Raw genomic sequence first — 261,996 nt, 5'->3', positions numbered from 1 at the left:
ATATACTGCAAGTAATGTACTTGACCCTGAATATATTTTTGTGTAAGTTTAAAATCAGCAGTAATATGGCTTGTGATTTCTTTAGGTATGTGAACCTATGATTAGAAATTTTATATTACTTTAAAGCCTAAATCGTGTCACTAATGAAGTCTTTCAAATCAGCCTCTGGTGACTGTGTGGAGTTTGCACATTCTCCCCGTGTTTGCGTGGGTTTCCTCCGGGTGCTCCGGTTTCCTCCCACAGTCCAAAGATGTGCAGGTTAGGTTGATTGGCTATGATAAAATTGACCCTTAGTGTTAGGGGGATTAAATACGGGGGGTTACGGGGATAGGGTGGGATATGTGTTGGTGTAGGGGTTACGGGGATCGGGTGGGATATGTGTCGGTGCAGGCTCGATGGGCCGAAATGGCCTCTATCTGCACTGTGAGGTTTCTGTGATTCTGTGATTCTGTGATGTGCTTGCATTCTGATTTAAAACTCTGTGAAGTACTGTTACGGATGCACTGATTGTTATATAATGGGACATGTAAGGGTAGAGTTTCCGCTTTGGGCACAATTGGGAAATTGCGCCCAAAATGCGCTTGAAATGGCGCTGGTTAGGTTAGAGTTCAAGTTTCTGCTAAAATTTATTTGCATAATCACAAACGTAAAATCTTCCATGAACCAGCGCAATCGGACATTGTAATAGAACATAGAAACATAGAAGATAGGAGCAGGAGTAGGCCATTTGGCCCCTCGAGCCTGTTCCGCCATTTACAATAATGAGATCGTGGCTGATCATCCAAATTCAGTACCCTGTCCCTGCTTTCTCCCCATATCCCTTGATCCCTTTAGCCTTAAGAAATATATCTAACTCCTTCTTGAATATATTTAATGAATTGGCCTCAACTGCCTTCTGTGGTAGAGAATTCCACAGGTTCACCACTCTCTGGGTGAAGAAATTCCTCCTCATCTCAGTCCTAAATGGCCTACCCCTTATCCTTAGACTGTGACCCCTGATTCTGGACTCCCCCACCATCGGGAACATCCTTCCTGCATCTAGTCTGTCCAGTCCTGTTAGAATTTTATAAGTTTCAATGAGCTCCCCTCTCATTCTTCTAAACTCTAGTGAATACAAGCCCAATCGACCCAATCTCTCTTCATACGTCATTGGGGTTTTTTTCTCTTACCATTAAAAAATATTCCTTGATGTGTTTAAGAGTGGTAACCTGGTGCAGTTTTATTAATACAGCTGAAAATGGGTTTATCACAAAACATAAGCATTTTTAATAAGGGTGTCCAGTCCACCACCTGTGAGTGACCTGATTTAAAATCACTGGCAATGACTTAAAAAAAAAACTATACTGAACCATTTAATAGTTTCACTGGTGTACACGAGTCATTTTCTGATATGAAAAATCTTCTGAAACGTGGAAACTGGTGCCTGTGCGGCTAAGAAAATAAGCGCAATTTGAAGAGCCTTCCCGAACCAGCGTTATCAGCGGAATCTCGCAGTGGGCATGGCCGGTTTTGTGGGCAGGACCTGATCCGACCGAATTGAATTTTAAACCAGTGTAAAAGCTCGCGGAAAACATGGCCGTAAGCGGTTTGGGGCGTAACTCACTTAGGTTTAAAATTCCCTGATCTTTTGCGCTGGTTCGGCCGATTGCGCTGGAATCTGGGCGCAAAACTAGCAGAAGCACTACCCCGTGTTGTTCAATAACCAAGTTTTCTGGAAAAGGTACAAATCACAGGTGGGGTGCTTCTTCAGGGAAGGGAAAGCAAGTCAAGGAAACAATTTATAGTAGCTGAGAAAAATAATTGATAATATATAATTACATATCAGTACCTGTATCATCCTTATAGTCCAATGGCAATGGAATAACTTACAGGTAACATTACCACTATGCTACCGTACCTCTGATATATCTATATATATATATATATTATAGAGTATAGTATCAGTAATGGTGACCATGAAACTACCGGATTGTCGTAAAAACCCATCTGGTTCACTGATGTCCTTTAGGGAAGGAAATCCGCTGTCCTTACCCGGTCTGGCCGATATGTGACTCCAGACCCACAGCAATGTGGTTGACTCTTAACTGCCTCTCTGAAATGGCCTAGCAAGCCATTCAAGAAGGCGGCTCACCACCACCTTCTCGAGGGCAATTAGGGATGGGCAATAAATGCTGGCCCATGCCCATATCCCGTGAATGAATTTTTTTTTTGAATGGCATTATGTTTGGGTAATAATTCTAAAAAGATCCTGAAGTTTATCAACCTCTCCTTTAAATGCCCATTTTCCCAGGATAACTTACAGGTAGCAGAACTGTATTTGCACATGCTGACTATAAAGTAAAACCATCTCCTCTCTCCCTCTCAATATGGGTATTTAAACCATGTAGTAGATAAATCAGGGCCACTGCTTTACATTGACTAAACAAGTCAAATTCCATTCTATTAAAAAATATTCTGGGATTTTTGTTGATGCTTTGGGGATTGAATTTCACTACTCTATCCATAAATGAGTGCCGTTTATAATTTATATATTCTCCTTTACCTATGTCTTTAATTTATATCTCTTACCATTTCTAAAGTTGAAAATACAGAGCAAGATGGTATGCAAGATGCACCAATTGGAGGTAACTATCTGGTATTTAGCAGTGTTGAGGAGGGGCAATGGGGGTTTGCTCTACTAGTGAGAGAGACTGACGCCTTCAAGTAAAATCATTTAGAATGGGAATTGCATATGTAAACTTGTCACACTGCAATTACACCCTAACACCAGTGATGGCGCTGTAGCATCTCTGTTTTGTGCCTCCCAGCTGCTCATGCTGTACTGCAGATAAATGTCTGTGCTCTGACAAATTTGAAGTTTTAAAAGTAGAGCGAAGAGAAAGCCAGTCATTTAATTCTGTTTTCTTCTGACACGGAGCAGGAAATTTACAAGCACCTGTTGCAATCTGCAAACTTCCCTTGCTAATAGAGATGATTAGCAAAAGTGAAATGAAAGGCACTTGATAAGGTTCTGCACAAGTGATTATTAACACAAGTGAGAGTGCATGGAATTGGAGTTAACCTTATGACATGGTTAGGAAGGGAGGAGACCGAGAGTAGGGGTAAAGGGAGTGATTGGTGGGATGTGACCAGAAATTTTCAAGATTGAGGTAGATGAATTTTTATTAACTAAAGGTATCAAGGGATATGGCACAACGACACATAAATGGAATAGCAAAGTACTGCAGATGCTGGAAATCTGAAATAACAACAGAAAATGCTGGAAACACTCAGCAGGTCAGGCAGCATCTGTCAGAACTGACGAAGGGTCACAGACCTGAAACGTTAACTATGTTTCTCTCTCCACGGATGCTGCCTGACCTGCTGAGTGTTTCCAGCATTTTCTGTTGACAGATAAATGGAGTTGAGTACAGATCAGTCATAATATAATTGAATGGCAGGACAGGCTCAAGAGACTGAATAACCTTCTCCTGTTCCTATGTTACAACAATTAAGCTTTCAATGACCTTATATGAAGAAATTAAACGGTGTGGCCTAAAAAGGACAGCCCAGGTTGCACCTTAGCTAAGTCTCAGAAACTTACGGACATATGAACAATAACGGACAGGTAAAGACCCTCTGGTCCATCTAGCCTGTCTCACACAATTGCAATACCTTGTGTATCACAATATATAGACTCCCCACCCCACCCCACCCCACCCCAAACCATATGATCTCCTGGGAGAGGCAAAAAGAATAGATTTTTAAAAAGGCCAATTTGGGGGGAAACAAATCTGGGAAATTCCTCTCCGACCCATCTAGGCGATCGAAACTAGTCCAGGAGATCCTGAATTTCCTGCAGTATCTACCTTCTGTAAGAGCTGATCTCCACCCCAGCCAGAAACAGGGCCAGCTCTCGCGTGAAGGAATTCAGCGAATCAAAATCCATCGCACAAGACCGCAACCTGTTCCAGAGATCCGCTAAACTTAAATTTGTGACCCGAGTCCTCCCTAACCTATTGGAACAAGCTGTCAACAGGAACACAATCTTATAAATGTCAGTAGGGACACACCTTTTTAAACTTATGCTGTTTCCTCCCTGCCCCAATCTTCAATCTTCAATCTTCACTTACAATCTTCATTATCTTATAAACCTAGCACGAGCACAAGACAATGTGCATTAGATATTGTAATGCTCCTCTCAGTCCAAAAGAGCCTATCACCCAACTTACTGTGAACCAAAGCCACAGGAATCTGCTAGCATTTAATTAATAAGCTTGATATTTTGGACTTTTAAATACATTTTAAAATACGTTGTGCACTGATACGCTGCATTGTAATTTCATGCATCCAAGCGTGTACCTCGATTTCAAATCACAGTTCAATTTGACATTTGCACCTCGACTTTCCCTCGGGTCATAGCTGTCATCATGCAAGAGTTAGTGGGAAGGAAAGGTGACCAGGGAAGTGTTGTTCCCCATACTGATGCCATCTATGAAGATGTTTGTGGAGTTGATTGCCTATCCTCCTAACCAAAGAGGAGTGCATGAATTCTGATGGCTAGCTTGTGGGGCAGGAAGGAAAGAGCATAAGTTTAAAAAGATGTGTCCCTACTGACATCTCCTAGATCGATACCATGCTCACCATATCAGGCAAATCAAATGAATTCCTTAATTGGCAACAGATATGAACTACCACAAATGTATTTTTTAGAAATGAAATATCACTAGCCTCAGGCTAAAGAGTTAGCCAAATATTGTTTATTTAAAACAACCTAAAATTAGAATAATGTATTCAAAATAAGTGTCGATCAGGCACGGTGCCCATTGATAAATTCCTCTGCTATTACTAGACCATGGATATTATTCTCTGAGCCACTAATCACAATCTCGTTGCCTTCACTTTTGATTATTGGACTATTCTTAAAGTGCGATGTTGTGATATATAATGGGGCAACACAATGGGTTAGAGAGCTGTCCTTTTACTTCAAGGATCGAGATCAAACCTAGCATGATGTAAGTCTAATTTCTCTGATGATAAATAAAAGGGCAAAATAATTGTATACGGGCTCATCCAGGTCCTGGTGGGTGGAGGTCTACAGTACTAATGCATTGGAATCCGCACTAGCATGAGATCTGGTTTATGTCAGTGGCAATTAGGAATTCAAGATTTGACAGGTTATATTGCCAAACAAGTCAAATTTCAAAACAAATCTGGCCTTTATTTGTTGTTATAAACAGTGATGCCAGGGGAGCTTTGCTACAAATTAAAACAGTGTTAGGTTGATTTTTTATGGAACTCCAGCAGACTGCACTACGGAGCGGATGGATGCAGGGTCACACTTGGTGAGTTTTCAGCTTCGCTGTTGTAGATGGCAAGTAAAGGAAATTAGGAGATTCTCCATGACAGAGAAGGGAAATCAAAGTTGCCGGTAATCCCAGCCACTGTCTTGCAGTTCCCAGTCAAACAGCACTGGCAGAGGCCGAGGAACAGGTGTCCAATCCAAACTCACAACAAAACTCTCCTTAGAGCAGTGAAGGTTATGGGGAGATTTCAAACTCATGAAGGGTTGTGATAGAGTAAATAGGGAGGATAACAACAGAAAATGCTGGAAAAACTCAGCAGGCCAGGCAACATCCGTGGAGAGAGAAATAGAGTCAACGTTTCGGGTCGAAACCCTTCTACAGAACTGAGAGAAAAGGCAGGAAATGAAACAAAAGGCAGTTTGGGGGCTGGGAAATGGGGGAGGGGATGAAAGAAGAGACATTAAGAGATATTCAAGGTGAGACGAGATGGTAATAGGACAGGTAAAGAAACAGACAATGGCTCTAAATGAAGTGTGAAATGCGCTGGCAGAGTGAAAGACAGCTGTCATGTGGGAGAGAGAGAAAAAAGGAAAAGTCACAAACCAAAAGAGTGGATTAAAAATATAATAGGGGCCGAGGTTATGATCTGAAGTTGTTGAACTCGATATTGAGTCCGGAAGGCTGTAAAGTGCCTAATCGGAAGATGAGGTGCTGTTCCTTGAGTTTACGCTGAGCCTCCGTGGAACAATGCAAGAGGCCGAGGACAGAGAGGTCTGAGTGGAAATGGAACGGTGAATTGAAATGACAGGCGACAGGTGATAAATAAGGAGCAACTGTTTCCAGTGGCAGGAGGGTCGGTAACCAGAGGACACCGATTTAAGGTAATTGGCAAAAGAACCAGCGGCGAGATGAGGAGAAATCTTTTACCCAGCGAGTTGCTGTGATCTGGAATGCGCTGCCTGAATGGGCGGTGGAAGCAGATTCAATAGTAACTTTCAAAAGGGAATTGGATTAATAATTGAAATGGAAAAATGTGCAGGGCTATGGGGAAAGAGCAGGGGGAGTGGGACTAATTGGAGAGCTCTTTCAGAGTGCAGGTACGATGGGACGAATGACCTCCTTCTGTGCTGTGTCATTCTATGATTCTAAAAGGACATCGACCTGAAAAGTTAACTCTGTTTCTCTCTACAGATGCTGCCTGCCCAACTGAATGTTTCACAACCAAACAATAGATTTTTTTGACCAGTTTCAAAGGAAAGCCAAAAGTTGCCCAGTAATACAATTTTTATTTTATCTCCATTATGCACTTTGGTATTAATATTTAGTTCAAGATAACAACAATAATTTGCATTTATATAGCACCACTCATAAAGCGAACAGTATCTCAGAATGTTTCCAGAAAGGTGGACACCAAACAGGTGATATGATCCAGAAATCTATCTTGCAATTTCCTAACTTCGAAACTTTTTATTCCCACTTTCCTCCTTGCCTTTGAATGCACTGACTATTGTTGGGGTATGTTCCCAAACCACTGGTGTCAGTGGCTGCCTGACTATCCCGTGTATGAAGCTGGACAGAAAGGCCTCGACTTCCCCCTTTCGGTGTTATTGCTGCCAGAATGAAACATCGATGTGTTTAGACAGACAGAAATTGAAAGTGGGCTGTTTTACGTTCAATTTTTCTGGGTCAGCACATTAGCATAGCTTCTGGTGTAAATTTGGATGGCTCTCAAGGGCAGGCAAGTAGTGGAGCGGATAATCATGTGAACGACAAATTTAAAGGGATGAGGATAATTAAAGGGGAGTTTCATAGCAAGGGGACAAAAATTCTGAAAGTCTTTGGACAGCATCAGAAGATATGGTAACTCGGAAGCGAATGTGCTGCCCACTGAGCCACGGCTGACAGCTGGCAGCATCCTTGTTAATCTGCATTGTATCCTTTCAAAATCCACCATATCCTTCTATTAGTGCGAAGCCCAATACGGCACACAGTATTCTAAATTAGGTCTCATGTACCTCTTGGTTATTATATTCCACACCTCTTGAGGGGAAAACCTAAACATCTATTACCTTTTTTTTTTAAAGCCTTACCACCTGAGGTGCTGACTTTAATGTTCCGTGAGCCTGCACCCCCAAGACCCTCTGCTCTTCCACAGCACCAAGCCTACTTCAATTCAGAGTATAATCACTGCTTTTTTCTCAAAGTGCATCACCTGACACTTATTGATATTGAATTTTATCTGTCACTTTTTATCCCATTCCCCCATCTTATCCATATTGTTTTGCAGCTCCCTTTAGTCTTCTAAAGAATTAGCTGTACCTCCTATTTTCGTATCAGCTGCAAATTTTGCTCGGCCCATGTCCTAGCTATGCCTGCCTTTTCGTGGGATATGTGGAACACTCTTTGTTCCAGTCCTACTCAGGTCCCCTCCCTCACCTCTTTTTCCGATACATTGATGACTGTATCGGTGCCGTTTCCTGCTCTCGCCCTGAACTAGACAATTTCATTCACTTTGCCTCCAATTTCCACCCTTCCCTCACCTTCACATGGTCCATCTCTGACTCTTCCCTTCCCTTCCTCGACTTCTCCGTCTCCATCTCTGGGGATAGGTTATTGTGTAGGAGTCGCTGGAAATAAACAGACTGCGAGACTTTCATAGCAGCAAAGAAAAACGCGTGTTAGCTTTATTAACTCTCCGCATGGACTGAGGGACTCGGCCTCGTCGCAGGGCTATGACGTCATCACACAATCGACGACTCTTAAAGGGACCCTGCCCCAATAACCCAACCAAGTTCCGTACATAACGTGGAGCGATAACAACATTGGCTATACATAGTGAATTGTGTTACTGTCCCTATGTGGTCTCCGCCACATACGTCCCCCCAGAATTCACCAGAACTGGCAATGTCAGTCGTTGAGGGGCCCAGATCACACGGCCGAAACGGCTCCTTAAGTCCGGGGCGGGGACCGGGGGGGTCGCAGGAGGGTCCCCGGGCGCTCGGTGGTGGACTGAGGGTGCAGAAGCCGGAGGTCGGCCTCGCCGCGGGGGCTGAGCCAACCCAACGGGTCGGTCCAGATCCAGCTGGGTCAGCTTAAGACGGTCCACGGAAATGTAGTCCGGCTTACCGCCGACATCCACCACGAAGGCTTTGTCCCTGGCTTCCAGGACGCGGAATGGTCCGTCGTAGGGTGGGTGAAGAGGTCCCCGGTGGGCGTCGTAGCGGACAAAAACATACTCCGCCGCACGAAGGTCGGGCGGAACGTGGGATTGAGAGAGACCGTGCTGCGACGTGCACACTGGCGTGAAAACCTTGGCGTTGTCCAGGAGGACGGACCGCTGATGGGCTGCGGACCAAGGGTCCGTGGCGTTGGGGACGAAATCCCCGGGAACCTGCAGCGGCTGCCCGTAGACGAGCTCGGTGGACGAGGACTGGAGGTCCTCCTTGGGGGCGGTCCTGAGTCCCAGCATGACCCACGGGAGTCTGTTGATCCAACTGTCGTCCCGGAGGCTGGCCCGGAGCGCGGCCTTCATGGAGTGATGAAACCGTTCGCACAGCCCGTTAGCCTGAGGGTGATATGCGATGGTGCGGTGGAGTCTCAACCCGAGGCCTTGGGTGACAGTGTTCCAGAGCTCCGACGTGAACTGGGGCCCCCGGTCGGAGGAGACGTCAGATGGGGCGCCGAACCGGGCGACCCAAGTGTTGATGAACGCCCGAGCCACATCGGCAGACGTTGTTGACAACAGCATGACGGCTTCTGGCCATCGGGTGGTTCTGTCGACCATCGTGAGGAGGTGGGTGAGCCCGCGGGAGGGCGGCAGGGGCCCCACCAGGTCCACGTTAACATGGTCGAACCGCCTCTCGGGCACCGCGAAAGGCGCCAACTTGTGAGCGCTGGCATACCACGCAGGTATTGGCCCAGTTGCGAACGTCCTTCTTGAGCCCGTGCCAGACGAACTTAGCCGCCACCAGCTTCTGTGACGGCTTCCTGCCCGGGTGGGAAAGGCTATGGATGGCGTCGAAAACCTGCCGTCTCCACCCGTCGGGCACGACGGGGCGTGGCTGCCTAGTGGAGACATCGCACAGGAGCGTGGTGCCGGCATCGTCAAACGCGACGTCCACTAACTGTAGGCCCGTGACAGCCGTCCTGCAGGCCTGGACGTCCGGGTCGGAGGCCTGGTCGGCCGCCATGCGGGTGTAGTCGATGCCGAGGTGTACGGTGCTGGCGGCGGCCCGGGAGAGACAGTCGGCGACAGGGTTGTTTTTCCCAGCCACACGCTGGATGTCCGTCGTGAACTCGGAGACGAAGGAAAGCTGGCGCTGCCGACGGGCCGACCACAGCTTGGAAACTTTGGCCATGGCGAAGGTCAACGGCTTGTGGTCCACGAACGCCGTGAACGGGCAGGCCTCCAGCAGGAAGCGGAAGTGTCGGACGGCGAGGTAGAGGCCGAGAAGCTCGCGATCAAAGGTGCTGTACTTCCGCTCGTTGGGGCGGAGCTGCCGGCTGAAGAAGGCGAGCGGCTGCCAGGTGCCGTTGACCCACTGTTTGTGGACGGTGCCGACAGCATAGTCCGAAGCGTCAGTGGTGAGAGCGATCGGCGCATCAGGCAATGGATGCGCCAGCATGGTCGCGTTAGCTATGGCCCTTTTCGTGTCCGTGAAAGAATTGGCCATCTCCTCGGACCAGTTGACGGCGAGCTTGGCGGGCTTGCCTTTGAGGGCCTCGTAAAGGGGTCGCATAAGCTGGGCTGCCCGGGGAACGAAGCGATGATAAAAGTTTACCATGCCCAAAAACTCCTGCAGGGCCCTCACGGTGAGGGGTCGTGGGAAATCCTTCACGGCCTCCACTTTCGACGGCAGTGGCACCGCCCCGTCCTTCGTGATGTGGTGCCCGAGAAAGTCGATCGAGGACAGCCCGAACTGGCACTTGGCCGGATTGACGATTAGGCCGTGCTGGCTGAGGCGTTCAAAGAGAGTCCGGAGGTGGGACACATGCTCCGTCCTGGAGGCGCTGGCGATGAGAATGTCATCCAGGAATGGCAGGTCCCATAACACGGTGTCCATTAGGCGTTGAAAAGCCTGAGCGGCGTTTTTGAGACCGAATGGCATGCGGAGGAATTCGAACAGCCTGAATGGGGTGATCACCGCAGTTTTCGGGACGTCCTGCGGCCGAACGGGGACCTGGTGGTAACCCTGAACGAGGTCCACTTTAGAGAAAACAACTTTCCCGGCCAGGCGGGCGGAAAAGTCCTGGATGTGTGGAATTGGGTAGCGGTCGGGGGTCGTAGCGTCGTTGAGGCGCCAGTAATCGCCGCACGGGTGCCAACCGCCGCCTGGTTTCGGTGCGATTTGGAGGGGCGAGGCCCACGGACTGTTTGACCGGCGAATGATGCCGAGGTGCTCCATCGTGTCAAACTCGGTTTTAGCGATGGCGAGTTTCCCCGGGTCGAGGCGCCGAGCGCGGGCATAGACAGATGGACTGGTGGTCGGGATGTGGTGTTCTACCCCGTGCTTGGTGACGGCGGACGAGAAAGTGGGCTTCGGGAGGTCCGGGAACCAGGCGAGGGGGCGGGAAAACTCGTCGGAGGCCGAGAGTGCGCTGGACAACTTCGTCATGCCGGAACCACTGAGCGAACACGTGAGCGAACTGCAAGTCTCAGCGTTGACGAAACGTCGGTTCTTGACGTCCACCAAAAAGCCATTGACGCAGAGGAAGTCAGCGCCGAGAAGGGGGGTGGACACTTTCACTGTAACAAAGTCCCAAGCGAAACGCTGCCCGCCAAAACACAGCGCCACGCTCCGTTTCCCGAAAGTACGGATGGAACTGCCGTTGGCGGCTTCGAGGGCGGGGCCGTGGTTCCCTCCCTATATGTCTACGGTTGACGCGGGCAGGACGCTCACCTGGGCACCCGTGTCGCAGAGGAAACGACGTCCAGAGTCAGTGTCCGTAATGAATAACAGACTACCTGAACGGTCGACAGCCATGGCAGCTAATGAGTGGGCCTTTGCGTTTCCCGATACGGTAAAGCTGCACGGGGACCGGCACTTCTTAGCGTTGGGGCCGAACTGCGCGTGGTAGAAGCACATGCTTGGGGGCTGCCGCTGTTGGGCTGTGGCGGTGGGGGCAGGGCCCTGCATGGCCGCGCAGTACTGTTGCCCGGCGGAGAAAAATTTGTTGGCCTCCTTGGCCAGGGCGCGGAAATCACTAATATGAGAGTTGACTAAAGCCGACCGTACCTGCCCTGGCAGCTGTTGTAGGAACAGTTCTCTGAAGAGGAAGCACGGCGTGTGCTTGCCCAGGAGGGTTAACATGTGGTCCATCAGTTCTGAGGGCTTGGAGTCACCAAACCAGGGTAGAGAGAGAAGCTGGCGTGCGCGCTCGGGTTCACTTAGTCCAAAAGTCTCTAGGAGGTGTGTTCTCAGCGTCACAAATTTGTGGTGCTCCGGGGGGTCCTCGAGCAGGCTCACGACTCTGGCCGCGGTGGAGCTGCCGAGAGCAGAGACGACGTAATAATACTTCGCGTCGTCCGCAGTGATGTCCCGGAGTGCAAACTGAGCCTTGGCCTGGGCGAACCAAGCGGCAGCCTGCCGTTCCCAAAACTCCGGTAATTTGAGAGAAACGGCGTTCGCCGCCATCTCGGATAAAGTCTTTGGAAACGTCCAAAAGAGAAACGGGGTCACCAATGTAGGAGTCGCTGGAAATCAACAGACTGCTAGACTTTCATAGCAGCAAAGAAAAACGCGTGTTAGCTTTATTAACTCTCCGCATGGACTGAGGGACTCGGCCTCGTCGCAGGGCTATGATGTCATCACACAATCGACGACTCTTAAAGAGATCCTGCCCCGATAACCCAACCAAGTTCCGTACATAACATGGAGCGATAACAACATTGGCTATACATAGTGAATTGTGTTACTGTCCCTATGTGGTCTCCGCCACAATTGACCAATATTCACTACAAGCCCACTGACTCCCACAGCTACCTGGACTACACTTCCTCCCACCCTGCCTCCTGTAAGGACTCTATTCCATTCTCCCAGTTTCTCCGTCTCTGCCGCATCTGCTCCGACGATGCCACCTTCCACACCAGTGCTTCTGACATGTCTTCCTTTTTCCTCAACCGAGGATTCCCCTCTACTGTGGTTGACACGGCCCTTGACCGTGTCCGTTCTATCTCCCGCACTTCTGCCCTCACCCCTGCCCCTCCCTCCCGGAACCACGATAAGATTCCCCTTGTCCTCACCTTTCACCCCACCAGCCTCCACATTCAATGGATCATCCTCCGGCATTTCCGCTACCTCCAAAGTGATCCCACCACCAAATGCATCTTCCCCTCCCCTCCCCTTTCAGCATTCCGTAGGGACCACTCCCTCCGAGACACCCTAGTCCACTCCTCTGTCACCCCCAGCACCCCTTCCCCTTCGCCTGGCACCTTCCCGTGCAAGCGCAGGAGATGTAACACCTGCCCTTATACCTCCCCCCTTCCCACTGTCCAGGGCCCCAAACACCCCTCCCAGGTGAAACAGCGATTTACTTGTACTTCTTGCAATTTAGTATACTTTATTCGCTGCTCACGATGCGGTCTCCTCTACATTGGGGAGACCAAACGCAGATTGGGTGACCGCTTTGCGGAACACCTCCGTTCAGTCTGTAAGGGTGACCCCGAGCTTCCGGTCGCCTGTCATTTTAATTCACCGCTCCATTCCCACTCGGACCTCACCGTCCTTGGCCTCTTGCATTGTTCCACGGAAGCTTAACGTAAACTCGAGGAACAGCACCTCATCTTCCGATTAGGCACTTTACAGCCTTCCGGACTCAATATCGAGTTCAACAATTTCAGATCATAACCTCGGCCCCTATTACATTTTTACTTATATTTTTTATCCACCCCTTTGCTTTGGTTTTTCCCTTCGCCCCCCCCTTTCCTTTTTTTTTCTCTCCCACATGGCAGCTGTCTCTCATTCTGCCAGAACATTTCACACCTAATCTAGAGCCGTCTTTTGTCTCCACTAGTCCTATCACCATCTCGTCTCGTTTTGAATACCTCTTAATGTCTCTTCACTTCTTTTGTTCTCTCCCAGCCCTGCCTTTCGATCTATTTCATTTCCTTTCCAGTTTGAAAAAGGGTTAGACCCGAAACGTCGACTCTAATTTCTCTCCACGGATGCTGCCTGGCCTGCTGAGTTTTTCCAGCATTTTCTGTTGTTATTCCGAAGTCATTAATATGTACAGTGAAGAGAAGTGGCCAGAGAACTAAATCCTGTGGGACACCATTACCCACTTGCAACCACTCTGAAAAGCTTCCCTTAACTTCTACTCTCTGCTTTCTCGCCTCGAACCAATTTTGGATCCAGTTTGCTAACCTCCCCCAATTCCACACCCTTTAACCTTTAATAGGCATAGAATACAGAAGCAAGGAAGTTATGCCGAACCTTTATAAATCACTGGTTCGGACTCAGCTGGAGGATTGTGCCCAATTCTGGGCATCATACTTTAGGAAGGATATCATGGCCTCGGAGAGAGTCCAGAGCAGATTTACCAGAATGGTCCCAGGGATGAGGGACTTCAGTTATGTGACGAGACTGGAGAAGCTGAGATTGTTCTCCTTAGAGCAGAGACGGGTAAGGGGCAATTTCATTGACATGTTCAAAATTATGAAGGGTTTTGTTAAAGTAAATAAGGAAAAACTATTTCCACTGACAGGAGGGGACACAGATTTAAGGTAATTGGCAAAAGAACCAGAGGGGATGATTCTTCAGATTTTTATTTAACACAGCAAATTCTAGAATGCACTGCCTGAAAGGGTGGTGGAAGCAGATTAAATAGGAAAATTTGAAAGGGAATTGGATATATACTTGAAAAGGAAAAATTTGCAGGGCTATGGAGAAAGAGCAGGGGAGTGGGACTAATTGGAGAGCTCTTTCAAAGAGCCGGCACAGACATCGAAACATAGAAGATAGGAGCAGGAGTAGGCCATTCGGCCCCTCGAGCCTGTTCCACCATTTAATGAGATCATGGCGGATCATCCAAATTCAGTACCCTGTCCCTGCCTTCTCCCCATATCCCTTGATCCCTTTAGCCTTAAGAAATATACCTAACTCCTTCTTGAATATATTTAATGAATTGGCCTCCACTGCCCTCTGTGGCAGAGAATTCCACAGGTACACCACTCTCTGGGTGAAGAAATTCCTCCTCATCTCTGTCCTAAATGGCTTACCCCTTATCCTTAGACTGTGACCCCTGGTTCCGGACACCCCCGCCATCGGGAACATCCTTCCTGCATCTAGTCTGTCTAGTCCTGTTAGAATTTTATAAGTTTCAATGAGATCCCCTCTCATTCTTCTAAACTCTAGCGAATACAAGCCTAATCGACCCAATCTCTCATCATACGTCATTCCTGCCATCCCAGTCTGGTGAATCTTCGCTGCACTCCCTCCATGGCAAGAACATCCTTCCTCAGATAAGGCGACGAAAACTGCACACAATACTCAAGATGTGGTCTCACCAAGGCCCTGTACAACTGCAGCAAGACATCCTTGCTCTTATACTCGAATCCTCTCGCTATGAAGCCCAACATACCATTTGCCTTCATAACCGCCTGCTGCACCTGCATGCTTACCTTCAGCGACTGGTGCACAAGGACACGCAGGTCTCATTGCACTTCCCCTTTTCCCAATCTATTGCCGTTCAGATAATAATCTGCCTTCCTGTTTTTGCCACCAAAGTGGATAACCTCGCATTTATCCACATTATACTGCATCTGCCATGCATCTGCCCAATCACCCAACCTGTCCAAATCATACTGGAGTTTCTCGGCATCCTCCTCACAGCACACACGCCCACCCAGCTTTGTGTCGACTGCAAACTTGGAGATATTACAGCTAGTCCCCTCGTCTAGATCATTAATATATAATGGGCTGAATGGCTTCCTTCTGTGTTGTAAAATTCTATGATTCTATATTACTAGATTGTTGGGTGCAAAAATGTATGTTCAGGTTATCTGGAAGTAGAAATACCTTTGTGGCAATATAGACATTTTGGTAGGGAGAATATGGGTGTCACTTCTTGGAAAATAAGTGTCTAAATGGGGTTGAGGAACAGAGGAATCTGCGAGTACAGATTTGGAGATACTACATCCAATTCCCTCGTCCAGATCATTAATATATATTGTGAACAGCTGGTGTCCTAGGACCGATCCTTGCGGTACCCCACTAGTCACTGCCTGCCACTCGGAAAACAACCCGTTTATTCCAACTCTTTGCTTTCTATCTGCCAACCAGTTCTCTATCCAAGTCAATACCTTGCACCCAATCCCATGTGCCTTAATTTTACAAGCTAATCTCTTGTGCGGGACCTTATCAAAAGCTTTCTGAAAGCCCAAATACACCACATCCACTGGTTCTCCCTTAACTATTTTACCAGTTACATCCTCAAAAAATTCCAGTACATTAGTCAAGCACGATTTACCTTGTGTAAATCCATGTTGACTTTATCCGATCCTGTCACTGCTTTCCAAGTGCTCTGCTATTACATCTTTTATAATGGACTCTAGCATTTTCCCCACTACCGATGTCAGGCTTACTGGTCTATAGTTCCCCGCTTTTTCTCTACCAACTTTTTTGAATAGTGGGGTAACATTAGCTACCCTCCAATCCATGGGTACTGTTCCAGAGTCTATCGAGTTCTGGAAGATGACCAGCAATGCATCTACTATCTCCAGGGCCACTTCCTTAAGTACCCTGGGATGTAGATTATCAGGCACTGGGGATTTATCGGCCTTCAATCCCGTCAACTTCCCCAACACCATTTCCCTACAAATACTGATTTCTTTCAGTTCATCCCCCTCATTAGTCCCTATGTTCCCCGACATCTCTGGGGGGTTATTTGTGTCCTCCTTTGTGAAGACAGAACCAAAATATGTATTTAATTGGTCTGCCATTTCTTTGTTCCCCATTATAAATTCCCTTGATTCTGACTGCAAGGGACCTACGCTTGACTTCACCAATCTTTTTCTCTTCACATATCTATAAAAGCTTTTACAGTCAGTTTTTATGTTCCGTGCAAGCTTACTTTCATAATCTATTTTCCCCCTCTTAATTAATCCCTTTGTCCTCCTTTGCTGAATCCTAAACTGCTCCCAATCCTCAGGTTTGCTGCTTTTTTTGGCGGAGCAGGCTCGAGGGACCAAATGGCCTACTCCTGCTCCTATTTCTTATGTTCTTACATTCTAATGCTGAACCGCAAGAATATTAAGAAGCTTTTGCAAGATCAGTCTTTCTGATCAAAAACGAAGTGCTGATTTGACACGGTGGAATGGTATCAACTATTGTTCATGTCCTACAAATATGCACACCTGTGAAATAAGCTGCAATTTAGTTAGTTTCCATCTTGGAAAGACTAGACCTTGCGATGCAACAAATCTCAGTCGTAACATCTGGATGTCATAGGTTTGCACCTTGCACCCCTTTGTGAACTTGAGCTCATCTAAAACTTTGCTGCCCGTGTCCTAAATCGCACCAAGTCCAGTTCATCCTTCACCCCTGTGCTCGCTGACCTACATTGGCTCCCAGTCCGGCAACACCTCGATTTTTAAAATTCTAATCCTTGTCTTCAAACCCCTTCATGGCCTCACACCTCCCTATCTCTAATCTCCAGACCTACAACCCTCCAAGATCTCTGCATTCCTCCAATCCTGGTCTTTTGCACATTCCCAATTTTCATAGCTAAATCTCTGCACCTCTCTACCTCTCTTCCTTTGAGACATTCCTTAAAAGCTAACTCTTTGACCAAGCATTAGATCACCTGTTCTGATCTCTCCTTATCTGGCTCAGTGTCAAATTTTGTTTGATAATCGCTCCTGTGAAGCACCTTGGGACGTTTTACTATGTTAAAGGCACTATATAAATGCAGGTTCTTGTTATTGTCTCAAAGTAGCTGAGCCTTTGCATATTTGAAAGTGACATTAAAGCTCATTCCAAGTGAAACATGGTAACTTTACTGACATATAGAAAACATTTTTAGAGTTATATTCAAATGTTTTCAGAAGAGACACAGAAAGGAAACAGAGATTTAACTTCTTTTGCATCAACCCATTGTGTAATCAGAAAGATACTTTATTCAGAAAATTATCATTTACAGGTAAATAAGGCAATGAAAATATATTATAATCACTTAGACTTTTTTGACATTTTAAAGCAATGCAAACAATTATGTGAGTATGGAAAAGCAGGCACGGAATCTCAAACACAAAGGGATCGAGACAGATGATATTAAGGAGATGTTGCAGAAAATTCTTTGCTGACCAATACACCTCCACTTGGCAGGTGCTAAATTTTCAGTATAGTTTTAATGCTATAAAGATGGCTTTCCTGGAAGTATACTGAAATTCCAGGAAATATTTACTGGATACTGTCACTATCGGGGCAGAACTTGGCTGTTTGTATGTTTTTTACTACATTTTGAATCTCGTATATATTTTTCCCCTTGCAACCACGAAGGTTGTATTTACATAGCCGACTGAGAGTTAATGGCTTTTTTTTCCTAAAGAAAGCTTTATTCATTGATCAAATATAAAAAACTCTGTCAAAAAAAAGCATTCTGTGCTGTGTAAAATTATATCATAATTCATAAGGTGTTTTTGAAGTAGACAAACTCGGGTTACGCTTGCATTAATACATTTGGTTTCTATATAAACATTTTAACTGGACATTTACCTTTTAGGTTCCAACTACAGAAATTAATCTATAGACAATGACAGGAGGGCCTCATTTTGGGTCCATTCCCCATTTTGCATCTGCAACAAGGTTCAATGCATCCTTCAGTCAGCACCTAGTCCTGGAGATTGGAACCTACAAGTCTGCAACACTCAGTCTCGATATGTCTTTGCTCTGGAATACCAGGATATTTCAGGCAGATCAACAGGTGTCTTCATGAGATAACGGCTCTCCAGCAGCAACGTCCAGCTTGAATCTTTTTATTTATTTGTTCATTCATGGGATGTGGGCGCCGCCGGCAACATTTATTGCCCATCCCTAATTGCCCTTGAGAAGAACCACTTTTTTTTTGTAGCGGTTTGGTACAACTGAGTGGCTTGCTAGGCCATTTCAGAGGGCAGTTAAGCGTCAACCACTGGGTCTGGAGTCACAAATAGCCAGCCAGACCAGGTAAGGACAGCAGATTTCCTTCCCTAAAGGGCATTAGTCAACCAGATGGGTTTTTATGACAATCCGGTAGTTTCACGGTTACCATTACTGATAATTCCAGATTTATTTAATCTGCCGTGGTGGGATTTGAGCTCACGGCCACGATTTTGCATTCGGTGTCGAGATGGGTGCAGGTAAGCTGGTTTCTGGGTTCTGATACTAGCTTTTTTTTAATTACAGATTTATTGAATTAACTGAATTTAAATTCCCCAGTTGCTGTGGTGGGATTTAAACTCATGTCTCCGGATCATTAGTCCGGGCCTCTGGATTACTAGTCTAGTAACATAACCACTATGCTACACTGTGAGGACAAAGAACCCACATACACAGAGCCATTAGGCCTAGGTTGCTAACGCCACAAACTTAGAGAGATGCTAAGAGTGACTCAGGAAAGTGCCACTTTTATTTGGTGTTGTTCAGTTTTCTTGTTCTTGAAATCCAAGAGATTATATGGAGTTACCGGTCAGCTAGCATGTGTGGTTTCCGTTTTGTAATTAAAATTCAGTCATTATAAGTATTAGACAGGTGTCTGCTTAGGGTGATTGTCACCTAAAAGGTGATCTCTTGCAGTACATGTATCACTCAGACCAGCCAACTATCAGAGGAGTTTATTTGGTGAAAATTAGAGGCATACAAGTTGGTGTGTGTAATACCTAAAATAAAGAGTGAAAGGGAGAGGGAGAAGAAAATCTAAAGAGATGATTTCAGACAATTTAAGATGATCAGAAAGTGTCCGAGAAAGACAGGTTATAGAGAATCTGGAATAGAGTGGAAGAGAAGCTCAGATATCCAGTCAGATCTAGGCAAAATGTTACGTGTCATTTGATGTTAAAAAAAAATCCCGGTGTATAAGGGAAGAGAGATTTGAATGAGCTTTAGTCCCAATATATCTACCGACGTGCAAGGTGAATCTAACCAGGGGAGACAGGCAATCCGAGAGGAAATGGATACCATTTCTACAGACAAAGATTCAGCGCTCTGACATCCCAAAAGACCAATCCGAGTGTCCCAGAGGGAGACGAGATAAATAACTACTGCACCAATTCAGAAGGATGGGATTATGTAAGATTCAAGAATCATTGTGAAAGCTACAAGCTTGTCAGCAATATGCTGAGCTAGACAGCAACACAACTGCTAGCCTTACAATTCAGAGCTGTTGTCAATTACACGAGGAGTCTAAGAGTAAACGAGTCGCGTCAACTTAGTGCCAATTTTGGACATTAAGTGTCATGTTAATTTGGACTCAATAGTGTCCAGCTGATGCTCAATTACCTTTGTAACCTTAACCTTAAGTTTATTCATTCCCTCAGTGAATTGCAACTGCTTAAGTCGCTCAGAAATGTTTAGTGTTCAGTATAAAAATGCTGCTCCATGTATTACATTATGTGTCATTAAAGAAATGTTATTCATTATTTAATTGTCTGAATTCTTCTTTCATCATTTGGCAAGAAGAAGTTGTCTCATTCACTCACTCACCCATTGGCCATCTGGAGGGTGCTCGGCTGCATAAAGGTTAATTTAATTTTCACCAGTTCATTTAAAGCATTTCACATGAGCCAAAATTAGGCTTTTAATAATCCCCTAGATGTGAGTGGTTAATCCCCGATGATTCTTTGATGAGGAGATAAAGTGAAGAAGTTGTGGATCCATTTGATCCTTTTTTTTTAGCAAGTATACTCTATAAGATTTATGGGTTTCCACAATGTTTTTCACTTCTTACATCCTCCAATAATGAAGCAGTCCATGCCAGTCTACAGCAAGACCTGGATATCCAGGGTACAGCTGACAAGTGGCAGATATCATCCATGCCACATAAGTGCCAGGTAAAGACCATGTCGATAAAAAGAAGCACAATAACTTCGCTCTGACGTTAAACAGGACAACTCCTCAGTCTTCCACCATCAACATCCTGGGGGGTCACTATTTACCACAAATGTAACTGGACCAGTCATTTTAACATTGTGGCTACAAGCACAAGGCAAGGGCTGGGTATTCTGTGATGAATGACTCAATTCTGACCCTTTCCACCATTCACAAGGCTCAAAAGGAGTGTGATAGGAATACTCACCACTCACCTGCATGGATACAACTGCAACACCATTCAAGAAACTTGATGTCATCCAGGAATGAAATTCACTTGATTGGTGCCCCTTCCATTGGACTCTATATCCACCCCATCCACAGCCGGTACACTGTGGCTGCAGTGTGTTTGATCTGCAGGATGAACTACAGCAATCCATCAAGTTTACTTTGACTGCATCGCCCAACCCCACGATCTCTATCAGTGCGAAGGATGAGCAGAAACATCATCACCTCCAAGTTCCCCTCCAAGTTAGACATATATCACCATTTCTTCATTGTCACTAGGTCAAAACCCTAGAATTCCCTACCCAGCGCCATCATGGAATCTCCATCATCACAAGGAGTGTAAAAGTTCAAAAATGAGCCCCACCACCACCTTCTCAGGGCAGCTAAGGATGGGCAATAAATGCAACAACCACTGACATGAATCTTGTCATTCATGTGGAAATGACTTATGAAATAATACTGGGCGGCCTGCTGGTGGCGCTGTCCAGGGAGAGTATAAATACTCAGGCATGGGCCCAGCTTGCTCAGGACATTCTTTAACAGGAACTAGTGAAGGACACAACTAGATCTCCATGTTGTAAAACAGTTGATTAAAGCCTTGTTTAACGCTTAGACCAAGTGCCTAGTAGTTTTCTTACGTCAACCACCTTCTGAGAGCAAACATAGAATCATAGAATAGTACAGCACAGAAGGAGGCCATTCGGCCCATCGAGTCTGCAACGACTCTTTCGAAAAGCAATCCAGTTAGTCCCATTCCCTCATCCTTTCCCCATATCCCTGCATTTTTTTCTCCTTCAAGTATTTATCCAATTCCCTCTTGATCAACAACAGCAACTAGCATTTATATAGCATCTTTAACATTGTAAAACGTCCCAAGGCGCTTCACAGAAGTATTGTAAGATAAAAATTTGACACCAAGCCACTTAAGGAGAAATTAGGGCAGGTGACCAAAAGCTTAGTCAAAGAGGAAGGTTTTAAGGAGCGCCTTAAAAGAGGAAAGAGAGACGGAGAGGTTTAGGCAGGCAATTCCAGAGCTTAGGGCCTAGGCAACAGAAGGCACAGCCACCAATGGTTGAACAATTATAATCAGGGTTGCTCAAGAGGGCTGAATTAGAGGAGCACAGATATCTCGGGGGTTGTGGGGCTGAAGGAGATTACAGAGATAGGGAGGGGCGAGTCCATGGAGGGATTTGAAAACAAGGATGAGAATTTTGAAATCGAGGCGTTGCTTAACCGGGAGCCAATGTAGGTCAGCGAGCACAGGGGTGATGGGTGCACGGGACTTAGTGCGAGTTAGGACATGGGCAGCCGAGTTTTGGATTACCTCAAGTTTACGTAGGGTAGAATGTGGGAGGCCAGCCAGGAGTGCGTTGTACTAGTCAAGTCTAGAGGTAACAAAGGCATGGCTGAGGGTTTCAGCAGCGAATGAGCTGAGGCAGGGGTGGAGACGGGCGATGTTACAGAGGTGGAAATAGCCGATCTTAGTTACACTGCGGATAAGCTCATTTCAGAGTCAAATATGACACCAAAGTTGTGAACAGTGTGGTTCAGCCTCAGACAGATGTTAGGGAGAGGGATGGAGTCAGTGGCTAAGGAACGAAGTTTGTGGCGGTGACCGAAAACAATGGCTTCTGTCTTCCCAATATTTAATTGGAGAAAATTTCTGCTCATCCAGAACTGGATGTCGGACAAGTAGTCAGACAATTTAGAGACCGTGGAGGGGTCGAGAGAAGTGGTAGTGAGGTAGAGCTGGGTGTCGTCAGCGTACACGTGGAAACTGATGCTGTGTTTTTGGATGATGTCGCCAAATGGCAACATGTAGATGAGAAATAGGAGGGGGCCAAGGATAGATCCGTGAAGGCTACTATTGACTCTGTATCCAGCACCCTATCAGGCAGTGCATTCCAAATCCTAACTACTCGTAGCATTAAAATGTTTTTCCTCATGTCGCCTCTGGTTCTTTTGCCAATCACCTTAAATCTGTGCCCTCTCGTTATCGACCCTTCAGCCATTGGAAACAGTTTCTCTTTATTTACTCTATCTAAATGTTTTAAACACCTCTATCAAATCTTCTCTTCACCTTCGCTGCTCCAAGGAGAACAACCCCACCTTCTCCAGTCTATCTACGTAACTGTAATCCCTCATCCCCGGAACCATTCTGGTAAATCTCTTCTGCACCCTCTCCAAAGCCTTCGTGTCCTTCCTAAAATGTGGTGCCCAGAATTGGACACAATACTCCAGCTGGGGCTGAACTAGTGTAAAATATAATATATAACATATAAAATATTGACTTTTGTTTCTGTGTACATCCCCAGGAACAGTTCATAGAAGAGTGTCTGAGGTGTGAAGCAGTTGGGAAGAGACCTTGACAAAAAACATTGCATTTCTCTCCAGATTTTTTTTAACAACATAAAAATTAGGAGCAGGAGTCGGCCATACAGCCCCTCAAACCTGCTCCGCCATTCAATAAGATCATGGCTGATCATCGACCTCAACTCCACTTTCCCTCCCGATCTCCATATCCCTTGATTCCCCTAGAGTCCAAAAATGTATATCTATCTCGTGCTTTCTGTTGCCTAGGCCCTAAGCTCTGGAATTCCCTGCCTAAAACTCTCCACCTCGCTACCTCTCTTTCCTCCTTTAAGACGTTCCTTAAAACCTACCTCTTCGACCAAGCTTTTGGTCACCTGCCCTAATTTATCCTTATGTGGATCGGTGTCAAATTTTTTGCCCTAAAATAGTCCTGTGCAGCGCCTTGGGATGTTTTACTACGTTAAAGGCGCTATACAAATACAAGTTGTTGTTGTTGAATATATGCCACAGCCCTCTGGGGCAGAGAATTCGAAAGATTTACAACCCTCTGAGTGAAGAAATTTCTCCTCATCTCGGTCTTAAATGGCCAACCCCTTATCCTGAGACTATGCCCCCCAGTTCTAGACACTCCAGTCAAGGGGAAACAACCTCTCAGCATCTACCCTGTCAATCCCCCTCAGAATCTTGTATGTTTCAATGAGATCACCTCTCATTCTTCTAAACTCCAGAGAGTATCGGCCCAATCTACTCAATCTCTCATTTTCTTTGTTAATGCACAATCCAGGAGGAGGTGGGCTGCACCCTCTTTTGCAGAGATTGGCTTTCACATGAAGGACCCAAAAAGAAGGGCCCTTCTTACCACCAGACATGCAACATTTCTGTGCTTGTTTGACAGACTTGGGATGACATGTTCTGCCAAATGACTGTGGCCATCTTCTCAAGAATTTTTCTGACACAATCAGCCTCATCCTTCATTCGAAGGGACTCAAGGGTGCTGCATGTTCTTTTGCAATCATTTGTCCATGACGAATAGACCCATTTGGTACACGCTAACTGAATGGAGCAGTGTAGACAAACCTAACCTTTCAACCCCAGGAACAAATAGAACCTCAGCGCATTGTGACACCAGGTCTTCACAGGCTGAGGGGCGAGAAACAGCTTGATGTAGCTGCAAACTAAATTTATCAGGATCAGGGCAACCTGTGGGGCACTTTTCCCCCCTAACATCAAAATCCAAACATGCTGTCTCGATGGGCATTGTCCATTTCTGATGCCCAGTTAAGTGGAAGACTGTCCAGGTGATTGCGGTAATACAGGCAATTCCATGATAGTTCTGACGAAAGGTCATCGACCTGAAACGTTAACTCTGTTTCTCTCTCCACAGATGCTGCCTGACCGGCTGAGTGTTTCCAGCATTTTATGATTATATTCCATGATGGTGCTAGGTAGGGAATTCCAGGGTTTTGATCCAGTGCCAATGAAGGAATGGTGATATATGTCTAAATTGAGATGGTGAGTGACTTGGAGGGGAACTTTAGAGGTAATTGTGTCTCCATGATATTGTTGCTCTTGGCTTGTTGTGGGTTTGGAGAAGAAATTTACACCGATTTCTCGAAACCTGTTCTCATTTCCTTATTTTCACCCCATTTTCAACCCACCTGATGTTCAGACATCACGACGTTGCAAAGCTGTCCATATTAGGCAGAAGAGATAATGACCCCCCAAGCTACTGAATGTCATATTTATACTGAGCTAAGAGAGTTAGTGGATATGTTTATTCTTGTATTCAAATCCCTCCATGGCCTCCTGCTCCTTCTCTCTGTAATTTCTTCCAACCCTATAATCCCTCTAGACCTCTGCGATCCACCTATTCTGGCCTCTTGAGCATCCCCGATTTCCTTCACTACACCACTGGCAGCCGTGCCTTCAGCTGCCAAGGCCCTAAGCTCTGGAATTCCCTCCCTAAACCTCTCTGCCTCTCCACTTCTCTTTCCTCCATTATGGAGGAAAGAGACGGTGGCATAGTGGTTAGCACTGTTGCCTCACAGCGCCAGGGACCCGGGTTCGAATCCGGCCTCGGGTGACTGCCTGTGTGGAGTTTGCACATTCTCCCCGTGTTTGCGTGGGTTTTCTCCGGGTGCTCCGGTTTCCTCCCACAGTCCAAAGATGTGCGGGTTAGGTTGATTGGCTATGATAAATTGACCCTTAGTGTTAGGGGGATTAAAATATGTGGGGTTACGGGGATAGGGTGGGATATGTGTTGGTGTAGGGGTTACGGGGATCCGGTGGGATATGTGTCGGTGCAGGCTCGATGGGCTGAAATGGCCTCTATCTGCACTGTGGGGTTTCTGTGATTCTGTGAAGATGCTCCTTAAGACCTACCTCTTTGACCAAGCTTTTGGTCATCTGCCCTAACATCTCCTTAAATGGCCCCGTGTCAATTTTTTTTACAGCACGCCTGCGAAGTGCCTTGGGACGTTGTATCACATTAAAGGCTCTATATAAATATAAGTTGTTGTTGTTACTTTTCAGTTCCAAGTTGGTTGAGGAGTCGATTCGCAGTGAAACATCACCGCCAATGTGTTAAATGCACCCAATGTAAATTTATTGTTGGGAGCCAGATGTTGGCGAGGTGGGGAGGAGTGGGATTGGTCTACGTTGAGCTAATCATCCCATTGGTTTACAGCGGTTGTCATTTTCAAAATCTAGGTGCGGATTCAAATGCCAATTCTGGATAGTTTTGCACCAGAAGCGCAACCCCCGCCAGTTTGCCGGAATTCCCTCGCCCAGTCTGGAGTTGCCTCAATGCTGAACATTGCGATAGGAACTCAGCCAGCATCAAGAAAGAAAGACTTGCATTTCTATAGCACCTTTCACGACCACCGGACATCCCAAAGTGCTTTACAGCCAACTAAGTACTTTTGAAGTGGAGTCACTGTTGTAACGTGGGAAATGCAACAGCCAATTTGCGCACAGCAAGCTCCCAAAACAGCAATGTGATAACGACCAGATAATCTGTTTTAGTGATGTTGGTTGAGGGATAAATATTGGCCCAGGACACCGGGGAGAACTCCCCTGCTCTTCTTCGAAATGGTGCCATGGAATCTTTTACGTCCACCTGAGAGGGCAGACGGGGCCTCAGTTTAACCTCATCCGAAAGCCAGCACCTCCGACAGTGCAGCGCTCCCTCAGCACTGCACTGGAGTGTCAGCCTGGCTTTATGTGCTCAAGTTCCTGGAGTGGGACCCATAACCTGCTGACTCAGAGGCCAGTGTGCTACCCACTGAGCCACAGCTGACACAGAAGTCAGGGAATGTGAGCGGAGCTGGGAAACACCTTCCGAATTGCAGACTGAGTGTGATTGTGGAGTGCCAGTGTCAATCGGCTCTCCACGCACACAGTAAACCCGAGAGCTAATCGCTTGGAGTTAGTTGCCTCTGTGCACCATTGCTTAGTAAAATAGCAATTCTGGGATCAATTTCTATTGAGCTGGTGAAGGCGAGAGACAGTGGGAAGTTTTATTCATTGTTTTCTTCAATACTCCATTCTTTCTACTCTGCTTTTGGTATTTTGCACCTGGTGATATCCGGTTTGGGATTTTGTAGGCTTGTGCTCTGGAATCGTCTTCGTTGTAGTTTTACCCATCGATCAGGCTTTAAGTTGCCAGTTATCCGACACATTTGCCAGCAAAACTTAACACATGTTGCTTGTCAAAATCTCCATTTAGGACAATGATAGAAGCCCACACAGATATTCCTCAGAGTGAACATCTAGCAGAGTAACTAAACAATATCGGCCGCGGTAGCTGATTGGTATATGGGCGCAAATGATAAGTGCATTAATGCCAGGACCCAGCCCAATAATACTTGCCTTACTGATGTAATGATAGTCGGTGAGACCCGTCATTTTTTTTTCTGCAGCAGCTGTTTGATCGACACGGCGTTTAATCTCTGAGGGGTATTTATTTGACCTCGACTGATCTTTAATCTCACAAGTATCTTAAATGTGCATTGTTCATTGTTGTACAAAGAATCTCCCTAAGGCCCGTTCTCAATAATACACCTTGGAGGTAACTTGGAAATTCTCGCTCTTCACTGTTAGTGCTAATGCTTATCAGATGAAAACTATAGATCCCTTCGGCTGTCAGATACTCCTTAGAGTCGTCCGAATATGCCCTTGATGTACCTGGTGAAAAGGTAGTGTTCGGCAATGATATTTGGAGCATATTAAGCTACCTACCATGTTTACTTAGAACATGTGCGAATTTTGTTCAGAAATATTTTGCGACAAAAAATGAAACATGTAGGAGTAGGGTGGAGCGAAAGGTATTTCAGTCCCGAGTTGGTGCACGACACACTGAAAGAGACAAGAAAGAGGGTCCCTGTCGTTTCTCTTAGTTTTGCGGTTTAAGGTTTGTGAGACAAGCCCCACGGCGATGAGAGTGGCGGGTCTAAGCCATAGACTGTTTCTCAACCCCCATCTCATAATAATTAGATACCAGAATCATACAGCACAGAAGGAGGCCATTCGGCCCGTCGTGCCTGTGCTGGATCTCTGAAAGAGCTCTCCAATTAGTCCCACTCCCCCCTGCTCTTTCCCCACAGCGCTGGAAATGTTCCCTTTATAAGTAGAGATCCAATTCCATTTTGAAAATGACAACTGAATCTGTTTCCACCTTTCAGGCAATGCATTCCAGATCATAACTCGCTGCATAAAAATGTCTCCTCATCTCCTGTTTTTTTGCCAATTATTTTAAAGGAGCTTAGAAGAATGAAACGTATAAAATTCTTAAGAGGACTGGGCAGGATAGATGCTGAGAGGCTGCTTCCCCTGCATGGAGAGTCTAGAACTAGGGGGCACAGCCTCAGGATAGGGACTGAGATGAGGAGAAATTTCTTCACTCAGAGGGTGGTGAATCTTTGGAATTCTCTACCCCGGAGGGCTGTGGAGGCTCAGTCTTTGAGTATATTCAAGACAGAGATCGATAGATTTTTGGCCACGAAGGGAATCAATGGATATGGGGGATAGTGCAGGAAAGTGGAGATGAGGTCGATGATCAGCCTTGATCTTACTGAAAATAGTTTCTCCCTATGTACTCTATCAAAACCCCCCATAATTTTGAACACCTCTATTACAAAAAAATCAAATCAAATCAACTTTTATTGTCATTGTTAGTGCACAAGTGCAGTACAACGAAATGTAGGCTTGCGGCTCCCGAGAGTGTACATTTAGATTAAGACATTTAAACATTCAACATACATTTGGCTTGTAGTATATTAACATAAACATAACCATAATAAAGTGCATTGGCAGATGTGCAGGCTTTAGAGTTTATTTGTGGAGTTCAGTAGGATGACAGCCCTGGGAAAGAAGCTGTTCCTAAATCTGGTCGTACGGGTGCGAATGCATCTGTAGCGTCTCCCAGATGGCAGGGGGGCGAACAGACTGTGGCTGGGGTGGGTAGGGTCTTTGATGATGGACCGTGACCTCCGTAGACAGCGTTTCTGGTATATGTGCTCTATGGTCGGTAGCTGGGTGCCGGTAATGCGTTGGGCAGTTTTGACTACCCGCTGCAGGGCTTTCCGGTCATAGGAGCTACAGCTGCCATACCATACTGTGATACAGTTCGTCAGGATGCTCTCTATTGTGCAGCGGTAAAAGTTAGAGAGGATCAGGGGTGACAGGTTACATCCCTTCAGCCTCCTTAGGAAATATAGGCGCTGCTGGGCCTTCTTCACCAGAGAGGAGGTATTGAGGGACCAGGAGAGGTCTTCCGTGATGTGGACTCCGAGGAACTTAAAGCTGTCCACCCTTTCTGTCCTTAAGCTGTCCAACTTAAATCTCCCCTTAACCTTCCCTTCTCTAAGGAGAACAATCTAAGCTTCTCTTGTCTCTCCACTGAAACTCCCTGGTACCATTCTAGTAAAAAGTGTAGAAACTTTAATATATATATTTTATATATATATATTACAGTTCAGAAATGTAGTTTGTGGAGTCAATGCTACTGGACAAATGCCAATTGAGAAAGGTGATTAAAAGTTATGAAACATGAATAGATCTGTTTGATTTACATGGGTTCAGGGAGTCACTCGAGACCTCGGGCAGGGAGTAGGTATTCCACTATTGAGGTAATTATGCATAGGGCTGGCAAAGGAGCAGTCTTGGTAGACCATGGTCCTTTTCCGGTCCTCGGCGTTATGTTTTTAATCCTGTATTATACAAAATACACAGTCTGTTGATTATATAAATGAAAAATTGTTGACCAAAAAATGAATTCCACGACTTTGGGACGCTTTTCAACCCTGGCCGCTTTAAGTGGAAGACAGATCATTTTATTTTTTGACAGAATACGTTAACAAAAAGAGCAGCTGCAGCTCTGGTGACTATTGTTATCACCCGGGCCTTATCAAAATAGCTTTAGGGCTGTTTTAGTGAACGCAAACCCCAAATTTCCCAAAAAATAATGAAATAAGAACTAAAGATCATTTGGCTTCACGTTTCTGTTCAATATTCTGTCAAAAGCAGCTGAAATTGCCTCATGTTAATTTCTGGGGTTGTAAATAGTTGGGTGGGCTTCCAATAGCATTGCATTTTTAAAATAGTCCCTGATAAATCCAATAGGGAATTCAGGAGAAACTTCTTTACCCAGAGAGTGGTGAGAATAGAAACATAGAAACATAGAAGATAGGAGCAGGAGTAGGCCATTCGGCCCCTCGAGCTTGCTCCGCCATTCAATGAGATCATGGCTGATCATCCAAACTCAGTACCCGGTCCCTGCTTTCTCCCCATAGCCCTGGATCCCTTTAGCCTTAAGAAATATATCCAACTCCTTCTTGAATATATTTACTGAATTGGCTTCTAATGTGGAACTCACTACCACAGGGAGTGGTTGAGGCGAATATTATAGATGCATTTGTGTAATCCTATCTAATGTATTTTACAGGTTTCCCCCTCAAATGGCCGACGACTTAAATGACTTGGGTCCTTTAATACTTGGAAGATGCCCCTTTTATTTTCCTCTGAAAGATGACGCGTGCTGAAATATAACTCATAACGTGGATGCCGGCCGCCGAGGAAGTGGCCACCTGGGGTGATTTTAGTTCCAAACAGTGGGGCAAGACAGTGCCGGAACTCCCATAATCACAGTCTGCAGGTAATATATTTAGACCATGAGTTCCCGATGGTCGGGGAGTCCAGAACCAGGGGTCACAGTCTAAGGATAAGGAGTAAGCCATTTAGGACTGAGATGAGGAGGAATTTCTTCACCCAGAGAGTGGTGAACCTGTGAAATTCTCTACCACAGAAGGCAGTCGAGGCCAATTCATTAAATATATTCAAGAAGGAGTTAGATATATTTCTTAAGGCTAAAGGGATCAAGGGGTATGGGGAGAAAGCAGGGACAGGGTACTGAATTTGGATGATCAGCCATGATCTCATTGAATGGCGGAGCAGGCTCGAGGGGCCGAATGGCCCACTCCTGCTCCTATCTTCTATGTTTCTATGTTTCAATGTGCTGTTTCGGCAGGAATGGTGTATTGTAGAACTACATCAATCCTCGGTTAAGCAGCAAATGATGGCCCGCAGGTACCAGTTAACCCTCATCTGCAACATAGCGTGGGTGCATCGCAACTGCGGACCTCCACTGGAATCAAACAAGCTCCCAGAATCACCGCCCAGTCCCTCCACCGTTCCCTCCCCGGTACAAGAGCCGCCTTTCAATTCAGACATTGCGAAGACATTAACTTCATTGTGGTTCTTGTGGCATTAAATTCTCAGGTCGCAGTATCTGTGGCCAGTGAGGTATGTTTTACGATAACAACTTTCAAACGCCCTGGGATAAAAACAAATTTGAAAAGGAAAGAGTTGTCTTTGAAACAAGACTTCTTTGCTCGGCGTGTGAATAATAGTCAAGTGGACCGCCTCGAGCTTCGCCTTGTTCCATCCTTCGCACCTTTTACAGCCGGTTAAACTGTCACACACGTCGATTTGTATAAAGCAGACTTTTCTGATGAACTTTGATGGTATTCTCGCCTCCAGTGGGTAGATTTAATGTGACCATTTACTAGAATTACCCCAGCTTTAAAGCAGATTGTGTTCCCAACATGGCTAAATGTCGTTCAATTTGTCGCAGCAGTGATTCCAGGAGAAATGAAATTCAGTTGTAATTTGGCCCCCGATTCTAATAAGCACCAGGCGCGTTTGATCCGGGTGGCAGATTGAGTTGAAATCCAAAGCACTTCCGTCCAATAGTTACAGCACCAGACAGTAGAAATCCCTGGGCCGGTCAGAAATAGAATCAGCAAAGGATGACCTAGGATTACATAGGGGCACAGAAACAGGCCATTTGGCCCAACCAGTCCATGCTATAGAAACATAGAAGATAGGAGCAGGAGTAGGCCATTCGGCCCCTCGAGCCTGCTCCGCCATTCAATGAGATCATGGCTGATCATCCAAATTCAGTACCCTGTCCCTGCCTTCTCTCCATATCCCTTGATCCCTTTAGCCTTAAGAAATATATCCAACTCCTTCTTGAATATATTTAATGAATTGGCCTCAACTGCCTTGTGTGGTAGAGAATTACACAGGTTCACCACTCTCTGGGTGAAGAAATTCCTCCTCATCTCTGTCCTAAATGGCTTACCCCTTATCCTTAGACTGTGACCCCTGGTTCTGGACTCCCCCGCCATCGGGAACATCCTTCCTGTATCTAGTCTGTCCAGTCCTATTAGAATTTTATAAGTTTCAATGAGATCCCCTCTCGTTCTTCTAAACTCTAGTGAATACAAGCCCAATCGACCCAATCTCTCTTCATATGTCATTCCTGCCATACCAGGTATCAGTCTGGTGAATCTTCGCTGCATTCTCTCCATGGCAAGAACATCCTTCCTCAGATAAGGTGACCAAAACTGCACACAATACTTATGGTGTGGACTCACCAAGGCCCTGTACAACTGCAGCAAGACATCCTTGTTCCTGTACTTGAATCCTCTCACTCTGAAGGTCAACATACCATTTGCCTTCTTAGCCGCCTGCTGCACCTGCATGCTTACCTTCAGCGACTGGTGCACAAGGACACCCAGGTCTCATTGCACTTCCCCTTTTCCCAATCTATTGCCGTTCAGATAATAATCTGTCTTCCTGTTTTTGCAAACTGAAGTGGATAACCTGGCATTTATCCACATTATACTGCATCTGCCATGTATCTGCCCAATCACCCAACCTGTCCAAATCATACTGGAGTTTCTCTGCATCCTCCTCACAGCACACACGCCCACGCAGCTTTGTGTCATCTGCAAACTTGGAGATATTATATCTAGTTCCCTCATCTAGATCATTTATATATATTGTGAATAGCTGGGGCCCTAGCACCGATTCCTGCGGTACCCCACTAGTCACTGCCTGCCACTCGGAAAAAGATCCGTATATTCCAACTCTTTGCTTCCTGTCTGCCAACCAGTTCCCTATCCAAGACAGTACCTTACCCCCAATCCCATATGCTTTAACTTTGCATGTTAATCTCTTATGCGGTACCATATCAAAAGCCTTCTGAATGTCCAAATACACCACATCCACTGGTTCTCCCTTATCTATTCTACCAGTTACATCCTCAAAAAATTCCAGTAGATTAGTCAAGCATGATTTACCTTTAGTAAATCCATGTTGACTTTGTCCGATCCTGTCACTGTTTTCCAATTGCTCTGCTATTACATCTTTTATAATCGACTCTAGCATTTTCCCACTACTGATGTCAGACTTACTGGTCTATAATTCCCCGTTTTCTCTCTACCACCTTTTTTAAATAGTGGGGTTACATTAGCTATCCTCCAATCCATGGGAACTGTTCCAGAGTCTATAGAATTTTGGAAGATGTCCAGCAATGCATCTATTTCTAGGGCCATTTCCTTAAGTACCCTAGGATGTAGATTATCAGGCCCTGGGGATTTATCGGCCTTCAATCCTGTCAATTTCCCTAACACCATTTCCCTACAAACACTGATTTCATTCAATTCCTCCCTCTCATTAGACCCTATGTTCCCCGACATCTCTGGGAGATTATTTATGTCCTCCTTTGTGAAGACAGAACCAAAGTATGTATTTAATTGGTCAGCCATTTCTTTGTTCCCATTTATAAATTCCCCATATTCTGACTGCAAGGGACCTACGCTTGACTTCACCAATCTTTTTCTCTTCACATATCTATAGAAGCGTTTACAGTCAGTTTTTATGTTCCCTGCAAGCTTATTCTCATAATTGATTTTCCCCCTCTTAATTAATCCCTTTGTCCTCCTTTGCTGAATCATAAACTGCTCCCAATCCTCAGGTTTGCTGCTTTTTCTGGCCAATTTATATGTCCTCTCCTTGGACCTTATGCTATCACTAATTTCCCTTGTTAGCCATGGGTGAGTCACCTTTTTTGTTTTATTTTTATGCCAAACAGGGATGAACAAATTCTGTAGTTTATCCATGTGATCTTTAAATGTTTGCCATTGCCTATCCACCGTCAACCCTTTAAGTAGCATTCCCCAATTCATCCTAGCCAACTCATGCCTCATACCATCATAGTTTCCTTTATTTAAATTCAGGACCCTAGTCTCTGAGTCAACTACTTCACTCTCCATTTTAATGAAGAATTCTATCATATTTTGATCGCTCCTCCCCAAGGGGCCTCACACAACAAGATTGTTAATTAATCCTTTCTCATTACATAATACCCAGTCTAAGATGGCCTGATCTCTAGTTGGTACCTCGACATATTGGTCCAGGAAACCATCCCGTATACACTCTAGGAATTCCTCCTCCACAGTATTGTTACTAATTTGGTTAGCCCAATCTATATGTAGATTAAAATCACCCATGATAACTGCTGTGCCCTTATTGCACGTGTCTCTAATTTCCCATTTAATGCCATCCCCAACCTTAGCATTACTGTTTGGGGGTCTGTATACAACTCCCACTAATGTTTTCTGCCCCTTGGTATTTCTCAACTCTGCCCATACAGATTCCACATCATCAGAGCTAATATCCTTCCTTAATATTGTGTTAATCTCTTTAACCAGCAATGCTACCCCACCTCACAGAATCACAGAAACCCCACAGTGCAGATAGAGGCCATTTCGGCCCATCGAGCCTGCACCGACACATATCCCACCCAATCCCCGTAACCCCTACACCAACACATATCCCACCCTATCCCCGTAACCCCACGTATTTAATCCCCCTAACACTAAGGGTCAATTTATCATAGCCAATCAACCTAACCTGCACATCTTTGGACTGTGGGAGGAAACCGGAGCACCCGGAGTAAACCCACGCAAACACGGGGAGAATGTGCAAACTCCACACAGACAGTCGCCCGAGGCCGGATTCGAACCCGGGTCCCTGGCGCTGTGAGGCAACAGTGCTAACCACTATGCCACCTCCTTTTCCTTTTTTCCTGTCCTTCCTGAATATTGAATACCACTGGATGTTGAATTCCCAGACTTGCTCATCCTGGAGCCATGTTTCCGTAATCCCAATGATATCATATCCATTTACATCTATTTGTGCAGCTAATTCATCCACCTTATTACGAATGCTCCTCGCATTAAGACACAAAGCCTTCAGGCATGATTTTTTAACACTCTTAGTCCTTTTAGAATTATTATTCACTGTGGCCCTGTTTGACTTACGCCCTTGATTTCTCTGCCTTCCACTTTTCCTTTTCTCCTTCCTGTCTTTTGTTTCTATCCTTGCCTCCCTTTCCCCTGTCTCCCTGCACAGGTTCTGAACCCCCTGCCATTTTAGTTTAAACCCTCCCCAACAGCACTAGCAAACACCGAGCTCCCTCCCATCTTTCCTCGTCTAAATCTATCAGCACAACCCTCTATTCCTTTGTCCCTATGTTAAATCTCTAAGACATTAACCTTGGTATAGCTGAATGGGGTGGGGAGGTTTGTTCTATCAGAGAGTCAGGCTCCCACTGGTACAAGTGGCCACGCAAGTGCGTGACTTGTGAAAATTTGATAGCTTATACTTTTCACATTGTAAGAAAGAAGAAAGAAAGACTTGCATTTATATAGTGCCTTTCACGACCCCAGGATGCCCCAAATCCTTGACAGGCTTGACAAAGGTACTTTTGAAGTGCAGTCACTGTTGTAATGTAGGAAACACAGCAGCCAATTTGCACACAGCAAGCTCCCACAAACAGCAATGTGATAATGACCAGATAATCTGTTTTTAGTGATGTTGGTTGAGGGATTAATATTGGCCAAGGCACGGGAGATCTCCCCTGCTTTTCTATCGAAATAGTGCCATGGTATCTTTTATGTTCTTCTGAGAGGTCAGACGGGCCTCAGTTTAACCATCTCATCGGAAAAACGGCACCTCTGACAGTGCAGCGCTCCCTCAGCACTGCACTGGAGTGTCAGCCTAGATTTTTGTGTTGAAGACCCTGGAGAGGGTCTTGAACCACACAACCTTCTAGAACTCAGAGGCAAAGGCACTACCCACTGAGCCACGGCTCACACCTAAAAAAGAAGCTCTGACACGTGCAAGAAGTTTAATATTGGTTTCATATCTCGACGGCGAAACCCTCGTGCAACAAGTAATAAATGCGGCCTCAGACTCAGACTTATCCTGACTGTATGCAACCGGTGAACGTGATTTTTGATATAAAAAAATTATGATTTTTTTTGAAGTTAGATAGGCTTTGTGACTGTGAAGTTGTTGAATCAAAGTGGGCAATGTTTGTTATTAAGAGGACTGTGCTTAGATGGGTTTTGTGTGATTTTTTTCGGTATTTAGCAGGCCTTTGGGGAAATTGTGTAGATCTCCCGCATGAATCTGAAATGTGTTGTAAACCTGAAAGGTTGGTTTCGATGGAGAGAGCGCTCATCGGGTCCTAATGCCCCGAATGTTGCGGTTAGCAATCAACTTGTCTCGCTGGATATGAGCGCGTTTCACGACGGAACTCTAATTCTACCCGAATCGGCGTTGCCCCTTTCAGATTGAAAAGGGGGGAAATCATAAAACGTGGGTCAAACCTTAAGTTACGCTCGTGCTTATGCACATCTCCAAAGTACTTGAAGTGCTGCGGACCAAGAGCTGGAAAGTGGGATTCGGCCGGCACAGACATGATGGGCCGAATGGCCTCCTCCTGTGCCGTAAATTTCTATGATTCTGTGATAATTGGCTTTCAAATCTTATTTCAAATGAGACCAACAAAGGACAGAATACGAATCAGCGCTTGATGGTGACAGTCAGGAGAATGCCATTGCCCCAGAATGTTTCAGCTGATCTCTGAAATGGAGGAGGGATGCGAGAGGTTGGTGTCCCTGATCAAGGAGCGAATTTACCCCCCGCCCCGTGACCTGGGGGATATTTGTCGCCGCTCTGGTTTTTTTTTTAGTTTAAGACCTTCAGAACCGCCGGCCACTATGTTCAAAAACAATCGAAGTTTTGAAAGTTGCTTTCAGTAACTCAGAGCGAGTGAAGTGTCTTGAAAATGTGGGTCTACAACCTAGTTCTGGTCGGTTGGCCCGGTCCGTTTATTTCTAAGAGAGAAATAAGCAAGTGTTAGTTTCCCAGAGTTAATTTCTAGAGAGAGAGGAAACCCTGAAGGTCAAGCTGGCCCTTTCGCTGACGGTGGTGGCTATCTGACAGCTAAATGATGGTGATGGGGCCAGTCTGGTGGACAACTCAACATCCTTGAGGGTAGGACATTGAGCGACATCTCAACATGATTTCACTCACAACTGTGCAGCCGGATAAGATTCACCTCAGCCTGAGAAGTGGCCAGTACTCCGGCTCTGCACAGTCTCCCACAATCCTGTTTCAGGCACCATCTCCAGCCAGTGCCCAACCTGTTCTCCAATTTCTGCATCCCCCGGCCAAGTCGGAGAACACAACAGCCTTGTGACGCCCTCTTGAAAGCACCAAGATGACATACTGGGAAAGGGATAGCAAAATACTGCGGATGCTGGAAATCCGAAATAACAACAGAAAACTCAGCTGGAGAAACTCAGCAGGCCAGGGCAGCATCCGTGGAGAGAGAAACAGAGTCAACGTTTCAGGTCGAAACCCTTCGTCAGGACTGAGAAAAATACTGGGAAAGGGAGGCGTCTCTCGCTTTGACTCAAGGCTGCAATTTGCATTACAGCAAGTTTTACTCACACCCTCTTCCGAAGGTGCATTGGTTAACAGGGTGTGAGGCTGAATTATTTTGGCACTTGGCTGCTCTTGATCAGGGTCCAGTGCTCAGTTTGCACATATCCCGCTTCAGTCAAATGCAAAAAAAAGGGGGTTTGAAACGATATTAAACGGCAGAGCCCTCCGCCTGCACGTTTGTCGAGGAGATACAGCAATCTGCCTTTTCGGACACAAATAATAAGGAGTCTCATCGGCTGTGACTCAAAAAATAGCAAGCGGCTTAGCAGCACACAATTAACAGCCCGCACACCGCTATATTGAATAAAATTGGAACAGGGCATTGTCACTGTTAAGATTAATGCGACCACTGATTAATTTCAGAATAAATAAACTGAAATCCTGCCTAGCCACAAACAGTGCACGTTTGTTCAGAAGTACCGTCCAGGGAGAGGCATTTTATTAACAATTTCTGGCTGATGATGTTATGATTAAAAGCGAGCAGTCAGCTCCGATAGTTCATCTCTTCTCGGTTCCTCTTTGATCTAGGCTTCCTTATATATTAGCTTCACTTCTCTAATCCAATAGTTTAGCTGTTGCAAATTCATCTCAAAACATTGAGGGAAAATTGGAAGCTAGAACTGCGGCCAATTGAATACTTTTCGCAAACTCTGTGGCTACAGATAACAAAACTGGAAAGGTTTCGTGAAATGCTTGCAGCCAGGACAGGAAATGGGCTCAAATCGGAATCTACATCTCAATTTTTTTTACTGTAATACTGTATATATTTTTTCAACTAGTTCAAAATGATAATCAACCCCCAAGACAGCACTAACTAATTAGACATAATCTAATGCTATGTTTTTTCCTTAATCAATAACTAATAGCAGTAATATAGTTCGATTAAATAAACCCAAGACTTGTATTCCAAGATAGACTTATATTTAGGTTAGGATTTCAGAGTTGAAATGATATTTTGGAGTGTGGTCATTTGCTTTGACCTGATCTTTGATTGAAGTTTTTCCCCCCCCTTTACTTCGACTGAGCAAATAGCAATCAGAACCAGAATAATGAGATAGAGACGGTGGCAATAATTATTGGAAGAAAACATCGAAGGAAAATATTATCTATTAGGAGCTTACATTTTTTATTTCTTTTTAACTTTTTTTTAAAGTTGCCGCTCAGAGGGGCACTGACAGAGGGAACAATCTATCAAAACAATGATAAAACCTGACGAATCGTATTTGGAAACTCCGTTAAAAAGTCCATCACGGTTTATGGGTTATGCATGATTTATTTCGTCAATTCATCGCTATTTGTAGTCTTCAATTAACTCGCCTGAATTTCCTAAACGCTTATATTTCGCTTTAATAGCATAAGTGCAACAACTCCTCTGATCGCTTGGTGAACTTCCGGAACTTTTCCTCTATTCCTGGGGAAATCGTTAATTCCTGCCGGAAGATTGGGGCAGAAATCCCCAACAGTAAAAATTACCAAGATATTCAGAACTGTTACTGCACAACCAGAGGAATTGTTACCCCGCGATGTTTACATTTTAATCTAGTTTCCTAATGTAGGGATTATATTTACAATCCAAACATAGTAATTTCCCATTAATAATACAATCGCAAAGCATTGACCTTGGCTACCCAATGAAGCCCAGGGTTAGCATCCATGTGTGTCACGGGAGAGTCACTTGTGCTCTACTTGTAACTAAACAGCAATCCCATTTATAAAGAATACGTTTATGATTTTAGTATACACAGGGCACTGAGGAATTCTTACTCCTGAAGCCTCCGGGAGAGGAGGATGATTTAAAATCACACATGAATTATAATGACATACCTTGCTGCGATAGAGGTTGAAAAGGTCTGCTGTTTATGATATAGCTCACTTTCACTTGTTCAGACCATTCTGTGCTTCCTTGCCCAAGACAATGTCCTTTTAAAGTGTTTCTTGACATATTGGTGGTTGAATTTATGGCACCACCATATATTTCCTTGGGGGCCTTTTTAAAGGGAAAATTAAATAATGTAGAAAATGCATAATCTCCAATTAATGCCGTTAAGAATGCGGCAGAAGAAAGCAGCGATCATGAAAGAAAATATTCTCTGTGCACTTTATGTAAGGAATTGTGAAGGATTTTCTTTAAGACTTAGTTTCGTTACAGATAGCGTACAGGCAAAAATCTCTACCCAAAGGAGGACACGGAAAGAGGGGTAATCAAACCCGTGACCGATCACACTAAAATAAAGGGATTCCAGGAGGAACACGCATCTTATTTACACATCACAACAATTTGACATCACTTGCTAATTCACCATGATTTTCCTGAGCGTTTTCAGTTTTAAAGAACAACATTAATACTAAAGATGTTTTCATCCGGAAAGGTCCTGTTGTTGTTTTAAATTGAGCATGACAATTTAGCGGTGTGATAATCTCCATTGCTGAGATTAACATTGGGACCGACCAGATGGATCACAGTGGTATATTTTCCGGTTCCCTTGATTCCTGTGTAAAACCACAATTCACCGTTTACTTTGTATATGTTGAGATATTCTAGTCAGCCTCGCTTGTGAAGTGAGTTTTATCACATTGCACTTTCATTAAATGGACTTCAAATTATAAACGGCACGAATGTCTTTGTCAAATGTAGAAGAGATGCAGCATGCATCTATTGAAGGTGTGTTGCGACTTTAAGACAAGTGCGAGTCAGGAGAACTCGAAGGTTGTGTGGGTGAATCGTCAGAGAAAAGTTTGAAAGGTCCTCCGCTTTTTGCGACATCATTGAAGCCGTCCAGCCGTTTCTGGTGCGGCATCTCAAGTGTAAAGTTCTGTCCCTTCACTTCAGCGCCGACCTCAGCGCCTTTATGACAACCTTCTGATCTCGTTGTCTCAGCCCCAATTAAATGAAACTGGTCGCAATTGGTAATAAGGGACATAATTACTGCCTGGTGACTCGACCGCCTGAACCTCTCCAATGTGAGTCAATGCCATCAATATTTCAGAAATATAAACCTGCTCTTCCCCCCCGGAATTCACTCAGGCTGTTTTAGGAATCTGCTCATTAAAGCAAGAATTTAATAATGCAACATTGGGAAGTTATATGTGTCTTTACACTGAGTTGGGCTTCCTTGCTTAGGGTTGATTGAGTGACAATTGAGATACTCAGTTCAACCCAAACTGTTGGGATTGTTCAGAAGGTAGTAGGTGAATTTCCAATCATTTGCTCTTAATACAAACTATGTTGTTCATTGGGACACCCTTTATTCAATCGAGCACCGTATATCCCATTTTCTGAAGGTTCGTCAAATATATTCCAAATTATTATTTATGATTGGAATTTATATTCTAGCTGAATGTACTTATTAAGCTACAACGATACATTACAATGCAAACTGCATAGAGTGGTAAGCGAAAAAGGAGGATCTGCGCATTTGGAATGTAATAAAATATAATTTATTCAGACAATTCATTAAAACGGTTACATTTTCACATAATTTATTCCCTTTCCTTTTGACCCCGTGGCCGGAGAAAGATTTAGGATACATATGATGCAAGAAAAGGAGCGGAAGTCTAGAGAAGTGGATTTTGTTCCTGAAAGTCTTCTCAAGCAATGTGTTTGTAGTAATGCTGGTGTTTTTTTTTATCTTGTCCCTCGATGTATAGAAATTCAAGGCCTTTTTACTGTCATGATTCTGTGGCACATAACTGACCAATCAGCCCTAAGCAGATACATGTATGCCATGCATCATTTCACACACGTATAATGTCCTATATTTCATTCTTAAACCTTAGCAAACTAAAACAACAGCTGGACGCGGTTCAGAACATGGGCACTGTGATTCACACACTGATTTCCCCTTGCCGCTTAAATTGGATTTTTTTTTGCTAAACTCTTTGTATCGCTAGCTTATTTTTTTTCTTTATATACATGTCTGTGCATTTGCGTGTGTGTGTGTGTTCGTATACACGCGCATGTGTTACTATACGTATTTATGTCTGTGTGTGTACATGTGTAATCCTTGACTTGTATAGGCCTGCGCGTTCCTGTGAAGCTTGTCCTTCCTTTTTTTGTAATATTGGGATATACCCAAAGTACAGCAAATGTATCCTGCAAGTCTTGCCTGTGGTAGATCCCAGCGTTGCTTTCCCTCCACCCTATCCACTGCAGTTCCAGCACGATGACGATAGAGGTTTGGAAAGATTCAAGGAGGCCAGGTTGTAGTCAAAAAAAATTACTACCATCCAAATATGTCAAGAAATGATTCACTAATCCAAAAAAATGGGCGTTAAACAAATAAATTACGGAATGTAAATGACGGTGTTAAAAGCCTCGCCGTAATGCGGTTAGTGGCGTGGTGCTCCCAAAGACATTCATGCCTTTTATTGTGGAGTCTTTTTCATATTGTAAATGTTTAAACCCGCCCTTTCTAACAGACCAAATATTTCAATCGTGCAAATGTAAATACATACTTGGGTTCTACCGACCATAGCGCGAATATAACAACATTCATATACAAAAAAAAAGAGCAGAGATAATCAAAAGACAAAGATTACAGGCGCTGTCTTCAGCGAATATGGCGAATAACCGTGATTTAATCAGGGGACTCAGATTGAGAACTCACGGGATACGAATGGAGTCAATTATACTTGTCTGTGGCTGCAATAACGCCGGGGCAGGTCATTGTCAAAAACGGCATCATTCAACTGTCGGTGTAAAACAATTTTAATTCAATCGACTGAATTTTGTAACAGCCTAAAAGGCTGCTACATTGACAGTAATAAACTCTTCCTATTCAGCCTAACTATTGTCTAATTTTTCAGGGTGGAAATGGGAAGAGCATTTGGGCAACGCAGAAAACATGGAAAAATATAGACCTTTCTATTCTTTCTGAAGATATAAAGGACAGTACGGGCCAGACCAGGGTGCTGGTAAATATAAAGGAAATGCAGAAAGCGGCTTTTCCAATCAAACAGGCCGGCCAAGGGCGAGTTCACCCTAACTCTCTTATCAACAGTGCATCTTGTTATCATTGCAAACCCCGCCTTAACACCCGCCCCTCCTCCCCACCTCCCCCAACCCAGACAACAGGTGTTTTCTTAGCTTACCGTTAGACTAAATAGGGTTAAAAGAATGAAAAGCTGATGACGGTTGTAAGATGCACTTACATCTATTCTCTATGTAACTCCCTGATAGTTTGAATATAATGTGTTTTAATTGGAGAACAACAGTCGTCAAATGGTTAATGAAATCTCAGCATTTTTAGAATGCGGTCCTGCCTGTAATTTAAACCGTTGTGTTGGCTCTACGATGTGAAATGATTTATAGACAACTCGAACGCTCCAAAGTATAAAGAACCTCTTTGCTATACTCAATCTTTTAGTCTTCAAACCAATTATGGTATCAAATCACCAAAGACGAATATATTTATATTAGAGTCGCTGCAAGAGGTTGTCTCCTGGGGAAAGTTATTTTTCCATTCAATCCTTTCATGTGCAGCCATCTTACTGTAATCACTCGCAACAGTTGCAGTCCTTATATGAACTGTAGAAAAAAAAGTATGTTGGATGTCACCAAGAAGATCAAATATAGAGAAGCAGACATGGGGGCGAAGGGGAGAGAGGGAATCGGGGGCAAGGTGGGAGAGGGCATGACAGTGGAGTCAGCATGGATCAGTTGGGCCGAACGGCCTGTAAATTCTATGTAAAAAATATATATATAATAGTTAAAGCAAAAATGTTAGGCATTGAGTTTGTGTGTATAACAGAGCAAGCGATTTCTTGCTCACAGTAAACGTAGTATTAAACCTGGAACGCCATTCCCTTTCTATGTTGAGTTGGAAAGCGTTGTACTGGTGACTGAAATGCGTTTAAATGTCTGATTTGTTAAAAAAAAATATGACGGTAAAAATGGGAGTCAAGTTCGTGCTCCGCATGAAGATTAATCATAAAGTAGGGGAGCCATCAATGGCTCACATTAAATGTGAATGTGGCGGGGGGAGGGCGGGGGGAGGATATCGTGGGTATTTTTCCTTGGGGCGGGCACAATGAAGTTCGGAGCTGTTTGTCCAGGTGCTCGGGTATGTGGTTTCCCAGTGATCTACAATAGTAAAACCAACGGGGAAAAAAAGCTCCTTTCATTAACCTGAGCCTCCAGTACAGAGGTTGGACTGTTGGAGCAAATTACACTCTCCCACTTTATTAGCAAGCCCCTGAAACTTTTGAGAGGGACAGAACGGGAAAGCTAATATAAATGTGTATTCCCGCAGTAATAATGTTCCTGGCACGTTCAGTACCTCGCAGAATGGCCGAGTGGGGATTTAAACCCAATGGCGTGGGCGGCTACGAGAAAAAAAAACTCCTGTTCTTTTCAGCCGGTGATAACTGGGGTCAGGATTTGTAGTCTAGCACTGTTAGACTTTCCTTTTAAAGGGTGTTGTAACTGATTCAGAATTCGACATCTTTATATCAATATAATTAAGAAGAATGTATCAGCCTACCCAGCATAATTCACTCACATTGTAAGATAAGAGATGGAATACTCGTGCGAAACTCAAACAAATCTGAATAAGCTGCTCAGTCTCCTTACAAATGCCTTGGTTGGGAACATTGACACAAATATTGTCATTTTATTTGCTTTTTGGTTTTTTTGTATTTATGTTTCCGGGTAGGCGCAGTTTAAAAATATATATATATTGACAGTGTCTAATAGAAACAAAAAGTACTAAAGATGAAATGATAAAAGGCATTTATTTTGTTATTATTCACATGCTTCCGATTTCTCTCATTTGCTGATTCCAAATATAACAAGTAAAAAAAACATTTTATGTACACAAAGCTCTGACATGAACAGGAGTATGTATAAAACAATTGAATTACATGAATGTGGCTATTTTGTCTGTACATTTTTTTTTGGTTGGTTATTTATTTATTTTTGTACAACTATTCACAGCAAATTCAAGTAAAGGCGGGGTGACTTGGTTGTGTCGCTTCGCTCAATATTCCGCCCGGGGAGTGTGAGTTAGGCTGTGCCGCCGTAGGTCGCAGTTACGCCGGAACACTTTGCCGCATTGCTCGCAATTGTAGGGCTTGATGTCTGTATGGGTAAGAAGGTGAGTTTTCAGGTTACTTCTTTGATTAAAGGTTCTTCCGCACGTGGGACATTTGTGAGGAGATTCCTGTTCAGATTTGAAGCAAGCAAAGGATTAATTCCTTTTTTGGGGGTTAAAAAAATAAAGAAAACTACTGTGATCTCCTTTTATTTTACAGAGGTTTGCCCAGAGCCCATGGAATAATCGTGTACTGTACATATAATTTTTATTGTCTTATTTAAAAAAAAATCAATCATTAACTACCGACTGTTAATTAGAATCGCGATTGAAGAGAGCAAGCAAAAAAAATGCCTTGGTTCCCAAGACATTAATAACAGACTTGATGTATTTTCCAAACATGGATCAACTTTTCGTTATAAATAACCTGTGGTCTGCACAATACTGCTAAAATAATCCCCAACACTCCCCACGGGACTTGTCAAAGTTGGGATTCTCGCCACTCAATGGAGCTTAAATTAGACGGAAACGTGCTTACCTGCATGTGCAACGTTTTGTGAACGGCCAAGGTTCTTGACTGACAGAATCCTTTCCCACACTCCTGACACTTGAAAGGTTTCTCTTTGGAATGGATATATCTGCAAGTCAACGCAGTGGTAATTCTCAGTAACGCGTCCGTAAACGTACAGCGTGGCCTGTTAATTTCTATGTCGATCACATTCTCGGTGTGGTTTTTTTTTTTAATTTGCTGGTGGCGATTTAGTAAAGTATTGACTGGGGCTTCCTGCAGTTCTGCCTCTGGCCACCCTCAGGATCTGGTGAGGGTTTTGTCTTACAGGCGCCGAGACAGCGCCCTCTTCAGCCCGTGACACCATCTTCACCCAGACAACCAGCCAGGAGACAGCCTGGTTGCTGCACACAAGGTCGCCAGGGCCACAGAAGAGGGTTCGTAACTTTGTTAGATTAACCCTGACTGGCCTTTCAAACCCTCCCTCAACCCCCCACCCCACCCCATCCACATCACAGCTCCACGGCCAGAGGTTGAAATTATTCAGGGGGTGGGGGGGCCTAATAATAACACGCACAACAAGATGCCTGGACATGGTATTGTCAAATTCACCAACATTTCTCTCATCTCTCGTTATTCGGTAGTCGTGACTAGGCCGTGGAGTTCCAAGTCATTGGGAGAGGGGGTAGGGGGTAGGTATACGACTAGGTATTATGGTCTGGAGGTATCAAAGGGGGGTAGACCTAGAGAAGATGTTTCTACTCGTGGGAGGAGCCCAAAACTAGGGGCCATAAAAATAAAATAAAAAACAGAAAATGCTGGAAACAGTCCACATTTGACATTGATTTTTTTAAATAACGGGCCAGGGTAGTTATGGGATAAATAAATTATAAAAATGTTCCTCTTTTTAAAAAAAACAAAATTCCCATTTATGTAAAAGAATTCCCTCCTCACCCGTCTTCTGCATTTCAGCCCCCACAAAATCCCCATACACAAATCCTGATATAAATGGCCATTATTACTGTCACACCCTAAATAATGCAACACCCCCTTGTTCCTCAGGCAGCGAGCATGTAGTTACTGAGAACTCGCCCAGCTCGCACTGATTCTATTACTGATCTGTCCCAGTTGTGGATGGGGTGAGTTCTGCCGGCTTGGGTACGAACCTGTGATCCCGCAGGTGATCCTGCCTCCTGAACGCCTTGTGGCAGATGTCGCAGGTGTAAGGTCTCTCGTCCGTGTGGGTCCGCTCGTGTATGAGGAGGTTGTAGGATTTGGTAAAATGCCGGCCGCAAAACTTGCAAATGAATTCCTTTTTGGTTTTGGACGGCAGGCGTCCCCTGACAGGCTTCCTGTCCAGGTTGAGTTTAGCCAGCTCGCCGGGGGAGCCTCCTGCGGCGGCGGAGCTGAGCTTGGGGAAGTCCCCAGGCTTGGGCGGGTCCTCCTGGGTGGCCGCCAGGGCCAGGTTGGCGAAGTCAAAGCGGGGCCGGTCCTTCTGCAGGGCGGGGAGGAGGTGGGCGACCGTCCCTTGCTTGGGGTGGAAGACGTGAGCGCTGCCGAAGGGCAGGGCCGGGAACGCGAACCTGCCGTCCACGAAGCCCTGGGCGGCGGCCATCTCGGTGAAGGTCGACCGGGCGATGCCGTGCAGGTGAGGGTAACCCAACGTCCACTGGTTCATGTGCATGGTCTGCACCGTGCTGAGCCCGTACAAACCCTGCAACTGGTCCACGGCCGATGGGAAAGTATTCACCGCCTGCAGGAAGGAATAGTTGGTCAACTGCAGAGGCGGGTGCAGGGGGATCGGAGCCGGTAAAGTCTTGCTGCCCATTGCGATCCAATGGTCAACACTCCTGAGGCCGTGGCAGGTGCTGGACAACCGCTCCGCCCGAGGACTGGAAAGAAAAAATAGAAGAGGGAGAATTGAAACATGTGAGGCTTTAGGACCATTCTTGACAAGGGGACATTCAACCTTGAAGAGTTTAAATGGATTGTTTTTTTTTTAATGTGTTAATTCCAGCGCCAACAGTTCCTAATTCCTTTATTATCGATTGTTTTTCAATCGGAATGTCTCGATCCTCGCCCCAGAAATAAATCACGGCAGAACTGGCAATGTCCCGCTCGGTTCTGCGCCTCTCTAATGTCGAGGAATGGGGAATAGTCTGAGCCAGGCCTGAAACATGAACTAAATCCCTCCGAAATTATATTGAAAAGGCGCCACAAGCTCAGGTTGGCCACAGAAAAATCCTGAAATATGCTTTCTGGAGCGACAGCAACAGAAAGCTTCAAGCAAGCAAAGGACTTCACTTGAAATGTGTTACATGCAGAGGTTGACGCTAAACAAAAAGATAATCAATTAATAATGTATTTTCAGCAGGCAACTGGTTATTTTGCAAGCGAGCAATTCCCGTGCGACCCCCCCCCCCCCCCCCCCCACACACACACAAACAGCTTTTAATGCTTCACCACTTTAACTTTACGAGGTACTGGAGACGGTCAATAAACACGCTTCCAGCCCAAATAAAATCGAACATTTCGAAAATGCAGCGAGGCAAGTTAAAGTTCCTTGTCGATCACCATCTTGGGTGGGTGTGGGGGCGACTTAACTACAAAAACACGTCGGATCTCGCCTTATCCAACCCCTGAGATCAGTCCTTTGAAAACACGAGTTGTACTCCGAAGTTACTCACTCACACACACACACACACACACAGATCTATTTCCAGGAAGCTTTGATGTTCCGCGAGCGGCGGAGATGCCACCTTTTTAAAAAACTAAATGCACTCATTTTTTGGGGGTGGTGGTGGTGGTGGGGGGGGGGGGGGGGGAGGGTTTGTGAGTAACTGGGGAAAGTTGCAGCCAGTGTCATTGCGGAGACGCGGGACGCCGGGCGGTGGGGAGGGAGGTGCAGGAATCGGGCGCTGCCGGGTCTCGAACTCGCCTGTTTATTTTTCTTCCTTCAAGAACAACTCATTCATCAAGATAATTGAAGGGAGAGGAGGGGGGTGGGGGGGGGGGGGGAGAAAAAAAAGCAACACATCACCGGTGCCTCATGCTCTAAACAAACCCAGCTCTCGGCCAAGATTCTCTACAGCGTGAAACGTGTTTGTTTTACTCGAGATTATTTTTAGCTCAACATTTTTAATTTGAAAAACAGTTTACGCGTGTGCGGTGTACAGATTAAAAGACACTAGGGGTTCTTATATTTCAGCATCGAAAGTGTTTAATTGCATATTGGTTTGTAATCCTCGTGGGGAGAATTTCAAATAATAAATATTTCAGACCTGAAGCTTTTTAAATTCATAACACAGTGGACTGGGAACACATCTCTGCAAACGGGTGCTTGTCTTGATGATTTTAACAAACGAAACGGAGCGGTTCTAAATCTGCCCCACTTGACAATTCGGGTGAAGATTGAATAAATTATTTGAAAGATTATTTTAAATGGATTTCAGTGGACGCGGCGTTTTGCTGTGACGTGGGTCTCAGGATTAAAGAGCTCATGTTAAATATTAAAATCGTGAATCCTCACAAACACAGTTCTATTCAATTTTTTTTAATGTTTAAGGATTCTAGCCGTACAGATTATAACTGCTCGATGCAGGTTAAAAAAAACACACCAAGGGTCTGCGCTCAATAGGGCGTCAGGACAACACCCTTGATATAAGGATAATAATGTTACAAAGTTTTGACAAACATTATCAGACGAGTGTGATGCGCCGCCGGGGGAATCGATGGCCCTTAAGATGTGTTTTTTTTAAAAACTTTTTTCAAATCGCATTCTGTCTAATGGTGATTGAAATCTGCCCCCTTTCTAAACACAGGCTCTTCAATTCGAGTTTAGACTGAATTCCTCCGCACTGACCTGGAAGAAGCGAGCGAGGTGATTAGATCGCCCTGTCAACTCACAGAACTCTTACAGGCTGCGAATCTTATCTGTCCCAGCTCGTCTCCTCGCCGTGATTATGCTTATCAATTTGCAAACCTCTAGCACTTTATCGGCCAATTTACAAACGCCTATTGCCAATTGATTTTTTTTTGAAAGAGTGACAAAATCAGTTCCTTGGAATGCTGATCCCATTGTATTTACAAAGGCCTCTTTAAATCCCACCTTAATCGGGACAACTCAGTCACTTCATCGATACATAAATGGTAATTTAAGTGGAATTCATTCCAAATTGTGTATTCGGAACAATTAGTCATTAGATTATCTCTTTAGGTTGTCACCCTATATATTATAAGAAAGACTTGCATTTATATAGCGCCTTTCATGACCTCAGGACATCCCAAAGCGCTTTACAGCCAATGAAGTACTATTGAGGTGCAGTCACTGTTGTAATGTGGGGAAGAAACAAACGTACTTTTTAAATGAGGAAAAGTGCGTTTGCTTTGTTTGATTCAACGTTCAGTTCTAATATGGGCCCCAGAATATTGGGCATGTATTACCTGTTTGCTTTTTAAATAAAAATAAAAATGAAATCGCCATTGCACCTTCTCGTTCATCAAAACTTGCATTTAAAATACGCTGTTCTCGTATGGGTATTTTTTTCCTCCTAAATACGTTGCACACAGCGAGTGCGCACATTTAGGCTGGTGTCAGTTCCATGAATGAACCGCAATGCCCTCTCGTAGTAAGGACTGAGGGGCTTTCCTCCGCAGTTTATGTCGGGCTGTTTTTTGCAGCATTGAATGGCCGCTCAGTCCAGTGGAACGAGCCCATGGGTGTCCCCCCCCCACCCCCCTGCTCTCAACGAAGCCTGAGAAACCTCATGCTACTCTGTGAGTTAATGAAGGTGTGTGTGTGTGTGTGTGTGACTGGCAGCGGGTTCAGTCCCAAGCACTGCAGCGAAACTACTGTTAAAAAAAAAACCTGTTTAACAATATTCCCAGCGAATGAATCTCTCACACCCCAGCGCCTTCACACGCCCCCACCCCAGCTAACAGCACTCGGTGTATTCCCGTGACACAGAACTAGCAATCAATGAATACATCCTCAAACACTCACTCCTTTAGCCTACCCAACGACCCCAGCCTCCTTGGCCTTATTGCCTCCAGCAACTCTCAGCTTGTGTCAAATTTCACTATTAGCCAATTTTAACTCACCCTCAAAAAACATGACAATTAAGGTCACTTACAATTCTACAGGCAATCCGGCAAGGAGAGGGAGTGAGAGCTTGGTATAACCAAAGATTTATTTTATTCCTAGGCCTCAACAAATGTGACACAAAAGTGTTCTAACATGAAACAACCCGTGGCCGAATTAAGAGTAAAATATGTTTTAAAGAAATGCCAAAGTTGACAAAAAGGGTGGTATTTTGTTCAGTATGTTGTGACCTGTGAGTTTCTTATTTTCCTTGAAATTGCTGTGTGTAATGTGAAAAAAAAAGCTGGTGCCAGCCCAGTGTCGCTGGATCTCCATTGGTCCAGTCACTGGCGAGAAACCACAGTCAATGAATGCTTTTTTTTTACTTTCTGTTACACACCAGGTTGGTGTATTTAATGTAACGCCATTTCTAAATGTTAATGGCATAGTTAGGTGTGCCCTATGCAAACTGCATCGCGTTTTTCTGTCTACATTTTTGACACAGGCCCAATTCTGACCGAATTCACTAATAACAGGGGAAATAACACCGAGCCGTTCTGATCAGTGACCAGAATAAATGCTTTCAATTTTAAAATAAATTCCAGCCGGAGATTACATTGCAAGACACGCTCTCCAGAGTGCTTTCCTTCAGTCAGCGTTTTCTGTGGGAAATATTGTGCGTAATACAATCCCTAAAACAGCTGTAAATCAGCGAAGCAGCTTCGCTGAAGAGTTACATTGAGATCTCGACAGTGTCCCTCGACCCCGCTGAGGTTACCCCGGGTTAACGTTCCCTAATCTTGCATTTCCCATTCCTTCTCCTGGTGTATAGGATTTGCGTGGGTCCCCTTTTATACCTGGGAGAATTCCCAAATGCCTCACAGCTTTCTCCCTGGTTTAAGTCGGCGCTGCTCCTACACGTTCACAACTGGGATATGCCCAGTGCACCTTTGAAAACACTCGATCAAATCTGCTAAAAGTAAAATCTCAGCAAAGCACTTAAAACCTAGCTTCGCTCGACTTAAGTCCTGTTCTTCAGCTTTCTCCCCATCCCTCCCCTTCTCCCCTCCCCATCAAGGTATTTCACAGCCACGCTGGGTGACCGGCCTTGTTATCGACATTGTATCCCCATTCGAGGAATGTTCTTTTATAAATATATACGGTATTATGGAGCTAAGCTGCACTGTGCAACAGAAAGTCAGATAAAAATAGCTTTTCAAAGGCCAAAAATATTGTTATTAATTTTTCCAGTCATCTTACTAAAAGGACTAATGTTAACTGTTAAATACTGTCTTAAATATTTTACAATAATCTGAGAAATGGGACATTAGTGTGTGTGTGGCGCGCGTCTGTGCGAATCTTTTTTTCATAATCGAATATGCGACTGTCTGTGCATGGAAAAAGGAAAGTCTGAGGGAATATCTGAATAAACTGAAAGATGCAAAAGGTTTATTGAACTAGGGTTGGCTTGAGTGATTTAGGAAAACACTGTTCTGACGGACTAACGCCGTAATGGGAGCAGTCCGCTTGCCCTTTCCAAAATAGCAACTATCACCTCCCAACGCGGCTCTCCCCAACTTTAGGCATTTGATGGAATGCGTGATTACCAGTTGGAAAATGAACACAACGTGTCACTTTATCGCTCTTTCTAATTGACCATTCCCCGACTAATCGTCAGATTAACTCGGTGGATTCAGCCAAGAGGACAGCGAGAGAGAGAGAGAGACTGAGAGACTGAGAGGTGGCGGGGCGACAGGAGATGGTTAATTTCGCCGTTCCCTTTAGCTTCCCGTTACAACGGTGTAACTTCAACCAATGTAACCCTCCCTTATCTGTGTAAAATCCCACCGGCCGAACTGAGAGCGTCGACACATGAGAGGGAGAGAGAGAGAGAGGAATGCACACTTTTAGAGAAGGACGCTGCTATTTTAACCTGACAATTGAAATTCAAATAGGAAAATTGTTATTGCAATATTCCATAAAATATAAATGATAGAAACACTCTAAGAGGAGGGGGTTGCCATTTCTGATCACTGTACCCCCAAAACGGGGCAAATCAGTATTCTGAGGCGAGCAAAGCAAAGAAATAAGCAAGCGAGAAACGAACACAATCTGTTGCACTTTAAGATGTGTGAAGATTGTACTGGCTTGAGTTTGTGCTGCTGATCTCATTCACACACACACAGGCACACATATATACACAAACATAAACTTTTCTAATTGGGAGCCTCAATTCAGTGTCAATGACTAATTATTGCTACGAAAGCGCCTTCCCCATTTCCTATTGTTCTTGGCTAACAGTTTTCTTTCGACAGAGCCACCGACTGGCACACACACACACACACACACACACACCCGCGAAAAGCGCCAGCTACCACTGTTCCCATCGCACCGCTTTCCCCAGCTCTCAGCGGGGTTAGAATGAGCACCTCAGTTGTGCAGTGTTTATTGGTGCCAGGTTGTATTGTGAGGTGACTGCACTGACCAGAGTCCTTTGGCCTCAATGGGGTTGGCGGGGGTGGGGGGGGGGGGGAGACCGAAAGCTTCGACACAAATCTTTGCTTTACACACACACGGTTGCGCACAACTTGACTGCTGTCGGAATTGTGCAAACGAATAATTTCGGGCCAGATACAGATCTCGCTTTAAACGCCATTGCAAAGCAGGAGAGAATCTAATTTATTGCAAAGGGCTTTGCCTTGGAATTCCTGATCCATACGAGTTGCTTCCACCTAAGGACTAATTTCCTTCCACTTTGATGCTGTGTTTCCAAGACTTCACACACACACACACACACACACAAAAATCCTTACCCGGTGGCACAGAAAATCCCCAACGTTTCCAACAGTTTCTGCGAAGCACAACAACGAGACTTTTTTTTTAAAACTGCCGACTATTTAATCCACAGCGTCAAGGGCGCAACATCCAGCCAGTTTAGCAAAAGTTCTCCAACTCGTCCCTGCTCGACCACCGCATGCTCTGCCAAGGAAAGGCTTGTTGTACAGGAGCTGTGACAGTGCGTGGAGAGGGTTTTTTTTTTGGGGGGGGGGGTGTGTGGGTAGGTGGGTGGATGGGGAGGGGGGGGGGTGTGGGGGGTGGGGAAGGGGGGTGGGTGGTTAACAAACAGGCTGCGATCGGGGAGGGGGGCTAATGGTGTGTCTTTTCTCTCCTGCACTCGGATTTCCCTCTGAACTCGCCCTGTCGCTCCATCACATTTCACTGCAGCCCAGGGCAGGCAGCGCGCCTGCGCACAGCCAGGGGGCTGATTAAGTCCAGCAGTGATTGTGGACATGGGTTCAATGTCTCAGCGATATGTTTACTCCTGTTTGGATAGCAACACGTCCTTAAAGGGGCGACACCGTCTTTTTTAAAACACCATTTGTCTAAGGATGTCAGGACTAAGTGGGGGGGGGGGGGGGGGGAGAGAAATCTGTGCCAAAAAAACAATTCCACCGGATTAATAAGTGTGGTTAGAGAAGAAGTCAAATGGAGACAAATCCCCTGGAGGAAATTCTGGATGAATCGGATTTGCAAATCACCATTTAAATGTTTCTTTTTTCTCTCCTGCTAATCTTACAGAATTGTCAGCCGGATCACACGCCAATTATTTTGCTGAATTATTCAGGATCAATTGAGAAAGTAGTAAACGGGCTGCCCCGGGATCCCCGCTCGCCTCCCGACACACGTGAATGTTCATTCTACCAGCAAGGAAATTAGTTAAGAAAAAGGGGGGGGGGGGGGAGAGAGAGAGGCTACCTGCCAAAATAATCTGTGTAAAATTTCACATTCTCCCCCCCCCCCAACTCCCCACACACACATAACTTCCCATCGTAAATGAACGCTCCGATTTGGACAATTCACTTTTATAGCTGTTCATTTCTATGTATTATACCTTCCATAATTCATTTTATGCATCCTGGCGTTTAATGCGGGGCGGTTTTTTTGGGGGGAGAGGGGATTATTCAAGTCTGTAGTTTAATAATTTTTTTTAAAAAGTTACGAAATTCCCTTTAAAGTTCCGGTGCTTTGCAGATTCAAAGTTTGAAGGTAGGAAGAAACTCTAACTCTCTAACTCTGTGCCTAATTTACAATTAGTGCTGACAAATTATTGCTTTTTTAAAACATCAGATTAGTTTCAAGCACTCCGAACATTTGATTGGACGAAGCTCCGTTGTATTGCAAAATATTGCAGGGATTCGACATATAAATATATATATATTTCTCGGAACAGCTCTCGCAGGAGCAGTCAGAATGCGTGTGTAAGAGCGGGGCTCCTCTCCACACCGCCTCTCTCTCTATTGTCACGATTACATAATGGGAGCAGAACCTCTCACTTACCTGAAGACACCGCATTGCTCACACAGACCAACGAAACACGCGCATCATCATTGCAAGGGAGGCATACTTCATTGTTTGAGGGGGAGGGGAGAGGGAGAACGACAAATAGGATTGCTTTATCTAAAGGAATTGCGGGCAAATATTGCGAAGCGTTTGGAACTGGTAGAATCACAAGTTTTTTTTAAAGTAAAAAAAAAAAATTCTGATGATTTTAAAATAATCCCCTGTATATTCAGCTGCACGGATACTTCTGAAATAGTTATTGCTTCAACTGACACGAGTGACTCAGGCAGAAATCTCAAAAAATCTCAAACGACGTCCCATTTCCCCCACCCCATCCCGCTCACTCAGCCTTTATTTCCCAAAGGCCCGGTTAGTTCGATTAAAACTGCGCTTTAATCACTGGAATCATATTTTATAATGATCCTAACCTTTCTCTAATGTCGCACTCCGGCTGTACTTTCACATTTGATCGCCGCTCTTTCTCTATTCGAGTGGGTTTTGGGTTGTGTCAGAGCGCCCGAGTCAAAGGCATCTTTACTTTTTTTAAACACATCGCACGACTCGCTGAATATATATATTTTTATTATTGCGGGAATTTCACACCAGGTGAAGGCAAAGGTGAAACGAAGTTATGTTTTAGTTGCGGGACTTGAGAAGACGAGTGGATTTGAAAGGATCCGGGGCATGTGCTTGTTCAATTAAACCTTACCAAACTAGGCAGCTGGTAATGCGGGTGAAGATATCACGGACTGTGACATTCGTCTATCACATATCGTGCCTGTTTTTTTTTGGTCTTAGCGGTAGTTGAGCGATTGTAGGTATCCTATTGGGGAGATTGGTAAGGTTTGACATCAAGGAGCAGAGACTGTAAATCTCTGCAAAAAAATTGCTGCGATGTGTGTTTGTAAGCGGACTAGTATTACCTCCGTCCTTGACATGTCCTTGTAACCTTAGAGAGAGAGAATCGACATATCCTCCAGCACCTTAAGTCGACGCACCACCTTCAATTACAGCGAAGTAACTCCCCTTTGTCCAAATAGCTGTAATTTTCCCGACCAATTTCCTTGTTGAGGTATCAGGGAATCCCCAGTGAACTAAGTGCAACTCCTACCGGTTTAGCAGCGAGAGGGAAACGATTTTTTTGTTGCTGCACTTATTTATTGCAGTTAGAATAAAATCGACGGGGACAATGGCTGCAAACCAGTTATGCAAGTCGACAACGCATAATTCGCTTTTTTTTCCGTAGCGTTTCGCTCTGCAATTTAAAATGTGCCCGATCAAACCAACATACATATTTTCAGAAATGTAGATACTCCGCCAATAATTACTGCGCTTTCTTGGACTGGTTTTCGCCAGTCACTCGTACGGTATCTCCAGATGATGTGCAATTGTCCCCAAAACTACCAACAAGACGATGAACTCCAGCCAATGCCACACCTTATTGGGGTCCATTTTAATTTAATATTAACCACAAGAAAATATCAGCGAACATCTACAATCTCAACAGCATTTTAAGTTAGCACCAGTTAACGGGGTTTAGTAAATATAAGTTGCCAATTAATATGCCAACTGAGGTCTCTCCAAATAGGCAGTGTTGCTTTATTTGTCATGGTGCTTCTTAACTTAATATTGAGGGGGTGATATTATATATATATAATTTGAAGAAAAACGACCCCTTTAAAACAATATGATTCAAAACACATTCAATTTGATTTTCGTAATTTTTTTTTACCCAAATAAAAAAACATTAAACCTACAACAAGATATCAGAAATTGGCGGCTGGTATAAAGTGTAAAGCTATTTATAATTCGTTTTCAGTTGTTAGCTGCTGTTTTGCACATTTTTAGAATTAAATCAAATGGATCCCAAAGCGTTCAGTGCACGTTCAGAAGGCGCGTGTACAATTGCGTTTGTATGAAGGCAACTCAGTCAGCAAGCTTTGTTAATCAGAAGAATCGATCGCCTTTCAAGGAGCAGTGGCAGTGATTGCATATTAACCTTGTGTCCATCACAACGCAAGTCTAACCCAGACTGGAGAGCGTCAGCGTTTTCGCTTTAAAAACCGAAACGACTTAATTCTATTATCACAATAAACAATTTGCCCGATTGCTAACCAACCAGGTTTCCTTCCACCTACTCGAGCTATCAGATCCAATCTGGAAAATTACGGGTGAGATTCAATGTGAAACAAACTCCTTTCACTCACTTGGAACTTGTTCGTTAAAGTTCACGGGGACTGCGAACAAATGGAAGGGGCGGTTTATTGTCCCCAAAACACATTTTGAACTAATTCAGAAATTGTTGAGCATTTTGCTATTTAAACGCACAAAGATGTAACAATCTGTCGGCTGAATTCCCCGCAAATTAAACCCTGAATACACCAGGCAAGTCAAGCCTATTTATTTAGGTGTTTGTTAAATGTACAAAACGTCAGCGTGTTTCTAACCTGACACAATGCAATCATTCATTCCGCACCAATAGTTGAATATCTCAACTGACAATGGTACGTTTCTCAAACACACTGCTTTGTTCCTGGGATCACTTCAATTTATAAGACCCACATATATGCCCGCCCAGGCTTTGTTTAATTAATTATTTTTGCTCCATAGTTTGCGTTCAGTTTCCATTATTCCTTGTACTTTCTCATTCTCGGTACAGTCTTTGAGGGGTGCATGCTTTTTCCTCTTCTGTCTATTTTTTTAAAAGCGAAAAAAGCAGATTTGAGTAAAATACAGCTCCTTAACCGGGTGACTAGAGCCCACAAGGGAATATTTTTTGTATCATTCGCGGGTACAAGCGGAACGATCAGTCGAGCACATTGGATCCTGAGATACAGAACAGGTCGTGAAATGGTTGAGGAATGATAGGAGGCGAGGAACCAGGGAGGGTATTTTCAAAGAATACTTTAAGCTGCAACGCTGCTGCAGAAACGTGGTAGTGTTATCAGAATTGGTGTGAAAGGTGGGTGCTAGGAGTCCTTTTTGGAAATGCATGAGTCGACCCCCCCTCCCCCCCCCCCCCCCTTGAAAGTGCTGGAAGTAGATGCCGTGGACAGGTTGAGGCAAGCGACCAACCTGTGAACCGGCCCCCGGACTGGAGCGCCGCCCAGCGGCCAGCACCCGCCACTGACGGGCAGAAGCGAAAGGGAACGATACACTCGACCCCCTCCGCCCCAAATAAAAAACCCGACTTCACTTTAATATTTTCCACCAACTAATGCATGCCAGATTAAGAAAATCGATGATCTAAAAAGAAAAATATGCGCAGCAAATCTGAACCAGAGGCGAAACGCAACACGTGATTTTTCCCAATGAAGACTAGCCCCTCAAATCTTACCTCGGATTTTTTGGGGTGTTTAGATTAACATTGGTCCTCACATCTTGCGGCGCGCAGAGAGAGAGAAAGGTTACTTTAGAAGTTTCCAATGTTAAATAAAATACAATTTGCAGGACAGAAAACGAATGCAGCATCAATAGGCTGAACAACAAAAAACCTCACGGTATTTTGTGTTAGGAACAGTCAAAAATGTAATTGCTTAATTTCCCCCCGTTCTGAATATAGAATATCTCTCACCCCCTTTAATAATAACTGATTGTTTTAAAAAAAATGCAGAACACAAGATCACATTTCAGATGAAGTAACCGCATAGTTTTCGTTTCACAGACTCCACTATTAAGCAACATTTTTTTGTATGAAACGGAGTTTAACACAGATGTGAAGAATTTAATTTGCCCCATAAACTCGTGTGTTAACGAAGTGTCGAAACATGAATTGATCCAACCCCGGGGAACGGAGTTGCTGCTGTCTGATAGAATGAACGCTTGTTATTCATTATTAGTAAAAAAAAGAGGGTTTGTATTTAAAATCGTTGCTTCACAAAATATTTCGTTTTGGAATATTTTTTCCCCAACTTTCGTCGGTCACAAGTCAGTGTCTCACACCAAGGTCTTTAAACGCCTTTGGGCAAACAGATATCCTAAAAAATCAACGAAATATCAGCAACCTAAACGGAGCTGTGTTTTGTCTCGAGGTGCTTTTCATTTGAAACTAAAAAGTCCCTTCGAGCCATAGATGCGTTACTAACTTTGAGTTAAATAGCAGGGATAGAGACAGATGCTGAGAAAGTGTTGCTAATCTTTGCAGTCGTTTTAAAGGCGCTGTATAAATGCAAGTTGTTGTTGTTTTACTTTACAAAAGGGATTTTTTTTTTTACACCTGTGTGTTCTTTCTGAAACCGCGGCTGCCCTGCTTGAGACTGAAGTAATTTTCGTTCCAGTGAGATCCGGGTGAGGACCTCCCCTCCCTGAACCAAGTCAAACAGAGACATCATTAAAACTCGTGTATTGTGGGGTCGAATGGCAGAAAAACCTTAAAACCCATCGCCAAACAAGCCACATTTATTTTGTGAAGAGTATTCAGTATCGTTCAGCAGTTCACACAGGAGCTGCCCAGCACTCGGCATATTTTCAGCACCGCCCCATCTTAAAACAAGACTTTACTAATTCCAAACCTGCACTGCCTAGATGAATATCTTTTTTTTCCCCCACCGGCGTTAATTGTACATTTTTGTAAAACAATCAGAGACTGTTGTCCGGATTTAAACTCAACGATTGCTTTATATTGCAACATTACATTATTTAAAAATAATAATAATGATTGGTTTATAAGCGGGGTTTATCACTGCAGCCCAGCCTGTATTTTAAAGAGAGGATTTCAGAAAGTGCTTGATATTTTCCCACAGTTTAAAAGGTGAATCGGCACCTGTGGAGAGAACAGAGAAATTCAGGTCTAACTCTTTCTCACAAATCAGTCCTACCTCTTTTGATCATCTTTTCTGGGAAGCGCCTTGGGGCGTTTTACTGCATTCTCGGCGCTCTAGAAACTCAAGTTATTGTTGAAACTTTAACTTGTATTTTCTCTCTACAGATGCCGACTGACCTGCCGAGTGTTTCTTTATTATTTCACCACCCCCCTCAGATTTCAAGCATTTGAAATTTTTTGTTTTATTTCGTTCGTTTTAAGAACGAGTTGTTAGACAGACCTGTGTACGTTATAGCGTCTAGCTGCCTAAGAGAAGAGCGAGGGCAGTATCACAGCAATAGTGAGTATAGAAGCATTTAAACCTTCATCAATGTCAAACGAAACGACCAAACTCGCTTTCGGATTCTGCCTTTCACAGTATTGGGAATTATAGAATATTGGGCGAAATTTGGATCGATGTCGTTCCACGCCTTGCAGTATATGGCGTTTAATCCCCTGTTCACCCATCTTCTTTAATGAAACTTACTAGTTTAAATAAATCAAATATTACAACCTTTGAATTGCGAACGAAATGCTTGCAACACAAAAATTCCAACTATTTATTCCCCGGTGTGCAATTCTCAATCCGACGTTTGCCTTGGCAAGGTAGCGTGTCAAATAGTTGTGCATTCCCCCCTCTGTACCGACACTCTGCAAAACAATTCTGTTTCGTAAGACATCATTCCATCCTGCTCTTATCGCCAGAGGCAACCGTTGTAATAACTTTAACAGGGGACAGATGGCCTTCCCTGATGCGCGGAAACCATAAGTTTTAAGACCCATTTGTGTATTACAAATAATGGTTTAAAATGTCACCATTAAAACCAAAAAGGGAGAGCGGGGGGGGGGGGGGGTTCACACTCCACCGTGACTCGACTACTTCGGAAATATTTTGTGCGCTCGGAATAACGACAGACTTTGTTATTTTTTTAAAATGTTATGAATCCTCTTTTCTGAGCAATTTGTAATCTGTTTGACTGTGCTCCATTCACTTTCAATTAGAAACAGTTATCTTCAGTGTCACTATTCTGTAGAAACCAAAATGATCAAATAGTTTTTTGGTATCCCAGCTTTTCATCGATTACTTTACTTTTTTGAGATTAAGTAGTCCAGTGACTCAGACTTCAGGATGTTTTCAGTCGTTGCAGATACATTTTACAATTTATTGCAAAGAGAGGGAGAGAGAGGGCTCCATTTCTTGCCTTTTTTAAAAAAAAACGAAAGCTGTTGAGTTGCAGACGAGGATCCCCCTCGGCGATGTCATTGTACAACATCAGAGTGTTTCAGGTCAACCGTCCACAGCTCGACATCCTGAAAGCTTTGTACAATCAACATACATTGCAGCTAATTGGAGAGAATGAGGAGTTGATACATTTTGTTGTTTTTTTCCACAATTAAACTCAAGTTTGTATCCCGCCTCGGTGGAAACTGTGCCACACCGGTGCCATGACAACACACAAACAACCAATCAAAACACAATGCACCCCCCCCCCGCAACCCACCGGGAGATAACACAACAACAACTTGCATTTATATAGCACCTAAGGCGCTTCAAGCGTAAACAGACACAATATTTGCAGAGGCAAAGAAGGAGATATTAGTTTAGAAAAACTAAACCCACCACATGCATAACGGAGGCAAATGTCACCTGGATTTAGAACATAGTTGACAACATGGAAGATTATGTTACAACCATAATTTGCCTGAAGACACAAATAACATCGAGACTAAAGCAACTAAATCGATAGAAAGAAAGCATTACAGGAACATGACAACCCATGTAAATATAAGCTGTAACAGGCAAAACAAATACCGTTCCGAATGACAAGACATCAAGACAAATATCCGAGCTGCAAAGAGATAAGGGGGAACAAGAAGAACACAACTACAACAACTTGTATTTATATAGCGCCTTTAAAATAGTAAAACGTCCCAAGGCGCTTCACAGGAGCGTTATCAAACAAAATTTGACACCGAGAAATGAGGACAGAAGAGGTAGGTTTTAAGGAGCGCCTTAAAGGAGGAAAGAGAGGCGGAGAGATTTAGGGAGGGAATTCCAGAGCTTAATGCTAAGGCAACAGAAGGCACCACCACCAATGGCTGAGCGATTAAAATCAGGGATGCTCAAGAGGCCAGAATCAGAGGAGCGCAGATATCTCGGAGGGTTGTGGGGCTGAAGGAGATTACAGAGATAGGGAGGGGCGAGGCCATGGAGGGATTTATAAACAAGGATGAGAATTTTAAAATCGAGGCGTTGCTTAACCAGGAGCCAATGTAGGTCAGCGAGCACAGGGGTGATGGGTGAATGGGTCTTGGTGCGAGTTGGGACACAGGCAGCAGAGTTTTGGATGACCTCAAGTTTATGTAGGGTAGAACATGGGGTGCTGGTCAGGAGTGCGTTGGAATAGTCAAGTCTAGAGGCAACTAGACTGAAACTAACATTACAGCAGTGCAAGACTTTTAAAAAATTTGTTTATGGGATGTGGGCGTCGCCGGCAATTACCCATCCCTAATTGCCCTCAAGAAGGTGGTGGTGAGCTGCCTTCTTGAACCGCTGCAGTCCGTGTGGTGAAGGTACTCCCACAGTGCTGTTAGGGAAGGAGTTCCAGGATTTTGACCCAGCGACGATGAAGGATCGGCGATATACTTCCAAGTCAGGATGGTGTGTGACTTGGAGGGGAACTTGGAGGTGGTGGTGTTCCCATGCGGCTGCTGCCCTTGTCCTTCTAGGTGGAAGAGGTTGCGGGTTTGGGAGGTGCTGCCGAAGAAGCCTCGACGAGTTGCTGCAGTGCATCTTGTAGATGGTACACACTGCAGCCACGAAGAGTGATAGACCAATGCACAATATCCCCTATAGAAAGCTGGACAACATACCATCCAACCTACAAAGGAATAGCTTGGAATATGAGCATATACCAATCAAAAGCATATTTACCAACAGTGGCAGAACATTACAATCAGTGCATTTATGGTACAGCACAAGGCAATGGAAGCGAGAGAAGAAAGAAAGACTTGCATTTATATAGCGTCTTTCACGACCATCGGACGTCCCAAAGCGCTTTACAGCCAATGAATTACTTTTGAAGTGTAGTCACTGTTGTAATATTGGAAATGCGGCAGCCAATTTGCACACAGCAAGCTCCCACAAACAGCAATGTGATAATGACCAGATAATCTGATGTTGATTGAGGGATAAATTTTGGCCAGGACACCGGGGAGAACACCCCTGCTCTTCTTTGAAATCATGCCATGGGATCTTTCACGTCCACCTGAGAGAGCCAACAATGTCTCATCTAAAAGACGGCACCTCCGACAATGCAGCACTCCCTCAGTACTGCACTGGGGTGTCAGCCTAGACTTTTGTGCTTAAGTCTTCTGGAAGTGGGCTTTTGAACCCACAATCCTTCTAACTCAAAAGGCAAGAGTGCTGCCAACTGAGCCACAACTGACACTGCCCAGGTGGAATTAACTAAAGAACAAACAGGATCAACTTAGAGCTCCAAGTTGATCCTGTTTGTTCTTTAATTAATTCCACCTGGGCAGTGTCAGTTGAGGCTCAGTTGGCAGCACTCTTGCCTTTTGAGTTAGAAGGATTGTGGGGTCAACACAGTGGCATAGTGGTTAGCACTGTTGCCTCACAGTGCCAGGGACCCGGGTTCAAATCCGGCCTCGGGTGACTGTCTGTGTGGAGTTTACACATTCTCCCTGTGTTTGCGTGGGTTTCCTCCGGGTGCTCCGGTTTCCTCCCACAGTCCAAAGATGTGCGGGTTAGGTTGATTGGCTATGATAAATTGACCCTTAGTGTTAGGGGGATTAAATACGTGGGGTTACGGGGATAGGGTGGGATATGTGTCGGTGCAGGCTCGATGGGCTGAAATGGCCTCTATCTGCACTGTGGGGTTTCTGTGATTCTGTGATAACAAAATAAAGGAGCAGAATCAAGCTGCTGAACTGTCATATAATATTACGGACAAACTATGTGACATTCAAGAGCTGCGCCCATACACTCCTTAATACATAATCAACTCCCTACGGCCCCTAGTTACATTGAACTTTGGAATGAAGAGAGTAGTTGAGCAGTACAACATGAAGTGAGTGATGGGATATTAAAGACAGATACCCAGGGATGTCAGTACACTACCTATATTGCTCAGTAGAGAGATGGAAATACACGTAAACGGTCTAATAACAGAGACAGCTGGAGAGTTGAACTAACGTTATCCAGAGCAGATAATGCAGTGTGACAGTGGAAGTCGACGAATTCTGCTGGAGAAGCAGACTCCTCCTTCCCTCCAAAGAAAATGGGAAAAAAAAGACAGATTTACCCACAAACAGGCATAGAAATGACAAAAGTTGACGAATACGGCCATCGGGATTTAAAAAAAAATAAGCACATTTTATAAATAGCACACTGTACAATGCTCCAACATAAAACTTTAAATCACTCAGATACGTGCATGTATTTAATATATGAACGCAACAACAACAGCATTCCTCCAAGTACAATTGCACAAATTTATGGATATTGGAATTTTCTCCATGCTTAACAAAGTACAATCACAGTATAGCAATGATCCCAACTCTTCTTGTAGTCTATTGATCTAGTCCTGTCAATGTTGAAAGAAAAATATACCAAAATGTCAAATTAAAAAATATAATCTGTGATCGTAACTTCACCACCGCATTGAATCCATTTACAGCTATGTTTGCAGTTACGGGAAACACTAAACATCACTGTATACAGAACATATCCCATCAGTTCATAGGTGAATTTAAAAAAATGGTGTTCCTCACGTTGGAGAACTGCAAAATAGAACTTATTTGGTTTTTTAAAATTGAATTAAAATAGTTCAATTAAATAACTTTCTAAATAAGGTGGTTTGTAGACTCTTGTAAATCCGGGAAAAAAATCCAATAGGCTAGCTTCCGAAAGAGGCTCCATTGATTAAGATTGCAGCTTAGAGCAGAGTTTAACCTGGACATCCATCATCAGACTGTTTCTATACAGCCAGAACAATCTTGATGTCAGGATTTATCCACCTAATACATCTCTCAGAATTGAAAAGATTATCAGATTATTCTACTTATAGTCTCTAAACGCACATGAGAAACACAGTTGGATGCCACTTTGCATCAATTGATTCGTCCTGTATCATATCCAACAGGATCATATAAAGAAAAAAAGACTTGCATTTATATAGCGCCTTTCACAACCATCGGACATCCCAAAGCACTTTACTCCCACTGAAGCGTAGTCGCTGTTGTAATGTAGGAACTGCGGCAGCCAATTTGTGCACAGCAAGCTCCCACAAAATAATGACCAGATAATCTGTATTAGTGATGTTGATTGAGGGATAAATATTGGCCAGGACACAAGGATAACTCCCCTGCTCTTCTTCAAAATAGTGGCATGGGATCTTTTATGTCCAGCTGAGAGGTCAGATGGGGCCTCAGTTAAATGTCTCATCTGAAAGACAGCACCTCTGACAGTGCAGCACTCCCTCTGTACTGTACTGGAGGTGTCAGCCTAGATTTTCGTGTTCAAGTCTCTTGGAGTGGGAACTTGAACTCACAACCTTCTGATTCAGAAGCGAGAGTGCTACCAAGTGAGCCACAGCTGACATATATCAATTTTATAGAGAATATAGCATATATATTCTCCATATAATCAATATAAGACATTGAATAAGTTAGTATCACACTGCAAAAGTTCATAATATGAATCAGATATAATAATACAATATGCTGTATGAGTCAGACAATTTCAACAAGGATATCATAATGCAATGACAGTCAACTTATTTCCATGCTAACATGCTGAGACTACTGCCAACTGTCTCAACGCCCTCAACTAGCTTCCCTGCCAATAACATTAAAGACAAATTTTCCTGTATATGTAAATAAACTTTCTTGTATACATTATTTAAAACTTAAAAGTAAATAAAAGATTAGTTGTTCGCATGCATGGGACAGTGACGCCTAGTTCTTATTATAAGTATAAGTTTGACTAAAAACATTTCCATTTATTGGACAGGCAAGGGTTGGTTGGACAAAGATAGCAAACAAGTTTCGTGAACTTTCAGAAATCACTGAGCTTTTATCAGGACACAGTGGCATTTATGAGATGGTTATTGAAGGTGAAATTATCTATGTTGTAAAAACACACGCTCTGCTATAAAAGAAACGTCACCGCAATTATTATGGGAACATGCATGCGGTAATTACAGAGATAACCAATACAAAGATGATGTGGAACCATAAAAGTTCTTCCCTTTTGCAGTGGCATTCATATTTTATGAGTCCTTTCATACTGTATTTCACTTAATAAATGTGAAGAAGAAAACGTGATGACAGAATGTCTCAAAAACATGCAGTTTAAAATAGATGTGTGCAATGCAGAAATTCACGGGGTATCTGAAAATGCTGAACCTGAACTTAATTAAATAATATGGAAGCCTCCCAACACTAGTCTAAGTATCATTTCAGAAGAATATTAGAAAGCATGGATCAAGAATGGTCTGTTCCTTCTACTGGCTTTGCACAATCTGCTGTATAATTGGCTCTATCCAACCCATCTACTGTACTTTCTGGAGCAGGCCCCTGCAAAGTTTCTCCTTGGCCCTCTGAAAGTGAACCAAACAAAACTCCAGAATATTTACATAACCTTAAAAATATACGCTAGGTTATTTTTTTCATTAGATTAACACAGGCTACGGGGTGATATAAAAGGTATGTAAAATTATGAAAGGATGGGACAGGGAAGATAGAAGTAGATTGTTTTCAGTAGTTGAGGGATCAAGAACGAGGGGCAATCGATGCAAGATTGAGTGCAACAGATTTAGAACAGAGGTTGTGTAGATTTAGAACTACTTCACACAGAGAGTTGCGAGGCTGTGGAATTCATTTCCAGTGTTAGTGGTTGAGACAGAAACTGTGTCAATATTCAAGATTAGATTAGCGAGGTGGATGAAGGGACAAGGGAACAGTATTTGCTTGTGTGGAGGGTAAACTCCGCCACGGACTGGATGGGATGAATGGCCTGATTCCATGCTGTAACTGCTATGTATTTCTAAATATTTTCATGACTAATTGTCTTTCTTAGCATGATATATCCACGTTTTTAACAGCTCAGGAACTATCACATTTCATTATCTCTATCTGCACTTTACACTTATAATCCTCAATCCCATTCCTAATTGGATATTCATCCCATTCTTTTCAAAGGTGTTAACTGTTTTATCTGGGACTTTAAATCACACATCCATGACCCCATGAAGGGGGGAAATAAAACATTGGGGGCTAATTTTAAGCTCGGGCTTGGGGGAAAACTGGTGTTTGCATATTAGCTGCCCGTTGAACATCCTGCCCCAGTGTGTATAACGGGCAGTCAATCCGCAACTGTCAGTTGTCAGCCCGTGCCCAAACTGAAAATTACCCCTGTTCTTTCTGATCTCAAGTAGTTGTTGTTAATTGTGTCCTGGCTAATACTTATCCAACAACAACAACAACAACTAATTACATTTATATAGCGCCTTTAATGTAAAAAAGTGTCCCAAGGCGCTTCACAGGAGCGTTCTGAAACAAAATGTGCCACCCAGCCACATAAGGTGACATTGGTCAAAGAGGTAGGTTTTAAGGAGTATCTTAAAGGAGGAAAGAGAGGTAGAGAGGTGGAGAGGTTTTGGGAGGGAATTCCAGAGCTTAGGGCCTTGGTAGCATCCCGCAATGGTGGAGCGATTAAAATCGGGGATGCACAAGAGGGCAGAATTGGAGGAGCACAGATATCTCAGAGGGTTGTAGGGCTGGAGGAGATTACAGAGATAGGGAGGGGCGAGGCCATGGAAAGATTTGAAAACAAGGACGAGAATTTTAAAATCGAGGTGTTGCTTAACCGGGAGCCAATGTAGGTCAGCGAGCACAGGGGGTGATGGACGAACGGGACTTGGTGCGAGTTAGGACACGGGCAGCCGAGTTTTGGATGAGCTTAAGTTTATGGAGGGTGGAATGTGGGAGGCCGGCCAGGAGTGCGTTAGAATAGTCAAGTCTAGAGGTAACAAAGAGGTAACCAACATTACTAAAAACAGATGATCTGGTTATTATCACATTTCTGTTTGTGGAATTTGCTGTGCACAAATTGGTTGCCCCATTTCCTATGTTACACAGTGTCTACACTTCAAAAAAGTACTTAATTGGCCATAAAGCGCTTTTGGGCGTCCTGTGGCCGCGGAAGGTGCTATACAAATGCTAGTTAGTTAGTTAGTTATTTCTTTTTTCTTTCTTTCTTGCTTCCTTTCTTCCTTCCTTCCTTTCTTTTTTTCTTTCTTCACTAATGTACTCCAGCTCTGTGCTCACAGTTTAAGTTAAATCATTTGCTTGCGCCTATATTCTTCATTCCTTTCAGCATTTAAAAAATTGAGATCATGTCTCCTTTTACTAGGAGTAATAAAAACAAGTTTGGTCTATGAGTCATTTTTCATTAGAAATTGTTATCTTAGTGATTATTCATGGTTGTGTAGAAATACCTGTCTATGCTCCATAAGATTAAGATTCCATACGATTCCCAAACCCGCGACCTCTACCACCTCAAAGGACAAGGGCAGCAAGCACATGGGAACACCACCACCTCCAAGTTCCCCTCCAAGTCACACACCATCCGGACTTGACAAAATATTGCAATTTCTTCATCGTCGCTGGGTCAAAATCCTGGAACGCCCTACCTACCAGCACTGTGGGAGTACCTTTACTACATGGATGGCAACGGTTCAAGAAGGTGGCTCACCACCACCTTCTCAAGGGCAATTAGTGATGGGCAATAAATGCTGGCCTTGCCAGCAACGCCCACATCCAGTGAATGAAAAAAAGGTGACTAATACAAGTTTGTTAAGGAAGCAATATAGACCAAAATGAAGTCTTCAGGTCATATTGCATCTAAAGACATTACCATATAGCCCTGATGAAGCAATGTATTCATGGTAGGATGAGGCTACTCCTTTACAAGACCAGAAAAAGTCAATTCCTCATAGAACCAGGCCTTCATGTAGGGGGTGAAGTTTTTCTAATTCATCATAGGGAAAGAGGTACAGACCAATAGACAGCAAGGGAAGAGGTAAAGTTACCCTGAGTTGCTTTCAGGCACCGTGGTTGTCTGTCAGCTATTACACCATGAAGACCATCACTGCCCAGCCTGATTCTGTCATCACTAAAGCATCTTCATGCATACATGTCCAGTAGGGATTATCTAAAAGCAATTTAAAGTAAAAATATCAGTTGACATTTCAGCCTTTATAGCTTGGGCTCACTGAGACCCATTATAATGTCCCTACTCTGCTTCAACTGAGATCATTAACTGACCACAGACCAGGGATCAAACCTGGTATATATGTTGTATATGAATCGGTACCTTGCCATTCAGCGTATTTACCCACTCAGCAATTGGGAGAGCTCTTTTGTTTAAAATAGTCCATTGATATTGGCCCAGTAATTCCGGGCACAACGCGTGAGTAAGGATGGGGTACTCACGCGTGTGCCCGGAGGAATTGCCGGTTTTCAGCATGCACAGCGCATGCGCTGAAAACCGGCATTTCCTGTCCTCTGACCCAAGGGGTTAAGAGGCTGAACACGTGCGCGGTATCGGGCAGTGCGTGCGACTTGGATTTCCTCTATTTTTAGAGAGTTGCGCGTGTGTAAAGGCCTCCGGTATTTACGCATTGAAAAGCCACACGTAAGTACTTAGTTTTACAGGTAAGTGGTCTATTATACAATTGAGAATTTTTTTTCCCACAGGTTTGTTATTTTTAAAGAATTTACAGTAAGGTAAGTTTAGTTTTAGCCCCGATTTTTTTATATAATTTTTTTTTTCAAATTTTCAAATTATTGTTTAAAATAGTTTTTCAGAATTCTTTATGGTTCATTTAAGTAGTGCAATGTTTTTTTAAATTTTCTTTCAGGTTTAAGTAGTGTTTTGGGGCCAGGAGTTTTCATGAGTTTGACAGCTCTTACTGTCAAACTCATGAATGAGCTTTTGCAACCTCCCATTGGTTGCCCTGTGCTCACGTGATCCCAGCCGGCTCATCGCACAAAGTACGCCGCTGGGTCACGCACGCACAGCGCGGCAGGACCTCAAGCAGGCCAGTGAGAGGAAATGCAATGCGGGCCAGAATTAAAATGTCAGTGCGCCGGGTAAGTGAACATCGGGGGCTTGCACGCGCGGCAAGCTCCCGATCCTAATTTCAGGGCCAATGTGTTACTAGCTTTTGATAGGAATCTATTCCCCATCTCTGCTATTCTGTGATGAGTTTTTTCATCTGATCTTAAGATGTGGTTGAGGATTGTTAATTTTGTACTCATGGGCTGGATTTTCATTGAGGAGTCGGGTAGGAGGCGGGACTACAACTTTCGGGGTTGTAGTCCCGCCTCCATTGAGTTGTAGCCAACCCACGCGATTTTAACTTGATTGACCTTGTTGAGCCCGCCCAGCGGGCTCAGCAGGCCAATTAAGGGCCACCAGGCAACAGGTGATGTCACAGATTGACATTTCATCTGTCAAGACCTTTTGACAGATGAAATATCAGCGTTTAACAGCTCTTTGAAGCTGTCAAACACTGACAATCTGTACTCTAAGTTAATTCCTTCCTCTCAGGATGATTTAGAGATCTCGCTGGAACAGAAAGCTGAATGCTGCAACTTTTGACAGATCGTGGCCATTCTGCTTTCTGTGCCAGTGAGATGAGGGACTCCCGAGACCTGAAGGAAGGAAGGCTGTAAAGGTAAGTAAAACTTCTTTAAACACTTTAAATACACCAAACATACTTACCTCTGAACTCATGCACCCATCACTCATCTGAACACTAGACATCTCGACCCCTCCAAGCCCTTCAGCCCGACGGCCTGCCTCGCTAACTTGGCATGGTTTGGAGCCGTCGGGAATCCCACACTTCACCAATGAAAATAGGGATTAGGCTAAAAACTGCCTGTTAACTACCTGTTAACAGGCAGTTAATTGGCACTAATCCCCTTCCCGCCTCGGGGAGGCGGGTCCCAGCGCGGGTCGGGTACCCGCCTCCTTTGAAACTGGCATGGAGGCGGGTTGGGGGCGGGATGGGTTCGTGCCCCCCGATTTCAGGGTTTTAACCCCCACACGCCTCCAATCCCGCCTCCATGGCCCAATGAAAATCCTGCCCATGTTCTTGAGTTCAGTTTCACTTTAAGAGCTGGCTTTTATCTACATTGGCCCAGAAATTCGGGTCTCCACGGGTGAGTATGCACGGGGTACTCACGTGTGGGCCCGATGGAAGTGCCGGTTTCTTGCATGCACTGCGCATGCGCGGGAAACCGGCACTTCCGTTCCTCTGAACGAAGGGGTTCAGAGGTCGAACGCGAGCACGGGGGAGAATGCGCGTGCGCTTTGAACTTACATTTTTTTACAGGTTTTTCCGTGATTTAGATTTTAGAAATGTAAAAACCAGGCGTAAGGCCTGCATTTTAAAAGGTAAGTGGTCAATCAATTAAAATTAAAACATTTTTTCCACAGGTTTATTATTTTTAAATACTTTAAAGCAAGGTAAGTTTATTTTTAGCCCCGTTAGAATATAAAATTATTTTTTTCAAAAATTTAAATTATTGTTTAAAATAGTTATTTAATGTAACTTATAGTTTATTTAAAAAGTGTGATGATTTTTAAAAATTTATTTGAAGGTTTACTACTATTTTGGGGCCGTAGAATTTATAAGTTTTGACAGGTCTTCCTGTCACTACTTATGAATGGGCTTTTCCCTGTGCCGATTGGCTGCCCATGGCTCACGTGAGCCCAGGGGGCGCATCGAACTAACTACGCCCCTGGGACACGCAAGCACAGCACGCCGGCAGCTGGGCCAGGCCCCGGAGCGGAATTCCATGGGGCCCTACAGCTCAACGGTCAGCGCGCAAGGTAAGTGCAGGTTGGGGGCTTGTACCCGCGGGAAGCCCCCGACCCGAATTTCTGGGCCATAATCTTTGTCTTTCAACTTTAAAGAATAACTGGGTGGGTCATGTCATCTCTCAATCTTCTCATCTCCAATGAGAATGAGTTGAATAAGTCTTGGAACTGTCCCGACCATTATCCTCGGAACTCTACTATTCTAAAACAAAAGCAAAATACTGCGGATGCTGGAAATCTGAAGTAAAAACAGAAAATGCTGCAAATACTCAGCAGGTCAGGCAGCATCTGTGGAGAGAGAAACAGACTGGGCCGAGAGTTTCCACTAGTTTGCGCTGTCGGCCTGAAATTGGCCAAACCAAGATTGCGGAATTTTAAGTGTAAATCGAGTTTCCGCGATCTTTAACACTGGTTTAAAAATCAGCCGGCCCTGCTGACAAAACTGGCCACGCCCCCAGATCAAAATTACGAGCATGGCGAGTTTCCGCCGATCGCGCCTGTTTGCGGCTGATCGCGGAGGCTCTTCCAGTTAAGCTAGGTTTTTTAGGCACAAAGGCACTTGTAGGCACGTTTTAAAAGTTTTTACATATTAAAAATGATTTAAGTTACTAAGAAACTGACCAGTGTACAGTCATGAAACTGGTAAATGGCTCAGTATAGTTTTTTTAAAGTCATTTTCAGTGATCTTAAATCAGGTCACTCACAGGTGGTGGACTGGACACTCTTATTAAGAATGTGTGGCGGAACCACCAGAGGATTACGGACAATTGTATGTAATTCCTTTTACAGCAATGTAGTACAGCTGGGGGCTGCACCTTTAATGTATCTGTTAACTGTACTAGGGCTTCTTTCCTGTACTCCGCGTGATGACGTCATGCCGTCCGTCACGTGATCTCTCAACGGCGGGAAGAACGTGATGACGTCATGACGTCAGAGCTCGGAACCTTCTAGCAGTAGAGCTCGGAACCTGCTAGCAGTTGAGCTCGGAACCTGCTAGCAGTTGAGCTCGGAACCTTCTAGCAGTTTCCTGAGAGGCTTTCAAGCAGACCAGACCTATTTGCATTGTATCCTACAGTTTCCTGTACAGCTTCGTTTGTTCATTAAATTTTATTGTTTTTGATTTTCTGAGTCGATCTCAATTCTTCGGCTAGGAACCCCAATTCCTACAAATGCTTATTTTTTCTGATAAACTATTAATAAAACTGCACCAGGTTACCGCTCTTAAACACACCATTGAATATTTTTTAATGCAAGGGGAAAAAGAAGAAACAATTACATTCTGTTACGCTGCCCGATTGCGCTGGTTCATGGGAGATTTTACAGTCGACGATATGCAAACGAGTTTGGTTGGAAACTTGAAGCACAATTTCACATTGGAAAACCAGCGCAATTTCAAGCGTAATTTGCGCCCAGATTGTCAATTGCATCCAAAGCGGAAACTCCAACCCAGTATTGTAATATGGCTTTATTTTTGAGCTGAATTATATAAGGCTGAAACATTCTGTTTTGATTGATAATCAAATGCCTTTGTGATGAAACCAAACACCCGATTTGCCTTATTTCATCGGATACTTTCAGTGAATCGTTAACTGCTGCACCAGGTCCTTTTCTGTTTCCACCTCTGCTGATGGAGGTTTGTTTATTATGTATGTATTTCAGTTCCAAAGTGCATTATTTTACATTGGTCCATATTAATTCTTTCCTACATTACAACAATGACGACACTTCAAAAATACTTCATTGGCTATAAGGCACTTTGGGACATCCTGAAAGGCACTATATAAATGCAAGTCTTTCTTTTTCTTCTTTTCTTTCTTTCTATCATTTTTAGCCCATTTGGCTATTTTTTTTCAGCACTATCCATCTCCCCGCCTCCCCCCCTCCGCCTCCCTTTGGTCACCTAGCCTTGCAATTTGGCATTATCAACACATTGTACTTCAGAAATTCAATTCTGTCTTTATGTGGCTGTGCTTTGATGTCACTGCAGAAATCCAATGTGTGATTCTTCTGGCAGAATAAACATGGCTTCTGAAAGGCATTAGCAGGCATCACTGTGCTGCTCTTTTTGGGAGATGAGTTCTGAGACTTTTCTTCCCCAGCTTGAGTGACGATAGTTGCAAAGCTGCTTCCCTTAGAACCACCTTTCCTGAGAGTCTTGATTGGAGTATTTTGCTGTAAAGCTTCGATTTCTTCTGGATATCTTTGTCTCTGACTGAAGCAAACTATCTCCATGTAAGAGTTAGGGTTGCAAAGGGGTGGAAAGTTTCCGGTAAATTTCTGGAAATTTTCCACGGGAAGTTTAGCTTGGGAATTTTGGGAATTTTGCCCAAAAAAGCACATGCTAGCATAATATTGTTTTTTTTGTATTTCTTTCTTTTTTTTCCACAGGTCCTCTCTTAAAATTACTAACAGAGATGGAATCTTAATTATTAAGGAATTTCTTAATCAATATATGTTTATCTTCTTACTTGGCTTGTTTTAATAATTACAAGTTTTGTGTGTGACTGTGAACAAATGTGTCCTGATTGGTTGGATGAGTGGATGAGCGATTAGCTCCCTCTATTTGTAATATTTGCATATCGAATTGTGATTGGCCTGCAGGCATCTGTAACACTGCTATAGTTTTTTTAAGATCCAGGTTAGGGGTCCTGAGGGAAGTCATTTTGTTTTCTGCTGATGTTGTGATGATGCAGTAAGTAAATCAGACTTTATACCAAATAAACCAGTTACTTGTTGAACTCTGTTGTCCTTCAATTTAAAATATACAAAATAATACACTATTGGTGCTGTAGCGTCGTGTGTGTACAGGTCATGCTTCCATCACATGGAGCATCAGCAAAAATGTACTCACCCTGTTGCAATCGTGCTGATCGACTGCAGTTCGACACAGAGATGAATGCCCTTTATTTCTCTGCATAGAACAATGCCACGTTTACCGTCGGATGTGTGGAAGCATTTTACCCCAGGCATTAAAGATGGAAAGACTGTGTACATGTGCAAACACTGTAGAAAGCCATATGTAAAGAATGCCACAAAGATGCAGCAGCATTTATCCAAATGCAACAACTTCACTCAAAGCTCACAGCAGTCAGCCCAGAGTTCCTCTGCTTCCATTCAAGAAGATGAGCTGAAAGTGGTCATCAACGATCTTGGATCACAAAAGGTCTTTGCAGTAGTTACTGACAATGCTGCGAATATGAAGGCTGCTTGGGCTCAAGTGGAGGAGGCCTACCCTCATATTACGTCTATTGGGTGCGCAGCTCATGGGCTTAACCTGCTCCTCAAGGACATCATGGGTTTGAGAACCATGGAAGCACTGTACAAGAGAGCCAAGCAAGTTGTTAAGTATGTCAGGGGAAAACAGGTAGTTGCAGCAACCTACAACTCCAAGCAAATGACAAAGAACAAGAACACCACACTGAAGCTGCCCAACAACACTAGATGGGGTGGTGTTATCATAATGTACAACAGCCTTCTGGAGGGTAAGGAGTCGCTGCAAGAAATGGCAATATCCCAGTCTGGGGATATGGAAACCACCATCAAGAAAATACTGCTGGATGATGTGTTTTGGGAGAGAGTGGTTAGCAGCCTTAAACTACTCTCACCACTAGCATCTGCAATTGCTCAGATTGAAGGAGATGACGCTGTCTTGTCAGATGTTCTCAGGCTTTTTACTGATTTAAAAGAACAAATCAGCATTGCCCTACCCACATCCCTGCTGCTCAAAGCAGAGGAGAAGGCAATTGTTCAATTCATACAGACGCGTCAAGAATTTTGTGTCAAGCCGATTCATGCTGCAGCATACATGCTGGACCCAAAGCATGTTGGGAGACCAATACTTTCTGGAGAACAGATCAACAGCGCTTACAGTGTGATTTCTACCCTCTCACACCATCTCAATCTGGATGTGGGCAAAGTTCTGGGAAGTCTGGCAAAGTTCTCTACCAAGCAAGGTCTTTGGAATGGGGATGGGATATGGGAATCATGCAAGCATATCAGTGCACATACCTGGTGGAAGGGACTTTGTGCATCTGAGGCCCTGTCACCTATTGCATCGGTGATACTCCAAATCCCACCTTCATCAGTGGCCTCTGAACGAAACTGGTCACTTTTTGGGAATACGCATACAAAGGTGCGCAACAGACTGACTAACAAGAGAGTGGAGAAACTGGTGGCCATCCGGGCGAACCTACAACTTATTGAGCCAGATACAGAAGTGTCCACCACACAGCTAGACACTGACACAGAGGAGGAAATGGACACGTCAGAGCCAGAGTCAGAGAATCAGGAGGAGCAATGAGGAGTAGGAGACTCAAAAGACTCATGAGTAGAAGACTCAAAGGGACAAAATAAGGACAAATTACAGGCTAAATAAGCTGACGCTCTTTTTATTTTATTTTAGATGGGTCTTTTTTGTGGGGGTTCAATAAAGTTCAAAATTATAACCTAAATAAAGTTTTGAAAGCCTGTTTTTATTTGTATGGAACAGTATGTCTATTTTGACGACAAAGATAATATAAGGGTCAGAGACAAAAACCATCAGTGTGCAAAAAAACTCAAAATTCCCATAAATTCCCATAAATTCCCAAAATCCCCATAAATTCCTGAAAATTCCCATGGAAAGTTTCCTCTTTTAAAAATTCCCAGAATTTTGCAACCCTAGTAAGAGTCATGAAAGTTTAAGAAAGTGTAAAGAAGAAAGAAAATACCTTAAAATATTGGTTAAATATTATGGTACAGTATGTATGTACATTTGTTTATTATTGATGCATATTCTAGTATAATATAGTTAATTTACCTGACTGACTTATTGTATTGAGAAACCCCCTCTTTTCTTGTTCCAATAGAATAGTCTGAGAGACCCCCTTTATTCTTGCTCCAATGGTATAGCCCTTAAGCTTGTCACATGATATCCAGACATTTTACAGTTTAAGCTCCACGAGGCTAGAAAAAGGTAGAAGCTTTGATGGCTGTGTGGCAATACAGTTTTTGATCGTGTTAAACGTGTTTTACTTTGAAATCCTGTTTGAAATGTATTACAGCAAACAGTTAAAAGACAAAGTTACGTTTTGGAACGTTTTATTTCGACACGCGTCTACTCGTTGCTAAAGGCCAGTCAAAGCTCAGTGGCTGCATAGTGAAAATTACGGAGCGCCACTACAAGGCACTTTGTGACATCCTGAAAGGCACTATATAAATGCAAGTCTTTCTTTTTCTTCTTTTCTTTCTTTCTATCATTTTTAGCCCATTTGGCTATTTTCTTTCAGCACTATCCATCTCCCCACCTCCCTCCCCACCCCCCCGCCTCCCTTTGGTCACCTAGCCTTGCAATTTGGCATTATCAACACATTTTGAGGGTAACACTATAAGTAGCCTCCTTGACATCAACAATAAATAAGCGTTCCTGCTTTTTGTTCTCTCCTAAATTTGTGTCAAACAATTGGGTCAAATCAGTTGCAGGCCAATACTTTTTTTTGGCTTAAACATAAAATAGAATTTTTTATAATCAGAAAATTCCAGGTTTAATCAGCAAGACAAATTTCGAAGGAACATCTAAAGTACTTGATGTAAGAAAACTACTAGGCACTTGGTCTAAGCGTTAAACAAAGCTTAAATCAACTGTTTTACAACATGGAGGTCTAGTTGTGTCCTTCACTAGTTCCTGTTAAGAATGTCCCTGCGCAAGCTGGGCCCGTGCCCGAGTATTTATACTCTCCCTGGACAGCGCCACCCGCAGGCCGCTCAGCATCACTTCACAAGTCTTTCTTTCATGAATGACCGATTCATGTCAGTACTTACAATAATTAATGTTTACAACAGTATAATGCCAAAAGGAGTTGCCCTATATCATTAGTTGCCTTCTCCCATGGAACCTGGTTCAAACAACTGTAAATAAAGCAGCTGACCGAAGGTATATTCTATGCCAATGAGATGTTGATCTGTAATTTGTGGTCAGCGGCGAAGCAAAGGCGCTCACCACTGGCCCCGAAGAAAGTTCCCCACAAAGATCTCGCCATCTCAGTGGTGAGAAGTTCGGCTTTTCCGACGTTCAGTTGAGATCAGTGTAAGTTAATGGGGAATCCCTGACGCGAGCTGCTGTGACGTCAACAAGCTGTCTAAGCAGCCAATCACAATGCAGAATTCTCACAGACCGGGAACCAGGAGTGAGTAAGCTCCTTTGATTCCAACTTTTTAAAAATGTTGCAGAGAACAAAACAAAGATTGAGGCTCTCACAAGGGGAAAAGGTAAACCTGAAATAAAGATGAATAAGTTTTTTTTAAATTTTCTTAAAATTTGTAACTTGACACTATACAAAATTAAAATTAGTTTTGTTAAAAGTATTTCCTGTATCAAACCGCAGTAAGCCAATATTTATTTTTACAGGCTTTGTTGTGTTTAACCCACAATTAGGAATTAATTGTTCAAAACTATTATTGCGTTTAACTCTAAAATATGAAGGACTTTTAATTAAGAGTGTGAATAACAGGGTCAAAACATACTTCTTTGAAACTCCAGTATTCATTGGTCCCTAGTTAGAGTCATGCCATGTCACCTTCTGTTGCTAAGCTAGTTTCAATCAAGCTACACAATCTGAAATAATCATGTTTAAAAGCCTAGGGTTCGAAATTCGGTTACACCTCGTTTGGGGTGGTAACCGAATCAGCAGCGGACATTTAGGGCTGGATTTTCATTGGGCCGTGGAGGCGTGATTGGAGGCATGTGGGGGGTTAAAATCTCGAAATCGGGGGGCACAAACCCATCCCGCCCCCAACCCGTCTCCATGCCAGTTTCAAAGGAGGCGGATACCCGACCTTTGCTGGGACCCGTCTCCCCGAGGCGGGAAGGGGATTAGTGCCAATTAACTGCCTGTTAACAGGTAGTTAACAGGCAGTTTTTAGCCTAATCCCTATTTTTATTGCTGAAGTGTGGGATTCCCGACGGCTCCAAACCACGCCAAGTTAGCGAGGCGGACCTTCGGGCTGAAGGGCTTGGAGGGTTCGAGATGTCCGGTGTTTAGGTGAGTGATGGGTGCATGAGTGCAGAGGTAAGTGTGTTTGGTGTGTGTAAAGTGTTTAAAGAAGTTTTACTTACCTTTACAGCCTTCCTTCCTTCAGGTCTCGGGAGTCCCTCATCTCACCGGCACAGAAAACAGAATGGCCGCGATCTGTCAAAAGTTGCAGCATTCAGCTTTCTATTCTGGAGAGATCTCTAAATCAGCCTGAGAGGAAGGAATTAACTTGGAGGACAGATTGTCAGTGTTTGACAGCTTCAAAGAGCTGTCAAACGCTGATATTTCATCTGTCAAAAGCTTTTGACAGATGAAATGTCAATCTGTGACGTCACCTATTGCCGGGTGGCCCTTAATTGGCCTGCTGAGCCCACTGGGCAGGCTCAACAAGGTCAATCAAGTGAAAATCGCATGGGTTGGCCACAACTCCATGGAGGCGGGACTACAACCCCGAAAGTTGTAGTCCCGCCTCCGACACGCTTCCTCAATCAAAATCCAGCTCTTAGTGTCCGGCGCGGAAGTTCAGCCCCGGTCGGTAAATTCAGCTTACCGCCCCGGAGAGGAAGTGGAGTGCTATCTCGGGTGCTCCACTTCCTCCCGGGACGGCGTCGGGGGTGCAAAGCGCTTGAATGCCAGAGCGCTACGCAGCCGCTCCGCGTAGCACTAACACATGTCACCGCCCCTCCCCTTCCATTAAAGGGGAGGGAGGTTGCGCACTCTGCAGGGCCTCCGATGGCCCACACTCGGCCACCAGGCCGGAGTGGTGCCGTGGCCACAGCCTAGCACCGAGACGCGGTGCCCGGCTGCGTGATGGCGGTCAGGACCACACCAAGGGCCGCCACAGAGGGTCAACCATAAATCAGGGGTTAAATTGATAGACAGGATGTAGTAGAAAGGCTGGGTATGCTTAGAGTGGATAAGTCGCGTGGTCCAGATGGCTTGCATCCCAGGTTGCTAAGGGAATTGGGGGAGGAGATAGTGGAAGGGTTTGCCATAATTTTCCAATCTTCCCTGAGGATTGGAAAGTGGCAAATGTGACACCATTGTTCAAGAAAGGGTGTAAGGACAATACTAGTAAGTACAGATCAGTCAGTTTAACATCAGTGGTGGGTAAAGTTTCAGAAATAATAATCAAGGAAAAAATTAAGGGGCACTTGGAGAGGTTTAAGCTTATTAAGGAGAGCCAACATGGATTTGTAAAAGGCAGATCAGGTTTGACTAATATAATTGAATTTTTGATGAAGTAACAGGGAGGGAATGCAATGGATGTTGTCTACCTGGATTTTAGGAAGGCGTTTGGCAAAGTACCACATCAAAGGCTGGCTAACAAAATTGAGGCTCATGGAATAGGTGGGTCAGTGGCAGCTTGGATAAGGAATTGGCTTAAGGACAGAAAACAGCGAGTTGTAGTAAATGGCTGTTTTTCAGACTGGAGGATGGTAGGCAGTGGTGTTCCCCAAGGGTCAGTTCTGGGGCCACTGCTTTTTTTGATATATATTGACCTGGATATTGGAATACAGAGTAGAATTTCTAAATTTGCCAATGACACCAAACTTGGGGATATGGCAAAAAGTGAGGATGATACCAATTGATTGCAATGGGACATAGAAAGTCTAGCAGAATGGGCAGACAAGTGGCAGATGGAATTTAATACAGTGAAGTGTGAGGTGATGCATTTTGGCAGAAGGAACAGGGAGAGGCAATATACACTTAATGGCACAGTTTTAAAGAGTGTGCAGGGACAGAGGGACCTGGGAGTTAATGTGCATAGGTCACTGAAAGTGACAGGACATATTGAGAGAGTGGCTAACAAAGCATATTGACATGAATCAGTCATTCATAAAAGAAAGACTTATGAAATGATACTGAGCGGCCTGCGGGTGGCGCTGTCCAGGGAGAGTATAAATACTCGGGCACGGGCCCAGCTTGCGCAGGGACATTCTTAACAGGAACTAGTGAAGGACACAACTAGACCTCCATGTTGTAAAACAGTTGATTAAAGCTTTGTTTAACGCTTAGACCAAGTGCCTAGTAGTTTTCTTACGTCAATTTAATCAACTGAAACTTGTTCCACGCTCTGAGTGACTTTGGGAACAGAAGACTATGACTCAAACGGTAGAAGGGAACCAGACGTAGTAATCAATCCATCATGGAGAAACTACTCAGACCTGCCCGTCTTGACCTGGACCCGAATTCACCTACAATTGCTAAGGTATGGAAACACTGGTATCGTACCTTCAGCAACTTCCTCGGGGCTTGTGGTAAGAATGTTCCTGATGAGTTATAAATGCTTGCCAATTATGTATCTCCTCATGTGTTTGACTATATCAAAGACTGTGTAGACTATGACTCCACTATCCAAATATTGCAGCAACTATATGTTAAGGCCCCAAATGAAATTTTTGCTCGGCACTTACTGGCCACAACTCGACAACAACCTGAGGTATCACTTGACGAATTCCTTCAAAAGCTTCGCAGGCTCAGCAAAGACTAATCTCAAAGCTGTCTCAGCTGAGCAGTACCAGGAGGAATTAATTCGTGATTCTTTTATTAATGGAATTGCGTCTCCCTTCATACGCCAGCGTCTGTTGGAGAATAAAACCCTGGAGTTACAAGCTGCCTATGACCAGGCATATTCTCTGGACTTAGCAAAAAAAATGCAGATGCCTATCTTTTACCACATGCATGGACTGCTGCTATCACTTTTAGTGACTCCTCCGATAAGCCTCAGGCAGAAGCCCTCACTGGTGACGACTTTATCCTAACTGATGACAACCCTACCCTAGCGGCATCTTGGCAATCTAAAAAGAAGTGTTTCTTCTGTGCAGGTACATTTCACTGTAGGAAATTTTGTCCTGCTCGTAATGCAGTTACTAAAGTTTGTCAGTCAAGAGCCTCTCCTAGGGTTACAGCTGCTATCTATAAAGCTGCTCCTTCCCCAAGAACCACTACTAAGGTTACAGCTGTCATCTATAAAACTGCTCCTCCCCCAAGAGCCACTACTAAGGTTACAGCTGTCAAGTATAAAACTGCCCCTCCTCCCATCACAGCTGTTTTTCCCCAAAGCCTGTCCCATGCAGCCACAAAGGTTTCAGTAAATGGACACATTTTGAGTGCACTAATCGACTCATGTAGCTCTGACAGCTTCATCAGTGAGCAGGCTGTCAGTAAGTTAAAACAGCGTATTTACCCCTCGGACAGGGAAATTGCAATGGCTCTGACGACACTGACCACCAACTCTTCCGGCTTTTCTCTTGTCAACCTTATTCTCAATGGCCACACTTATTTTTCCACCCGGCTTGGGGTGCTCAAAGACCTATGCAGTGATGTGCTCCTGGGACAGGATTTCCAGAAGCAACACAAAAGACTCACTTTCGAGTTTGGAGGGTCAAAGCTGGAGCTTACTATTTCCAAAGGACCATTTTGTGTGCTTTTGGCGGCTTCGCTCGACAAGCCCTCCTTGTTTGCCAATCTTTCCCCCCCGATGTAAGCCCATAGCCACTAAATCACGACGTTTCAGTCAAGATGATCTATCCTTTATCGAGGCAGAAATCTCTCGCCTTCTAGCGAACGGCATCATTGAGCCATGTTCATCTCCCTGGCGGGCTCAAGTCGTCGTTGTTAAAAATCCTCTGAAGCAACACAAGAAACGTTTTTGCATCGATTACTCGCAAACTATTAACCAGTATACTGACCTGGATGTCTACCCACTACCACGCATCGATGACATGGTCAATAACCTTGCCAATTACAAGGTATTTTCAACTTTTGACTTAAAGAGCGCATACTGATGTAAGAAAAAGGAGGCTTACCATCAAGTAACTTTAAAGTAAGCTTTAAGTAACTTATAAACACACTATATACAAGAGAGGTCTTTACCATGCCTCTGGTAGAAGCCTCTTACAATACTGAACAGACCAGTATTTATACCAGTCCAACAGGAAGTGACACATGACAGGAAGTGAGGTATGTACACAGTTCATAGTTCATAGTTCACAGTTCACAGGAAGTGATGACATAACTTCCCGGAAGTTATTATTTTTATCACATTCTTCCCTCCTGCAGGTTTAGGAGGCTGTGGTCTACCTTTTGGTCCGCAGCCGCCGAACAAGGAAGAGTCGCACCCGTTTGGATTCCCGTCGTAGAGGGTCGCTGGTCCGCTTACATGCGGTTGGCCATTGGCCAGAGTCCGTGTGGCCTGGATTGCCCTGTGAAGGGTCGGGGAGATCATGGCTTCGAGTACGAGCCCCAATAGGTTCAAAGTCAGACTGCCTCTGTTCAGAGGGAGGTGCAGAGCTGGTCTGTGGCAGACCAGTACTTTCATGCGTGGTACTGGGAGGGTCGCAACCTTGAGCACGGGGTTCTACCGGCACCAAGCTAGTTGGTGTCCGATCAGGATCCTGGAGAGGGGTACCCGATAGGTCCCAAGAGTTTCCTGGTGAAATGCCATCACCCGATGTCCCACTAGGTCCTGGTGGGCAGGGAGCCAGATCCCGTAATGATACGGTAGATTCTCGGCCGTCGGAATATCGTATGTTTGCATAGGTGGGGTTGGCATCGGTTAGTTCGACCTCGTCTACAAGAGGGTCATTTTTAGACGTCCGAACGTATCTTCGGAGTAATACAGGTCCAGGAGTAGTTAGCCATGACGGGAGTGATGTCCCATGAGATGAGCGACGCTGGAATCCAAAGAACCGCTCATGAGGTGTAGTATTTGTGGCTGTAGAAAGCAGGGACCGTATAGAGTGCAATGCATCCGGAAGCACTGTTTCCCATTGCTGGTCTGGTAGGCCCCGAGATCTTAAAGCGAGACGTACGGAATTCCAGATGATACCGTTATACCTCTCTACCTGCCCATTTCCGATGGGATGGTATGGTGTTGTTTTGCTTGTAGCAATTCCCCGTTCTGAGAGGTAGTCCTTGAGTTCCCTCGACATAAAGGATGGACCCCGATCTGAGTGAATATAAGCCGGCATGCCACAGAGAGAAAATACCTGCTCAAGGCAGCAGATTACTGTGGACGCCAGCATATTGGAGCAGGGGAAGGCAAATGGAAAACGTGAATATTCGTCGATCATGGCGAGCAAATATGTGTTCCGAGTTGAAGAGGGCACTGGGCCCTTAAAATCGATGCTAAGTCGTTGCATCGGTTGGGTTGCATGTATGAGTATACCATCTGAGGGGCGGAAGAACTGAGGTTTTAATTCCGCACAAAGCCGGCATTCTGAGCATATTTTCTTTACATCTCCAGTGGAAAAAGGGAGATTCCGTGATCGTACGAAATGTAGCATGCGCGTAACGCCAGGATGGCACAAACCATTGTGGACATCCATGAGGGTGGAGGATGACATAGTGGAGCAGAATGCCCGTGTGAGGGTGTCCGGGGCCACATTCTCCTTGCCAGGCCGATAGAAAATGGTATAACCAAAAGAGGCCAGTTCCATCCTCCAAAGTTGTATTTTATTATTCTTAATTTTGGTTCGTTTTCGATTATCGAGCATGAAGGCGACTGATCGTTGGTCCGTGATCAATGTAAAGTGCTGGCGAGCTAGAAAATGGTTCCACTTCCGTACTGCCTCTATGATGGCTGTGGCTTCTTTCTCAACCGGAGGATAATGTAGCTCGGCACCTTGTAAGGTCCTGGACATAAATGCTACAGGACGACCTTCCTGATTCAGAGTAGCCGAGATCGCCACCTCCGAGGCATCACATTCAACCACGAAAGGGAGATTCTCATCAATGGAGTGAAGAGCCGCTTTCTCCAACTGTTTTTTGAGAAGGTTAAAGGCTGCAACAGCCGCTGTTCCCAGTGGAAATGATCTAGCATGCAGCAAGGGTTGGATTTTGTCCGAAAAATGAGGAATCCATTTAGCGTAGTATGCAAACAGACCGAGAGCCCGACGTAAAGAAGCCGGATTCTTAGGTGACGGGAGCTCTTGGAGCGGGCGAAGTCTTTCTGGGTCTGGCTTAATGATACCATTGCCTACGCAGTAGCCAAGGATGTTGATGGTCGGTTGCGACTCAACAGATTTGGATTCATTCAGGGTCAAATTACGGCGATGGAGGGCATCCCGAAATTTTTGGAGGTTGGAGTCATAGAGTCATAGAGTCATAGAGTCATAGAGTAATACAGCACGGATAGAGGCCCTTCGGCCCATCGTGTCCATGCCGGCCATCAAGCCCTGTCTAATCTAATCCCATATTCCAGCATTTGGCCCGTAGCCTTGTATGCTATGGCATTTCAAATGCTCATCCAAATGCTTCTTAAATGTTGTGAGGGTTTCTGCCTCCACAACCCTTTCAGGCAGTGAGTTCCAGACTCCAACCACCCTCTGGGTGAAAAAGTTCTTTCTCAAATCCCCTCTAAACCTCCCGCCCTTTACCTTGAATCTATGCCCCCTAGTTATTGACCCCTCTACTAAGGGGAAAAGCTCCTCAGCATCCATCCTATCTATGCCCCTCACAATTTTGTACACCTCAATCATGTCCCCCCTCAGCCTCCTCTGCTCCAAGGAAAACAAACCCAATCTGCCCAGTCTCTCTTCATAGCTGAAGCGCTCCAGCCCTGGTAACATCCTGGTGAACCTCCTCTGCACCCTCTCTAACGCGATCACATCTTTCCTGTAGTGTGGCGACCAGAACTGCACACAGTATTCCAGCTGTGGCCTAACCAGTGTTTTATACAGCTCCATCATAACCTCCTTGCTCTTATATTCAATGCCTCGGCTAATGAAGGCAAGTATCCCATATGCCTTTTTTACCACCTTATCCACCTGTTCCGCCGCCTTCAGGGATCTGTGTACCTGCACACCCAGATCCCTCTGACCCTCCGTCTTGCCTAGGGTCTTTCCCTTCATTGTGTATTCCCTTGCCTTGTTAGACCCCCCAAAGTGCATCACCTCGCACTTTTCCGGGTTAAATTCCATTTGCCACTGTTCCGCCCATCTGACCAACCCATCTATATCGTTCTGCAGACTGAGGCTACCCTCCTCGCTATTTACCACCCTACCAATTTTAGTATCATCCGCGAATTTACTGATCATACCCTTTACATTCATATCCAAGTCATTAATGTAGACCACAAACAGCAAGGGACCCAGCACCGATCCCTGTGGTACCCCACTGGCCACAGGTTTCCAGTCACAAAAACAACCTTCGACCATCACCCTCTGCCTTCTGCCACTAAGCCAGTTTTGTATCCAATGTGCCAAGGCACCCTGGATTCCATGGGCTCTTACCTTCTTGACCAGTCTCCTGTGCGGGACTTTATCGAAGGCCTTACTGAAATCCATGTATACCACATCCACTGCGTTACCCTCATCCACACACCTAGTCACCCCCTCAAAAAATTCAATCAAATTAGTCAGACATGATCTTCCCTTGACAAAGCCATGTTGACTATCCCTGATTAATCCTTGCCTCTCCAAGTGGAGACAAATTTTGTCCCTCAGGATTTTTTCCAGTAATTTTCCTACCACTGATGTTAGGCTCACTGGCCTGTAGTTCCCCGGTTTTTCCCTACTACCCTTCTTGAATAATGGTACTACATTAGCGGTTCTCCAGTCCTCTGGCACATCCCCTGTGGCCAGAGAGGTCCTGAATATATGTGTTAGAGCCCCCGCAATCTCCTCCTTTGCCTCACACAGCAGCCTGGGGTACATTTCATCCGGGCCTGGGGATTTATCCATTTTTAGGCCAGCTAAAACCGCCAATACCTCCTCCCTCTCGATGTTAATATGTTCGAGCATATCACAGTCCCCCCGCCCTATTTCTATGTCTACATCGTCCTTCTCCATAGTGAAAACAGATGCAAAAAATTCATTTAGAACCCCTCCTACATCTTCCGGCTCCACACACAGATTGCCACTTTTGTCCCTAATGGGCCCTATTTTTTCCCTAGTTATCCTTTTACCCTTAATATACTTATAAAACATCTTCGGATTTTCCTTTATTTTGCTCGCCAGTGTTATTTCATGGCCCCTCCTTGATCTCCTAATTTCTTTTTTAAGTATCCCCCTGCACTTTTTGTACTCCTCTAGGGCTTCCTCCGTCTTTAGCCTTTTGTATCTACCAAAAGCCCTCCTTTTTTTCCTAATCCATTCCCGTATATCCCCTGACATCCACGGTTCCCTGTGGTTTTTGGAACCACTCTTGACATTTATGGGAACATGTTGCCCTTGTATGATCTCAATCTCCCTTCTGAAAGCCTCCCATTGCTCCGATGCGGATTTTCCTACAAGTAGCTGATCCCAGTCCATTTTGGCCAGATCCTGCCTTATCCTATTAAAATCGGCCTTCCCCCAATTTAGAACCTTTATTTCCGGCCCATCCCTGTCCTTTTCCATGACCACCTTAAATCTTACCATATTATGGTCACTATCACCAAAGTGCTCACCTACTAGCACTTTTTCCACTTGGCCGGCCACATTCCCTAGAATTAGGTCCAGTACCGCCCCCTCTCTTGTAGGACTTTCTACATGCTGGCTCAAAAAGCTCTCCTGGATGCACTTTAAGAATTCTACACCCTCTGAGCCTTTCACACTTTGACTATCCCAGTTAATATTGGGGAAGTTGAAATCCCCCATTATTATTACCCTATTATTTGCACATTTCTCTGAGATTTGCCTACATATCTGTTCCTCTATTTCCCCCTGACTGTTTGGAGGCCTATAGTACACTCCCAGCAAAGAGTCGTGTTCCTGTTGATCGTGACCTGCAATGGTAATGTTATCAAGATAGGGAAAAGTGTCCCTTAGGTTTTCCTGCTTAACCAGGCCATCCATTGCCCGTTGAAAGACAGCCACTCCATTAGTAACCCCGAATGGGAGGCGACGAAATTGGTACAGCCGTCCATTAGCCTCAAAGGCTGTGTACTGCTTATCTGAGACCTTCAAGGGTAACTGATGATAGGCACTTTTTAAATCGTAAGTTGAGAACACTTTGTATTCGGCCAGTTTATTAACCATATCATCAATGCGTGGCAATGGGTAGGCGTCCAAGTCGGTATATTGATTGATGGTTTGCGAATAATCGATGCATAGTCGCTGTTTGTGAGGTTTTAGAGGGTTCTTGACAATGACGACTTGAGCCCGCCAGGGCGACGAACATGGTTCAATGATATCCTCTGCTAGAAGTCGAGAGATTTCAGCCGCAATAAAAGATTGGTCTTCCTGATTAAAGCGCCGCGATTTCGTTATTATCGGTTGGCATTGAGGCGGAATACTGGCAAATAATGAGGGTTCATCAAGTGAAGCTGCTGATAATGCACAAAATGGTAATTTAGACGGTATATTAGAAATAGTAAGTCCGGGTTTGGATCCACCAAACTCAATGGTGAGTTTCTTATGCTGTTTTTGGAAGTCCAGTCCTAAGAGGAGATCACTACATAAGTCCTTGAGCACCGAAAGTCGGGTGGAGGGATACATACGACCATGAAGTGTCATATCAACAACACAAAAGCCGGAGATTCTGGTATTAAGTGATGACTGGGCCATCGCAATTGCCTGGTCCGATGGGAAGACATGTAGTTTCAATTTCGCAACAATCTGTTCCTTAATGAAACTATCAGTACTTCCTGAGTCAATTAAGGCATCTAAGGTATGCCCTTTAATTGAAATTTTTGTGGCAGCATGAGACAGGTTCTGTGGGCAAGCAGCTGCAATTGGTGTCGTTGCACAGAGAGTGGCTAAAACTCTTGGTGTGCTTCTTCGGGAGAGAGCTCGAGAGGAAGCTTGATAGGTCCTAGCTGGAGCATCTTGATAGGCCCTAATTGGGGCAGTTCGGTAGGCCTTAGCTGGATTGGCCCTCGTAGAGGCCCTTGATAGGCAAACTTTAGCAAAGTGTCCTTTTTTCCCGCAATAACTGCAGATTGCATTGCGAGCAGGGCAGGTTTTCCTAGGGTGAAAAGCATCTCCACAAAAGAAGCATTCCTTCCTAGATTGCCAAGAGGCTGCTAAAGTGGGGTCGTCCTCCTCTTCTTCATCAGAATTATCAGAATTAGATTCCCCCATGATAGGGTTCACCTGAGACCGCTTGAATTGTCTGGTTGCAGCTACAGCAGCAGATCGAGATCTGGGCAGCTGATAGAGGTCTGCATTTCTCTTTGCCAAATCCAGTGAACAAGCTAGGTCAAAAGCTTTTTGTAGCTCAAGTGTTTTACTTTCTAGTAGACGCTGGCGTATAAATGGAGAGGCAATCCCGCAGATGAAAGCATCACGAATCATTTCTTGGCGGTACAGCTCAGCTGAGGCTGCCTGAAAGTTACAATCTACGCTGAGCCTCCGAAGTTCTTGCAGGAATTCGTCAATTGATTCCCCTGGCCCTTGTCGGGCTGTGGCCAGTAGATGTCTAGCATAGACCTCATTTGGGGTCTTGGCATACAGTTTCTTAAGTGCCCGAATCACCTCATCGTAATTATCCCATTCATCAACATATTCGAACACTTTTGGGGTCACATAATTGATAAGTATCTTCAATCTAGCAGGAGCATCCGCTTCACATTCATCCAGAAAATTCTCAAAAGTACGGTACCAATGCTTCCATACCCTGCCAGCTGCTGGTGCATTCGGGTCCAAGTCCAGACGAATAGGTCTAAGGATTTTCTCCATGATGGGTGGTTCCCTGGATCCTTAATTCCGAGTTTGTCCGAAGGTCTAGTATTCGTGAGTGTAAATACTAAGTTACTTAAATTGATGTAAGAAAAAGGAGGCTTACCATCAAGTAACTTTAAAGTAAGCTTTAAGTAACTTATAAACACACTATATACAAGAGAGGTCTTTACCATGCCTCTGGTAGAAGCCTCTTACAATACTGAACAGACCAGTATTTATACCAGTCCAACAGGAAGTGACACATGACAGGAAGTGAGGTATGTACACAGTTCATAGTTCATAGTTCACAGTTCACAGGAAGTGATGACATAACTTCCCGGAAGTTATTATTTTTATCACACATACCATCAAGTACCATTAAAGGATGTTGACAAAAAGTATACGGCCTTTGAGGCCAATGGTCAGCTTTACCAGTTTTGTCGCCTTCCATTTGGGGTGGCCGTCTTTCAACGGGCAATGGACAGCCTAGTCAAACAGCAGAACTTAACGGACACTTTTCCATATCTGGATAATATCACCATTGCTGGTCATGACCAGAAGGAGCATGATGCCAACCTCCAGAAATTTCTTGACATTCTCCGTCGTCGCAACTTAACCTTAAATGAGTTCAAATCTGTGAAATCAGTACCATCAGTCAACATTCTTGGCTACTGGGTGGGCAATGGTGTCATCAAACCGGATCTGGAGCGACTTCATCCGCTTCAGGAGCTCCCTCCTCCTACGAATCTCGGCTCTCTACGTCGGGCCCTCGACATGTTTGCCTATTATGTGAAGTGGATACCCCACTTTTCCGACAAGATCCAGCCCCTGCTTCACGCGAAGTCATTTCCGTTGGACGCGATATCTATTTCAGCTTTCGACCTCCTCAAGCAACAACTGGAAAAAGCCACGCTTCATTCCTTCAATGAAAACCTCCCTTTCGTGGTCGAGTGCGATGCATCGGATGTGGCGATCTCGGCTACCTTGAATTAAGGTGGTCGACCCGTTGCATTTCTGTCCAGAACTTTGCAGGGTAGCGAGCTCCATTATCCTCCTGTCGAGAAGGAGGCTACGGCTATCATCGAAGCAGTATGTAAATGGAGTCATTTTCTCACTCGTCGCCATTTCACACTTATAACCGATCAGCGCTCCGTGGCCTTTTGCTGGATAACCGGAAACGCATTAAGGTCAAGAATAACAAGATACAGCTCTGGAGAATGGAATTGTCCGCCTTTGGCTACACCATACATTATCGACCCGGCAAAGATAATGTGGCCCCAGATACCCTCATGCGTGCATTCTGCTCTTCCATGTCAACTTCGACTCTTGCGGATCTTCATACTGACTTTTGCCATCCTGGTGTTACCCGTATGTTGCACTTTGTGCGATCTAAACATCTCCCATTTTCTACGGAAGATGTGAAAAAACATGCTCCACTTGTAGAATTTGCGTGGAGTTAAAATCGCAATTCTTCCGTCCGCCGGATGGCTCACTCATACACGCTTTACAGCCTATGCAGCGACTCAGCATTGACTTTAAAGGGCCATTGCCTTCCTCAACACGAAACACCTACTTGCTTACTATGGTGGACGAATATTCACGCTTTCCCTTTGCTTTCCCCTGTCCCAATATGCTTACTTCCACAGTGATCAAATGCCTCGATCAGGTCTTTTCTCTTTGCGGTACGGCCAATTTCATCCACTCTGATCGGGGTCCCTCCTTCATGTCAAGCGAACTCAAAAGTTATCTTTCCCAACGGGGAATCACCACAAGTAAAACAACACTGTATAATCCTATTGGAAACGGACAGGTTGAGAGATACAACGCTATCATTTGGAACGCTGTTCGTCTTGCACTGAGGTCACACAACCTATCAGACCAGCAGTGGAAAACTATACTCCCTGATGCGTTGCATTCCATCAGGTCTCTACTTTCTACATCCACCAATGTTACTCCTCACGAACGATTCTTCGGGTTCCAGCGTCGCTCCACTCATGGGACGTCCCTACCATCATGATTGGCAGCTCCTGGCCCCGTGCTGCTCCGAAGAGTTGTCCGATCCTCCAAGAGTGATCCCCTCGTCGACGAAGTGGAACTGACAGATGTCAATCCCACGTATGCGTACATGTGGTATCCTGATGGCCGGGAGTCCACAGTTTCACTTCAGGATCTGGCTCCCTGCCCAATTGGCCCCACGGACCCAATCGATAGAGGGATCCGTATTAACGACGCCGATACTCTACACTCCTCTGAGGATGATGCCCTACCCAGGACATCAAGGGATCTGCCAGCTACTCCGTCGGATCAACCCGGGGAACAGAGCGCTCCCCGCGGGATGACCACCCAAAGCCAGGACGCCTGTCAATCACCGACTACTAGGCAGGATGAAGCCAGCTCCGCGCCTGTGGGGACCCGCAGCCGGAGTCACGATCTCCCCAGTCCCCCTCAGGTCAATCAAGGCGACACGGGCTCTGCCAGCCCGCCAGTACGAACCAAGTGACCCAGGGACCAAGACACAGTCCGAGGAGACGTGTCTTCCAGCCACAAACGGAGATCCAAACGACTGCGGCTATTCATAGTCCGATTAATCCAATAGAAGGAAGTCGCTGGACTACCAATCCTTTAGGCGGAAAGAATGACATGAATCAGTCATTCATAAAAGAAAGACTTATGAAATGATACTGAGGGGCCTGCGGGTGGCGCTGTCCAGAGAGAGTATAAATACTCGGGCACGGGCCCAGCTTGCGCAGGGACATTCTTAACAGGAACTAGTGAAGGACACAACTAGACCTCCATGTTGTAAAACAGTTGATTAAAGCTTTGTTTAACGCTTAGACCAAGTGCCTAGTAGTTTTCTTACATCACATATGGAATCTTGGGCTTCATAAATAGAGGTATTGAGTTCAAAAGTAGAGAAGTTATGCTGAACCTTTATAAAGCGCTGGTTAGGCCACAACTGGAGTATTGCGTCCAGTTCTGGTCAACGCACTTTAGGAAGGATGTGAAGGCCCTTGAGAGGGTGCAGAGGAGATTTACCAGAATGGTTCCGGGGATGGGGGATCTTAGCTACAAGGACAGGTTGGAGAAGCTGGATTTGTTTCATTAGAGCAAAAGAGGTTGAGGGGTGAGTTGATAGAGGTGTATAAGATTATAACGGGTTTGGATAGGCTAGATGGGGAAAGGCTGTTCCCACTAGTTGATGGTACAAGGACTAGGGGACACAGATTTAAGGTTTTGGGCAAGAGATACAGGGTGGGATGTGAGGAAAATCTTTTTTACGCAGCGAGTGGTGAGGACCTGGAACTCGCTGCCGATGGAAGTGGTGGAAGCGGAGACACTCAATGTTTTCAAGGGGAGACTGGATAGGCACTTGAGGGAAATAAACTTGCAGGGCTACGGGGACAGAGCGGGGGGGGGGATGGGACTGACTGGATTGCTCTACCGAGAGCCGGCACGGACTTGATGGGCCGAATGGCCTCCTTCTGTGCCGTTATGACTCTTTGACCTGGAGGTCAGCCAAAAGAAGAAAATGGCGGCATGGGTCACTGCCGCACCTGCCCTTTGGGAATAGGGGTGTTAGCACTCGGGTCGTCATTATTTCGGCGTGGCTGAGCTGGTCGGATTTCTTCCGGAGTCTTTCACTGTTATTTTGCTTCCACACCCTCAAGAAGAACAGGGCTGGAGGTGGGGGTCACCGCGAGCACTCTGGTACAGTTAGAGAATGGGAAGCGACAGGAGCAGCTGCAGCAGTAGGGGGCGGGGTGGGGGGGGGGTGCGCGGTGAGACCGGAAAAGGAGCTTCGGTTGGACCTCGCAAGAGGCCACACATGAGGGGGGTTGCTCGCAGAGGTCCTTACCTGGCCCGTAGGGCTTCTAGGCCCGGAGTGAGTTTTCTGTGGAGCCGGAAAGCAGGAGGCTGCGCTTCTCCAGAGAGGCTGTCACAGGACTGTGCAGCTCCGTACAACAAGTTCCCCAATCCACTCTCCCAGCTGGCCACACACAGCCTGCGGCAGTCAAAGTCACGATAGCCCTCAATGTTTTTGCCTCGGGCTCACACCTGCTTCAATTGCTGTATTATGGCTGCACCACCCTGCAGCACTGGGCGGGTCCATCGCACTGCGCTACTTCCACCGTGTCAATTTAAAACAGCGTTGGGGTTCTGTTGATATCATCGGACCCTGACATACATACTTGAATAAGGGTTTAGGCTGGCGACTCGGCTGCCATTGTCAAGGCCCTGGACAAATTTGCGGCGGGCGGGATCACAAGAGGAAGAGGAACAAGGCGATAAGTGCAACACTGCGACTTTAGGGCCATTCCCACCTAGATAAAATTGGCCCTTAGATGTCTGCAGGGCACATGGTTTGGATGGGAGAAACTCGAGAGTATTCAAAGAAATAAGTAAAGAAACTATTGCTAGCAGCTCCATTAATGTCAGCATTAGCTAAAGTCCATGCCTCATAAATCATGGAATCATAGAATGATACAGCACAGAATGAGGTCATTCGGCCCATCGTGCCTATCCTGGCTCCATCCAATTAGTCCCACTCCCCGACTCTTTCCCCATAGCCCTGCAAATTTTTTCCCTTCAAGTATTTATCCAATTCCCTTTTGAAAGTTATTATTAAATCTGCTTCCACCGCCCTTTCAGGCAGTGCATTTCAGATCATAGCTTGCTGTGTAAAAAAAATTCTCCTCACCTCGCCTCTAGTGCTTTTGCCAGTTACCTTAAATCTGTGTCCTCTGGTTACCGACCCTTCTGCCACTGGAAACAGTTTCTCCTTATTTACTCAATCAAAACCCTTCATGATTTTGAACACCTGTATTAAATCTCCAGTTAACCTTCTCTACTCTAAGGAGAACAACCCCAGCTTCACTAGTCCCTCCACATAACTGAAGTACCCTGGTACCATTCTAGTGAATCTCCTCTGCGCCCTTCTGAGGCATTAACATCCTTCCTAAAGAGTGGTGCCCAGTCACACAGGTCAGTCTTCTGTCCATGCCTCTTTGTCAAGGGAGGTGGACAAGGTCCAGCACGGCGTGGAAAGGATAGGCAGTCTTCTTCTTAGGCAGTCCCTCAGAACCGAGGATGACTTGCTTCCACATTAAAAATGAGTTTGCAGGTGACTGGTGAGTCCAATGCAGGACCTACAGTCTCTGTCACAGGTGGGGCAGACGGTCGTTTAAGGGGTGGGTGGGTGGGGTGCTTGGGTTGACGTGCGCTCCTTGCGCTGCCTGCGCTTGGCTTCCGCTTGCTCTCGGCGAAGAGACTCGAGGTGTTCGGCGCCTTCCCGGATGCTTCTCCTCCACTTTGTGCAGTCTTGGGCCAGGGATTCCCAGGTGTCGGTGGGGATGTTGCACTTTTTCAAGGAGGCTTTGAGGGTGTCCTTGAAGTGTTTCCTTTGCCCACCTGGGGCTCTCTTGCCGTGCCGGAGCTCCGAGTAGAGCGCTTGTTTTGGGAGTCTCGTATCGGGCATGCGGACAATGTGACCCGTCCATCGGAGCTGATTGAGCGTGGTCAAAGCTTCGATGCTGGGGATGTTGGCCTGAGCGAGAACACTGACGTTGGTGCGCCTATCCTGCCAATGGATTTGCAGATCTTGCGGAGGCAGCGTTGGTGGTACGTTTCCAGTGCTTTGAGGTGCCTGCTGTACATGGTTCATGTCTCATAAAGGCTAGGCAGTAGCAGATAATTGTCAACGCTATGCAGCACCGTGTTGCCATGCAGCTGATTGAGTAATTGCTTGAGGAATGAGAAGGCATACAAGCAATAGGCGTGCACAATGCTGAGCTTGGCCTCCAGCCTTGCTGTTGTCGATGCTCCTTGCTTACCTGTCCCGATGATATCTATCACTTCCTCCTCCATCTGGGTGAATGCCTGGCCCTCCCCCAGTTCTGGTCCTCACCTTATTGTAAGCACAAAATCTAGGCTGACACCAATATTTATAATAAATTCTAACAAAACTGCTTCTTCCCAGTACCAAGAATCAGAATGAATTTGCCAAGTAAACAAACCAATACCTTTTTCTCCTCTCAATAGTTATTAAAGTGCACATGCAATAGAACCAGAGTCAGCCATGGCCCAGTGGGTAGCACCCTCGCCTCTGAGTCAGAAAATTGTGGGTTGAAATCTCACTCCAAGAGACTTGAGCACAAAAATCTAGGCTGACACTCCGGTGCAGTGCTGAGGGAGTGCTGCACTGTCGGAGGAGCCATCTTTTGGATGAGACATTAAACCGAGGCTCCTTCTGCTCTCTCAGGTGGATGTATAAGATCCTGTGGCACTATTTCAAAGAAGAGCAGGGGAGTTATCCCCAGTGTCCTGGTCAATATTTATCCCTCAATCAACATCACTAATTATATTGCTGTTTGTGGGAGCTTGCTGTGCGCAAATAGGCTGCCGCATTTCCTACATTACAACAGTGACTGCACTCCAAAAGGTACTTCATTGGCTGTAAAACGCTTTGGGACGTCCAGTGGTCGTAAAAGGTGCTATATAAATGCAAGTTTTTCTTTCAACTTCTCCGGCAGATGCAGAGGAAGAGAGTTAGCGAGTGGCTGTTGAAAAGGGTTCTGCAGACGCAGCTTCGTATCGTGCTCATGCAGAGGGGGAGAGGCAGCAAATTGTGAGCAGGTGATCCTGTGCAACAAATTGGCTCTAGTGTGAAATGAGAAAGTCGTCAGCAAAGGAGCGAAATGCTTTGTTGTTACTACCAGGTAAAAGCAGAATGCTCTTCGTGCCCTTTTGCGAGGGCAGCAGCAACAGATAAGTCTGTAGTTGGAATGAGAAGGAGAGATGGTGCAATGTCCCCTTTGTGATCAATGGAGAAGCATGTGCGGTGGGGGAAATAAGTGTTTAGAGTGCATGGAGAGGGCAGGGGGTGGCGGGGTGGTGGAGGTGGGTGAACGTACGGTTAGTGCTGTGGCCAGGTCTAATGCAGAGAAATAGGGTTAGGAAGGCCTCATGCTCACCCTTGTTGCCTCAGTCAGATTGTTGAAGTGATTTATAAAGCATTGGTTTGGCCTCAACTGGAGTATTGTGTCCAATTCTGGGTACTGCACTTTAGGAAGGATGTGAAGGCCTTAGAGAAGGTGCAGAAAAGATTTATGAGAATTAATTTCAGGGATGAGGGACTTCAGTTACATGGATGGACTGGAGAAGCTGGGATTGTTCTTCTTAGAGCAGTGAAGGTTGAGAGGAGATTTGATAGAGGTATGCAAAATCATTTGGAATCTAGACAAAGTAGATAGAGAGAAACTGTTCCCATTGGCGGTAGGGTCGAGAACCAGAGGCCACAGATTTAAGGGGATTGGCAAAAGAACCAGAGGCGACATGAGGAAAAACTTTTTTACGCAGCGAGTGGTTAGTATCTGGAATGCACTGCCTGAAAGGGTAATGGAGGCAGACTCAATCGTGGCTTTCAAAAGGGAATTGGATAAGTACCTGAAGGAAAAAAATTTGCAGGGCTACGGGGAAAGGGTGGGGGAGTGGGACTAGCTGAAGTGCTCTTGCAGAGAGCCGGCACGGGCTTGATGGGCTGAATGGTCTTCTACTGTGCTGTAACCATTCTATGATTCTATGATTCCGGCATTGGGGGTGATGGCGCGGGCATTGACGTTGTTTGCTACCTCCCTCTAGGCCTGCTGCAGTGTCTGTGTGGGCACCATCCTGCCATCCGAGGGAAACAGGATCTGCCTGCATGCCCACAATTGCTCCTTAAGCACCTGTATTGCAGAAGTGAGGTGCTCTGGCCTGAGACATTTGTAACTGCACAATCATCCCAGGGGCTGCACTAAAATCAACTGAGTAGCAAGGCACCTTGCTTTAAGAGGTGCGTTCCCTCTTTAAATGGGTGGCAGGACCCCGGAAATTCCACCATCCAGTTAGGTGGGCTGCCCATCGCCGCTGAAAATGCACGGGCCACCTGGCAATAAAACTTAAATGGTGTGGGCTCAGACTGATGGCATTGGGCGGCGACCCAATCACACCAACTACTAGCGCTGTCAATACTCCAGGGATGAAAGACTAATCTCTAGGACACTGCTGCGAGCAACCCAGGAGAAAAATCATAGGGGCAATAAAAAAATTGCGCATTTAAGAAATTTTCTTTGAACACTTTTGTTCGCTAGTTATAAAATTATTGGACATGGAGAGGAGATAAAAGGTTGTTTGACCGCCAGTCAAGGATCATCCAATCGGAAAATGAAGAGTCTATTCACTTTACGATTGGTGTAGGAAGGCAGGGCTTCATGAGGATTGACATGTCGGGCGACCAATGGCGAGAGTGTGGGGGCAGGGCAGTAGGAGATCACGTGATGAAACCTCCAAGAATTATATCCAATCAGAATTGACAACCCTACCACCCACCGACCATCCAAGTTGACCCTCTAATTCCTTGAGAATTTTTTTGGAGTAACACAAACTCTCTGATATCTACACGTGTTTTAACTTCCTGAGCTGATTTTTCTGAACCTAGAATTTATTCAGTATTCATTTGTGAAGGCTGATGTAAAGAATTAAATCAACAAAGCTGCCATTTATTAATTCCCATGTTTCCACTCAGTGTACCCCTTAATGGGTGTTTAACACTCTGTCTATTTCATAAGTAGCTAAAATAATTGATCTTTTTTGCAGCTATTTTCAATCTGCCTTTCTGATGTCTTCTGCCCCTTTGAGGGTTGTTTTAGTTATTGTCAGTGTTGTTTGCATCTTGCTACTTTTGGGTGACTCATACAGTCTGTATTAATTCAAAGTTATTTTTGCATTAAATGTTTGAATTATCCCCCAAAATTCAATTAAGCAACATAAATAACACAATAGCACAACTTAGTGATTAAAAATTGAATTCTTACAGGACTTAAATTAAGTAACTTTGAATTAAAGATTGACTGTATCTTGAGGTGGTTCTTTTCCCAGAGGATAGTGGACCTCTGGCACAGGTTGCGGTCTTGTGCGATGGATGTTGATTCGCTGAATTCCTTCAAGCGAGAGCTGGGCCTGTTTCTGGCTGAGGTGGACATCACCTCTTACAGAAGGTAGGTACTGCAGTGAATTCAGGGCCAGAATGATCTCCTGGACTAGTTTCGATTGCCTAGATGGGTCAGAGGGGAATTTCCCAGATTTTTTTCCACAAATTGGCCTGTTTTTTTCCCTGTTTTTTTGCCTATTCCAGGAGATCGCATGGTTTCGGGTGGGGTGGAGAGTATATGTTGTGATACACAAGGTATCGCAATTGTATTGGACAGGCTGGATGGGCCAGAGGGTCTTTACCTGTCCGTCATTGTTAGTATGTTCGTATAATCTCAGAGTCACAGGTTCCTCTGATCAGTGTGATACCAGGTGAACTGGCTTTTTCACTTCACGGGCCCTTTTAGTCACAGTAATGCCAGGTTGATGGGTCTTTTCAGTGAGAGCAAGTCTCAGTTTATAGCCCTTCAGTTAGAGCAGCATTCAGTTCACGGGCTTCAGTGGACAATGTCTTTGATGTACGGTTGGTCTTTCTTCAGTAGCGATGTGATACTTGTCATTTCAAATCCAAGTCGTACTGAAATCCGATGGCCTGGATTTTGCAGTTGTAAAGACGGTGAAACTGTTATAATTTGCTGTCATTACTCTACGAAACTGACAGCAACTTCTGGTGCCCGTACATGCGTAGTTAAACATGGAAATCCAGAAGTTGCTGTCAGTGATTCCCTGCTGCTCCACAGGGCACACTGTTGAAGTCCCACAGATGGCAATCTTTAGAAATTACTGAACTGACGAGAACTCCCACTTTTACACTGTAATATCGCTGTTAAGAAATCCTGAAAAAGTTAAGCCTTTTGAATGAAGTGTAACAGTTTTTTTAACGGCTTACTAAGTCATAACCACTGTTGAACAACCTCTCTGGCCCTAAAAAACAAATTTTATATTTGAGGAATGTCAAATTTTTCCATTATGATAAATACCACAGATTTTTAATATAATAAAGATTTTTTTAAAGTTTGTTTATGATATTTCAGCTTCTACCTTAATCCCATGTGAACGTCCCAATCTTTGTTTCACTCTCTGTAAAATTTATAAAAAGTGAAGGATAATCAGTGCATTTTACTTCCTGGTTTGCTGTCTGTGAGAATTCTTCATTGTGATTGGCTGCTTAGCCTGCTTGATGACATCACTGTTGCTGGACGCTGGAGATCCCCTAGAGTTGATGCCAGAATCAAACTAACGTTGGGAAATGTGAAATCCAGGCCACAGAGATCGCTAGATCTTTGTGGGCATCTTTGTTTGAGGTCAGTGGCGAGCGCCGTCACTTCGCTGCTGACCGCAAAATCCAGGTCATTATATTAAACGTTTTCTTTGAAAATATTTTATTAAAAAATGTACTGTGGGGGTACACAGATATATCAGCAAGATTCTTGAATTTACTATTGAAGAATATTAGAAAAAGTCACGACCTTACGAGACAAGATGACTTTAACTGCAAGCCATTGATTTTAAATCAAACGTAAATTCACAATTGGTATATTTGTATGAGTGAGAGGAAACATTGGCCCAGAAATTCGGGTCTCCGTGGGTGAGTACGCACGGGGTACTCACGCGTGGACCCGATGGAAGTGCCGGTTTCTTGCATGCACTGCGCATGCGAGGGAAACCGGCACTTCCGTTCCTCTGAACGAAGAGGTTCAGAGGTCGAACGCGTGCGCGCGGGAGGATGCGCGTGCGCTTTGAACTTACTTTTTTTACAGGTTTTTCCGTGAGGGTAAGTCTTTAGATTTTAGAAATGTAAAAACCAGGCATAAGGCCTGCATTTTAAAAGGTAAGTGGTCAATTAATTAAAATTAACTTTTTTCCACAGGTTTATTATTTTTAAATACTTTAAAGCAAGGTAAGTTTATTTTTAGCCCCGTTAAAATATAAAATTATTTTTTTCAAAAATTTAAATTATTGTTTAAAATAGTTATTTAATGTAATTTATAGTTTATTTAAAAAGTGTGATGATTTTTTAAAATTTATTTGAAGGTTTACTGCTATTTTGGGGCCGTAGTATTTATAAGTTTTGACAGGTCTTCCTGTCACTACTTATGAATGGGCTTTTCCCTGCGCCGATTGGCTGCCCGTGGCTCATGTACCGTCCTCCCTACGTGTATGTGTCTGTACGCAGTTAGACAGCCAGCCAAACTCCTTTCAATAATGACATGGGAGTCAGGATGTGGCATCATTAAACACCGGAGTGTTTAATGATGCCACACTTGCATGAGGTCAATGAAACAATACAAATCAGTGGTATTGGGTTGGAGTAAAACTGAGAAAGAAAAAAGAAATGCACTTTGTTACATACATGAGATATAACTAACATCTAAACATGAATATGTAATGAAACCATTCAACTCACTGTGGTAAACCACAGTTTGTTATTGTTGTTGTTGTTGTTGTTCTTGCACACTGTTGTGCCTATGCATGCCTCAGCTGACTCCGCCCCTGGCTCCACCCACATGCCCGGGTATAAAGGTGACTGCTCTGCAGCCCCCTGCCCTTTTGGATACCAGGCAACCACGAGAGGCATGCTCTGTTCTTTGCTAATAAAAGCCTATTAATTAACTCTCTGTCTTTTATGAGGAATTGATAGCGCCTCAATTTTATTAGCAAAACAAAATGTCGGATCCAAATGCTGAACAGCAGGAGCTGCATCAACCGACGGCGCCAAACGCTGAGCAGCAGGCGCTGCTGCGAGCCCTCAGACCAACATGCCTGGACCTAGACCCCCAAGAAGCGGGTTCGGCTACCAAATTCGCACAATGGCTGCGTTGCTTCGAGGCTTACCTGGAAGCCTCAACTGTGACCCTAGACGAAAACAAGCTGAAAATCCTGGCCTCAAAGGTGAGCCACCAAGTTTATACACTAATCCAGGACGCGACGACCTACGCGGCGGCTATCGATCTGCTTAAAGGGCAATACGCACGCCCGGTAAATACGGTCTATGCCAGGCACCTCTTAAGATCCCGCAGACAGCAGCCCGGGGAATCGGTGGAGGCTTTCCTACGGGCACTACGGATACTCGGCCGAGGCTGCGATTGCAAAGAAGTATCAGCCGCAGCACACACGGAGGGACTGATCCGAGATGCTTTCGTTGCGGGTCTAAGGTCCGACTACTCCCGGCAGAGACTGTTGGAGAAGGGAGAAATAGACCTGAAAAAGGCAGTGTCCCTCGCGCTCTCGCTCGACGCGGCCCACAGGAATATGGACGCTTTCTCCCCTAACCGCTCCGCACCGTGGACGCCGCAACCTTGGGTCATGGGACCACCACCTCCAACTGCTGCAGTGATGTCCAAGGCACAGAAATTTTATTTTTGTGGCCAGGCAAAACACCCCAGAGCACGCTGCCCGGCGAAAAACGCTGCCTGCTCCGGCTGCGGGAAGAAAGGACACTATGTCAGCGCCTGCAAAGGTAAAACCGCTAACGCCAGCAGCGCCGCGTGCGAACCGTGGGGGCAGCCATCTTGTCTGCCATCTTGGGCTCCCCCAGCCGCGTGGGGATCGGGATCATGGGCGCCGCCATTTTGTCCGCCATCTTGGACGCGTCCAACTTCAATCACGGGGGACCCGGACTCAACCACCGCCTCATCTGACGACCACATCGACTCGCTTGACCATACGCTGGCCTCCGTGACGCTGGACCAATCTCTCCCTCATCAACTGTCCAGGTCCATGATGGACATTACGGTAAACGGCCGCGCCACTACCTGCCTTTTTGACAGCGGGAGCACGGAGAGCTTTATCCACCCCGACACGGTGCGCAGTTACTCTCTCCTGGTCCTGCCGACGCGCCATTGGATCTCTATGGCTTCCAAAGCCCAGTCAGCGGATGTCGGTGGCTACTGTGTAGTGACCCTTTCAGTACGGGGCACAGAATACAAAAATTTTAAACTTCTGGTCCTGCCCCATCTCTGCGCTGCCGTTCTACTGGGGTTGGATTTTCAGTGCCACCTTAAAAGTGTCACATTAGCGTACGACGGACCCCTCCCCCCACTCACAGTCTGCAGCCAGCAGCTTTTAAATCGCCCGCCGCGCACCATTTGCAGCCTCTCCACCCTTAAAGTCTCCCCCCCCTCCTTGTTCGCTAACCTCACCCGCGACTGTAAGCCCATCGCTACCAAAAGCAGGCGTTACAGTGCCGGGGATAGGAGCTTCATTAAATCCGAGGTAGCGAGACTCCTGAAGGAAGGGATTATTGAGAGTAGCACCAGCCCATGGCGAGCACAAGTGGTGGCGGTGAAGACTGGCGGAAAACAGCGCCTAGTTATTGACTACAGCCAGACGATCAATCGCTACACCCAGTTGGATGCATATCCACTCCCCCGCATATCTGACATGGTCAATCAGATAGCACAATACCGGGTGTTCTCGACGATTGATCTGAAGTCGGCGTACCACCAGCTCCCCATCAGGGCTGAGGACCGCCAGTACACAGCTTTTGAAGCTGACGGTCGTCTCTACCACTTCCTCAGATTTCCCTTCGGCGTCACCAACGGGGTTTCAGTCTTCCAACGGGAGATGGACCAGATGGTTGACCAGAACGCGCTCCAGGCCACTTTCCCCTATCTAGACAACGTCACCATCTGCGGCCACGACCAGCAGGACCATGATGTTAACCTAGAGAAATTCCTCCGTATGGCCCAGCGGCTGAATCTAACATACAACAAGGACAAATGTATGTTTCGTACCACGCGCCTTGCCATTCTTGGCTGCGTAGTGGAGAACGGAGTCATCGGCCCCAACCCCGACAGAATGCGTCCCCTTATGGAGCTCCCCCTCCCCCACTGCCAAAAAGCACTGAAGAGATGCCTAGGGTTTTTCTCGTACTATGCTCAGTGGGTGCCCAACTATGCGGACAAAGCCAGACCCCTCATCAAGTCCGCCTCCTTCCCCCTGACAGCAGAGGCATGTGCAGCCTTCACGCTCATAAAAAGAGATATTGCGAAGGCCACAATGCACGCAGTGGATGAGTCCATCCCTTTCCAAGTGGAGAGCGACGCATCCGACTTTGCCCTAGCTGCAACCCTTAACCAGGCGGGGAGACCCATGGCCTTTTTCTCAAGGACCCTCCAGGGCCCCGAGATTCGACACTCCTCTGTCGAAAAGGAGGCCCAGGCCATTGTGGAAGCTGTGCGGCATTGGAGGCATTACCTGGCCGGAAAACGATTTACCCTGCTCACTGACCAGCGTTCAGTAGCTTTTATGTTTAATAATAAGCAGAGGGGCAAAATCAAGAATGACAAGATCTTGAGGTGGAGAATCGAACTCTCCACCTACAATTACGATATCTTGTACCGGCCCGGGAAACTCAATGAGCCCCCAGATGCCCTATCACGTGGTACATGCGCCAACGCGCAGGTTGATAGACTGAAGACCCTCCACAATGACCTCTGCCACCCGGGGGTCACCAGGTTCTTCCATTTCATCAAATCCCGTAACCTGCCCTACTCCATCGAGGAGGTCAGGACCATGACCAGGAACTGCCAAATCTGTGCCGAGTGCAAACCGCATTTTTATAGGCCAGACAGAGCGAGCCTGATCAAAGCCACGCGCCCCTTCGAGCGCCTGAGCGTCGATTTTAAAGGGCTCCTCCCCTCCGCTGACCGCAATGTGTACTTCCTCAATATAATTGACAAGTACTCCCATTTCCCGTTTGCCATCCCTTGCTCAGACATGACCAGTACCACGGTCATTAAATGTCTGAATGACCTCTTCGCCTTGTTCGGTTTCCCTAGCTATATTCATAGCGACAGGGGCTCATCCTTTATGAGCGACGAACTTCGTCAGTACCTGCTCGCGAGAGGTATTGCTACAAGCAGGACCACCAGCTACAACCCCCGGGGGAATGGCCAGGTGGAAAGAGAGAATGCGACGGTCTGGAAGGCAGTCCTTTTAAACTTGAAATCTAAGGGCCTTCCGACCTCTCGCTGGCAGGAGGTCCTCCCTGCGGCGCTCCATTCCATTCGGTCACTGCTCTGTACAGCCACCAATGCCACCCCTCATGAGAGAATGTTCTCCTTCCCCAGGAAGTCCACATCGGGGATCTCGTTACTGATATGGCTGACTTCTCCAGGACCCGTCCTACTGCGGAAGCACATGAGGTCCCATAAGATGGACCCCCTGGTCGAGAGGGTGAGCCTCCTCCACGCCAACCCTCAGTATGCTTACGTGGTGTACCCGGACGGGCGGGAGGACACAGTCTCCATACGAGACCTCGCACCTTCGGGTGCTCCTGAAACACTTCCTTCGCTACCCACCACTACCCACAGTATGCTTACGTAGCGTACCCGGACGGGCGGGAGGACACAGTCTCCACACGAAACCTCGCACCTTCGGGTGCCCCTGAGACACCACCATCGCCACCCACCACTACCCACACCCCGACCCCTGTAGACGGCATGCCGCAGCCCCAGGACCCGCCATTGACTACACAACCTCTCAACGAGACGCCAGGTTCGGCGTTGGATGCTGCACCATCACCGCCGCTGCTACGACGATCAGGACGGCATACAAGGCCACCTGATAGACTTAATTACACGAACTTTTAGTTTACACGAACTTTTAGTACACTTCACCCCGCCGGACTCAATTTTAAACAAGGGGTGAATGTGGTAAACCACTGTTTGTTATTGTTGTTGTTGTTGTTGTTGTTGCACACTGTTGTGCCTATGCATGCCTCAGCTGACTCCGCCCCTGGCTCCACCCACATGCCCGGGTATAAAGGTGACTGCTCTGCAGCCCCCTGCCCTTTTGGATACCAGGCAACCACGAGAGGCATGCTCTGTTCTTTGCTAATAAAAGCCTATTAATTAACTCTCTGTCTTTTATGAGGAATTGATAGCGCATCACTCACAGGCAATGCTTTCGAAGGCGTAACAATGTAAGATTACAGCAGATTAACTTGCAGCACACTTCATGCTGATGTGACCTCTTTGTTTGCTTATCACTATACTACTTCCTGTTCCTGTTGAGTGACCCTACTGGCCATTACCATCTACTGCCACCTACTGGCAGCAATAAAACGTAACAGCTGCAATTATAAGGCAGAACAGCTCATGTGATCCCAGGGGACACATCGCACTAACTACGGCCCTGGGAGACGCAAGCACAGCGCGCCGGCGGCTGGGCCAGGCCCTGGATCGGAATTCCACTGGGCCCTACAGCTCAACTGCCGGCGCGCAAGGTAAGTGCAGGTCGGGGGCTTACACCTGCGGGAAGCCCCCGACCCGAATTTCTGGGCCATTATTTACAGCATTAGCTTTCTTGGTTTGTTAATGGGCAAGGGGTTTCATTACTCTCAGTCCCCGAAGGGCTGGATTGCATACCTATTGATAGATTATTTCAGTTTGACGGACTGGGGTGGACATGGGGACATGAATAGGAATAGGCTAGATGTTAGGCATTTTTTTTCTTTTCGCAGTGAGCCTCTGGAATGTGTTGCCAGCTGGTGAGGTGTGTGTTGGCTCTCTACACACTTTCAAAAGGGGAGCTGGACCGATTCTTGGCTGGGGCAGTAATCACATCATATAAAAGTGGTTTAACAGTTAACATAGGCATGGCCCATGTGATCTCCTGGACTGGTTTCGATTGCCTCAGGGGGTCGGAGTGGAATTTTCAAGATCTATCCCCCACCCCACCTTATTGGCCCTAGTGGGGTTTTTTTCTGGTGATTACATGGTTGCTGGAGTGGGGGTGGAGGTAGGAAGTGTTTAGTCATGATGCTCAAGCCATCATGAGGTGTGGGGCACGCTTGATGGACCAGCTGATCTTTTCCAGCCCATCATTTTCGTAAAGTTGGTAAGCTGGCCCGTGGTAAAATTGGAATTTTTAAAAATCCCCTTGATACTATTCTACACCTTGCTGCTTGGATGTATGGCAGATACAGGGGAGGGTTGAGAAATTGAGTTGTTCAACTGTTGATTAAATTTTTGTCCTTTTATTCCAGGTGAACATAAATATGAGTTTCGACTTAATTAGTTGAGAGGAAGAAAAAAATGATCAGATGCCCCAAAAGTGCTGGCTGCAATGTCGACATTCAATTCACCCAATTATTTGAGGCAGACACATTTTAATTCGGAGTGGGCTCAAATTCCCCGTTATAACTTTAGTCTTCTGCCGCAGAATATGGACTTTCTCCCCTAAAGCAGAACAGGATTTTTCCTTAAAATGTAACACTATACTTGGAATCTAAAATGCACATTTGTGCACATGCATTTGCGGCACTTCCTATTAATGTTAATCCGCGGTATTATGCAGAAAGAACATGTTTGCAAAATGTGCCTGTATAAATTTATGGTTCTGACAGATAATTGACGCACACTTGTGAAACAGTACGATCCATAACGCATGCTGCATTAATTTGTAAATGATGATAGCAAGTCCCACAATATAAAAAGAGAGCCACAGCGGAGAGATGATTCCAGGAACCTTTAAACAGCCACATATCCGGCTCCACAGCCAAGTTGGAAACTCGTGTACTGAGCTGAATATGAACTGTGAAGGAAAATTACCGAGGCCATGAGAAAAAAACACTGGACAAGATTTAAAAATAGAATGAATTTTGTTCCAAACAGCAAAGGAGGTTTTTATGCGTAGATGGAAAATATTTAGATTGTAAGCTAACAAAAAAGTTAGCAAAGCTGTGTGCCCTAAATGATTTGTATTATAGCGCTGTTTTATAACACTAAATGAACGTTACATGAGATCGATAGATTTTTGAATATTAAGAGAATCAAGGGATATGGGGGTAGTTCAGGAAAGTGGAGATGTGGTAGAAGATCAGCCATGATCTTATTGAATGGCGAAGCAAGCTCGAGGGGCCATGTGGCCTACACCTGCTCCTATTTCTTGTGTTCTTATGTTACACGTAGCGAGTCCAGCGAAATCCATCGCCAGATTGATGGAGAATCGCTATGTCTATATGAATCATGGACAATAAAATGACACAGAAACTGAGTATTTCAAGTGGCAACTTTATTGAGCATGTTATTTTGCGTTGATTACAGTAGCTCACAATATATTTTTAATTCAATATCATGGCTCACAGAAACATGCTGGCTCAGCAGCATTACTCCGAAATTGGCCTCATGTCCAGGACACACACCGCCCTTTAAACCATTAACGTCTTACTTTACCACCTGTGAAAGTGGACCAAAATATCACACAACCCTGCCTTTCACCCGCATTCTCCACCACAGGAATGCTGACCTCAGGATGCAAAGTACATTTTTTTTCCTGCAGCTTGGGCGAAAACCTACCAAAAGTGCCCTTCACCCTCAATCCAACTGGGATTTTACTAGCAACATTCCCTGTTCCCCACAGAAAGGATTTATCTATTGGCAATGAGGAATAGTATGGTCAGCGATCCCAGGAATTCATTTATTCTAATATTTCTATTCTCCCCTCCCTCCTCCCACCCCCCCACCCACACACACACACACACACACATACTTCCCAGCGCAGACTCAGAGAGGGTGAAAGTCGGCTCCTTTGCACTTGCCGTTAGCGCCTTTGGGGTGTAATGATATCAGCAAATGGTGATGGTATTTGCCTGTTTGATTATTATGCCTTACCAGCATATTTGCATGTATTGATTATTTATGCCTGACCAGCAGAGGGCATGTGAGAGAGGCAGTTTAGTTTAGTTTTAGTTTCGTTTTAGATGGATCTCTAAGATGGTGTCTCCTGTAATGCTGTTAACTGAGTTGAACATACTTTAGATTAAAAGACATTCTCTTTCATCAATGTGTCGTCATTGAACCCACATACAAATCAATACATGGGGGACGCTAATGGGGCACAAAGAGGTTATCACCGGGGGGAGGGGGGGGGGAAAAAGCGGCTCCCGCGAAATTCGGTGATAGCGCCGTGCCCCCGCCGGTAGCGCCCCAGGCCGCCGCGCCTCCAGCAATGACATCATCGCTGTGCACGACGACCCCTTACTTCCTCACGGCAGAAATTCGGCAGTGCCCCGCGAGGCTGCCGCATCCAGTGTCAGCTCCAGCCTCGCGGGTCATGAGCCGGGCTGACCGCCGCTCGCAGGGCAGTAGTTAAAGGGAAGGTGCGGCTGCGACCCGTGCCGCCATTTTCTTTTTTGGCCCGTGGCGTGGTCCTAGCCGCCATCGCGCAGCTCGGCACTGCATCTTGGCGCCGAGCTGCTGCCATGGCACCACGCCGCCCTGGTGGCCTAGTTGGGGCCATCAGAGGCCCTGCAATGTGCGCTGCAGCCCTCCACTTTAACAGAAGGGGAGGGGCATTGAAACGCGGCAGCGCCCCCGGAGCGCTGCTGATTGCACCCCAACATCGCCTCGGTTACCGCCCCACCAGGAAGTGGCCCGACATTGTGCTCCACTTCCTGGGCGGAGTGGTAAGGTGAATTTCATGGCCGGGGCGGGACTTCCTCGCCGGGCGCAGGATGTCCCGCCTCGCCAGCGTTACCGCCCCGAAACAGCGCTACCGAATTTTGCGCCCAGTAAGTGCATGCATTCGGATTGAGGACTATCTGTGCTTTTAGGGAGATGTTTTCCCATATGACTTGGAATATGAGACGGCTGCCATATCAGGTGGGCGTAAAAGATACCATGGGCACAATTTTGAAGACAAGCAGGGGAGTTCTCCCAGGTGTCCTGGCCAATATTTATCCCTCAACCAACATCACTAAAAACAGATTATCTGGACATTATCTCATTGCTGTTTGTGGGACCTTGCTGTGCGCAGATTGGCTGCTGCCTTTCCAAAAATGGCCCGCATTTTGTGATGGGTAATGATGGCAAACTGTCATGGTTTGCCATCATCACCCCTCTGAAGCTGACCGTAACTTCGGAATTTAGTGTATGCGCAGATAAACATGGAAATCATAAAGTTGCGGTCAGTCGTTCACTGCTCCGACACAGGCTGTGCTGTGGAACGCCCCCCGCCGCCCCCCCCCCCGATCCCGCTGGTAATCAGTGAAATCAGTGGAACGGATGAAAACTTGAGCTTTTATGCGGTAATATCACTGTTATACAACCCATTAAATGTTAATAGGTGTATCTGGGGTTTTAACTGCATATTAACTGTTAAACAACCATTCTGGCCCTGAAAAACTAATTTTTATATTTGTAAAATGTCAAATTTCTGCATTATGATAAAAATTACAATTAAAAAAAAAAATAATTAAATAAAAAAGTTTGTTCATGATATTTCAGCGTCTACTTTACCCCATATGAAAGTTCCAATCTTTATTTTGCTCGAAGTAACATTTTTAAAAAGTGAGGATAAAAGCTGCTTTTTATTTCCTGGATTGCTGTCTGTGAGAATTCTTCAATGTGATTGGCTGCTTAGACAGCTTGGTATCGTTACTGCCGTGCTACACTAGGAATCCCCTATTCACAGAGCTACAATCAATTACACGTCGAGAAACCTCAAGTTTTCTGCCACAGAGATCGCAAGATCTCTGTGGGCAGCTTTCTTCGAAGTCAATGGCGATTGCAGTTGCATTGCCGCTAACCGCAAATTACGGGCCATTACAACAGTGACTACACTTCAAAAGTACTTCATTGGTTGTAAAGCGCTTTGGGATGTCCTGAGATGTGAATGGTGCTATATAAATGCAAGTTCTTTCTTTCTTACTACAATCCAGAGAAGGTGACCGAATAGAGGTTTTCAAGATGATGAGAGGTTTTGATAGAGTGACTGCCCTTGACATCAAGGCAGCATTTGACCGAGTGTGGCATCAAGGGGGGCTAGTAAAATTGAAGTCACTGGGAATCAGGGGGAAAACTCTCCACTGGCTGGAGTCATACCTAGCACAAAGGAAGATGGTTGTGGTTGTTGGAGGTTAATTAGGGCATCGCTGCAGGAGTTGCTCAGGGCAGTGTCCTAGACCCAACCATCTTCAACTGCTTCATCAATGACCTTCCCTCCATCATGTCAGAAGTGGGGATGTTCACTGATGATTGCACAGTGTTCAGTTCCATTCGCAACTCCTCAGATAATGAAGCAGTCCATGTCCGCATGCAGCGCAGCAAGACCTGGACGACATTCAGGCTTGGGCTTGGGCTGATAAGTGGCAAGTAACATTCGCGCCACACAAGTGCCAGGCAATGACCATCTCCTACAAGGGAGAGTCTAACCACAGCCCCTTGACATGTAACGGCATTGCCATCACCGAATCCCCCACCATCAACATCCTGGGGGTCACCATTGATCATAAACTTAACTGGACCAGCCACATAAATACTGTGACTACAAAGAGCAGGTCAGAGGCTAGGTATTCTGCAGTGAGTGTCTCACCTCCTGACTCCCCAAAGCCTTTCCACCATCTACAAGGCACAAGTCAGGAATGTAATGCAATATTCTCCACTTGCCTGGATGAGTGCAGCTCCAACAACACTCAAGAAGCTCGACACCATCCAGGACAAAGCAGCCCGTTTGATTGGCACCCCATCCACCACCTTAAACATTCACTCCCTCCACCACTGGCGCACCGTGGCTGCAGTGTGTACCATCTACAAGACGGACTGCAGCAATTCGCCAAGGCTTCTTCGGCAGCACCTCCCAAACCCGCGACCTCTTCCACCTAGAAGGACAAAGGCAGCAGGCGCATGGGAACATCACCACCTCCAAGTTCCCCTCCAAGTCACACGCCATCCTGACTTAGAAGTATATCGCCGATCCTTCATTGTCGCTGGGTCAAAATCCTGGAACCCCCTACCTAACAGCACTGTGGGAGTACCTTCACCACACAGACTGCAGCGGTTCAAGAAGGCGGCTCACCACCTCCTTCTCAAGGGCAATTAGGGATGGGCAATAAATGCTGGCTTTGCCAGCGACGCCCACATCCCAGGAACGAATAAAAAAACTTCGGGTAAATGTATTCCCTCTGGCAAGTGGTCAATATCTAGACTTCATAGATTCAAAATCATTGGAAAAAGGTCTAGACGGGAGATGCGGAGAAATTTTTTACTCAGAGAGTAGTCAGGGATCTGGAACGCTCTACCTGAAAAAGTGTTGGAAGCTGATTCCATAAATAATTTTAAAAGCGAGCCAGCAAGGGCACGACAGGCTGAATGGCCTCCTTCTGTGCTGCAAGTTTCTATGATTTCTATAGTTTTGAAGATCCCACGATGATAATCCCGTGACTCAACCTCTGCCTGTTAACAATCTAATGATCAAGAGGAAGTAAAAGGTAAAAGATAAATAACTCCAAACTGACATGCAAATTGAAAGCAATACACACATATTTAATACCCATTCACATAGTCATGGTCCAAAAAACTATTAAGGCTGAAAATCTGAAATAAATAGAAAATACTTTAAATACGGTGAGTTAGTCCTAATCGGAAAAAGAAAGGTCTTAATATTCGGGTGGGGTCCCTCAATACAATTGGTAAGGTCAGGAGGATAGCTCATTTCCTGACTATACTAGTGATGATAAAACAGTCCCACCAGAAATGTTACTCTGTTTTCATTTATCAGGTGAATTAACAACTGTTGCTGTAAAGTTGCGGCATTTTCTGCTTACTGTCCCACCTAGCTTTGAATTGTCAGCAAACTTGGATACACTCGGTCCCTTCATCTCGGCCATTAATATAGGTTGTAAATAGCTGAGGCCCCAGCACTGATCCTTGTGGCACCTCACTAGTTACAGCCTGCCAACCAGAAAATGACCCATTTATCCCTACTCTCTGTTTTCTGTCTGTTAACCAATCCTCTATCCATGCTACTATATTACCCCCAACCCCATGAGCCCTTATCTTATGTAATAACCTTTTATGTGGCACTTTATCAAATACATTTTGGAAATCCAAATATACTACATCCACTCGTTCTCCTTTATCTACCCTGCTAGTTACATCCTCAAAAAACTCTAACAAATTTGTCAAACACAATTTCCCTTTCATAAAACCATGTTGACTCTGCCTAATCATGTTATGATTTTCTAAGTGCCCTGATATCACTTCCTTAACAATGGATTCTGGCATTTTCCCAACAACTGATGTCAGGCTAACTGGCCTATAGTTCCCTGTTTTCTCTCTCCCTCCTTTCTTGAATAGCGGTGTTACATTTGCAATACAAGAATAATACAAGTAACAAATTAAAGAATGGCCTTGGGTAACTTTTTCACTGATTTTCTGTCTCTCCACCTCCCTCTCCACCTTTAAGACCCTCCTTAAAACTTACGGCTTTGACCAAGCTTTTAGTCACCTGTCCTAATATCTCCTTCTTTGGCCCGTTGTCAATTTTTTCTGATTACGTTCCTGTCAAGTGCCTTGGGGTGTCTTCCTACGTTAAAGGTGCTATATAAATGCAAGTTGTTGTTTCTCTCCCTTTTGCTTCATTTGACTCCTGATGACATAAGTTAAAACAGGAATTATCAGATGATGGCATTCCCAAAATTGGAAGCTCAGAAGATGGAAAATCATAGTCACCAACCATGTCTTGTCACCCCATAGTACATTGTGTTGGCACAGCAACATTTTGCACGATCACGGCAACTGGGAGTAAAACATTAAATATTGGCAATTAAACATTGTAGTTCAATAAAACAGGGGAAGTGGAGGCAATAATGCTTTGCGAGGAACCAGATATAATAGGGATTACTGAGACATGGCTAGAGAAAAATCAGGACTGGGAATTAAACATTGCAGGGTCCAACATATTTAGAAAAGATAGAGAGGGAAAAGGGGTGGTGCAGTAGCTTTAGTTATTAGGGATAACAAAATGGCAGTAGAAAAAAGTGATGCAGCTATCAGTAAGACAGAGATAGAATCCACGTGGTTAAAGATAAAACGTAATAAAGGCTAAATTACACTAATGGGGTAGCCTACACACCATCTAATAGTAGAAGGGAGATGGCAGAAGAAATATGCAAACAAATTAGGGAACTGAGTAGAAAAACATAGAATAATAATCATGGGGGATTTCAACTACCCCAAAATTAATTGGCCAGAACAGCTGGTAAAGGAGATAAAGGAATGTTCCTTCAATGTGTACAGGACTCCTTTCTAAGCCAATATGTAAGAAGCCTGACAAGGGAGGATTCGGTACTGGATCTAGTCATGGGGAATGAACCAAAGCAGATAAGAGAAGTAAAAGTAGGGGAACATCTGGGCAATAGTGACCATAACATAATATACTTTACGATAATAATTAAGAAGGGCATAAGTATGATGAAGACCAGTATAATAGATTGGAGAAAAGCCGCTTTTGAGGGGCTGAGAATAGAACTTGGGAAAATTAAATGGACAACAATATTGGCAAACAATGCTGTAGAACAGCAATGGGAAATATTTAAAACCGTATTTAACAGAGTCCAGGAAAAATATATTCCACTAAAAAACAAGAACAAGCTAAACACTAATGAGACACCGTGGATGAATAAAGCCATAAGGGAAAAATTGAGGGTAAGGAAAGAGTCATACACTAAGTACATGGACAGCAGGGGAAAGCATGACAAGGGATTATACAAAGAGATTAGGAGAGAAGTCAAAAAAAAATTAGGAAGGCAAAGAAGAACTATGAAATTAAATTATCAAGGAACATGAAACAAAATAGTAAAATATTCTACGGGCACATAAATAAAAAAAAGGAAAGTTGGGGTGGGAATAGGGCCACTAAGGAATGGTCAGGTTAAAATCACAGGCAGCAATAGTGAAATGGCAGAAATATTAAATCATTACTTTGCTTCAGTATTTACCAGGGAGACAGATCAGGTGGACATGACATCGGAAGATGAAAGTAGAAATGATATAACTGCATTTAAAATAAAAACAGAAGAAATATTAAATAAATTCATCAAACTCCAAGAGCATAAAACCCCTGGACTGGGGGATAGCTAACATAATATCTATATTTAAGAAGGGAGATAGAACATGTCCAGGGCACTCTAGACCAGTCAAAGAATCATAGAATCATGGAATGGTTACAGCATGGAAGAAGGCCATTCAGCCTATCAAGCCTGTGCTGGCTCTCTGCAAGAGCACTTCAGCTAGTCCCACTCCCCGGCTTTTCCCCGTGGCCCTGCAAATTTTTTTCCTTAAGGTACTTACCCAATTCCCTTTTGAAAGCCATGATTGAGTCTGCCACCACCACCCTTTCAGGCATTGCATTCCAGATCCTAACCACTCGCTGAGTAAAAAGGTTTTTCCTCATGTCGTCTTTGGTTCTTCTGCCAATCTCCTTAAATCTGTGTCCTCTGGTTCTCGACCCTTCTGCCAATGGGAACAGTTTCTCTCTATCTACTCTGTCCAGACCCCTCATGATTTTGAACACCTCTATCAAATCTCCTCTCAATCTTCTCTGCTCCAAGGAGAACAACCCCAGCTTCTCCAGTTTATCCATATAACTGAAGCCACTTATCCCTGGAATCATTCTCATAAATCTTTTCTGCACCCTCTCTAAGACCTTCACATCCTTCCTAAAGTGCGGTGCCCAGAATTGGACACAGTACTCCAGTTGAGGCGGAACCAGTGTTTTATAAAGGTTCATCATAATTTCCATGCTTTTGTACTCTATACCTCTATTCATGAAGCCCAGGATCCTGTATGCTTTTTTAACTGCTTTCTCAACCTGCCCTGCCACTGTCAACGATTTGTGCACATATACCCCTATGTCTCTCTGTTCATGCACCCCACTTTAGGATTGTACCCTTTAGTTTATATTTCCTCTCTTCATTCTTACTACCAAAATGTATCACTTCACAGTTTTTTGCATTAAATTTCATCTGCCACGTGTCCGCCCATTCCACCAGCCTGTCTACGTCACAGAATCACAGAAACCCCACAGTGCAGATAGAGGCCATTTCGGCCCATCGAGCCTGCACCGACACATATCCCACCCGATCCCTGTAACCCCTACACCAACACATATCCCACCCTATCCCCACGTATTTAATCCCCCTAACACTAAGGGTCAATTTATCATAGCCAATCAACCTAACCCGCACATCTTTGGACTGTGGGAGGAAACCGGAGCACCCGGAGAAAACCCACGCAAACACGGGGAGAATGTGCAAACTCCACACAGACAGTTGCCCGGGGCCGGATTTGAACCCGGGTCCCTGGCGCTGTGAGGCAACAGTGCTAACCACTATGCCACCGTCCTCTTGAAGTCTATCACTATCCTCCTCACTGTTCACCATACTTCCAAGTTTTATGTCATCTGCAAATTTTGAAATTGTGCCCTGTACACCCACATCCAAGTCATTAATATATATCAAGAAAAGCAGTGGTCCTAGTACCGACCCCTGGGGAACACCACTGTGTACCTTCCTCCAATCCGAAAAACAACCATTCGCCGCTACTCTGTTTCCTGTCACTTAGCCAATTTCATATCCATGCTGCCACTGTCCCTTTTATTCCATGGGTTTCAACTTTGCTGGCAAGCCTATTATATGGCACTTTGTCGAACGCCTTTTGGCAATCCACGTACACCACGTCAAACGCATTGACCTCATCAACCCTCTCTGTTACCTCATCAAAAAACTCGAGCAAGTTGGTTAAACACGATTTGCCTTTAACTAATCCGTGCTGACTTTCCTTAATTAATCCACACTTGTCCAAGTGACTGTTAATTTTGTCCCTGATTATTGTTTCTAAAAGCCTCCCCACTACCGAGGTTAAACTGACTGGTCTGTAGTTTGGCTGGGTTTATCTTTACACCCTTTTTTGAACAAGGGTGTAACATTTACAATTTTCCTCTGGCACCACCCCCGTTTCTAAGGAGGATTGGAAGATTATGGCCAGTACCTCCGCGATTTTGCTTTCACTTCCCTCAGTGTCCTAGGATGCATCCCATCTGGTCCTGGTGACTTATCTACTTTAAGTACAGCCAGCCTTTCTCGTACCTCCTCTTTATCAATTTTTATCTCATCTACCTCCTCCTTCATTATGCCTATGGCAGCATCTTCTTCCTTGGTGAAGACAGATGCAAAGTACTCATTTAGTACCTCAGCCATACCCTCTGCCTCCATGCGTAGGTCTCCTTTTTGGTTCCTGATCGGCCCCACCTCTCCTCTCACTACCCTTTTACTATTTATATGCCTATTGAAGACTTTTGGATTATCTTGTATGTTAGCTGCCATTCTATTCTCATACCCTCTCTTTGCCCCTCTTATTTTCTTTTTCACTTCTCCTCTGAACTTTGTACTTTTAGCCTGATTCTCAGGTGTATTCTCGACCTGACATCTGTCATACACGCTCTTTTTCTGCTTCACCTTACTCTCTATCTCTTTCGTCATCCAGGGAGCTCTGACGTTAGTTGCCCTGCCTTTCCCCCTGGTGGGAATGTACCTCGGCTGTATCCAAACTATTTCCTCTTTAAAGGCAGCCCATTGTTCCATTACAGTTTTGCGTGTTAATCTTTGATTCCAATTTACCCGGGCCAGATCCATTCTTATCCCACTGAAATTGGCCTTCCTCCAATTAAGTATTTTTACTCTAGATTGCTCTCTGTCCTTTTCCATAGCTAATCTAAACCTTATGATACTATGGTTACTGTTCCCTAAATGTTCACCTACTGACATTTGCTCCACTTGACCTACCTCATTCACCAGAACCAGATCCAGCAATGCCTCCTTCCTCGTTGGACTGGAAACATACTGATCAAGAAAGTTCTCCTGAACACACTTCAGAAATTCTTCCCCCTCTCTGCCCTTTACAATTTACTATCCCAGTCTATATTAGGATTGTTGAAGTCCCCCATTATTACTACTCTATAGTCCTTGCATCTCTGTGTAATTTCTCTGCAAATTTGCTCTTCCATATTTTTTCCACTAGTTGGTGGCCTATAGAATACACCTAGTAGTCTAATGGCACCTCTATTATTTCTTAACTCTAGGCATATAGATTCTGTCCTTGACCTCCAGGACATCCTCTCTCTCCAGCACTGTAACATTCTCCTTAACCAATACTGCCACGCCACCTCCTATCTTTCCTTCCCTATCTTTCCTGAATGCCTTATATCCAGGAATATTTAGTACCCATTCCAACGTATTTTGAGCCAGGTCTCCATTATTGCCATGATATCATATTCCCATGTGGCTATTTGTGCCTGCAGCTCACTTACCTTGTTTACTATGCCTTGTGTGTTCATATACATACAGTGTAAACCTATCTTAGACCATCCTGTTTTCTCTCTTAGCCTGACCCTACCTAATACCTTACTATTTCTTACTTTAGTGCTATCTGCCTCTCCCAATCCTTTGTGCCCTTTGTTTCTCCTTTCTGGTGCCCATCCCCCTGCCAACTTAGTTTCAACCCTCCCCAACAGCACTCGCAAACCTCCCCACGAGGATATTGGTACCGGCTCTGTTGAGATGCAACCCATCTGGCCTGTACAGGTCCCATCTCCCCCAGAACTGGCCCCAATGCCCCAGGAATCTGAAGCCCTCCCTCCTGCACCATCTCTGCAGCCACGCATTCATCTGCCCTATCCTCCTATTTCTATACTCACTCGCGCGTGGCACCAGGAGTAATCCAGAGATTACTACCTTTGAGGTCCTGCTTTTTAATCTCTTTCCTAGCTCCCTGAAATCTGCCTGCAGGACCTCATCCCTCTTTCTACCTATTCTACCTATGTCGTTGGTACCGATGTGGACCATGACCTCTGGCTGTTCACCCTCCCCCCCACAGAATGTTCTGCTTAACATCGGTGGTAGAATAAATAATGGAATTCCTACTAAAGGAAAAAATAGAAGAACATCTAGAAACCAAAAATATAATAATGAAGTCAGATTTCAAAAGGGAAAGTTTTGCTTGACCAACCTCATTGAATTCTTTGATGAGTTAAAAGAGAGAGTAGACAAGGGTAATGCGGTAGATGTAATTTATCTAGATTTCCAAAGGCCTTCGACAAGGTACCACATAATAGATTAATGAATAAGGTCAGGGATTGTAGAGTCAGGAGACAAGTAGCAGAATGGATAACTAGTTGGCTTCAAGACAGAAAGCAGAGAGTAGAGGTAAAGGATAGCTATTCAGTGGTAGAGGGTGGAAAGTGAGATCCCACAAGGATCAGTGCTGGGACCAATGTTGTTCACAATTTATATTAATGATTTAGACTTTGGAATAAAACACACAATTTGTAAATTTGCGGATGACACCAAATTGGGTGGGAGGGGGATAGTCAATACTGAGGAGGACTGCAACAAATTACAGGAAGACATTAACAAACTTGCAGAATGGGCTTATAATTGGCAAATGATTTACAGCACAGATACATGCGAGGTATTACATTTTGGTAAGAAAAATAAGCAGGTCACATATTACTTGGAAAATAAGAATCTAAATGGGGTAGAAGAGCAAAGGGATCTCAGAGTACAAATATACAAATCACTAAAAGTAGCGACACAGGTTACTAAGGCCATAAAAAAGCAAACCAAGCACTATGGCTTATTTCTAGAGTGATAGAATTGAAAAGTAGAGAAGTTATTGAAAATTAGATTGTATCAAACCTTAGTTAGACCATACTTGGAGTACTGTGTGCAATTCTGGTCACCATATTATAAAAAGGATATAGAGGCACCAGAGAAGCCCTGGGAACCTTGGATGTCAAAGGATATATGAGAATGGATTAGGAAAAAAAGGGAGGCTTTTGGCAGATACAAAGGACTAAAGACAGAGGAAGCCCTAGAGGAGTATAAAAAGTGCAGGGGGATACTTAAAAAAGAAATTAGGAGAGCAAGGAGGGGCCATGAAATAACACTGGCGAGCAAAATAAAGGAAAATCCTAAGGTCTTTTATAAGTATATTAAGGGCAAGAGGATAACTAGGGAAAGAGTAGGGCCCATTAGGGACCAAAGTGGCAAGCTGTGTGTAGAGCTAGAAGATGTAGGTGGGGTTTTAAATGAATTTTTTGCATCTGTGTTCACTATGGAGAAGGACGATGTGGACATAGAAATCGGGCAGGGGGACTGTGATATACTTGAACATATTAGCATCGAGAGGGAGGAGGTACTAGCGGTTTTAGCAGGCTTAAAAGTGGATAAATCCCCAGGCCCGGACGAGATGTATCCCAGGCTACTATGTGAGGCAAAGGAGGAGATTGCAGGGGCTCTGACACAAATTTTCAGAACCTCTCTGGCCACAGGGGATGTGCCAGTGGACTGGAGAACAGCTAACGTAGTACCATTATTCAAGAAGGGTAGTAGGGATAAACCAGGGAATTACAGGCCAGTGAGCCTAACATCAGTGGTAGGGAAATTATTGGAAAAAACTCTGAGGGACAGAATTAGTCTCCACTTGGAGAGGCAAGGATTAATTAGGGATAGCCAGCATGGCTTTGTCAAGGGAAGATCATGTCTGACCAATTTGATTGAATTTGTCGAGGGGGTGACTAGGTGTGTGGATGAGGGTAGTGCAGTGGATGTGGTTTACATGGATTTCAGTAAGGCTTTTGATAAAGTCCCGCATAGGAGACTGGTCAGGAAGGTAAGAGCCCATGGGATCCAGGGTGCCTTGGCACATTGGATCCAAACTGGCTTAGTGGCAGAAGGCAGAGGGTGATGGTGGAAGGTTGTTTTTGTGACTGGAAGCCTGTGTCCAGTGGGGTACCGCAGGGATCGGTGCTGGGTCCCTTGCTGTTTGTGGTCTACATTAATGATTTGGATGTGAATGTGAAAGGTATGATCAGTAAGTTCGCAGATGACACGAAAATTGGTGGGGTGATAAATAGCGAGGAGGGAAGCCTCAGGCTACAGGACGATATAGGTGGGTTGGTCAGATGGGCGGAACAGTGGCAAATGGAATTTAACCCAGAAAAGTGTGAGGTGATGCATTTTGGACGGACTAACAAGACAAGGGAATACACAATGAATGGTAAGACCCTAGGAAAGACAGAGGATCAGAGGGACCTTGGTGTGCATGTACATAGATCCCTGAAGGCAGCAGAACAGGTGGATAAGGTGGTTAAAAAGGCATATGGGATACCTGCCTTCATTAGCCGAGGAATAGAATATAAGAGCAGGGAGGTTATGATGGAGCTGTACAAAACGCTGGTAAGGCCACAGCTGGAGTACTGTGTGCAATTCTGGTCGCCACACTATAGGAGGGATGTGATTGCTTTGGAGAGGGTGCAGAGGAGATTTACCAGGTTGTTACCTGGGCTGGAGCGCTTCAGCTATGAAGAAAGACTGGACAGGCTGGGGTTGTTTTCCTTGGAGCAGAGAAGGCTGAGGGGGGACCTGATTGAGGTGTACAAAATTATGAGGGGCATAGATAGGGTAGATAGAAAGGAACTTTTCCCCTTAGTAGAGGGGTCAATAACAAGGGGGCATAGATTCAAGGTAAGGGGCAGGAGGTTTAGAGGGGATTTGAGGAAAAACCTTTTCACCCAGAGGGTGGTTGGAATCTGGAACTCACTGCCTGAAAGGGTGGTAGAGGCAGGAACCCTCACAACATTCAAGAAGCATTTGGATGAGCACTTGAAAGGCCATAGCATACAAGGCTATGGACTAAATGCTGGAAAATGGGATTAGATTAGACAGGGCTTGATGGCCGGCGCGGACGCGATGGGCCAAAGGGCCTCTTTCTGTGCTGTATAACTCTATGACTCTATGGCCTAGAAATTCAGTGGGCTTTGCGCCCAGTTACCGCCCAAAGAGGGCTTCTGCGCCAGTCTGCAAACTTCGGGCAAACTTCATTGACGCGCTAATTGCAGCGGTAGCCGTTAGCGCTGCGCCGCCACCGATGACGTCATCGGTGTGCGCAGCGCCCCGGTTCCACCCCGACACCGGCCCGATCCCCATCATCAGTAGCGGCCGCCTCTTCCGTGGCGGCCGCTAATAACATTCGGAGACCGGGTCCGTACAGCAGCCTTAGTGGGGCGCTTTAAGATGGAGGTGCGGCCGGCCGCTTTTTCGGCGGCCGCCTGCCCGCACCTCCTTCCCCGGCCTCCTCCATCCCGCCCCCCCCCCGCGGCATTGCCGGCTGGTTTCCGGGAGCCCGGCACTTCTCCGTTGTGCCGGGCTCTTTTGCCGGCACTCGCGATCGGGGCTCCGGCTGCTGCAGGCACCTCCCCCTTAAGAGAGGGAGGAAGGCCTGCAGTACCGCAGCCTGCCGCTCCGCTGCGGGTGGCGCTGCGGCCACTAGCGCGCCGATATTCAGTTTCAGCGCCCCAAGCGGGGGCGGCCACACCCTTGAACAGCGGCCGTCCTCGACTTTGGGCGCTGAAACTGAATATCGGCTGGGCGCGAGTGGCTCCGCGCTCAGCGGTAAATTCTGGCCGCCAGCGAGCTGGCGGGGCTATAGCTAATTTCTAGGCCTATGACTCTATGAGAGGGTGCAAAAAAGATCTACAAGGATAATATCAGAAATATGAGGCTATAACTATCAGGAAAGGATGAACAGGCTGGGTCTCTTTTCTCTTGAAAAGAGAAGGCTGAGGAGTGACCTAATAGAGGTTGTTAAAATTATGAAAGGTTTTGAAAGAGTGGATACAGAGAGAATGTTTCCACTTGTGGGAATGAGCAAAACTAGAGGCCATCAACATAAGAAAGTCACCGAGAAATCCAATAGGGAATTCAGAAGAAATGTCTTTACACAGAGTGGTGAGAATGTGAAACTTGCCATCACTGTGTCAGCCAATGGCTCAGTTGGTCTGAAGGTTGTGGGTTCAAGTCCCACTCCAGTGACCTGATCACAAAAATCTAGGCTAACACTCCAGTGCAGTACTGAGGGAGTGGTGTACTGTTGGAGTTGCTGTTTTTTAGATGAGATGTTAAATCGAGGCCCTGTCTGCTCTCTCAGGTGGATGTAAAAGAACCCACAGCACTATTTTGAAGAAGAGCAGGGGAGTTATCCCTGGTGTCTTGGTCAATATTTATCCCTCAATCAACATCACTAAAACAGATTAGCTGGTCATTATCACATTGCTGTTTGTGGGAGCTTGCTGTGTGCAAATTGGCTGCCATGTTTCCTATGTTACAACAGTGACTCCACTTCAAAAAAGTGCTTTGTTGACTGTAAAGTGCTTTGAGACGTCCGGTGGCCGTGAAATGCGCTATATAAATGCAAGACTTTCTTTCTTTTCTTTCACAGGGAGTAGTTGAAGCGAATAGTATAGATGCATTTAAGGGGAGACTAGACAAGCATATGAGGGAGAAGGGAATAGAGGGTTATGCTGATAGAGTTAGATGAGGAAAGACGGGAGGAGGCTCGAGTGGAGCATAAATGCTGGCATGGACTGGTTTGGCCGAATGGCCTGTTTCTGTGCCGTATATCCTATGGAATCCTATGTAATTTCTTTTTCCTATCATTTTCCAAATCCTGAACTGGATTTAGGCATTATCCCCAGCTGTAACCACCATATATTTCATGAAATGTAGAAAATCACTCTTTTAAAAAAATATTTGGCATCTGATTTATATTTTAGAATGTTTCTGGACAGTTCTCTCAAAAACTCGTCCAAATTTGGATGGACTCCATTTAATGATTCATTATTAGAATATGATCGTACACATTTAATCCATTCATTTGGGATGCTTGACCCATATTTCAAAAGGAACTCTCATTCAATCTTTCTAAAATTATGGAAGCTGCCTTTATCGCTCAAATTATCTAAGTTTTGGCCTAATCCACAATTGCCAATGTTGTTTTTGGCATGGATGCTCCATTGGTAATGTTTTTGCTTATGTTATGCACCTCTGCAACTCTGCTCTTGAACACTTGGTTTATCAGTTGTCATTGTTTTGGACATCGCCATTCTTTGCAAATGTGTGTTACCATGCATTTTTAAATGAGTTACAATGAAATGGCTCCACCAAAGCTATGCTCACCGCTGTCTAGTTTCTTCTCAACTCATACTGTCTGTTCTGTAGTTGAAGGCTCATTATCTGAATCTTTTCTGTTAACTGAGGGCTTCCCTAGAAAATCTGTTCAGTTTTCAAATCAATGACTTCCTCCATTTATGTTCTAGACAACTTTACTGTTTTCTGGTGATTCCACTTTTTATTCAGTAAATTTCTTCAGATCACATAACCTTTTTTCTTCTTGCATTGCAATGACTGAATCACAACATCAAAGGACATTAAATCCTCTTCATGCCCTTTGATATAGAAATAAAAATCTTGCTTATTTCAATTCCTCAAAGACAGAATTTCTTTGTGTGTCTTGTGGGTTCAACTAATAGCTCCCACCTCGGGGAAGGGTGATGGTGAACACATCCAGGAATATAAAATAATAATGGCATAGTGAAGCTAAACCATGAACATCACTTTAACGACAGCAAAATACTGCGGATGATGGAAATCCGAAATAACAACAGAAAATGCTGGAAAAACTCAGCAGGCCAGGGCAGCATCCGTGGAGAGAGAAACAGAGTTAACGGCCCAGAACTTGGTGTCGGGGGCTTGCCGCGCGTGCAAGCCCCCGATCTGCACTCACCCTGTGCGCTGACATCTGAAACCCGGGCCTGCTTGCATTTCCTGTCACAGGCCCGGTTCAGATGTCAGCGCGCAGTGCTTACCTGATCCAGCGGCGTAGTTAGTGCGATGTGCCGGCTGGGATCAGGTGAGCACTGTACAACCAATCAGGGGAGGGGAAGGTTCATTCATGAGTTTGAGAGTAAGAACTGTCAAACTCATGAAAACTACGGGGGCCCAAAACACTATTTAAACTTTAAATAAAAATTTAAAAAACATCCCAATCATTAAATTAAGTATAAATAAGTTTTAAAAAATAATTTAAATATTATTTTTTTTTTTGAAAAAAATAAATTTTTAATAAAAAGGGTCTAAAACTAAACTTACCTTATTGTAGATTCTTTAAAATAATAAACCTGTGGGAAAAAAAATTCTAAATTACACTAAAACACCACTTACCTGTAAAAATAAATACGTACATGTGCTTTTTACAAGCGTAAAGACCGGAGGCCTTTAGACATGCGCAAATCCCCCAAAACAGAGGAAATCCAAGACGCACGCGCTGCCCCCTGCAGCGCGCGCGCTAGCCTCTTCAACTCTTGGGTTAGAGGAGAGGAAATGCCGGTTTTCAGCGCATGCGCTGTGCATGCTGAAAACCGGCATTTCCTCCGGCCAGACGCGTGAGTACCCCTTCCGTACTCACGCGTTTGGGGAGGAATTTCTGCCCCAAGGTTTCAGGTCAAAGACCCTTCGTCAGAACTGGAAAAAAAGCAGGAAAAGGGATAGATTTTAAAGCAAGTGGGGGCTGGGGAAAGGGGGAGGGGATGAAAGAACGAAAGGGAAGGTCAGAGATAGGATAGAAAGCAGGAGAGATTAAGAGACATTGCGAGACATTAAGAGATATTCAAGGAACAAAGGATGGCTCTAGATGAAGTGTGAATGGCGCTGGCAGAATGAAGGACAGCTGCCATGTGGGAGGGAAGAAAAAAGCCCAGACGAAAGTGTGGATTAAAAAAAAAGAAAGGGAAAATAAATAAATATATATATATCACTTTAACATTACTTTAAAGTAGGGCAGGAAGATAGGACCACAAGGCATTGCTAAGGCTGTCTTCTAAACGAAAAAAAGAACTAACATTGATACCGTGCCTTTCATGACCTCAGGATGTTCCAAAGAAATACTTTAAAAGTTGTAATGTAAGGAAACGTGGCAGCCAATTTCTGCATAGGAAGCTCCCAGAAACAGAATGAGATAACAATGACCAGATAATCTGTTTTAGTGATGTTGGCTGAAGGATAAATATTGGACAAGACACCCTGCTCTACTTTGAATAATGCAATGGGATATTTTATGTTCACTTGAGAGGGCAGATGGAGTCTTGGTTTAACATCCCATCCAAAAGATGGCATCTTCAACAGTGCCTCACTCACTCAGTACTGCACTGAAGTGTCCGCCTAGGCTATGTGCTCAAACCCCTGGAGTGGGATTGTGAACCAACCAACACCCTTCTGACTCAGAGGCGAGAGTGCTACTACTGAGCCAAGGCTGAATCTTTTCAGCTAAACTTCCTCTTCCATGCTAAACATTTCTTTGCTCCTCAACAACTCTTAACTCGCTAATAAAGTCTAAGTACACTTCGATACTGCAGAGAAGCTATTAAAACTTCTCTTACACTCATGGGGGGTGGGCGGGGAACAACACATGGAAATGTTTGTCTTCTGAAAGGGGATGGTTTCCCCAGACCTAGCACTTGACTTTGCTCTGTTGTAATCTTTCTTGTCTTTCTCTATTTTGTTGATATTATTATCATGGCCAGTACTCCTCCAAACTTGCCGCTTATTCCTCCTCAGCTTCAAATTCACATGCTACACACTTTTCCACCTCCCTCACTGTGTTGAAATCATGGTTTATGAAACTGTACTAACTCATACTTTTCCATGACTTCATAACTATAGAACTCCTTACCCCCCCACTCCGCCCCCAAGGCTTTGCATCCACTGCAAAATGAAGTTTTAATAACCTAAGCTTAGTGTCACTTGTTCCGTTTTACCATATCTTCGCCTCTACACTCTTTCAACCCTTGATGGCAGTCTACTCTAAAGATGTTAGTCATTCACTTGGCTTCTCATAAAGAACATTGAAAGCTGGCTAAGACAGTGAACACATGATCATTATAAAATATGAGAATGCTTAGAACATGGCCTCGTCATAACCAATACCTTGTTCCATCAGAGAGACAAGTACAAGGCTACATGGCAGCACCCTCGTTCCAAGCACTGGCATCTGCTGGACTACGTCATCGTCCGAGCGAGGGACCGCAAGGACGTCCGCATCACCCGCGCCATGACAGGAGCTGATGACTGCTGGACAGACCACCGCCTAATCCGCTCTGTCATCTCCATCAATGTAGCCCCAAAACAGTGGCGGCAACAGAAACAGGGGTAAGCCATTTAGGACAGAAATGAGGAGGAATTTCTTCACCCAGAGAGTGGTGAACCTGTGGAATTCTCTACCACAGAAGGCAGTAGAGGCCAATTCATTAAATATATTCAAGAAGGAGTTGGATATATTTCTTAAGGCTAAAGGGATCAAGGGATATGGGGAGAAAGCAGGGACAGGGTACTGAGTTTGGATGATCAGCCATGATCGCATTGAATGGCGGAGCAGGCTCGAGGGGCCGAATGGCCTACTCCTGCTCCTATCTTCTATGTTTCTATGAAACAATGCCGCAGGAAAATTAACGCTGGAGCACTCAAAGACCCCGCTAAGAAAGCTCTATTCAGCCTGCGCCTCACAAACAACCTGACGACTCCCAGTGATGCAGAGACACAGAGTGTCCACAGCGTCTGGTCTGCACTCAAGGCCTCCATAATCAGCACCTGTGAAGAGACGCTCGGTCACTCGACCAGGAAACACCAAGGCTGGTTCGATGAGAATGACCAGGAGATCCAGGAGCTAATAAGCTGCAAGCGCAAGGCATTCCTGATCTGGAAACTGCAACAGAACTTGAGAGCAAGAAAGCAGCTCTACAGAAGCTTGAAGGTCGAGGTCCAACAAAAAACTCGCGACCTAAAGAACAGATGGTGGGTGGAGAAAGCGCAGGAGATCCAGCAGCTAGCCGACAACCACGACGTGCGTGGATTCTTTAGTGCAGTCAAGACCAAGCACCCGAGGCCCTTCCCCACTGCGGGCCAAGAACGGAGAGGTACTCATCAAGGACAGAGGGGTAGTCAGTGCCCGCTGGAAGGAGCACTTCTAAGATCTCCTTAACCACGACTCTGTCTTCGACACGAATGTCCTCAACCCCATCCCACAGCATGATACCCACCACAATCTCAGCACAACCCCAGCCCGGCATGAGGTTGAAAAGGCCATCCGACAACTGAAGAACAACAAGGCCTCAGGAGCAGATGGAAACCCCGCCGAGGCACTATAGCATGGCGGAGAAGTACTACTGGCGCGAATTCATGAACTAATTTCTCTTATCTGGAAGGAGGAGAGCATGCCAGGGGATCTCAGAGACGCCATAATTGTGACCATCTTCAAAAAAGGTGACAAGTCTGATTGCGGTAATTACAGAGGAGTTTCCCTGCTGTCTGCCACAGGGAAAGTCATCGCAAGAATCCTCCTCAATCGCCTTCTCCCAGTGGCCGAAGAGCTCCTCCCAGAGTCGCAATGCGGATTCCACCCACTAAGGGGCACAATGGACATGATCTTCACCGCACGTCAATTACAAGAGAAATGCAGGGAACAGCACCAACCGCTGTACATGACCTTCTTTGATCGTACAAAGGCCTTTGACACTGTCAACCGTGAGGGATTATGGAGTGTCCTCCTCAAATTCGGCTGCCCTCAAAAGTTTGTCACTATCCTCTGCCTGCTTCATGACGACATGCAAGCTGTGATCATGACCAACGGTTCCACCACAGACCCAATTCACGTACGAACCGGGGTCAAGCAAGGCTGTGTCATTGCACCAACGCTCTTCTCGATCTTCCTTGCTGCAATGCTCCATCTCACCCTCAATAAGCTCCACACTGGAGTGGAGCTAATTTACAGAACAAACGGGAAACTGTTCAACCTCCATCGCCTCCAGTCCAGATCCAAGGTCGTCCCATCCTCTGTCGCCGAATTACAGTATGCAGATGACGCTTGCGTCTGCGCTCACTCGGAGGTCGAACTCCAAACCATCGTCAACACCTTTACCGAAGCGTACGAGAGCATGGGCCTTACATTAAACATCCGTAAGACAAAGGTCCTCTACCAACCTGCCCCCGCCATACAGTACTGCCCCCCGATTATCAAAATCCACGACAAGGCCTTGGACAACGTGGACCACTTTCCATACCTCGGGAGCCTACTGTCAACAAGGGCAGATGTCTGCGACGAAGTCCAACATCGCCTTCAGTGTGCCAGGGCAGCCTTCGGTCGCCTGAGGAAGAGAGTGTTTGAAGACCAGGACCTCAAACCCGGCACTAAGCTCATGGTCTACAGAGCAGCAGTGATACCCGCCCTGCTGTATGCCTCAGAGACATGGACCATGTACAGCAGGCACCTCAAAGCACTGGAGAGGTACCACCAACGCTGCCTCCGCAAGACCCTGCAAATCCATTGGCAGGATAGGCGCACCAACATCAGTGTTCTTGCTCAGACCAACATCCCCAGCATCGAAGCTTTGACCTCGCTCGATCAGCTCCGATGGACAAGTCACATTGTCCGCATGCCCGATACGAGACTCCCAAAACAAGCGCTCTACTCGGAGCTCCGGCACGGTAAGAGAGCCCCATGTGGGCAGAGGAAACGCTTCAAGGACACCCTCAAAGCCTCCTTGAAAAAGTGAAACATCCCCACCGACACCTGGGAAGCCCTGGCCCAAGACCGCACAAAGTGGAGGGGAAGCATTCGGGAAGGCGCCGAACACCTCGAGTCTCTTCGTCAGGAGCAAGCGGTAGCCAAGCGCAGGCAGTGCAAGGAGCGCACGTCAACCCAAGCACCCCACCCACCAACCCCTTCAACCACCGTCTGCCCCAGCTGTGACAGAGACTGTAGGTCCCGCATTGGGCTAATCAGTCACCTGCGAACTCATTTTTAATGTGGAAGCAAGTCATCCTCGGTTCCGAGGGACTGGCTAAGAAGAGAAGATTATAAAATATACACCGAGGGTTGCCAACTGGGGAATTTTAGTTATGAGGAAGGGTTGAATAGGCTGGGTTGTTTTCTTTGGAACAGAGGAGGCTAGGGGAGATTTAATTGAGGTGTATAAAATTATGAGGGGCCTAGATAGAGTGTATAGAAGGGACCTATTTCCCTTAGCAGAGAGGTCAGTAACCAGGGATCATAGATTTAAAGTAATTGGTAGAAGGAATGGAGGGGAGTTGAGGAAAACCTTTATCACCCAGAGGGTGGTGGGGTCTGGAGCTCATTCCCTGAAAGGGTGGTAGAGGCAGAAACTCTCATTGCATTTAAAAAGTACAGTAAGCTCTTTCTTATCCGGCACATATGGGACCAGGATGGTGCCGGTTGATGAAAAATTCTGGATAACAGAGAGGTATACCTACCACGGTGCTGCTTTTCCACTCACCATCACCACTGACTAGCTCGGCCACCGTGGGAGACTCGGACTTGGCAAAACGAGTGCTGGATGGATTCGGCAAGATTACCGGTTATTGAGGTGTTGTTTTGTATTGAGATATATCTATTTTGCCAGTTATTAAAGTGTTCCAGATGATAAAGTGCTGTTTAAACAAGAGTTTACTATACTTGGATATGCACTTGAAGTGCTGTAACCTGCACGGCTACGGACCAAGAGCTGGAAGGTGGGATTAGGCTGGATAGCTCTTTTTCGGCCGGCACAGACACGATGGGCGGAATGGCCTCCTTCTGTGCCGTAAATTTCAATGATTCTATGAACCCTCCAGGATTGCCCTGGAGTCTCCAGGAATTTATGACTATTGTCCAGGACACTGCTTCGAGCACCCCTGGAAAAAAATCATAGGGGCAATAAAAAAAAAATAGTTTGAACACTTCTGTTTACTAGTCATTAAAATATTGGACATAGGAAAAAAGGCTCAGTGCGATCTGAGTCCGAAGGTTGTGGGTTCAAGTCCCATTCCAGAGACTTGAGCGACAAAAGTCTAGGCTGACACTCCCAGTGCAATATTGAGGGAGTGCTGCACTGTCAGACCTGATGTTAAACTGAAGCCCTGTCTGCCCTCTCAGGTGGATGTAAAAGATCCCACGGCACTATTTTGAAGAAGAGCGGGGGAGTTCTCCCCGGTGTCCTGGCCAATATTTATCCCTCAATCAACATCCCTAAAACAGATTATCCGGTCATTATCATATTGCTGTTTGTGGGAGCTTGCTGTGCGCAAATTGGCTGCTGCGTTTCCTACATTACACAGTGACTACGCCTAAAAAACCCCCCACTTAATTGGCTGTGAAGCACTTTGGGACGTCCGGTAGTCGTGAAAGATGCTATATTGCATTGGAGAGGGTGCAGAGCAGGTTCACCAGGATGTTACCTGGGCTGGAGCGCTTCAGCTATGAAGAGAGACTGGACAGGCTGGGGTTGTTTTCCTTAGAGCAGAGAAGGCTGAGGGGGGACCTGATTGAGGTGTACAAAATTATGAGGGGCATACATAGGGTAGATAGTGTAATGATCAATAACATGTCATTCTATAGTGGACACTAGGTGGAGCCGTAGAGCTGTGTAGAGCTGTATATAGCTATATGTATAAGACTACACTACCCAGCTGTATATATATTAAGACTACATTACCCATGAGGCACTAGGCTACCCACAAGGCAACAGTCAAGATGGAAGCCTCTACAGATACAGTACCTAGTCCACATGTGCTCAATAAAGTAACTAGCAAAAGCTAGCTGTGTTCATAATAAGAATGTCTAGTTATTAATGAACATAAGATGGTACCAGGGTGGTGAAGATTTGCTGAAAATTGTGAAAAGCGACATGGAGAATTTGAAGCCACCAGAGCGTTTGAAACTCACAGAAAAAATCGACTACAATTGGCAGACTTTTAAACAACAATTCGAACTCTACATTGCAGCCATCGGATTCGGTACGAAGCCAGACGCAAGGAAGATAGCGTTGCTGCTTACGGTTGCAGGCCCACAGGCGATAGAGGTATTTAATACATTTGTATTTAATCCAGAGGAGAACAGAGAAAAATTAGAAGATGTGCTAAAAAAATTTGATGCACATTGCTCTCCCAAAAAGAATGAGACGTATGAAAGATACATCTTCCGTTCTCGGACACAGCAACAAAATGAGACTTTTGATAGCTTTATAACTGATCTGAAACTGAAAGCACAGACATGTAATTTCTCTGAGCTGAAATCATCCATGATTCGTGACCAGATTGTGTTTGGTATTCATGATAAAAAAGTCAGGGAACGTCTGTTGAGAGAAACCGAACTAAATTTGGAAAATGCGGTGAAAATATGCCAAGCCAGCGAGCTAGCTCGAAACCACGCGAAGACTTTCAGTGAAATCAATAATGATGTGATTGTAATGAGTGATAATGCTGCTGTCGGTGCTGTGTCCTACAAGGGGAAGAAATGTGGGCAGAACAGAAATGAAAAGCAATCGGAGGATGAAATTTTTAATTGTAAACGCTGTGGTTACAAACACCAGTTAAGACAATGCCCAGCGTTTGAAAAAATGTGCACAAAGTGTAATGGAAAGAATCACTTTGCCAAACAATGCTTTTCAAAAGTAAAAACAACGAAAGGGCAACAAGTTAATGTGATTGAGGACACTGATTTAAGTGAGACATTTTTTGTAGGAATGGTGTCATGTGACGATATCAAAAAAGATACAGAAAATGTGCAGCCCTCAGAAATGGACAATGCTGAACATAAAGTCAATGCAGTAAAAGTGGACAAATAGATGATCCCACTGCAGATAAATGGAGCATTAGTTACATTGAAAGTGGACACGGGGCAAAAGCAAACTTAATCAGTATGAGTGACATAAGAAATATGAAAGAAAAGCCCAAAATACAGAAAAAGTCAGTACTACTGAAGAGCTATAATGGACAGAAAATAGATAGCTTAGGTGTATGCAGACTTAAAGTGACAGTCAAAGACAAAGTGCATCATCTCATGTTTTCTGTTGTGGCTGAAAGACTTGATTCGATACTAGGTGACGAAGCTTGTGAAGACTTAGAACTGGTCAAGAGAGTCTACCGTATAAACTGTGCCATAAGCAGACCAAATGACTCAGGTGATGAAGCAGAGAGCCCATCAAGGATGAAAAGACCAAAGGGTATCCATGTCTTCAAAAAGCCTAGTTTCTCCAAGAAGAAAGAAAAAGACTTTAAGGTCAAAGAGAAGCCAAAGGAAGAAAAGCACAAAGAGGAAAAACACAAGGAGAAAAAGTCCAAAGATATAACTGCAGCAGATGTTGTTAAGCAGTGGAAAGAGAAAAAGAAAAAGAAGAAGCCTGCACCAGAGCAGGAAGCAGTTCCGGTGGATACTCCTTCTTTCCTCAGGCCAATCTTTGGTGTTCCATTAGCCGAGGCTGCTGAGAGGACTATGCTGTATGATGGGATCCAGCTGCCAGCAGTTTTTCGAGACTGCATTGACTACATTGAGAGTTATGGCATGAAGAGTGAAGGAAACACTGAAACCCTCTCCAAGCAAAGATCGCAAGGAGACCTCGATCTATACAAGAGCAGATTGATGACAATGCCGCAACTGCATCTTGTCATTCACCGCCAGAACAATCTCATGAAGACACATCAGGCTTACCCGTGTTGAGAAGATCCACACGTGAAGTAAAAGAGCCTGATAGACTTAATCTTTGAGTACAATGTAAAGCTTTGAAAATGTGTTGACTGTTTTGAAAATGTTTATGTTTATAGAGCACTAACAAAAGTGTTACTGATATTATCTTTATTGTTTTCTTGAAAGTTGATTGATATTGATTTTGTTAAACCTCAAAGAAAGGGGGATGTAATGATCAATAACATGTCATTCTATAGTGGACACTAGGTGGAGCCGTAGAGCTGTATATAGCTATATGTATAAGACTACACTACCCAGCTGTATATATTAAGACTACATTACCCATGAGGCACTAGGCTACTCACAAGGCAACAGTCAAGATGGAAGCCTCTACAGATACAGTACCTAGTCCACATGTGCTCAATAAAGTAACTAGCAAAAGCTAGCTGTGTTCATAATAAGAATGTCTAGTTATTAATGAACATAAGAGATAGAAAGGAACTTTCCCCCTTAGTAGAGGGGTCAATAACCAGGGGGCATAGTTTCAAGGTAAGGGGCAGGAGGTTTAATGGGGATTTGAGGAAAAACTTTTTCACCCGGAGGGTGGTTGGAATCTGGAACTCACTGCCTGAAAGGGTGGTAGAGGCAGGAACCCTCACAACATTCAAGAAGCATTTAGATGAGCACTTGAAACACCATAGCATACACGGCTACGGACCAAGTGCTGGAAAATGGGATTAGAATAGATAGGGCTTGATGGACGGCGCGGACACAATGGGCCGAAGGGCCTCTTTCTGTGCTGTATAACTCTATAAATGCAAGTCTTTCTTTCTTTCTGATTGACCGTGGGAAGGCGGGGCACCGCGAGGATGGACATGTTGGGCGACCAATGACAGGAATGATCGGGTGGGGAAGTTGGAGTTCACACCTCCAGGAACCTTTCTGCATGATTTTTTTCCCCTAAAAAAACCCTTAAATATAATCTCCATTGAGGGACCTTTTGTCACAAGATCGGTGGATACATAGAAACATAGAAGATAGGAGCAGGAGTAGGCCATTCGGCCCCTCGAGCCTGCTCCGCCATTTAATGAGATCATGGCTGATCATCCAAACTCAGTACCCTGTCCCTGCTTTCTCCCCATATCCCTTGATCCCTTTAGCCTTAAGAAATCCTTCTTGAATGTATTTAATGAATTGGCCTCTACTGCCTTCTGTGGTAGAGAATTCCACAGGTTCACCACTCTCTGGGTGAAGAAATTCCTCCTCATCTCTATCCTAAATGGCTTACCCTTTATCCTTAGACTGTGACCCCTGGTTCTGGACTCCCCCGCCATCGGGAACATCCTTCCTGCATCTAGTCTGTCTAGTCCTGTAAGAATTTTATAAGTTTCAATGAGATCCCCTCTCATTCTTCTAAACTCCAGCGAGTATAAGCCCAATCGACCCAATCTCTCCTCATACGTCATTCCTGCCATCCCAGGTATCAGTCTGGTGAATCTTCGCTGCACTCCCTCCATGGCAAGAACATCCTTCCTCAGATAAGGCGACCAAAACTGCACACAATACTCAAGGTGTGGTCTCACCAAGGCCCTGTACAACTGCAGCAAGACATCCTTGTTCCTGTACTCGAACACTCTCACTACGAAGGCCAACATACCATTTGCCTTCTTAATCGCCTGCTGCACCTGCATGCTTACCTTCAGCAACTGGTGCACAAGGACACCCAGGTCCCGTTGCACTTCCCCTTCTCCCAATCTATTGCCGTTCAGATAATAATCTGCCTTTCTGTTTTTGCCACCAAAGTGGATAACCTCGCATTTATCCACATTATACTGCATTCTGCCATGCATCTGCCCAATCACCCAACCTGTCCAAATCATACTGGAGTTTCTCGGCATCCTCCTCACAGCACACACGCTCACCCAGCTTTGTGTCGTCTGCAAACTTGGAGATATTACATCTAGTTCCCTCGTCTAGATCATTAATATATATTGTGAATAGCTGGGGTCCTAGGACCGATCTCTGCGGTACCCCACTAGTCACTGCCTGCCGCTCGGAAAAAGACCCGTTTATTCCAACTCTTTGCTTCCTTATCCAAGTCAGTACCTTACCCCCAATCCCATGTGCTTTAACTTTACACGCTAATCTCTTATGCGGGACCTTATCGAAAGCCTTCTGAAAGTCCAAATACACCACATCCACTGGTTCGCCCTTGTCTATTCTACCAGTTACATCCTCAAAAAATTCCAGTAGATTAGTCAAGCACGATTTACCTTTTGTAAATCCATGTTGACTTTGTCCGATCCTGTCACTGTTTTCCAAGTGCTCTGCTATTACATCTTTTATAATGGACTCTAGCATTTTCCCCACTACCAATGTCAGGCTTACCGGTCTATAATTCCCCGTTTTCTCTCTACCACCTTTTTTGAATAGTGGGGTAACATTAGCTACCCTCCAATCCATGGGAACTGTTCCAGAATCTATAGAATTTTGGAAGATGACCAGCAATGCATCTACTATTTCTAGGGCCACTTCCTTAAGTACCCTAGGATGTAGATTATCAGGCCCTGGGGAATATAGTGGTTATGTTACTGGACCAGTAATCCAGAAGCCTGGACTAATAATCCGGAGATGTGAGTTTAAATCCCACCACGGCAGCTGGGGAATTTAAATTAGGTTAATTAAATAAATCTGGAATTAAAAAGCTAGTATGGTGACCATGAAACTACCGGATTGTCATAAAAACCCAACTGGTTCACTAATGTCCTTTAGGGAAGAAAACCTGCTGCCCTTACCCGGTCTGGCCTATATGTGACTCCAGACCCACAGCAATATGATTGACCCTTAACTGCCCTCTGAAATGGCCTAGTAAGACACTCAGCTGTACCAAACCGCTGTGACAAAGTCAGCGCTGTGGGAGCATCTTCACCACACAGGGCAGCGGTTCAAGAAAGTGGTTCACCACCACCTTCTCTAAGGGCAATTAGGGATGAGCAATAAATGCGATGCCCACGTCCCAGGAATGAATAAATAAAAAAATAAAAAATCCCCAAATCCATCCTGCTCCGAGGCCAAACATCCCAATGGTGTAGAGCAGAGAAGATTGAGAGGAGATTTGATAGAGGTGTTCAAAATCCTGAGGGGCCTGGACAGAGTAGATAGAGAGAAACTGTTCCCATTGGCGGAAGGTTCAAGAACCAGAGAACACAGATTTAAGGTGATTGGCAGAATATCCAAAGGCGACATGAGGAAAAACTTTTTTACGCAGCAAGTGGTTAGGATCTGGAATGCACTGCCTAAGAGGGTGGTGGAGGCAGATTCAATTGTGGCTTTCAAAAGGGATTTGGATAAGTGCCTGAGAGAAAAAAATGTTGCAGTGCTCTTGTAGCGAGCCGACATGGGCTCGACAGGCCAAACGGCCTCCTTCTGTGCTGTAACCATTCTATGATTTCGAAGAAGGGTGGGGGAGTTATCCCCATTGCCCTGGCCAATTTTTATCCTTCAATCAACATCACAAAAAAACTGATGATCCGGTCATTATCACGTTGCTGTTTGTGGGAGCTTGCTGTGCGCAAATTGGCGTTTCCTACATTACCACAGTGACTACACTTCAAAAAATTACTTCATTGGCTGTGAAACGCTTTGGGACATCCTTCCTGAGGTCATGAAAGGCAATATGTAAATGCAAGCTGAGGAAGGGAAGGAAAGAGTCGGAGATGGACCATGTGAAGGTGAGGGAAGGGTGGAAATTGGAAGCAAAGCGAATGAAATATTCTAGTTCAGGGTGAGAGCAGGAAATGGCACCGATACAGTCATCAATGTACCGGAAAAAGAGGTGAGGGAGGGGAGCTGAGTAGGACCGGCACAAACAATGTTCCACCTGACGAAGGGTCGTCGACCTGAGACATTGAGCTGGATTTTAACTCAGGTGCAGGATGGTGTCGTGTTATCCGCATTTCGTGTTATCCACCCGAATCTAAATGGATGTGTGAGATTGATGCAATTTTAACTTAATTGTCCAATTGATTTCCAACGTGTGGGAACCCTTGGCAACTGAGTTTTTCCTGACTGAAAGTCTCCTCCGATGACGTCATCATTGCTGCTGCATTTAGGGTCTGCAACAAGCCTTGCTTCTTCTGCAGACTGCCAACCTTTTGTCCTTTCATGCTAGAGGGACCTGGAGGCAGAATGACCAGCCAGAGACCTAGGTCTGCTCCCAGGTTTCAAGCTTTAGTTGAGGGAGCAAGAGCTCATAAAGAGGTGCTCTTCCCTTCTTCAGGGAGGAAGAAGCCTCCCCAGAAGATCAAGGCTGTGTGGATCCAGGTGGCAGAGGAGGTCAACTCATTATCATTACCCCGCAGAACCTGGATTCAGTGCAGGAAGAGATTTCATGACCTTCTGCGCACTGGAAAAGTGAGTATGAATTTCCCATCACCCTCAATCTGATCCCCATTGCCTTTCCTCACCAGCACTCAGCTTTAGCAATCTCTTCCTCCACATCCCACTTGACACTGACATCCATGCACCCTTACCCATTCCCTTTCTCTCTATGGTCACATTCACATAACTATTCGGCTATGCAGCCCTCACACTCCCTATCACTGTGATGCTATGAAAACAACTGACAACACACAGGGAGGGCCTTTGGTCTTGCCACCTCACACCATCTTTGTCTCCTTCTAAGTATCTATGTTATGGAATCTCTACACTCATTCCTTCATTCTCACTCAACCTCCACTTGTCTCCCTCATTGCAGGAAAAGAGAGCTCACAATAAACAAGAAAGAGCGAGGACAGGAGGAGGGCCACCCTCACTAGCCCACCTCACCCCTTGGGAGGAGGCGGTCCTGGAGATCGTAGGAGTGGAGGAAGATGCGCAAGTGGCATAGTGGTTAGCACTGTTGCCTCACAGTGCCAGAGAACCGGGTTCGAATCCGGCCTCGGGCGACTGTCTGTGTGGAGTTTGCACATTCTCCCCGTGTTTGCGTGGGTTTTCTCCGGGTGCTCCGGTTTCCTCCCACAGTCCAAAGATGTGCGGGTTAGGTTGATTGGCTATGATAAATTGACCCTTAGTGTTAGGGGGATTAAATACGTGGGGTTACAGGGATAGGGTGGGATATGTGTCGGTGCAGGCTCGATGGGCTGAAATGGCCTCTATCTGCACTGTGGGGTTTCTGTGATTTCTGTTTCTGTGAAGTGGGGGACGGACAGACGGGTGCATCACAGCAAGCTGATGACAGAATAGTTTTCCATCTCTCTCATTGACATTGCATGAGTCGCTGATAATGAATCTGAAGCTCTACCAGATGGACTTATGATCATCTGCAATATGCAATGTGCATGTAACCTTGGCATCTCTGACTCTTTCCTTTACTCCCCCACAGGACCATCGCAAGCACCCATCCCCACTAGCCAGGAAGAAGAGCTTGAGCAGCCAGACTCCTCAGAGAAAGCTGCAACCTCTGAGGGCACAGCAGAATTCAGCGCACCCAGCACCAGTGCAGACACTCACCTCGGTGGGACCTTCGGGACATAGAATAGTGTTGTCACCTGGTGTATCACAGCTCACAAGTGAGCATCAGCAGATTGTGGAGACAGGGACAGCAGTGGAGAGTCCTAGTCGGAAGGCGCAGGACTCTGCCAGCTCGGCTCAGCTGCATGTCGACCCTCTGCCTCTGGGTCCATCCATAAGAGCAGCGGTGCTGGAACTTCAGGAACAGATGCAGGAGTCTCTGGCAGGTTTTGTCTCCAGGGTCACTGCGAGTGTGGAGCGAATGGAGGAGTCCATAGCGAACATGAGCAGAGCCTTTGTGGAGTCATTGGCGCCTCAATGCATCACCATGGAAAGGATGGCAACCTCCATGGAGGAGCTAAGTCGCCAGAGTGCAGAAAACATGGTGAGTGTTCATAATAGAATGACATCTCTGGAGGAGCGATGGTCATCTATTGAACAGAGAAACCAGACCTTCATGGAAGTCCTTCTGAGTAGGACTGCCAGTGCAGATACGGGTCCCCATGGACCCCTGATGTGCAGCAAGGTGCTCTCAAGCCACTTCCAAGCGCTGGCCCCTTCTGGCCTGTGCAGCTTCAGGTGGGTGAGCAGCAGCCTTGCTCTCCTGTTGCTGCTGCTGTTGTTCCTGGTTCTGCTGGTTCCGCGGCTGGTGTTCAAGCTCATCTAATGCCCAGAAGGGAAGGAAATAAATGGCTCCCATGCTTCTGGTATATGCCTCAGTTGAGGAAGCACTCAGTGAAGGTGGTGAGAGGGGTTTCCCAGGAGGTTACACTGGAGATGGGTGTCAGGCTCCAAACTTCCACAGCTGTGGTTAAGCCTTCTAAAAGCTGCCCCAGACCTGAGACCAGTAAGTCCTGCCACCTGCAAATGATGGCTGATCAAATCTCCTCTTTAATGGTTGACCTGCAGTTGATAGTCAGTGATCCAATAGTGCTCCCGCCAGGTTTCACCATCGTGTTTCCCACCAGGCGTGTTTAACGTGGGAAAAGGGTTAAATTCGCAAGGACCTTTCAAAATAGGATTATAGAGGCTATTTAGTGCCTGTTAAGGGCCTTAACGACGTATTCCGCCTGTTGGAGGCGGGACGGAGGCGGGACCATTAGACACGACTGAGTTGAAGTTGCTCGGAGTCGGGAGCCAGGCGGGGGCTCGGAGTCGGGAACCAGGCGGAGGGGGCTCCCGCCTGCCAGTTTTCGCGATTTTAACCCCCCCCACACGCCTCCACGACCCATTGAAAATCGAGCCCGTTGACTCTGTTTCTCTCTCCGCAGATGCTGCCTGACCTGCTGAGTGCTTCCAGCATTTCCTGTTTTTTATTTCAAACTTCCATGAGCATCCCTCAGTATTTTTGCTGGTGCAAATGCAAGCCTTTCCTGCTCCCTCCCTCTCCATTTATTCCCAACAATGGGTGGGAAGAGTATGGCTCATCCTGACTTGAAGGAATTGATTGGCGGCGGCTGGCAGCCAATGGAACGGCGCGGTTGGGAGAGTGACAACCAATGGGGATGGTGAGCAGCGGAGGGCGGGCTGGGTGGAGCGGCGCGCGAGGCGACGTGACGGCACGTCAGCTGACGCCGGGCTAGCTCGTTGGGGGGTCTCGGCGGCCGCGCGGACCGAGGGTTTGAAAGTCGGCCGTTGCAACTGCCGTTCCCCAACCGTCATCAACAACAACAACAACAATGGAGCCGCCGGCGCCAAAAAGGTAGAATGAGTGACAACCGGCCGGGAGAGGGAGGAGGGGCTGGGGGGGATCGGGGAGCAATGCACGTCAACTGCATGCAATCATAATGGGCGTTTACAGGAAGAAGGTTTATTTTGGAGATTGCACGCATACACACACACACGTTGTCATTTTTCTTTTGTCCCGGTTGGTTTATTTTTCTGACGAAAGGTCGCCGACCTGAAACGTTGACGCTCTTCATCTCTCCACAGATGCTGCCTGACCTGCTGAGTGTTTGCCAGCATTTTCTGTTTTTATTTTCGCGCGGGTGCGTTTTTCCCCCCTTCCTTGGTATTTGAAACCGTGGGCAGTAAAGTTCGTGTGTGTTAATTAATGTGTGTTGCGGCTCATTATTATCCAGAGACTGGAGTACGTAAATCTAGGCTGACACTTCAGTGCAGTGCTGAGGCAGCGCTGCACTGTCGGAGGTGCCGTCTTTTGGATGAGACGTTAAACTGAGGCCCCGTCTACCCTCTCAGGTGGGCGTAAAAGATCCCATGGCCACTATTTTTAAGAAGAGCAGGGGAGTTCTCCCTGGTGTTCTGGCCAAAAATTTTTTTTTATCCCTCAATCAACATCACTCAAACAGATTATCTTGTGGCAGAACCACTGACTCTGGATAACTGTATATAATTCTCTTTAACGATGTTCTAACACCAGCCTAAACCTGTACCATTGTGTTAGGCATTACTGTGTTTTGTATATAGAGTTTGCATGTACGGGGTGTGGCCCCTTTAAGAGTGTGGGAAAACGCGGGCAAACGCGATGACGTCACGTCGCAAACCACGGGGCTGCCCAGGCAGTCCTCGTGGCATCTCCGTTGAGTAAAGACCTGTTTAGTTCTCTTGTGTCGATCTCTGTTATTCGTAGGAATTCATTAATTCCTACAATCTGATCATTATCATGTTGCTGTTTGTGGGATCTTGCTGTGTGCAAATTAGTTGCTGCGTTTCCTACATTACAACAGTGACTACACTTCCAAAGTACTTCATTGGCTGTAAAACGCGTTGGGACGTTCGGTGGTCGTGAAGGGCGCTATATAAATACAAGACTTTTTTTCTTGATGAAACCAGGCAATGCGCTGTAAAATTCCAGTAAATAATGCTTGTTGTGACCCAAATAGAAGTGATCATCATTATTATTCTTTAGCTTTTTTTTTCATCATTGTTGGTGTTGACCAGGACTAAAGTTATGTAGAGATTTACTGACTGGGTGAGGGGAGTTATCCTTATATTAAGTATAGATAGATGAAGTGAATTAACTTGGGTGCAATATGACAGTTCCTGATTTCTGGCACCTTGGTGGCAGGGCAATGAAAGAAAGACTTGCATTTATATAGTGCTTTTCACGACCTCCGGATGTCCCAAAGCCCTTCACAGCCAATTAAGTTCTTTTTGAAGTGCAGTCACTGTTGTCATGTCGGTAACGCAGCAGCCAATTTGCACACAGCAAGCTCCCACAAACAGTAACGTGAAAATGACCAGATAATCTGTTTTAATTATGTTGATCGAAGGATAAATATTGGCCCAGGACACCAGGGATAACTCCCCTGCTCTTCTTCGAAATAGTGCCATGGGATCTTTTACCTCCACCTGAGAGCAGATGGGGCTTCAGTTTAACGTCTCATCCGAAAGACGGCACCTCTGACAGTGCAGCGCTCCCTCAGTACTGCAATGGAGTGTCGGCCTAGATTTTTGTGCTCAAATCTCTGGAGTGGGACTTGATTATTAATATCCTTTAGCTTTTTTCATGTTTGGTGTTGTTGATTAGGACTAAAGTTCTATAGAGACTTACTGACTGGGTGGGGGGAGTTATTATACGGCTAAGTACAGATGAGGTGAATTAACTTGGGTGGAATATGATGGTTCCTTATTTCTGGCACCTTGGTGGGAGGGCAGTGGGTAGGATAGGATGTCGTGGGTACTCTCGTGTTTAATTTGATTTCACTTTACGTGGGCGGTAACCTGATAAGGATGAAAAACTTTGCAGCTCCTTGTCAAAGCACATTAAATACTTTGGGTAAAGAAAGAACGACCTTGTATGTATATCGTGCAATTCATGTCTCCAAGATGACACAAAACACTTCATGGCCATTGGCTGGTTTCGTCAGGTCTAAATACTTAAAGCACCAAGGAAAAAAATAACACAAAAATAAACTGGGACAAAAGAAAAATGACAACTTGTGTATGTGTGCAATCTCGCCCTCCAAAATAAACTTCCTTCCAGTAAACACCCATTATAATTGCCTCCAGTTGCTGTGTTAGCTGTGGCTCAGTTGGTAGCAATCTTGCTTCTGAGTGAGAAGGTTGTGGGTTCAAGTCTCACGCCAGAGACTTGAGCACAAAAATCTAGGCTGACACTCCAGTGCAGTATTGAGGGAGTGCTGCACTGTCGAAGGTGCTGTCTTTCGGATGAGACGTTAAATCAAGGTCCCGTCTGCGCTCTCGGGCCGACTTTTTCAAAGAAGAGCCTTATCTAAGGAAGGATGTAAATGCGTTGGAAGCAGTTCAGAGAAGGTTTACTAGACTAATACCTGGAATGGGCGGGTTGTCTTATGAGGAAAGGTTGGGCAGGCTAGGCTTGTAGCCACTGGAGATTAGAAGAGTAAGAGGTGACTTGATATGAAACATAAGATCTGGAGGAGTCTTGACAGGGTGGATGTGGAGAGGGTGTTTCCTCTTGTGGGAGAATCTAGAACTAGGAGTCACTGTTTAAAAATAAGGGGTCGCCCATTTAAGACAGATGAGGAGAAATTTTTTCTCAGAGGGTCGTGAGTCTTTGGAACTCTTCCTTAGAGGGCAGTGGAAGCAGAGTCTTTGAACATTTTTACGGCAGAAGTAGGTAGATTCTTGATAAGCAAGGGTTATCGGGGGTAGGCGGGAATGTGGAGTAATCAGATCAGCCATGATCTTATTGAATGGCGGAGCAGGCTCGAAGGGCCGAGTGGCCAACTCCTGCTCCTAATTCGTATGTAAGAGCAGGGGGAGTTCTCCCCGGTGTCCTGGCCAATATTTACCCCTCAATCAACATCCCAAAAAACAGATGATCTGGTCATTATCACATTGTGTTTGTGGGATCTTGCTGTGCGCAAATTGGCAGCCACGTTTCCTACATTACAACAGTGACTACACTTCAAAAAAAGGTACTTCATTGGCTATATAGCGCTTTGGGATGTCCTGAGGCACCCTTGACAGTGCAAGTCTTTATTTCCACAACAAGCATTATTTACTGGAACTTTACAACACATTCGCTGGTTTCACCAAGAAAAAAGAAATACTTGCATTTCTATAGCGCCTTTCACAACCACTGGACGTCCCAAAGTGCTTTACAGCCAGTGAAGTACTTTTTGAAATACAGTCACTGTTGTAATGTAGGAAACGTGGCAGCCACAATCTCCGACAAACAGCAATGTGATAACGAGCAGATAATCTGTTTTTAGTGATGTTGATTGATGTTAATGAGACATTAAACTGAGGCCCTGTCTGCGCTCTCAGGTGAATGTAAAAGATCTCATGGCACTATTTTAAAGAATAACAGGGGAGTTCTCCCTGGTGTCGTGGCCGATATTTATCCCTCAAACAAATCACTAAAAACAGATTATCTGGTCATTATCACATTGCTGTTTGTGGTGCTTACTGTGTGCAAATTGGCTGCTGTATTTCCTACATTACAACCATGACTACACTTCAAAAGTACTTTATTGGCTGTAAAGCGCTATGGAAATGCAAGTCCTTTTTTCTTTTATAAATGTTTGCTAGGACACCGATAGAAGTCCCCAGCTCTTTGAATAGTGCTATGTGAGCTTTTGCGTCCACTTCAGAGGGCAGACAGGACCTCAGTTTAACGTCTCATCTGAAAGATGGCACCTCCAGCTGTGCAGCACTCCCTCAGTACTGTACTGGGAGTGTTGAGATTTTTATGCTCAAGTCTCGAAATGGATGTGGACCCACAATCTTCTGACTCTGAGGGGAGAGTGTTACCACTTAGCCAAGGCCAACACAGAGACTTCAGTGGGCTGCCTAGAACCCCGTGCAATTAATGTGAATAAGAAAACTGAAAAGTTGATTGCACAAAAGATGGGCAGTTGACTACTATATAACCACCTATTACTTACACCAGTAGCCCTTAAAAGCTGCTCTGCCACTGAAGAGGGGTCAAAGTGATTTTGGGGTGGTAACTTGATTTCACAGGGCATCATAAACCATGAAAATGAATCTTGAACAGTTCATAACTAACATCTGAACCACGTGATCACTGTTTTAAATTCAATATGGGTTGAATTGGGAGAAACCCTTGAGAATCTTGCTCCACAGAGCCACCTAAGAGCCAGAGGTTCTAACTACATTGGAACAGTTGACAGAGCAGATTGAATAGGAAATACTGACCTGGCAATTTACATGGATAAATGTTCACAGAGGCATGACTAAAATTGTGACAAGTGGCACTAAGATTTATGGACAGACAATATGAGCCCTACAACAGGTTTAAGAACATAAGAAATAGGAACAGGAGTAGGCCACATAGCCCCTCGAGCCTGCTCCGCCATTCAGTAAGATCATGGCTGATCTTCTACATCAACTACAGGTTCCCGCCCTATTCCCATAATCCCTTGATTCTGTCGATCTCAGTCTTGAATATACTTAACGACTGAGCATCCACAGCCCTCTGGGGTAGAGAATTCCAAAGATTCACAACCCTCTGAGTGAAGAAATTTCTCCTCATCTCAGTCCTAAATGGCCGAGCCCTTATCCTGAGACTCTCCAGTCAGGGGAAGCAGCCTCTCAGCATCTACCCTATCAAGCCCTCTAATAATTTTATACATTTCAATGAGATCACCTCTCTTCTAAATTCCATAGGCCCATTCTATTTAATCTCTCCTTATAAGACAGCCCTCTCATCCCAGGAATCAATTTAGTAAACCTTTGTTGCACCCCCCCCCCCCTCAGGCAAGTATATTCTTCCTTGGGTAAGGAGACCAAAACTGTACACAGTGTTGGATGTACTGTGGTGTGTTATCAGAGAATTCTGTTTCATTTTGGGTCCTTTTATTTTTCCATGTTGACAGTGGTTATCATTAGAGGCTTAGGCAGTTTATGTGTGGTGACCTCCACAATGAAGGTATAATGTTTGTAATCACTTTTACTATGCAAGTTTATCAAATGAGAATCGATAGCTGATAATGTACAAGTCCTGGGAAAGAACAATTTTGTGTGTATATATAATATTTAAGGCACTATAGATTATTGCTTGATAAACTACGTAATCCCGATTACAGACTTTAACTCTTCACTGGAAGTCCACACACATCAGGGATCTACAATAACCACTGTCAGCTACGTCAGGAGTAAGGGACCCGAAATGAAACTGGATAACATGCACTGGTTACATTAGCCCAACTCTGTGAATGACCTCCCAGATTAACTAGTGAGATTCCAATGACTACCACCATTCAGTGGGATGAAAAGCGCGAGTAGCAAAAAAAACCAACATAAAATAAAATAATTGTGGTTTAAAAGATTTACAAGGGAGACAGAAATAACTCTTGTTCATCACATCTGCAGGATGTCCCAAAGTGCTTCACAACTAAACAGATTGGGCCGTAACTTGCGACCCCCTATGGGTGCGTACTAGGTGCGCACGCACCCGTAGGGGCCGCCCAAGTTCCGGGTTTAGGCATGCGAAGCGCATGCGCACGAACCTGGAACTTGCGATCTGTCAAGAATTCTCTTGGGCCTCTACCCGCAGGTACCCGGAAAGGCCCAGGAGCGCGAATCTCCTTACCTCCTGGACCACCAGGTAAATTTGTAGATTTTTTTGCAGGTCGGAGGCAGCCGCCCACGGGAAGCCTCCGACCGCAAATTTTGGGCCGTATTTTTTTGTTGTTGGGTAGATATGTGCAGAAACCAATTTGTACACAAGATCCCACAAATACAGATGAAGATTAGTTGACTTTTTTTGGTGATGTTGCTTTAGGAAGGAATGTTGCCTAGAAGACTCTGGAAGCTCCCTTCTCTTCTTTGAATAGTGCCTCAACAGACAAAGTAGGTTTAAGGTTCAGATGATATAGATTAAAATAGGAAGACTGATAAGTTACCATGGTCTCCTGGAGCTTGATTGCCTTTGAGACTCTGAGAGGAATTTTTAAGAGTTTTTCCTAAATTGGACATTGTTTTTCTTCTCGGGTTTCTTGTCACCCTTGGGAGATTATATGATGGTGGGAGTAAGGGGAGCAGATTGATGGTGCGTGAGGCTGCATTATGTCTGAATGGGGTGGGCTTGATGATCTTTTCCTATTTTTTTGCATGACATATCTTGCAATACAGTACTTCCCTCAGCACTGGACAGTAGTGTTAGTATAGATTATGTACTGACGTTCTGGAGTGGGGCTTGAAGCCAGAACCTTCTGACTCCGGGGGCTGCCATATGTGTCAGCTGGCAATTTAAAAAAATTTGTTCCTGGGATGTGGGTGTCGCTGGCAAGGCTAGCATTTATTGTCCATCCCTACCATTGTAGAGGAATATACTATTATCACTACCAGCATAATTCATGTAATTGCACTTGTAGTGTAGCCTTGTGTTATTTGTTGCAGAAATTGTGGAGCATTGTTGCTTCTGAAAAAATGTTAAAATTGCGTATTTAAGTTCACGAGTGTTTGTTTCTTTCATATTTGTGGATTTTAAATATTAAAATAGTGCAGGGTATATTACATAGAATATATAACATATAATTTACAGCACAGAAACAGGCCAATCAACCTAACTGGTTTATGCCAGTGTTTATGCTCCACACGAGCATTCTACTTCATCTCATCCTATTAGCATATCCTTCTATTCCTTTCTCCCTCATGTACTTATCTAGCTTCCCCTTAAATGCATCTATACTATTTGCCTCAACCACTCCATGTGGTAGCAAGTTCCACTTTCTCACTACTGAGTAAAGGAATTTCTCCTAAATTCCCTATTGGATTTATTGGTGACTATCTTATATTTATGGCCAATGTTCCCTCTAATTTTTTATTCCTGCGCGGGTCCTTTTTGCCACACGTGCGGTATCTCTTCCAGCGGCAGCAGGTGGTGAGTGGTCTGCGCGGGATCTCGGGATCCGCACACCTTCGGGGGAACATTGTTTATGGCCCCTGGTTTTGGACTCCCCCACAAGTGGTAACATCTTCTCTATGTCTACCCTATTGTACCCCTTCATAATTTTAATGACCTCTATTAGGTTGCCTCTTAGTCTTCCTTTTCTAGAGAAAAGAGCCCCAGTCTGTTTAGTCTTTCCTTTATAGTTCTAACCTCTCAGTTTTGGTATCGTCCTTGCAAATCTTTTTTTGCACTTTCTCCTGTGCTTCTAACTTTTTTTGTAATATGGAGACCAGAATATTAAACCAGATGCTGCAGTAAAAGAATGTGGGTGCAAGAGCTGCCCAAATCTTTAACATGGTGCCATGAGGTATTGCAAAGATGGCCAAAACAAATAGAATGTTATGGTGTCTATGAATAGCATTAGTGTGAAACCAAATGGCATCATGCAACTTACACAGTCGAAAACTATTCCTGTGAAACTGGTGTTACGAGAGTACTTTAAAGCACTATTACATTGTGGCTTGATGTTTTCCACATCACTCTCGCATTTTTATATTTCCAGTCTCCTGGGGCCTGATTGGACCGACAGAGTAGATGGTTCCAACATGGGGTCCATAGATCAATGCTGGACCAAAATAGCTTGGGTGATTTATACTGGGAAGTGCCATTAGCTGTGTGAGCCATATGTTGAGTGTCAATGGTATTACTATAATGTAAAAGCACATTTGGCGATCACAGCTATTTTGTATAAAATTTAATGAAATAATTCTTGTCTTTATTGTGTAGTTTAAAAAAAATCCACTGGTGGGTCAGAGTATGAAAAACCATCTACAGTAATAGTATCTTCTGCTTTTTCTTCCGTTCCTAGTGATACACGAGGCAACCCATTTCTTCCACTGTTTACTTTCAGCAGATAATGCTCTGTTGTTTCCGTAACAAAGACCCCTTTTTATGTGGATAGGTTGTTGGCCTGACCAGGAACTGATGGTATAAATCATGGCAATTAGCTATTGTATAAATCTTTGGCCCTGAAATTGCTGTGTCTGCGATGGCGTACTTTAGGGTATGCCATCGTATTCCCTTTGAAATGTCCTGCAAGTTCCGGATTTCCGCATGCGCTTGCACATGCGCGAAATCTGGAACTTGCGATCTGTCAAGGTACGCCTTGACAAATCATCCGAACCGCCTGAAAACTGAGTATTGCTGGTGCAGAGTTGGGTTATTTGTCCAGTGACTAGGCAGCAATTGCCCATGTATGTCTTACGGTTGATGCAAGTAGATGTAGGGCCTGCTTCCATCAGCGTAAGTGGATATCTAAGGCTTAAATAAAACATTTAAAAATCCAAAATTATGCACATACACTTTATTAAATGAGTTTATGCAGATATTGGCCCGGATTACAGTCCTAATGTTTAAATTTATTATCCAAAAAATTTAATTTTTATTGAGGTTGGTGCAATGAAGAAACTTATGAATAAAATTGCAATTTTGTTACTTGTATAATTTTTACATTTTGGGATTTGTTTAAAAATTCATTTATGGGATGTGGGCGTCGCTGGCAATGCCAACATTTATTGCCCATCCCTAATTGCCCTCGAGAAGGTGGTGGTGAGCCGCCTTCTTGAACTGCTGCAGTCCTTGTGGTGAAGGTACTCCCATGGTGCTGTTAGGTAGGGAGTTCCAGGATTTTGACCCAGCGACGATGAAGGATCGGCGATATACTTCTAAGTCAGGATGGTGTGTGACTTGGAGGAGAACTTGGAGGTGGTGGTGTTCCCATGCGGCTGCTGCCCTTGTCCTTCTAGGTGGAAGAGGTCGCGGGTTTGAGAGGTGCTGCCGAAGAAGCCTTGGCGAGTTGCTGCAGTGCATCTTGCAGATGGTACACACTGCAGCCACAGTGCGCCGGTGGTGGAGGGAGTGAATGTTGAAGGTGGTGGATGGGGTGCCAATCAAGCGGGCTGCTTTGTCCTGGATGGTGTCGAGCTTCTTGAGTGTTGTTGCAGCTGCACTCATCCAGGCAAGTGGAGAGTATTCCATCACACTCCTTACTTGTGCCTTGTAGATGGTGGAAAGGCTTTTGGTAGTCAGGAGGTGAGACACTTGCTGCAGAATACCCAGCCTCTGACCTGCTCTTGTTTCCACAGTATTTATATGGTTGGTCCAGTTAAGTTTATGATCAATGGTGACCCCCAGGATGTTACGGTGAGGGATTCGGCGATGATAATGCCGTTGAATGCCAAGGGGCGGTGGTTAGACTCTCGCTTGTTGGAGATAGTCATTGCCTGGCACTTCTGTGGTGCGAATATTACCTGCCACTTATCAGCCCAAGCTTGAATGTCGACCAGGTCTTGTTGCATACGGGTATGGACTGCTTCATTATCTGCGAATTTCATTGCATATCATTAGGGGATTCCCTTCGTAAATGATTGCAATGGAATTCTCCTTTGTCATTGGAGGAGTGGGCCCACGTGATCCCAGGTGCACTTCCGGACCGGCTGTGACCCTGGGCTATAACCGTGGATTATAACGCTGCCCTCCGCCTCGAGGCCTGAGACTGCAAATCTTCAAACCTGAGCGCCAGGAGGTACTTTTGGAATTGTTTCGTGGGTCGGAGGTGTACTCCAGAGGTACGCCTCTGACCGCAATTTCTAGATCATTGTAATCCATTGTTGATGACTACTTGATTAAACTTGCAGGGAATTGCTTTCACCTGAATATGATGTGATTCAGTTGTGAACTTGCCCCTACTTCAACCTATCTGCCTCTGAAACCCTCATCCATCCCTTCATTATTATCTCCATAATTCACTATTCCAATGCTTTCTTGGCTGGCCTCTCATCCACCCTCCTATACACCTCAGCTCATCAAAAACTTTGCTGCCAGTATTCTATCCTGCTTGCCCGGCTCCCCTGTCCTTGTTGTTGGGAAACTGAATCAAAATGGAATAAATTGACTTCCATGTATATAAAATGATAAAGCAGAGATATTAATATTTGGGGCATTCTAGTATTGTAGTCTTGTGTTTTATAACCTTCAAGGCCTGAACTCCTTGATGAGATAACTACCTTCCGATTGCTTGTGAGTGTCTGATTTGACTCTGTGGTGTAGTTATGTACCTTATTACTTTTCCTCTATATGACTAACCTTGTTGTCATCTGACTTTCATTTTAACTGGCCTGGTATAGTAAACAGTAGTCATTGACTTCCTAGTCATGTCATCACTTCTATGTCTAAAATAACATAATTGCTGTGTTATTAGTTGAGTTATGAAGATGAAAAAGAGTTCTTATGACCTTTACAAACGGCTGAAGCTTTGTGGTTATATATTATTATATCATCCAAACTGCTTGATTATGTTACAACCTCATACTGCAGACTAACCAAATTATTATGGTATATGTTAAACTGAAAGCACTGAGAAAAGGAAAAAATGTATAAATTCTAGTGAATTTGGAACTATCAGAAAAATTATGGAACTGAATGTCAACACAAATATTTATGAAAATAATATTCTGGCCACAGTACAACTCAAGATAATTTTTCAACAGTTGCGAATTCTCTAAAGTGAATTTCATGTACATTGAAGATCTAGTATGTTTTTTTTTTTTTAAATGACCTCAATCTGAATAAAACCCCAATTAAAATTAAAATCATGCATGTTATAAATAACCAATACTAGAGAATGACCTTGAAGTCTGTAACCTATGACTTTTCTAAGCCGAACCTCACTGTTGAAGCTAAAATTCTTCTGTTGCAATTGTTTATTTTTAGAGTTATGCTATCCAAGGCTGCCCTGCATTCTCAATGTTAAAACTATTAGATTAAACATGCAAGTTTTTATTTTTTGTGTGTATTTCATGGAAATTACATTGCATTTTAATTACTAAGAACTTTTCCTTTCAAAATTTAGCAACTCACTGTATTCGGAAGTAGGTCCAGTGAGTACTTGAGACCCTAGTTCAATTCCCAGTACTGTGTTCGCTGATCGCTGGCAGTAGAGGGCTGCAATTGGCCTGTATGTCTCTAGATGAGGGAGAGAATGGGTGTGGGACTGTGGACCTCAAATGAGGACAGAATTGGCCTTGAATGTGATCCTGCTCATGCTGGAATAACTTGCTGTCAAGGCTCACTTGGACAAGGTACAAGGCTTTGCGGAACACCTCCGTTCAGTCCGTAAGGGTGACCCCGAGCTTCCGGTCGCCTGTCATTTTAATTCACCGCTCCATTCCCACTCGGACCTCACCGTCCTTGGCCTCTTGTGTTGTTCCACGGAAGCTCAACGTAAACTCGAGGAACAGCACTTCATCTTCCGATTAGGCACTCTGCAGCCTTCCGGACTCTATCGAGTTCAACAATTTCAGATCATAACCTCGGCCCCTATTACATTTTTTCTTGTAATTTTTCCACTTCTTTCCTTTCGTTTCTCTCTCACACCTGGCAGCTATCTCTTGCCCTGCCAGTACACTTTACACCTAATCTCAGCCTATTACCATCTCGTCTAGCTTCTAATACCTTTTATTGTCTCTTTTACTTCTTTTGTTTCTTTCACTTCTTTTGTCCGATCGCAGCCCTGCCTTCGATCTATTTTCTTTTCTTTCCAGTTTTGAAGAAGGGTTCGACCCGAAACGTCAACTCAAATTTCTCTCCACGGATGTTGCCTGACCTGCTGAGTTTTTCCAGCATTTTCTGTTATTCTGAACCCACTATTTGATAACCTCACATTTGCATCCAATGTTTTTTTTTCTAGAAATGCATTTGGTCAGGGTAGAAGGCTTGAGGTCCCTTCTGGTTCAGTGTGGTTGGGAAATCACTTGAAATCAATGTACAATACACAACTTAAAGAAAGAAAAGAAAGACTTGCATTTATATAGCGCCTTTCACGACCACCGGACGTCTCAAAGTGCTTTACAGCCAATGAAATACTTCTGAAGTGGAGTCACTGTTGTAATGTGGGAAGTACATAAGGAAAAATTTCAACCGAAGAAAGACTGTGGTAAACAAATATATACTGTGTTTTCTAGCCTAATGTGAAAGCATCTTGTTTTATCGAAACTGATCAGCTTAAATCTTTAACCGATTCTCTGCTTGAAGCTCATATCAGAATCTTTGTGCTCAAAGGTTAAGATGAAGAGTAGAGTTAGTGGAAGGGGGGAGAAGTAGTGAAGACCTGTGCATTTAACTCCAGCAGCACTCCCACTGATTACCCCCAAAATATATCTGCGGTTGTCCAAGAACTGAAAGAGTAAATGGCTGTTTTAAACCTTGGGAGAGCTTTAAAGTAGCCTTTGTGGTGCTATACTATGTACACCTTGTCAAGTCAGTAAGTGTGAGTGATGCATTTTGGTTTATTTAAAAAAAAAGCTGTAATTATACTTTGAATGGAAGTAGGCTTGGTGTTGTGGACGAGCAGAGGGATTTGGGGTACAGGTTCACAGGGCATTAAAGGCAGCACCTCCGGCCGATGGGGTTATAAAAAAGCTATTGGAATTCCTAAGTTTTATCATAAGGGGTATAGAATATAAAAGCCAAGAGGTAATGATGATCCTATACAAAACCTTAAGACCTCAGATGGCGTACCGTGTGCAGTATTCGGCTCCACATTATATAGGAAGGAAATTGAGACACTGGAGAGTGTACAATGCAGATTCACTAGGATGCTAGCATTTCTGGATGTGAGTTAAATGTCATCCCTGGTAGACAGATACATAGAAATATGTAGGATGCTGTCTGCTATGAGGAAAATAAATATAAAGGAAGAAAACATTTCTTTTTGTTAGACCAATGCAGATTACAGTACAATATGAAATGATGGGATAGGGTAGATAGAAGCAGACTATTTCTAGTCGGTGAGGGGTGAAGAATGAGTGGCCATAGATGCAAGATTGATGTAAAAGATTCAGAAGAGAGGGCAGGAGAAACTTCATGCGCAGAGTTGTGAGGCTGTGGAATTCACTTTGAGTTAATGGTTGAGGTAGAGTCTATGTTAACATAATTTGATTTGATTTGGATAGGTAGATGAAGGTACAGGGTGGATAAATGTGTCCTAACTCGCACCAAGTCCCGTTCACCCATCACCCCTGTGCTCGCTGACCTACATTGGCTCCTGGTTAAGCAAGGCCTCACTTTCAAAATTCTCATCCTTGTTTTCAAATTCCTCCATGGCCTCGTCCCTCCCTATCTCTGTAATCTCCTCCAGCGCCACAACTCTGAGATATCTGTGCTCCTCTAATTCTGCCCTCTTGAGCAACCCTGATTATAATCGCTCAACCATTGGTGGCCGTGCCTTCAGCTGCCAAGGCCCGAAGCTCTGGAATTCCCTCCCTAAACCTCTCTGCCTCTCTACCTCTCTTTCCTCCTTTAAGACACTCCTTAAAACCTACCTCCTTGATCTGCCCTAATTTCTCCTGATGTGGCTCTGTGTCAAATTTTGTTTTATAACACTCGTGTGAAGCGCCTTGGGACGTTTTAGTACGTTAAAGGCGCTGTATAAATACAAGTTGTTGATGTTGATTCGGACAGTTTGCTTCTGTGGAGGGTAAACTGGTTGGACCCAATGGCTCATTTCATGTTGTAACTTCTACATATTTCTATGTATCTGTCTGCCAGGGATGACATATAACTCGCACCCAGAAATGCTAGGTTATGACAAGTTTCTTTCCCTAAAGGACAGTAGTGAACCAGTTGGGCAGCTGCAACATGTGGGACAACAAGACTAAGCAAACTTATTGACACCCTATTCTTCAATCAGTGACCAGATATGGCAGCATTGAAGTGGGTGGCATTGCTTCGGGTCAACAGCAGTTTTCTGAGTTTGTCCCTTGTGCGCTGCAAATTTTTAGGAGTAAATATCTTGTTCAACAAATTTGTTCTGAATGTCGTCGGATGTGGTTAACCCACTTTTTTACTGTATGTTTTATTAGAATTAAACTAAAGATTAAATTAATTGATTGTATGCTATCAATTTTTAATAAAAATTAACTTAATACAATACAATTGCATAAAACACAAATATTGCATCTTTTCAAAACTTTAACCCATCGTGTGTTGCTTTGTCTGGTTTCTTGTGTCCTCTAACTGTTCATCTCTACAGTGTTGTTAAAGCAACTTGCTGATGATTCACAGGAACAGTAGTCTTAATGCCATGTGCCCACTCTGTTCCCATATCCTGTTAATTCCCTTTCTTATCTAACCTATTCTTAAATGTTGATATGGTCTCTGCTTCAGTCACTAACGTTGGTAGTGCATAAATCTGTTGCATTTTATCTTGGATCTATGTCCCCTTGTTCTAGACTCCTCAATCCCTGAAACGGTCTCTTTCTACTTATTCTGTCCCATCCTTTCATAATGTTAAACATCTCTATCAAATTATCCTGAATTCTTCTCCGTTCTAACAAAAACAGCCCCAGTTTTTCCAAGTCTTTCTTTGCGTTTGTATTTCCTCATACCAGGCAGAATCCTAGTGAATCTGCACTATGCACTCTTTATTGCCTCAACATTCTTCCCATAGCGTGGAGTCCAAAAGTGCACACAGCAATGTTCCCTGTTAATTTTTGGGGGGGCACGCGGGCCCTTTAAGGGGTTGCGCGGCCCATTCAAAATACTACGATGTGCTGTTTTTCGATTGAAAAGCCAGCTTCCTGGGACACTTGGAGCTCGCGCAGCTTACGGGAACATTGGCACACAGTACTCCAATCAGTTCATACTAAGGTTTTATGTAGATTCACCATTACATAACAACTTTTATATTCTATACCCTCTTGCCATAAAACCCAGCATCCATTAGCTTTTTTGGCTTTATCCACTTGAGGTGCTGCTTTTAAGGTATTGTAAACCTGAACCAGCAAATCCCTCTGCTCTTCCACATCACCTAACTTTCCTTAATGTATAATTATTACTGTAATGTGTTTTTTGAAACAAAATGCACCACCTCACATTTAGGAGCATAGGAACAGGAGTAGGCCATTCAACCCTTTGAGCCTATTCTGGTATTCAATTAGATCATGGCTGATCTGTACCTCAACTCCATTTACCCATCTTTGCTCCATATCCCTTGATACCCACACTTTAAAAAAATCTTATCGATCTCAGCCTTGAAAATTTCAATTGACCCAGCATCCACAGCCTTTTTGGGGAGAATGTTCCAGATTTCCAATACTCTCTGGGAGGAAAAAGTGCTTCCTGAATTTACTCTTGAATGACATAGCTCCAATTTTAAGATTATGCCCCCTTGTTCTGGAATCCCCTACCAGAGGGAATAGTTTCTCTGAATCTACCCAATTGAATCCTTTTATAGAATCATAGAAATTTACAGCACAGAAGGGTGCCATTCGGCCCATTGTGTCTGTGCCGGCCGAAAAAGAGCTATCTAGCCTAATCTCACTTTCCAGCTCTTGGTCCGTAGCCCTGTAGATTACGGCACGTCAAGTGCATATCCAAGTACTTTTTAAATGCATTGAGGGTTTCTGCTTCTACCACTCTTTCAGGCAGTGAGTTCCAGACCCCCACCCACCCTCTGGGTGAACAAAGTTCTTCTCAACTCCCCTCTAATCCTCTACCAATTACTTGAAATCTAGTTATTGACCACTCTGCTAAGGGAAATAGGTCCTTCCTATCCACTCTATCTAGGCCCCTCAAAATGTTATACACTTCAATTAAGTCTTCCCTTAGCCGCCTCTGTTTCAAAGAAGACAACCCCAGCCAATCCAGTCTTCTTTCCTCATGGCTCAAATTCTCTAGTCCTGACAACATCCTCTGTACCCTCTTTCCTGTAATCTGGTGACCAGAACTGCACGCAGTACTCTAGCTGTGGCCTAACTAGTGTTTTATACGGTTCATGTATAAGCTCTCTGCTCTTATAATCTATGCCTCAGCTATTAAAGGAAAGTATCCTGTATGCCGCCTTAACCACCTATCAAAGACAATTTGCCACTGCAGTAGAGGTAGCTGAATGGATGGTCTTCATTTTAGTGACAAAGAAGTCCATGAGCTCCTCACACTTGTTGGAGGGGGCAGTGGAGAGGGATTTAACAAGACGATGGTTATCTTTGATTTCCAGAATGATCCTGGAATTGTGAGTGGTCTTGGCAGAGCAGATCAATGCTTGATGAGGTCCAACCATATCTGGAGATGGATGGATAAACTAGTTGTGCATGGTTTACACTCAAGCCTGTGCCCCTTGGACTCGAGGGACTGAAGATAAGGCCATATCATGGTGAACCACCTGGTTAGGAGAGAGTAAGAGTTTTACTAGGGACAAGGGCATCAAAGATGGAGTTGTGGGAGTAGTTAAGCTGATCCACACCTGTAGAACTATCGAGGTGAACGGACGCCAAAGGCTAGTTAGTTGGGAGTTTGAAAGTTCAGTTGTAAATGACTTGAGGGAGAGTTTTTCCAGGTGTGTATGCAAAAGGAAATGGAGTTGGAAGCAGGTTATGGGTGATGAGGGATACGAGGAAGTGATTGGAGATGGTATGGACTGTGATCAAGAAGGCTGAATCATAATTGAATCAATGTACTTTGTAGGTCATGTATTGTCCTTATCCAGCAGATATGTCTGAAATGGCTCAATGGAAGAATCTTTCAGGTTATTTCTTTCTCGATTACTTTAAAGTTTTTAACAATTTGCTCCTGTCTTCCATGTTGGAGCCCCAGTCACCTTCCAGTGGTACCACATCAAAGTGGCATTTTTTGTGTATGTGGTTGCAGGGTGGGGGCGTGCGGGAGCATCACAGCCAAGCCTGGTACTGGCCTCTCCCTCCAGTCAGATGAGTGCCTGAAGCAGGAGTTACTGGATGCTGAATAGGAGCAGAAACCGTGGCCATTTGCACTGCCACTGGGACTTTTACATGAACCTATGGTACTTGAACAGCAAATCGGACTACCAAGTGCAATTGTAGAAGTTTGCATGATTTGTAGTGGGGACAAGGGCATCTAAGTTTTTGGAAAAATTTAGTCTGTTGATCATCAAGGGTATTTATTTCCCCTTCCGAGCCCAAAGTATAAAGCGATAGCTAGACCCCAGCTGGAGTATTGTGTCCAATTCTGGGCACCACACTTTAAGAAGGATGTCACTGAGGCCTTCATGGTGATTAGTTGGGTATTGGTAAAATGAAAATTTGAGTACCTGTTTGCACTAGTTGATGGAAACTACAACTGATTTTCTGTAGCCTGCATCCTTGATCGGAGTGTCCCTTTATCCAGTCAAGTAAAGAATGAAGCCCTAATAAGCTTAGCCCTAATAAGGGCCAGAGTTGCTTGAGATCGCCCTCCATGGCCATCTCAAATGCCCTCAGTGGATGATTAACAGCTTTTCACCTCCCAGGCTCCAGCAATAGGGGAACCACCTTGTTGGAGCACCAGAGTAGGTAAATGAGCACATAGGCTAGCTACTAAGTGATTGATTTCAGTTCACCATTTGTTAAATCCAGCATGTACAAGATGTAAAATAAGTTTTTTTATATTCTTGGTCTTCATATTCTTAGTTATGCAAGAGGAACACTCGTATTTGAGGGCATATAGAAGGACTGAGGTCAGATAGTAGGTGGGGACTGTTGGTGTACTGGCGAGAGGAGGGATTGCTCAAGATAATCTCTTTAATAATTTGTCGACTTGCAGCTGGCAGAACTGTTCGGCCTTGGTCTTCCTCATTATCCTCTGTTTCCTCATCCCCTTCATCATTTTGGAGCTTGGAGCTGCCACAGGAAGAACCAGGCTTGGCCCCTCTGGATGGCATAATTGTGGAGCATGCAACAAACTACAATAAACCTGGAAACCCTTTCAGGGCTATAGGACTCCTCCAGATCGGTCAAGACATCACAACCTATAGTTTGTTCAATGATAGCTCTTGTTCACCCACACCCCGCTTCCCCCTCCCAACTTTACCTCCTTCTGTGTCCACCCCTGGAAAAAAAACTCTCTCCAAATTCACTTACAGCTGCCTAGTCTTCGGCCCTCCATTCACCATGATATTTCTGCAGCTACCGATCTGTTCAACCATATCCTCGTCTCCACCTTTGATGCCCTAGTCCCCATTAAAACCATTACGCTTTCCCACCTTGGCTGTTCCCCTTAGTATGGCCCTCATCTCCGCCCAAGTTCAAGGAATGCAGACTTGAAAGGATATGGCGGACAATTGGTTTAGCCATTCACTGCTATATCTAACTGGACCACATAAAGCACTATCTGGTCCTGCCCTCGTCTGCCAAAACTGCTCACTATTTCAGGATCATTCTGGAATGCAAAGATAACCCCTGGCTTCTTTTCTCTACTGCAAACTGTCTTTTTAAACCCCTCTCCCCTGTCTCCTCCACCCTCCCCTCCAACAACAAGCGCGAGGAGTTCATGCACTTCTTTGTCACTAAGATTGAGACAATCCGATCGGCTACCTCTGTCACTTCCCTTCCTTCCTCTAGCCCACTGGGCCAAACTTCCTCGAAGGTTCCCCCCTGCCTTAGTCCTGAACTCGCATCTTTCTCTAGTTTCTCTCCTATCTCCCCTCATGTTCTCTCCGAGCTCATCTTATCCATGAGACCCACCTCCTGCTCCCTCGACTCTATTCCTTCTAAACTGTTGACTACCCAACTTCCCTTCCTGGCTCCCATGTTAGCTGATATTGTTAACATTTCTCTCTCCCCGGGTACTGTCCCCCTCTCCTTCAAGTCTGCCGTCATCACCCCCCTCTCAAAAAACAATCCTTGACTCCTACTCCCTTGCAAACTACCACCCCATCTCCAATCTCCCTTTCCTACATTACAACAGTGACTACACTTCAAAAAGTACTTCATTGGCTGTAAAGCGCTTTGGGACGTCCGGTGGTCATAAAAGGCTCTATATAAGTTTTTTTTCTTTTTTCCTCTCAAGTCCTTGAATGTGCTGTCGCCTCCCAAATCCGTGCTCATCTTTCGCGGAACTTCATGTTTGAATCCCTCCAATAAGGTTTCTACCCCACCACAGTACCGAAATAGCTCTTATCAAAGTCACAAATTACATCTTATGTGACAGTGACAATGGTAAACTATCCCTCCTCATTCATCTCGACCTGTCTGCAGCCTTTGACACGGTTGACCATGCTATCTTCCTCCAAGCCTCTCCACTGTCATCCAGCTGGGTGGGACTGCACTCGCCAGGATCCATTCTTATCTATCCAGTCGTAGCTGGAGAATCATCTGCAATGGCTTCTCTTCCTGCTCCCACACTGTTGCCTCTGGTGTCCATCAAGGATCTATCCTTGGCTCTCTCCTATTTCTCATCTACATGCTGCTCCTTGGCGACATCATCCGAAAACAGTGTCAGTTTCCACATGTATGCAGCGACACCCAGCTCTATCTCGCCACCACCTCTCTCAACCCCTCCATTGTCCCTGATATATATCTGACTGCTTGTCCAACATCCAGTATTGGATGAGCAGAAATTTCCTCCAACCAAATATTGGGATGAGTGAAGCCATTGTCTTTGGTCGCTGCCACAATCTCCGTTGCCTAGCCACCGACTCCATTCCTCTCCCTGGCAACTGTCTGAGGCTGAACCAGACTGTTTGCAACTTTGGTGTCATATTTGACCCCAAAATGAGCTTCAGACCACATATCCATGCCATCACTAAGACTGCCTATTTCCACCTCTATCATTGCCTGACTGCGCAGCTGCCTCAGCTCATCTGCTGCTGAAACCCTCATCCATGCCTTTGTTACTCCTAGACTTGACTATTCAAATGCACTCCTGACCGGCTTCTCACTTTCTACCCTCCGTAAACTTGAGGCCATCCAAAACTCGCACCAAGTCCTGTTCGCCCATCACCCTTGTGCTCGCTGACCCACACTGGCTCCGGGTTAAGCAACTCCTCAATTTTAAAATCTTCATCCTTGTTTTCAAATTCCTCTATGGCCTCACCCCTTCCTATTCTTTGTAACCTCCTCCAGCCATACAACCCTCGTTTCCCTTTTTTTTCCTGGAGCCGATCCTTCATCGTCACTGGGTCAAAATCCTGGAACTCCCTCCCTAACAGCACTGTGGGAGTACCTTCACCACATGGACTGCAGCGGTTCAAGAAGGCGGCTCACCACCATCTTCTCAAGGGCAATTAGGGATGGGCAATAAATGCTGGCCTTGCCAGCGACGCCCACATCCCATAAAAAAAAAATTAAAAAAAGATATCTGCGCCCCTGCAATTCTGACCTCTTAAGCATCCCCGATTTTAATTGCCCCACCATTGGTGGCTGTGCCTTCAGTTGCCAAGGCCCTAAGCTCTGGAATTCCCTCCCTAAACCTCACCACCTCGCTACACCCCTTTCCTCCTTTAAGACGCTCCTTAAAACCCACCTCTTTGACCAAGCTTTTGGTCATTTGCCCTAATATCGCCTTATGTGGCTTGGAGTCAAATTTTGATAACACTTCTGTGAAGCACCTTGTAATGTTTTACTAGATTAAAGGTGCTATGTAAATACTTGTTGTTCTTGTTCCTGTTCATCTTGTTCTTCCACTCTAGTATTGGCACTTTACATCTGAACTTCTACATCAACTCCTGTAACATGTGGGAAATCAGGGACGCTTCCTGTGTCCCTGACGACTATGTGTGCGGGAAGTGTGTCCAGCTGCAGCTCATGTGGGACCGCATGACGGCCCTTGAGCTGCAGATGGACTCACTTTGGAGCATCCACGATTCTGAGAGGGGTGTGGATAGCACATTTAGTGAGTTGGTCACACCGCAGGTTAAGGCCAGCGTAGACAGTACATGGGTGACCAAAAGGCAGAGCAAGGGCAGGAAGGTAGTGCAGAAATCCCCTGGGGTTGTCTCCCTTAGCAACAGGTTCACCGTCTTAGGTACTGTTGTCGGGGGGGGTGACGCATCGGGGGAAGGCACCAGCAGCCAGGCTCATGGCACCATGACTGGCTCTGTTGCAAAGAAGGGAGGGAAAAAGAGTGGCAGGGCTATAGTAATAGGGGATTCGATTGTAAGGGGAATAGATAGGGGTTTCTGTGGTCGCGACCGAGACTCCAGGATGGTATGTTGCCTCCCTGGTGCAAGGGTCAAGGATGTCTCGGCGCGGGTGCAGAACATTCTGGAGGGGGAGGGGGAACAGCCAGTTGTCGTGATACATGTTGGTACCAACGACGTAGCTAAAAAAAGGGAAGAGGTCCTACAAGTAGAATTTAGGGAGTTAGGAGCCAAGCTAAAAAGTAGGACCTCGAAGGTAGTAATCTCTGGATTACTACCAGTGCCACGTGCTAGTAAGAGTACAGAGAACAGGATAGTTAGGCTAAATACGTGGCTTGAGCAGTGGTGTAAGAGGGAGGGTTTTAAATTTTTGAGGCATTGGAACCAGTTTTGTGGTAGGTGTGACCTATACAAAAGGGACGGTCTACACCTGTGCAGAGATGGAACTGATGTTCTCGGGGTAATTTTTGATAAAGCAGTTCGGGAGCATTTAAACTAGTATGGCAGGGGGCTAGAAACCTATGTAGTGAAATAGAGGAAAGTGAAAGGCAGACAGAAATAAATGGTAAAAGGGTGAGGAACAAAAAACAAAGGGCCAAACTAATTCATAAAAAATGTGAGCATAAAAAAAGCCTGAGGGTTTTATACCTTAATGCGAGAAGCATCAGGAACAAGGTAGATGAATTAGCTGTGGAAATAGAGGTTAATAATTATGATCTAATTGGGATTACGGAAACATGGTTGCAGGGTGAGCAGGGCTGGGAGCTTAACATACAGGGGTATTCAGTATTTAGGAAGGATCGACAAAAAAGAAAGGGAGGAGGGGTAGCATTGCTAGTAAAAGAGGGGATAAATGCAATTGAAAAGAAGGATATTAACTCAGTTAATACAGAATCTATATGGGTGGAGCTAAGAAATAGCGAGGGGCGAAAAACATTAATAGGAGTGGTATATAGGCCTCCAAATAGTAAAATAGAGGTTAGGGAGGGCATCACGAGGGAAATTAGAGAAGCGTGCAATAAGAGCACAGCTGTCATCATAGGTGACTTTAACTTACATATAGATTGGACTAGCCTAATCAGTAAAAATAATGAGGAGGAGGAATTCCTTGAGTGTTTAAGGGATGGTTATCTGGATCAATATGTCGAGGAACCAACTCGGGAACAGGCTATATTGGACTGGGTACTGTGCAATGAGAAGGGACTAATCAGTAATCTTGTTGTACGGGGACCCTTGGGTCAGAGCGATCATAACATGATCGATTTCTCACTCGAAATGGAGAGCGAAGAAATTGACTCAGAGACTAAGGTCCTGAATTTAAACAAGGGGAATTATGATGCCATGAGACGGGAACTGAGTAGGTCTGATTGGACAACGTTCCTGGGAGGACTGGAGGTAGATAAACAATGGCAAACATTTAAAGATAGAATGACAAAATTGCAAAAATTGTTTATACCAATCTGGCATAAAAGGAAATCTAAAAAGGTGACTCAACCGTGGATAACAGGGGAAATTAGAGACAGCATAAAATCCAAAGATAGGGCGTATAAAATAGCCAAAAAAAGCGCCAGAGCGGAAGATTGGGAACAGTTTAAGATAGAGCAAAGGAGGGCAAAGGGCATGATCAAGAGGGGCAAAATAGCTTACGAAAACAAGCTGGCGGAAAATATAAAAACTAACTCCAAAAGCTTTTATAAATATATCAAAAGGAAAAGACTGGTGAAAACCAAAGTTGGTCCATTGCAGTCAGATACGGGGGAATATATAATGGGAAATAAGGAAATGGCAGATCAACTAAATGCATACTTTGGGTCAGTCTTTACGAAGGAAGACACAAAAAACCTCCCTGGGATATCGGGAAAAATAGGGACATTGGCAAAGGAGGAACTGACGCAAATCAATATCTCTAAGGATATGGTGTTAAGGAAGCTAAAGGGATTGAAGGTGGACAAATCCCCAGGGCCTGATAACATGCATCCTAGGGTACTGAAGGAGGTGGCCCTAGAGATAGCGGATGCACTAAGGATGATTTTTCAGAATTCATTAGACTCGGGAACAGTGCCGATGGATTGGAGGGTAGCTAACGTTACCCCACTATTCAAAAAGGGGGGTAGGGAAAAAGCAGGTAATTACAGACCTGTAAGCCTTACATCAGTTGTGGGCAAAATGCTGGAGTCCATCATTAAGGATGAAATAGCGGAGCACTTAGCAAATGGGGACAGGATAGGACAGAGTCAACATGGATTTACAAAGGGTAAATCGTGCTTGACTAATCTATTGGAATTTTTTGAGGGAGTAACTGGTAGAATAGATGGGGGAGAGCCAGTAGATGTGGTGTACCTGGACTTCCAAAAGGCCTTCGATAAGGTCCCACATAAAAGATTAGCATGGAAAATTGAGGCTCATGGGATAAAGGGGAAAGTTTTGGCGTGGATAGGGAACTGGCTGTCAGATAGAAAACAGAGAGTTGGAATAAACGGCTCATTTTCTGAATGGCAGGCAGTAACAAGTGGGGTACCACAGGGATCTGTCCTGGGCCCCCAGCTGTTCACAATTTACATTAATGACCTGGATCAGGGAGTCGGATGCAGCATTTCCAAATTTGCAGACGACACTAAACTAGGAGGGGGGGTGGGCTCAGAGGAAGAGACCAGGAAGCTCCAGAGCGATTTGGACAGACTGGGCGATTGGGCGGATAAATGGCAGATGCACTATAATGTGGACAAGTGCGAAGTTATCCACCTTGGGTGCAGGAACGGGAGGGCAAATTATTATTTAAATGGCAATAGATTGGGAGAGGGGGAAGTACAGAGAGACCTGGGTGTTCTTGTACACCAGTCACTGAAGGCGAGCATGCAGGTGCAACAGGCGGTCAAGAAGGCAAACGGTATGCTGGCCTTCATAGCAAAAGGGTTAGAATACAGGAACAGGGATACCTTGCTGCAGCTGTACAGGGCACTGGTGAGACCACACCTCGAGTACTGTGTACAGTTTTGGTCGCCTCATCTGAGGAAGGATGTTCTTGCCATGGAGGGGGTGCAGCGGCGATTCACCAGGCTGATACCAGGAATGGCGGGAATGACCTATGAGGAGAGACTATGTAGTTTAGGGATGTACACACTGGAGTTTAGAAGATTGAGAGGGGACCTCATAGAAGTGTATAAAATTCTGACAGGTCTAGACAGACTGGATGCAGAAGGAATGTTTCCCTTGGCGGGTGAGAACAGAACTAGAGGACATAATTTAAGGATAAGGGCTAAACCATTTAGGACAGAGATGAGGGGGAATTTCTTCACTCAGAGAGTGGTGAACCTGTGGAACTCATTGCCACAGAGGGCAGTGTACGCCAGCTCATTAAATATATTTAAGAGGGAATTAGATATATTTCTACGGGCAAAAGGGGTTAAGGGTTACGGAGAGAAGGCGGGGACGGGATACTGAATTAAAGGATCAGCCATGATCTCATCGAATGGCGGAGCAGGCACGAAGGGCCGAATGGCCTACTCCTGCTCCTATCTTCTATGTATCTATGTATGTAACTCCACTTTCCCACCCTATCCCCATATCCCTCGACTTCCTTAGTGCCCAAAAATCTATCGACCTCCGTCTTGAATAGGCTCAATGTGTAAGCATCCACAGCCCTCTGTGGTAGAGAATTCCAAAGATTCACAGCCTTCTGAGTGAAGAATTTTCTCCTCATCTTAGTCCTAAATGGCTGACCCTTTGTCCTGAGACTATGTTCCCTGGTTCTAGACTCTCCAGCCAGGGGAAACAGCCTCTCAGCATCTACCCTGTCAAGCCCTGTAAGGATTTTATATGTTTCAATGAGATCACCTCTCATTCTAAACTCCAGAGAATGGGTCCATTCTACTCAATCTCTCCTCATAAGACAGCCCTCTCATCCCAGGAGTCAATCTAGTGAACCTTCATTGCACTCCCTCTAAGGCAAGTCTATCCTTCCTTAGGTAAGGAGACCCAAACTGTACACAATACTCCAGGTGTGGTCTCACCAAAGCCCTATATAATTGCAGCAAGACTTCCTCACTCTTGTACTCTAACCCCTTTGCAATAAAGGCTAACACACCATTTGCCTTCCTAATTACTTGCTGTTCCTGCATGTTAACTTTCTGTGATTCATGTACAAGGACACCCAAATCCCTCTGAATACCAACATTTACTAGTCTCTCGCTTTCTAAAAAGGTTCTGCTTTTCTAGTCTTCATACCAAAGTGGATAATTTCACACTTGCCCACATTATACTCCAGCTACCACCTTCTTGCCCAATCACTTAACTGGTCTATATCCCTTTGCAGCCTCTTTGCATCCTCCTCACAACTTACTTTCCCACCTGAAAAGCTCTGGTTAGACCGCATCTGGGGAACTGTGTTCAGTTCTGGGCACCGCATCTTGGGAAGGATATATTTGTCTTGGAAGGATGCAGCGCAGATTCACCAGAATGATACTAGGGCTGAAAGCGTTAAATTATGAGGACAGGTTACAGAGACTAGGCTTGTGTGTGGTTGTGTATAGAAGATTAATGGGTGATCTAATTGAAATGTTTTAAGATGATTAAAGGATTTGATCGGGTGGATAGAGAGAAACTAGTTCCTCTGGTGGCGGAGTCCAGAACAAGGGGGCACAACCTTAAAATTTGAGCTAGGCTGTTCAAGGTGATGTCAGAAAGCACTTCTTCACACAAAGGGTGGTGGAAATCTGGAAAACTCTCTTTAAAAAGTTGTTGAATTTGAAAAATTCAAAACTGAAATCGATAGATTTTTATTCGGTCAGGGTATTAAGAGATATGGAGTTGAGATACAGATCAGCCATGATCTAATTGAATGGCGGAACAGGCTCGAGGGGCTGATTGGCCTACTCCTGTTCCTATGTAAAGGATCAAGGGAATTGCTATGTATTCTAATTGACCCATTCCCTTGATGATACCTTGTAGAAGGCATAGCCTCAAGTATTTTTACAGAGAAGAGTTGGCATCTGAACTAACACGTACTTTTGCAGTAACCATTTCCAGACCAGGATGCTACATTTTTATGCTCCGATTTAGGCCTCATCATTCCACACTGGCAGCCATTTATATTACAGATGGTTTTGCAGACTGTTTTACTTATTCTGGAATCCAGAAGTCTATGAGGAGCTGTTGAACGTTCCATTCCGTTATTACTCAATTGTACAGTAGCCCTTTACTAGAACACATACTCGTACTCCATGGCTTATAATATAACACATATCAATTACCATCCCCATAATAATTGAAATAATGTGTAAAATGGAGTGAGAGAGATTGAGGGTATAATTTTATGGACGAGTAATTTATTTTTCAATCACACTTTCTTTCCCAAGTTGGTATAAGACAAGTCTTACTTTATAACTATTTTAAAACTCACTTGTCCCGTTTTTGGTGGGAAATATCATCTGCTTCAGAGTTAGTTACGGAACATCAATGGGATTTCTTTTGCCTGAAACTGCTTGACCCTTTCCACGTAAGTTCCTGGCAGATTTGCAGAAAATAGAGGTACAGTCGTTTTCTCTTTAATAAAATGTTTTTATTTCATACAGTGCTGCTCAGTCAAATGCTTTGTCCCAATATGAATATTTGAGAGCAGTTGCATCTTTGCTTACTCTTGCAGCTTATGAAATATAGTATTGTGTTTAGGAAATTGTGAATCATAGAAATTCACAGCACAGAAGGAGACCATTTGGCCCATTGTGTCTGTGCCGGCCGACAAAGAGCTCTCCAGCCGAACCTCACTTTCCAGCTCTTGGTCTGTAGCCCTGTAGGTTACGGCACTTCAAGTGCATATCCAAGTACATTTTAAATGCAACGAGGGTTTCTGCTTCTACCACCCTTTTAGGCAGTGAGTTCCAGACCCCCACCACCCTATGGGTGAAAAAAGTTCTCCTCAACTCGTCTCTAGTAAAGAATGTGAAATAGTATCAGACCGTTGAAAGAATTTTTTTTTTCTTCCCTGGACATCAAAATGGTGGCAGGTGCTAAATAAAAGTGAAACCTTTATATACCGCAGAGACCTCACAACTAGGGAATTTTTGTAAAATAAGGTAACTGCAATCAGCATAAATCCTTTCCCTGACGTTACGGTTCTAATTGCTGTTGATGCCCCTTTTTGACAGCAAGGAAGAGGCCACAGTCTGCGAAAAATTGTGAAATTATTCAGTTCTTCAATTTTTGCACTTATTGGAAAAAGGCCCTTGTCGCTATTGTCTTTTACTGCCCATACAGAGCAGAGGTTGAACTTTAAAAAAATCTATTAAACAACAGTTATATAAGCAATAACATAAGAGAATAGAATGAGACATGGGTGTTTTTCATAAAGAAAACACAGGATATATCTTTGGATAGAAGCCCAGATAATTATTTAGTAGATTAATATAGTAGATGAAGGCTGCAGAACAGATGGGGTGACATAGTTGAAGTTATGGAAATTCAGAGTTTCCAGATGGATAGAATTTGTCTTCTTAATTTTTCAGGTGATGGCTAATTCAGTCCTTCGTGACCTCTTTTTCAATTGGAGTGAGGAGAAAAGCCCAGATATTTCCAGTAGGTTGTGGTTATTCGTTGGCTACAATTAAAAGAATACTGTTCAGAGGAAGAAACAAAAGAGACAGATGTTTGGTTTGAATTGTGTGGTTTCTGTAATTCCTCTTGTATTAAGTAAAAAATCATGTGAGTTTGCAATCAAGATAATGGTTCTGTTGAGTATCATATTACTGTGACCACTTGGTGACCGTACTTTAATAGTGACTTAAGGCTAGTGGCACTGATGCAGCAATCATTAATTGTGAAAAAAAGAGTGCTTGTTTTTCCAGATAGTACTGGACAATTGAAGGAATCAAAGAACAAACCACCTGTGGAATCGGATTTTATTGCATTTCACATTCAGTACCATTCCCTGCAGCTCCAAAGGATGAAACGAGCTCTGGCTGATGCCATGGATTGCTGCCAATCCAGATAGCTGGCAGATGTCAGTTGCTTTCTGTGAACTAGTTATTGTAATTTTATGGAGTTTGTGATAAAATTCTACCAAATGCCACAATCAGGAACATGTCTCCTCTTTCTCGGTGTTTTGTATAGGTATTGTCTAAGGAATCCCTCAGATCGCAGTCTGTGCATGGAGCTTTTACTGTATGCCAAGGTCAAGCTGAATCATTTTACTCAGCAATTGTGTAAATCTAAAACAGGGGGAAATCAGATACTGTCGGATCTTTTTTTGCACAAACTGCTCTGCAGGGCTGTTAGATTTGGCTTCTATTTGTTTTTCATTTTAGAGATTTGCTAGTTAGACTAAACTTGTACTTGCAAATTTCACCTGCTTTGCTTTCATAGTGTATTAGTTACATGTAGTGGTTTGTGGTAATACATCAGCTCCATATTCATTTTCAGTGTTGCATCAAATTTTATTTGTGTTAAAAATGTTTTCACTTAGCACCATACTTCGAGGAACATAGGACATTTTATAAACATTGATGATTGGTCCAACAAACATGTTCCATTTTAGTTGCTCTGCTTTCTTGGCTTCTTCCCAAATCCCACAATCCGTTCGTTCTTTAGAAATTTATCTAGTTGTCCCTTGAAGCCATTTGTGTTTGCTGCAACAGCGTTTATTGGTAATGTATTCCACATGTTTATTAGGCTTGGTGTGAAAGTTCTGCTTGAATTCCCTATTTACCCCCTGAGTTTTATACCGCCTAATTTAGTTCCCTTCATGAATGTAAACTGTCTGGATCAACTTCATCAAACCTCATATCGTTTTGAAAACATCCCTTAAATCACTTCGAAGTGTCTCTTTCCATTATGAACAAACTTCATAACTTTAGATTTGTAAAGTCCGCACCTCAATAATACACACACTTCAGGAGAACAGTTTAACAGGTACTTTACTGAACAGGAGGGCAACGTCAGACTGAAATACAGAAGCCTGCTAGGGCCTTTTATACAGGGGTGGTCACTGCCGGTACTGCAGTCTAAAACCAGTTCTTCCCTTAAAGGTACATACACAACAAGATTCTTGAGACTTGATGCCATCTCAGTTGCCTTATGAATATACCCTTTCAAAAGCAAATAATGTTCCTCCTAAGTGACCAGAGCAACAGTGCTCCAGATGACATCTTACCAGCACCTTATACAGTAAGAAAGTCATTCTTTTGAGTTGTAGTCTATTCCGAGAATGTAAACAAATACCATGCCTTTTTCAGTTCTGGATATTTCTACAACAATCGCCAAATCCTTTTCTTGATAAGTATGTTACTTAACTGTTCCATTTAAAAACATATTCTTTATTTTGGTTCTTCACTTCCATTTCTTTTTACACTTATCTACATTGCCTTCATTGGCTGTCAATTGGTTCAGTTTCTTAAAAGAAAGAACTTGGTTATATAGTGCCTTTCATATCCTCAGGGCACCCCAAAGTGCTTTACACCCTATGAAATGCAGTCTCTGTTTCATGGACAAACGTAGCAGCCAATTTGTGCACAGCAAGGTTCTATGAACAACAATAAGATAACTGATCAGTTAATCTGATGGTTGATGGATAAATGTTGGCCAATACATCCTTGCTCCTCTTTAAATAGCACCACAGAATTTTTATGTACACTTGAATAGGCAGACATTTCATCTGAAAGACAGTACCTCTGACAATGCAACACAACTTTTGTACTGCACTGAAGTGTCAGCCTAGATTATGTGCTCAACTCCTGCACTGGGGCTTGACCTTCTGATTCGTAAGCGAGAGTGCTACCACTGAGTAAAGCTGACATTTAAAAGATCCAAATTCTACTGAAACAAAAGCAAAATACTGCGGATGCTGGAAATCTGAAATAAAAACCGGAAAATGCTGGAAATACTCAGCAGGCTGGGCAGCATCTGTGGAGAGAGAGAGAAACAGTTAAAGTTTCAGGTCGATGACCTTTCGACAGATCTGGAAATGGTTAGAGATGTAACAGGTTTTAAGCAAGTACGACCTGAAACGTTTCTATGCAGCACCGCACTCGATTCTATGACTCTGCTTTAGCCATTAACCTCACCTAGAAACTTGTCAAAAAGCTTTTCAAAATGGAATAAACATAAGGGCCCAGTAATTCCTGTCACAACGCGTGAGTAAGGACGGGGTACTCACGCGTGTGCCAGGAGGAATTGCCGGTTTTCAGCATGCACAGCGCATGCGCTGAAAACCGGCATTTCCTGTCCTCTGACCCAAGGGGTTAAGAGGCTGAACGCATGCACGGTATCGGGCAGCGCGTGCGACTTGGATTTCCTGTATTTTTACAGATTTGCGCATGTGTAAAGGCCTCCGGTTTTTACGCATTGAAAAACCACACGTAAGTACTTAGTTTTACAGGTAAGTGGTCTCTTAGTACAATTTAGAATTTTTTTTTCCACAGGTTTATTATTTTTAACGAATCTACAGTAAGGTAAGTTTAGTTTTAGACCCTATTTTTAAAAAATTTATTTTTTTCAAAAATTTGATTAATTGTTTAAAATAGTTTTTTAAAGTTATTCATAGCTAATTTAATTATTGGGATGCTTTTTAAAATTTTATTTAAAGTTTAAGTAGTGTTTTGGGGTGCAGTACTTTTCATGAGTTTGACAGTCTTTACTATCAAACTTATGAATGAAGTTTCCCCTCCCCTGATTGGCTGAACAGTGCTCACCTGATCCCAGCCGGCACATCGCACTAACTACGCCGCTGGGTCAGGTTAGCACAGCGCGCCGAGATCAGAGCCGGGCCACTGACAGGAAATCCACTGCGGGCCAGATTTCAGATGTCGGCGCGCCGGGTAAGTGCACATCGGGGGCTTGCACGCGCGGCAAGCCCCCGACCCGAATTACTGCCCCAAGAACATAAGAATTAGGAGCAGGAGTAGGCCATATGGCCCCTCGAGCCTGCTCCGCCATTCAATAAAATCATGGCTGATCTTCGACCTCAACTCCACTTTCCCGCCCGATCTCCATATCCCTTGATTCCCTAGAGTCCAAAAATCTATCGATCTTCGCCTTGAATATACTCAACGACTCGGCATCCGCAGCCCTTTGGGGTAGAGAATTCCAAAGATTCACAACCCTATGAGTGAAGAAATTCCTCCTCATCTCAGTCTTAAATGGCCGACCCCTTATCCTGAGACTATGCCCCCTAGTTCGAGACTCTCTAACCGGGCGAAACAACCTCTCAGCATCTACCCTGTCAATCCCCCTCACTATCTTATATGTTTCAATGAGATCACCTCTCACTCTTCTAAACTCCAGAGAGCATTGCCTCTAAGGCAAGAATGTCTTTTTCAGATAAGGATCAAAACTCCAGGTGTGGTCTCACCAAAGCCCTGTACAATTGGACTGAGACTTCCTTACTCTTGTACTCCAACCCCCTTGCAATAAAGGCCACATGCCATTTGCCTTCCTAATTGCTTGCTGTACCTGCATGCTAACTTTGTTTCCTGTACGAGGACACCTAAATCTCTGAACACCAACAAAGGTCATCGACCTGAAACGTTAAAACTGTTTCTCTCTCCACGGATGTTGCCGGGCCTGCTGAGTTTTTTCCAGCGTTTTCTGTTGTTATTTCGGATTTCCAGCATCTGCAGTATTTTGCTATCGTACCAACATTTAATAGTTTCTCACCATTTAAAAAATATTCTGTTTTTCTATTCTTCCTACCAAATTGAATAACCTCACATTTCCCCACATTATACTCCATCTGCCACCTTACTGCCTACTCACTTAAGCTGCCTATATCCCTTTGCAGGCTGTTTGTGTCCTCCTCACCAATTACTTTCCAACCTAGCTTTGTATTGTCAGCAAACTTGGATATATTGCACTCGGTCCCTTCATCTAAGTCATTAATATAGATTGTAAATAGCTGAGGCCCAAGCACTGATCCTTGCGGCACCCCATTAGTTATAGCCTGCCAACCAGAAAATGACCCATTTATCCCTACTCTCTGTTTTCTGTCTGTTAACCAATCCTCTATCCATGCTAATATATTACCCCCAACCCAATGGGCCCTTATCTTGTGTAGCAACCATTTATGTGGCACCTTATCGAATACCTTTTGGAAATCGAAATATACTACATCCACTGGTTCCCTTTTACCCTGCTAGTTAAATCCTCAAAAAACTCTTAGGGAAATTGTGTTTAACAAATTTATTTTCATAAAACCATGTTTGTCTCTGCCTAATCATATGATTTTCTAAGTGCCCTGTTACCACTTGATAATGGATTCCAGCATTTTCCCGATGACTGATATCAGGCTAACTGGCCTCTAGTTCCCCGTTTTTTCTCTCCCTCCTTTCTTGAATAGCAGGGTTACATTTGCTACTTTCCAATCTGCTGGGACCGTTCTAGAATCTAGGGAATTTTGGAAGATCACAACCAATGCATTCACTATCTCTGTAGCCACCTCTTTTAGAACCCTAGGCCTTCAGGTCCAGGGGATTTGTTGGCTTTCAGTACCATTAGTTTGTCGATTGGGCTTATACTCACTGGAGTTTAGAAGATTGAGAGGGGATCTCATCGAAACCTATAAAATTCTGTAGGGCCTGGACAGACTAGATGCAGGAAGGATGTTTCCGATGGCCGGGGAGTCCAGAACCAGGGGTCACAGTCTAAGGATAAGGGGTAAGCCATTTAGGACTGAAATGAGGAGGAATTTCTTCACCCAGAGAGTGGTGAACCTGTGGAATTCTCTGCCACAGAGGGTGGTGGAGGTCAGTTCATTAAATATATTCAAGAAGGAGTTGGATATATTTCTTAAGGCTAAAGGGATCAAGGGATCTGGGGAGAAAGCAGGGACAGGGTACTGAATTTGGATGATCAGCCATGATCTCATTGAATGGCGGAGCAGGCTCGAAGGGCCGAATGGCCTACTCCTGCTCCTATCTTCTATGTTTCTATGTAGTTTCTCAGTACTTTTTCTCTACTGATAATTACTTTTAGGGGGAAAAGTTGGGTTGTTTTGCACCTCCTGTTAGCGCCCCGGGGGGCGGTAATGGGGTGCAATGTACCTAGCGCACGGGTGCGGCGCCGCTAACGCCTCACGTGACATTCAGTGGGAGGTTAGCAGCGGTGGTAACCGGTGGCACTGCGCTTCCGGCGATGATGTCATTGCCATGCGCAGCGCCCCACTCGCGCCCAGACCGCAAACTTTGATGGCGCCTCCTGACCTACCGCGGCGGCGGGAAACGCGAGCGGCGAGGCTATCAAAGGCGGCTGAGAGCAAGTTGGCCTCACAGCGGCGGCGGCGGGAAATGCGACCGATGAGGCTATAAAAGGCGGCTGAGAGCAGGTAGGCCTCGCAGCGGCGGGAAACGCGAGCGGCAAGGCTATAAAAGGCGGCTGAGAGCAGGTAGGCTTACCAATGTCAGAGAGGGAGAGAAGTAAAAAGTAATCGAAGTGTGACGTCACCAGAAAGCAGGTAAGTGATTGGTTGGTGAGTATTTCTCTCTCTTTTAAACTCTAACTCTGTGGTTTATAGATTCTAGGGTCTCTGTGGTGTAGCGGGGGCTGTTGGTAAACCAGGGCCCTTAAATATATCATTTATCTGTAGTGTAATTGGTGGGATTGATTTGTTTAATTTAATTTCCATTAATTAAAGGATAAGTCATGGCAGGGCAGCCCGGTGCCGTGGTATGCTCCTCCTGCGCTATGTGGGAACTTGGGGACACTTCCTCTGTCCCTGACAACCATGTGTGCAGGAAGTGTGTCCAGCTGCAGCTACTGGCAGACCGCATTGCGGCGCTGGAGCTGCGATTGGATACATACTCGACCATTCGCGATGCTGAGGACGTCGTGAATAGCACGTTTAATCAGTTGGTCACACCGCAGATAAAGGTGGCACAGGCAGAAAGGGAACGGGTGACCAACGGGCAGAGTAGTATGCGCAGGCAGGTAGTGCAGGGGTCCCCTGTGGCCATCCCCCTCTCTCAGATATACCGCTTTGGATACTAATGGGGATGGTTTACCAGGGGAAGGCAGCAGCAGCCAACTTCCTGGCACCAGGGGTGGCTCTGCTGCACAGGACGGGAGGAAAAAGTGGGGGAGAGCTATAGTAATAGGGGATTCTATTGTAAGGGGAATAGATAGGCGTTTCTGCGGCTGCAAACGAGAGTCCAGGATGGTGTGTTGCCTCCCTGGTGCAAGGGTCAAGGATGTCTCGGAGCGGCTGCAGGGCATTTTGGAGGGGGAGGGTGAACAGCCAGTTGTCGTGGTGCATATAGGTACCAACGATCTAGGTAAAAACCGGGATGAGGTCCTAAAAGCTGAATATAGGGAGTTAGGAGGTAAATTAAAAAATAGGACCTCAAAGGTAGTAATCTCAGGATTGCTACCAGTGCCACGTGCTAGTCAGAGTAGAAATAAAAGGATATTTCAGATGAATACGTGGCTAGAGGAATGGTGCAAGGGGGAGGGATTCAAATTCCTGGGACATTGGAACCGGTTCTGGACCAGTACAAAACTGACGGTTTGCACCTGGGTAGGGCCGGGACCGATGTCCTGGGGGAGTGTTTGCTAATGCTCTGGGGGAGGGTTTAAACTAAAATGGCAGGGGGTTGGGAACCTGAGCAGGGAAACAGAGGAAAGGGAAACAAGGATAAAAGCAAAAGACAGGAAGGAAAAAAACAAAAGTGACAGGCAGAGAAATCAAGGGTTTAAATCAAACATGGCCACAGTAAATAATAATTCTAAAAGATCTAAGAGCGTTAAAAAAACAAGCCTGAAGGCTTTGTGTCTTAATGCGAGGAGCATTCGTAATAAGGTGGCTGAATTAGCTGCGCAACTAGAGGTAAACGAATATGATATGATTGGGGTTACGGAAACATGGCTCCAGGGTGGCCAAGGCTGGGAACTCAACATCCAGGGGTATTCAATATTCAAGAAAGGTAGGCAGAAAGGAAAGGGAGGTGGGGTAGCATTGATGGTTAAAGAGGGGATTAACACAATTGAAAGGATGTAGGGGTTGTTGGTTGGGTGGTCGGTTTGGCCCGGGCCTGACCCAGTGGACGTTTTCGAGGCGTCCCCACACTCCCACTCAGTTCTGACACTGGGATCCTACCAGGCAGCTGATGCGCAGAATAACAAGCTCGAGACAGACAAGCAGGTGAAAGGTTCAAATAATAACGGTTTTATTGAGAGAAAAATAAAACAAAACAAGCAAGCAGAGAAATTAATTGGTTCAACGATACTAAACCAAGGCTACAGCTCTATACACTTTAAAAAGAGAAAAAAAAAGGATACTATATATTCAAAACAGAGGGCACGCGAGTGCGGGAAGGAGTATGACACATCGAGGGGTATCACACATTAACACTCCCCTTAGCCTTATCCCCACCTCCTACACTATCCCTAACCTAGGTCAAACTAAAGGGGGGTCAGACTCTCATGCTCACCCAACGCATTGGAACAAAGGCCTTTAGGTTGTCCTGGGACTGCAGCTTTAGTTGGTCTGGCCTGGTAAAGTTCAGTGTGCACTGGCCACACACTCTCCCGTCAGTCAGGTAGTGGATCTTCCTCCTTGGCTGGGCAAAAGGGCTTCCCTCCTGGGTCGGGCTGCGCCGTTTAGCGAGGCCCGCTCTGGGCTCCGGTCCGTACCGGGATGGTGCACTCCGTCCCGTGTCTTCCTGGTTCCACTCTGAATCCCTGCCTGAGGTGGTGGGCACGGGGGGGGGGGGGCGGCGGGAACAGTCAGGTTTAAATCGGGAGGCAGTACGGACCGGGAGCTTTGCCTGCTTACCAAAGCATGGGCCTGCTGCGCATAGCCTTCCCCGTCTTGGAGACTGCTTCTCCCAGTAGAGTCCTCGAAGTTTCCCTTTTGCAGCGAAGTCCCAGGATGAAATCGAAGTGAAGTGTAGAAGCTGTCTCTCCCGAAGTGTGTTCCAAGTCGAAGTGTCTCGAACTGCCCTTTCTGTCTGCTTACTAAAAACAGTTATACACTCTCGATCTGCCTTGCCTCCCCCAGATCGAGAGGTGTCCCAGGTTACTTCGTTAATTGTAAATGGCTGCAAAACAGCCGATTTCCCACTAACGGCCTTATCACCGGCCCTCATTGTTTTTGGTTTCAGTCACACAATGGTGTCTCTGGTGCCTAGTCCTCTAAAATGGTTTCTGATATGATTGGATCTGTTAGGATGGGCCCGATGATGGTTTTAACTAGCTTAACCCTGATTGCAGTGCAACCAGGTTCATTGTTCTTACCGGGCTACTGGCGACTTGCTATTACATATTCAATTCCATGTCTGGCCTGGAATCCACATAGGGACTGTGGAATTCCAGGCCCTGTCTCCAGTCTTGTTGCTGGGGAGAAAAATGACTCACTTCCAGCAGCTTTCTGGTCACGTGTCCCAGAACTCCATTTTGTACGTTTAAAAAGTGGCCAACTTTGTTTGATTCGGAAAGCAGGCGAGGTGGGGGAATTTTGCAAACTCCCTACACCTCCCTGTGATACATAATAATTTTTCTTGAAAATTCCATTACGTATCATAATTCTGGCCCTCCTTAGTCGACCTTCCCCTTAGATTAATCTCTCCCCTCTACAGATACCCGCGATACATCGCACTTCCCATAACGCGAGACGCGAGACCGTGGTGTACACAAGTAGCTAGAAAAGGAAAAATCAACCAAGTACATTACATTACTTACATCCAAACATGGAGGGGCTCCGACGTCCCTGCTCAGTTCGGTACATTCATCATTCACAATCTTTATTAACAACCGCGCCGCAAGAATTCTCATAGTACGGAGAGTCCCTTGGGAGGGTTTACGCAGACGAATCCCCGTTGACTCCCACGTAGTGTTCCTGCCAAGTTCTTTGGTTGCGGAGCTGTCTCAACCGACCCCTCCCTCTACACTGCACGCAGACTAGGTACAGTACGATCCCTATCTGACACACCACCAGGATGTGGGAGGCCAGACGGATCCACGATGGGACCTCTATACTCAAAAATGTCCCACCACGGTGGAAGCACTATATCCAAAATCTTGGACCCTATATCTATCGTCTTTTGCTCTAGGGTGTAAAAGTGTTTTTGGGAAACCACTACGGCCTTCAGTAGCTTTGCGAGGTGTTCAGGGAGAGGGGGAATCTCGCAGCCGAAGTGTGCTACATACTGTAACAAGTTGGTTACATTCTCTTTAACAGTGAGGTGAACGGTGGAGGGCTCCGGGATGGGGACAATTCATTTCTGGGCCACTTGAACTTCTGCCTCGGGTTTGAAACAGAAACTGCTATCACTCACCGCATACCAGCTGTGCTGTCCGTGCCGGTAGTGGGACGCGCCGGTGGTGACACAGTAGGTCCCACCTATATATGCCACCTGGGGGGGAACGTGGCCTTGTGCCATCGCCTCCATGGTGCAATTTATAGGCTTCGCGCCAGCAGCTCTGAACCCACACTGCGGTCTTAAAAAGGCATTCAAGTGCTGGGGACACAGGATTATGTGTGTTCCCCGGCTCCAGCACCCTGAAAGGTCCGTGCCTGTCATTTCGTGCTCCCACTTGTTGACATAAGGCGGGACCGCGGCGAAACGAATGTGCGCACCCCCTTGGATCACTCCAATATTCTCCACCCTGTACACCGGTGCGGGTCGGGCTGTCCTACCCATGACCGGCATCCTAACAACCACCCCCATGACTGTGTGGTTAGACCGACCACAGTCCACGGGAACTGGATAAGCCTTGGAGGCTAGCCGGAGTTGGCACAGGCTCAATGCGTTCTCATACGGGTGGAGGGCGGCGAGGTGTTTGTTACTGATCCAGGAGGGGACCAAACCCTGTTTCAGGTCCTCCAGATTACTGCGGCCCTCGCCCAGTAACCATGCCCCGTACAGTACGCACACCGCGCTCTGCGCTGCTTGGTCAGACGCACTCCTGTCCTCCCGTATGAGAGCATTTACCGTTTTCGCATGCTTCTCCAACTCTGCTATGATTTCCTTCAAATGGACCGTCATAGCCTGGTCCTCATGCAACTCTGAGCGCACTACTTTGTTCTCATCCATGAGAATCCCCTTTAGCTGTGTTTTCAGCTCATTTATCTGGGTCTGTAACTCAATGTCGTCTAAAGAGTTGATGACAGAAGTCCCAGTATTAAACGCGGTGAAAGTATCACCCAAAATACCCCTTCTCTGTCTCCCCGTGTTGCCCAAAAACTCGCGTGGTGTAGTGTCGAGTTCAGTCCTATCCCCACTAGAAAAATCAAATTCGTAAAACCTCCCGAACATGTCCTTTAAGAGGGCCTGGTATAACTGTTCTGTTTCCTTGGGGCACTACTCGGGTAGACGTACCTCGGTGAGATTTAAGATCACCGAGGCCACCACGTAGTGTACCCCCTGGTACAGCACCTGATCGGTAGGCACTAGTACCAGTCCATTCCCAGGTCCCTTAGTGGTGGTAGGGCACCCTTCCCGGGGTGTCGGATTGGTGGGTAACGGCTTGCGGGTGCGCGCCACCAGTTCCGTGGCTTTAACTGGGGCTGCCCCTTGAAAAACCACGCGTGAACGTATGTGAGAGCCCCACCTTATCCCTTTCCCCTGGTCCTGCCAGGCGGCAGAGAAGACAACTGAGATTCCTGCGGGGCAGGCCTCCTTCGATCCCCACATACACACACAAATCCCTTGCTCGGATTCCCACCATTTGTCCCAACAGATACTTGTCCTTTCTGCCGTAGCAGTGACAGTTCGGTGGGTGTCATTGTCCATTCGCATCCACGTGGATGAAGCGTCTTTTAAGTCATTCATTAACTTGCGGATCCACCACCATCGCGCGGCCGGGATCATTCCGGTGCAGGCCAGGCAGACCTTCTTGCCAACAATGACTCCCACACGCACAGCCACTATTTCCACCGTGGGACACACTAGGGATGCCTCGCCGTAGGTGAAATCGGGCTGGTCAGAATACCGGGTGGAATTGGACCCGACCCATCCGGGCCGGCGCCCCTGGTGGGTGTAGGTGGCGGGTCCCTCGGAGCCTCTCTCACAGCTCCCTGCAGTGACTACTGGAGCTCTCGGTCCGGAGCAGCCAAAAACGTGGGAGTCTTCTACGTCTCCCCGGAGTCCTCTGCTCCCCTCGATTAGGGCGAGCAGGATGGCCAGCTGCCATGCGCGAACGCCTCTCTGTAAAACAAAAAGGAACATGCAGCCAGGTCTCTCCGGAGATGCTCTGGCCTGGGTTAAGCGGTGGTTGGGTCCCTCGACCTCGAACCCAAACACATACACTGTGAGCAACAAGACTTACTTAACCACTAAACTTATAAACCTAACTTAACTTATAATATACTATATACATCCGCCGCCCGTTTCCGGACAGCTAAGTCAGTCCCTGGTAGGGCCCAGGCTTGCCATTGCTTCCGGCGGGCCCGTGGTGTCCCTACCTATGGCCCCTTCGTGGTCTGTGGCCGGCCACTGGGGACCCCTGTCCTCAGCTTTCCTAATCCTCGGGACGGCTCTGGGTAAATGGAAGACGGGTGACCACGTCTTCTTGGGCTGGGGTGTGCGGGAAGACCTCCTGACGGCGGGTGGAGCTTTCCTGGCCGGTGCTCCCCTGACTCGGGCCGCCGCTCCCTTGCATCCATCCCCCCCCTCCTACCGTTGGGACAAACGTCCCGCTGCAGCCTACTGCTGCGACCCGCAGGTCTCCGCCCCCTGTTCCCACGACGGGGTCCGGGGCGGGGTTCTTGACCTCAGGTCCCTCCTTCCCTACGCCTGAGCTAGGGGCGGGGCTACTCTCCGCGGTCTCCCCCCCCCCCCCTCCTCATCCGAACTGAGAGCGGAGGCGCTGCCCTCGGGCTCCTCCCCCTCTATACCCGAGCTGAGGCTGGAGACGCCGCTCTCGGGTTCCTCCCCCTCAGCCACATCCCACAGAAGTGGAGGAACGCCCCACTCGCCGGTGGCTCCTCCCTTCAGACACGTCACCAGACCTGCTGCGGTCTGTGACCTGGTTCCCATATCGGGCTGGGGATTTCTATTCCCCAACCCCTGACCAGCCAGCTGTCCAGCCCTGCTTGGCTTAAACAGCTTGCACTGGTTGATATGAAACCACTTTGTACGCCGGGGCATTTTCACGGCGTACACCATGGGGCTGGCTTTGTCGACCACACTAAAGGGCCCCATGTACAAAGGCTCCAAACTTCCTACTCTGGCATAATTCCTGACCATGACCTGGTCTCCCACTTCCCATTCTTGGTGCCCTTTCGGTTCCAGCAGCAATCGGTTACTCTGATGCTGCCTCCCCATGTTCCCCGCTGCCTGCCCATGGACCTGCTTCAGGTGCTCAGAGGGTTCGGGTGAACTTGTCCCGATTCACCTCCCGGAGTTGCCCCTCCGTAAGCAGTGGCGCTAACACATGGGTGGGGGTCCGCATGACCCTGCCTGTCATCAGCTCGTACGGGGAGTACCCCGTGCTTTTTGACTGGCTGGCCCGGATCCCCATCAACACTAACGGCAGGATCTCGGCCCATTTGCGGGGTGAGTCCACCGTCTCCTTTCTCAACCGTTCCTTGAGGGCCCGGTTCATGCGCTCCACAATCCCGGATGACTCTGGATTGTGAGCTACATGCCACTTTCCCTCAATGCCCAACAGCATAAGGGCCGTCTGCATCACCTGTCCGGTGAAGTGACTCCCCCGGTCGGGCTCCACATACTGTGGTAGTCCCCACCGCGAGAACACCTCTCGGACTAGGATCCTTGCAGTTCCCAGAGCCGTGGCATTTCTACAGGGGAAGGCCTCCACCCACTTGGTGAACACATCCACCAGGACTAGGCAGTACTTAAAGCCTCCGTGGGCAGGGGCCCGATGCAGTCGACCTGGATCGACTGCCGTGGTCCATCTACCCGCCTGATGTGTCCGATGGGCACCTTCCTTTTCCGGGGGTCAGGGTTGTTTGCAGCGCACATGAGACAGTCTGCACAGAACTCGCGGACGTCCTCCCTGAGTCCCGGCCACCATCCCGCCTGTTCCACCCGCTGCCAGGTGGCCTCGGGCCCGGGGTGTCCCGCTCCCGGTCCCTCATGGGCCAGTTGCAGGAACTCCCTCTGGTGCTGTTGCGGCACAATCCACTGCTCCCCCCTGAACAGCATGCCCTCTTTAACGGAGAGGGTCGCTGTCCCATACGGCCCCTCTACCCTCCTGCCCTCAATGACTGCGCTGAGGACAGCCTTCAGGGCCGGGTCCTGAGCCTGGACGGACTTAAGGTCCGGGGCTAATGCTACCCCTACCCTCCTTTGTGTCCCGTCCCTACCTCTGACCGCTGCCACAGGTCCGGACCCGAATGGATCCCAGAAAGTGCCGGTGCGGGCACCCTACTTGGCAAGCAGGTCAGCCTGCTGGTTACCCTGACCACGGGGTTCTGTGGAGGAATGAGCTTTCACCTTATGGATGAACACGTCCCCTTCCTCCCCCATGGCTGCCAGAATCTTTTCCAGCAAGGGCTTCACTGTGAGGGGTCTCCCGTCAGCGGAGGTGTATCCGCGGCGGGACCAGATGGCCAAATATTCCGTACACGAGTTGCACGTGAACATGCTGTCCGAGCAAATCGTGTAGGGGGTAGGGAAGATTTCGGGGTGTGTAACGACATACACCACCGCGGACAGTTCAGCCTGCTGGGCACTCATGGTGCTGGGGAGTTTAATTGCCAGGGCAATGCTTGCCGTAGGGTCATAAATCCCACATCCCGTGAGACGCTTGCCAGCGGGCACCGTGCTGGAACCATCAACATAGATTTCGCGGCCTGTGGGATGTATCCCGGCCCGTAAACCTATGTTTACCTCCCAAACCCCTTCTACGGAACACCGATGGACTGTTCCCGGGTAGACCAAATTGGCCGCGAGCTTTGGCTCGCAGAGACCCTTCACCCTCAGATCCATCTGGGAGAGGAGCAAGGTCCAGTGAGCAATGCGGGCACTGCTCACTGTCCCATCCTTAATTCTCCCATCCAGTAGCATCTGAGTCGGCGTGTGATGCATGAGGAGGGTAATGGGAGAGGTGCCTGTGAAGATTAGGGACCTCTTCACAGCCCAATGTGTGGCTAACAGATGCCTCTCGCAATTGGAGTAGCTCCTCTCAACATCAGTGAGCACCCTGGAGGAGTATACCACGGGCCACAGCCGGCCATGCCGCTCTTGAAGCAGCACTGAGCTCAGGCTGTCCCCGCTGGCTGCTACCTCCAGGAAAAACTCCTTTCCCTCATCTATGGCTCCCAGGGCTGGTGCGGTCTGCAGATTCTCTTTGAGCCCGACAAACGCTGCCTGGCACTCCTCATCCCAACGCCACTCCACTCCCTTGTGCAGGAGTCGGAGCAGAGGAGCTGCCGAGGCTGCATAGTCCTCAATAAAATCTCGACAGTAACCGGTCAGTCCTAGAAACGACCTCACACCCGATACTGTTTTTGGGATCGGTAGCTCTTGCACCGCCTCCCTCCTGGCCTTATCTATGGCCCTTTCTCCAGCGTGCACGGTCAGGCCCAGGAATTTTACCTCCTGCCGGCCGATCTGCGCTTTCTTGGGGTTAACTTTAAACCCCTTCTGCCCTAACGGCTCCAGCAACTCGGCCAATAGTGGGCCATGCTCCTCCTTTGAATCGGTGAAGAGGAGTAGGTCGTCCACATATTGGACTAATTGTCTGGGCTGGCTAAACTCCTTGATGCTACCTGCCATGCACTGATGGAAGATGCTGGGGCTGTTGTGAAAGCCCTGTGGCAAGCAGTTCCAAGTGTACTGTTGCCCCCTAAACGTAAAGGCAAACTTGTACTGGTCCTCCCTCCGTACAGGGATGGACCAAAACCCGTTTGAAATATCCAGTACCGTGAACGTGGTCGCGGATGCTGGGATACTCCCAATTAGGTCAGCGACTGCTGCCACGGTGGGGGCGCAGGCAGGAATGTTACTATTGAGGACCCGATAGTCCCCCGTGGCTCTCCAGGCACCGTCCGGTTTCCTCACCGGCCACAGTGGAGAGTTCACGTGGGTTGCTATAGGTCTCAGAACTCCCTGCTGCACGAGGGAGGACATGGCTGCTTCCTTGTCTGGCTCAGCTTCCCTTGGGAAATTATACTGTTTCTGTGGTCTGGCCATGGGATCCCCGTCTACTGTGACCTCAAACCCCGTGACCCTACTGCAGTCGTGCTGGTGAGTGGCAAACGTGGCCAGGTGCGCCTTCCCGAATGCCCGAAACTCCTCGGGGACACCACTGACCATAAGCCCGAGGTCGTAGCCTCCCTTTGGCTTCATGGTGCAGAGAGTCCCCTTCCCTTCCTTTCCCGGGATCACTACTACCTCACCATCCTTTATTCCACCTGCTCCCCACAAGCAGTGGTTCCTTAGATCCACCAGAATCCCGTGACCTACAATGAAGTCGGCCCCCAGGACTCCCCTTCCACCCTCCACCTCCCACCTCATCAGGATGCACTTCCATGTGGTGTGGAGTGGTCCCAACTTGATGGAAAGCGGGATGGACACCGACCCAGCCTGTTCCTTCCCTGTAAATCCCGATAGACTGTAGGGGACCCCGCTGGAGAGGGGCGAGGCGGCGGGGTTATCTGCATAGATTACGATGCTTGATGCTCCCGTATCCAGCAGATAGGTCCCCTTCAGCCTCTCCACCTCCATCTCCACGAGGGGTCTCCCCCACTCGTCATAGCAGACAGAGCACAGGTGGACCGGTTGCGTTCTTGCTAGTCAGGGTTGGGAATTGGTTGGGGCTGCCGGAGTAAGAGCGCCGGTGGCCATTGCTACCTTCCCCTGGCCAGACAATACGGACCGTACGGCGTCCAGTATTATCTCGACCTGGCTGGGTCCTGCCCCTGCCGGTTGGGCTGGGGCAGTGGGCACCTTCCCCCTGGTCTCTTTCCAAGGGTTTCTACACTCCTTCCGCCAGTGGCCATCTTTACCACACCTGTAACAATTAAGTTTGGGGTGTGTTGGGGTAGTCCCTTCCTGGCGCCACTCCTTCCTACCCGGCCCGGGTTTTGCCTCATGCAGCTTCCCTTTCGCTGGGAGCGCTTCGGCTGCCCAACCGTTCTTGTAGGCTAGGGTGAGCTGCCGGATCACCCCGGCTTCTGTGGCCCCGGGGTCCTTGGGGTCGAACCAAACTTCCGCTTTTGCTCTAACTTGCGGCAGGCTGTTCGCCACTAAGCAGCGGAGCCAATGGGTCAGGAGATCTCCGTTCAGGAACGCCCGGTTGGGTGTCCCTGGGCAAGCTCTCCGGTACACCGGCCACAGCCGGTCCGTGGAAGCTTGCGGAGTCTCTTCCACCAATTGGACCGTTTTCTCCACACAGGAGAACGGACTACCCTCATCCATGCCCAATGCCTCTAAGACTGCGTCCTTGAGCTCCTTGTACCCACTCTGACCTCTTTTTATCCCCGTCAGAGAGGGACTGGAGGAGGCTGCTTTCTAGGGAAAATAGCAGCATTTTGGCCTGCTCAGCGTCATCACAGTCATTGACGCTGGCTGCCTGCTCTACCTCCCTAAAATGAACCGAGGGATCTCCCTTCTGGGAGAGCTTTGGAATATGGCTCACCATACTCCTAAGCTGTTGGGTATTAAAAGGGACCACAAACTGGTTCTGGAGAGGCCCTTCCCTTTCCCCTTCGGAAGGCGGACCTAATCTCAGCTGCCGGGCCGGGCACATGGGCCCCGCTCCCGTCCTAGCCGGGGCTTGGACCACCTCCGCCTTCACCTCCCCTTGGTGCCACACTTCCCCGAAACTCGGAGTAGTGGGTGATGGACGCGCGGTTTCCTCTCTTTCCTCCATTGCTTCCCTAGGTACCACTTGGGATGGTGAAATGGTCCTACCCTCGTTCCCCAGAAAATCCGCCTGACCCACCTTCGGATTCATCAGGCATACCATGCCCTTTGCCTTCCGGAGGGCTCGGCTAAGACTCTCTATCTTCTCCTGACAGGGGCTGTGGTCAGCTTCCCCGAACCCCTGTTCACTGGCCAGCTTATAGGCTGCCTTCACTTCCCTGACTTTCTCCTCCTGTTCTTTTACTTCCTTTACCAAGCGGGCACTTTTGTCCCGCAGCCTAAACTCATTCCCCTTGGCCTCGGTGACTTGACACCGCAGGTATTCCAACTGGGAATTATAATCCCCTAAGAGCTGCACCCTCTCCTGTGCGAGAGCCTGCAGCGCCACAACTAACTTCTCTCCTGCCTGAGCCTTCTCCTGGACTTCCAGTTCCAGCTCCTTTAACCTGGCTGCCTGGGTTGCGATGAGCCCATCCAGGAGCTGTACCTGCTTTTTGTAGCAGCAGAGCCACACAGCCTTTTCAAGAGATCTCTTGTGTTCCCTCCCCTGCGTCCACTGAGCTGCGGCGTCCACCGGACGGCCAGCCTTCAGCAGAGCGGTGATCCACTTTTTAGTGAGATTCACCTTCCTGAACACACAGTCCGAGATTCTCTCGTCCATCAAGCTTGTCTCATTCGACTCGCCATCTACAACACCAGATGCCTGCGCCCAGTGTCCTGCCGCGGTCGCCATTTTGTAGGGGTTGTTGGTTGGGTGGTCGGTTTGGCCCGGGCCTGACCCAGTGGACATTTTCGAGGTGTCCCCATACTCCCACTCAGTTCTGACACTGGGATCCTACCAGGCAGCTGATGCGCAGAATAACAAGCTCGAGACAGACCAGCAGGTGAAAGGTTCAAATAATAACGGTTTTATTGAGAGAAAAATAAAACAAAACAAGCAAGCAGAGAAATTAATTGGTTCAACGATACTAAACCAAAGCTACAGCTCTATACACTTTAAAAAGAGAAAAAAAAAGGATACTATATATTCAAAACAGAGGGCACGCGAGTGCGGGAAGGAGTATGACACATCGAGGGGTATCACACATTAACACTCCCCTTAGCCTTATCCCCACCTCCTACACTATCCCTAACCTAGGTCAAACTAAAGGGGGGTCAGACTCTCATGCTCACCCAACGCATTGGAACAAAGGCCTTTAGGTTGTCCTGGGACTGCAGCTTTAGTTGGTCTGGCCTGGTAAAGTTCAGTGTGCACTGGCCACACACTCTCCCGTCAGTCAGGTAGTGGATCTTCCTCCTTGGCTGGGCAAAAGGGCTTCCCTCCTGGGTCGGGCTGCGCCGTTTAGCGAGGCCCGCTCTGGGCTCCGGTCTGTACCGGGATGGTGCACTCCGTCCCGCGTCTTCCTGGTTCCACTCTGCATCCCTGCCTGAGGTGGTGGGCACGGGGGGCGGGGGGGAACAGTCAGGTTTAAATCGGGAGGCAGTACGGACCGGGAGTTTTGCCTGCTTACCAAAGCATGGGCCTGCTGCGCATAGCCTTCCCCGTCTTGGAGACTGCTTCTCCCAGTAGACTCCTCGAAGTTTCCCTTTTGCAGCGAAGTCCCAGGATGAAATCGAAGTGAAGTGTAGACGCTGTCTCTCCCGAAGTGTGTTCCAAGTCGAAGTGTCTCGAACTGCCCTTTCTGTCTGCTTACTAAAAACAGTTATACTCTCTCGATCTGCCTTGCCTCCCCCAGATCGAGAGGTGTCCCAGGTTACTTCGTTAACTGTAAATGGCTGCAAAACAGCCGATTTCCCACTAACGGCCTTATCACCGGCCCTCATTGTTTTTGGTTTCAGTCACACAATGGTGTCTCTGGTGCCTAGTCCTCTAAAATGGTTTCTGATATGATTGGATCTGTTAGGATGGGCCCGATGATGGTTTTAACTAGCTTAACCCTGATTGCAGTGCAACCAGGTTCATTGTTCTTACCGGGCTACTGGCGACTTGCTATTACATATTCAATTCCATGTCTGGCCTGGAATCCACATAGGGACTGTGGAATTCCAGGCCCTGTCTCCAGTCTTGTTGCTGGGGAGAAAAATGACTCACTTCCAGCAGCTTTCTGGTCACGTGTCCCAGAACTCCATTTTGTACGTTTAAAAAGTGGCCAACTTTGTTTGATTCAGAAAGCAGGCGAGGTGGGGGAATTTTGCAAACTCCCTACAGGAAGGCTATTAGCTCTGATGATGTGGAATCTGTATGGGTAGAACTGAGAAATAACAAGGGGCAGAAAACGTTAGTGGGCGTGGTATATAGACCTCCAAACAGTAATGCGGAGGTCGGGGATGGCATTAAACGGGAAATTAGAGAAGCGTGCAATAAGGGCACAGCAGTTATCATGGGTGACTTTAATCTACATATAGATCAGGCTAACCAAATTAGTAACAATACTGTGGAGGAGGAATTCCTGGAGCGTATACGGGATGGTTTCCTGGACCAATATGTCACGGAACCAACCAGAGATCAGGCCATCTTAGACTGGGTATTATGTAATGAGAAAGGATTAATTAGCGATCTTGTTGTGCGAGGCCCCCTGGGTCGGAGCGATCATAATATGATCGAATTCTTCATTAAGATGGAGAGTGAAATAGTTGACTCGGAGACTAGGGTCCTGAATTTAAATAAAGGAGACTATGAGGTGCGAGTTGGCTAGGATTGATTGGGGAATGTCACTCAAAGGGTTGACGGTGGATGGGCAATGGCAAACATTCAAAGATCGCATGGATGAACTACAGAATTTGTTCATCCCAGTTTGGCATAAAAATAAAACAAAAAAGGTGACTCAACCGTGGCTAACAAGGGAAATTAGGGATAGCATAAGATCCAAGGAGAGGACATATAAATTGGCCAGAAAAAGCAGTAAACCTGAGGATTGGGAGCAGTTTAGGATCCAACAAAGGACGACAAAGAGATTAATTAAGAGGGGGAAAATAGAGTATGAGAGTAAGCTTGCAGGGAACATAAAAACTGACTGTAAAAGCTTTTATAGATATGTGAAGAGAAAAAGATTGGTGAAGTCAAGCGTAGGTCCCTTGCAGTCAGAATCAGGGGAATTTATAATGGGAACAAAGAAATAGCAGACCAATTAAATACACACTTTGGTTCTGTCTTCACAAAGGAGGACACAAATAACCTCCCAAAGATGACGGGGAACATAGGGTCTAATGAAAGGGAGGAACTGATAGAAATCAGTATTTGTAGGGAAATGGTGTTAGGGAAATTGATGGGATTGAGGGCCGATAAATCCCCAGGGCCTGAAAATCTACATCCTAGGGTACTTAAGGAAGTGGCCCTAGAAATAGTAGATGCCATTGCTGGTCGTCTTCCAAAATTCGATAGACTCTGGAACAGTACCCATGGATTGGCGGGTAGCTAATGTTACCCCACTGTTCAAAAAGGGTGGTAGAGAGAAAACGGGGAATTACAGACCGGTAAGCCTGACCGGTAGTGGGAAAATGCTAGAGTCCATTATAAAGGATGTAATAGCAGAGCACTTGGAAAAAAGTGACCGGATCAGACAAAGTCAACATGGATTTACAAAAAGTAAATCGTGCTTGACTAATCTACTGGAATTTTTTGAGGATGTAACTGGTAAAATAGATAAGGGAGAACCAGTGGATGTGGTGTATTTGGATTTTCAAAAGGCTTTCGATAAGGTCCCGCAAATGAGATTAGCGTGCAAAATTAAGGCACATGGGATTGGGGGCAAGGTATTGACTTGGATAGAGAACTGGATGGCAGACAGAAAGCAAAGAGTTGGAATAAATGGCTCTTTATCCAAGTGGCAGGCAGTGACTAGTGGGGTACCGCAGGGATCGGTCCTTGGACCCCAGCTATTCACAATATAAATGATCTGGACGAGGGAACTAGATGTAATATCTCCAAGTTTGCAGACGACACAAAGCTGGGTGGGCGTGTGTGCTGTGAGGAGGATGCCGAGAAACTCCAGTATGATTTGGACAGGTTGGGTGATTGGGCAGAAGCATGGCAGATGCAATATAACGTGGATAAATGCGAGGTTATCCACTTTGGTGTCAAAAACAGGAAGGCAGATTATTATCTGAATGGCAATAGATTGGGAGAAGGGGAAGTGCAACAAGACCTGGGCGACCTTGTGCACCAGTCGCTGAAAATAAGCATGCAGGTGCAGCAGGCGGTTAAGAAGGCAAATGGTATGTTGGCCTTCGTAGCGAGAGGGTTTGAGTACAGGAACAAGGATGTCTTGCTGCAGTTGTACAGGGCCTTGGTGAGACCACACCTTGAGTATTGTGTGCAGTTTTGGTCGCCTTATCTGAGGAAGGATATTCTTGCCATGGAAGGAGTGCAGCGAAGATTCACCAGGCTGATACCTGGGATGGCAGGAATGACGTATGAGGGTCGATTGGGCTTGTACTCGCTGGAGCTTAGAAGAATGAGAGGGGATCTCATCGAAACTTATAAAATTCTAACAGGACTGGACAGACTAGATGCTGGAAGGATGTTCTCGATGGTCGGGGAGTCCAGAACCCGGGGTCATAGTCTAAGGATAAGGGGTAAGCCATTTAGGACAGAGATGAGGAGGAATTTCTTCACCCAGAGAGTGGTGAACCTGTGGAATTCTCTGCCAAAGAAGGCAGTAGAGGCCAGTTCATTAAATATATTCAAGAAGGTGTTGGATATATTTCTTAAGGCTGAAGGGATCAAGGGATATGGAGAGAAGGCAGGCACAGGGTACTGAATTTGGATGATCAGCCATTTTCGCATTGAATGGCGGAGCAGGCTTGAGGGGCCGAATGGCCTACTCCTGCTCCTATCTTCTATATTTCTATGTTGCTACGTCTGACAGGGTCAGGGTGGCGTTTTTGCGGCAGCGCTAATTAAAGGGCAGGTGCCGGGCGGCCTTTTTTTTGGGCCGCCTCCCAGCACCTACCCCCTCCCGCTTCTTCATGCAGGGTGCCGGCCACGATCGGTCAGCCTGGCACTCCTCTTGAGTGCCGGGCTGTTTTCTCGGCACCCCGCTCCCCGGTGGTCCAGCAGGGCCCCCGTGCATGCTGCGCTAGGCCCCTCCCCTTTAATCAGGGGAAGGAGGCCTGTAATACTGCGACGCTGTTGCACGTAGCGCCATGATATTGAATGGTCGCGCCCCAAGAGGGAGGTGGAGCGCTTCCAGTAGCGCCCCGCCTTCTGCTTGGGGCGCTACCACTCAATTTACGGCGCAGGGTGCTAACTTTCTCGGGGTGCTAAAAGTAGCACCCCAGCGAAGTTAGCACCCCAACGGGGGCGCGCACGAATTTTTCCCCCTAAGTTCCTCACTTTTATTAGCCCCTTGGTTGTCCACTATTTTTGGTATGCTTCTTGTGCTTTTTACTGTGAAGACAGATACAAAATATTTTTTTAAAGTCTCTGCCATTTCCTTATTCCCCAGTATAATTTCACCTGCATCAGCCTCTAAGGGACCAACGCTTATTTTTGCGACTTTCTTCCTTTTTACATACTTGTAGAAGCTCTTAAAATCTGTTTTATATTTCTTGCTAGTTTACTCTCATTCTATTTTCTCCCTTTTTATCAGTTTTGTGGTCATCCTTTGCTGGTTTCTAAAGCTCTCCCAATCCTCAGGATTACTACTATTCCTCACAACATTATAAGCCTCATCTTTTACTATATTTCAATCCTTAACTTCTTTAGTTAGCCACAGATGGATCACTTTTACCGTGGAGTTTTTATTTCTCAAGGGACTGTATATTCGTTGAGAATTTTGGAATATTTCTTTAAATGTCTGTCACTGCTTATGTACCGTCATACCTTTTAATCTAATGTCCTAATCTACCTTAGCAAACTAGTCCCTCATACCTATGTAATTGGCTTTATTTAAGTTTAAGACTTTCGTTTCGGATTTTAGAATTTCACTCTCAAGCTCAATCTGAAATTATATTAAGATCACTCTTCCCTAGAGGATCCTTTACTATGAGATTACTAATTAACCCTGTCTCATTACACAGTACAAGATCTGAAATAGCCTGTTCCCTGGTTGGTTCCATAACGCATTGTTCCAGGAAACTGTCTTGAATGCATTCCATTAACGCGTCCTCCAGACTACCTTTTGCCAATTTGATTTGCCCAGTCTATATGAAGATTGAAGTCCCCCATGATTATTGTATTACTTTTGTTATAAGCTCCTATTATTTGTTGATTAATACGCTGTGCAACGTTATTGCTGCTGTTTGGGGGGCCTATAAATTGTCCCACCAGTGATTTCGGCCCCTTGTTATTTCTTATCTCCACCCATACTGATTCTACTTCCTGATCTTCTGAGCCAAGATCCTTTCTCACGATTGTCCTTATGCCATCCTATATTATCAGGGCTACCCCCCCACCTTACTTTTCCATTCTGCCTGTCTTTTCGAAACATCAAGTACCCTGGAATATTTAGTTCCCAACCTTGGTCACCTTGCAACCACGTCTCCATTTATCTCCATTTGTGCCACTAATTTGTCTATCTTGTTACAAATGCTTCGTGCATTCAAATAAAGAGCCTTTAATTTTAATTTTTTGCCATTTTCCCTGCTTTCATCTTATTTGCTGATGCACTATTACCGTTAAACTCTCTCTCTTCCTGTCACACTCTGCTTATTTTTACCCAGATTGCTACACTGCTCCATTGCCTTGACTTTTCTCTTTAGATTTCTAAATTTCCCCTCGCCTGATTTCCACCCCATTTTTAGTTTAAAGCCCTATATATAGCCCTAGTTATTCGATTCGCCAGGACACTGGTCCCAGCCCGGTGACTGCATTTCTACTAGATTTCCTTAAAAGACTTTCTCTTGCTGTTAAGTTGACAAGTCTAATGATTTCTATTTTTGCCATGACCCTTTTTAAAACTGGAGAAGACTGTCGTCCATATGGCTGCTCCCATAAACTATTGCTTCTCTGTTGCCCACATATGTATTTCTAATTCTACACTATTTGACTTCCTGGGCAGTCTATTTTATATATGCACCATCTCTGTGTAAAGTAGTTAAATGCAAATTGTGCACCTTTTTCCTTTCTTAAACTTGAGTCGGTGATCCCGGTTCTAGAGTTTGTGGCAATCTTAAACATATTATTGGGGTTCAATTTATCTATTCTAGAATTCTTAATAACTCGCCTGAACCTTCTCTTTTCCAGAGTTAAAATTCCCAGGCTTTCAACCTCCTCATAGCTCATTTAGGTACCAGTTTGGTTGCCCTTTTCTACACTGCCTCCATGCCTGCATATCTTTGCTGTAGTATGGTGGCTAGATTTTGAATGTTAATCCTGGAGTTGTCATATCTGTGCCTTGTGAAGATCCATTGTCACCACCTGGGATTTATTACTATTCTTCTGGGCAAAAATCCCATGATCCAGTTAGCTTTCGTTACTGCTACCACACATTATACTGTCCACCAATACCCTTGTATCTCTCCTACATTTGCTCATAGCCTAGTGCCACTTAGTTTATATTCCCACTGTTCTTTTACCTTTTCTACTCGCATTACCTTACCTTTGTCCACATTAAATGCTATTTACCAACCTATTCATGTCCCTTTCGTTTGTCTGTCCCACCCTCTTTTGTTATCATCTGCAAACTTAAGAGAGCTTTGTTTCTCTTAATTCGCAGATTGGGTGACCGCTTTGCGGAACACCTCCGTTCAGTCTGTAAGGGGGACCCCGAGCTTCCGGTCGCCTGTCACTTTAATTCTCCGCTCCACTCCCACTCAGACCTCACCGCCCTCGGCCTCTTACACTGTTCCACGGAAGCTCAGCGTAAGCTCGAGGAACAGCACCTCATTTTTCGATTAGGCACTTTACAGCCTTCTGGACTCAACATCGAGTTCAACAATTTCAGATCATAACCTGGCCCCTATCATATATATATTTTTTATCCACACTTTTTGTTTGTGCCAGAGGAAGAAGGAAGCATGGAAAATCTGGCAGAGAAGGCTCCCGTGGCCCAGGAATGTGGCGGAAGAGAGGCAGTAGACCTCAGCGGTGTGGACCACCCCGCCAGCTGTGGGTACCCCCACCCCAAGCACCAGCCCACACCTCCTCCACTCACGGTTGCTCTAGTGCAGCCTTCCTCCTTTACCAGCACCTGCTATCTGAGAGAAAATGGGAGCGGTGGTTAAGGTCTAAAGTTGTTAAACTCAGTGTTAAGACCAGAAGGCTGTAAAGTGACTGGTAGAAAGATGAGGTGCTGTTCCTCGAGCTTGCACTGAGCTTCATTGGAACAATATAGGAAGCCAAGAACAGAGAGGTCAGAGTGGGCGTGAGATGGAGAATTAAAGTGGCAAGCGGTTGGATGCTCAACATGCTCGCAAACTGAACAGAGGTGTTCAGCAAAGTGATCACCCAATCTGGGTTTGGTATCCCCAAGGTAGAGCAAACTGCATAGTGAACAGCGAATACAGTATACCAAGTTGGAAGAAGTACAAGCAAATCGCGGCTTCACCCGGAAGTAGTGGGAAGGGAGGAGATGAAAGGACAGGTGTTGCATCTCTTGCGTGTTCATGGGAAGATACCAGTGGAAGCGGTGCAGATATTGGGGGTGATGGAAGAGTGGACCAGGTCGTCAGAAGGAACAGTCCCTTTGAAATGCTGAAAGGGGATGAATTCATGCTGAATCCATGATGGCATTACCATCATCGAAGGCATTACCATCATCGAATCCCTCACCATGAATATCCTGGGGGTCACCATTGACCGAAAACTTAACTGGACCGGCCACATAAATACTTCGGCTACAAGAGCAGGTCAGAGGCTGGGTATTCTGTGGTGAGTGACTCACTTCCAGTATCCCCAAAGCCTTTCTACCATCTACAAGACACAAGTCAGGAGTGTTGCGGAATGCCTGGATGAGTGCAGCTCCTACAACACTCGAAGCTCGACACCATCCAGGACAAAGCAGCCCGTTTGATTGGCAACACATCCACTACCGTTAAACATTCACTCCTCCACCGTGGCTGCAGTGTGTACCATCTATAAGATGCACAACTGCAACTCGCCAAGGCTTCTTTGACAGCACGTCCCACCCCACGGCCTCTACCAGCTAGAAGGACAAGGGTAGCAAGCACATGGGAACGCCACCTCCAAGTTCCCTTCCAAGTCACGCACCATCCTGACTTGGAAATATATTGCCGTTCCTTCATCCTCTACCTAACAGCACTGTGGGAGTACCTTCACCACATGGACTGCAGCGGTTCATTAAGGCGACTCACCACCACCTTTACAAGGGCAATTGGGAATGGGCAAAATGCTGGCCTTGCCAGAGACGCCCACATGCTGTGAATGAATAATAATAAAAAATCCCAGTTGCTGTATTTTTTAAAACATTTGTTCTTGGGATGTGGGCACTGCTGGCAAGGCTGCATTTATTGCCTGAGAAGTTGGTGGTGGTTTTTCTCCTTGAACCATGCAGTCCTTGTGCTTTCAAGATGGTTTTAAGTAGAGAATTCCAGGACTTTGACTCAGTGTTGATGAAGTAATGATGATGTGCCCTAGTGAGGACGATGTGTGATTTGGAGGTGATGGTGTTCCCATGATCTTGCTCTTCTTGTCCTTCTTGGCTGGGCACCAATTAAGCAGATTTCTCCATCCTGGGTGGTGCTGAGCTTCTTCAGAATTGTTGTAGTGGCACTCATGCAGGCGAGTGGTGAGCATTCATTACACTCCTCAATTGAGCCTTGTAAATGGTGGAGGTTTTGAGGGGTCAGGAACTTGTCACACAGTGAAAGAAAAGAAAGAGCTTGTATTTTTATAACTCCTTTCACGACTTAAGGGCATGCCAAAATGCTTCACAGCCAAATAAATACTTTTGCAGTGTAGTCACTATCGGAATGTAGGGAAACACGGCATCCAATTTGCATGCAGCAAGGTCCCACAAACAGCAATGAGGTGAATCACCTTATAATATGTTTTAGTGATGTTGTTTCAGGGATAAATATTGGCCAAGATGTGTGGCAAACTCCCCTGCTCTTTGTATAGTGCCATGGGATCTTTTATGTCCACTTGAGAAGGAAGACAGGGCCTCGCTTTAACTTCTCATCCAAAAAACGGCACCTCTGACACTGCAGCACTTACTCAGTACTGCACCGAAGTGTTGGCCTGGCCTGCGTGAGGCTTAATCTCATTACCTTCTGACTTGGAGCTAAGAGTACTACCATTGAGCCAAGTCTGACAACCCAGCCTCTTGGCCTGCTCTTACTGCCACGTAATTGATATGGCTGGTACAGGTGAGCTTCTGCTCAATGGTGATCCCCAGCATGTTGATGGGGACTTGGCAATGATAGTGCTGTTCAAGGTCAGGGGGAGGTGGTTGGGCCTCTTTGTTGGTGTCATTTAAGTGACATGAATATTTCATGCTACTTGTCAGCCCAAGCCTAGATGTTGTCTTTTTACTACCCCCTCCACTATCTACCCATTCTTCTGTCTTTTCTATATGGCTGTATTATCTCACATGATATAAAAGATCATCAGTAGCTGTTTTCTATTAAGTTGTTTGCAATTCATTTTAACACATTGGCTCTGAATTTGCGGTCAGCGGCGAAGCAACGATAATAGCTGCTGACCTTGAAGAAAGCTGCCAACAAAGATCTAGCGATCTCTGTGGCGTGAATTTCAGCTCTCCCGACCTTTGTTTGAATCTGGGGCCAAATCAAGTGAATCCGAACCATCCAGCAACAGTGATGTCATCAAGCTGGCTAAGCAGCCAATCACATTGAAGAATTCTCACAGACCGCAAACCAGGAAGTAAAATGTATAGATTCTAATTTACTTTTTATGAATTTTACAGAGAGTGAAATAAAGATTGGGACATACACATTCTTCTTCTTCTTAGGCAGTCCCTCGGAACCGAGGATGACTTGCTTCCACATTAAAAATGAGTTCTCAGGTGACTGATGAGTCCAATGTGAAACCTACAGCCTCTGTCACAGGTAGGGCAGACGGTGGTTGAAGGGGCGGGTGGCACATGAAACGGACCACAACTTCAGGATTTAGTGCATGCGCAGATAAACACGGAAATCCTGAACTTGCGGTTAGTCATTCGCTACTCCGACACAGGTTGTGCTCTGGAACTCCTCCGAGCCAGCAATCAGTCGAAAACACATAAAAGGTTGAAAACTTCCTCTTTTACATAGAAAACATAGAAAACATAGAGATAGGAACAGGAGTAGGCCATTCGGCCCTTCGAGCCTGCTCCGCCATTCAATGAGATCATGGCTGATCTTCATCTGAGATCTTAGCTGATCTTACCAGTTCAGTACCCCGTCCCCGCCTTTTCTCCGTAACCCTTAATCCCCTTAGCCTTCAGAAATATATCCAATTCTCTCTTGAAAATATTTATTGAATTAGCCTTCACAGCCCTCTGTGGCAGGGAATTCCACAGGCTCACCACTCTTTGAGTGAAGAAATTCTTCCTCATCTCTGTTTTAAATGATTTGCCTGCTATTTTTAGACTGTGGCCCCTGGTTCTGTGCTCCCCTGCCATTGGAAACATTCTCTCTGAATTCAGCCTGTCCAGGCCTGCCATAATTTTATATGTTTCGATGAGATCCCCTCTCAATCTTCTAAACTCCAGTGAGTACAAGCCCAAACTATTCAATCTCTCCTCGTAGGTCATTCCCGCCATTCCAGGTATCAGCCTGGTGAATCGCCGCTGCACTCTTTCCATGGCAAGAACATCCTTCCGCAGATGGGGCGACCAAAACTGTACACAATACTCCAGATGCGGTCTCACCAGCACCTTGTACAGCTGTAGTAAGGTATCCCTATTCCTATACTCGAACCCCCTTGATATGAAGGCCAACATACCATTTGCCTTCTTAATCGCCTGTTGCACCTGCATGCTCTCCTTCAGTGACTGGTGCACAAGAACACCCAGGTCCCTCTGCACTTCCCCATCTCCCAATCTATTGCCGTTTAGATAATAATCTACCCTCCTGTTTTTACCCCCAAAGTGGATAACCTCGCATTTATCCACATTATAGTGCATCTGCCACGTATCCGCCCATTCCCCCAACCTGTCCAAATCGCACTGTAGCCTCCTGACATCCTCATCAGAGCCCACCCCTCCTCCTAGTTTAGTGTCGTCAGCGAATTTGGAAATATTGCATCCAATTCCCTGATCCAGATCATTTATATATATTGTGAACAGCTGGGGTCCCAGGACAGATCCTTGCGGCACCCCGCTGGTCACTGCCTGCCACTCCGAAAACGAGCCGTTTATTCCAACTCTCTGTTTTCTATCCGTCAGCCAGTTCTCTATCCACGTTAATACTTTGCCCCCAATCCCATGAGCCTTAATTTTGCATGATAATCTTTTGTGTGGAACCTTATCGAAGGCTTTCTGGAAGTCAAGGTACACCACATCCACTGGCTCTCCCCCATCTATTTTACCAGTTACTTCCTCAAAAAATTCCAGCAGATTAGTCAAACACGATTTACCCTTTGTAAATCCATGTTGACTCTGTCCGATCCTTTCCCCATTTGTCAAGTGCTCCGCTATTTTACGAAGGCATATCGCTGTTAAAAACCCGCTAAAACTTTAAGCTTTGTTGAAAGAGGTGTAACTGGGTTTTTAACGGCGTACTGACTGCTGGACAACCGTCCTGACCCTAATAAATTAATTTTATATTTGTGGAATGTAAAATTTTTCCATTAATATTTTATTAAGAATTACATGTTTTTAATATTTTTTTAATTTATGATCTATTTCAGCTTCTACCTTAATCATATGTGTATGTCTTTGCACTTTTTGAAGGAGGCTTTGAAGCATTTCCTCTGCCCACCTGGGGCTCTCTTGCCGTGTCGGAGGTCCGAGTAGAGCACTTGTTTTGGGAGTCTTGTATCAGGCATACAGACGATGTGACCCGTCCATCGGAGCTGATTGAGCGTGGTCAAAGCGTCGATGCTGGGGATGTTGGCCTGAGCAAGAACACGGACGTTGGTGCGCCTATCCTGCCAATGGATTTGCAGGATCTTGCGGAGGCAGCATTGGTGGTACCTCTTTAGTGCTTTGAGGTGCCTACTGTACATGGTCCATGTCTTTGAGGCATACAGGAGGGTGAGTGTTACTACTGCTCTGTAGAGCATGACCTTTGTGCCAGATTTGAGGTCATGGTGTTCAAACACTCTCTTCCTCAGGCGACCGAAGGCTGCACTGGCACACTGAAGGCGGTGTTGGACTTCGTCATCGACGTCTGCCCTTGTTGACAGTAGGCTCCCGAAGAATGGAAAGTGGTCCACGTTGTCCAAGGCCTTGTCATGGATTTTGATAATTGGGGTACAGTACTGTGTGGCGGGGGCAGGTTGGTAGAGGACCTTTGTCTTACGGATGTTTAGTGTAAGGCCCATGCTCTCGTACGCTTCGGTGAAGGCGTTGACGATGGTTTGGAGTTCAACCTCCGAGAGTGCACAGACGCAAGCGTCGTCTGCATACTGTAATTCGACGACAGAGGATGGGACGACCTTGGATCTGGACTGGAGGCGACAGAGGTTGAACAGTTTCCCGTTTGTTCTGTAAATTAGCTCCACTCCAGTGGGGAGTTTACTGAGGGTGAGATGGAGCATTGCAGCAAGGAAGGTCTGGCTACAAACACGACAACGGCACGCCCAGTCGTCCCTGCAAAGTCCTCCTCACCAACATCTGGGGACTTGTGCCAAAATAATGAGAGCTGTCCCACAGACTAGTCAAGCAACAACCTGACATAGTCATACTCACAGAATCATACCTTTCAGCCAATGTCCCAAACTCCTCCATCACCATCCCTGGGTATGTCCGGGCCCACCGGCAGGACAGACCCACCAGGGGTAGCGGCACTGTGGTATACAGTCGGGAAGGAGTAGCCCTGGGAGTCCTCAACATTGACTCCGAACCCCATTAAGTTTCATGGCATCAGGCCAAGCTGCTGATTACCACATACCGCCCCCCTCTCAGCTGATGAATCAGTACTCCATGTTGAACGCCACTTGGAAGAAGCACTCAGAATAGCAAGGGCATAAAATGTACTCTGAGTGGGGGACTTCAATTTCTATCACCAAGAGTGGTTCGGTAGCAACACTCCTGAAGGACATAACTGCCAGTCTGGGCCTGCGACAGGTGGTGACAGAACCAACACGAGGGAAAAACCTACTTGACCTCGTCCTCACCAATCTACCTGTTGCAGATGCATTTGTCCACGACAGCATTGGTAGCAGAGACCACCGTACAGTCATTGTGGAGACGAAGTCCCATCTTCACACTGAGGACACCCTCCATCGTGTTGTGGGGCACTACCACCGTGCTAAATGGGATAGATTCAGAACAGATCTAGCAGCTCAAAACTGGGCATCCATGAGGCATTATGGGCCATCATCAGCAGCAGAATTGTATTCTACCACAATCTGTAACCTCATGGTCCGGCATATCCCTCACTCTACCATTACCATCAAGCCAGGGGACCAACCCTGGTTCAAGAAGGAGTGTAGAAGATCATGCCAGGAGCAGCACCAGGCGTACCTTAAATTGAGGTGCCAACCTGGGGAAGCTGCAACACAGGACTACATGCATGCTAAAAAGCAGAAACAGCATGCTATAGACAGGGATAAGCGTTCCCACAATCAACGGGTCAGATCAAAGCTCTGCAGTCTTGCCACATCCAGTCGTGAATGGTGGTGGACCATTAAACAACTAACGGGAGGAGAAGGCTCCATGAATATCCCCATCCTCAATGATGGTGGAGCCCAGCACGTGAGTGCAAAAGACAAGGCTGAAGCATTTGCAACCATCTTCAGCCAAAAGTGGCGAGTGGATGATCCATATTGGCCTCCTCCTGAGGTCCCCACCATCACAGAAGTCAGTCTTCAGCCAATTCGAGTTACTCCATGTGATATCAAGGAATGGCTGATTGCACTGGATACATGTGGTGATTATTCTTGTTTTATAAGAAGCATTGTAATTGGTTGCCTGTTTTCCTGCCTTGATATATGCTGTAAACCTATTGGTTAGTTGATGTCATGTGACCTGTGGTGGCCATCTTAAATTCAGTTCTCCACAGTCTGGTTGAGACTGGGAGCTTAAGATGTACTGCTGGTTTTTAAGGTTAATAAAGCCTAGCTTTTGAAAGGCAACTTACTTTTCATTTCAATTTATTAACCTTTTGCTATAATGGAACAATATCTTCGATTTCTTCGACCGGAACGATTTAATGCTGACCCTAATTCTGCAGGAGTGGATGATCAATGGAAACATTGGTATCGTACATTTAAAAACTTTTTGGGTGTGTTGGATCAGCAATCTCTGAAGTTGGATATACTAATCAACTACATTGCTCCGGATGTGTACAAGTATATTTTGGACTGTGAAACTTATGAATTGGCTATTGCTACGTTGGAAAAGATTTTTGTTAAACCCAAAAATGAGGTATTTGCACGTCACCTTTTATCTGCCTGTAGGCAGCAGGCGGGAGAATCCTTGGATGCCTATTTACAGGCACTCCGGCGCCTTGGTGCTGACTGTAATTATAGGGCCGTGTCTGCAGAAGAATATAGGGAAGATTCGGTACGGGATGCATTTATTAATGGATTACTGTCTAGATCAATTCGTCAGCGAGTATTAGAAAATAAGACCTTGGATCTTAAGAGTGCTTTTGAGCAAGCCTCTACATTGGATTTGGCTCAGAGAAGTTCGGATTCTTATGCTCCCTTTGATCGGCCTGCGACCGTGGTTTCGGCAGTTCCGGATGAAAGGGAATTATGTGGATTTAATAGGAGTGGTTTACCAGATTCCGAAACAGTTTCTACTTCGGCAGCTGTTGCCTCTAGGATTCAGAAGTGTTATTTCTGCGGGAACGCCCGGCACCCCCGTTTGAAGTGCCCTGCCCGGGAGGCTGTGTGTAGTAAATGCGGCAAGGGAGGTCATTACGCACGTGTTTGTAAATCGGTTGCCTCCTCTGCGACCATTCAGCCTTTAGATAGGGCATTTATTGCATCAGTTTCTGCCGCCTTTTCCCATGGCCTAAACAAAGCTATAGTTATGGCCCAAGTTAATGGGTTAGAAGTGAAAGCCCTTATAGATACGGGCAGTACTGAGAGCTTTATAAGTCTTCAGTTTGTGAGGGAGAAGCGTTTGAAAATTTCGCCTGTTTCCTATCGGGTGTGTATGGCTCAGACGACTTTCACCTCACAAGTAGCTGGTTGTTGCCTTGTGAAATTAATTCTTTTAGGTAATACGTATACTGATATACGCCTGTTTGTTCTGCCTAATCTCTGTGCGGATATTTTGATTGGTCATGATGTGCTTCAATTACATGAGTCCCTCAGTCTTTCTTTCGGAGGAACTAAGCCACCTTTGTCTATTTGTGGATCAACTTCTTTATCCATTTCTCCATTATCATCTTTTACCAATTTGATGTTGGACTGTAAGCCAATTGTTACCAAGTCAAGAAGGTATAGCAGTCAGGATAAAGAATTTATTAATCTTCATAATGCTTTGTGCCATCCTGGTGTTACGAGGATGATACACTTCGTACGCAGTAAGAAATTGCCCTTTTCAGTTGAAGATGTCAAGTGGATGACTTCGTCATGCTCTGTTTGTGCCCGGTGTAAACCGAATTTCTCTAAGCTTCAACAAGTTCATCTTATAAAGGCTACTTTTCCCTTTGAACGCCTGAGCATTGATTTTAAGGGGCCCCTTCCTTCAACGACTCAGAATCGATATATATTTACTGTTGTGGATGAGTTTTCAAGGTTCCCTTTTGCTTTTCCTTGTGCAGATGTATCAGCTGCTACAGTTATTAAATGTCTGACTCAACTTTTTGTCATCTTTGGGATGCCTGTGTATATACATTCGGATCAGGGAAGTTCTTTTATGTCTTCCCAGTTGAAGGAATACTTCCAGAGTCGGGGAATTTCTACTAGTAGAACTACCCCGTATAAGCCCCAGGGTAATGGACAGTGTGAACAATACAATGGGGTGATCTGGAAGGCAGTTATGTTGGCTTTGACATCTCGGAACCTTGAGAATACACAGTGGGAAATGGTATTGCCTGATGCCCTGCATTCCATTAGATCATTGCTTTCAACGGCTACTAATGTGATTCCCCATGAAAGGCTCTTCAACTATCCGCGGAGATCCACTACGGGATATTCGGTACCTTCATGGCTTACTATGCAGGGACCTGTGCTGTTCCGACGCCATGTTAGACTGTCAAAGTATGATCCTTTAGTGGAGGAGGTGGAGCTATTGGAGGCAAATTCCCAATATGCTCACATTCGATTCCAAGATGGGAAAGAAAGTACGGTTTCAGTTAAAGACTTAGCTCCTTGTGGTGGCCAGCCCTCTCCTGAGGATATTAACAATAGCCATAATTTAGATAATGTTGATGTCGTCACAGATACTACGAATATTTCCAATCCTATTGCAGACATTTACAATTCTCTTAGTCTGCCCTCGATGGATGTTCATGACCCTCCCAGTTTACCTTCTAATGGGACTTCCAATTCAGGAACCGTTGATAATCAGGATATTGATTGCCTCCCTGCAGAAGATATTTCTGTGTCTCCTGGTGTGGGAGGGCAAGGAACTTTACCAAGGTTAAGAAGGTCGACACGAACAAGATATCCGGTTGACCGATTAAAAATGGACTTTTAAAATAATTTGATAGTAAAATTTTAAAATTGTTGGAATATTATACATGTATTGTTTTAGTCATAAATAACTAATTGTAAATTGTAAAGGCTACCTGGGTTGAAGTATATTTTAAAAGGAGGGGTGAATGTGGTGATTATTCTTGTTTTATAAGAAGCATTGTAATTGGTTGCCTGTTTTCCTGCCTTGAGATATATGCTGTAAACCTGTTGGTTAGTTGATGTCATGTGACCTGTGGTGGCCATCTTAAATTCAGTTCTCCACAGTCTGGTTGAGACTGGGAGCTTAAGATGTACTGCTGGTTTTTAAGGTTAATAAAGCCTAGCTTTTGAAAGGCAACTTACTTTCCATTTCAATACAGCAAAGGCTATGGGCACTGACAACATTCCGGCTGTCATGCTGAAGACTTGTACTCCAGAACTAGCCGCGCCTTTAGCCAAGCTATTCCAGTACAGCTGCAACACTGGCATCCATCAGACAATGTGGGAAAACTGCCCAGGTATTTCCTGTCCACAAAAAGCAGGACAAATCCAATCCAGCCAATTACCGCCCGATCAGTCTACTCTCAATCATCAGCAAAGTGATGGAAGGTGTCGTTGACTGTGCTATCAAGTGGCACTTACTCACCAATAACCTGCTACTGATGCCCAGGTTTGGGTTCCGCCAAGACCACTCGGCTCCAGACCTCATTACAGCCTTGGTCCAAACATGGACAAAGGAGCTGAATTCCAGAGGTGAGGTGAGAGTGACTGCCCTTGACATCAAGGCAGTATTTGACCGAGTGTGGCATCAAGGAGCCCTCGTAAAACTGAAGTCAATGAGAATCGGGGGGAAAACTCTCCACTGGCTGGAGTCATACCTAGCACAAAGGAAGATGATTGTGGTTGCTGGAGGTCAATCAGCGCCAGGACATCGCTGCAGGAGTTCCTCAAGGCAGTGTCCTAGGCACAACCATCTTCAGCTGCTTCATCAATGACCTTCCCTCCATCATGGGGATGTTCGCTGATGATTGCACAGTGTTCAGTTCCATTCGCAACGCTTCAGATAATGAAACAGTCCATGCCCGAATGCAGCAAGACCTGGATGATACTTAGGCTTGGGTTAATGCGTGGCGCGAATGTTACATGCCACCTAAGTGCCAGGCAATGACTCTCTCCAACAAGCGAGAGCTTAACCACCGTCCCTTGACATTTAACGGCATCACCATCGCCGAATCCCCCACCATCAACATCCTGGGGGTCACTATTGACCAGAAACTTAACTGGACCAGCCACATAAATACTGTGGTTACAAGAGCAGGTCAGAGGCTGGGTATTCTGCAGAGAGTGTTTTATCTCGTGCTCCCCAAAGCCTTTCCACCATCTACAAGGCACAAGTCAGGAGTGTGATGGAATACTCTCCACTTGCCTGGATGAGTGCCGCTCCAACAACACTCAAGAAGCTCAACACCATCCAGGACAAAGCAGCCCGCTTGATCGGCACCCCATCCAACCACCTTAAACAGTCGCTCCCTGTGGTAAACCACTTTTATCGTTCACTATCGTTACACTATGGTTATCACTGTTTATATCGTTACAACAGTGTAAACAGTGATAACCATAGTGTATCACTACACAAGGTCACCTCTTGTCACGCTGTTATACCTGGGCTGACCACAGCTGATTCCGCCCATGGCTCCGCCTGCTTGCCCAGGTATAAAGGTGGTCGACTGGCTGGTATTCCTCCTTGTTGGACCCGATCACCCACGAGGGTGGGCTCTGTTATTTAGCCAATAAAAACCTATAGTTACTATCTTAACTCGTCGCTTTTCATTGGATGAATTGATAGGTATATCACTCCCTCCACCACCGGCGCAACCTGTCTGCAGTGTGTACCATCTACAAGATGCACTGCAGCAACTCGCCAATGCTTCTTCGGCAACACCTCCCAAAGCCGCAACCTCTACCACCTAGAAGGACAAGGGCAGCAGGCGCTTGGGAACGCCACCACTTCCAAGTTCTCCTCCAAGTTGCACACCATCCTGACTTGGAACTATATCGTCGTTCCTTCATCGTCACTGGGTCAAAATACTAGAACTCCCTCTCGAACAGCACTGTTGGGAGTACCTTCACCACAAGCACGGCAGCGGTTCAAGACGGCGGCTCACCACCACCTTCTCGAGGGCAATTAGTGATGGGCAATAATTGCGGAGCTTGCCAGAGATGCCCACATCCTAGGAACAAATAATAAAAAAATGTTGTTTTTCTGAGGAACTTAAGCTACACATTAGTGCTATCTATGAGCCCAAAAAGTTTGCATAAGATACCGGCAGCAAAATGGCAATAACCATTTCTGGAACTTTTTGTCGGATAATATCAGATTGACAAAGTTCTGCAACTATCAGTTGCCTGCAGTTGAGTTGCCAGAACATGCATTAGGCCCCCGAAAATCTGACTCGCTTGTTGGCATTGTGGTACAATTTCTCCAAGTTTTTTTTGTGGTCCGAGCAACCACTAGACTCAAGTCGGTGTCACATATACCTTTGTTACAGTAGCTGCCAGCACCCTGTTAAACAGTCTCTAATATATATAATACCTGTAGTATTGCTCACTGGGATGCAAGACCCACAGTGGAATTTTTGATGTTCCCTGCAGCCCAAGTCTGCCAGCAGTTTCCCATCACTAATAAACCACGATTGCTCCATGGTAGAAATATTACATAGCTGAATATTACTGAAATATACACACGGTATAATATTTTTAATATTTATCTACTGCTTTAGAAAACTTAAACAATAGGTTCAAGTAACTTTCTTCTCTACTCTAAATCTCTTATTCCCAGTTACTGTATTTACATGATCAAATATTATTTTGCTATACCTCCCATGTTAGTTGCAGTATTTGCTTAAGATGAAAGTACCTTATTTATTAGTTTATTCTTTGCCCTTTCCTTCTCAGAATCTTTCGTTTCTTAATTCTTCATATTATAAAAAATTCTTTTCCTTGTCCCTTGTCTCCTGCGATGAATATAAAAGCATAAGAAATAGGAGCTGGAGTAGGCCATTTGGCCCTTCGAGCCTGCTCCGTCATTCAACAGGATCATGGCTGATCTTCCACCTCGACTCCACCTTCCCGCACTTTCCCCATATTCCTTAATTCCCTTCGTTCCCAACAATGTATCGACCTCTGTCTTGAATATACTCAACGACTGAGCATCCACAGTTCTCTGGTGTAGAGAATTCCAAAGATTCCCAACCGTTTGAGTGAAGAAATTTCTCCTCATCTCAGTCCTAAATTGATGTGTCATTCTTGCTGAACCGGTCAGTAATATAGCACGGCCTAAGTAGGTATTTTCCACATTGTCAAGTCTCCAATGACCAGCACCTGAACAGATGGTCATTCCCCATTGTCCAGGTCCGGCTGACTCCGGTTACAGTGTCTGAGGCTAGCATCAAACCATCTCATAAACATCCCCTTTCATAAGAACATAAGAAATAAGAGCAGGAGTAGGCCATACGGCCCCTCGAGCCTGCTCCGCCTTTCACTAAGATCATGGCTGATCATCGACCTCAACTCCACTTTCCTGCCCGATCTCCATATCCCTTGATTCCCCTAGAGTCCAAAAATCTATCTATCCCTGCCTTGAATATACTCGACGACTGAGCATCCACAGCCCTCTGAGGCAGAGAATTCCAAAGATTCACAACGCTCTGAGTGAAGAAATTCCTCCTCATCTCAGTCTTAAATGGCCTATCCCTTATCCTGAGACTATGCCCTCTAGTTCTAGACACTCCAGCCAGGGGAAACAACCTCTCAGCATCTACCCTGTCAATCCCCTTCAGAATCTTGTATGTTTCAATGAGATCACCTCTCATTCTTCTAAACTCCAGAGAGTATTGGCCCATTCTACACAATCTCTCCTCATAGGACAGCCCTCTCATCCCAGGAATCAATCTAGTGAACCTTGGTTGCACCGCCTCCAAGGTAAGTATATCCTTTCCTTATATAAGGAGACCAAAACTGTGCACAGTACACCAGGTGTGGTCTCACAAAGGCCCTGTTCAATTGTAGCAAGACTTCCTTACTCTTATACTCCAACCCCCTTGCAATAAAGACCAACATGTCATTTGCCTTCCTTATTGCTTGCTGTACCTGCATGCTAGCTTTCTGTGTTTCTTGCACGAGGACACCCAAATCTCTCTGAACATCAACATTTGAAAGTTTCTCACCATTTAAAAAAATATTCTATTTTTCTATTCTTCCTACCAAAGTGAATAACCTCACATTTCCCTACATTATACTCCATCTGCCACCTTACTGCCCACTCACTTAGTCTATCTATATCCCTTTGCAGACTCTTTGTGTTCTCCTCACAGCTTACTGTCCCACTTAGCTTTGTATCATCAGCAAACTTGGATACATTACACTTGGTCCCTTCATCTAGGTCATTAATATAGATTGTAAATAGCTGAGGCCCCAACACTGATCCTTGCGGCACCCCACTAGTTACAGCCTGCCAACCTGAAAAAGATCCGTTTATCCCTACTCTCTGTTTTCTGTCTGTTAACCAATCCTCTCCATGATATTATATTACCCCCAATCCCATGAGCCCTAATCTTGTGTAATAACCTTTTTATGTAGCACCTTATCGAATGCCTTTTGGAAATCCAAATATACTACATCTACTGGTACCCTGCTAGTTACATTCTCAAAAAACTCTAATAAATTTGTCAAACACGATTTCCCTTTCATAAAACCTTGACTCTGCCTAATCATGTTATGATTTTCTAAGTGACTTGATACCACTTCTTTAACAATGGATCCCAGCATTTTCCCGACGACTGATGTCAGGCTAACTGGCCTGTTCCCTGTTTTTTCTCTCCCTCCTTTCTTGAATAGTGGTGTTACATTTGCGACCTTCCAATCTGCTGGGACCATTCCAGAATCTAGAGAATTTTGGAAGATCAAAACCAATGCATCCACTATCTCTTCAGCCACCTCTTTTAGAACCCTAGGATGCAGGCCGTCCTGTCCAGGGGATTTGTCGGCTTTTATTCCCATTAGTTTCTCTAATACTTTTTCTCTACTTATATTAATTACGTTAAGCCCCTCACCCTCATTAGACCCTTGGTTTCCCACCATTTTTGGTATGCTTTTTGTGTCTTCTACTGTGAAGACATATATAGAATATTTGTTTAACATTTCTGCCATTTCCTTATTCCCCATAATAATTTCTCCTGTCTCAGCCTCTAAGGGACCAACGTTTACTTTTGCTACTTTTTTCCTTTTTACATACTTGTAGAAACTCTTACAATCTGCTTTTATATTTGTTGCTAGTTTTCTCATTCTATTTTTTCCCTTTTTATCAATTTTTTGGTCAACCTTTGCTGGTTTCGGAAACTCCCAATCCTCAGGCTTACTATTATTCTTTGCAACATTATAAGCTTCTTCTTTCAATCTAATGCTACCATTAACTTCTTTAGTTAGCCAGGGTTGGATCACTTTTCCCATGGAGTTTTTGTTTCTCAGTGGAATGTATTTTTGTTGAGAATAATTAAATATTTATTTAAATGCTAGCCACTGCTTATCTACCGCCATACCTTTTAATCTATTTTTCCAATCTACCTTAGCCAACTCGCCCCTCATACCTATGTAATTGGCTTTATTTAAGTTTAAGACTCTATTTTTGGACTTAGGCAAGTCACTCTGAAAATTAATTTGAAATTCTATCTTATTATGATCACTCTGCCCCAGAGGATCCTTTACTATGAGATTGCTAATTAACGCTGTTTCATTACACAATACAAGATCTAAAATAGCTTGTTCCCTGGTTGGTTCCATGACCTTTGTTGCAAGCTCCTACTATTTCTTGATTAATATTCTGTCCAACGGTATAGCTACTGTTAGCGGGCCTATATACTACTCCTACCAGCGTTTTCTGACCCTTGTTATTTCTTATCTCCACCCATACTGATTCTACCTCCTGATCTTCCGAGCCAAGATCCTTTCTCGCTACTGTCCTTATGTCATCCTTTCCACCTGTATGGTACTACTCCCCCTCCTTTTCCATTCTGCCTGTCTTTTTGAAATGTCAAGTACCCTGGAACATTTAGTTCCCAACCTTGGCCACCTTGCAACCATGTCTCTGTAATGGCTATTAGATAAAACCCATTTATCTCTATTTGTGCCACTAGTTTGTCTATCTTTGCATGAAGTATTCGTAGCTTCAGATAAAGAGCTTTTAATTCAAATTTTTTACCGTTATTCCCTGCTTTGACCTTATTTACTGCTGCACTGCTACCATTAAACTCTTTGTCCCTTCCTGTCACATTCTGCTTATTTTTACCCAAATCGCTACACTGCTCTATTGCTTTGACCGTTCTCTTTAGATTTCTCAATTTCCCCCCACCTTTTTTTGGTTTAAAGCCCTATCTACAGCCCTAGTTATTCGATTCGCCAGGTCGCTGGACCCAGCCGGTTTAAGTGGAGCCCATCCCGACGGAACAGCTCCCTCTTTCCCCAGTACTGATGTCAGTGCCCCATGAATTGAAACCCCTTTTGCCCACACCACTCTTTGAGCCACGCATTTAACTCTATGATCTGCTTGACCCTATGCGAATTTGCGTGTGGCTCGGGTAGCCATCCAGAGATTATTACCCTTGTGGTTCTGCTTATTAATTTAGACCCTAGCTCCTCAAACTCTCTCAGTAGAACCTCATTCTCAGTTCTACCTATGTCGTTGGTTCCTACATGGACCACGACAACTGGATCCTCCCCCTCCCACTCCAAGTTCTTCTCCAGCCGCGAGGAGATATCCTTAACCCTGGCATCGGGCAGGCAACACAGTCTTCGGGACTCTCGCAGCTGCAGAGAATAGTGTCTATCCCCCTGACTATACTGTCCCCTACTACTACCACATTCCTTCCTTCTCCCCCCACTTGGATGGCCCTGACCACAGTGCTGTCGTCAGTTTGCCCATCCTCCCTGCAGTCCTTTTCATCATCCATATAGGTAGAAAGTACCTCATGCCTGTTGGACAAGGTCCAGGGCTGAGGCTTCTCCATCACTACATCCTGGGTCCCCATACCTTCCTGACTTGCAGTCGCACCCTCCTGTCCCTGACCACTGACGAACTCTAAAGTACTACTTAACCTAAAAGGTGTGACTGCCTCCTGGAACAAAGTGTCCAGGTAACTCTCCCCCTCCCTGATGCATCGCAATGTCTGCAGCTCGTACTCCAGCTCAACAATTCTGAGCCGAAGTTCCTCGAGTTGCAGACACTTACTGCAGATGTGGTTGCTCAGGATTGCGATGCTCTCCGCAAACTCCCACATGCTGCAGTTACGACACACCACCTGCCCTGCCATCTCTAACCTTGTTTTATTTATTAATTGATTAGTTAAAGATTTTATTCAATCGATATTTTAGGTTTATTGTTTGATTATTTTATTTAGTTTAAGTTATTAATGTAATGAGTACTAGCAAGTTACAGCTTCTCAGCTCTTAATTTAACCCCCTTCCCTAACTTAGAGAGTTAAAAGAGCTGTAATACTCACCAACCAATCACCTACCTGCTCTCCTGTGACATCACTCTTTGTTGTTTTTGAATTGGTGCCTCGCCGCTGCCGCTGCTTTAATTCAGGTCCACTCTCGGGCCGCTCTTTATCCTCTCGCCGCTGCCGCTGCTTTAATTCAGGTCTGCTCTCTGGCCACTCTATCCTCTCGCCACTGCTGCTGCTTTAATTCAGGTCTGCTCTCTGGCCACTCTATCCTCTCGCTGCTGCTGCTGCTTTAATTCAGGTCTGCTCTCTGGCCACTCTATCCTCTCGCCACTGCTGCTGCTTTAATTCAGGTCTGCTCTCTGGCCACTCTATCCTCTCGCCGCTGCTGCTGCTTTAATTCAGGTCCGCTCTCTGGCCACTCTTTATCCTCTCGCTGCTGCCGCTGCTTTAATTCAGGACTGCTCTTTATCCTCTCGCCGCTGCTGCTTTAATTCAGCTCCGCTCTTGGGCCGCTCTTTATCCTCTCGCCGCTGGATAAAGAGTGGCCCGAGAGCATCAGGTTTGTCACAACACAAAAAACTCCTTTGACATTGGTTCAGAATTCCAATAACCATCTATAGAAGGTTGAAAAAAACATTTTTTCTGCCACTTGTGACTTGCAGTTAATTATAAATGTTCTGCCTGAGTCACAGTACGTTCTGGATATTGGAGTTCAACAGAAGCACTGTGAAAACTACAGCTCCCATATGCATCTTTCACTCTTGCAGAAATCTCCTGGTTCTTTCTACCTGACTCTTGCAGGATGTGGTTTGCCCGAGTGTACTGTGGGCGCTTCAATTCCATGCCAGGATGAAAATAACTCCCATAATGTATTTTTATTTCATGTGCATAATTTTTCAACAGTAGCTGGAAATTCTAGCACCCAGTCCGAGGGTCCACATAAAAGAGCAGGCCTATTTGGGGGAAATTTGTTGCTTTCTAACATTAATTAAATTTAGAGATATTCTCCTCCCCTCCGCACTATTGTGTAATTTTATGTGTTAATGTAACAGTTAATATTTCGGGAGCATAGTAGATGAGTTTTAATTATATAGATAATTTACTTCAATCTAGCTATACTAACCTGAATGCAGAAGAAAAATGTGGATAAAAGCTATAAATAAATTTATGAACAGTTTTGTTTTTTTGTGTTTGCTGGTTAGTGAATGAAAGCTTGTAATAAGAAGAAATAATGATTTGGTTGCTTTGTTTTCTGCTGGCTACCCATTATCATTCGTACTTTTACTACTTTTTGATTTATTGATGAGTTACAAAATATACAATTTAGTAGAACCATTCACAATTTAGTTCTATGGATGTCTGATGCTTTGCAGGTGTAATACACTGACATATGCCATTGAAAGGTGTGATGCAATGGGTGCATAGTGGTTGACTTTTAATTATATAAGAAATTTACCTCAATCTAACTATCACAATTCAAGCCTCATTGTACTTTAGGCATTAATAACTGAGCTATCAAGGAGACATGTTTTCTCGAAGGAAATAAGTTAAGAATTGGTTGTGCCTATCACTTCCATTCTTGTCCTTAGTAGTTCTATGGTATAACCATATGCTTGGGAATGAGGAGAATAAAATGCAGAAAACATAGTCAAGAAAAAACAAATGTGTAATGTTTTGGATGTGCTGCAATGCCCCAGAGTGAATGCCATTAACCCAACCACAAAAACAAATGTGTATTAAAGGTTGAGAGGCTGTACAACTGGTTCAGTGAGCTTCACAGAAGTGTGTCTTCTGTATGGCAGTAAATTGAAGTTATGAAAGGTCTCAATTAGTAGCTGTATCTTATTCATTTAAAAGTACTTAATTTGTTAATCCAGTACTGCACCACTTGCAGTGCTACATAAGAATTCTTCCCATAAAGTTGTGGCCCCGGTATGAATTTATTCCTACAAACCAGACGATATTCTATATTAGGAAGGAATAAATCTTTGAATCTCCTCATTGTCCTTGTTTAGGCTACCAGTTACAGGCGAATAAGAACTTCTGAAAGTGCAAGGGATGGAAGATCAAAATCCCTGTTCATATTAGCCATTTTCAGATGACAAAAAAAAAAAGTTCATTATAAACCACAAACTATCCACGACTTCCCTTTGTTTGCTCTTGGCATTCATACTGCCCTCATCGTGACTCGTCATTGGCTTTCTCAGCCGTAATTCACTGCCTTAGTAAAGGATAATTGAATTTATGCCCTACATGATGATGTAAAACTGTACAAATACTTCTGTGTGCTTTTTGGTTGTGACTTCACAATCATGAAATATTGTAGGAACTTGAATTACATTAGAATTTGGCCCCATTATTGCCTGTAGTTTGAGTGGTAAGAAGAACCACTTACTGTTTTAATTGTGATAAATGTAATTTAACTATCTTGATGCTAACTGACTTAGGAGGGTGTGTATTTATTTGTCTGTGGGGTTATGCTCTTGCCACTAACTCTTACTACTTTAGAATTTAGAACTTTAGAAGTCGCATGGCTTCAGGTCAAGCACGGGCAAGGAAACCTCCTGCTGATTACCACCGACTGCCCTCCCTCAGCTGATGACTCCGTACTCCTCCATGTTGAACACCACTTGAAATAAGCACTGAGAGTAGCAAGGGCACAGAAGGTACTCTGGGTAGGGGACTTCAGTGTCAATCACCAAGAGTGGCTCGGGAGCACAACTACTGATGGAGCTGGCAGAGTCCTGAAGGACATAGCTGCCAGTCTGGGCCTACGACAGGTGGTGAGAGAACCAACATGAGGGGAAAAACCTACTTGACCTCGTCCTCACCAATCTACCTGTCGCAGATACATCTGTCCATGACTGTATTGGTAACAGTGATCACCGCAAGTTATTGTGGAGATGAAATCCTGTCTTCACACTGAGGACACCCTCCATTGTGTTGTGTGGCACTACCACTGTGCTAAATGGACTAGATTTAGGACAGATCTAGCAGCTCAAAACTGGGCATCCATGAGGCGCTGTGAGCCATCAGCAGCAGCAGAATTGTATTCCACCACAATATGTAACCTCATGGCCCAGCATATTCCTCACTCTACCATTACCATCAAGCCAGGAGACCAACCCTAGTTCCTGGTTCAATAAGGAGTGTGGAAGAGCATACCAGGAGCAACACCAGGCGTAATTAAAATTGAGGTGCCAACCTGGGGAAACTGCAACATAGGACTACATGCATGCTAAAAAGCGGAAGCAGTATGCTATAGACAGGGCTAAGCGATCCCACAATCAACGGATCAGATCAAAGCTCTGCAGTCCTGCCACATCCAGTCGTGAATGGTGGTGGGCCATTAAAAAACTAACTGGAGGAGGAGGCTCCATGAATATCCCCATCCTCAATGATGGTGGAACCCAGCAAGTGAGTGCAAAAGACAAGGCTGAAGCGTTTGCAACCATCTTCAGCCGCAAGTGTCGAGTGGATGATCCATATCGGCCTCCTTCTGAGGTCCTCACCATCCATTTTCAAATGTTTGTATTTTGTTGACTCATTGATTTGTTATTTTTTTGGTTGCATACTAATGAAACATTTTCTGCAATAATGGCCCAGAAATTCGGGTCGGAGGCTTCCCGCGGGTGCAAGCCTCCGACCCGCACTTACCTAGTGCGCTGGCCGTTGAGCTGTGGGCCCGCGTGGTATTCCGATCCTGGGCCTCCTCCAACTGCCGGCGCGCAGTGCTTGCGTATCCCAGGGGCGCAGTTAGTTCGATGCGTCCCCTGGGATCACGTGGGCCATGGAGAGCCAATGGTAGCAGGGAATGCTTCATTCATAAATTTGACAGGAAGAGCTGTCAAACCTATAAATACTATAAGCCCCAAAACATAACTAAAACTTCAAATACATTTTTTTTTAAATCACATTTTTAAAATAACTAAATTACATGAAATAACTATTTTAAACAATAATTTAAATTTTTGAAAAAAATTAATTACATTTTTTAACGGGGCTAAAAATAAACTTACCTTTCTTTAAAGTATTTAAAAATAATAAACCTGTGGAAAAAAGTTTTAATTTTAATTAATTCACCACTTACCTTGTTAAAAGCTAGCCTTGCGCCTGCTTTTTAAAAATGTAACTGCTGGAGACTTACCCTTCTGGAGAAACCTGGAAAAAAAAACATAAGTTCAATGCGCACACGCTGCCTCTCCAGCGCACGCGTTCCACCTGTCAACCCCTTCTTTCAAGGGAACGGAAGTTCTGGTTTCCCGCGCATGCGCAGTGCATGCACGAAACCGGCACTTTCGTTGGGCCTACGCGTGAGCACCCAGTGCGTACTCACCCGTGGGGACCCGAATTTCTGGGCCATTAGCACTATTTTTGTAGCTGACGCTGTCTTTGAGAAGTTAGGATGGAAGGAGCATCAATGTTTATAGTGGATTCATCGGAATGCCAATATTTGCACAATGTTCCTGACACAGAAAAGTTTGAAAACCGCAGATTTATGGAAGTCCTTATTGGACGAGATCTTCATCGTAATACACAATCAACCTTGTAAAGGCTGCCTGGCCTATTGGCATCTACCAAAACGGAATTGTGGGTCCTTGATATAACGTCTGCTTTGTTTCACAGAAATCCATTAGGAAAACAAACTCAATACTGTAGTGCTGGTCATCTCTAAGTTTACTATACAGTATATATTACAAATAATAGCTAACAATGAATTTCAATTTTCCTTCTGGTTATGCTGAAGTCATAAACCACTTCAGTTGAATTACAGCTTTATTGCTCATTGTTGGCCATCTGTTAGCCTGTGTAGATGCATATAGTGTTAGCATTAAACACCAACTTCATTTTACTGGGGAACTGTAATAGAGATAGGAACAGGAGTAGGCCATTCGGCCCTTCGAGCCTGCTCCGCCATTCAATGAGATCATGGCTGATCTTCGTCTGAGATCATAGCTGATCTTACCAGTTCAGTACCCCGTCCCCGCCTTTTCTCCGTAACCCTTAATCCCCTTAGCCTTCAGAAATATATCCAATTCTCTCTTGAAAATATTTATTGAATTAGCCTTCACAGCCCTCTGTGGCAGGGAATTCCACAGGCTCACCACTCTTTGAGTGAAGAAATTCTTCCTCATCTCTGTTTTAAATGATTTGCCCGCTATTTTTAGACTGTGGCCCCTGGTTCTGTGCTCCCCGGCCATTGGAAACATTCTCTCTGAATTCAGCCTGTCCAGGCCTGCCATAATTTTATATGTTTCGATGAGATCCCCTCTCAATCTTCTAAACTCCAGTGAGTACAAGCCCAAACTATTTAATCTCTCTTCGTAGGTCATTCCCGCCATTCCAGGTATCAGCCTGGTGAATCGCCGTTGCACTCTTTCCATGGCAAGAACATCCTTCCGCAGATGGGGCGACCAAAACTGTACACAATACTCCAGATGCGGTCTCACCAGCACCTTGTACAGCTGTAGTAAGGTATCCCTATTCCTATACTCGAACCCCCTTGATATGAAGGCCAACATACCATTTGCCTTCTTGATCGCCTGTTGCACCTGCATGCTCTCCTTCAGTGACTGGTGCACAAGAACACCCAGGTCCCTCTGCACTTCCCCATCTCCCAATCTATTGCCATTTAGATAATAATCTACCCTCCTGTTTTTACCCCCAAAGTGGATAACCTCGCATTTATCCACATTATAGTGCATCTGCCACGTATCTGCCCATTCCCCCAACCTGTCCAAATCGCACTGCAGCCTCCTGACATCCTCATCAGAGCCCACCCCTCCTCCTAGTTTAGTGTCGTCAGCGAATTTGGAAATATTGCATCCAATTCCCTGATCCAGATCATTTATATATATTGTGAACAGCTGGGGTCCCAGGACAGATCCTTGCGGCACCCCGCTGGTCACTGCCTGCCACTCCGAAAACGAGCCGTTTATTCCAACTCTCTGTTTTCTATCCGCCAGCCAGTTCTCTATCCACGTTAATACTTTGCCCCCAATCCCATGAGCCTTAATTTTGCATGATAATCTTTTGTGTGGAACCTTATCGAAGGCTTTCTGGAAGTCAAGGTACACCACATCCACTGGCTCTCCCCCATCTATTTTACCAGTTACTTCCTCAAAAAATTCCAGCAGATTAGTCAAACACGATTTACCCTTTGTAAATCCATGTTGACTCTGTCCGATCCTTTCCCCATTTGTCAAGTGCTCCGCTATTTTATCCTTAATAATGGACTCTAGCATTTTGCCCACAACCGATGTAAGGCTTACTGGTCTATAATTCCCTGCTTTCTCTCTACCCCCCTTTTTAAATATTGGGGTAACATTAGCTACCCTCCAATCCACGGGTACTGTTCCCGAGTCAATGGAGTTCCGGAAGATGATCCTTAGAGCATCTGCTATCTCCAGGGCCACCTCCTTAAGTACCCTAGGATGTAGTTTATCAGGCCCCGGGGATTTGTCGGCCTTCAGTCCCCTCAACTTACCCAACACCATATCCCTAGAGATACTAATTTCTGTCAGCTCCTCCCTCTCATTAGTCCCTATGTTTGCCGATATTCCTGGGAGGTTATTTGTGTCCTCCTTTGTGAATACAGAACCAAAGTATGAGTTTAATTGGTCTGCCATTTCCTTATTCTCCATTTATATATTCTCCCGAATCGGACTGCAAGGGACCGACTTGGGATTTTACCAGTCTCTTCCTCCTGATATACCGATAAAAGCTTTTGCAGTCTGTCTTTATGTTTGCTGCAAGTTTACTTTCGTATTCTATTTTCCCCTTCCTGATTAATCCCTTTGTCCTCTTTTGCTGTATCTTGTACTGCCCCCAATCTTCCGGTCTGGTGCTTTTTTTTGCCAGTTGATATGCCCTTTTTTTTTATTTTATGCTGTCCCTAATTTCCCTCGTTATCCACGGTTGAGTCACCTTTTTAGGTTTATTTTTATGCCAAACCGGTATAAACATGTTCTGGAATTCTTCCATTCTATCTTTGAATGCTTGCCATTGTCTCTCCACTGTCAATCCCCCCAGAAACACCACCCAATCAATCTTACCCAATTCCCGTCTCATACCCTCGTAATTCCCATTATTTAAGTTCTGGACCTTAGTCTCTGATTCAATTTCCTCACTCTCCATCTCGACTGAGAGCTCGATCATATTATGATCGCTCTGACCCAAGGGGCCTCGTACAAGAAGATTGCTGATAAGTCCCTTCTCATTGCACAATACCCAGTCTATAATGGCCTGATCTCGAGTCGGCTCCTCGACATATTGGTCCAGATAACCGTCCCGAAAACATTCCAGGAATTCCTCCTCCTCAGAATTTTTACTAATTTGGGTAGTCCAATCAATATGTAAATTAAAGTCACCCATGATGACAGCTGTGCTCTTATCGCACGCTTCTCTAATTTCCCTTTTTATGCCTTCCCTCACCTCCATATTACTATTTGGAGGCCTATATATCACACCCACTAACGTTTTCCTCCCCTTGCTATTTCTCATTTCTACCCATACAGATTCCGTTTCATCCGAGTTAATATCCTTCCTTTCCATTGCATTAATCCTCTCCTTTACCAGCAATGCTACCCCACCTCCCCTACCTTTTTGCCGATCCTTCCTAAATATTGTATATCCCTGGATGTTAAGTTCCCAGCCTTGCCCACCCTGCAGCCACGTTTCTGTAATCCCAATCAAATCATACTTGTTTACCTCTATTTCCACAACTAATTCATCCACCTTGTTCCTAATGCTTCTAGCATTAAGATACAAAGCCTTCAGGCTTGCTTTTTTCACACTCTCATTATGAATTAGTTTGGCCCTTTGTGTTTCTCTCCTTTGCTTATTGCTTCTCACCTTTCTACCATCTATTTCCGACTTCATATGACTTCCCTCTTTTCCACTACCTAGGTTCCCATCCCCCTGCCAAATTAGTTTAAATCCTCCCGAACCGCCCTAGAAAATATTACCCCGAGGACATCGGCTCCCTCACAGTTCAGGTGTAGACCGTCCCCTTGGTACAGGTCACTCCTCCCCAAGAACTGGTTCCAATGCCTCAAGAATTTAAATCCCTCTCCCTTGCACCACTGCTCAAGCCACGTATTTAGCTTATCTATCTTACTCTCTCTAAACTTATTAGCTCGTGGCACTGGTAGCAATCCAGAGATTACTACCTTTGAGGTCCTACTTTTCAATTTAGCTCCTAACTCCCTAAATTCAGCTTGTAGGACCTCCTCCCTCTTTTTACCTACATCGTTGGTACCTACATGTACCACGACAACTGGCTGATCCCCCTCCCCCTTCAGAATGCTCTGCACCCGCTCCGAGACATCCTTGACCCTTGCACCAGGGAGGCAACATACCATCTTGGAGTCTCGGTCTCGGCCACAGAAACTCCTATCTATCCCCCTTACAATTGAATCCCCTATCACTATAGCCCTATCCCTCTTTTTCCTGCCCTTCTGTGCAGCAGAGCCAGTCATGGTGCCCTGAATGCAGTGGTTATGGTACTAGATGAGCAACCCAGTCTAACGAGTAAAAATCCGTGGAAGTCATGAAATTGAATTCAATAAATCTTGTAATTTGTGGGCCGGTGCCAGGAAAGAAAAATGCCCATGAAATCTGCTGGAGTTTGCAAAAATCACTGGTTTACTGATATCCTCCAGGGAAGGGAGCTTGCCACCCCTATATGGACTTGTCTCCAGGTGAAAGAAAGAAACGAAAGACTTGCATTTCTACAGCGCCTTTCACGACCACCTGACCTCCCAAAGCGCTTTACAGCCAATGAAGTACTTTTGAAGTGTAGTCACTGTTGTAATGTAGGAAACGCGGCAGTCAAATTGCACACAGCAAGGCCCCACAAACAGCAATGTGATAATGACCAGATAATTTGTTTTAGTGATGTTGATTGAGGGTTAAGTATTGGCCCAGGACACCCAAGATAACTCCCCTGCTCTTCTTTGTTTTATTAATGAATAAGTTGCATCAAAAAATTTGCAAGAAATGGACTTGCATGCTAGATTTTGCAATGATTGGATCTTGAACTTGCCTGACCTAAAAGGTTACTCAAAGTTCGGTTGAGATATGAATATGATTGCATTTTACCCATTTTATTGTATTGCTGAGGACCTATTGTACTGGGGAAGGCTCCACCTAATGTTATACAGGTAGACTACCCTTTATCCGGACTTCCGAAAACCGAAACCCTCTAAAAACCGAAGGTTTTTTCGGTCAGCGTAAGTCGTGCGCACGACATGACCAGAGTGGCGCACGACTTACAGGCCTAGCCGGATAAGGGATAGTGTAGCATTTTTCCGCACTTCTGAAAACCGAAATCGCTCAGCGTAAGTGTACCAGCCTTTATCCGCACATCCGAAACCAGAAAACCTCTGAAAGCCGAAAGTGGAGCAAAGCATGACTTCTGAAAACCGAAATGTATCCTTTATCCGCACTCCCGAAAACCGAATTACCTCTGAAAACCGAAGTGTTTTCACGCACCTTCCGAAATCCGAAATTTTCCTAAAACCGAAACACGGCTGGTCCCGAGGTTTTCGGATAAAGGATAGTCTACCTGTACTCTGCGATCTACGGTGCAGTATATTATTGGGACTGGAGCTTAATATAACTGGTCATTGTGGACGAGATGTCTGAACACTGATTTACTTGGACTTATTTGTTCAGTTTTTACTGAGCAAGTACATGTGAATGCAGTTATACTGCTGAGTGCACATATAGAGCAGTCTATAAATGGCAATGCCTATTCAATAGACTCAAGTTGAGCTTCACTATTTGAGATCTGTACTTTTTTACAAGTCCACAGCAGTTCAATGGACTCTTAAAATGTGATTTTGCATTGAGCTGCAGTTATACTGCACCTGGTGTGACCTGTTGGTTTTGAGACTCCCTGTTCAGGTGGTTTTGCATTTCTTGCTTTTGTGTGCTCAGGAGGCCAATTGCTTACCTGACTGAGTTATTTTGACAGTTTGCATCAGTGTGAGTTAGCTATAACTATATCCTAAAAGTTTAATAATATACAAAAGGGGACTTTTTTTTGCTCATATCAAAATAACCATTTTATAAGAATTTGTGGTAGTTCAGTTCCTTCCAACTCAATTTGATATACAAGCGTATTCTTGGAACTCTTGACAGCATAATTCATTCTTGTCCCATGAAAATATAATTTGGATAACCGTCTGAACACTGATCCCACTGGATCAGAAACCGCTGTCCAACAGCCAATTTTCTATTCCTGTCCTTCCCATTTATCTCTGTTCATTCATAATCAATTATTTGTCCTTCCATCTGTTTCTCTTTCAAGGTTTAAAATGTCTGTTTTTGTTTAATGTTGTATTTAAACAAATTTATCCCTGTCTTGGCTCTTGCTCTACCATATCCTCTTTTTTTCCCTATGCCCTGCTCCACTCTTCAATTTCATCGTTTTTTCCTCCTTGAGTCTTCCTGCAAGGCGTAGCTTCATGAGTTAGAAAGAAAGAACTTCCATTTATAGGGCGCCTTTCATGATCTCTGGACATGCCAAAATGCTTTACAGCCAATTAAGTGCTTTTGAAGTGTAGTCACTGTTGTAATATGTAGGAAACGCAGCAGCCAATTTCCGCACAGCAAGCTCCCACAAACAGCAGATAATTTGTTTTTCAGTGATGTTGGTTGAGGGATAAATATTGGCTAGGACACCAGGGAGAACTCCCCTGCTCCTCTTCGAAATACTGCCATGGGATGTTCTATGTCCTCATATGGGTTTAACATCTCATCTGAAAGACGGTACCTCCCAGCAGTGCAACACTCCCTCCGCACTGCACTGAAGTATCGGCCTGGATCATGCGTTCAAGTCTCTGGAGTGGGACTTGAACCCGCAACCTTCTGATTCAGAGGCCACTCAGCCACAGCGGACACCATACAATTAATGACATGGTATGAAATATAGCAAAAAAATAATTAAGCATTTCCATTGTTTTATACTAGACCAATTTCAATGCGTTTTTGGTAAATGGATCCAAATGTGTGACAGAGGTTGGAAAGAAAAAGTAATAATTTTTAACATTTGAATGTCTCATGTTATTTAATTATCCCTTTGGTATCGAGTTACATGTGAGAAGATAAGTCATTTTTTTTCTCCTGGAGAGATTTGTGTTCAGAAACTAAGAAGTCCTGTAAAATGTCACGGGACAAACCATCTGTTGATTTTTCTTTAATTAATGAAGTGATTTCAGTAGAATCGGGGAGAAAATTTTAACCACTTTGTTTTCTTTTCCACTCTGCAATTCTTGAGAGGTGGAAGGGATACTAATCATGTAAGCAGTGCTTCGAAGCAGATGTGACGCTTCTTCACAATTTATGTTCTGGCAGATCAATAGTTTAATAAAGATTTAGCAGTTCTGCTTTTGTGTGTGTTTTTTTTTAAAAGGCCAACATTGCAGTGACTATCACAACTTTTTTTGTCTATGGTGCATTTGTTCCATAGCAACATAGAGCCATTCAATGATATCATGACTGATCTATACCTCAATTATCTTCTGATGAAAGGTCATCGACTTGAAACGTTAACTTTCTTTCTCCACAGATGCTGCCTGACCTGAGTATTTCCACCTTTTTTGTTTTATTTCAGATTTCCAGCATCTGCAGTATTTTGCTTTTGTTGCCCTCAATTATCTTTACCCAGCTTTGATCCATATCCCTTAATATCCTTACAGCTCAGAGGTGTCATTATTGCTTCTGAGTCAGAAAGTTGTGGGTTTAAAACCCTCCTCCAGGGGTGAGACCACATCTGGAGTATTGTGTGCAGATTTGGTCTCCTTACCTCAGGAAGGATATACTTTCCTTCGAGCGATTGCAACGAAAATTCTGATTCCTGGAGTGGGGCGATTGAGGCCTATATTTTTTTTAAATTTTCGTTCATGGGATGTGGGCATTGCTGGCAAGGCCAGCATTTATTGTCCATCCCTAGTTGCCCTTGAGAAGGTGGTGATGAGCCGCTGCCTTGAACCGCTGCAGTCCGTGTGGTGAAGGTGCTCCCACAGTGCTGTTAGGGAGGGAGTTCCAGGATTTTGATCCAGTGACGATGAAGGATCGGCGATATATTTCCAAGTCAGGATGGTGTGTGACTTAGAGGGGAACTTGGAGGTGGTGATGTTCCCATGCGCCTGCTGCCCTTGTCCTTCTAGGTGGTAGAGGTCGCGGGTTTGAGAGGTGCTGCTGAAGAAGCCTTGATGAGTTGCTGCGGTGCATCTTGTAGATGGTACACACGGCAGCCACGGTATGCCGGTGGTGGAGGGAGTGAATGATTAAGGTAGTGGATGGGGTGTCAATCAAGCAGGCTGCTTTGTCTTGGATGGTGTTGAACTTCTTGAGTGTTGTTGGAGCTGCAGTCATCCAGGCAAGTGGAGAGTATTCATCACACTCCTGACTTATGCCTTATAGATGGTGAAAAGGCTTTGGGGAGTCACGAGGTGAGACACTCGCCGCAGAATACCCAGCCTCTGACCTGCTCTTGTTGCCACAGTATTTATGTGGCTGGTCCAGTTAAGTTTCTGGTCAATAGTGACCCCCAGGATATCGATGGTGGGGGAATCGGCGATGGTAATGCCGTTGAATGTCATGGGGCGGTGGTTAGACTCTCGCTTGTTGGAGATGGTCATTGCCTGGCACTTGTGTGGCGCGAATGTTACCTGCCACTTATCAGCCCAAGCCTGATTGTTGTCCAGGTCTTGCTGCATGCGTGCATGGACTGCTTCATTATCTGAGGAGTTGCGATTGGCACTGAACACTGTGCAGTCATCAGCGAACATCCCCACTTCTGACCTTGTGATGGAGGGGGAAGGTCATTGATGAAGCAGCTGAAGATGGTTGGGCTGAGGACACTGCCCTGAGGAACTCCTGCAGAGATGTCCTGGGGCTGTGATGATTTGAACTCCAACCACCACAACTGTTAGATCCGTGTATCTTAATGTTGTGTCCTTCAATAATCAGACCAACAGACTGCAGGGAACGATTCAACAGGTGTTTACTAAATGAGGGTTACTCTAAAACTAACTGTACAGATCACTACTCAGGGTCTATATACAGGTGTGGTCACTGCCGGTACTACAGTATACAGGAGCTGTAAAAAGTAGTTCTCCCCTTAAAGGTACATACATTACAATTCCTCCCCTTTTTAGATTAACAGTACCATAACACTCATTTAACAATTAAATATCAACTACTTACAATTAACACTTTTAACATGCAACATTAGCTGAAAATAGTCTATTTATAAATTCAGTCTTTGGGGAGGCTTCCTGATCCTTTCTGGATAGCGCCTTTCCCGAGTGTCTTGCTCTTGGTGCGGAGGCGATTCTGGCCCCCTGTCGTCGGTTGGTTCATCAGCTTCCGATGCTACTGTTTCTGGGGTAGATGCTACCTGTACGTCGGGTTCATCACCAGGTACGTATGGGCGAGGCATGGGGTTGACTTGTTCCTGTGACTCTAGGATCTGGTCAGCATGGCGTCTCACGATGCTCTCCCCAACGTCCACTGTGTACATTCGTGGGCCCTGTCGTGTGCATATTGTTCCTGGCTGCCATTTTTCTGTTCGGTATTTGCGGGCCAAGACTGGTTGCCCTACATTGAAGCTCCTTGTTGGCTTCTCATGGATGTGCTGGAATTGCTTACTCTCAACATCTCTTCGTACGTTTGGTCTGAGCAAATCCAGGTGAGATCTTAACCTTCGGTTAAAGAACATCATGGCTGGGGCCTGGTTGGTGACTGCATGTGTCGCATTCCGGTAGGCAAACAGGAAATTGTCCACCTTGTGCTGCAGCGGAATGTTGTCATTGTACATAGCCTTTATTGCCTTCTTAAAGGATTGTACGAACCTCTCAGCCAATCCATTTGTGGCTGGATGATACGGGGCGGATGTGTAATGCCTTACCCCATTCCTTTTCATAAATCTTCGAAACTCTTCGGACACAAACTGTGGTCTGTTATCAGAGCAAATCTGCTCTGGCAAGCCATTCCTGGCAAAAATGGTCCATAGGACTGCAATAGTTTTCTCCGTGGTGGTGGAGGACATTTTGATCATCTCAGGCCATTTCGAGTGTGCATCCACGGCTATTAAGAACATTGAGTCCATGAATGGACCAGCAAAATCAATATGCACCCGTTGCCATGGAGAGGAGGGCCACTCCCATGGGTGTAGAGGGGCATGTGGTGGTGCATTTTGGACCTTCTGGCATCCTGAGCAGCTCTAATAATAATAATAATAATTCAACTTTATTGTCATTGCACAAGTACATGAACAACGAAATGTGATCTTGCAAGCTCCCATGACTGGGAGAAGCAAAGCTGCTGCATCGGTGCGCGCCGCCATTCCATTTGCTGATCGATCCCCGGCCACCACACATAAGCCCTAGCAAGGCTTTTCATTTTCACCCCTCCCAGATGACCTTCGTGAAGCTCATTGAGCACTCTCTCCTTAACTTGGGTGGAATTACCACTCGGGATCCACACATCAAGGTCCCCTGGCATACTGACAGCTGTTCTCTTCTGGATGAGAATGCTGGCAACAGTGAGTCGCCATGTGCTGGCCATCCCTTCATCGTCAAATCATATACCCGAGACAGTGTCGGGTCATTTCGGGTCTCCTTCTCTATATCAGCGTTAGTTACTGGCAAGCATTCAATTATAGTCGAATTAAATATTTCGACAGGATCCACTGCTGGTGCTTCCTCCGCAATAGGCAGTGGCAGGCGTGATAGCCCATCAGCGTTTCCATGCTGTTTCGTGCCCTCATACTCGATTTCATATTGGTATGCCCCTAGAAAAAGCCGTTGCGCAGTCATCACCGGAACGCCCTTCTTTGGATTAAAGATGGAGACAAGTGGTTGGTGGTCAGTCAGCAAGGTGAACTTCTGCCCGTGCAGATAGTGATTGAACTTTTTCACTCCCCACACTAGGCTGAGGGCCTCCCTGTCAATCTGGGCGTAGTTACGCTCGGCTGAGGTTAGTGATCGTGACGCAAAGGCTATTGGCCTCTCTGAGCCGTCCGAGAATTTGTGCGACAGCACCGCTCCAATGCCGTAGGGTGACGCATCACATGCCAACCGAATTGGTAATGCCAGTTTGTAATGGGCCAATACCTCTTTCGATGTGATTAGTGTTTTGCTCTTCTGGAAAGCTCGTCTACATTCGTCACTCCACTTCCATGGCACCCCAGTTTGCAGTAGGGTGTTCAGTGGGTGTAGTATTGTAGACAAATTTGGCAAGAACTTATGGTAGTAGTTTACCAGCCCGAGGAACGACCTCAGTTGTGACACATTTTCCGGTGCTGGAGCCTTGACTACTGCCTCAATCTTCTCTGGGGACTTATGTAACCCCTCTTTATCGATAACGTGGCCACAATACGAGATCTGTTTTCTAAAAAACTCGCATTTGGGGTGGTTAGCTCGGAGCCCATATTCCTGCAATCTAGTGAGCACCTGCTCCAGGTTGGCAAGGTGATCACTGTCATTTTCGCCCGTGACCAGGATGTCATCCAAATAACACTGGGTCCCTGGGATCCCTTGCAGGACTTGTTCCATTGCTCTCTGCCAAATAGCCGGAGCTGATGCTACCCCAAATACCAGCCAGTTGTATTGGTAGAGACCTTTATGGGTGTTGATTGTGAGGTATTTTTTTGATGCTTCTTCTACCTCCATTTGCAGATACGCCTGGGCCAGATTAATCTTAGTGAAGCGGTCCCTCCAGATAGCGAGGCGAAAATATCTTCAATCCGCGGAAGCGGATATTGTACGGTGTGAAGGACCGGGTTCACTGTTACCTTAAAGTCCCCACAGATGCGAACCTTCCTTGGTTCCCCAGGCGTGCTGCTCAACGACTTTTTCATCACAGGGACGATGGGTGTAGCCCACTCGCTCCAGTCTACTTTGGACAGTACATCTGAATGTTCCAGACTCTCCAGCTCTGCTTCGACGGCTGGGCGGATCGCATAAGGTACCGGTCTGGCCTTAAAACATTTTGGGCTTGCGTTTTCTTCAATTTTAATCATCGCTGTCATGCCTTTTAGTGTTCCGAGTCCTTGTTGGAACACTTCTTTCGCGTCAGTTAGGATCTTTGACAGTCGCCCAGGTATGACGTCGTCATCCTTTTTGTCAGCCACAGTCAGTGCCTGTATGGAATGCCAATCTAGCTGTATCTTCCGGATCCATTCACGTCCTAGTAGTGGTGGTCCTCCATCTGGCAATACATATAGGTCCATTTTTGGTGTTTCCTTGCTGTTATATATAACGTTCACCCTTATTTTTCCTTTGGGGTAGACTCTTTGCCCCGTGTACGTCTTCAAGACAATCTTTGTATCTCTCAAGGGTATATGTGAGAATAGCAGCTTGTAGTCCCTTCGGTTTATGACTGTTAGGGCTGATCCTGTGTCCAATTCCATTTTCACATGGACTCCTATCTTGAGCGTGACCCAGATAGTTTGGTGATCCTCCGTTTTGATCACATTATGTAGTTTCAGACAACCCAGCTCCTTGCTTCCGGAGTCTGTATCACTCTTCTGTTCGTCTGAACTACTCTCCGTCACCTTATGTACCTTCTTGTACTTCTCCTGTGGAGATTTCTTGCTGCTGGTTTTCTTTCCCGACCTGCAGACTCTTGCTATGTGTCCTACTTTTCCACACTGTCTGCACACTTTGTCCTTGAACCAGCAATCATTATGGTCGTGTGTTGTTCTGCCGCAGCGATAGCACTTCACTGTTCTGTATGACATTTCATTTGTGCCATATTCTTGCGGTCTCCGTTGTATCTCTGCAGCGCCCCGTGCTGCTGCTTCGTGTGATACTGCAATGCTGAAAGCCTTGTCCAGCATAAGATCCTTTTCTGATAGAAGCTGTTTCTGGGTTCCTTCACTTTGAAGCCCACACACAAACTTGTCCCTTAAAGTATCTGCTAGTCCCGTTCCAAACTGGCAGTGTTTCGATAGCTTGCGCAGTTCCGTTAAATACTCAGCATTACTTTCATCTTTATGCTGGTTCCTTTTGTGAAACTTAAATCTTTCTGCTATCAGCAGCGGTGTGGGGTTTAAGTGGTCCTGTAGGATTGACACTGTTTTCAAAATCCTTTTCTACTGGCTTCTCTGGGGTTACTAGGTTTCGTAGTAAGCCATACGTTTTTGCACCCATTGAATTCAACAATACCAGCGCTTTCTTGTCATCTGGCACTTCATTCGCCTTGCAGTATACTTCTATGCGTTCGACATATGTCGTCCAATCTTCAACTTCATTGTCGAACGCTGTGATACTGCCACTCTTCGGCATTTTTGGGTGTGGTTAGACTGGCTTAAAATGGCATCTCCCGCGCTTTCCTTTCTTCCCCGCTGTGGCTTAAAATGGCGTCTCCCGTGCTTTCCTTTCTTCCCCGCTGCGACTTAAAATGGCGTCTCCCGCGCTGCTGCCAACGCCGCTCTCGGTGGTCCTCGTGGCAAATGGCGACGCCCTGTGGGTTTCGTGCGCTGCTCCTACGCTGCTGCCAACGCCGCGCTCTCCGGTTTTCGTGGCAATGGCAGCGCCTCGCGTTTTCCTGCGCGCCTCTCTCCCCCGTTGACGCTGCTCGGCCCTTGAACACCGGCTGCGCTCTGCTCTCTCTCGTCTCTCTCCCCCGTTGACGCCGCTCGGTCCTGAACACCGGCTGCGCCCTGTGCGCTGTGCCCTCTCTCTCCCCCGTCGACGCTGCTCGGCCTTTTTCTGTGCCGCTCGGTCGGGCTCTAGCCCGTCGCTGTCCAGGAAGGGTCTGCGCAGTACCTGTTGCCAGCCCGTTTCGCTGGACCACCGTGACTGGAAAGCCCAGCCTGGCTCTCGACAGCCTTCCCAGCGATGCTCAAATCTCTGCTGGATGACTGGGCGGTTGCCCGTGGTCGACGCCTGTGCTTCTGGACTCGACCTTCTTCCACTGTTCTCCAGGAGCGAATCCCTGGGAGGTGATGCAGAGTTGCAGGTAGGTTCGAATCTACCTCGTCGCCAATGTTAGATCCGTGTATCTTAATGTTGTGTCCTTCAATAATCAGACCAACAGACTGCAGGGAACGATTCAACAGGTGTTTACTGAATGAGGGTTACTCTAAAACTAACTGTACAGATCATTACTCAGGGTTTATATACAGGTGTGGTCACTGCCGGTACTACAGTATACAGGAGCTGTAAAAAGTAGTTCTCCCCTTAAAGGTACATACATTACAACAACCATCTTCCTTTGTGCTAGGTATGACTCCAGCCAGTGGAGTGTTTTCCCCCCGATTCCCATTGACTTCAGTTTTACTAGGGCTCCTTGATGCCACACTCGATCAAATGTTGCCTTGATGTCGAGGGCTGTCACTCTCACCTCACCTTTGGAATTCAGCTCTTTTGGCCATGTTTGGATCAAGGCTGCAATGAGGTCTGGAGCCAAGTGGTCCCGGCAGAACCCAAACTGGGCATCAGTGCGCAGGTTACTGGTGAGTAAGTGCTGCTTGACAGCACTGTCGATGACACCTTCCATCACTTTGCTGATGATTGAGTAGACTGATGGGGCGGTAATTGGCCGGATTGGATTTGTCCTGCTTTTTGTGGACAGGACATACCTGGACGGTTTTCCACAATGCCAGATAGGTGCCAGTGTTGTAGCTATACTGGAACAGCTTGTCTGGAGGCACGGCTAGTTCTGAAGCACAAGTCTTCAGCATGACAGCCGGGATGTTGTTGGGGCCACAGCCTTTGCCTTATCCAGTGCGCTCAGCCGTTTCTTGATATCACATGGAGTGAATTGAATTGGCTGAAGACTGGCTTCTGTGGTGGTGGAGACCTCAGGAGGGGGCTGATATGGATCATCCACTCGGCACTTATGGCTGAAGATGGTTGCAAACACTTCAGCCTTGTCTTTTGCACTCGTGCTGGGCTCCACCATCATTGAGGATCGGGGTATTCATGGAGCCTCTTCCTCCCATTAGTTGTTTAATGGTCCACCACCATTCACGACTGGATGTGGCAGGACTGCAGAGCTTTGATCTGACCCGTTGATTGTGGGATCGCTTAGCTCTGTCTATAGCATGCTGTTCTGCTTTTTAGCATGCATGTAGTCCTGTGTTGCAGCTTCCCCAGGTTGGCACCGCATTTTTAGATACGCCTGTGCTGCTCCTGGCATGCTCTTCTACACTCCTTATTGAGCCAGGGTTGGTCCCCTGGCTTAATGGTAATGGTAGAGTGAGGGATATGTCGGGCCATGAGGTTACAGATTATGGTAGAATACAATTCTGTTGCTGCTGATGGCCCACAGCACCTCCATGGATGCCCAGTTTTGTGCTAGATCTGTTCTAAATCTATCCCATTTAGCACGGTGGTAGTGCCGCACAACACGATGGAGTGTGTCCTCCGTGTGAAGATGGGACTTTGTCTCCACGATGTCTGTGCGCTGGTCACTGCTACCAATGCTGTCATGGACAGAAGCATCTGCGACAGGTAGATTGGTGAGGACGAGGTCAAGTAGGTTTTTCATCATGTTGTTTCTCTCACCACCTGTCACAGGCCAGACTGGCTGCCATGTCATTCAGGACTCTGCCAGCTCGGTCAGTAGTGGTGCTACCGAGCCACTCTTGGTGATGGACATTGAAGTCCCTCACCCAGAGTACCTTCTGTGCCCTTGCTGCTCTCAGTGCTTCTTCCAAGTGGTGTTCAACATGGAGGAGTACTGATTCATCAGCTGAGTGAGGGCGGTAGGTGGTAATCAGCAGAAGGTTTCCTTGCTCATGCTTGACCTGAAGCCATGAGACTTCATGGGGTCTGGAGTCAATGTTGAGAACTCCCAGGACCACTCCTTCCTGACTGTATACCACTGTGCCGCCACCCCTGGTGGGTTTGTCCTGCCAGTGATGGTGATGGAGGAGTTTGGGACATTGACTGAAAGGTATGATTCTGTGAGTTATGACTTATGACGATGTCAGGCTGTTGCTTGACTAGTCTGTGGGACAGCTCTCCCAATTTTAGCACAAGTCCCCAGATGTTGGTGAGGAGGACTTTGCAGGGTCGGCTGGGCTGGGTGTGCCGTTGTCGTGTCCGTAGCCGAGGTCGATGCCGGGTGGTCCATCTGGTTTTATTCTTATTGTTTTTCGTAGCGGTTTTTTTACAACTGAGTGGCTTGCTAGGCCATTTCAGAGGGCAGTTAAGAGTCAACCACATTGCAGTGGGTCTCGAGTCACATATAGCCCAGACCGGGTAAGGACGGCAGATTTCCTTCCCTAAAGGACATTAGTGAACCAGATGGATTTATATGACAATCCGATACTTTCATGATCACCATTACTGATACGAGCTTTTTATTCCAGATTTATTTAATTAATTGAATTTAAATTCCCCAGCTGCCGTGGTGGGATTTGAACTCGCGTCTTCAGATCATTAGTTCAGGCCTCTGGATTACTAGCCCAGTAACATAACCACTATGCTACCATTCCCTAGAATTTAGAAGAATGAGAGGTGATCTCATTGAAACATACAAAATTCTTACAGGGCTTAACAGGGTAGATGATGGGAGGATGTTTACCCTGGCTGGAGAATCTGGAACCAGAGGTCACCGTTTCAGAATAAGGGATTGGCCATTTAGGACTGAGATGGGAAGAAATTTCTTCACTCAAAGGGTTGTGAATCTTCAGAATTCTCTACCCCAGAGGGCTGTGGAGGCTCAGTCGTTGAGTATATTCAAGACAGAGATCGATAGATTTTTGGATATTAAGTGAATCAAGGGATATGGGAATAGTGCGGGAAGGTGGAGTTGATGTCGAAGATTAGCCATGATCTTACTGAATGGTGGAGCAGGCTTGAAGGACCAAATGGTCTACTCCTGTTCCCATTTCTTATGTTCCAGGATTTGAGCGTATAATCCAAGCTGACACTTTAATGCTTTTATTGAGGGAATGCTGCATTCTGAGGAGCCTTTTTCAGACGAGACATCAATACAAGGCCCCATCGACCTGTTTAGATCCCTTGGTGCTATTCGAGGGGTAGGGAGCTCTACAGGTGACCTGGGCAACGTTTATCCTTCAACCAACAGCGCCAGAACAGACTAACGGATCATTCACTGAGGGACTTTCCTGTGTGCAAATTACCTGCCTACAAAATAACAATGACTACACTTTAAAAGTGATTAATTGGTTGTGAAGTGCTTTGAAAGGTCCAGAGGATGTGAAGGGCAATATGCAAATATAAGTGTTTCTGCAACTTTGTTACATAATTGACAGTGATTTGTACAGGTTCAGTTAGTCACAAGTTCTATTACTTTATACAGATTGGAGTAAATTTACTTGACATTCCAAGAGAAAACTATGCTTGGTTGCATAGCTACAGGTCTTAAAGTATTAGTTTTAATGTATGTTGTTTGAAAATCAGTGAATTTTAGAAAAAAAATGTACTTTTTAAATGTAACTATTTACAATCTATAGTATATTAAAAATCTTGTTTCTGCATGCACATTTTGTCTACAAAAGCTGATTTCCATGTTTTTGTCATGATTTTGTATCAGCTTTCTTCCCATTATAAATCTCCATATCCACCAATGTTCCCTCTAATTTTTTTCCCGTGCGCAGTCCCTTTAACTGGCTACGTGGTCCAGTCAAATTTTTGCGCATGCGTGGTTTCTTCCATGTAAAAGCCAGTGAGCGGCCTGCGCGGGACCTCTTGACCGTGGCCACGCAGCTTAGTGGGAACGTTGATGTCCATGTTTATAATGGAAACTCCGAGTAAACTTGTCACACTGAAATTACACTCATCAATGGTGGTGAGGTAGCTCCTCACTCTGTACTGCAGAGAAATTCCAATGCACCAATAAGCTCTATTTCTGAAATTGCTGTCAGTTTTGCTATTTAATTATAAATAATATAAAATAAAATCTCACAATAACATATGCTTGTTGTCTGCACAACTTTGCCATTTTTTTCCATTATAAGCTCCCATGTCCACATTTAGAATGTGTGAGCACGCTGGTTGTGCAGCCTGGCCACTGGGTGGTTCCCACAAATTGCTCAAAAAACTTTCTGAATTTTTTTAAAAATCTGCCTTGATTTCCTCCGTAACAGAAATTTCTAATGTCCACAATAAAGGTTTAACAATTTTTTAAAAAAATTCACAGTAACATGATTATATTAATCCATTGAATTGTGTTTTTAAAAAATCTTTTAATACTTTCATTGACGTTTTTACACAAAGGCTCTAGCCTTTTTGTAGAGCTGTGTCTGAGGTGAGTTTGGATTGTGCAGTCTGGGCATGTGCAGTCTACCTCATTTCCCCCGGATGCATCAGTACCATTCAGTCAGCTGTGCATATAGAGATTCACTATGAAGATAACAGTGATGGGAGGCTTGGCAACTAGTGAAACTGACCTTTATTTTCATTCGAACATAAACATTAGGAAAGAATTTAAACCAGTGGTGAAAGAAATGGATCTGGGTGTTTTAGTACCGCAATCCCTAAAGTTTCATGACCAATGCCGTGAAACTATGCCTAAAGCGAATAGGGTGTATTTACAGGATATTTCACTCTAAAACAAAGCATACCATGTTGTCCTTGTACAAGACCTTGATTAGACCTCAGTTAGGATGCTGTGTCCAGTTTTGATCTCCTTACACGGTGGGTGATATTGAGGCTTTGGAAAGGGTGGAGGCAAGGGCCACAAGATTAATTCCCAGTTTAAAGCATTTTGGTTATCCAGCTAGGCTCAAAGAGCTGGGTCTCTGTACTTTAGAGAAGCGTAGACTTCTGGATGATTTGATTGAGGTTTATAAGATAATGAAGGGACTAGATTTTGTTTGTGTTGACCAACTGAATAGGGAGGACCAGTTGTCACTTTTAAAAGTTATGCAACGGCAGAAGTAGGTTAGATGTTCGGTTCTTTTCCAGAGAATAGTGGACCTCTGGAACAGGTTGGCAGCTCGTGCAGTGAACGCTGATTCGCTGAATTCCTTCAAGCGAGAGCTGGATCTGTTTCTGGCTGGGGCGGAGATCACCTCATAAAAGACATAGGTATCCTTTAATGTTAATTAAGGCCAGGGTGATCTCCGGACTAGTTTTAATTGCCTAAGGGGGTTGAGAGGATTTTTCCAGATTTGTTTCTCCCTAATTGGCCTGGATTTTCCCCCCCCCCCTCCTCCCCCCCACCTCTTTTCAAGGAGATTACATGGCTCCGGGTAGGGTGGCATGTGTACGTATTGTGATGAATAATGCATCACAAGTGTATGGGACAGGCTGGATGGACCAGTAGTTCGTTTCCTGTTCGTTGTTTTTCATATGTTTGTAAGAATGGCAAGAGGAAATCTGATGGAATTGTTCACAGTTGCGAAGTTTTGACGAGGTGGATCAGGAAAAGGTATTTCCAATGGTCAGTGAGTTGGTAACTAGAGGGCATAAATTAACATTGTCACTGGAAGATCAAAAGGAAAGAGATTAGGAGAATGTTTTTTTTCTACACCAAGGGTTGTTGCAAGAAGGAATGCCTTAGCGGAAACAGTGGTGCAAGCAAAATCCAAAATGGCTTTTAAAAGGCAAGTGGATGGATAAATATTTGTGAAAGACAATTGAAAATGGTATATGGGGGAAGGGCCGGGGGTTGGGACACATTGAATAGCTCTTTCAGAGAGCCAGCACAGACACAATGAGCCAAATTGCTCCCCCCGTGCAGTAAATTTCTAAGATTCTATAATTGAAAGCTTTTCTAAACTTCGAGAACTGAATGAGATGTAGTGTAACTGGGACAAAATAGGAAACATTGGTTATGCATGCACAGTACAGTTGTGACCAAATCATCTTTTATAAACAGAATTTTTTTGTGAGGAAGGATTTTTGATGAATGAAATAAAATTGAACGCATAGCAGCAAAATTCAAATATATGTAAATTACTCAATACTGAATTATTATTACTTCATATATTTTATTAAAATCTCAAACTAGCGCTCTTGGTTTATAAATTCCTCCCTAATCTGTTGGAATTTTCTGTGGAGGTGAATAAACAAGTGGATGAGAAATTGTCTGTCAGTATAATTGGCTTCGAATTTTGGAAGGTAATTGATCAAGTTCCACTGCTGAGACTTTTTAAAAGAATGGAGGCTCATGGAGCTCATGGTAAATTAGCTGGCTTTGTTGAAAATTGACTTGGCAGTCGGTAGCAGAAAGTGATGACGAATGGAAAAAGAACTGCATTGAGGGAGGGAGATTGCAGGGATTATGATGTGCAGATTATGTCCTTGCATGTCAGATACCTTGCGGATGAGAAAATCTTGTGTGAAGTTATTGACTACTCTTCAGAAAGACAAAGTAGCTTTTTATTTTGGGTTTTGTATTTTGAAGCATATTTGCTACGGACGTTGGGGAGTAACTGGCTATATAAGGTCGACGTACAGAAGATGTTTCCACTTGCAGGGGGAGACCAGAACGAGGGGCCATAAATATAAAATAACCCAATATAATAAATCCAATAGGGAATTCAGGAGAAACGTTTTTATCCAGAGAGTGGTTGGAACGTGGAACTCGTCATCACAAGGACGGTTGAGGCGACTAGCATTGATGCATTTAAGGGGAAGCTAGATAAACACATGAGGGAGAAAGGAATAGAAGGTTATGTTGATGGAGTTAGATGAAGAAGGGTTGGGAAGAGGCTCGTGTGGAGTATAAACGCTGGCTGGACCTGTTGGACTGAATGGCCTGTTTCTGTGCTGTAAATAATATGTAATATCTATTTCTGGTTGTAGGGTTATAACCATGTCTTGGAGGAAGGAGAAACATTGTTTTCTCAGCAATTCAATGATTTGGGTAGAGTTAATTCTACATGGTATATGGAAGGAACAGACTCAATAAGCTGAATGCCTTTTCTTGTTCCATGCTTTCTTACGTTCTTCAATTCCTTCTTTTCTTTAATTTAGCAAGTTGAAAAAACTGAGTGAAGACAGCCTCACGAAGCAGCCTGAAGAGGTTTTCGATGTATTGGAAAAGCTTGGTGAAGGGTAAGTGGCATAGCTGTTGAGATATCTTCTTACCATATAGTATCTACTGGATTGTTGACTGGCTAACATACTGAAACTGGTGGAAACTGGAGTCGTTGCACTGCTTTGAAGCATCTTCGTTTGGATATATAGTCCCGGATTGCATGCTGCCAAAATTTCTGTGCAGAGCTTGCCGATGGGAACTTGCACCCAAATTTGCTGTGGAGCTCATTTGCCTACACTGGAATACGTAAAACAAGTGCAAACTCAGCGGTATTAATTTGCAATTTAATTTCTGAAGTTGGAGCTAATTGGCTGGAGAGGGGCTTAGATTAATAGCTGTTCTTGTCATTTCTTAAAGTTGATCAAAACGATACCCTGTATGCTCATATTTTTACTTCGTTAAATATTTCTTTAAATAATCAGACTTACAGATCAATTAAACTTTGTTCATCATGTATGTTAGTCCTTGATAAGTGTAATTAATTTTAGTAATCCCAAATATGAATTTTTAGCAAACCAGATTTGAATATTAGCTATAACTAGCAGAGAAGGAGTGAATTGAGCTGAAACTTTAATAGTTCCCTTCGAGAAAAATAAAACATGTAATCATTTCAAAATGAGTTTGTGCTGTGCCACAGATCAGTAATATATCACTGTGTGCCTGTAACCTTATCACAAGCTGAATTGCTCATGCCAGCTGTGCAGATGTGGGGAGCTGGTAAGTGGACATTGGGTGTTTTGTAAAGAGAAAACTAGAGGGATAGTCACCCAGCACTGCTCTTGGATATGTCCTTGTGTTATTGGTGAAGGCCAGAAAGCAGAGCCACCTTCCCTTCCTTTTAGCTGGGGATTGTGTGGTGCCAGGTTACACCAGAAACAGGAATGGGAGAAAGTATTATCTGGGAGTGGAGGGAAAAAGAGTGAGGAGAATAGTTATTGTCAAGAAATAAAGTTTTATATAATTTCCAGAGGAATAGAATACAAAAGCAGGGAGATAATGTTAAATTTATGTAGAACCTTGGTTAGACTACGCTTAGGTTACATTGTGCAGTTCTGGTCTCCACGCTACAAGAAAGATATTGAAGTACTGGAGAAAGTGCAGGAAAGATTTACAAAGATGTTATCAGGAAAGATTGGGCAGGCTGGGGTTCTTTCCTATGGAAAAGAGACTAAGAAGATCTGTTGAGGTCTTTAAAATTATGAAGGGGTTTGATTAGCTGGACTTGGTGAAACTGTTTTCACTTCCAGAACAAGGGGGCATAAATGTAAGACAGCCACTAACAGATCAAATAAATAGTTTAGGAGGAATTTCTTTCCACAGAGTGGCGTGAATGTGGGACTCGCTGCCACATGGAGTGGTTGAAATAGAGAGCATTGATATACTTAAGGGGGGTTACTTGATGCATAAAAGAGGGAGAAGAGAATAGAGGGATATGGAGCAAGGTGGTAAGAGGTAATTAGAGTGGGAGGAGGCTCGTGTGACGTGTGAGCACCGCCATAGACCAGTTGGGCTGAATGGCCTGTTTCTGTACTGTAGATTCCATGTGATTACCCGGCTGGAGAAACTAAATCCCATGTTGTTGGCATAGGAAATGAAGTATGAATCTCATATAAACCCTTTAGTGCCCTTGGCAACATCTTGTGCACACTTGAAGCCAGCTTCTACATGTATGCTGAAGGAAACCCAGCTCTACCTCTCCATCATCTCTCTTGACCCATCCACTGCTTCAGCGTGGACTATCCGACTGATTGTTTGACCTCCAGGCTTGGACTAGTCATAATTTCCTTCAACTGAATGTTGTGAAGATGATAGATTCGGTTTTCACAGTGGCGTAATTAAAAATAAATAGATGCTGAGCCAAAGGAAGAAGTATTAGGAGGGCTAACTTAAAAACTTGGAGTTGGTTTTAAGGAAGGCTTTAAAGGAGGTGCGGTAAGAGAAGAGGTTGAAGGGTTTAGGGAGGGAAAAACTCTCTACCCTTGCCACTGACTATTCCCTTCACAGCCACTGCCTGGGGCTGAAATAGCCTGTAGGCAACCATGGCATTTTGTTTGACCCCGAGCTGCGCTTTCAACCCCATATTCTCGCAATCATATAGACAGCTTGCTTCCCTTACCTCATCTGTTGCTGAAGGTCTTATATATGCCTTTATCACTTCCATACTTGATTAGTCCAATTTTCTCATGACCAGCCTCCCATCCTCAATATACACCAGCTCATCCAATACTTTGCTGCTGCATCCTTCCTGCTCGTCCATCACCCGTCCTCAATGACCAGCATTGGCACCCACTCCCCCAGTGTCTCGTACTTGTATTTAAATCCCTCCATGGCCTCACCCATCTCTATCTCTAACCTTCTCCAGTGCTGCAACTCTCCATTAGCATTGGAACTCTGTTCTTCTGACTCCAGCCTCTTGTGCATCCCCAATTTCTCTCATACTTTTGTGCCTCAGCCACCTAGGCTCAGTGCTCTAGAATTCCATTCCTAAACCCCTTCACCTCTCCATCTCTCTCTCTGTAAGAGGCTCCTTAAAACCTACCTCTCTTAGTTACCCCTGCTAATCTCTCCTCTTTTGGCTCAGCGTCTCCTTTTCCTTACACCTCTGTGACGTGCACGTTTTTTTACATTAAAGGTGCAATATAAATGCAAGTTGTTCTTGTAGCAGGTCAGCTGGAATAGTTCAAACTAATTTTATAACATTTTAAATAAATAATGTGCAATACAGTAGCTTAATAATTTACTTTCATACAATCACATTTATGTTTTGAGTTTTGCTGTAATCCTCTATCACTTTGACAAATGGTAAATTGTTTGATAGAAGCGGGCTAGTCTAGATACATGGCAGTCTTTTGCAGTGAATGGAATTTACCCATTATAATTAGGAGATGCACTTAGCTAATACAGTGTTTAAATGTTTGCTTTAAAATATTAACTTGTTTGGAATGTATTTGAAAAACATCTTTTTTCTTTTTCCAGATCTTATGGCAGTGTTTTTAAAGCAATCCATAAAGAATCTGGCCAAGTGGTTGCCATAAAGCAAGTGCCAGTGGAGTCTGACCTACAGGAAATTATTAAGGAAATTTCAATAATGCAACAATGTGATAGGTATGAGCAGTGGAATGTGGCAATTTCACTTAACCGCATAGCGCATTTGCAGATGTTCAACCTCAAGTGTTATAATTTAGTAAGCATGTAAAACCAGAATGTTTCAATGAACTGCACTGCTGTCATACTATTTTTGGATCAAGCCCACTGCATAGTAGAAGAGTTACAACATGGGTTCAGAATATCTGTCCTCGATCTCTTGCTGTTCCTTCTTAGTCGTGCTTCTCTTTCACAGATGCCTTTGAGATTGGCATTTTGAACAATTATTTTTTTCGTGGCCTCTTTTTTTAGTACACTTCTTCGAGATTGCAATTAAGAGCTGTTCCACCATTAGCCAATTTTAATGATGAACTGCTGACTCTGGCTATCAAAGAATGTGTTAATCCCATAGCTACCGGTCTGAGAATCTGTTCCGGACAGGCAGTGCCTTGTTTATGCTGCCTGGTGCTGAATTAAATTCTTATGGCTTTTTACATGCCTGCTTGTAGGCACTGAGCTCCACCCATTGTTAAATTTTAAATCGTTTGAGAGTCTCGAAGCATTTCAAACAATTTTTGTGTAAGTTTCAAAAGTGCTCAGGTGACTCGGTTTTATGCTAGACTTGTTCTCCATATGGTTTTATATCCAGGTTGTACACAACAGATTTGCTTGAGGGTTGGGACAGAGGGCTCCTATTGCTGTTTCTTCGGAGTTGGTTTGGGACTGTAATCTGGCAGCAGAGGTGGAGAATGTATTCGTTTTAGGAGCGAAGAAAGAGCTTAACCCGAACAAGAGAGAACGGACTTCCACTCCAGAAATGTCTTTGTCTCCAAAAGATGGAGGTACTCTGGCCAATAGAAGAACTTGGGTTCATAAACCGATTCCTAAAATAGGAAAAATTCAAGATGGTCACATTGTCGCAGATCGTTGCGGTAGTACGCCCAGGCATAGGTGGAATCATTGACAAAATGCTGGGGAGGTGGTCTGCTAATGTTAATGCTCCAAACACATAGCTTGGCTCAAAGTTTCTTCAAATCGAGTTCCGCATTCCCACCACTCTCTGGGTAAAGAAGTTTCTTCTGAATTCCCTATTTGGTTTCTTGGTGACTATCTTATATTGATGGCCTCTAGTTTTGCTCTTCCCCACAAGTGGAAACACTCTCTCTTGTCTACTCTATCAAAACCTTTCATAATTTTAAAGACCTCTGTTGAGACCCTTTTAAATTTCAGTTCAATGCAATCTTTCTCTTCAACTACTAGCATGCTCCTCACATTTGTTCCACTTGAATCTGCAAATAATTATGTAAATAAGCTGATTGAGGCAATTTGAGCGGTTACTTGCAAACACCATTCAGGTGAGATTACCACCAGTTCTTAATCTTTTAGACATGACTAGCCCCAGTAGACAAAATTAGGTTCATGGGTGTTTGAAACAGGAAAATGTTCCATTGCCCTACATTAATATCCCGCTCCTTGATTGCCAAATGAAATTTTAAAAAGTGTTATCTCGTATATTTTGCCCTAGCAACAGGAGTCCATAGACTTAGAAATTCATTTCTACATTGTGTAATCTATTAAAATAATGCTAAAAGTACAGGCTTTCTGAGGTATTCGTATATATGGGCAAATTTCTCTACAGACCAATAGGCAAAGAGATGTGCATCTTTTATTTAACTAGGAAAGCAAAGCCAGTTGAAAATGCTGCATTGCCCATGTATTGTCCTCTCTTGGTTTGTATAACCTCAGCTGTGCTATTTCTAACATATGCTACTGAGTGTATGAGAAGTCGGGCATTTAGTTCCGTGTGCTCTGTTCCTGTCTTCATATTGTCTCATGCTGGAATGTAATACTTCACACAATCAAATCCTTAGTCAGTAATATTATTCAGCCATCTGCCTGCCAGGATTATCCAAAGACGTACAATTTAATCCACCTGAAGGTATTTTCTTAAAATTTTGATTATGTAATGCATGCAGGTGCATCCGCCTCTTCTGGGAGTCGGCCAATAGTCCCGCTGGGACAACATGGTAAAGGATCTTTGGGACTGACCCCATTGAAAAGGTTCTGTATGCACTGTGGTTAGTCCTTACTATTTTTTAAAATAACATATGGGTCCCATTCATTAAAAATATGCAACCTAGTTCAACTCTGGCCACTCAAATGGATGTTCAAGATGACTGCGCCCCTCGAGACCAGAATTTTATTTTTTAAAAAGCTGGACTTAATTCCTCAGTGGTTACAGACCAGTAGCTAGCTTTGATAGCACAGTGTTAGCACTAACGTCCGATCTACATTGTGTGTTTTATGGCACTCACAATTATACTTACACAATGGATAGGCCCATTTATGTCAAGTTGCATGTGCTGATTGCCTTGCAATGTGTTTTCAAACGACTCTAAGCTAATCTTGAAACGTGCTGCCCATCCCTGAGTTCCACAAACGGTAAGAAGCCATATGTCCCTGTAATAACAAATTTAAAAGAAATGATGCTTGTTTTTTTATCAATGTAAAACTATATTCGCATAAACTTGTATGTTAATAACTAATTGATCGTAGTAGATTAGACTTTTTATTTTACGCAAACTTTCAAGTTACTTATTCTGATCAAACCAAAACCTGAAGTATAATAGTGACATTAAACAATGTGGCAGGGTAGTTGTTATCAGTGCAATGTTCTATACAAAGGGTGAACCAGGGTTGAATGGCGTTGTATGAAACCCTTTGGTATTTGTTCTGTAATGTAGGGGAATAGGGTGGATGCCTGGTAGGTCAATAGTACTGTGAACAAAGCTGTTGAGGGGCAAGGAGGGGGACGGGACTATAACTGACTGTCACAGCTATCTATGGCTCATCTTAAAGAGAGTCGGGGAGCATTTGTGTGAATGATGGGAAAGTTATGATTTTTAACACTGATTTTGTGCTTTTTTTCAGTGCTTATGTAGTGAATTACTATGGCAGCTATTTTAAAAATACAGACCTCTGGATAGTTATGGAATATTGTGGCGCTGGGTCCGTGTCTGATATTATTCGACTACGAAACAAAACAGTAAGTGTATTAAGTTTATTAACATAATGATTAAAGTAATGTAACTGAAATTGTGGTTTTGTTTCCTTTGCCGAACATTGAAAGGAGTGGTGACTTTATTGAGTGATAAATCTGAGAAACTTTGCTTTAGCCTGTGTTTTTGCAAAATGATATTTTGCGATTATGTCTATTAAATCACGTGTTCTGAAATGGAATAACGTTCCTTGTAATCCACTGTTGAAATAACTTAGTTGCACACACTGGATATGTGTGCTGGATGACTGCTGTTTTATTTTGGCAGGTCAGAATTTACAGGCATTATGTGGTAAAGATGGTTTTAAAAAAAAATTCAAGACCTTTTTTGAGGAGCCTTGTTAAAAGCAGGAGAAACATTCAATATTACAGTGCCCTCTTCTGATTTATATTTGTCATTACATTTAGTTAAATATTGCAAATGTCTTTGTTTTGCTTGTAAATCAAAAATTGCTTACATCAATTTGCAATTTTGTGAAGCTATTCTTGTAGCTTCTACCCTTTTATAAAAAAATTAAAAAAAACTATCACAAAGGATTTTGTTTAGCCTTAAGTGTTTTGTTTCTGACTGAAGGAAAACATCTTTTTTAAACTGAGCGTGTGCTGAACGCAGCACAGGGAATGCTGACTTAGAGGGTCAGCTCGACAGTCCGAGGAAGCCAAATGAATATCATTCAGCATCCTTCAGTACCTTGGCTTCAGTTATGCATGTTAATTAGTGTCACCTGCAGCTCCATTGGTGGCTCTCTTGCCTCGAAGAAGGTTCTGGGGTCAAGTTCCATTCCAGAGACTTGACCACAAAACTTAGGCAGTGCTGAAGAATCGCTGCACTGTCCGAGGTGCCGTCTTTCAGATGAGACGTTCAACCCTGAGGCTCCGTCTGCTCTCTCAGGTGGATGTAAAAGATCCCACAGCATTATTTTGAAGAAGCACAGGGGAGTCATCCCTGGTGTCCTGTCCAATATTTATCCCTCAACCAACATCACTAAAACAGATTATCTGGTCATTATCACATTGCTGTTTGTAGGAACTCGCTGTGTGCAAATTGGGTGCTGTGTTTCCTACATTCCAACAGTGACTACACTTCAGAAGTACCTCTTTGACTGTAAAGTACTTTGAGACATCTTGAGGTCATGAAAGGCGCTATATAAATGCAAGTCTCTCTCTTTTTATCTCTTTTTATCTCTCTCTTTTTCTTTGTCTCTCGTTTTCTCTTTCTCGCTTGTTCTCTCATTCTCTCACTTGTTCTCTCATTCTCTCTCGTTCCCTCCACATTTCTGGGCTCAATAACTCTTCCAAGCTAGCACCTTCAACAATGCTTTCATCATTTGCTCTTTGGATACACTCTTGGGATGGGTCCCATTAAATGAGTGTCTGCTTTGAGTCTTAACGTGGCTCGTCCACGAGGTCATGTCCAGCGAGTATGCACAGGCCATGGGAGGGCCGGGTTGATCTATGATTGACAGTACAGATGGCTTCCTGTTTCAGCCAGCATGGATTTCACCACCGAAGGGGAGACGCAGCTGAGTTGCCTTGTCATCTGGTTAGTGCTCATAGAGCCACTCGCTCGTAGAGCCATACCCATAATCATCATCTGATATGTTTTATTACTAATAATATTTTACATACAGTTCAATGATTAAAAAACACAGCAACTACAGCTTAATCTCTAACAACGATAGTAATAACACATGCAGGGACTATTTACATAGACTGGCTAGTTCTTAAGCACAGACAATACACCAGCGATTACTGATCATTAAAGATCTGTAATATTTCCAGTGTTAGCGCAATTGTTGATCTTGATATGTGTTTTGAAGAAGGCATTGTATCTCTCGATCTTCAGGTATTGCATTAGAGAGTGGTTATTCTCGAGCCACTTACTTCTAGTGCCCATTACGAAGCCAAAGAACTGATTTGACAAATCCTTGGTCATGTCGATGATCTGGGGTTCCAGATGCTTATATTTCTCTGTCTTTTCCATCCATGCCCTCTCAAGCGCCCTTTCCAGAATTGATTTCTGGAAAGCTCCCCATACCAGCTACCCCTTCCTTCAGCTGCCACAGACTCGTTAATTCAGTGGGCGGAATTCCTCGTGTACTGATGAAATCTCACTTTTTTATAGCCTCTTGTTATGCATGCAGAAGCATCTCAAAATTATTTTCATACAATAACAACAGCAACTTGCATTTATATGGCGCCTTTAACGGTAGAATGTCCCACGGCGCTTCACGGGAGTGTTATCAGACACACTTTGACACCGAGCCACATAAGGATATATTAGGACAGGTGACCATAAGCTTAGTCAAAGAGATAGCTTTTAAGGAGCATCTTAAAGGAGAGAGAGGTAGAGAAGCTGGGTAGTTTAGGGAGGGAATTCCAGAGCTTGGGGCCTAGGCAGGTGAAGGCACGGCCGCCAGTGGTGGAGCGATGAAAAGTGAGGATGCACAAGAGCCCAGAATCGGAAGACTGCAGAGATCTCGGAGGGTTGTAGGGCTGGAGAAGGTTGCAGAGATGGGGAGGGGCAAGGTCATAGAGGGATTTATATGGGGATGAGAGACACAGATTGTATAAATTTCAATGTGATTTACGTTATTGTTTTGTGTTAATTTAAAAAGTTTTCTATAATGCATTTTTTGCCTTCTGATGTGGGATATACAGTGACTAATGCAAGCTGTAGGTAAACATTCACTGTGCAGGAAAGTGTGCCCACTAATTGACTAGTCATTAATGAATGTTAAGATGTCAGTGCTTATCTGGATGCTAATTATGGAGGGCATAAAACCAGCCATCATATACTGACCCAGAAGGAAAAATGACCAATTGCACAACATTGGGAAACATCATTTCTTTCAACTTCAACAATGCAAAAATGTATTTTTCTGTTTAAAGTTATGAAAAATTAATGTAAAAGCTGTTTCTTGATCATGGAAATTGGCACCAAGCCTTAATACATACTGTAAATCATTCACTGACCGTGAACTCCGAGAATCAATTTGTAATTATTTTCCTGAATACTGCTGATTGTTTGAGTGAATAGATAATTCAATAGATAGGACTCTGAAGGTATTTTTTTGCAAAATCATTTCCGTCTGTTTAAGACTGTGGGTAATTTATAATCAGTAACGCAATTGCATGTTCCACACTCTGGAAATGGAGAAATGTGCAGAATGATGGGTTCCACACTATTCCGTTTGGTTGCTGAAACCCCTCTTGAATTATTCTGTGCATGTTTACCTGAGGCTATGTTCATCAGCCTGGCATATATAAGCCATAATTTAAAAGTTGCAGTTGCCGTTCATATAATTTGTGAAGTACATAATTAGGAAACTTGTCAGCAATTTGTACAGAAGAGTTAACTGATTGTTGTGAACCTCATTATTCCACAGTGTATTTCACTAGTTTTCTGTGGTACACTTCTTAAAATGTGACATTGATCAAGTACTTCTAAATATGTGTGGTTAACCACAGATTTAATGCATTCAGGTTGTCAAAACTGTATTCTTTCTATTTGCCTAAATTTTTGTGTACTGTGGAAAGAGCTTTGCTTTTTTTCATCGATGGTGCTTATATATTTTAGAATATTTAAGCGCTTATTGATGGAAGTATTTTTAACAAGTAGTTTTATCACCCTTCCTGCTTTTATATAGATTTCTGTAATAACAAAAACAGATTATCTGGTTATTATCATATTGCTGTTTGTGGGAGCTTGCTGTGCACAATTGGCTGCCGTGTTTCCCACATTACAACAGCGACTACACTTCAAAAAGTACTTCAATGGCTGTAAAGCGCTTTGGGACGTCCTGAGGTCGTGAAAGGTGCTATATAAATGCAAGTCTTTCTTTCTTTAATAACACTGTCCATGTTGTGAGGCTGCAGGACGTTGGGTCCTAATTCTATTATTTAACATTTTAGTCTGTGCTGTGGAACAGTTGAGTTAGCATGGTTACACTATGAGGGTCCCTACCATGGTAGCTAACAATTGAAAAGTTCATCAACCATCAGTTTATTTTATACATATATATATAATCTACTTTCCTCAAAAGCCAATGAGTGAGAGGAAAAAAACGATCAACACTACATTTCATTCGGCCATTTCACACTATCTCAAATCAAAATAAAATAAACTGCAATGCTGGGAGTACCGACAAAGCCTTTACTCCTTTTAATTTGTAGTGCGTAAGAATTCACGTCCTATCTGAAGTGCCAAGATGTAAGTAGACAGTGGCTGCGACCTTGACTATGTACCAGAAATTAGGGTTCTAGACGTAGGGGGGGTCAAACCTTTACAAGCTTTTTAAGGGTTAAATGAACATGTTCACAGACAACACCCGTCGATGCTTTGCTGTAGAAGATTACACAATAGTCATTGAGCTCAACTTTCTAGACCTCTTCCTTCTGTTTTAACTTCTAAATTTGCATTCTTTTTATATCTTAGTAATTATATTACTTCACATATGCTCCATTACCTTTAAACACTCTACACCAGCTTGGACCAGTTTTTATCAAGAAGGTCTAGCTGTGGTCCCACAGGCTAACGGAAACTGCTAGCGTTAAGGGTAAGTAAAGCATAGAATGTACCCTATTCTGGCTATACTGCAGATAAGTTCATCTCTTAAGCATTCATGAATTTGTGAGGAAGTTCAGAATTGAATATAATCAATGTGGTGGTTAACCTCAAGATCAGGCTGTTTGTGACCCCCGTGAAGACTGCCACTGTCAGCACAGTGCTGCAGGCATTTAACTATGGGGCTTAATACAAAATGGATTCCTCACGTGCTCTTGATCACTTAACGTATAATATTCCTCGGACAACTGACTAATGTAGACTTGTACATTGTCCTGGTACTTTTGTAACTTCACAAATGAAGGTTTACCTTCATTTCTGGTTATTGCAGTGTTTCGGTAGCTTTAATGCTTTGACTGAAAAAATTAGAGATGGACACTTATTAGTAAGACAACTGTATTTTTGGTATACTCTTACATAGCTTTTCTTTTGTAGTAACACCTTAATTCCCATAAATTTGCCTCTGGATCTTGGAATGCTGGTCTGACGTGCATTGGATCCTTTGTTTTGCATGCTCCATTTTTTTCTATCAACACAATGGGTGTTAATATTTCTTACAACACATAGTTGGTATTTACTTTACAATTTTAAAAGTATAACCTTGTGTTGGCCTCCTTTTTGGTAGCTGGTTTATTCATTCGGAAATGCATGGATCAGTACAGTTTGTAGCAAAATGATCACAAAAAACACTTGGATGAATTTAGATCTTATAGCCTTCATTCAAATCCAGGCCTGATGGGCAAAGTGTGGGTATAATCTCTCTGATGGCTGTTGAAATTAGTTTGGACAGTTCTGGTCCAGCGTCCCGTAGAGAGAAAAATGGAGGAAAAAAATTATCCTCATGTTTTACAAAGGACTAAAAACAAATAAACTCCAACATGAAACTGTTTGAAAGCAGCTGTGTTGAGTTAATGCTGCTGTTCTGTGAGCAAAAATCACAGAATCTGTCAGGAGGAGAGGGAGGCGGGTGGGGAGGGGATGGAAATGGAAACGTTGGACACTAATAGAAGAAAATAAATTATGAATCCATACTGGTTTTAGATTAGGAAAAAAATATTTGGATGTTATATTGGAATTGTTTCTGCTATTAGACACTGATTTGGCAAAGCTTATCTAGTTACTTTGGTAATTGTTGTTCAATAATTTATTTTCTTGTCCGTGAAGTAGAATTTCTATTCAGTTATGAGAAGTGTGCAAGATTTTATAAAAAAGTGTATTTCCAATCTTTGGCCTGCAGGAGTGGCTATTATTCTGGGATGCAATTGCTGATGTTGGGGCAAAGAGGAGCTAGCAGCAGTAGATACTAGTGGCAAGTTAGGTTCTTCGAATTGCACCAAGCAGACTTGGTGTTTAAATGTCAGCCTGTCCTGGGGATTTGAACTTGTGATCATAGTGATGTGAAGCGACTATCTGATTACCAATGATTAACATCATCCTGTATTTTGAAGCTGTGCTGTGTTAGATATTTTTCAGTAAACTCGATTAAATAGTATTTTGTAAACGCAGTTAGATGCCTTTCCATCCCATTTCAAATAGTGAAGAAGTACATCTCTGTAATGTTTGTGATTATTGTTAAATAATTTACAGACTGTAAGTGAGAAACTTTCCATTCCTGAATTTTTAAGTAGTTTTCCAATTAAAAAACGATATTTTATATTACAAATCAAATGTTTAAAGTTAGAACCTAAATTAAACTGGTTGTAAAAACTGGAACTGAATTTTTTTTGGATAAATTTGCTGTGAGGGCTTATAATCTTGTTTCATACTGGCACAAGGTCCTGATAATGTGAATGAGTTCCATTCCAGAATTATCTTGGCAGCATAACACTAACGTATTCAACCACCGGTTTCAGTCCAGTACAAGTGTGAACCTGGTTTCACACCGATGGAAGCATTTGACCTTTCTGCACCTCCTTGTAGGCAACACAGGATGCCAGTGTGATGACTTGCAAATTACGTTATTGGTGCTTTCAATTCTTGCATGAATGTGGCACAGATATAGTGTGATCTGGATGGTTCATACAAGAAGTACAACTAAGTATGCTTCAAACCCGAGTACTAAACCCCCTGTACTTCGTTATCTGCAAGCAGCTCAATGGGACATCATTCTTTTGTATAAATTACATAGGATTACATAGCATATACAGCACAGAAACAGGCCATTCAGCCCAACCTGTCCATGTTTATGCTCCACTCGAGGCTCCTCCCAGCTTTCCTCATCTAACTCCCATCAGCATAAACCATTCCCTTCTCCCTCGTATGCTTATCTAGCCTCCTCATAAATGCATCTATACTATTCGCTTCAACCACTCCCTGTGGTAGCGCGTTCCAATTCTCACCACTCTCTCTAGGTAAAGAAGTTTCTTCTGAATTCCCTATTTGATTTCTGTATTTTACATGTTTGAAGCTTTCATAAAACCTGCTGACACCATAATAATTCCTGGTGTAAATTTATCTACATTCCAAAAATCTAATTTCCTATTTAATATTTACATTAAATGTTCTGTCTATACATTTTAAAAGGCTTAAAAAAAATTCTTGAGCCTTATGTAATCATATGGTATTTGTAAATGACATCTGTCTTGATAATTAGAATGTGTGAATGAATAACATTTTTGAGCTATCCTATGGGATTAGATTTCGGCTGTTGTAGCAGATTTTCAGTAAACAGCTATAACTGTGACCTTCTGCTATGTAAGCATACTGCCACTAATAAATGAAATGGTCTTTGCACCATGTTTGTTTTTAGAGGGATATGACAATAAATTGTCAAAGAATGGATACCAGTTCACATGAAGCCCACTGCATGGTATTGTTTATTTCTCCATGTTTCTACTACTCTGTGTGATCATTATGTTCTATAGACTACACTGATGGTGTATACACAAACACTAGCTCAATCCAAGTAAATTCAAGGCTATCTTTTAAATGTCAGAAGCACCTAAATAGCCTCAGAGCACATATGTTGTACGTTTAAATACCAAGTTGTCTTTTGAAGTGGATTTTATTGATGTAACTCATCAATTTAATTGTTTTGTTAAGGCAAACAGGATTTTTATGCCACAAGTAAGTTTATAGCTGAAATGGTTCTTTTTGCACAAAGTTGAAAAATGTCAAAAATTTAATTCCGAATGCAAGAAGTACTGCTATTAAAGTTACGTGAATTATCAGTCACGCTCACTTAAGACGAAACAGTGGGCTTAATTTGACACTGAAGTGGATTTAAAATGCATCGTAAACCTTGTGTCCAAGGATCACTTACATAGAGCTCCATTGTGTGACTCTATCAGAATCGTCACCTGATTTCATAGGAAACGGGCCCAGACTAATTTCTACCCCAGTGTGTCTGAAATAGTGAGCTCTTCAGCAAGGTCAAAGTGGCTTAAATAAATCTAACGTGTAGCACGGTTTCCGAGGTACAACTAGCTCTGGAGTGGCCTTCAGGTTGGTTTAATGCCCCTGCTGTATGCAATAGAACACCCCATAATTCATGTTACTGGAGTGGCCTAGCATGGAGGGTGACTACATGAGAATCTCCATGCAGTTAGGAAAATTAGTACTTTAAAAAAATAAGTTTTCATTTCTGACACGTGTGTGGCACAGCCAGGGCTTTGCAGTTGAAATGCACAAAAATCTTTCTGTTTACAATCTTCCTTGAGGTTCAGATCTGATTATTCAAATTGTTGATGTTAAAAATGTCCTTTCCCTTCATAATATTCAGCACAAAATTCTATTTTTACTATATGTCTGACTCACCAGTTTGTTTCTGTTGGACCACCCTCCCTACTGCTCCAATTTGCTCTTCACCACACATGTCTTGAAAGCACTTCCTGCTACCATTTCGCAGAGTTGCACATGCAACTGCTATAATCAACAACAGCTCGCAGTAATGAAAGAAGGAACTTTTGTTTATATAGCACCTCTCACATCCTCAAGAAGTCGCAAAGCACTTTACAGCCAGTGAAGTACTTTTGAAGTGTAGTCACTGTTGTAATGCAGCAGCCAATTTGCGCACAGCAGGCTCCCACAAACAACAATGCGATAAATGACCAGATGATTTGTTTTAGTGATGATGGTTGAGGGATGAATGTTGGCGAGGAAACCGGGAGAACTCCTTTGCTCTTATTCGCTTTGTGCTATGGGATCATTTACGTTCATCTGCGGGTAGACAGGGCTTCGGTTTAATGTCTCATCCGAAAGATGCCACCTCCAACAGTGCAGCACTCCGAGTACTGCACTGAAGTGTCAGCCGAGATTATATGCTCAGGTCTCTGGAGTGAGGCTTGCACCCAGAACCATCTAACTCTGAGATGACAATGACACCTTGGTAGGTAGGTCGTAATTTAATCAGTTCAGCTAATCTGAGATGGGAAGCTAAACCACTGGCAATTTGAATACAGGGGGAAAAGACCACACTTAAGGAGCAGAAGATCCACATGTGGCCTGAGAGCTGTGGGTTGATCAATTCTAGTATACAGTGACAGAAGATGAGTATATTCAGGATGCTTTATTTTTTTAAAAAAATCTTTATTTTTGAGTTCAAAAAAATATAATATTCCTGTTGTATAAAACAAAATGGTGTAAATTTGTTTTTGAGGGTGACGTAAGCCTGGAGATTTACAATGTTTACTCTCATAGTAAAGTTGGGAAGCGAGAACTGTTAGTGTGCATATTCACACACATGGAGCACTGTTGATTGGTCTTTACTTGTTAGTGTTTATGATAATGGAGAGGAGGGGGGAAGGAAAAAAAGCTGATGTGATATTAAGCTCTTCTTTCAGTCAGTAATGTAGGCCATGTAATAGCACCTGTGTTTGAACTTTTATGACATCATGTTTGGGCAGGCTTTGGACTAGCTGCCTGTATATTGCAGCTGATTTGCATTGTTAAAGGTGGAAGACCACTTCTTCCAGATGATATTGCTACCGGCACAGATTTCAACACCTGAGCACATTTATTCATCCTATACTGAATTTTTGGTGTTGGGTTCGTGCCTGGAGCCAATGCCATAATTGCAGTTTTCAAAGCAGCATATGGTGTTTCAGTTATGGAAAAATGTGGTATCAAATCATGCCAAGGGATGACCTTAGCAAACATGGAAAGGTTACATAGAAACATAGAAGGTAGGAGCAGGAGTAGGCCATTAGGCCCCTCGAGCCTGCTCTGCCATTCAATGCGATCATGGCTGATCATCCAAATTCAGTACCCTGTCTCAGCTTTCTCCCCATATCCCTTGATCCCCTTAGCCTTAAGAAATATATCTAACTCCTTCTTGAATATATTTAATGAATTGGCCTCAACTGTCTTCTGTGGTAGAGAATTCCACAGGTTCACCACTCTCTGGTGAAGAAATTCCTCCTCATCTCAGTCCTAAATGGCTTGCCCCTTATCCTTAGACTGTGACCCCTGGTTCTGGACTCCCCTGCCATCAGGAACAGCCTTCCTGCATCTAGTCTGTCTGGTCCTGTTAGAATTTTATAAGTTTCAATGAGATCCCCTCTCATTCTTCTAAACTCTAGCGAATATAAGCCTAATCGACCCAATCTCTCTTCATACGTTATTCCTACCATCCCAGATATCAGTCTGGTGAATCTTTGCTGCACTCCCTCCATGGCAAGAACATCCTTCCTCAGATAAGGAGACCAAAACTGCACACAATACTCAAGGTGTGGTCTTGCCAAGGCCCTCAACAACTGCAGCAAGATATCCTTGCTCCTGTACTTGAATCCTCTCGCTATGAAGGCCAGCATACCATTTGCCTTCTTAACCTGCTGCACCTGCATGCCTACCTTCAGCGACTGGTGCACAAGGACACCCAGGTCTGGTTGCACTTCCCCTTTTCCCAATCTATTGCCGTTCAGATAATAATCTGCCTTCCTGTTTTTGCCACCAAAGTGGATAACCTCGCATTTATGCACATTATACTGCATCTGCCATGCATCTGCCCAATCGCCAAACCTGTCCAAATCATACTGGAGTTTCTCGGCATCCTCCTCACAGCACACACGCCCACCCAGCTTTGTGTCGTCTACAAACTTGGAGATATTACATCTAGTTCCCTCGTCTAGATCATTAATATATATTGTGAATAACTGGGGTCCTAGCACCGATCCCTGTGGTACCCCACCAGTCACTGCCTTCCACTCGGAAAAAGACCCGTTTATTCCAACTCTTTGCTTCCTATCTGCCAACCAGTTTCTATCCAAGTCAGTACCTTACCCCCAATCCCATGTGCTTTAACTTTGCATGCTAGTCTCTTATGCGGGACCTTACCGAAAGCCTTCTGAAAGTCCAAATACACCACATCCACTGGTTCTCCCTTATCTATTCTACCAGTTACATCCTCAAAAAATTCCAGTAGATTAGTCAAGCATGATTTACCTTTTGTAAATCCATGTTGACTTTGTCCGATCCTGTCACTGTTTTCCAAGTGCTCTGCTATTACATCTTTTATAATGGACTCTAGCATTTTCCCCACTACCGATGTCAGGCTTACCGGTCTATAATTCCCCGTTTTTTCTCTACCACCTTTTTTAAATAGTGGGGTTACATTAGCTACCCTCCAATCCATGGGAACTGTTCCAGAGTCTATAGAATTTTGGAAGATGACCAGCAATGCATCTACTATTTCTAGGGCCACTTCCTTAAGTACCCTAGGATGTAGATTATCAGGCCCTGGGGATTTATCGGCCATCAATCCCGTCAATTTCCCTACAACTACCGATTTCATTCAGTTCCTCCCTCTCATTAGACCCTATGTTCCCCGACATCTCTGGGAGGTTATTTGTGTCCTCCTTTGTGAAGACAGAACCAAAGTATGTATTTAATTGGTCTGCCATGTCTTTGTTCCCCATTATAAATTCCCCTGATTCTGACTGCAAGGGACCTGCGCCTGACTTTACCAATCTTTTTCTCTTACCTTTAAAATAACCTCATTACTTACAAAAAAGGGAAACAGTTTATGAGATGTTCCTATATACTTAAACTCTAAGAAAATTAAGTTTATAAAATGGGAAAGACCAGTAAATTTAATCCTTTACATGTCCATCACAAAGACCTTCTTCAATTAACCAGCTACACACCAGTAAATTTAGGGGTACATTTTCCAAATTGGCTATCCTGGCACAGAGCTTTACGTGATCAGAGTATACATCAGGAATTCGGGTGAGTTGGTTAGGACGCCCCTCGAGATTTCTTGTCCAAATTAATTAATGGAAAATCATGCAGTCTGTGCTGATCTCTGTCAAAATTCCTGATGTGTGCTCCCATTGTGTGAAACTGTCCTGGGAGTGCTAATTCATAACATCTACCCTTTTTTAATGTCTCTTATTTTAATAAATCCACAACAAAAAAAGTTTATCTGTTACAACAGATTAACCAACAAGTTGTTCTATCAAGATATAAGCCAAGGCTTTTTCGGCAGCACCTCCCAAACCCGTGACCTCTTCCACCTAGAAGGACAAGTGCAGCAGGCTCATGGGAACACCACCACCTCCAAGTACCCCTCCAAGTCACACACCATCCTGACTTAGAAGTATATTGCCGATCCTTCATCGTCGCTGGGTCAAAATCCTGGAACCCCCTCTCTAACAGCACCGTGGTAGCAACATCACCACACGGACTGCAGCGGTTCAAGAAGGCGGCTCACCACCACCTTCTCAAAGGCAACTAGGGATGGGCAATAAATGCTGGCATTGCCAGCGACGCCCTGATCCCATAAACGAATTTAAAAAAAAAATATTGGCTGAGAATTTGCTGGAGTGGGGCATCTCGCTGCATGCACTGAGTTGGATTTTTTTCCTTGCCCCTCAGCTCCTGTTATTTTTGCGCTGCAAATTGCTGGAAGTGCAAATTAACAACAGCGTGGCGAGGTCAACAGGGCATCTGGTACCTTGGTGAACGACTGGACCAACAGTCTATCTCTTTAACTAATAAAATTTAAGGATTGAGAAAGAAACTGAGTGAACGGCAGAGAAGGAAATAGGGTGAATTAGAGTCAAATCAGATATAGAAAGAGAGGGAAAGAAAGATTGGATTAAGAGAGAGTGAAAAAAGAGACAGAAAGGAAAAGTAAGAAAAATATTAAAACATTTTTTAAAAACCTCTAGTAACAGTTTGCCACCTGCAGGAGTGAGACTCCACAGTTTCAATTGTTCCCTTTCTGGGCTTCCAAAGTGGCATGCCAGGACCATTAATCACATTATTAACGGAGTCCTCACGCCATGAAATAGCAGCCCTAAATATCTGCGGCGAGTTTCACTTCATATTTACAGCGCAAATGCAGCAATTTCTTGACGCTCATGGGGACGTTTGCGGCAGAATCCCATTTTTGCGAGGCTAATGATGGAGTGGCACAAATCATCCAGCAACTTGTGCCGATTTGCAACTCACAGTGTATCTCTTCCTTGCCACAAATTGCTTTTTTTTTTACGCTTTACGCTTTAATAACGGCAAATTCTGGACCATTAATTTACAGCTTGTCACAATGTGCCGTTAGTTACCCAGTGGCGAAAACTCCCTTTAAATTTTGCTTCAGCTGATAACATGCCCACCTGAAAAAAATTCTAAGGTAGTAAATCTGTATTTTAGTATCTCTAACATCAAAAATGTAATTTCCATTAGAGAAATATGCGTGTATCATTCATTGGATCTTACAGTTGTGCTGATGTGCTTAAGGTACATATTGAAAAACTTCCCCTCCCTTTGGGATCTAGTGCATTGGACTTTCAGCATGATATGCCATTCGAGCGGCTTGTACTCCCCCCCCCCCCCCCCCCCCCCCCGGCCAATATTTATCCTTCTATCAACATCACAAACAGATTGGGGGAGAAATTCAGTGTCGCCACGTTTGGGGCATAATACTCGAGCAGGCGCGAAATTTAGCGCCCGGTGCAAATTACCGCCACCTACTGCTAAACTGACCTGCTTCACCCCAGGAGGTGCTTGGAGCGCTAAAACAGGCGCTGCACGACTGTCTTAAGGCACTAAGCCGGAGAAGCGAGGCGCTACCACCGAGGGCGGGTGCAGCGCAGGTGCGGCCAGTTAGCGATTGCACGCTGGCGCCGGTCAGCTCTTAAAGGGGAGGTTCAATCTTGGATTGCAGCCACACCCTGCGCATCAGAGCCCTGATTCTCGGCCTGGACAGACCTGCTACCACATTCTAATGCCTAGGACCATGGAGAGGGCCAGGGAGCGAGCGCAGCGGTTCAGTGAGGGGGCCTTGCCGGTTCTGGTTGGCGCGGTGGAGCGCAGGCGATCTATCCTGTTCCCGGACAGTGGCAGGAGGCCGCTGCCCAACGACTATTGCAAAGCTTGGAGGGAGGTGGCTCACAGAGTGACCTCCAGCAGCATGGTGCTTAGGACCCCTGTGCAATGCAGGAAGAAGTTCAACGACCTCACTCGGGTCGTCAGGGTGAGTACCCTTTTCAGTATCCTCTTCATCCCTGCATGCCCACCTCACTTTATGGCCAAAGGGTCCTGAAAGCCCCAATGCCCAGCCCTTATCCAACACCTATGGGCCTTTCATGAAACTCACACGCACATTCAGCACTTTACACACTGTAAGGGCTATTCCACCATGGGAGGCACTGCAGCCAAGATCAGGGCTTCACACTGTACTCCGAGCCTATCCTTTCTCTTGCAGGGCAAGCTGGCCCATAACAGGAGGCAGCAGCAACGGACCGGGGGAGGCCGGCCTCACCTTCAAGCCCTCACCGATCTGGAGCAGCGAGTCCAGTGGAATATGGCAGTCCGGATGATTGGCCCCATCGCCACTGGAGATGCCGACCCCGTTCTGGACAGCAATGGTAAGGTGATCACCTTTTTGACCTCTCTCCTTCCACTTGTGCCTCACATCAGCATCCTTTGCCACTATCGAACCAATATAGTGCATTGCAGCACTCATGCCTCCCTCGTTGCCGCCCTGTCCTCACGCTAAAGCCACTCTTGTACCTCCCTGCTTTCAGATGCTGATTCACCAGGTGAGGAGGCGGGCCCTCAAGCTGCCACTGTGAGTGACTCTGAAGGCGACGACGAGGAGGAAGCTGGACCATCAGTGCCACCCTCAGCCGAGGCAGCCCATGGCCATAATGGGGACATGTCTTCCCTGGAGGGGAACAGGGGGGAATGGTCTGAGGAGGGTGAAGCTCCGGGGCCCAGCGGGCTGCAGCAACGCGGGGGGGGGGGGGGGGCGCGCGTAGGGAAGCTCGGCAGCCTTCTCCCTGGAGGGAGAGCCTGGCCTCGAGTTCTGCTACTTTGAGCGCAGAAGAGGTGCGGCTCCTTGCTGAAATGAGCGCCCAGGTGGAGCACAGGCACACTGAGCTCATGGCTGCAGTGGCAAGGATGCCCGAATCCATTGAGTCACTGGCAAGGAGTGTCCAGGACTTTGGCGCAGCACTGGCAAGGAGACTGCAGGACTTCGGTGCAGCACAGGCAAGGAGTCTCCAGGACTTTGGCGCAGCACAGGCGGCTTCCATGCAAGTGCTTAGTGGTGTAATGCAGCCAGTGGCTGGTCTGATGCAGACGCAGATTGAGGCCACACGAGCACTGACTGCTGCCACCCTCGCTGGATCGGGCACGAATCGCTGGGGCCCTCGCCGCGCCGCAGCAGGCCAGCAGTCTGTGCTTCAGCAGATTGCGCCGCATGCTGCAGTGCTGCCCCGTGGGAGTGCCAGTGTGTCGTCTGACCAGGGAGTTGCTGTCCTCTGTCAGGATGGCAGCATTCCTGCTGCCAACACTGTCACTTCTCCACTGCAGCTGCCACCACCTGTAGGACAGACTGCTGCCACCCATGCAGAGTTGGAGCAGTCAGCAGCCGGGCCCTCCAGGCCCAGAGCTGGTCCAGGCCGTACCTCAAGGGCATCTGCCGACTCAGTTTCTGACACTCGGCAGCCTTTTCCCAGCCTTGCTGCAGCCACTGGGGTCCCATTGCGGAGGAGCTGCAGGGTGGGAAGGGGCGAATCTCGCAAGCGAAGCAGATCACCCTCGAAGGGCAAAAAGTAGGAGGTGTGGCAAAATGCTGTTAAATGTTTTATTTAAGGCCGAGGATCGTGGTCATTTTTTGGTTACTGTTTTGTTCATTGTCTCCAGGTTGTGAGAGCCAGTTATGTGTCTGACTGCTTTTTTGGGGGTTTCTCTCTGTTACTTTGTCATGCGGGAAGGGCACACAGTTTGTTAAATAAAGAAGTGTCTTTATTCATAATGTGCATGTTTGCTCTTTGAACGATTTGTTGCCTTGACCGGCTTAGGGGTTGTGGAATGGTTCCATTCATGTTCTTTCAATGGCAGAAGCCATTCCCTCAGAGGGGGCCTAGAACCGACTTGCAATAAGCCGCTGACGGACGGCCCTTGCACTTTGTGCCTCCCTCCCGTCTTGGTACTCCTCCTTCTCCTCCTCTGCTGGTGCTCCAATGTCTGGTGGCAGTGGCTGAGTCCTGAGGATTGCCAGGTTATGCAGCATGCAGCACACTACAATGAAATGGGAGACTCGCTCAGGTGAGTACTGAAGGGCTCCCCCGGAATGGTCCAGACAGCGGAACCGTTGCTTGAGCACGTCGATTGTGTGCTCAGTGATGTTCCTGGTCGCTTGATGGCACTCATTGTGTCGCTCTTCAGCAGGAGTGCTGGGCGCACGGAGCGGGGTCATCAACCAGGTGCACAGAGTCCCTGAGAAGCCAGCCTCCTGGGTGAGCCGGGGCTTCGAAAAGGTCTGGCGCAGGATGACGGCGTCGTGGCTGCTGCCTGGAAAGCGGGCATTGACAGTGAGTATCAGCTGTCTGTGGTTACACACCAACTGGCCGTTCAACGAATGGAATCCCTTCTGGTTGCGGTAATCCTCGGCATTCTCTTGCGGCGCCCGCAAAGCCACATGCGTGCAGTCAATGGCGCCCTGGACCATGGGGAAGCCCGCTATTCTTGCAAATCCCATTGCGTGCTCTTGCTGCTTGTCCGGAGTCATGGGGAAGGAAATGTACTGACGTCTCCTTTTAAAGAGGGCATTCGTGACTTGACGGATGCAGCAATGCACTGCGAACTGGGAGATATTGGCAATGTCCCCAGTAGCGGATTGGAAGGAGCCGGTGGCATAGAAGTTGAGAGCCACTGTGACCTTCACTGCCACCGACAGAGACGTCCTGCTCCTCAGTTGAGGCTGCTGATCTGGCTGAAGCAGGTGGCAGAGTTCAGTGACCACCTCCCTGCTGAATCGCAGCCTCCGAAAACACTGCTCCTCAGACATGTTGAGGTATGAGAACTGTTGGCGGAAAACCCTGGGACGGTAAGGTCTCGTGTGCCGACGCCTGTTGGCCCTCCTCCGTCTGGCCATGATTGGCACTCTCTCTCGGCGTCTCTGAGCCCTCTGAATGTAATGGAGAAGCCCAACGTTTCCACCCATTGCAGCCCCCATAGTATGTGGCCACTCAAGGTAATGCCAGTGAAAAAGCAAACCAACTACAAAGTTCTGGGCCCAAACCAAAAGTACCTCTGCGAGCGCTGACTCAATGCAGAAAGCTCTCTCCCTTTGTCTGCAAATCTCTCTCTCTCTCTCTCTCTCTCTCTCTCTCACAGAAAGAGTGGTCCAAAATGGCTACCACAAAGAAGCCAGGAAGAGCCCCCTTTAAATAGCGCCCCCCCAGCCCCACAGCAACTGGGAACCGTTCCAGTCAACCAGTTGCTGGGAGCGCCAGGTGGAAAGGAGGGGGGCGCCACTGAATTTCTGGTTCGGGGCACCCCAAGGGCGTTGCACCATGAAATGACGTCAGGAGCTGCGTGCGCAGCTGAGCGGGCGTTGCGGTTTTGCGCCACCGCTAAATGTCCGCTCAATTTCGCGAGAGGCGCAGGTTTTGCCGCGCCCGGGCGCTAGCCGCCTTGCGCCCTCTTAAGGCGCTAATGGGTGGCGCAAACAACTGAATTTCTCCCCCATTATCTGGTCATTATCACATTGCTGTTTGTGGGAGCTTGCTGTGCACAATTGGCTGCTGTGTTTCTCACATTACAACAGTGACTATACTCCAAAAGTACTTCATTGGCTGTAAAGCACTTTGAGACGTCCGGTGGGCATGAAAGGCGCTATATAAATGCAAGTCTTTCTTTCTTTCACATGCTGAGTTTCCAACCTATTTTTGTATTAATAGAGAGACTTTGAGCACTTCCCTACAGGGAGGAAAAAACAAAAGCAGGATCATTCTGAGCTGCTGTTGTGCTGGTTTCAGAATCTCTTTGGGAACATGGTGGTAGGTTTCAGCAGCAGTGGGCTGAGAATGGGCAGACGTTCTTAAGGAGTTGGAAGTAAGCAGTCTTTGTGATGGAAGGGTATATGGTGTTGGAAACTTGGCTTGGTTGAATAAAGCGCCGAGATTGCAAAACGTCTGTTTGAGCATGAGACAGTGGCCGGGGAGGAGGATGGTATCAGTGGGAAGTGTATAGAGTTTGTGGTGGGGGCTGCAGACGATGGCTTTGATCTCCCAATGTTTAGCTGGAGGAAATTACAGTTCAGCCATGAGTTGATGTCAGGATAAGCAGTCTGATAACACAGAGGCAGTGGAGGGGTCGAGAGAGGTAGTGGAAAGTTAGATGATCCCATCTTTTTCGAATTAGCTTTCCACTTGAACACTGTCCCAACCTCCTCCTCATGAAACAGTGATGTTCGGACACTCACTAACATAAAAGAACATAGTCTTCCACCACCATACAAACTAGCACTCAAACAAATATGAAAATCTCCAAAAATTTTAATATGATTGATGTGCAAATTATTCCATACAATTGATGCTGAATACTCTACACATTTGTGGAAAAAATTCTGTATTCATTGTCCAGTTCTGATTAAGTGGCTATCCCTTTTAAATGCAGCCTCTGTATGTAAGCAATTTAAAAACTGACGAAAAGAACTTGTAATTAACTTGTATTGATGCAATTTTGCAAGTGCTGTTGGTTAGAAGTTGGAGAGAGCAATCGGAGTCAACCACAGGGTGTGGGACTGTAGTCACATGTCGGGGTGGCAGGTCCCCTTCCTTGAAGAATGTAGTGAATCAGTTGGGTTTTTATGATAATGAGCAGATTTCTTTTATTTAAATCAGTTTTACAATTTGCCATGGCAGGATTTGAACTCGTGGCCTCTAGTTTTGTTCATCCAGTGCTGTAACCAGTAGCCTAAAGTATCTCCTGCAAAGAAAATGTGGATTTCAAAATGTACAAATAAGAAAGACTTGCCTTTATATAAGACTAGCTGGAGTGCCCGGCGGTGCCGAGGCTTTTCCGAGGGCATGTTGTTGTTGGAAGAGAGAGAGAGAGCGACTGGGGGGAAGAGAGAGAGCGACTGGGGGGAAGAGAGAGAGCGACTGGGGGGAAGAGAGAGAGCGACTGGGGGGAAGAGAGAGAGCGACTGGGGGGAAGAGAGAGAGCGACTGGGGGGAAGAGAGAGAGCGACTGGGGGGGAAGAGAGAGAGCGACTGGGGGGGAAGAGAGAGAGCGACTGGGGGGAAGAGAGAGAGCGACTGGGGGGAAGAGAGAGAGCGACTGGGGGGAAGAGAGAGAGCGACTGGGGGGAAGAGAGAGAGCGACTGGGGGAAGAGAGAGAGCGACTGGGGGAAGAGAGAGAGCGACTGGGGGGAAGGTGGGGAGGGCAGGGAGGGGGAGGGCGGGGAGGGGGGGAGGGCGGGAGGGAGGGTGGGGGGGAAGGAAGGGAGGAGGGAGGGCGGGCAGGGGGGGAGGGCAGGGAGGGGGAGGGCGGGAGGGCGGTGGGGGGAAGGGAGGGTGGGGGGGAAGGAAGGGAGGAGGGAGGGCGGGCAGGGGGAGGGAGGGCAGGGAGGGGGAGGAGGAGGGAGGGCAGGGAGGGGGAGGAGGGGGGAGGGAGGGCAGGGAGGGGGGAGGGCAGGGAGGGGGGAGGGAGAGTGGGGGGGGAGAGAAGGGGTGTGAGAAGGGGAGAGAAGGGGGGGGGAGAGGGGGGAGAGAGACAGAGGGAAGGAGAGAGAGAGAGGGTGAGTGGCCCGCGGCCGCAAATGGAGCCAAGCCCCGAGAACAGGCGTGCGCCGGCTTGAGGCTGAGAGACGGCCACGGCCACGCCCGGTTGCCGGGGTAACCCTGCCGTGCCGCCCCGCACTCCCGAGAGCCCTGCTCTCCAAGCCCCAGCCGCCCCGCCCCGCCCTCCCGAGCCGAGAACAGGCGTGAGCCGTCTTGAGGCTGAGAGACGGCCGGCGGGCCCGGTTGCCGGTGTAACCCTTCACGCTCAGCAAGCCCCGGCCGAGATCCGCACTCCCGAGAGCCCCGCAGTCCCGAGAGCCCCGCCCCCCCGGCCAAGCCGGCTTGAAGTCCACCGATTGCGGCTGAGAGAGACGGCCGGCGGGCCCGGTTGCCGGGGTAACCCGTGCAGTCTGTGAAACCAAGAGAAAAATTTTTTTTTTTTTAAAAAGCTGCCACGGAGAAGGAACGCGCAGTCTGTGAAAGCAACAGAATTAAAAAAATTTTTTTTTTTAATAAACGGGTGTTAAGAAGATGGGAGGCCATCTTGAAAGTTTTTTAATGTTTTTAAAAAGCTGCCACGGAGAAGGAACACGCATTCTTGCTGAAAACACCAAAAGTTATTTTTTTTTAAACGGCTGTTAAGAAGATGGGACACCATCTTCATTGTGTTTTAACGTTTTAGACATTGTGTTTTGACGTTTTACACATTAAAAAAAAATAGCTCCTAACAAATAAACACACAGAAGGTGAGAATAAAGATGGCGGCCACTCACCTCAGTTCAGAACGATAAGGCCCGCCCACACACACACCGATTAGTCGACCGTCAGGTGACCAAAGCGTAGGATTGGTCAATCGTCCCGTCACTCGACCGTAGGAGGGCCCGGCTGCACGCGGCAGCAACCCGGCGTACGATTGGTCGACCTCGAGGTCACTGTCGCTAATGAGCGGATAATGAGATGCTGATGAGCGGAATGTTGAAGGTTTTTCGGATACCGCGGGTGCGATTTTAGCCCGGCCGAAACGTAAATACGCTTAAGACCGTTTTGGAAAGGTAAGCTTTCTTTCGACGTAACGCACGCGTAGGTACGCTCTGTAACTTTCGAGCGCATAGCCCGACAGACGCACACGTGAGGACAGACAGACAGACAGAAGGACAGACAGAAGGACAGACAGACAGAAGGACAGACAGATCGACCGCTTTATATATATAGATGTTAAAGCACTTCACACAATCAATTAGTTTGAAGCACAGTGACTTATATCATAGAATCATACAATAATAGAAATTTATGGCACAAAAGGAAGCCATTCGGACTATCGTGCCTTTGCCAGCCAAAAAAGGGCTAGCCAGCCTAATTCCATTTTCCAACTCTTGGCCCGTAGCCTTGTAGGTTACGGCACTTCAAGTGCATATCCAAGTAAAATACATGTAGGCAAATGCAGCATCCATTTTATGAGGAGTAAAGTCCCACAGACAATGAGAGGAATGACGAGTTAATAAGTTCTTGTAGTGTTGGCTGAGGAATCCTTGCTGATAAATATGCCAGGAGATCTTTAATAGCCACCTGAACCAGGCAGATAAGGCCTACGGACCTTTGAGAACGTAGCACTTCCTCAATACTGCATTCTATCAGCTAAGATTAGTTCCAGTCCTGGAGTTGGGCTTGAGCCAAAACCTTCTTCGTCGAGGTTATGAACATACGAAAATGAAGGACAGGAGAAAAAAAAACAGCTGGTCCATCGCGCCTGTCTATGCTGTCATGGTATGACTTCTACACATGATCAACCCCATCTGTCCACCCCGCCCACCAGCTATGCAATCTCCTAGGGGAGGTTAAAAAAAAGGTAGGCCAATTTTTAGCGGGAAAAAAACTGGGGGACTCTCATCTCTGAACCTCCCCGAAGGCGATCAAACAGGTTCCACACTACAGTGACTAGGAGACATATCCACGTACCTTCTACATGAGGTTATGTTGGCCGCACCCAGGAACACATCTAGCTCCAATTTAAATTCTGGCAGTGAACCCACACGTGCTGGCAACTTGTTCCACAGGTCAATAACTCTTTGTGAAAAGAAGTACCTCCTAATATTGGACCTAGTGTTCTATGCTTGCGTAACTTATACTTGTGTACCCTGGTCTTCCCTAACCTGTCCAGCTTTAATAGCCTGTCCACATGGATCGAATCAAATCTTTTAATTACTTTAAAGACATAAATCAAATCTTTTTGAAACCTACACTCTTCTAGAATAAAAAAAGCCCCAGCTTCCTAAGCCTATCATGCTAACTGAAGGCTTTTAAACTAGGTATGAACCTAGTGGTCCTCCTTATGTTGTCTGTACATTTGTCTATATCTCTGAAACATGTTATGGGTTCTGCTGCTTGGTCCGTTAGAATTTTAATGAAACCAGTACTGTTCTATTGCAGATCCCACTGAAGAGATACTGGGCAGCTCGCTGAGTAGAAACACCTTTTAGCTCTTATCCAGAATAATATTAATTAATGCTTCGGAGATGTCTAGGATGCTTTATATTTTTTTCATTCCTAATGTCCTTTAGGGAAGGAACCTGCCGTCCTAGCTCAGTGAGGCCTATATGACTCCACCAATGTGGTTGACTCTTATCTGCCCAGTGAAATGGCCTCGCAAGCCACTGTTACATTAAACTAAGGGTCGGTAATAAATGCTGGCCTTGTACTGCGACCCAGAATACACCCTAACCATTTGGCGCACAGCCACAGATGTGATCCTTTGTATATGGAAGAAACGAGCATTTCACCAGTGCAGCAAGTAATAATTT

The 261,996-nt window shown here is 45.3% G+C and overlaps 2 protein-coding genes across 3 annotated transcripts; one reads left to right on the top strand and one right to left on the bottom strand.

Annotated features, from left to right (window-relative positions):
• Nucleotides 1–43,748: 43,748 nt before the first annotated feature.
• Nucleotides 43,749–52,727, bottom strand: osr2 (odd-skipped related transciption factor 2). Of its 2 annotated transcripts, none has more exons than XM_085992287.1 (4): nt 52,466–52,727; nt 45,739–46,464; nt 44,603–44,702; nt 43,749–44,111 (listed from the first exon to the last, which is right to left on the bottom strand). In XM_085992287.1, exons 2-4 carry the CDS (start codon nt 46,398–46,400, stop codon nt 44,037–44,039), a joined length of 837 nt encoding a protein of 278 aa, XP_085848413.1. In that variant the 5' UTR covers nt 46,401–46,464; nt 52,466–52,727; the 3' UTR covers nt 43,749–44,036. The 2 variants fall into 2 exon arrangements, with proteins under 2 accessions (XP_085848413.1, XP_085848412.1); XM_085992286.1 differs by having other exon boundaries at nt 43,749–44,193; nt 52,466–52,724.
• An 85,768-nt stretch (nt 52,728–138,495) lies between these two features.
• On the top strand, nt 138,496–246,666 carry LOC147114546 (serine/threonine-protein kinase 3-like). The gene is made up of 4 exons (XM_085992285.1): nt 138,496–138,623; nt 233,468–233,548; nt 236,508–236,636; nt 239,547–246,666. Exons 1-4 carry the CDS (start codon nt 138,601–138,603, stop codon nt 239,686–239,688), a joined length of 375 nt encoding a protein of 124 aa, XP_085848411.1. The 5' UTR covers nt 138,496–138,600; the 3' UTR covers nt 239,689–246,666.
• Nucleotides 246,667–261,996: the final 15,330 nt, after the last annotated feature.

Source organism: Somniosus microcephalus, chromosome 7 (genome assembly GCF_052327205.1).
Source record: "Somniosus microcephalus isolate GS21.2 chromosome 7, FLI_Smic_1.0, whole genome shotgun sequence".
Classification (NCBI taxonomy): Eukaryota; Metazoa; Chordata; class Chondrichthyes; order Squaliformes; family Somniosidae; genus Somniosus; species Somniosus microcephalus.
Note: the sequence above shows the minus strand (reverse complement) of the source record. Positions and strands in the feature narration are given on the sequence as shown.

What these genes read in the sequence shown, in the direction of transcription:
- LOC147114546 (XM_085992285.1), top strand. Translation starts at nt 138,601, where the DNA reads ATGGAGCCGCCGGCGCCAAAAAG. An exon ending in GAGCCGCCGGCGCCAAAAAG is followed by an intron (nt 138,624 to 233,467) that starts GTAGAATGAGTG and finishes TCTTTAATTTAG; the next exon opens with CAAGTTGAAAAAACTGAGTG. An exon ending in TTGGAAAAGCTTGGTGAAGG is followed by an intron (nt 233,549 to 236,507) that starts GTAAGTGGCATA and finishes TTCTTTTTCCAG; the next exon opens with ATCTTATGGCAGTGTTTTTA.
- osr2 (XM_085992286.1), bottom strand. Translation starts at nt 46,400, where the DNA reads ATGGGCAGCAAGACTTTACCGGCTCCGATCCCCCTGCACCCGCCTCTG. An exon ending in GATCACCTGCGGGATCACAG is followed by an intron (nt 44,703 to 45,738) that starts GTTCGTACCCAA and finishes GTTGACTTGCAG; the next exon opens with ATATATCCATTCCAAAGAGA. An exon ending in ACAAAACGTTGCACATGCAG is followed by an intron (nt 44,194 to 44,602) that starts GTAAGCACGTTT and finishes AAATCTGAACAG; the next exon opens with GAATCTCCTCACAAATGTCC.